Source organism: Neofelis nebulosa, chromosome 4 (genome assembly GCF_028018385.1).
Source record: "Neofelis nebulosa isolate mNeoNeb1 chromosome 4, mNeoNeb1.pri, whole genome shotgun sequence".
Lineage (NCBI taxonomy): Eukaryota > Metazoa > Chordata > Mammalia > Carnivora > Felidae > Neofelis > Neofelis nebulosa.
In genome coordinates, this window is record NC_080785.1 from 152,050,868 (window position 1) to 152,297,066 (window position 246,199).

Sequence of the window (246,199 nt, forward strand, 5' to 3'; positions counted from 1 at the left end):
TTGCTAATTAGACAAATTGATGCCTAGGTGCATCCAGAGGAGGTGAAGGAGACAAATTAGTTTGTCCTTGTCTGGTGGATGGCAAGGCTACAGGAGCTGGGCTTCTCTGGCGTTGTCTCATCTGGCAGTTACAGTTACAGTTCTGCTGGCACTTCCCACCTTACTGCAGTTGCACAGAGATCCTTGGACTTTGGCTTTAGAGCCATCACTCTGCATAAAGGGGTGAGGGGGTAGGGACCCACCCCCATCTGGGAGTGGATATGGCCAGTTGGACAGGAAGCTGAAGATTTGGGGGTTTAAGGAAGGACACTTTCTTCCAGGGAACATATTTTGGATGACCAGATAGGAATTATGGTCAAGTAAAACAAAACAAAAAACATTTAGAGATGAAAATTGTGTGCCCTCTGCTTGGGAAGATTAATTCAGTGTTACACCTGCCCCCTCATTCTGCAGGATGTCTTTAATCTCTCACTGGTTTGGAGATGGCCACATATGTGTTTCCTGAAGCTCTTCTCGGGAGCACCCTGTCCTTGAGACAGTGCTGCAACCTCAGCCTTTGCCTGGAAGCCCATGTGAGTGCATTTACGTTCCAGCCAAATGACAGTCATTCCCATGGCTCAGGATCACTTTTACAGTCTGTGCTTCTGGATAATTTGCCCTTTGAAACAACTTCCATTTTAAAATGGAATGTTTTGGGGCGCCTGGGTGGCGCAGTCGGTTAAGCGTCCGACTTCAGCCAGGTCACGATCTCGCGGTCCGTGAGTTCGAGCCCCGCGTCGGGCTCTGGGCTGATGGCTCAGAGCCTGGAGCCTGCTTCCGATTCTGTGTCTCCCTCTCTCTCTGCCCCTCCCCCGTTCATGCTCTGTCTCTCTCTGTCCCAAAAATAAAAAATTTAAAAAACGTTGAAAAAAAAAATTAAAAAAAAAAAAAATAAAAAAAATAAAAAATAAAATGGAATGTTTTGGTTCCTTGATGTTAGTGGTGGTAGATTCTTTTACTCCTTTGGTTGTTCAGTAGGTGTTAAGTCAAATAGGGAAGCCCCAGGAGGCATATTTGTGAAGGGAGCAGAACAGATGGTGAGTAACTCCCTCCTGACTGGCACTTCCTTTTTATGATGCACTTTGAAATGCCACCTGTTCCTGATATATCTTTTCTCTCCCTGATGGGGATAGGTGGGGGAAGAGGTTGGGGCCCTCCTCAGCAATTTCTTTGACTGTCACAGTCTTAAGGTAGAAGTGAGACGCAAGTGTTAAAACAACCAACTGGTGATAACGGCCTCACCCAGGCACAAAGCAGAGTATAAGTGGGTCAAAGGTGAGAGGCAGATGGTGGGATGTTGCAACAAGCCTATTAGAAGCAACACTAGTGGGGCATCTGGGTGGCTCAGTCGGTTGAATGTCCAACTCTTGATCCCAGGGCTGTGGGATCGAGCACCGCGTTGGGCTCTGCCCTGAGCATAGAGCCTGCTTAAGTTTCTCTCTCTCTGCCTCTCTCCCCCACTTGTGTGCTCTCTCTCTCTCTCTCTCTCAAAAAAAAAAAAAAAAAAAAAAAAAAAAAAAAAAAGCAACAGTAATGCCATTTCTGCTGTAAGGTCATACTATCTCAACACATAATTCTTTCCCTACAGTTCTTTTGAGTCTGGAACCCCCTATGCCCTTTCTAACCTTTTCATTGGTTTGGTCTTATTTCTTTATCCCCATGTAACTCAATGTTTAGTGGGCAAGAATTTTTACCCCCACTTTCAGATGTGGAAGCTATGGCTCAGACAGGATAAACTGATCTGTCAAGATCATTGGCAAATTGATAATAGAGGACAGGTAATAGAGTGAGGTCTGGGTATCCACAGGCCTGAAGAAAGGCTTGTGATGCTATCAGAGGCTGTCCTGGGGCTGCTTGACCCAAGCTCCAGGGGGCCTGTCTGTGCCACAGGGTCAAAGCCCAGGCATCTGACCTGTGAGTCAGGCCACAGATAGCACACAGTCCCTACAGGCACTGGGAAAGCCCCAGGGCCAGATGTTCCCTGAGGGCTCTCTTTTCTGCTTTCTCTGCTCTGGTGAGCATGTAGGCCTGTGACTCTCCAGCCAGGCTCTCCCTTGCTTTCCAAGTTCAGTCCTTGCCCTGACGGGTCTCTGAGGCAGATCCAAGGTCCACTACAGAGACTGACACTTTCTGGGGACACAGTGTCCTGGGAGGGGGTGGCTCACAGGTGCAGAAACACGTGCCTTGAGATTTAACTGCTTCCTGGGGCATGGATGCTTGTTAAAATAGACCAGACTTTCTTTCTTTTTTTTTTTTTTTAAATTTTTTTTTCAACGTTTTTTATTTATTTTTGGGACAGAGAGAGACAGAGCATGAACGGGGGAGGGGCAGAGAGAGAGGGAGACACAGAAGTGGAAGCAGGCTCCAGGCTCCGAGCCATCAGCCCAGAGCCCGACGCGGGGCTCGAACTCACGGACCGCGAGATCGTGACCTGGCTGAAGTCGGACGCTTAACCGACTGCGCCACCCAGGCGCCCCTAAAATAGACCAGACTTTCTGGACCAAAGGCAGTGGCCCCATGAGAGAGGCATTATAGAGGCTGAAGGACAGCTTGGGTGATGACAGAGAAAACATAACCTATTTCCCCAATTATTCCTGTCAACACTTTTAAGGCAAAATAGAAACTGATGGTGGTAGATACTAAATGAGCTGGTATGACTGACGGACCAGTGGGGCTGGTGTGCAGAGGTGATCAGGTGACCAATGGGTCCCTGGAGACAAGTAGGGGAGTGGAGTGGCTTAGAGATCCCCTTTGGGCAGAGAAGAGGGAGGTGTTGTTGCTGGGGCTGAGTCTCCTCCCCCACCCCCAGTGGGCAGAAGGTATCAGAGGGCAGAGGAGTGTAAGCTGGGAGGTCTGAGCCAAGAGCAGCCTTCCAGAGGAGTCTGGGAGAGTTTGGGTGTATTCCTTCTTCCTGGAAAGAGAAAAAAAAAACAAAAAACTTTAAAATAACAAACCTATCAGGGCACCTGGGTGGCTCAGTTGGTTAAGCATCTGACTCTTGATCTCAGCTCGGGTCTTGATCACACGGTTGTGAGTTCAATCAAGATTACATGAAATCCACTGTTTTGTTGGACGTAATAGTTGGTGCCCTACCCATGTTCATTTTCACCAGACCCACTACTATGGGGCTAACCATGTACCCCACCTGTATTACTGTGTATCCATAGTTGTAAAATCTCTGATAATTGGCCCCATTGTGTTCATGTCTGCCTGTGGTTGGTGGTGTGGCAGTCTGCAAGATTTGACTGCCTGCTGGGTAGTGACTCTTAGGACTGGCTTGGAGCTGAGTGCCTGTCATGTCAGTGCTCTGGGAACTCCTCTTCTCTACCACAGTCTCTGTATTTCTCTTGCTTTTGAGAGTCTCTGTTTTTGGTCTTTTCACCCACCATCACACGGTTGGCAGCTGTTTCTCGGTTACTGGCTGCCTGTGGGTCTGGTTGCCACAGTAACCTCCAATGGTGCAGCTGGACAGGCTTGAACAAAGGCAGTCCTAGGAGGGTAAGGGTAGAAGATGTGGGATTCAGGGCCCTAGTATTCTTTCTCTAGGGTACCCTTCTTTGGCCAGCTCAGCTAGGCATTCATGAAGGCCCTTGAGACTCCACTTACTACAGAAGGGCTTCTTGGAAGGTGCGGGGATGGATCCCTGCTCTTGGACCAGGTGTTAGGGGAGGGGAGCCAAGTAGGGCCTCGAGGCTGGCTGGCTGTCCTTCCTCTCTCTCAGGCTGGTTTGGAACAGCTATGGGTTTCCTGCTTTCTGTTGCTGTCGTTCCTTCCAGTTCCAGAGATGCCCTTTGAATGTCCCGTTTGCTGGATAGATGGTGAAGCTTTGGTGCATCTGAGAGCAAACCGACCTGCTCCTGGCAGAGGCTGATGGAAGTTCCTTGGTGTGACTGGGAGAGCCTACCCACACCCAGCTCTGTCATCAGCCCTGGAGTAGCCTTCCTCTATCTTATTTTGTAATTGAGGTCAGAGTCCTAACTGTACAGGCACCTGTCCCCCTTTAAAACATATAAAACCTGAAGAATGAGCAAACTAGGGAGTGGAGTTATGAATTCGCCTTTCCAAAGGGTTGGTTGTAGGATTGTTTGAAGCAGGCAGATCCTCAGGCGTGGTGGTGCACTGGGAGTCACACCCAGGTTTTCTGGGTATGTTCTGACTCCTGGAAAACTTGGAAGGGTCAGTTTACTCAAGAGCAGAGAAGAGTTGGGGAACCCTGCCCCTTTAGCTTCTTACTGCCTATCCTTAGTGCAGTGTTCATATGCTGAGATCAGAAACACAGCTTTGAAGAAAAGTATCCTAGTTCTGAGACGGGTCAGGAGAACAGTTTCACTGGCTTTGCTTGGTGTGTGGAAACCATTCATTCATTCATTCATTCATTCAGTAAATCTTCTCTAAAGAGTGTGCAGTAAGGACCAGCAGGAAACAAGTTGGATACTATCCCTCCTCTCACAAAGTAGAGGGTCCAAGACTCTTTCTAGGGGTCCAGGAACATGACCAGGGAGACACTGCTGTTTGGAATCACAGGCCTACCTGGCCTAGAGCGTGGGTGGCTTCTGTACCAGTGGGGATCGGTTGCTCTTATTTCCAGAAGCTCAGTTCCCAGCAGCACTGAGCTCCTGGGTGTGTGCCAAGCCAATATGAGAGGTCTTAGTGCTGATTTTAATTAATACTAGGTAATTACCAGTTGGAGCTTAACCATCCTAAATGCCTTTGAGGTTCCCAAGCCTACAGCTAGTCACTTTCTGGCTGGGCCCAGCAACGAGAGGCAGGACTCTGTCCTATGCCTACCCAGCCTTTTGTCAGCATTGTGACCCAGGGCAGTCACTTTTTTCTATTCCCTTCCAATGTCATGTGGGTGAAGGGGGCAACTTGGGAAATAGCCTAGCCTCTCCAATTCACCTATGCCCCCTCCCTAGGGGCAAAGGATAACAGTGCCTTGTGGTCTGCTCAACACCATCAGTGTGAGTCCAGGGTGGAGTGTGGGAAGAGAAGAGGTGCGCAGGCCTAGTCCTGGGAATCCTGGTGGGAATGCTCAAGAGGAGGAACAGGCATAGAGGTTGTTCCTGCCCTGGGCCTTATTCCAGTTTCTCCAAGTTTGTCTTAGTGACTCTTCCAGGCTTATTTCTCTGCCTGTGGCTCCCAAATTACTGTATCACTGAAACTCCTACTGGGCCTCTACAAGGCCTTCGCCGTTTGACATTTTTCAGATCTCTTGCCAGACTTCCGAGGGTCTTGTGGTCATGCCACCATTCCACCCAGTGACCAGGGTGGTCCTAACTTTTTACCAGGCCTCCGAGTCAGCTTGAATGTCACCTCCTAAAGTGGGCCCTCTTGCTCTCCACCACAACTGGAACCACACTGAGGTTTTAATGTATGTGCCTGCGTCTGGCTATCTGGCTGTAGGCTGTGTCCGTGGAGCCTACCAGGTGTTGGCAAACAGGAGGCTCTTAGCGAGTGTTGAAACAATACATGAAAGGTCTTGGGGACTAGGTGAAAAGCACTGACGACTCCCTTTGGCGGGTAGACCACTCATTACCGCGACTCGATCTCGACCTCGGACGGCTCTGAGCCAGCGGGCTGCCCAGCGGCGCACGCGCACTGAGGGCCGGCGGGCGGCGGGGGCGCGCACGCCCGCGGCCGCGTGCGTCACAACCCGGGCTCCTGCCCCGCCCGTCCCGCCTGCCCGCCTGTCGGTCCCTGAGGCGGCGGCGGCTGCCCAGTGACAGCGGCGGCGGCGCCAGGCCAGCCGTAGTAGCGTAGGGTCGTGCGGCCTGGAGACGCACACCCGGCAGAAGGGCGGCGCGGCGCGAGGAAGGCCGGAGCCGGGTCGCGCGGGAGGAGACCTTGCGGGCATCAGGCGAGAGGCCGGCGTGAGGGAGCGCGGAGCTAGTGGCCGCCGGCGGCCCGGACCCGCCTGTCCTCGCGGCCGCCGCCGGCATGAGCCACATCCAGATCCCGCCGGGGCTCACGGAGCTGCTGCAGGGCTACACGGTGGAGGTGCTGCGGCAGCAGCCGCCCGACCTCGTCGACTTCGCGGTGGACTACTTCACCCGCCTGCGCGAGGCCCGCTTGCAAGCCGCCAGCCCGCCCGCTGCCCCTCCTTCCGGCTCCCAGGCTCTAGAGCCCGGCCCTGGCCTGGTCACCGACGCGAAGGCGGAGAGCGAGTCGGAGGACGACGAGGACTTGGATGGTAGGCGGCGGGCTGGGCCGACGTTCGCGGTGGGGGGACGGAGGGGGCGGTGCAGGGGTCTCCAGCGATCTAGAGGGGCCGCGGGGGCCGAGCACACTGGGCCGGGACCTTGGAGCTCTCCAGCAGAGTTTGCCCGGGTTTCCCGAGCCGCGGGCGTGAGCCCCGCGTGCTCCACTTCCCAGCTGCGCTCCACGGTCCTCTGAGCCCCGAGCGCACCGAGTGAGTTGTCAGATTCAGCCTGGGAGCAAATGCGCGCGCCTTCGGCCCGCGTGGTGGCGCGGAGCCCACGTCGGCCTCGCCTCTACTGGGGGACACTTCGCCCGGTTTCGTGCCGAAGACAAGGACGCTCACATCCACCGACTCGCTCGTGTTCAGTAACCGGGATGGTAACTTTGGAAATCATTCGTTTTGTGAAAAGTTATGGTGAAAACTAAGCATAGACAAAAGTAGACAAAGGGTGAAATGAACCCCTGTATGCCACTATCCACATTCAACAGTTTAAATATCTGTCACAAATGTTTCATTTCTACTTTTTTTTTTTTTTTTCTTTGCTGAAGTATTTTCAAGCAAATACCAGTCGGGTCATTTCGCCTCTGCATAACTGGACATGCATTTCTTAAAATATTCTTAGAATTTCTTAAAATTTCTGAAAATATTGATTAAAATATATGTAGTATATATTTAAACTTGACTAAAACGATTGGATCACATTTGGTGAGGGTAAACGATAATTATCTTGTTTAGCATATAGGGTGTAGGAAAAAAGACAACTCTTTTCTATATCTGGTTTAAGCAAGGCTGTCAAAAAGCAATTCCATGTTCCGTGGTTGCTTTAACCTAAGCTTGGTCAGTTTAACAGTAGAATAATCCTAGTTTTGAACCGCCAAAATTTAACAAAACAATGAAAACAGAGACCAAGTTAGAGACTTTAGTGTTATTAGAGCATACTGGAAAAAAACAAAACAAAACTAGTTCTGAGTTGAATCCACATTCAGGTCACACTAACAAGGAGTTAATTATCGGTCATTGCTGTTGGAGGTCGTAAGCTTCAGTGTTGTGGACAACTTCCCATAGTGTATTCACCATTAAGAGTAGAAATGGTTCTTCTGTGTTTCTTTGACATTGCATATTAAATTATGAGGTTTTTGCCTAAAGTCTTGAAATCAAGTTGTTATTTTCCAAATCTCCTGCACAGATTTGCTTTGTGGTCTAAGAGAAGTGGTCAGACCTGTTTGATTTCAGATTCACTTTAAAATGGGGACAGTGACAGTGATCTCCCAGGGATAAATGTGTCTTTAAAAGTTTTATTTCAGGAGTGTCTGCTATGTTTGTCTCATTGACATATCTATAAATCACAAAGCTGTAACCTGCTTTGTGAAATTTTTATGTATACACGTTAGTATTTTAGAAATTAGTCCCAGATGAGTGAAACAGTTTACAAGTTTTGTGTTATCTTTGTCATCTTTGATATCTTTTTAAAAATTGAGTTGACTTAAATCTTTGTAACTCTGTGCTTTATTTTACTAACATGTAAATATTTGTTATTTATATTTCTAAAGTAGCTGTGCTACGTATAATTATAGAAATCAACACAAGGTGAACTTTTATTTACAGATAATAGACTAAAAATACATTGCACACAATGAGATACCACTTCACACCCATGAGGATGGGTATTATGAAAAAAAATAGCAAGTGTTGATGAGAATGTAGAGAAGTGGGAGCCCTTGTTCATTACTGGTGGGAATGTAAAATGGTCTGGCTGTTGTGGAAAACAGTTTGGTGGTTCCTCAAAAAGTTAAACATAGAATTACCATATGATCGAGCAATTTCACTGCTCTGTATATATCCCAGGAAATTGAAAGCAGGGAGCCAAACATATAGTTACAGCCAGTGTTCACTGCAGCATTATTCACAATATCCAAAAGGTAGAAACAACCCCTGTCCTATTAGAAGATGAATGGATAAGTAAATTGTGGTATATACATACAATGAAATACTATTCATCCTTTAATAAGAATGAAATTCTGATACATGCTACAACATGGATGAACCTTGGAAACATTATGCTACTGCAATATGCCAGACACAAAAAGACAAATATTTTATGATTCCACTTATATGAGGTACCTAAAATAGGTAAATTCAGAGAGATATAAAGTAGAATACAGGTTAACTGGCAGCTGGAGGTTGCTGGTAATGGGGTGTTATTGTTTAATGGGTGTTTAGTTTCTGTTCGGGATGATAAAGTTCTGAAATTGGATAGGGGTGATGGTTGCACAACACTGTGAATCTACTTAATGCTGTGAGTTGTGCACTTAAATGTGTAAAATGGTAAATTTTATGCTATGTATATTTTACCACATTTTTTTAAATGTTTATTTTGAGAGAGAGTGAGCTAGCAGGGGAGGGGCAGAGAGAGAGAGGGAGAGAGAGAGAATCCTGAGCAGGCTCCGCACTGTCAGTGCAGAGCCCTACTTGGGGCTCTGTCTCACCAACTGTGAGCTCATGACTTGAGCCAAAATCAAGAGCCAGATGCTTAACCGACTGAGCCACCCAGGCACCCCTGCCACAATTTTTAAAAAGACAAGAAAAGAAATACATATCCAGTGATTAGGAACATTAGGGCAATAAGCCTATAATACTTAAAATAAGAAATAGGATATGTAGTGTTAGATATGTATAACAAAGAGATTTTGTTTAGTATGGCTAACCACCAATTCAGTTTATAAAATTATATGCTATTTGAAACACTCTTTTAATAACAGTTTTGATATCAAATAGCACGTTAAGTATGAAGTATTATAATGAATATTTAACTCTTGGGAAAACCTGAAGAGTTCGGATTTATTTTTTAATTTTTTTTAAATTTATTTATTTATTTTGAGAGAGAGAGAGAGAGAGAGAGAGAGAGCAAGCGCATGCGTGTGCATGCCTGGGGGAGGGGCAGAGAAAGAAGAAGAGAGAATCCCAAGCAGGCTCCAGTGCTACCAGCGCAGAGCCTGATGTGGGGCCTGAACCCACAAAACTGTGAGATCATGACCTGAACAGAAACCAAGAGTTGGATGTTTAATCGACTGAGCCCACCAGGTGCCCCAAGAGTTTAGATTTATTAATATGTTTCTGTAACTGCATCCTCATGAGGACAATAATTGGTATCCAGACTTGATTCACTTCTATAATTATCATAAAACATACACCTGTGGGTCTCCCAGCATATATATAATATAATATATATAATATATATATATATAATATATATATATATACACACACACACATATTAATATTATATTGTATTATATCATATCATATCATATTAGTAGTATATTTATGTGTTATATATATATTTGGTAACAGCTTTGTGGAATATAATTCACATACTATATAATTCACCCATTTAAAGTGTATAGTTCAGTGGTTTTATTATATTCAGAGATATGTGCAACCATCACCACAGTTAGTCTTAGAACAGTTTTTGTCACCGCAAAAAGAACCCCATACCCTTTAGCCATCAACTGCCAACACCTCCATTCCCCTCTCATCTGCTTTCTGTCTCTATAGATTTGCCTATCCTGGACATTTCATATTAATGGAATCATGCAGTATATGGTCTTTTGCCATTAATATGAAATGTCCAGGATAGGCAAATCTATAGAGACAGAAAGCAGATGAGAGGGGAATGGAGGTGTTGGCAGTTGATGGCTAAAGGGTATGGGGTTCTTTTTGCGGTGACAAAAACTGTTCTAAGACTTCTTTCACATGGCATAGTGTTTTTAAAGTTCATCAGTGTTGTTGCATAAATTAATGTGTCACTCCTTTTTATTACTGAATATTCTATTGTATGGATATACCACATTATTTTATCCATCAGTTGATGGGCATTTAGGTTGTTTTCACTTTTTAGCTTTTATGAATAATGTTGCTATGAATATTTCATGTGTACAAGTTTTCGTGTGGACGCATGTTTTTCTCTTTGATATGTATACCTTGGAGTAGAATTGTTTGATCATACGGTAACTCTTGTTTAACCTTTTGAGGAACTGCCAGAGTGTTTTCCAAAGTGGCTGCACCATTTTACATTCTAACCAGCAGTGTATTAAGGGTTCTAATTCCTTCATGTCCTTGTTAACACTTATAGTCTTCTTTATAATTAAAAAAATTTTTTTGTGTGTTTATTTACTTTTCAGAGACAGAGTGTGAGCGGGGGAGGGTCAGAGAGAGAGGGAGACACAGAATCCAAAGCAGGCTTCAGGCTCTGAGCTGTCTGCACGGAGCCCGACATGGGGCTCGAACCCATGAACTGTGAGATCATGACCTGAACCGAAGTCAGGCCTAACTGACTGAGCCACCCAGGTGCCCCTACAGTCTTCTTTATAACAGCCATCCACATGGATGGAAAGTAGTACCTCATTGTAGTTTTGCTTTGCAGTTCCTTAAGTGATGTTGAGCATCTTTTCAAATGGTTCTTGGTCATTTGTGTATCTTTTTTTTGAGAAATGTCTATTCAGGTCCTTTGTCCATTTTTTAATTGGGTTGTTTTTTTAATTTTTGAGTCATGAGAGGTCTTTATGTATTGTAAACAAGTCCTTTATCAGATGTATGACTTACAAATATTTTCTCTCATTTAGTGAGTTGTTTTTTCAATTTTTGATATTGTTTTGAAGCAGAAAAGTTTTTTATTTTGATGAAGTCTAATGTATCATTTTCTTTTTTGTTTGTGATTTAGGTGTCATATTTAAGAAACCATGACCAAAAGCAAGATCATGAAAATTAACCTCTGTTTTCTTTTAAGAGTTTTATAGTTTTAGCTCTTGCATTTAGGTATTGGTACATTTTGAGTAATTTTTTGTGGACAGTGTCAGGTACTTCATTCTTTTGCATGTGGTTATCCAGGTGTTCCAACACAATTCATTAAAAGATGGTTTTTTCCCCCATTTAATTGTCTTGGTACTTTTGTTGAAAGTCAATTGACTGTGGTATGTCATTGTTTCTAACTCCATTCTGTTCTACTGATCTGTGTATCTGTCATATCCCACTACTACACTGTCTTGATTAGTAAGATTTGTAGTAATTTTGGAATCAGCAAGTGTTAGTTCTCCAACTCTGCTCTTTTTCAAAATTGTTTTGGCTTTTGTAGTTCCTTGAATTTCTATATGAATTTTAGAATTAGCCTGTCAATTTCTGTAAGGAAAGCAACTGGGATTTTGATAGAGATTGCATTGAATTTGTAGATTAATTTGGAAAGTATTGCCATCTTAACATTATTAGGTCATCTAAATCTATGAATATGGGATGTCTTTCCATTTGTTTAGACCCTCTTTAATTTTTAAAGATAACAATATTTTGTAGTTTTCAGAGTATAGGTTTTGCACTTCTTTTGTTAAATTTATTCCTAAGTAATTCATTCCTTTTGATGTTATTGTAAATGGAATTGTTTTCTAAATTTCATTTTCACATTGCTCATTGCAAGTGTGTACAAATAGTTAATTTTTAAAAATAGTGACCTTGTTTCTTGCAACCTTGCTGGGCTTGTTTACTAGTTCTAGTAGTTTTTTTAGTGGATTTTTTAGGATTTTTCCCCAGCATTTTTACTGTACAGCATAGACCACATAACATAGGAGTTGGTCCAAACAACATTAGCAGAACTTTTTTGGAATTGCTTAATAATAATATTCCCGCAGTTCACATATCTGGATCTCTCAGCAAGATTTTGACACTGTTGAACCACCCTCTCTTGAAATTCTCTTCCTCTTGGCAGCTGTGTCTTCATTCACCCGGCTCTCCGTCCACCACTTGGCCTCTCTGCCCTTTAAATGATGGCTTATGATCTCCAGAATTTAGTTTGTTAACTTTTTTGCCTCAGTGAACAATTATTTTCCTGAGCATTTTTACTGCCTTGAACCTGGATCTTCAAAATCAAAACTTTCCTGCTCATACACATACCTATTTATGCTTTTTTTTTTTGAGTGGGGGTGTGGGGGTGGTGGAGGGTAGGAGGTGGGGGTGGGGGAGGGGACAGGGACAGCGAGAGGGGCAACATGGAATCCAAAGCACACTGCAGGCTCTGAACTGTAAGCACAGAGCCTGATGAGGGGCCCAAACTCACAAACCATGAGATCATGACCTCAGCCGAAGTTGGACACCTAACTGACTGAGCCACCTAGGCACCCCTTTCTTGTCTTATTCTTTATTTTTAATAGAAAAGGTTATAGGCATTTAAAAATTTCTCTACTGTGTTGTCATAATGAATTTTTTTATTGTGATAGACTATACATAAAATTTATTATTTTACCATTTTAAAGTATAAAATTCAGGGGCATTGAATACATTCATTATTTTGTGCAACCAACACCACTATTTTGTTTTTCTTTTTAAAGGTTGTTTTTGACAAGGCTTCTGGGTGTCTCAGTTGGTTAAGCTAAATCCGACTTTGGCTCATGTCATGATCTCATGGTCTGTGAGTTCAAGTCCCATGTCAGGCTCTGTGCTGACAGCTCAGAGCCTGGAGCCTGCTTCAGATTCTGTGTCTCCCTCTCTCTCTGACCCTCCCCTGCTCATGCTCTGTCTCCCTCTTTCTCTCAAAAAATAAATAAACATTAAAAAATAATAATAAGTAAAAGTGTTTTGGGGGAGCACCTGGGTGGCTCAGTTGGTGCCAACTCTTGATGTTAGCTCAGGTGTTGGTCTCCGAGTTGTGAGTTAAAGTCTCATGTTGGGCTCCATGGTGGGTGGGAACCTACTTAAAAAAAAAAAAAAAAAAAGATTATTTTAGGTTTTTGAGGCTCCTGGCAATTCAATATGAATTTTGTGATCAGTTTTTCCATTTCTGCCAAAAAGCCTGTTTTCTGGGGCACCTGATGGCTAAGTTCAGTTAAGCATCCGGCTCTTGATTTAGCTCAGGTTATGATCCCAAGGTCATGGGATTGAGCCCTATGTTGGATTCCATGCTGAACATGGAGCCTACTTGGGATTCTCTCTCTCCCTCTCTCTCTCTCTCTCTCTCTGCCCCTCCCCACCCCCTTTTGCAAAATAAATAAACATTTTTTAAAAAGAGGCCTGTTTTTTTATTTAATCATCAGAATGTTGATTGTTAGTATATACAGCTACAGCTGTTTTTTTGTGTGTTGTCTTGTACCCTGAAACCTGTGGATTTTTTAGAGTTTTCTGTATACAAGGTCATGTAATCTGTGAATAGTTTTGTTCCCTTTTGATTGCCTTTTATTTATTTTTCTTGCCTAATTGCTCTGGCTAGGACTTTCAGTACTATGCTGAATAGACGTGAATCGACAAGGCATCCTTGTGTTCTTCCTGATTTAGCGGGAAATTTTTCAGTCTTTTACCATTGAGTAAGATGTTAGTTGTGTTTTTTTGTTTGTTTGTTTTTGTTTTTAATAAATGCTGTTCACCATGTTGAGGAAATTCCCTTTAATTCTTGGTTGTTGAGTGATTTTATCATGAAAGCGTATTGAATTTTGTTAGATGTTTTTTGTGCTTCAGTTGAGATGATGTAGCTTTTTCCTTTCATCTTTTAATGTGGTATACTACACTGATTGATTTTTGTATGTTGAACCACCCTTGCATTTTTGGGATAAATCCCACTGGGTCACATTTTAAGGTATAATCGTTTTGATATACTGCTGGATGTAGTTTGCTGGTATTTTGTTGTCCTAATGATTTCTTGCTGCATTTTGTAAATTAAGTGAATATATTATACTCTACTTAATTATTCTCCTTTTAGGTTGCCTCCAGATGTTTGCTTGCATGAACTTTTTTATGTATATGGGTTTTGATAATTTATTAAAGTAATTAATTTAAGCATTGGCATTGATGACTTCATCCTCAGTTCCTGGCTCAGATGGAAGTAATCTGTTTAACAATCTCAGAAGGACCGTGCAGGTCAGTGAGTTGCTTGTGGATCCTCATCTGAAAAAGATCCCAAGTCTTACTACCATCACCACAAGGAGTTTTCTAAGTAGTGATTCTCAGGGTCTTGTTAGGCATCTGAACTGGTCCATCCATTTTGAGGTTCTTTTCTTTTGCTTCAAGTCAACACATAACTTTTTTTTACATTGGTTTTACATTGTGGCTGGTTAGGGTAACTGTAGTTTGGTGAATCACTACCTCTGGTTCCTGGGGTGATTATTCTGTTATATTTAAGAGCCAGGGCTGCAGCTCAGCTTCCTGACAGAATTGTTCCTCTGGGAGAGCCAACAGCAGTGAGTCAAGAGCAGGAGCCAGCACCCCAAGCTCCACTGCAGCTGTGACCATGTCTTCCTCAAAGATTGCATAAGCCTTTTTAAAATTTTTGGCTTATTCCCCTAGAATAGATTGATAGAAATATAATTATTAGGTCAAAATGTACTTTTTTTGGTCATTTAATAAGTATAGTCATATGCTTTTCAGAAGGATTGTTCCGATCAGTATACACAGTCATCAGCAACATATGTGAATACCAAATTTGCTGTGCCATTGATAGCACAAGGTATTAAAATTCTTTAAAAAGTACTAATTTGGGGAAATTTTTTCTCAGTGTTTTAATTTGTTTTATTCATTGTAGGAAGGTTGAATGTTCATCTTCATCTAATGTTTGCTCACGTTTCATGTAGGGCTGTATACTTCAGATACTTTAACTGAATTGGTAAGAATTACTCCTTGCTTTTGTTTTAGGTGTTTTGTTTTTTTTTTTTTTTAATTTAATTTAAGTAATCTCTACCCGCAATGTGGAGCTCAAACTCAGGACCCCAAGATCAAGGGTCACACGCTCTGCTCTACTGACTGAGCCAGCCAGGTGCCCTGACTCATAGCTTTTGGAAGGTGAGAGAGAGAGGAGAGTCAAGATTTATTCCTCCTCACACCATATCTGGGGTGAACCTGGTATTACTTTGGAATACCAGAGGGATGGTGCTGTTAATAAAGATACTAGATAAAGAAAAGCTGTTGTTTCTGTTCTTAAAGCACTTCTGACACTACCTGGAGTTAGTGCAGACCTCACAAGTTAAAGGCTCAGTCCCACAAGATGGCCCCCCTACTTCAGATGCTAATCACAAGTCCTGGCCTCCTATACTTCTAACAGACCATCTATAAATTTGGGGGTTTCCATAACCCCCTCCTGGAGTTTGATAATTTGCTAGAATGGCTCACACAACTTAGGAAAATGCTTTACTTACTGTTACCAGTTTATTATAAAGGATACAAGTCAGGAACAACCAAATGGAAGAGATACATAAGGCAGGGTATATGGGAAGGGGCACAGAGCTTCTGTGCCCTCTCTGAGCATACCACCCTTCCAGCACCTCAGTGTGTTCAACCTGGAAGCTCTGAACCCATTTATTTAGGTTTTCTGGAAGTTCTGTTATGTAGGCATGGTTGATTAAATCGTTGGTCATTGGTGATGAGCTCAATTCAAAGCCCTTCTCCCCTCCCTCTTGGTCTAGGGACTGAAAGTTCCAATCACCTGGTTGGTTCCTCTAGTAACTAGTCATCTCATTAGCATAAGCTTAGGTGTGGTTGAAAGGGCCTTATTATGAATAACAAAAGACATTCCTCTCAATCACTTAGGAAATTCCATGGGTTTTAGGGGCTCTGTGCAAGGAACCAGGACCAAAGACCAAGTAAATATTATATCACAGTATCACACTGGGAAATTTCAAAATTAATCTTTCTCCCTCCCCTCTTCTCTCTCCTGTCCTCTTCCTTCCTTTCCTCTCAAGGGGAAGACAGAGTTGGACCTATTGCATGAATTTGAAAGGCTTACAGGATGGCCTGGTAGAAATAGCCAGCAGGCCTGAGTCCCTGGGTGGCTCAGTCAGTTGAGCATCGACTCTTGATCTTGGCTCAGATCATGATCTTCAGTTTGTGAGTTGGAGCGCCCATCGGGCTCTTCACTGACAGTGTGGAGCCTGCTTGGAATTCTCTCCCTCTCTCTCTGCCGCTACCCCACTCGTGCTCTCTCTTAAAATAAATGAATAAACTTAAAAAAAAAAAAGAAAAGAAATAGCCAGCAGGCCATGGTAATCACAGGCCTGGAACTGGAAGACAGGTCAAGGCTAGATGAGAGGTGTGAGGAGCCATCAGTGTGATATGGGAGTGGATGAGGCTGTCCTATCCAGTTTGAAGAGAATAAGGCCATGACGGTGATGAAGTTTTGGAGGTGATGATGGAGTTCATGGGGTCTGGAGCAGACTGCCAAGAAAGAATTTTCGAAGACGTCTTTGGTGCCAAAAGGTAATCTTATTAAAGCATGGGGACAGGACCATGGGCAGGAAGAGCTGCACTGTAAGTGGGGGGTGGTGGTGACTGTTTTATGGAGTCTGGGGAGATTAAGTCAAGAGGGAGTTTCCAAAGAGACTTTCACATGCCAAAGACTTCCTGGAGGCTCAGCTATTGTCAAGTTAAGGTTGTTTTTCCCTCTAGCAAAGCATTGACATTAAGACAGTAGGGAGTTCCTGGACTTTAGGCTGTTGATGGGATTGCCTTTTTTGGGTAAACTGGTGGAGTCCCTTATCAGTTTAACCATTTGTTTTTTGTCCTTTCTTGTTTTGGGGTAGCTGGGAGTGTCCAAAGAATATGACACCTGTCCCACCTGGGAGGGGGGTGGTGCTAGCTTGTGTTTTGCCCTCAGCCTGCCTCATCAACATGCTCCCTCATCCACACTGATCCTGGGACCTCTGACAGACATTCTGGTTTTTCGTTTGTTTTTTGAGAGAGAGGGCACAAGTGAGAGAGGGAGAGAAGGAGAATCCCACCAGGGGCAGAGAGGGAGAGAGAGAGAGAAGCAGGGCTCACCTGGGGCTCGTGTTTTGTGCTCATCACCCGAAGTGGGGCTCATGCTCACCCGATGTGGGACTCGTGACCTAAGCCGAAGTTGATGCTTAGTGACTGAGCCACTCAGGCACCCCTAACATTCTGTGTTTAAAAAGTATGGGTAAATGCCAAGATTTAAGACAAGATTTAGTCAGGGTGAGAATGAGACCCTCATGTGGATGTAGTTTCTCCACATCCTCTTATTTATTTATTTGTTTGTTTGTTTGTTTATTTGTTTATAAGTTTTTAAATGTTTATTTTTGAGAGAGAGAGAGAGAGAGAGAGAGAGAGAGAGAGAATGAGCACCAGCGGGGGAGGGGCAGAGAGAAAGGGAGACACAGAATCCAAAGCAGGCTCTAGGCTCTGAGCTGTCAGCACAGAACCTGATGCAGGGCTGGAACTCACAAACTGAGCCACCCAGGGGCCCCATTATTGTCTTTTTAAAAAAATAATTTGAGGGGCTCCTGGGTGGCTCAGTGGGTTGAGTATCCGACTTTGGCTCAGGTCATGACCTCATGGTTCGTGAGTTTGAGCCTTGCGTGGGGCTCTGCGCTGACAGCTCAGGGCCTGGAGCCTGCTTCTGATTCTGTGTCTCCCTCCCCTCAGCTCCTCCCCTGCTCACACTCTGTCTCTCTCTCAAAATAAATAAAGATTAAAAAAATAATTAAAATAATTTGAGTGAAATTCATGTAACATAAAATTCATCATTTATTTATTTTTTAAATATTTGTTTAGTTTTGGGGGAGCGCAAGCAGGGAGGGGCAGAGAGAGGGGGACAGAGGATCCAAAGTGGGCTCTGTGCTGACAGGCGAACAGCAGTGAGCCTGATACGGGGCTTGAACTCAGAACCGCAAGATCATGACCTGAGCCGAAGTCAAGACACTCAACTGACTGAGTCATCCAGGTGGCCCCCTTATTTATTTATTTTTAAATGTTTATTTATTCTGAAAGAGAGAGAGAGAGAGGACGAGTAGGAGAGGGGCAGAGAAGGAGAGAGAGAGAATCCCAAGTAGGCTCTGAGCTGTCAGCACAGAGCCCAATGAGGGGCTCACTCTTACAAGCTAGGAGATTATGACCTGAGCTGAAATCAAGAACCAGATGATTAACCACCTGAGCCACCCAAATGCCCCAAAGTTCATCAATTTACAGTGAACAATTCATTAGCATTAAATACACTTAACTATATTGTGTAATAACCACCTCTGTCTTGTTCTGAAACATTTCTATCACTCCCAAGTAAGTGATAATCCTCCATTAAACAGTTTGTACCCATTTCCTCCTCCTTCTTCCTCCCACCCCTGACAGCCACCAGTCTGCATTCTGTTTCTGTAGGTTTGCCTGTTTTGGACATTTCATATAAATGGAGTCATACAATATGTGATCTTTTGTGTCTGCCCCTTCCTCTTGGCATTGTGTTTTCAAAGTTCATCTGTATTGTAGCCTGTATCAATCAATACTTCATTCTTTTTTTATTGCTGAATAGTATTCCATTATATGTATGTACTGTAATTCGTTTATCTGTTAATCGGTTGATGGACATTTGGGCATTTTCTACCATTTGGCTATTGTGAATAGTGCTGCTATTGCATACCTGTGCATTTCCTTGTTTGAGTACCTGTTTTTAGTTCTTTTGGGTATACACCCATGAGTAGAATTGTGGGCTCATATAACAATCTGTGTTTAGCTTTTGGAGGAGATTCCAAACTCTCTTCTACAGTGGCTTAACCATTTTACCTTCTTACCAGTGTACTTGGATTTCAATTTCTCCATGTCATTGCCACACTTGTCTTTTTGATTATTGTCATCCTAGTGGGTGTGAAATGTATCTTATGGTTTTCATTTGCATTTCCCTAATGACTAAAAATGTTGAACATCTTTTATGTGCTTGTCCACTTGTATATTTTCTTTGGAAAAATGTCTATTCAGCTCCTTTGTCTGTTTTTAAATTGGGTTGTCTTTGTTGTTGAGATCTACGAGTTTTTTACATATTTCAGATACCAGTGTCTTACCCAATATGTAATTTGCAAATGTTTTTCCCTATTTTGTGAGTTGTCTTTTTACATTCTTGAAGAACACAAGTTTTAAATTCTGATGAAGTTCAATTTGTCTATTTTTTTTCCTTTGTTGCTATGCTTTGAGTGTCATACCCAGTCTGCTTTTTATGGATCCCTACCCCAAAAGAGCACCTTGTCCTCTCTAGTCCATTTTCCAGCTAGTAGCCAGATACTTTTTTTTAATGGAGATCGGATCATATCATTCTTCAGTTTAAATCCCCTCATTGCAAATGGAATGAAATCTACATATCTTCCCTGGTCTACACAATCCTGCAGGATTTTGTCCCAGTCTTTCTCTCTACCTTTTCTCTCTAGCCCTATGCATCCTTGCTTGCTAAGCTTATTTCTACATTTGCCTCACTCTCCCTAATTACTGTATGATTGCTGCAGGCCCTTCCTGAATCTTTCTTTCCTGGCTCTGACAAGCTGGCTCCTCTTCTCTTAGGATTCAGCTTCAGAGAGGCTTTTCAAATTGTCCTGCTTAGAGTGGGTCCTTTTGTTGTTGAGATTAATAGCACCCCAGGTAGTTACATTAGAACTCTAGTAATGATCTAGAATTCTCCTTTGCTTTTTGTTGTTTCTCTATCAGTAGAACAGAAGCTCCTTGAGGATGGGAAGCTGTCTTATTCTTTGTCTCCAGTGCTTAGCTTACACTTGGTCCATAATGGATACTTGGTGAGTGAGTTTCTGACAGCTGATTTTGGAGACTGGCATCACAGAGTACACTGGGGGAGCACAGATATGGGAGCAGCAGAAGGGACTGGTCAGTCAGTGGTGTTGGAAGCAATGGAGAGGTCAGCAGAGGTAAGGCTGGTGTTGAAGTGGTTGCACTCAGCTGTAATTCTCAGGGTGTTATGTGCTGGTCACAGCCTGTGCTGTGGTTGGACTGGCCCTTGTGCTTATTATAATTGCAAGACACCCTTCAGCAATAACCATCAGGAAACTTTGAAGAAATTAAGGTTTATTATTTACAGGATGTGGAAATTACACAGCACACGTGGAGCCACACAGCGAGGACGTTGAGGGTGGTTAGCCGGGGAGGGGTGGGGGGAGAGTGCACATGCCTGGGAGTGAGAGCAGGAGCACACACAGGCCCAGGGTTCTGCTTTTATATTGGGAGTTGAGGGTAGGGGCCTAGGGTTTTCCGGCTCACTCTTTATTGGGGAATTTAAAACATAGGAGAAAAAACAAGTGTTCCAAATCATTTATCAGAATCAACCAAGATCTCTAAAACAAAGGAGCCTCAGTGAGGGAAGGCAGCCTGGCTTTTTATCTAATTAAGTGGCTGGCAATGTGTTTATTCAAGATAGCCCTCTAGAAGTAGATGCCTCTTTGAAGTGAATGCCTAATCATTGTTTAAGTCAGTCGCTTGCATTACAAAAAAGAACAAAAAAACTGCATACACTGCACAGGGATTGAGGCTCCAAGTGGAGTTGTGGTGGAAGAGGTCTGGTGGCAGCAGCACTGGGAGTGTGTGTGACAGCAGATGGCTGCAGAAGATGCACATAAGGAATGGGGAGTCCATTTTGAAGAAGTGAAGAAAAAACCAGTGATAACTTGAAAGAGAGGTGGGTGTGAAGGAAGGTTTTTGTTATTGGTAAGACATAGTCCCCCCTAGCACGTTCCTGTCAGAGGAAAGGAGCCAGTGAAGGCAGCTGATGCAAGAAGGCCCTAAGGCTGGGTGGGTGAGAACAGAAAGAAAGTGGGGGCATCTTTTCAGAGAGTGGAAAGGAATGTTATTTGCCTTTATTTTAAAAGCTAATTTAAGGTTTTACTTAAAGGCCTTGTCTTTTACTAGTTGAATCTCATAGAGGTGAATGTTTAAGAAGGGAAAATTATCTCTTGAAACGTGTTGTTATTGATTTTTCTAAGCTTATCTGTCTGTTGGCTATTTTTAATACCATGGATCCATGAAAGAGAAATAAATGCATTTTTAAAAAAATGTTTATATATTTTGAGAGAGCTTGTACCACTCGTGCACGAGAGTGAGCAGGGGAGGGGCAGAGAGAAAGAGAGGTAGAAGGATCCCAAGCAGGTGCTGCACTTCCAGTACAGAGCCTGATGTGGGGCTCAAACTCAAGAACCGTGAGATCATGACCTGAGCCAAAATCAAGAGCTGGACGCTTAACTGACCGAGGTCAGTTAACTACCCAGGTGCTTCTGCATTTTTTTTTTTTTTTTTTTTTAAAGATTGCTATAATGTAGACTTTATTTGGGGGAAGGTTCTTTTTAAAAAATAACAACTTCTTCATACAAAATCTTTTAACTAGAAATTAATGAAAAGACAGCTTATTGGAACTTCGTTCTTTTTGGGTTTTTTAAATAAAATTAAAAAAAAATTTTAATGTTTATTTACTCTTTGAAAGAGAGACAGAGTGCCAGCGGGAGAGAGGCAGAGAGACATAGAATCCAAAGCAGGCTCCAGGCTCTGAGATGTCAGCACAGAGCCCAACGTGGGGCTCCAACTCACGAACCATGAGATCATGACCTGAGCCGAAGTCAGACACTTAACTGACTGAGCCACCCAGGTGCCCTTATAAATTAAAAAAAAAAAAAAACATTTAATGTTTATTTATTTTGAGGGAGAGAGAGACAGAGTGCGAGCAGGGGAGGGGCAGAGAGAGAGGGAGAGAGGGAGAATCTGAAGCAGGCTCCAGGTTCTGAGCTGTCAGCACAGAGCCCGATGCAGGACTTGAACTAGACAACCACGAGATCATGACCTGAGCTGAAGTTGAACGCTCAACTGACTGAGCCACCCAGGAGCCCTGTAAAGTTTTTTTTTTTTAATGTTTATTTACTTTTAGACAGGGAGAGACAGAGCATGAGTGGAGAAGGGGCAAAGAAAGAGGGAGACACAGAATCCAAAGCAGGCTCCAGCCTCCGAGCCGTCAGCACAGAGCCTGTTGCGTGGCTGGAACCCACAAGCCGTGAGATCATGACTTGAGTCGAAGTTGGACGCTTAACCAACTGAGCCACCTAGGCGCCCTTTGAACTTCTTTCAAGTCTCACAACTTTTCACTATCTGATGAGAAATGATGAGCTATTGGGAATTTTCCATATGTTGCTCTTATAAACTTCTTACTCTGTTAAAAAAATGAAAGAAACTAAAAGGTCACTATTATAATGAAAATACTTAGGAAGCAATTATGATAATGAGGAAATCACTAACTTTCACATTGTGGTTTCTGGAAATAGCCAGATATTTTAAATCCACAGTGAGGTGATTGAATTATCCTTGGATTAGTTTTTTTAATGGAGATACTTGAGAATACTGAATTTTAAGTGCTTTTTTTTTTTAAGCCCTGCTTCTAATACTTACTGTTAAAATATTGTCAGTTTTAGAAAAAGAATGATGTCCCTCAGTGATCTGCTCACACACTGTTTTTATTATAGAAAAGAACAGAATAGTCTCCAGTTAGAGAAGTGAGCTACACAGTACTATGAATCACACACTGCTCCTCTGCCTAGTTTTCCTCTTTGAGAGATACGTTAAGTCCTGTTTTTATCACATGGTAATGAACATATCTGTGACTCTGGTGAGGCTCCTGTGGCCTGTATTCCCTGTGAGGCAGGTGAGGGTGGGGCGTGGCACTCAGCAGCTTCCTGGGTGTGAGAATGTGGGGTTACTGCTCCTTAGGAACCCACTTCATTTGTGCGTCTAAAAGATGTGTGGCCTTCTTTTTTCTTCCAAGCTTTTAGTCAAACTGAGAACCCTACTGCTCTTTTTGAAAGCAGCTATGAGAATGGTGTGGAAGAAATAATTTTCAAATACCGTACAAGAGAAAAAGCAGCCTCTTTTTGCATGGTGGCCCTTACTAAGGAAATAGGATTATTAAAAAAATAATTAGAGGACACTTATTCACAGAACACAAAAGATTTACGCTAGCATTAATACAAAAAACTGAGCCTGGGTGGCTCAGTCGGTTATGCGTCCGACTTCGGCTCAGGTCATGATCTCATGGTTCGTGAGTTCGAGCCCCATGTGGCACTCAGTGCTGACAGCTCGGAGCCTGTAGCCTGCTTTGGATTCTGTGTCTCCTCTCTCTCTGCCCTTACGCGCTCTCTCTCTCTCTCTCTCTCCCTCTCTCAAAAATAAATAAATAAACATTAAATTAAAAAACCTCAGCTTTAAAGCATTTTTAGTAATCTACGGGCAGCTTTGAAATGTCCTCATTGGAAGAACCAAATGCATTTGAGGACACCAGTGTGTAATATGTAGGTAAGGACAGGTTGGGCATATGTGCCCATTCTGGAGACTGTGAGGAGCTTGTTTTCATCACCTGTAGCACAGAATAGCCTTAGTTTACAGTTCTGGTGAAGGATGAGATATTATTTCAAGATTAAATGTTTCCTCAGTAAAAATGGATCAAGGCTTCCCCTTCAAATAAAAAGCAACTTGAGGGAAATAATAGGGGAAACATTTTGCTCATTAAATCTTTTTGTAATAATTTTGGATGATGTGGCTCCAGACTAAAATAGGTGTTGGCACAGCTATTTTGTCTCTAGAAATATGTGGTTGGCTAGGACTGTTCTTGTATATCGTATCTTCAAAATAAGTTTTTCTCATGTCATTTTTCCTCTTAGGTGTAAAACTTAGTTTATGATTCTTTGGAGTTAAAAAAAAAGGGGGGGGGAGTGTTCACAGCCCAGTAACTAAAACTTTTAACTTCTATTATTTATTTTGCATTTAAGGTTCCACTTAAATGAATTAAAATAAAAAAATAGATGCCTTGAGTTTTTCTCAGTCCAAGTCCTAATACCTGCCTGGGAGGTTGTTAGAAAGAGTTTTAAGATGTGATACCCCCACAAGATACTATGTGTGAAGACAATGATTAATGATGTTGAAATTTGGACAAAAAGTTTTTGGCTAAACCAGTGGCTGGAGAATTACTGTTCAGTTTGCAATGTTACAATTAAAGCATTTCCGTTTTTTGAGACATCAGTATTTTTATTTTTATTAAAAAATCTTTTTTAATGTTTATCTTTGAGAAGAGAGAGAGAGAGAGAGCGTGCATGAGCACGAGCTGGTGAGGGGCAGAGAGAGAGGGAGACACAGACACAGAATCCCAAGCAGTCTCCAGGCTCTGAGCTGTCAGCACAGAGCCCGATGTGGGGCTCGAACTCACGAACTGCACGATCATGATCTGAGCCGAAATCGGACGCTTAACCGACTAATCCACCCAGGTGCCCCAAGACATCCAGTATTTTTAAAGAAAAGTAAAATTATTATTAGAGGAAGATTTGTTTCATACCATAAATAGGTATACTTGTCACCTTTTGCCACAGTCTTGATGGCTCCTTTGGGAAAAATTATTGAGGCTCTTTTGTTTGGTGATTCCATTATTATTAACAAGGAGGTGATTTGTCTTGCCATTACCAGGCCAACTCTCAACTACACAAAAGAGAAAGAGAAGCCCAATCTGGTTGGTGATGTTACAGAGTTTTGTTGCAATCACTAGATAACTCTTGGAATGTAGTTAAATTTAATGTATAAAAATTTTTTTTTAATGGTGTGTAGTCTACTAGATGAGTGGTATCTGAAAGGCTAATAAATGAGAATGGGATTTAATGCTCCTAAAATGAGTGAGCATCTGTGGTCTTAGATATCTTTACATTTGTCTATTTTTGTAACTTGGCGAGAGAATTTTAGCAGTTTGTTTTTGTTGTATAATAAAGAATGTGCTTGGTCTTTGTGCCTTCCAAAATTCTTAGACTTTCCCAAGGGATGGAATGTCTTTCTTATTCATGAGTCCCTTGGATCACACTTGAGTTAATGTTAATGCGATAATTCAGAATGGGGCCTGGTTACCAGAAGGACCAGCCATATAGTTAGCGGATTGGGACTTTGAGCCAGTCTGACCTCTGGGGAAAAGTGGGGCTGGGGATTGAGTTTAAAATCATGTGGCCCAGGATTCAATCATGAATATGGAATAAAACCCTGAAAAAAACCTTTGAACTCTAAAGCTTAGTGGAGCTTCCTTTTTGGTGAACACGTTTATATTCTAGGAGGGTGATATGCCCTGATTCCAGAAGGCATGGAAAACTTTGTGTTCAGGACTCTTCCAGACCTTATCCTGTATATTTCTTCATTTGGCTAGCCCTGATTTGTATCCTTTATAATAAAATTGTAAGTATAGTGCTTTCTGGGGTCCTGTGAGTTGTTCTAACAAATCATACCTGAGTTGTGGGAACCTCTGAATTTGTAGCCAGTAGGTCAGAAATATGATTGGCCTGGCGACTCCCAAAGTGTAGTTGCATCTGAGGCAGGGGCAGTCTTGTTAGGCACCATGTTCTTTAACTGTGGATTATGATGCTACTCTGGGTGGTTAACATCAGAATTGTATTGAAATCCACCAATTGGTGTCAGAATAGTTTTATATTCCTTCTACAATTCTACTTAAATTGGTGGCCATATGTGAGTTGGTGCGAGGATATATACATCAGAAAGGAGATTTGGCTTTTAGTCCTTTTCAGCCTGGATGATAGGAATAATTCATTCAGTCCATTTATATTTAGTGTCTATGTGTGCCAAGGTTGTGCTAGACAAAAGGTGGCAGGGAAGTCCCTGTCTCCACTCTTAGGAGATTTTAGTGTGATGTAGTAGACATATGGGGTTTTTGTGTGTTATGATAGAGAAGGAGTGTTCAGCCCTTGAAATGGAGCTGTCTTCTTTGAGTCTTGGACAATGGCATTGGGTTAAAGATGGATCTTTTTAGTCAGTAGGCACTTTAGGAGCAGAGAGATATCACATCTACTAGTATACGTGGGGCAGGGGTTGTGTTTGGCAATGGTTATTTCAGAATAAGTGACTGTGTTTAGTGGCTGAATGTGTTAGGGCAGTGTTTTGTAAACTGTGTAAGTGAACCATCTGTATCAGAATCACCCTGCCCACAGAACTGCTGATTTTCTTTTTTTTTTTTTTTTTTTATGATGGAAAATGTTAATAATTGACAATAGCAAGAAGAATAGTGTAATAAACCCATCTACTCATCACCCAACTTCATGGTACTGATACCATGGCAACCAGCTCTGATTTATAGTGCTTGCTAGTTTCCCTTGGGGAATATTTACCCACGTATTTACCGTGCCAATTTCAAGCTCCCGACACAATTTCATTGAACAAAGAGTTGGGGAAAGATTCTTTTTTCTTTCTTTCTTTTTTTTTTTTTTTTTCAAATTTTTAAATGTTTGTTTATTTTTGAGAGACAGAGAGAGACAGAGTGCAAGGAGGGGAGGGGCAGAGAGAGAGGGAGACACAGAATCCAAAGCAGGCTCCAGGCTCTGAGCTGTCAGCACAGAGCCCGATGCAGGGCTCAAACTCACGAACCGTGAAATTATGACCTGAGCTGAAGCTGGACGCTTAACCAGCTGAGCCACTCAGGAGCCCCTAGCTGAGGAAAGATTCTTGGAAGCAGTTCTCCTGATCTGGTGTGAGCTTGCACCAGTTTTGAGTCATTCCTACTCAAACCACCTTCCTCCCAGATAATTAAATAAAATTATAGGAATAATCGTATCCATAAGTATTTAACCTTATATCTTTAAGGACTAGTTTTAAAAATATACCCATAAAATTTTTATTACCTCTAAAATAATGAACAATATTTCGTTAGTATCAAATAGTCAATCTGCATTCAAACTAAAGTCTCCAAATGAGGTCCATAGGTTACATTTGGCTGCATTATCTCTTAAGTCTCTTTTATTTTTTTTTTAATTTTTTTTTCAACGTTTTTTATTTATTTTTGGGACAGAGAGAGACAGAGCATGAACGGGGGAGGGGCAGAGAGAGAGGGAGACACAGAATCGGAAACAGGCTCCAGGCTCCGAGCCATCGGCCCAGAGCCTGACGCGGGGCTCGAACTCACGGACCGCGAGATCGTGACCTGGCTGAAGTCGGACGCTTAACCGACTGCGCCACCCAGGCGCCCCTCTCTTAAGTCTCTTTTAAACTATAGGATCTCTCTTTCTCCACTCCCCCATTCTCACTCTCTCTCTTTTTTTTTTTTTTTCTTTTGAAGCTTATTTGTACAAGGAAGTTTATTTTGTAGATATTTTTCAGTCTGGTGTTTACTGATTGCATCCCCATGATGTTTGCATTACAGTTCCTCTCTCCCATTTTTTTCTCTAAATTCATAATTAGTACTAGAGCAGTGGTTCTAAAAGTGAGGTTCTAGGATCAGCAACATCAGCTTCAACTGGGAAACTTGTTAGAAATACAGATTCTTGGTCTTACTCTGTTGAATCAGAAACCCTGAGAATGGGGGCCTGCAATCTGTATTTTAACAAGATCTTCATAATGATTTTGATGTACCCCAAAGTTTGAGAGCCATTGTTGTGTAGGCTTGATCAGATTCAGGTTTGTTCCCCACCTGCTACCTCCCACCACCTCCACCAACTATTTCATAGCTTCTGATGTGTTTTCCATTAGAAGGCACATAAGGCAGGGTGCCTGGGTGGCTTAGTCAGGTAAGTTTCTTGACTTTTGTTTTTGGCTTGGGTCACGATCTTACAGTTTATGGGTTCGAGCCCTGCATCAGCCTCTGCACTGACAGTGCAGAGCCTGCTTGGGGTTCTCTCTCTCTCTCCCCCCTCTCTCTACCCCTACTCTACTTAGTCTCTCTCAACATAAATACATAAACTTAAAAAAAATTAAAAAAAAAAAAAGAAGGGACATATGGCTAACTGGTCTCTCATTTATGATGCTGATAAGCATGTTGACCATTGCCTGGATTGTATCCATTAATTCACTCAAGTTTCATATGGCATTAATTCTGTCATTCTTTCTTCACTGCATACTGGAATGTTTCTGTAAAGAAAAACTTCCTCTCATTAACTTTGATCACTCTGCAGAATAGTTTGTTCAGGAAAGACCGGATAAATGCAGAGTCTTTTCTTCTATTTACCTGTTTTCAGAATAATAAATTGATTCTCTGGCATCCTCCAAAGATGACCAATGAAGTCTTTGACAAAATACCATATAAACTCAATTATTTTAATTGTATTTGGTGTTTTAGTCCATTGCTATATGTTCTTATTTGATGCTCATCCCATTTTTTGTGTAGTGGAAACCTCTTTAAGTATAATTGTTTTGGGGGGGTGGGGGGGGTGGGGGGGGCACGTGTGCGCTAGCACACAAGCAGAGGAGGGGCAGAGAGAGAGGGAGAGAATCCCAAGCAGGGTCCAAGCTGCCAGCGCAGAGCCCAATGTGGGGCTCAAACTCACGAACTGCTAGATCATGACCTGAGCCCAAACCAGGAGTCGGGTGCTTAACCAACTGAGCCACCCAGGTGCCCCAATCTTAGCAGTTTTTTATAGCATCTGTGATTTCTGGTAGAAAATTTCCCAGTCTTGTTACATGTTTAGCTCCAGACCAGCAATCAGCAATTTCTTCAAGGAGCCTTGTTTCCTTTTAGGAAAAAGTGGTGGAGACCATAATCTGGATGGTAGAGATACTCATTGCTACTGGGTTTAGTTATATTTCCAATTCAAATTCAGGACTATACTGCTTTTACTTAACCTAATGTATATCCTTTCTCTAATGCCAGAAAATTCCCGTGTTCAGTAACATAATTACTCATTTTCTTAATCCCATAATGCACATGAAACAGTCTCAGAATCATAAGGCTGGAAGTAACGATGTTTGAAACAAACTTGAAGATTTTCTTGAGTTCTTATTATCTTTAGGATATATCCCACTAGGGTATCCAGTTCAAGTCTCTTGAAATAGTTATTTTTATGGTTTTTCTCTCAATTCAATACACAGTTAGTTTGCTTTATGTTTTGGGGATTGCTTTTTCAAATTCAAATTTAAATCTACAAAAAAAAGGTATATTCAGAGAAGTCTGGCTTCTACCCTTAAAGCCTCCACTTGATTCCCTCCCTCCTCTGTAGTAATGGTTTTCAACCTTGGGAGGTTTTTTTGTTTGTTTTTGTTTTTGTTTTTTTTGGTGTTTATTTATTTTGACAGAGAAGGCAAATGTGCGAGCGGGGGAGGGCAGTGAGTTTAGAGTGAGAGAATCCCAAACAGGCTCTGTGCTGTCAGTCCAATATGGGGCTCAGTCTCACAAACCATGAGATCATGACCTGAACTTCAATCAAGAGCTGGACACTTAACCTGAGCCATTCAGGGTGCCTCAAGCTTGGGTGCAATCAATTCATTATTTGGCGAGAGGAATTGAAGGAGAGTGAGACCAAGCATCAGTAATTTTTATATGATTCCAGGTGATTCTCATGGATAGCCAAAGTTAAGAGCTACTAACATTTAATTTTTTTAATGATATATTGTTCCATTAAAATGTGTGTGTGTGTGCGTGCACACACATGTGCACATATGAAAATAGATCTATTTTGATTCCTTCTTTTTCTTTCTTTTTTTACTTTGAGTATAGTTGGCATACAGTGTTACATTAGTTTCAGGTATGCAACAGTGCTTCCATAAGGTTATGTATTATGCTGTGCTCACAAGTAAAGCTACCATCTGTCCCCATAAAATGCTATTACAGTATCATTGACTATATTTCTTATGCTATCTATGCCCTTTATTCCCATGACTTAGTCATGCCATGTCTGGAAGCCTCTATCCCTTCACCCATTTTGCCCTTCCCTCCCCTCTGGCAACCATCAGTTTGTTCTCTATATTTATAGGTCTGGTTTTGCTTTTTGTTTGTTTATTCACTCGTATTTTTGGATTCCACATATGAATGAAATCATATGGCATTTACCTTTATCAATCTGGTTTATTTCGCGGGACACCTGGGTGGCTCAGTTGACTAAGCGTCCGTCTCTTGGTTTTGGCTCAGGCTATGATCACATAGTTTTGTGAGTTTGAGCCCTGTGTTGGGTTCTGTGCTGGCAGTGTGGAGCCTGCTTGGGATTCTGTCTCTCTCTCTCTCTTTCTCTGACCCTCACCAGCTTGTGGTGTCTTTGTCTCTCTCAAAATAAATAAACTTAAAAAAATCTGACTTATTTTGCTTAGCATAATATTGTTTAGGTCCATCCGTATTGCTACAAATGGCACAATCTCATCCTTTTTATGGCTGCATAATATTCCATTATGTATATTTATACACACACCCCACATCTTCCTTATCCATTCATCTATTAATGGACACTTAGGTTGCTTTTATATCTTGGCTATTGTATATAATTTTGCAGTAAACATAGCATTGCACAGATCTTTTTTGGGGGGGAAGGGGGTGGTAGGTAGGCTTCACATCTAGCATAGAGCCCATCATGGAGCTGGAACTTATGACCCTGAGATCAAGACCTGAGCTGAGATTGAGTCAGATGCTTAACCAACTGAGCCTCCCATGTGCCCCACATATATCTTTTTGAATTAGTGTTTCCTTTTTTTTTTTTGGTAAACACTCAGGAGTGGAATTATTGGATCATATGGTATTTTTATTTTGAATTTTTTGAGAAACTTCCATACCATTTTCCCTTCTTTCTGAAACACAGGGAAGTATACTGCTGTACTCTTCACTGAACAACATGACCCAAAGGGAAGTTGTGACACACTATGCAGTTTAACAAGCTCCTGGGTTATCTTGCCACCTGCTAAAGCTGGAGGGAGAATGCCAGTGTAATAGATGTTATAGGACTTAAAAAAAGAAAAGTGACAATTGAGTAATTTTTATTCTAAAATGTATTTTTAAAGTACAAAACTAGAAATTCTAAACACATTTATATAATTATAAAAGTTAAGAATACTGGGACATCATGAACACATACATGTGTGACTTGGAATCTACAGCTTACATTGCATGATTAAGATTTACTAACTAGCAGGATATGTGATTTCCATTCAATTGCTAGTCTGTGACATTTGTTTTGTGTTCTTATAACTTGTGAAATTTTGTTTATAAGAAAATTAAAATGGCTTAATTTTTAATGTTTTTTAAATTGATTTATTATTTTTTTGAAGTAGACCTCATGCCTAGTTGTAGGGCTTGAACTCATGACCCTGAGATCAAGAGTTGCGTGCCCTACCAACTGAGCCAGCCAGGGGCCCCAATTTGTTTTTTATTTGACCATAAAGTTTGTTTGTTTTTTTGTTTTTTAAATATTTTTGAGAGGGACACACACAGAGCACAAGCTAGGAGGGGCAGAGAGAGAGGGAGACACAGAATCCGAAGCAGGACCCAGGCTCTGAGCTGTCGGCACAGAGCCTGACATGGGGCTCGAACTCACAAACCGTGAGATCATGACCTGAGCTGAAGTCGGACGCTTAACCAACTGGTCCATCCAGGCGCCCCATTCATTTATTTTTGCCTCAGTTACTGAGGCCATGTTTTCCTCTCTATTCCAGTCCAAGAACTCAGTAGATATTGTGAGTGCCAAGTGATGTTCTTTTAGTTTAAAACAGTCTTTGGCCACACAAGTTTGGAAAATGCTGCTGTGGTTTGGTGACCCATTAATAAAGCTTTATAGGGGCGCCTGGGTGGCTCAGTCAGTTAAGTGGCCAACTCGATTTCAGCTCAGGTTGTGATCTCAAGGTTTGTGAGTTCGAACCCCACATCGGGCTCTGTGCTGACAGTGCAGTGCCTGCTTGAGATTCTCTCTCTGCTCCTCCTCTGCACTCTCTCTCTCAAAAAATAAATAAACTTGGGGCGCCTGGGTGGCGCAGTCGGTTAAGCGTCCGACTTCAGCCAGGTCACGATCTCGCGGTCCGTGAGTTCGAGCCCCGCGTCAGGCTCTGGGCTGATGGCTCGGAGCCTGGAGCCTGTTTCCGATTCTGTGTCTCCCTCTCTCTCTGCCCCTCCCCCGTTCATGCTCTGTCTCTCTCTGTCCCCAAAAAAAAAAAAAAAAAAATGTTAATAAAAAAAAAATAAATAAATAAACTTAAAAAAAAAAAAGCTTTATAAATGGGAGGGACACCATCATGTTTGTACCCTAGGCAAGCAGTGTGAAGAGCTGGTTTGAAGCAGAGCCAGAGTGGATGCTGGGAGACCCCCTTATAATCCATTATAATGATACAAATGAATAGTGATTAGGGCCTGAACTGAACCAAGTGAAAGAGAGTTAGTGTTACGGGTTAGCAGGAATGTTATAAAAAAAAAAAAAAAAAAAAAAAAAGAATGTTTTCCTTAGTTGAGTCACCACTTCTAAAATTTGTTATTCTGTTTTTCAGGTCCAGAAAATAGATGCTTTAAATATGCCCATATATGATCAGTCCCTTGATGACTGACTCATGTTAATTAAATTCACTGGAAACTGACTTACACTAAATCAGGCAGACCTTGGTTTATACCCTTGCTGTGTCACAGCACTGACCTTTAGTATTTTCATTCTTTTTTTTTTTTCTTAAGTTTATTTATTTTGAGACAGAGGGAAAGTACAAGCTGGGGAGGGACAGAGAGAGACAGAGGGAGAGAATCCCAAGCAGGCTCCACGCTGTAAGTATGAAGCCCAACGTGGGGCTTGATTTCACAAACTGTGAGATCATGACCTGAGCCAAAATCAAAAGGCAGACGCTTAACCAACTGAGCCACCCAGGTGCTCCTTCAGTATTTTCATTCTTAAGAGGGGAATCCTTGACTATCAATCGTGGTGAACATTAAAGATAATGTATACTATATACTTATCATAGTGACTGGTATGATAACTATAATTGGTTGGGCAATCTTTTCGGTTGATCTTAGAACTCATATCCTTGAAAACCAGGGAATGTGCACATATTAAAATCTTTGGTTGGACGATCAATAAGAACTTTTTAAAAAATATTTATTTTTGAGAGGGGAGGAGGGGCAGAGAGAGAGAGGGAGACAGAGAATCCCAAGCAGGCTCTGCGTTGACAGTGGGGCTCGAGCTCACGAACCATGCGATCATGACCTGAGCTGAAATCAAGAGTTGGATGCTTAACTGACTGAGCCACCCAGATGCCCCACTACTAGCCTTTTATCAGCCAGTTCAAGGGTTTCCTTTTCTGCACACCAGCAACCCTATAAGGTAGGTTCTATTACTATCCTGATCTTTAAAAAATTTTTTTTTTAATGTTTATTTATTTTTGAGACAGAGAGAGACAGAGCATGAATGGGGAAGGGGCAGAGAGAGAGGGAGACACAGAATCGGAAGCAGGCTCCAGGCTCTGAGCCATGAGCCCAGAGCCCGACACGGGGCTCGAACTCATGGACCGCGAGATCGTGAACTGAGCTGAAGTCGGACGCTTAACCGACTGAGCCACCCAGGCGCCCCTATCCTGATCTATTAGATGAGGAAATTGAGGTACAAGGGTTAAGTAATTCATCCAAGGTCATGCTGCCAGTAAGTGACATAACACCGGGATTTGAACTCAAGCGGCAAGACTCAGACTTTATGCTCATAACCTCTTCATCTTACTGCTTTCTAGGAACTCAGTTAAGTACTTCCTACATGAATCAGGTGTTCACAATGCTCATCTCTACATGTGGGGTTCAAAGAAAACAGGTTTTTCCTTTTAGGAAAGGAAATTGCTTCCAGCAATTTCCAGCAAGGTAGAAAGCAATTTCAAAGTGTTAACTTTTCTCTATTCCTGTTACCATTGTCTTGGTTTCAGCCTTCCTCTCTTGTCAGGACTATTATTGTAGGCCCATTGCTGGTCTTCCCACTGTGTGTCTTATTCCCTTGGTGTCTTGTTCCTTGGTTATTACTGGAATCATCTTTCTAAGATGCATATATGACCCTGTTACTCCCCTGCAGAAGACCCTCCTTTGGCTGTCCAGTGCCTATAATCAGTCAGAGAATGAGCAATTTAAAAAAGCATGAGCAGTTTTTCTGTCCTTGCTCCACTTGGCTTGGGACAGGTTCCCATTCTGGAACAAGTCATTGTGCTGGGGCAGTGGAAACACTATGATTTTCCCAGCTTGGATCATCTACCCTGTCCTGTGGCCTATTTGGAAATGAGAGTGGGGGGCAGGGTTGATGTGAAGCCCCACAAGGACTTGAAATATTGGCGAGGCCACTCCTAAGTGGTAAGTCCAGATACCTAGATAGAAAGAGGAAGGGGTACTAAGTGATGCCATGGGGGTGAAGGTGGGCTTACAGTTAAACCCTGTTGCAGCCTTCAACTCCTCCTCTGCGTTCTGGCTTTAGTTGGGCACATGCTCATTTTGCTGGGCAATGGGCTACAGAAGAGAAGAGCATTCATGCCTGCAGGAGCTTATCATGGGATGGGGGTAGCAAACAGGCAATGTGATGTGATGATCCCTCTCCAGGAGAAAGCTGGGGAATTCTAATATACGGTATATTGCTGTGGTTCCATAATTAAACAATGGTGGATTTTTCCCCAAAAAAATATAAACAGGCATTGTATTTAATGACAGCTCTGCTTTTAGTGAGTTGTCCAATTTAGATAAGTTATATCCCGGCTTAACCATTTCCTAGCTGTGTGACTTTCTGTTTGAGGGCACTTCTCTTAGTCTCAATCTCCTCAGCTACAAAATGGAATGGTAATAGGGTTGTTGAGACAATTACATTCGCTGATGCATTTCAGATTCTTGGCACAGTACTTGCACATAGTGGAACTAAAAAAATTGTAACTAAAAAAAAATGTATGAACAGGGTACACACGGTGAAATAGTAGCTGTGAAAAATGTGAAACTGAGTTCCAGTTTTTAAAAGATCTACAATTTTGAAAAAATACAAAACAAAACTATGATATCCCTAGCATTTTACCGTCATAGCACCTTCATACATAGGGTCATTGAGTCCCTTCTCAGGTCATTTGTGGTGAGTAAATACTGTTCTCATTGAATTTGTGAGGATACCAAGGCCTCAGATAGGTTAAGTTCTGAACTTTAGAATGCAGACCTGTTTTTGACTTCAAATCTTATTATGACTCTTATATTTGTCTTGTTCTGCAAAGTCTTGTTAAATATTAAGAATAGGGGCGCCTGGGTGGCGCAGTCGGTTAAGCGTCTGATTTCAGCTCAGGTCACGATCTCGCGGTCCGTGAGTTCGAGCCCCGCGTCGGGCTCTGGGCTGATGGCTCAGAGCCTGGAGCCTGCTTCCGATTCTGTGTCTCCCTCTCTCTCTGCCCCTCCCCCGTTCATGCTCTGTCTCTCTCTGTCTCAAAAATAAATAAACGTTAAAAAAAAATTAAAAAAATATTAAGAATAACTGATATTGCAAAATGACAGATTAAAGGATGGTGGTACAGCTTTTGTCATGAAAATATGGCAGATATTCCTTGTGTAAAGAATTTGATAGGCTTAGATCTTTGGCTTTCACTTTTCTTAACAGGTTAGGCTGATATCTGTTGGAAAGGATGCCTGGGGTGTGGTAAAGGTGGAAATGAATGTTGGCATATGAAGGAAAATAAATAAAGAACCCTGACTTGCATCTTTACACCTTCGCACTGGGGCTGAGGGTAGATGAGACAGAGTCTGTGTTCGGTGGTACCTCTTGGATGCAGTGTGTGTTAATGTTTATGGAATAATCAGTGCCTTTGGGAGTGGAAAATGATTTGCTCCCCCTCTTCTAAACTGCAACATTTATGTACTTGGAGGATTAAGAATCTTCCAGTTTCAAGGTACCTGGGTGGCTTAGTCGGTAAACATCCACCTTCAGCTCAGGTCACGATCTTGTGGTTCGTGAGTTCGAGCCCCACATTGGGCTGTTTACTGTCAGCTCAGAGCCCGCTTTGTCTCCCTCTCTCTCTGCTGCCCCCCCCCAACAATAAGTAAACATTAAAAAAAAAAAAAAAGAATCTTCTAGTTTCTTAGTAGCATACCATCTCTAAATACCAGTGCTTTCAAAAGAAACAAAAATCTGAAATGGAATATATAATATTCAATCTTTCATGTAAATATGCCAACATTTCTGAATATCAAAAGGCTTTAGAACTGGAGAGTCGAAACCACCCAATTTATTCATATCCTAAAAGACATGTTGAAATTCATGATTAAATATTTACAAAACTCAAAGCTTGAAATTAGAAAATAAAAATGGACTAGCTGTTTGCTATTAGAGAGAGCTATGCTTTGAATTGCTGGAGAGCTACTCTGATTTAAGGGCTTCATAAGCTTTGAACTACTCTGATTCTATGATATGTTATCAATTTTTAGCAATGGTTTTCCACTTTGGTGCACATCAGATTTATCTCCTAGAACTTTATGGAAATACAAATAGAATAAGGCATTGAAGAATGTTTAAAATTAGCAAAAAGCTCAAACTTAGTTCAAAATTCAAAATACATCTTTTTTCTTAAAGGTCTTTGTGGGTGACGGACCTTCTGCTGTTTTTGTTTGTTTAAAATTTTTTTTTTTTATTTTTGAAAGAGAGAGAGAGCATAAGCAGGGAGGGGCAGAGAGAGAGGGAGACACAGAATCCGAAGCAGGCTCCAGGCTCCAAGCTGAGAGACAGCACAGAGCCCGACGTGGGGCTTGAACTTGTGAACCATGAGATCATGACCTGAGCCGAAGTCGGACACTTAACTGACTGAACCACCCAGGTGCCCCCTGAATTTTTTTTTTTTTTTTAAGAGAGAGAAAGTATGCACACACAAGTAGAGGAGAGACACAGGGAGAGGGAGAGAGAGAATCCCAACCAGGCGCAGGGCTTGATCCCAGGAATCTTGAGATTATGACCTGAGCCGAAATCAAGAGTCAGATGCTCAACTGACTGAACCACCCATGTGCCCCCAAAATACATCTTTCTTTTCTTTTCTTTCTTTTTTTTTTTTTAAAGCTTATTTATTTATTTTGAGAGACAGAGATAGTGTGTGTCGGGGAGGGGCAGAGAGGGAGAGAGAGAATCCGAAGCAGGCTCCACACTGACAGTGCATGATGGCCGATGTGGGGCTGGAACTGAAACTCAGGAACCGTGAGAGGATGACCTGGACTAAAGTCAGACGCTTAACCAACTGAGCCACCCAGGTACCCTAAAATACATCTTTCTTAAGAGAAGCTGAAAACTACAAACTTGTTAACTTTTTAGGTGGATAGAAAGGATTATAAAGCCCATTGAATATCCTATTCAGTGACCTTTCACTGTTAAAATTCTTGATAACTTCCCTCCTTTGCCTTATCTGGGTTTACTTAGAACATTTAACGTGGCTCACAGCAGCTACCTAAGTCACATAAAACTTTCTGGAAATTGCAGTTTTGTCAATCCCAAGGAAGAACTAAGGCTCTGTTGCCCAAATCTCTACTCAAGTGGACTCTGTCTTCTATATCCAAAAGCTGGAAGAGGTATCTCCTATCCTCTCCAATGAGTATCACACCCCAGTCTTTGTCTCTTATTTTTAGTTCTTTGTGTTTTAATATGTACCGAGTGTTATGTCTAAGTTGATTACTGTGCTAACACAAGATTAGACTAGGTTTTTTCTGTCTGTAGAAATCAGTTGTGTTCACAAGTTCTCAGAATCTAAAAAATCTGAGCATATTTCAGAGCTAAATTTTCATTTTTTCATTTTTATTATTTTTAAATGTTTATTCATTTTTGAGAGAGAGAGCATGAGCGGGGGAGGGCAGAGAGAGAGCCAGAGACATAGAATTCAAAGCAGGCTCCCCGTTCTGAGCTGTCAGCACAGAGCCCCATGTTGGGCTCAAGCTCACAAACTGTGAGATCATGACCTGAGCCAAAGTGAGACACTTAACTGACTGAGCCACCCATGCTAAATTTTTAAAAGTTTAAACAGAGCACAAGTCTTCAAGTAAAATAGTAAAACCTTTTTCTGTTCATAGTTCCAGTAATGCCAAATGAGAAAAGGGTATGATAAATTATTTTTTTTCCTATTAATATACCTCAGAACCTACTGAGTCCGTGCCTTATTTATTGTATGACAGGATGTGTTTGTTTGTCACCACAGCTAGATTATAAACTCCACGAGGACAGGTGATTTGTTTGGCTCTCCACCCTAATCCCAGTGCCTAGTGTAAGTAGGACTCCATAAATATTTATTGAATGAAAAAGGATGATTTTTTTCCTGCTTTTCTCTGGACTCTTTCATTTCCTCCCCATGTTCCTTGTATTTAATATTAATATGATTCAATTTTTTTAATGAGTTTTATTGATAACATATGCTGTAAAAGTCATTCATTTTAAGCACACAATTCAACTATTTTTAGTAAATTCACAGAGTTGTACAGTCATTACCACAATTTTAGAACTTTTTATTATCCCAAAAGTCCCTTGTGCCCATTTGCAGTCACTTCCCTTTCCCACCCTAGTCCCAGGCAATCAGTAATGTACTTCTGTCCTTCTGGTTTTACCCTTTTTGGGCATTTCATATAAATAGAATCATACAGTATGTGGTCTTTTGAGCCTGGCTTCCTTTACTTAGCATACTTTTTAAAAATCAAGAATTTCACATAACATGTAGTTAACTATTTTATTTTATTTATTTATTTATTTTTTTTTTTTTTCAACGTTTATTTTATTTTTGGGACAGAGAGAGACAGAGCATGAACGGGGGAGGGACAGAGAGAGAGGGAGACACAGAATCGGAAACAGGCTCCAGGCTCCGAGCCATCAGCCCAGAGCCCGACGCGGGGCTCGAACTCACGGACCGTGAGATCGTGACCTGGCTGAAGTCGGACGCTTAACCGACTGCGCCACCCAGGCGCCCCTGTAGTTAACTATTTTAAAGTGTACACTTCAGTGGCATTTAGCATATAGTACATTCACAGTGTTAATGCAACCACCATTCCTCTGGTTTCAAAATTTTTCCGTTGCCCCAAAAGAACGCCCTGTACCTAGTAATCACTCCTCAGGTTCCCCTTCTCCCATTCCCTGGCAACCATCAGTCTGCTTTTCTTCTCCATGGACATATGGATTTACCTTTTTTGAATAATTTGTATTCAGAATATGAATCATACAATATTGGAGCTTTTGTGTCTGTCTCCTTTCACGATGTTCTCAAGGTTCATCCAAGTTGTACCATGTGTCACTACTTTATTCCTTTTTATGGCTGATTAATATTCCACTGCATATTCTACTGCAGTTTATCTGTTCATCTGTTGATGGACATTGGGCTATTTCTACCTTTTGGCTCTTGTGAATAGTACTTCTGTGAACATTTATAAACAAATATCTGTTTGAGTACCTGTTTTCAATTCCTTTTGAGTATATACCTAAGAGTGGAAATGCTGGGTCATTTGATTATTCAAATACACCTTTTTGAGGAACCACCAGTTTGCCACAGTGACCACACCATTTTACATTCCCATCAGGGGTGTTCAAAGGTTTCTGTTTCTCTGCATCCTTGCCAACATTCGTTTACCAGTTTTTGTTTTTGTTTTTTTAATTTTTTTAAACGTTTTTATTTATTTTTGAGACAGAGAGAGAGCATGAACGGGGGAGGGGCAGAGAGAGAGGGAGACACAGAATCTGAAACAGGCTCCAGGCTCTGAGCTGTCAGCACAGAGCCCGACGCGGGGCTCGAACTCACGGACTGTGAGATCATGACCTGAGCCGAAGTCAGACACTCAACCGACCAAGCCACCCAGGCGCCCCATTTTTACCGGTTTTTGGATTAAAGCCATCTTGGTGGGTGTGAGGTGGTGTCTCATTGTGGTTTGATTGGCATTTCATTAATGACCAGTAATGTTGTTGAACATCTTTTCATGTGCTTGTTGCCTCTTTGTCTTTTTTTTTTTTTGAGAATAATCTATTCAAGTCCTTTGCCCATTAAAAAAAAATTGTTGTTGCAGTATGTAGTTGACATATAGTATATAGTTCTACTATAGTATGGTATAGTAATTTGACAATTCTACATAATGTGCAGTATGTAGTTGCCATCTGTCACCATACAAAGTTATTACAATATTATTGATTATATTCCCTATACTGTACTTTCCTCCCTGTGACTTATTTTATAACTAGAAGTTCTTGCCTTTTAATTCCCTTCACCTATTTCAGTCATCCTCCTACCTGTCCCTCCTCTGGCAACCACCAGTTTGTTCTCTGTATGAGTCTGTTTCTGGTTTTGTTTTTGTTACTATTTCTTTGTTTGTTCACTTCAATTGGGTTGTTTGTCTTTTGTTGTTGAGTCATGAAAGTTCTATGTATATTCTGGATATTAAAACCTTACTAGATATATGATTAGCAAATATTTTCTCCCATTCTATATGTTGTCTTTTCACTCTGATGTCTTTTGATGCACAAAGTTTTGGTGTCAAATACAAGAATCTGTTGGCAAATCCAAGATCATGAATATTTACTCCTATTTTTTTCTATTTATAGTTTTAGCTCTTATATTTAGGTCATTGATCCATTTTGAATTAAACATTTTTTTTTAATTTTTAAAATTTATTTTAAAGAGAGCCCCCAGGGGTCAGGGGTTGAAGAGCAGGCTCCACGCTCAGTGCAAAGCCTAACATGGGCCTTGATCCCACAACTCTGGGATCATGACATGAGCCAAAGTCAAGAGTTGAATGCTCAACTAACTGACCTACCAGGCACCCCCATTCTGAGTTAATTTTTGTATGTGGAGTTAGGTAGGGTTCTAGTTTCATTCTTTGGATATCCTGTTGTCTCAGCACTATTTGCTGAAGAGACTGTTTTTCCCATTGAATGTTGCTGGCACTGTGGTTGAAAATTATTTGGCCATAGATGTTTGAATTTATTGCTGGACTCTAAATTCTATTCCATGGGTCTATATGTCTGTCCTCATGCTTGTAGTACAGTGTTTTGATTACTGTAGCTTTGTAGTAAGTTTTTTTTTTTAATTTTTTTTAATGTTCATTTTTGAGCGAGAGAGTGTGAGCGGGAGAGGGGCAGAGAGAGAGGGAGACACAGAATCTGAAGCAGGCTCCAGGCTCCAAGCTGTCAGCACAGAGCCCGACGCAGGGCTCGAACTCACAAACTGTGAGATCATGACCTGAGCCGAAGTCGGACGCCCAACCGACTGAGCCACCCAGGTGCCCCTGTAGTAAATTTTGAAACTGGAAAGTCTGAGTGTTCCTTTGTTTTTCTTTTTCAATATTATTTTGGCTATTTGGACCCTTTACAGTTCCATGTGAATTTGAGAATCACCTCTTCCATTTCTACAAAAGAGGCCATCGGAATTTTGATAGAGATTGTGTTGAATCTGTAGATCACTTTAGAGAGTTTTGCCATCTTAACAATATTAAGTCTTTTAATCTGTGAACATGGGATGTCTTCCATTTAGTTAGGTTTACTTTAATTTTTATGGGGTTTGTTTTGTTTTGTTTCTGTGTTGTATATTTCTGTAACATTAGGGTTGCTTAAATGAATCTGTATTTCTTTTGTAGGTAGAAAGAAACAAAGGGGTTACATGGGTGGCTCAGTCAGTTGAGCATCCGACTCTTGATTTCAGCTCAGGTCATGATCCCAGTGTTAGGGGATTGGGCCCTGTGTCAGACTCCATGCTGAGCATAGAGCCTGCTTAAGATTCGTTCCCCCCCTCTCTCTCTCTCTCCCTGCCCCTCTCCCCTGCTTGTGCTCACTCTCTCTAAAAAAGGAAAACATTTAATTAAAAAAAAAGAGAAAACCAAAGATAATTAAAAAGTTAAATCCAGTGTAGTTAGCATATAGTATTATATTAGTTTCAGGTATATTTCTTTCAGTGATGTTTTGTAGTTCTCAGTGTATACATCTTTCATTTCCTCTGTTACATTTATTCCTAGGTATTCTTTTTGGTGCTATTTATTTTTAAATGTTTATTTATTTTGAGAGGGAGGAGGGGAAGAGAGGGAGGGAGAGAGAGAATCCTAAGCAGGCTCCGTACTGTCAGCACAAAGCCCCACATAGGGCTCAGTCTCGCCACCGCAGGATCAAGAGTTGCATACTCTACTGATTGAGCCTGCCAGGTGCCCCAGAATTGTTTTCTTAATATCCTTTTTGGATTGTTCATTACTAATATATAGAAACACACTTGATTTTTGTTTGTCGATCTTATACCCTGTAACTTTGCTGAATTCATTTGTTAGTAGTTTTTAAATGGATTCTTTGGAATTTTTCTGTACATAGAATCACATTATCTACAATAGAGACATTGCTAAATAGCAGTGGCGAAAGTAGGCATCCTTGTCTTGATCTGGATCTTAGAAGAAGAGCTTTCAGTTTTGCACCATTGAGTATGATGTTAGCTGTGGATTTTTTTTATAAATACTCTTTTTCATGTTAATGAATTTCCATTCCTATTTTCTGACTTTTTTTTATCATGAACAACTGCTGAACTTAATTAAATGTTTTTTGCATCTATTAAGATGAGCGGGCAGTTTTTTCCTTCATTCTATTAATGTGGCACATTACATTTATAGTCTTATGATGAACTACTCTTGCACTCCTTTTTTTTTTTTTTTTTTTTTTTTACTCTTGCACTCCTGCAATAGATCCTACTTGGTCATGGTGTATAATCTTTTTAATATGTTGTTGGATTCAGTTGGATTTACTAGTTTGGGGTTACTTTTTTTTTTTAGGATTTTTCATCTATATGCTTAAGTGTTACTGATCTGAAGTTTTCTTTTCTTGTGGTATCTTTGTCTAGCTTTGGTATCAGGACATTGCTGGCATGATAATTTTGTATTAGGAAATGTTCCCTCCTCTGCAATTTTTGGAAGAGTTTCAGAAGAATCAGTCCATGTTCTAAGTGAATGAAAGTATGACAAATGACATTCAATTTTGTTTTTACTGTCATTATTGAGCTTGCATATGAGTTTTTAATTTTTCTGGCATTTATCACTAAGTTTTATTTTGAATTTTGTGGTTAAAAAAATTTTTTTTTGTTTACTTAAGTAATCTCTATATCCATTGTGGGGCCTGAACTCATGACCCCAAGATCAGGAGCTGCACGTTTTCTGACTGAGCTAGCCAGGCGCCCTGAATTTTGTGACCTTTTGTACTCTCTGCATAGACATTTACTTCATATTTCTTACCTGTTTAAATCACTGCCCTGAACTTCCTTTGCATTTCTATAAACCTTGATTTTAGTAATCATTTTATGTAATTGATTTTTGATTACTGCTTAATAAGTTACTTTTTTTCTTGAGAAAGAGAGAGCACATGCACTCACTCTCCCACAAGCAGAAGAGGGGCAGAGAGAAAGGGAGAGAGAGAATCTTAAGCAGGCTCCATGCCCAGCACAGAGCCCCAGGCTCCATCTTACGACTCTGAGATCATGCCTGAGCTGAAATCAAGAGTTGGACTCTTGGAGCACCTGGGTGGCTCAGTCAGTTAGGTGTCTGACTCTTGATTTCAGCTCAGGTCATGATCTCGGTCGTGAGGTGGAGCCCCACATCAGGTTCCATGGTGGGGGTGGAGCCTACTTAAGATTTTCTCTTTCCCACTGCCCCTCCCCCCCCAAATAAATCAATAAATAAAAAATTAAAAAAAAAAGTAGTTGGATGCTTAACTGATTGAGCCACGCAGGCACCCCTCCGTTACATTTTTAATACTAATTCCTTACTAAATGTTTAGGCCATCTTTCAGTATGTTAACAAACACAAATATAAAGTTAGCAGTAAATGAGCTCATTGTATATTCTTTTGAGAGGGTCACATATCTCAGCTAGGAAAAAAAAAAGTATTTTTTTTTAAGTTTATTTCTTTATTTTGGGGGGGAGGGTAGAGAAGGAGAGAAATCCCAAGCAGGCTCTGCATTGGCAGTACAGAGCCTGATGTGGGGCTTGAACTCACAAATTGTGAGATCATGACCTGAACTGAAACCAAGAGTTGTACACTTAACCAACCACCCAGGTGCCCCTATGAAATTTTTTTAAGAGATACTATGCTAAGTTCTGATTCTCAATGCTGTTTTCGGTGTTCACTAACAAAGAGCTCATGGTTCATAGTTCTGTTTCGTTTCATACTTTACATTAAAAGAATCTATTTCTTCTAGCAGTATATATTGTTATTTTTAAACTTAGAAATCATATAAAAGCATAAACAAAATGTAGATTGTCCCTGATTCTACCACCCAAAGAAAGCCATCATTACTATTTTGGTGGTTTTATTTTTTATTTATGCATAGGTAAAAACATGCATGTAAAAGCTGACATCATATAGCATATTCAGGCAGCTTTTACTCTTTTCCGCCTATAATGAGCATTTTTTCCTTGTTATTAAATTGTCTCCAAAAGCATGATTTTTTAAAAAGTAATTTCTACACCTAACGTGGGGTTTGAATTCACAACCCAAGATCAAGAGTCACATGCTCTACTGACTGAGCCAGCCAGGTACCCCTCCAAAAACATGATTTTTGAAAGCTCTGTAATCAGTCATGGATCTGCTTAACCATTCTTTTGCCAATAAACATATTTTCTAATATTCCAGATATCCACATTTTCATTCAGAACTCATTTTTTAACTTCTTTTGAAATAATTTCAGAAAAGTTGCAAATAGAAGACAGAATTCTCGTATTCACATCCCCCAAATGTTAACATTTTACCACATTTGCTTTGTCATATTATTTCTGTTACACACACACATTGTTTTATTGTTTTTGGTTTTTGAATTATAATAGTAGGGCTGGGACTAGCATGAGGAGAATGAGGCATTTACCTTGGGCACAAAATTTGAATAGTTGCCAAAAAACTCAGGAATCAAGATAGATTTTTAAAAAAAATTTTTTTAACATTTTATTTATTTTTGAGACAGGGAGAGACAGAGCATGAACAGGGGAGCGTCAGAGAGAGGGAGACACAGAATCTGAAACAGGCTCCAGGCTCCCAGCCGTCAGCACAGAGCCCGACGCGGGGCTCGAGCTCACGGACCGCGAGATCATGACCTGAGCCGAAGTCCGCCGCTCAACCAACTGAGCCACCCAGGCGCCCCTCAAGATAGGTATTTTAATATAATATTGAAATAAACATTAAGAGGGGCGCCTGGGCAGCTCAGTAGGTTAAGCGTCTGACTTTGGCTCAGGTAATGATCTCATGGTTTGTGAGTTTGAGCCCCATGTCGGGCTCTGTGCTGACAGCTCAGAGCCTAGAGCCTCCTTCAGTTTCTGTGTCTCGCTCTCTCTCTGCCCCTCTCCTGCTCATGTTCTATCTCTCAGAAATAAACATTAAAAAAAAAACTAAAATAAAAACGAAGAGGTGGTATTCTCTTGCATAATCACAATACAATGATCAAAATCTAGGAAATAACTTTGATATAATGCTAGTACCTAATATCTCATCTATAGATATTCAGTTTTTATCAGCTGTCCCCATAGTGTTCTCTATAACAAAAAAAGAAAAAAAAACTTTTTTCTGATTCAGGATCCTATTATCCAAAATCAAATGTTGTCATGTCTCCTTAATCTCCTTTGAACTAAACAGTCTTTATCTTTCATGACTTCTGAAGAGTGTTGGCCACATATTTTTTAGAATATCCTTTGATTTGGGTTTATCTGTCATTTCTTCTTGATTAAATTCAGGTTATACATTTTTAGTAAGAATACTACAGAGGTACTGCTGTGTCCTCAGTGCATTACATCAGGAGACACAAGGTGTCTCTTTTGTCCTATTACTGGTGTTGTCAGCTTTAATCACTTGGCTAAGGATGTATCTGGCCAGGTTACTCCATCATAAAGTTACCATTTTTTTCTAATTAGTTGATATCTTGTGGGGAGATGCTTTGAAACTATAAAGATCCTATTTCTCCTGGTACTTTTTACCAACTAGTTTTAGTATCTATTGATGATTCTTGCCTCAGTTATTTATTATGATGCTTGACAAATGGTAATTAAAATTTTCCATCACTCCTTTCTTATTTACTGGTTAGAATTTTACTCTAAGAAAGAATTTTCCCTTCTTACTTATGTATTTATTTATTGTATTATTAATATATATCAGTATGGACTCATGGATTCTTCTATGAGTTATATTCCATTACTATCATTATTTATCTTATTAAATACAGGGTTTTGTTTTGTTCTCTTGTTCAGGTCATAGTCTACTGTACATTGGCAGGTCTGGGTCTCTGCTCCCCACACATTCAGAGACCCAGGCTCCTTAATCCTCTAGAATATCCGGGGAATTAATTAAGCCCTAATGCCCTAAGACATCTATTGCATGTCATGAGTTAATTTCTCTGTGATTCTGGAAATGGTACTAATGCTATGCCATCCTTGGGAGAACTGAGGAATTAGTCACTCAAATCATTGTATGAAGGGCTTAATTCTCTCAGGAAACTCTGGTTGGGAGGGGCTTCTCTGGAGATTGAGTCTTCTGCTGACTCCTCTGCAACTAGTTGAAATAGAAAGAGAATGTAGAGGTTCCCATGGGAGGATTTTGAGGGGTCAAGCTGGAGTTGGTGACATCAATCACCAGTGTTAACTTGGCCAGAACAGTTCAATATTGTCCCTAACTGCCAGAGAGGCCAAGAAACGTAGTCTAGCTGTGTGTCCAATAGGAAAAGAAGACAGGATTTGGTGAACCCAGAGTAATCTCTGATATGCTTCCTTTGACTCTGCTTCCCATTTCTATAGTTTTTAGTAATCTGACGCCACATGTCTATTTCTTGCTTGTTTCTCCCATTAGAATGTAAATTCTATTGATTAAGGAATTTGTTTTATTTATATACCTCCTGATACAGTAGCTGGCACATAGTAGGCAACATCTTGAATTAATTATCTCAAATACTACTGTATAATGTTCCAACATTAGAGTGTTCTTGCTATCTTTAGTCCAGCAAAACAGAAGGAAAGGATATCTTGGGAAGGCTCATAATAGCAGAGGCAATGAGATATTTATCCCTGCTTTGTTGACGTGAGAAAAGTTGCAGTGCATTCCAGAGCAGTGATATTTAGCCTGTGGGTTGTAATTCATTACTGAGTTTTGAAATCAATTTAGAATGCAGTGACCATCATTGGGTATTTTGTTTTTGTTTTTGTTTTTAATTTTTTTAATGTTTATTTATTTTTGAGAGAGAGAGAGAGAGAGAGAGAGAGAGGAGGGGCAGAGAGTGAAGGAGACAGAATCCGAAGCAGGCTCCAGGCTCAGAGCCCGATGCCGGGCTTGAACCCAGGAACTGCAAGATCATGACCTGAGCTGAAGTCGTACGCTCAACCAACTGAGCCACCCAGGCGCCCCGGGTTTTTGTTTTGTGTTGTTTTTTGTTTTTAATGTTTATTTGTATATTTTGAGAGAGAGAGATCCACATGTGTGCAAGAAGGGGAGGGGAAGAGAGAAAGAGGGAGAGAGAGAATCCCAAGCAGGCTCAATGCTGTCAGCACAGAGCCCGATGCCAGGTTCAGTCTCATGACCCAAAGAAATCATGATCTCAGCCAAAATCAAGAGTCAGACACTTAACTGATTCAGCCATCCAGGTGCCCCACCAGCATTGTTTAAAAAAAAAAAAATCAAATAGAAAATATTACAGTTTATTGCATGTAATAAAATTACTTTTTTTTTTTTTTTTTTTTTTTTTTTGAGAGAGAGAGCATGTGCAGGGATGGGGCAGAGGGAGAGGGAGAGAGAATCTTAAGTAGGCTCCACACTGAGCATGGAGCCAATCACAAGGCTTAGTCTCATGACCATGAGATCATGACCTGAGCCAAAAATCAAGAGTCAGATGCTTAACCGACTGAGCCACCCAGGGCACCCCTAAGGTTACCTATTTTCAGTTATTATTGTACGTATATATGAATAGTGGGTTGCCATATTAAATGGCATTAAATGTATTAAATGTGTTTTTTAATTGTGGTAAAAATACATAGAATGTATAATTTATTATTTTAAATATTTTTAAGCATACAGTTCAGTAATGTTAAGTATATTCACATTGTTTTGAAACAGATCTCCAGAACTTTTTCATGTTACAAATCTCAAACTCTGTACCCATTAAACAACTCCCTTTCCCACCTTCCCTGCTCTCCCAGTTCCAGGTAACCACCATTATCCTATCTGTTACCATATATTAGATGTGTTTTTTACTATCCAAAATATGTTTGAGAAATATTGGTCTAGGACATCAGCTACATAGTGTCTACTCCAGCTCAAACAGCTGTGTGTCTATTGTATGTCAGGCCACTGTGCTAAGTGCTGGAGATTCCAAGATGAGGTAGACATGGCCTCTGCTTTTGAGACGCTCCCATTCTACCTGGGGACAAAGACCAACAAAGCAAGCATTGTTTGCCAGGCAGAGAAGACAGTAATATTTTATAGGCCAAGTTAAAGGAGAAACAAAGCCACAGAAACCTCAGAATACAAAACCTGTAGCTTGGTGAGGCAGAAAGTGGCAGGCATTAAGATCAGGGAAGTGAAATAGAAGATTGTGAAAAGTCCTTGAAAGAAATATTTTGGATGATTTTCAAAGAGGCAAGTTATCAGAGATTTTATTTATTGAGGGAATGATGTGATTAGTAGTCTGTATTTGGAAGATTGGAGCTGTATGGAAGTTCTCTGGGGTACTCTCTGGGGGTATTTTTTTTTTTTAATGTTTATTTTTAAGAGACAGTGCAAGCAGGGGAGGGCAGAAAGAGAGGGAGACAAAGAATCCAAAGCAAGCTCCATGCTCTGAGCTGTTAGCATAGAGCCCAATGAAGGGCTGGAATTCATGAATGGTGAGATCATGGCCTAAGTCAAAGGCTTAACTGACTGAGCCGCCCAGGCACCCCTGGGGTATTTTTTTAAAGTTGAGGCTAGAGGAAGCATAAAGAGTGGACACAAATTTCAGGAGCAGACTAAATCTTGAAGCCCAAGATTGAATGTGTGTGGGGTGGGGGAAGGGTGATGTGGTGAGGCAGAGGGAGGAGGTACAGATAGGCTTCAATGGTGATGGTGACCAGGAGACCTAGTACAGATTTGGCCTTGGTTATTCAAGTGCAAACCTCCAGAGTCAATGAGAAATAGGTCTGGAGCTCAGGAACAAAGCAGGAATATACAAATGGATTTGAGACATGTATGAGGAGGGGGAGGAGGAGATCACCATTCTACTGAGATTGGTGATGTAGAATCAGATCTGATTCCGTTGGGCTTCAGGTTTATCAGGTGTGTTTTAAAAGTTGTCTTTGCCATTTTGCTCTGGAGTTTTAAATAGCGTGCATAGTAATTCTAGCCATCGAGGAATGGAAAGAAACGGTAGCAGGACATAAACTATGAACCAATTGACAATTGAACAACTACTGATTTTTATCATGGCGAGTTATGTTTACTTGTTAGGTGGTGGGTTTTGTCACATCTTCTCATCCTGCTGGATATGTAATGACATTTTTCAAGGCAAATGAATATGTCCAGGACAAGCCTTTGTGATGATGAATATGCCTATGCAGATGTCTTCACTCATAAACATAAATTTTAAGTTATTCTCTATGATTAAAGCCACTTTCTGCTTGTTGACAGATAATCTTTTGAAAAACAGAGATCTAAGACCAGCAAGAGAACAATGATTGTGAAGTCCAGATTGGCTTTTACTGATCATGGACTTGAGAATTGATTGTGACATCAGGTCACAGAGGAGCAGAGATTATTTTCTAAAGTTGTTAGTGAATGCAATCCTGTTAGCTCTTCAAAAATAAGGATTTTTAGCAGTAGTAAAACAGTTTACATCAGCCATTAAGAATCATATCAGAGGGGCGCCTGGGTGGCGCAGTCGGTTAAGCGTCCGACTTCAGCCAGGTCACGATCTCGCGATCCGGTCCGTGAGTTCGAGCCCCGCGTCGGGCTCTGGGCTGATGGCTCGGAGCCTGGAGCCTGTTTCCGATTCTGTGTCTCCCTCTCTCTCTGCCCCTCCCCCGTTCATGCTCTGTCTCTCTCTGTCCCAAAAATAAAAAAAAAAAATAAAAAAAAAACGTTGAAAAAAAAAAAAAGAATCATATCAGAGCCATGATGAGATACTTTATACCCACTTGTTATTATAATAAAACATACATAGTAACAAGTGTTGGCTAGGATGTAGAAAAATTGGAACCCTCATGCACTGCTAGTGGGAATGTCGAATGGTGCAGCAGCTTTGGAAATAGTCTAGCAGGTTCTCAAAGGGTTAAACATAGAGTTACCATATGACCCAGCAATTCTACTCCTATGTATATACCCAAGAGAAATGAAAACATATATCCACATAAACATGTACACACGAACCATGAGATCACGACCTGAGCCAAAGTCAGATGCTTAACAGACTGAGCCACCCAGGCGCCCTGACAAAGAGAACAGTTTTAAAAAGAACTGTGCATGCTGGTCTTAGAAAAGTACTCAATTTTTTCAACCTGGTTTGTCAATAAATTTCGATTAGTTTGAAAGTATTATTTTTTGATAAACTGAGGTATTCTCAGAAATTATTCAATTAGGTAAAAAAATTATTCAGTTAGGACTCTAGATACACATTTTTTTAAATTAATTTATTTTGAGAGAGAGAGAGAGATAGGGAGGGAGGAGCAGAGAGAGAGAGGGAGAGAAAGAATTCCACACTGTCTGCGCAGAGCCCAGTGCAGGTCTCCATCCCATGAACTGTGAGATCACAGCCTGAGCCAAAATCAAGAGTCAAGACACTTAACTGACTGAGCCACCCAGGCGCTCCAGGACTCCAGATACACATTTCTGTGTTTTAATTAAAAAAAAAAAATAATAATGTTTATTTATTTTTGAGAGGGGGGAGAGAAAGAGAGCATGAGTTGAGGAGTGGCAGTGAGAGAGAAACACACAGAATCTGAAGCAGACTCCAGACTCTGAGCTGTCTGCACAGAGCCCGATGCAGGGCTAAAACTCCTGAACCGTGAGATCATGACCTGAGCCAAAGTCGGACACTTAACTGACTGAGCCATCCAGGCATCCCTAGATACACATTTCTAATGGTGGCTTTTAACTTCATTTGAAGACATTTTAGGCATTTCAAGAAAGAAGGTACTTTCACAAAGTTGCATGGATGTGAGTGTTAGCCAGTTATCCTGCTAGCATCCTCTGGGTGATTCTTGATGTTAACCTTCTATAGTTACTTGTGTGGCAGGCTGAGAGCATGGGCTGTGAAGCTAAGACTGTCTGCCACCAAGCCTGGTTCCACCTTGTTAGTAGAGTGAGTTATTTAGCCATTCTGGTCTTTGATTCTTTATCTTTTAAGCATGACCTTGTAAGGTTTGTGTGAGAATTAAGTGACTTTGTACCTATAAAGCATTTAGGCCAGAGCCTGGCTCATATATGTTAGAAACTGTTACTTCATCTTCACGATTTCCAGCATTCTTTGTCATCTTGATGGGCCGAATTTGCTTTTGTTTCTGTATTTATTAGGAGGATTAGGTTTGTAAGTGACAGAAAATCTGAACTAATAGCACTTAAAGAAAGCCTGAGGTGTAGCAGCCCAGGGCCAGTAGGACAGGAAGCTTTAAGAAGTTGCCAGGAATCCAGATCATCCTATCTTGCTACTCTGGGAGCCTATTCCTACTCTTCCAGAGTTAAAAGTCAAAAGATAATTAAAACTGAAATTGGATGAGCAAGGCAATTATTATTTGGAAATTTAAAGTAAATCTCAGGAGAAATACCCAAAAAGTTGATGTGGTTGCCTCTGAGGAGCAGGAATTAGGAGTAGGGAGAGATGGATTGGAGGATGGCTGTGTTTGCTGATGTTGTTTTCTTAGTTATAGCTTATAGTACTATTTGTCTTTTAAATTTGTGGTATGTAATAGTTTGAAGACAAAATTGTTAGAAAATTAGAATCATATACTGTGCTTATGCAGCTTTTTTTCACATAACAGTGTCTCTTGAAGGTCTCCCTGTCAGCTCATATAGGTCTCTTGCATCCGTTTTAATGGCTACACAGAGGTGCATACTCTTGCTATACCAACATTTCATTTCCTTCATTTCTTTTTTTAGACCATTTCTTTCTTTCTTTTTTTTTTTTTTTCCTCCTGGCTGCTACATACAATACTAATTCCTAGAAGTGGAATTGTTGTTAACTCAAAGGCAGTTCGCATTTAGAATTTTGACAGAAACTGCCAAATTGCCTTCCAAAATTCTAAGATCACTCTGATAACTGTGTGGGGAATAGATTGAAGTGGAGCAGGATTGGCAGTCAGAAGATAAGTTCGGAGGCCTGTTGCAGGTCATCCAGGCAAGAAATGGTATACTTCAGGCTAGGGTAACAGTGGAGCTGCAGCAAAGTAGATTGATATAAGAAATAAAGTGAGAGGGAAAACAGATGGAGTTGTTAATGCAGTAGATGTGAGTAATGAAAGAAGGGAAAGAGTCAGTGATGATTCAGGTGGAGCAGTAACATCAGTTAGAGTCGCTATCAATGTGAGATGAATCCTGTTTGTCACGGCCAGACCAGAGGACTTCATAGATACTGTACCACTCTGACGTTTTATGATTGGGGGATCTTTGACAGCACCCTTATTTATGGATCGAATGATATCCATATTGAATGGAGAAATAGAGAAAAAGTGAAGGAAGAATAACAGCATTCTTCCCTTTCCCTGATCCACAGAGAAAGCAGAATGAATTTGTGAGTGTGAAATCATGGTGGATTTTTTTCTGTCTTCTCTTTTCTTTCTTCCATGTATGTATGTAAGTAAATCATTTCTGTACCCAACGTGGGGCTCAAATTCATAACCCTAGGAAAATAGTGCTCTTTCTGAGCCAGCCAGGCACCCCTCCTTCTTTACCTTTAAAAAATATATATTGTTACTATTATGTTTTTTAGTGTAAGCCAACAATGAGCTCTCTAGTTTATTGATTGATTGGGTCTCAGAACCCTAAGCAGATTGCCCAGCACTTTCCTTGCCTTACTCCCCTGATACCCTGCTTCTCCCTCATCTGTGTTTCTAGTCATCCTGGGACAGTCACACTCCGCTGAAAACTTTCTTGCCTTTGGAGCTTTCCTCAGGCTGTTTCATCTGCTCAGAGGTGCACTTTGATCCCCTGGCCTATGAGGGCCTGGCACAACTGCCACCCGTTGGTGGCAGTCCTTCCTGGCACTCCCCTTTTTGTGATTCACCACTCTTATTGGCCTGCTCTCACAGCTGCTTTGCATGCCACTTTTGAGTTTTACTCTGCTGTGCTGTTATACTGGTCCCCCAAACACAAGGCCCTCATTAATATCCTACTCTCATTGCCTACCTCTGTACACAGTTGGTGCTGCTAACATCCTGCCAGCCCAGCTTTTAGGCTCAGTGTACCTGCTGTTTGCCTTTCCAACAGTCGTAGAATGTTGTGTCCTTCTGAGCTTTGCCCTGCCTTAGTTGTGCTGATTATGTTCTCCAGGTTTTTATGCTCTTCCCTGCTACATTTATAGTGAAAAGTCTTTTATCTTGTTGAATCACATGTTTGAATTTATTTTTTAAATTATTTTAATGTTTTTTCTTTTTTTTTTTTTTGAGAGAGAGAGAGAGAGAGAGAGTGCAACCACGCAAGCAGGGGAGGGGCAGAGAGAGAGGGAGACACAGAATTTGAAGCAGGCTCCAGGCTCTGAGCTGTCAGCACAGAACTTGATGCAGGGCTAGAACCCACAAACCATTATATCATGACCTGAGCTGAAGTAGGTGGCTTAACTGACTGAGCCACCCAGGAAGCTCCACATGTTTGAATTTAAAACAGGAGAGACTTTTGGAAATGTTTTCAATTTCTCTAGCATGTTCTTAATGTTATTCTTCACATATAATAGTCTACCTGTTCCAGGAGAACCATGTTTTAATTTTCAAGGCATGTCAACATTTAGTAGTTCCTTTCATCAGGAATGATGAACTTTAACTTCCACCAAGATAGCATTTTTAATGTTTTTGAGGCCATGTTTTCAGACCAGGTAATCTACATTTTAAGTCTTTTTATCCCCTATCAGTATGTTTTTAATGAAAATTGAAGAACATTTTAGGCAGTGTTTTCCGTTGGAGGATTTTCTTATACCTGCTATGCTAGTTGAATATTCATCTGATCCACATAAAGTCTGATGGGCTGTTTTGAGCTAAGTAGTGGTGAAATTAGAACAAGGTGGGCTATAGTTATTAACATTCTCTGGATGCCTTGGCAGTGTATCTTGCTCCAACAGCAGCTGTTTCTTCTGGTCCTATAAAACCTTGGAAGACATGTACTAATTTAAAAATAAATTGTACATCGGTTTATCAGGCAGCATGTTCATCCACTCATTCATTCAAGCTAAATGCCTTAAGACTCTTGTTTTTAATTACATTTTCCACTACAAGTCAACTTTTCCTTTTTTATACTTTTGTACTCTTTTGTAGCAACAGAATGCTTCAGAAATTTAAAAAATTGTTTTGTCTTTTTTGCATGATTTATGAAAATAGTGATTTTAAGTCTGCATTTAAAACTTTCAGGGGTGCCTGGATGGCTCAGTCAGTTAAACGTCCAACTTTGGCTCAGTTTATGATCTCACGGTTTGTGAGTTTGAGCCCCACATTGGGCTCTCTGCTGCCAGTGCAAAGCCTGCTTCAGGTCCTCTGTCTTCTTCTCTTTCTGCCTGTTCCCCGCTTGTTCTCTCTCTCACTCTCTCTCCCAAAAATAAATAAACATTCAAAAAAAATTAAAATTTTAGTTCCATATATTATGAAACGCAATGAATTTCAGCACATTATTTAATTTACTTTAAAAAACTATGCATGCCCTTTTGATTTTAGCCGTTCTGACAAGTATAAGGTGATATTTCATTGTGGCTTTTTTTTTTTTTAATTTTTTTTTTCAACGTTTTTTATTTATTTTTGGGAGAGAGAGAGACAGAGCATGAACGGGGGAGGGGCAGAGAGAGAGGGAGACACAGAATCGGAAACAGGCTCCAGGCTCCGAGCCATCGGCCCAGAGCCCGACGCGGGGCTCGAACTCACGGACCGCGAGATCGTGACCCGGCCGAAGTCGGACGCTTAACCGACTGCGCCACCCAGGCGCCCCCATTGTGGCTTTTATTTGCATTTCCCTGACAGTGTTGATGAGCATCTTTTCATGTATCTTGGCTATCTGTATGTCTTTGGAAAAACATCTATTCAAGTCCTCTGCCCATTTAAAATTTTTTATTTTAATTTTAGTTTTTATTCAAATATAATTAACATAGTATTACATTAGTTTCAAGTTTACATTATAATGATACAACCATTCTATAAATTACTCAGTGTTCATCACAATAAGTGTACTTTTTTTTTTTAATGTTATTTTTGAGGGAGGCACACACACAGTGTGAGCTGGAGACGGGCAGAAAGAAAGGGAGACACAGAGTCCAAAGCAGGCTCCAGGCTCTGAGCTGTCAGCACAGAGCCCAATGTGGGGCTCAAATTCATGAACCATGAGATTATGACCTGAGTCGAAGTCGGACACTTAACCGACTGAGCCCCCAGGCACCCCACAGTCAGTGTACTCTAAATCCACTTCACCTATTTTACTCATCCCCCTTCCTACTTCCCCTCTGGCCACCACCAATTTGTTCTCTGTATATGAGTGTTTTTTGGTCTGTTTTTTCCTTTGTTCATTTTTCTTATTTCCTAAATTCCACATATGAGTGAAATCATACAGTAATTGTCTCTCATTTTTTTTTAAAGATTGTATTTTTAAGTAATCGCTACACCTCCCATGGGGCTCAAACCCACAACCCCGAGATCAAGAGTCGCACTCTTCACCGACTGAGCCAGCCAGGTGTCCTGTCTTAATTTGGGTTTTTGGTTTTGTTTTTTTTGTTTTGTTTTGGGTTGGGTTGGGTTGGGTTTTTTTGGTGTTGAATTGTGTAAGTTCTTTATATTTTGAATATTTAAAAAAATTTTTTTGGGGGCGCCTGGGTGGCTCAGTTGGTTAAGCGTCCGACTTCGGCTCAGGTCATGATCTCACGGTCCGTGAGTTCGAGCCCCGCGTCGGGCTCTATGCTGACAGCTCAGAGCCTGGAGCCTGCTTCAGATTCTGTGTCTCCCTCTCTCTCTGCCCCTCCCCTGTTCATGCTCTGTCTCTCTCTGTCTCAAAAATAAATAAAACATTTTTAAAAATTAAAAAAAAAAAATTTGTAACATTTATTTATTATTGAGAGACAGAGACAGAGCATGAGCATGGGAGGGGCAGAGAGGAGGAGACAGAATTTGAAGCAGGCTCCAGGCTTTGAGCTGTCAGCACAGAGCCCGGTGCGGGGCTCAAACTCACAAACCGCGAGATCATGGCCTGAGCCGAAGTCGGATGCTTAACCAACTGAGCCACCCAGGCTCCCCTATGTTTTGATATATTAGATACATCATTTGCAAATATCTTCTCCTATTCAGTAGGTTGCTGTTTTGTTTTGTTGATGGTTTCCTTTGGTGTGTAGGAGATTTTATTTTGATGTAGTCTCAATAATATATTTTTGCTTTTTTCCCCTTGTCTCAAGAGATATATCTAGAAAAATGTTGCCATGGCTGATGTCAGAAATTACTGCCTTTGTTCTCTTCGAAGATTTTTACGGTTTCACATCTCACATTTAGATCTTTAATCTATTTTGGCTTTATTTTTGTGTATGGTGTTAGAAAGTAGTCCAGCTTCACTTTTTTGCATGTAGCTGTCTAGTTTTCCCAGCACCATTTATTAAAGAGAAGCTGTCTTTTCCCCATTATGTATTATTGCCTTCTTTGTCATAGATGAATTGGCTATTTAAGCGAGGGTTTATTTCTGGGCTCTCTCTTCTGTTCAGTTGATCTATGTATCTCTTTTTGTGCTAGTAGCATACTGTTTTGAGTGCTACAGCCTTGTAGTATATCTTGAGATCTGGTATTGTGATACCTCCAGCTTTGTTTTTCTTCCTCAAGATTGCTTTGGCTATTTGGGGCCATAAAAGATGAGATCTTGCCATTTGTGACTACATGGATGGACCTAGGGTATTATCTAAGTGAAAAAAGTCAGACTGAGAAAGACAATACCATATGATTTCATTCATATGTGGAATCTAAAAAACAAATGAATAAACAAAAAGCAGAATTAGACCTATAAATCCAGAGACAGTTGCCAGAAGTGGGATGAGGAGATGGACAAAGTGGTGAAGCGGAGGGGGAGATACAGGCTTCCACTTATGGAATGAATAAGTCATAGTAATAAAAAGCACAGCATAGGGAATATACTCAATGATATTCTAATAGCATTGAATGGTGACAGATGGTAGGCTACACTTATGAGCATAGCATAATGTATACAGAAGTTGAATTACTATGTTGTACATCTGAAACTAATGTAACAGGTCAACAATATTCAAATAAAAAAAATTAAGGGGTGCCTGGGTGGCTTAGTTAAGCATCTGACTCTTGGTTTCGGTTTAGGTCATGATCTCATGGTTTATGAGATCAAGCCCCACATCAGGCTCCACACAGCACAGAACCTGGTTGGGATTCTCTCTCCCTCTCTCTGTCCCTCCCCCACTCATGCTCATGCTCTCTCAAAATAAATAAACATTAGACAAAATAAAATAAGTACATGTACAGATAAACTGTAAACATAAGTTTTATATAAATTTAACATAAATATACATATACTTTAATAAAGATGATAGAAATTTAAAAATTCAAAAGAAAAAAAGACTATGCATGCATTTAATTTACTTTGAATTGGTTATACAGAAACATGATTTGACAACAGAATAAAAATGAAATGATAAAAAATGAAAGTCTATCATGTTTGATTTGAGGGGCTACATTGAGATTAATTTTTAAATATTTATTAGAAAAAATTGCAACCCTACTGAAAAATTGAAAGAGCAAGTGAACTCCTACATTGACTGCTTGTTAATGTTTTGCCATGCTTTGCTTTCTCTCTTACTTCCTCTTTATATACACATGCACATGTGTACATACACATATACATTATAATGTCATTTTTTGCTTTACACGTATTTACATTTTTAAAAATTGTAGACAGATACACAGAACCTAAATTTACCTTTTTTTTTTTTTTTTTTTTTTTTTTAATTTGAGAGAGAGGGGCAAGTGCAAGCAGGGGAGAGGGACAGAAAAAGAGAGAATCTTAAGCAGGTTCCACACTCAGCACAGAGCCTGACACGGGGCTCAACCCTGGTACCACAACCCTGGTACCATAACCCAAGCCAAAATCCAGAGTCAGTCGCTCAAATGACTGAGCCACCCAGGTGCCCCCAAATTTACCATTTTAAAGTAATTCACTGCCATTAAGTACATTCATAACAATCACCACCATCTATCTCTAGACATCTTTGGGTATTGCAAAACTGAAACTCTGTACCCATTAAATAATAACTCCTCCCTCTCCCCTCCCCCTTAGCAACCGCTATTCTCGCTATTTCTATGAATTTGACTATTCTAGGTACCTCATATAAGTGGAATCATACAAGATTTGTCTTTTTTGTAACTGACTTTATTTAGCATAATGTCTTCAAGATTCATTCGTGGAATCTTATAGCAAGTTTCAGAATTTCCTTCCTTTTAAAGGCTGAATAATATCCCATTGTATGTATACCACATTTTGTTTATCTTTTCATCCATTGATGGATACTTGGGTTGCTCCACCTTTTGGCTATGTATGTGGGTGTACTATAATATCTCTTTGAGACCTTGCTTTCAGTTCTTTTGGATATATACCCAGAAGTAGAATTGCTGGATTGTATGGTAATTCGTTTTTAATCTTTGAGGAGCTGCCATACTGTTTTACACAACAGCTGCACCATTTCACATTGTGGCCAAGAATGCAAAAGGATTCCAATTTCTTCACATTCTTGCCGCCCTTATTATCTGTTCTTGTTTTGTTTTGTTTTGTTTTTTAATGTTTGTTTATTTTTGAGAGAGACAGAGCATGAGCAGGAAAGGGGCAGAGGGAGAGGGAAAACAGAATCCGAAGCAGGCTCCAGGCTCCAAGCTCTGAGTTGTGAGCACAGAGCCTGGGACACTGGCCTCAAACTCCCAAACCACGAGATCATGACCTGAGCGGAAGTCAGACTCTTAGCCGACCGAGCCACCCAGGCACCCCTGCTCTTGTTTTTTTTTTTTGTTTGTTTGCTTTTTTTTTTTTTTTTTTTTTTAATAGTAGCCATCTTTAGGGGTGCCTGGGTTCCAGCCTTCCCCTCGGGCTCTGTGCTGACAGCTCAGACCCTGGAGCCTGCTTCAGATTCAGTGTTTCTCTCTCTCTCTCTCTCTCTCTCTCTCTCTCTCTCCCCACACACCTTCCCCACTTTCTCTCTCTCTCTCTCTCTCTCAAAATTAAATAAGTATTTTTAAAAAAGTGTTTAATAGTAGCCATCTTTAAAAGGTGTGAATTGGTATCTCATTGTGTTTTTCATTTGCATTTCTCTGTTGATTAGTAGTATTGAGTATCTTTTCATGTGGTTATCTGTCATTTGTACATATTGGTTTTTGTTGTTTTTGTTGAGTGGTAGGAATTCTTTATTCTGGATGTAATAGATACATTATTTGAAAATACTTTCTCCCATTCCATGGGTTGCCATTTCACCTCGTTGTGTCTTTTTTTTAAGTTTATTTATTTTGGGAGAGAGCATGCAAGCTCGAGAGCTGGGGTGGGGAGGGTCAGAGAGAGAAAATCCCAAGCAGGCTCTACACTCTGTCGGCACAGAGTCTGAAGCAGGGCTTGAACTCAAAAACCATGAAATGAGCTGAAATCAAGAGACGCTTAACTGACTGAACCACCCATGTACTGTTGTATCTTTTGATACACAGAAGTTTTTCATTTTGAAGTAGTCCAGTTTATCAATTTTTTTTTTTTTTACCTATGCTTTTGATGTTATATCCAAGAAAACATCGCCAAATCCAGTGTCATAAAGATTTTCCTGTGTTTTCATCTAAGAGTTTTATAATTTTAATTTTATGTCTTTGGTCCATTTTGACTTCATTTTTATATATGGTGAAAAAGGTAAGAGTCCAGCTTCATTTTTTTTGCAGGTAGAGATCCAGTTTTCCCAACACCATTTGTTGAAAAGACTATCCTTTCCCCCCTTGGGTGATTTTGGCACTTTTATTGAAAATCAATTCACCACATATATGAAGGGTTTAGTTCTGGGTTCTCTATTCCATGGGTCTGGTCTATATGTCTATCCCTATGACAATACCATATTGTTTTGATTACTGTAGCTTTGTAGTAAGTTTTGAAATCAAGTATGAGTCCTCCAACTTTATCTTTTTCAAGAATAGTTGGGCACTTGGGATCCTTTGAGATTCTACATGAATTTTAGGATGGATTTTATCATTCCTATAAAAAAAAGCCACCATTGGAATTTTAATAGAGATTGCATTGAATCTGTAGATTACTTTGGATAGTATTGTCATCTTAACAATATTATGTCTTTTAGTCCTTTAATATGGGATGGGTTTCCATTTATTTCTGTCTTTTTTTCTCAAGCTTCATTTAGGTACAATTGACAAGTATTTAAAGATATTTAGGGGCGCCTGGGTGGCTCAGTCAGTTAAGTGTCCGACTTCAGCTCAGGCCATGACCTCGTGGTCTGTGGGTTCGAGCCCCGCGTCGGGCTCTGTGCTGACCCCTCAGAGCCTGGAGCCTGTTTCGGGTTCTGTGTCTCCTTCTGTCTCTGACCCTCCCCCATTCATGCTCTGTCTCTCTCTGTCTCAAAAATAAATAAACGTTAAAAAAATTTTTTAAGATATTTAAAGTGTACAACATGATGATTTGATATATAATGCAAAAGGTTTATTTATGTCTCCTTTAATTTCTTTTAGTAATGTTTTGTAGTTTTCAGTGTACAAATCTTTCACCTCCTTGGTTAAATTCATTCCTAAATATTTTATTCTTTTTGATGCTGTTATGAATGGAGTTTTGAAAATATTTTCTTTTTGGATTGTTCATTGCAGTTGTATAGAAATACAATTTTGGGTGTTGATTTTTCTTAACATTTATTTTTGGGAGAGAGAAAAAAAAGAGAGAGGGACAGAGCATGCACATGTGTGACCAGGGGAGGGATAGAGAGGGAGAGGGAGGATCTGAAGTGGGCTCTGTGTGGACAGCAGAGAGCCTGATGTGGGCCTTGAACTCACGAACTGTGAGATCATGACCTGAGCCAGTGGGAGGTTTAACCAACTGAGTCACCCAAGCACCTCTTGCATGTTGATTTTATATCCTGCAACTTTGCTGTATTCATTTATTAAATCTAACTTTTTTTGTGTGTGTGGATTCTTTAAGGTTTTCTACATAGAAGATCATGTCATTCCACAAGCAGATAATTTTACTGTTTCCTTTCTAATTTGGATGTCTTTTATTTCTTCTTATTTCCTAATTGCTATGGCCAGAGCTTTCAGTAATATGTTGAATAGAAATGGCAAAAGCAGGCATCCTGTCTTGTTCCTGATCTTAGGGAGAAACCTTCAGTCTTTTACCATTGAGTTGGTGTTAGCTGTGGGTTTTTCATATGTGCCTTTTTCATGTTGAGGAAATTCCCTTATATTCTCACTTTATTTTTTACATGAAAGATTGTCATTTTGTCAAATGCTTGTTCTGCATCATTGAGATGCTGATGTAGTTGCCCCTCCCCACCTCTTCATTCTATTAATGTGGTGTATTTTGCTTGACATTCTTTATTTGGAGCCACCCTTGCATTCCTGGGATAAATCCCACTTGGTCATGGTGTATAATCACTTTAATATGTTGCTAGGTACTATTTTTTTGAGGATTTTGAGGATTTTTTATGTCTATATTCATAATGAATATTTTGTTTGCTTGCAATGCCTTTGTCTGTCTTTAGTATCAGGGTAATGCTGGCCTTACAAAATGAGTTAAGGGAGCACCTGGGTGGCTCAGTTGGTTGAGCGTCCGACTCTTGATTTCAGCTCAGGTCATGATCTCAGGGTTGTGAGATTGAGCCCTTTGTCAGGTTCTGTGCTGAGCTTGGAGCCTGCTTAGGATTCTCTCTCTCTCTCTCTCTCTCTCTCTCTCCCTCCCTCCCTCCCTCCCTCCCTCCCTCCCTCTCTCCCCACCGTGTGTGTTCTTTCTCTATATAAAATAAAATAAAAAATAAGATGAAAAGTTTTTTAAAAACTGAAAAAAATAAAATAAGTTAGGAAGTATTCCCTTATCTTTGATTTTTTTGGATGAGTATAACAGGGGTTGATGTTAATTCTTTAAATGTTTAGTAGAATGTACAATGAAGACATCTAGTCTTGGGCTTTTCTCTGTTCAGGGATTTTTTTTTTTTTTTTTTTTTTTTCTTAGAGAAGGAGAACAAGTGAGCAGGGGAAGGAACAGAGGGAGAGGGAGGGAGGGAAGGAGGGAGAGACAGAGACAGAGACAGAGAATCTTAAGTAGTTCCACACTCCGAGCCCCATACAGGGCTTGAACTCATGAATTCATGACCTGAGCCGAACAAAATTAAGAGTCTGATCCTCAACCAACTGAGTCATCCAGGCGTCCCTGTCAGGAGATTTTTGATTACCAGTTTCATCCCCCTATTTGTTACAGATTGTTGGGATTTTTCTATTCCTTTTGTGTAAGTTTTGGAAGTTTGTGTATTTCTAGGAATTTGTCTATTTCCTCTATTTCATCTAGGTTATTCAGTTTGTTGGCATACTATTTTCAGAGTATCATAATCCTTTTTATTTCTGTGTATTCCATTGTAGTATCCCCACTTTAATTTTAGTAATTTAACTCTTCTTTTTTCTTAGCCAGTCTAAGTCAATCAGCAGCTTATTGATTTTGTTGATCTTTTCAAAGAATCAACTTTCAGTTTCACTGATTTTTTTTTTCCTGTGCTTTATTTTAGTTTCTCTCCACTCTGAATTTCCTTATTTCTGCTGCTTTAGGGTTCAGTTTGCCCTTTTTTCCCCTACGTCCTTAAGGTATACAATTAGCTTATTAATTTGAGATTTTTCTTCTTTTTCTTTTTTTCTTTTTTAAAATTTTTAAAAAATGTTTATTTATTTTTGAGAGAGAGAGAGAGGGAGACAGAGTGCAAGCGGGGGAGGGCAGAGAGAGAGGGAGACACAGAATCCGAAGCAGGCTCCAGGCTCTGAGCTGTCAGCACAGAGCCCGACGCGGGGCTCGAACCCACAAACCGTGAGATCATGACCTGAGCTGAAGTTGGACACTCAACCGACTGAGCCACCCAGGCACTCCTCTTCTTTTTGAACATAAGCATTTGTAGCTACAAATTTCCCTCTTTGCACTACTTTTAGTACACCCTTAAGTTTTAGTATATTGTTTTTGTTTTCATTTATCTCCAGATATTTTCTGATTTTCCTTGCGATTTATATCTGTACATTTACATCAGTATTATTGTAGTAAGTTGTTGGTAGTGATGTTTTACAATTTCCAACACTTTTAGATGTTATGTACCCAGAGAAGTTACCTCACATCATAGTTTTTAAAAATTTCAATGTGTTATTTCTTTTCCTAGAAATTCCAAATTTTTTTCAATCCTCCTTGCTTTGTTTTGGTTGTATCTTATTCCTTTATTTATGCTTTGATTCCCATTTTTGTCTTTGTTTTAAACATTCTGTTCTGATTATAGTTCCATAATTTTAATATCTAATCCTTTTTTGATATACTCCCTGATAGCACCCATGCTAAATTGTTTCATTGTATGTTTTATAATTTTAGGTTATATACTGATGTTTAGTGGGGTTTTAATTATGGAAGTCCCATGAGGCCTGGATTGAGAGTGTAAGCTCTTACACATTTCATCTAATCTATTTGAGTGACAGGAACGTGTGTTTTAAGTGATTGAAGGAAACTCTCCCACACACCTCAAGCTAGAGTGCATGTTTCATGAAACCAGGAGTCTTTGTTTTATCTACTACTGTCTCCCAAATTGTCTACTAACAATGCTTGTCATGTACTAGGTACCCTACCTATATCTGTTGAACTGAATTTACCATCTTTCTTTGCTGGTGGGTGCATTAATTTTGACAAATCCACAGTTTCACTGAGGAAGTGGGAAAGGACTATCATAGGTACTTTCTATCAATAATGGCTCGAGTTTTCTTTTGAAATTTTACCTGTTTGTTCCAATAACATAACTTTTACCCCAAGCTATACAAAAAGATAATTCTTGTTCTGTTGTGGTGAATAAGCATTTGTCTCCTTCCTGAGTCTATTTTTGTTGAGGCCTCATATTAGTTGAGTTTGGCTCTCTGAGCCACTTTCAATTTATTTTTCACTAATCTTCAAATTTCTCCTTTTATGGAGGGTGAGAAGGGATATTTACATAATTTTTTAAATTACAATAATCAGATTAAGCTCTGAAAGTTAAAAAAAAAAAAAAACCCACCTTGGGGAACTTGGGTGGCTCGGTTGGTAAAGCATGTGACTCTTGATCTTGGGGTCATGAGTTCTAGCCCCACATTGGGTGGAGTTTCCTTTAAAAAAAATCTTAAAAAAAAACCCCTACATTATTCAAATGATATAGTTTAGTACTGAGAATTTAGATAACCACCAAACATAAGGAATGATAGGTAAAAAACAGGAAAAATTAGCAAAGAGAAAATTTATGTTTATTTTTCAACCTAAAGACATGTGGTACATTTTTCTGATTAATACACTGACCATGGGCAGGAGAAAACCTACCCGTATTGAATGAGAATATAACTTAACAGCTAATTTCTTTTTCACTTTAGTGTAAAACTTATTAAATTGTTTTAAAATGAAATTTATGTCCATCAACTGATGAATGGATAAAGAAATTGTGGTTTATATACACAATGGAATACTACGTGGCAATGAGAAAAAATGAAATATGGCCTTTTGTAGCAACGTGGATGGAACTGGAGAGTGTGATGCTAAGTGAAATAAGCCATACAGAGAAAGACAGATACCATATGGTTTCACTCTTATGTGGATCCTGAGAAACTTAACAGAAACCCATGGGGGAGGGGAAGGAAAAAAAAAAAAAAAAAGGTTAGAGAGGGAGAGAGCCAAAGCATAAGAGGCTGTTAAAAACTGAGAACAAACTGAGGGTTGATGGGGGATGGGAGGGAGGGTAGGGTGGGTGATGGGTATTGAGGAGGGCACCTTTTGGGATGAGCACTGGGTGTTGTATGGAAACCAATTTGACAGTAAATTTCATATATTAAAACAAATAAATAAATAAATAAATAAACATTAAAAAAATAAATAAAAAGTAAAATGAAATTTAAATGCTATTATCTGGCAGTCTTGGTATTATCTTTGAAGAATATTAAAGAAGAAAATTTAACTTTTTAATATCATTACCAATAAATTTAGTAGACTTTTTAAAATTTTTAACATTTTATTTATTTTTGTGAGACAGAGAGAGAGCATGAGCAGGGGAGGGACAGAGAGAGAGGGAGACACAGAATCCAAAGCAGGATCCAGGCTCTGAGCTGTCAGCACAGAGCCCGACACGGGGCTTGAACTGATGAACTATGAGATCATGACCTGAGCTGAAGTCAGATGTTTAACCGACTGAGCCACCCAGGTGCCCCAGTAGACTTCTTATTCATTTGATATGATACAAATTATTATTTTTAAGAAAATTTTAAGTTTACTTATTTACTTTGAAAGAGAGAGAGGGAGAGAGAGACAATCCCAAGCCATCTCCACACGGCCAGTGTGGAGCCAGATGTGGGACTCGAATTCATGAACCATGAGATCATGGCCTGAGCTGAAATCCAGAGTTGGATGCTTAACCGACTGAGCCACCCAGGTGTCCCAATATGATACAAATTAGATGAACATGAATGTAAACAAGTAAATTTGCCACCTTGAGTACATTGAAGTTATAATGAGCTTGTTTTCAAAAAGATAAATTCTTGGGGCGCCTGGGTGGCGCAGTCGGTTAAGCGTCCGACTTCAGCCAGGTCACGATCTCGCGGTCCGTGAGTTCGAGCCCCGCGTCGGGCTCTGGGCCGATGGCTCGGAGCCTGGAGCCTGTTTCCGATTCTGTGTCTCCCTCTCTCTCTGCCCCTCCCCCGTTCATGCTCTGTCTCTCTCTGTCCCAAAAATAAAAATAAAAAACGTTGAAAAAAAAAAAAAATTTATAAAAAAAAAAAAAAAAAAAAAAGATAAATTCTTCTTTATATTGCCTTTATATGATCATGTTGAACTACTCTCTGTGGTTGATTATAGAAGAGTATGAATTGACCCAACATTTGGTATTAAAGTGCTTTTAGTTCTATTGTTAAAGGTGGGGTCATGTGACATAATGATGCCTGAATGTTGCTTCTTCTTTGTTTTGCAGTCCCAATTCCTGGCAGATTTGATCGGCGAGTATCAGGTATGTATTCTCTTTCATAACATACTGCCAAAATGCTGTTTTAAGATGGGATTATTTTAAATAAAAATAAACTGATCTTGTAAATAAAAAGATAAGTTAGCAGCATTACAGAACATTATAAAAATTACCTGCAATTCCTCCATTCTGTTTCAAGTTCTGAGTATATATGTACATATTAGTTTGTCTCATTTATGTCATTAGTATTTTTCCATGTTCATAATTATGACTTCTGAAAACTACTTTTTTTGTCAACACTTGCATATAGCTCATTGCAACAAGTGTACTTCTTAGTCCGTATCACCTGTTTAACCCATCCCCCCACCCACTTACCCTCTGGTAATCATAAGTTTGTTCTCTATGGTTAAGAGTCTGTTTCTTGGTTTGCCTCCCTCTTTCTCTCTCTCTTTTTTTTTTTTTACAACGCTTTGCTCATTTGTTTTGTTAAATTCCACATGTTAAATTCCAATGTAAGTGAATTCATATGCTTCTTAGTCTTTCTGTGACTGACTTATTTCACTTAGCTCCATCCATGTCATTGCAAATGGGAAGATTCCATTCTTTTTTATGGTTGAGTAATATTCCATTGTATATAAACACCTCATCTTCTTTATCCATTCATCAATTGATGGACACTTGGGCCATTCACATAATTTCGCTATTGTAGATAATGCTGCTATAAACATTGGGGTGCATGTATCCCTATGAATTAGTATTTTTAAAAAAATTTTTTTTAACACTTATTTGAGAGGCAGAGCACAAGTGGGGCGGAGGAAGAGAGATGAATTAGTATTTTTGTATTCTTTGGGTAAATACCTAGTAGTGTGGTTGCTGGATTCTAGGGTAGTCCTGTTTTTAATTTTTTTTTTTTATTTTTTTATTTAAAAAAAATTTTTTTTTAACGTTTATTTATTTTTGAGACAGAGAGAGACAGAGCATGAACGGGGGAGGGGCAGAGAGAGAGGGAGACACAGAATCGGAAGCAGGCTCCAGGCTCTGAGCCATCAGCCCAGAGCCCGACGCGGGGCTTGAACTCACGGACCGCGAGATCGTGACCTGAGCTGAAGTCGGACGCTTAACCGACTGAGCCACCCAGGCGCCCCAATTTTTTTTTTTAATGTTTATTTTTGAGAGAGAGAGAGAGAGAGAGAGAGAGAGAGAGAGAGAGAGAGAGACAGAGTGTGATCTGGGGAGGAACAGAGAGCAAAAGGGAGACAAAGAGTATGAAGCAGGCTCCAGGCTTTGAGCTGTCAGCACAGACTCATGGACCTCAAGATCATCATGACCTGAGCTGAAGTCGGGTGCCTAACCAACTGAGCCACCCAGGCGCGCCTATTTTTAACTTTTTGAGGAACTTCCACACTGTGTTGCAGAGTGGCTGCACCATTCTCATTCCCATCAACAGTGCAAGAGGGCTCCCCTTTCTCTACATCCTTGCCAACGCCTTTTGTTTCTTGTGTTGTTGATTTTAGCCATTCTGACAGGTGTGAGGTGATACATCATTGTAGTTTTGATTTGTATTTCCCTGATGATAAACGATATTGAGCATCTTTTCATGTGTCTGTTGGCCATCTGGATGTCTTCTTTGGGAAAATGTCTATTCATAAAAACTACTTTTTGTATTGCTATTTCTCTGGTATTCTAGATTATGCTGTATTAACTTCTTGCATACACTGTTGAACCACTAAAATTATTTCCTCAGTTATAGTGCTGAGTAGCACTCTCTGGTCGGGGACTTGAGCATTGCCTGGATTTTTCTGTGTATTGCTTTCCAGAGGCATTCTACAGAATAGACTGCAGGGAGAAAGAACACCCTACAAAGGCCTCTCTTCTGCCACTGTCTCACCGATATAGGTGGTGCCTACTACTTTAATTTAGATGTAAAATAGTACCTCAGATTGTTTTATTTGGCACTCCTTTGATTATTAACAAAAATGAGTGTTTTCCAAATATGAGAAATGTGGTTTTATTTTCTCCTATGGGACTAGTTTGGTAGTATTTTTCTCTTTTATCTATTATGATCGCGATTATTTTTTTGTAAGTTTGAGCAAATTTCTGTCATCATTTTTAACCTTTTGAAAGTTTCAATGCAACGTTTCCCAAGTTGGTTGTGCTGCTTATTTTAATTTTGCTATTTTTTTTTTAATTTTTTTTTTCAACGTTTTTTATTTATTTTTGGGACAGAGAGAGACAGAGCACGAACGGGGGAGGGGCAGAGAGAGAGGGAGACACAGAATCGGAAACAGGCTCCAGACTCCGAGCCATCAGCCCAGAGCCTGACGCGGGGCTCGAACTCACGGACCGCGAGATCGTGACCTGGCTGAAGTCGGACGCTTAACTGACTGCGCCACCCAGGCGCCCCTTAATTTTGCTATTTTTTATTGACTTGAATTTTAATATGTGACTGGTACCATGAACACTGCCTAGCACATAGCAAGCACTCACTAAATATTTATTGAATATATATATCTTCTTTTTTTTCGTGATTTCTCTGAAGCTAAGAAGAGTCCTCCTTTTTTTTACAGAACTGATAAATATATTTTCTGCAAGTTTCCTTATAAGTAAAATGTTTGAGTTTTGGATACATTTAGAGTTTCTATGATTGTATAGTAGGGAGGTTAATGTGTTTTAGAATTACTATGTGAGCTGTATGTATCACATCATTTTTTTTTTTTAATGTTTATTTTTGAGAGAGAGACAGAGTGCAAGTTGGGGGAAGGGCAGAGAGAGAGAGACAGAGAGAGAGAGATGCAGAATCTGAAGCAGGCTCCAGGCTCTGAGATGTCTACACAGAGCCTGACACAGGGCTCCAACTCCTGAACTGTGGGATTATGACCTGAGCCGAAGGCGGATGCTTAACTGACTGAGCCACCTAGGTGTTCCTCATTCTTTTTTTTTTTTTTTTAAATGTTTATTTATTTATTTTGAGAAAGAAAGAGAGTGTGTATGCTCACATTTGAGCGGGGCAGGGCAGAGAAAGAAAGAGAGAGAGAGAGAGTTAGAGAGAGAGAATCCCAAGCAGGTTCTGTGCTGTCAGCACAGAGCCTGACTTGGGGCTCATTTTCACAGACCCTGAGATCATGACCTGAGCCTAAGTCAAGAGTCAGATGCTCAACCAACTGAGCCCCCCAGGCACCCCTCACATCATTCTTTTATATCTCTTCATTCTTGGGAAGGTTTCTTGATTTTAAACTATCATATGACCTAATTTCTAGTAACACTTGGAATCCCTTTTCTATCCCTCCATCCTTTTCTTTGAGAAAATCTGCTCATTTATGTTTCAGAAAGCCTTTGGTAAGTTGTACACCAAAGTCTGTTGAAAAGAGATAGAAAAAAATATGTTCTTATGTGTAGAGAGACAGCTACAGAGAAGAAATAGAGTGGCAGTTAAGGTTGGTGTGAGATCTATATGCACTATTATCTCCCATTTCTGTTTATCCTTGCCCTATACCCCTTTTTCCCCAGACAATTAGTGATATCTCTTGACATGTGTAAGACAGATCTCGGAGATGAGAGAGTACAGTGACATCTTCTGCAGAGGTCACAGGTGGTGTTAGTTCATGAATTGCTGCTTGGGCTTTCTGTCAGTGTTGTTTAGGCCTTGAACTCTGTGGAGAACTCAGACAAGTACATGATATCATCCCTCCTCCTTAGAGTTTACAGTCTTATTGAAGATTTAAAACTTTTAATTTTTTTTTAATTTTTATTTTTTTAATGTTTATTTATTTTTGAGACAGAGAGAGACAGAGCATGAACGGGGGAGGGTCAGAGAGAAAGAGACACAGAATCTGAAGCAGGCTCCAGGCTCTGAGCTGTCAGCACAGAGCCCGACGCGGGGCTCAAACTCACGGACCGCGAGATCATGACCTGAGCCGAAGTCGGCCGCTTAACCGACTGAGCCACCCAGGCGCCCCTAAAACTTTTTAATATTGGGGCGCCTGGGTGGCTCAGTTGGTTAAGCGACCAACTTCAGCTCGGGTCATGTTCTCGCAGTTTGTGAGTTCGAGCCCCGCATCGGGCTCTGTGCTGACAGCTCAGAGCCTGGAGCCTACTTCAGATTCTGTGTTTCCCCCTCTCTCTACCCCTCCCCTGCTCATGCTCTGTGTCTCTCTGTGTCTCAATAATAAATAAACGTTAAAAAAAATTTTAAAAACTTTTTAATATTATTCAAATGTTAAGTGAAAGTAAAAGATTCTTAGAAGAATCAAAATGATTATGCAGGGAGAGAAAATAGCCTGTAGGAATAACTAACATTTTTTTAGTGCAGACTGTGTGGTAGGTGCACATTTTAAGATCTCTCTAATTGCCTTCCTTATGTCCTTGAACATAATCCTCACATTAGTACTATGAGGTACACGCCATGATTATCCCCAGTGGACAGATGCAGAAACTGAGGACAAAGCAGAGGTTAAGTCACTTGAACAGCCAAGGTGATAATGTGCCCAAAGGTAGCACTGTCCTGAGTACTTTCTATCTCTAAGAACCCTTCCTTGTACCCTCTGACCCTCTCAGTCAGTTTTCATCTAAATCCCCTAAAATCTCAGCCCATTTTTGGAGTGTATTATTTTCCTGATCTAGCTGAAGCTTGGCTTGCCCTACAGGCTTCTCAGATGATGGTTCTTCTCTTCCATTTTCCTTGTAACATTGATGATAGATGGGTGAATGTTTCTGTTGTTCCTTATTGCTTCCAAACCATTCTCTCTCCCTCCTCCCTAAAACCCTCGCCTTCAAACCTCACGTTATTATATTCTGTCAGTCGCTTCTCTTCCTTGTTTTAGTTATCTAATAATCCACGGGCTGTTTCTTCTTATTTCCATCTAGATAATTCTTCAAATCTTGCCCTCCATTTCTTCACCTCTTGTCTTCCACCCTACTTCAACCACTCACCCCCGTGGTCATACTCTGGAACGACAGGCATCACAACTCATACTCAGCGATTCCAGTCTCCCGCTGCCTGATGTTGCCTGGGCTCTTTTGCTGCCCTGCTCCACCGCTGACAACTTGATCTTGCTTCATTTTTACTGTTCCTCACTTCCTCTTTTACTAACCTTATATTCCTTGCTCAGTGATTATAACCACTCTGTGGCACATATCCTCAGTTTCCTTTTTCTTTTTTCTTTGCTTGTCTAAAACACATTCTGGTTAATCCCAACTGTCCTCTTAGGCTGTATGTGCACCACAGCTGTACTTGATTGAGGGAAAATACACAGGCCCGTTGGCTGACCTTACTTTGAGCACCTGATCATTAACTTCTAGTAGGCTTTAGATGCCAGCATTCATACTGTGTCTCCATACTTCTTTCACTCTGCTCTCCTAGATAAGCATTTCTTACCTTCTCTCTCCCCAAACCGGTACCTCCTCCCAAATTCTCATTCCTGGCAGATGATTTTGTTCTCTTAACCAAGGAAATAAAAGCAACAGAAGATAGTTTCCATAGACTCCTACCACATCTATCCTTCCTTACTTGCATTTGAGTCCAGTGTCCACCTATACATTAGATCTCATCCCTTCATGCTTCCAGCAGTTACTGCCTTTCTCCTGCATAATCTGCATCCTTCAACTGGATTATTATTCTCAGCAAAAAAATGTAGCGTTGACTTCCCTTTCGTAAAAAATAAAATACGACTTTTTTAAACCACTCTTTACTCTCCAGCCACCACTTTTTTTGTCTCTCTATCTTTATAGCAGATTCCTTGAAGGAGTTGTCCATATTTGCTGTATCTAGTTTTTCTTCTTCTATTCTCCTTGAGGCCAGTCTAATCAGACTTTTGCTCCCAAATCTCCTCAAAACCATCTTTGTGGATTATTTATATCCTTTAGACTGTCACTTGAAAGACTTCTTCTCACTTAGGTCTTTAGTAAGGTTCAGTACACACACACACACACACACTCTATCTCCCTTACTTTATTTTCTTCTTACTGTTCCTCTCCTTCTCTCTCTCTCTCTCTCTCTCTCTCTCTCTCTCTCTCTCTCTCTCTCTCATTTATCCTCTTATCTAGCTCCCTATGCCAGAAGGTAAGCTCCAATCAGAGAATTTTTGTCTGTTTTGTTCATTGATGCATATAGTTAACACTTAGAACAATGTCAGTAAATGTGGATGGATGGATAGAAGGAAGGAACAAAAGAACAGGTTAGAAATCCAGAGGAGAGGGGCACCTGGGTGGCTCAGTCGGTTGGGCGTCTGACTTCGGCTCAGGTCATGATCTCACAGCTGTGGGTTTGAGCCCCACGTCGGGCTCTGTGCTGACAGCTCAGAGCCTGGAGCCTGCTTCACATTCTGTGTCTCCATCCCTCTCTGGCCCTCCCCTGCTCACACTCTGTCTCTCTCTTTCTCTCTCAAAAAGTAAATAAACATAAAAAATTAAAAAAAAAAAAAAGAAGAAGAAAAAAGAAATCCGGAGGAGAAATTACTGTGGGCAGAAAAAAAATCAAGAGACACTTCTTTGAAGGAGGCAGAAATTGCACTGGAAGTTGTAAAACATGGCTACTGTGTGGCTAGTACCAAGAAGGATGCATTCTAGGTAAAAGGATGTCTTAAGACTCAAAGGGGGATGAACTAGATCTTGCTGCTCTGGCTGTAGGTGAGGAGATAAAAGAAGTTTGGCGAGAGAGGTAGGGAATGGGGCTCCTTATGTGATCCATAGAGTTTAGCAATAACTAGTTGTGTGAAGACATGTGCTGTGTCAGAGACTGCAGAAGACTTCCAACGATAACTCAGTGTGTCTGACCGAATAATAATTTGGAGTATAAAGCAGCATAAAGAGACCTAGCAGTTATTGAGTATGTCCTGTGAGCCCAGCCCTGTGTTTTAAATATCTCCTCCTATTATTAACCTTTTACATGGTTTTAGTATCATTATCCCATCTCCTCTTACCACTGAAGAGACAGACCAAAGATCTAGGATATAGGGAAATAGTGAATAGTGGTGGGTAGGGCCAAGCTCAGACCCCAGTGCATGTTCAGAGGTGAGCTCTTTCCCTGCTTGACACTGCCTCTCCATTGCAAAGCATTTGGGATTGAAAGCTATGCCTTCCAAGTTTAAGTTCTAGCACAGCAGTCCTTTTACATCATGTGATAAATTCATCAAATGAAAAGAGTTCATAAATTCTTTAAAAGTGGCTTTCTTGAAATAGTCCTAAAGTAGTATTAACTGTCTTTGAGTTTGAAATGTTAGTCTGATTCTGTTAATTAAAAAATGTCATCCCCAGAAAACCCTTTCACTTATTAAACACATGTTGAAGCTTCCAAGCATTTTAATCAGAAATTTGTGTGTTGGCATCATGCCACGTTTAGGCAGGGAGCATCTGATGAACGTGCCCAGTCAGTAGAGTCTGCTGAGAATCTGGTGCCATGGTAGTCACTCATGTCTGTGTGATAGGTGCTTTTCCTTCACCAGGTGTCTCTGCCTTTTCAGGCTTACGTACTTACAGTGGAACTGATTTTTGTCTTAATATCCTTTCACAGTATTCAGGATTTTTTCCACCAATAGCTATCTTCAGCTGAAATATCACCAAGCATTACTTAAGATAACTTACAAATCCAGTGTTAAGTACTGAATTGTGTCCCCCTCAAATTCTTATGTTGAAGCCTAACCCCCCAGTATGACTGTATGTGGAAATAGGGCCTTTGAAAAAAAAGAGGCAGTTAAGGTTAAGTAAGGTGTTAAGGGTGGAGTCCTAATCCAGTAGGACTGATTTCCTTATAAGAAGAGGAAGTAGGGTGGCTATTTTTGGTTAAGCATCTGACTCTTGATCTTAGCTCATGTCTTGATCTCAGGGTCTGAGTTGGAGCCCTTAGTTGGGCATGGAGCCTACTTAAAAAAAGAGAGAGAGAGAGAGAGAGAGAGAGGAAAAGACACCATGAGTGCACCATAGAGACAAAGGACCATGTGAGGACTCAGCAAGAAGGCAGCCATCCACAAGCAAAGTGAAGAGGCCCCAGGAGAAAAACAATGTGCCAATACCTTGATCTTGAACTTCCATCCTTCATAACTGTGAGGAAATAGATTTCTGTTCTTTAAGCCACTCAGACTGGTATTTTGTAATGGCAGCCCAAGCTGACTAATACGCACAGGCTGAATTAATTCTTCATGGGAGGTCGCGGGACAGCATAGGGTCTCAGGCTGTGACCAGGATCCGGCTCATTTCTTTGTAGAAATGAAAGGGTTTTCTTTCACCAGCACATTTAATGATTCACCTTTCTGGAGGCACCTGGCTAGCTCAGTCAGTGGAGCGTGTGACTTTTTGATCTCAGGGTCATAAGTCCAAGCCCCACATTGGGTCTAGAGATTACTTAAAAGTAAAATATTGTAAAAAATGATTCACATTCTGGATGAAGGAAGCATCAGTTAAAATTTGTAAGAAGAAATTGTGCTGGATAGTCTCTGGTCACTTTGTACAGTTTCATGTTGCTAACCAGTGACATCTGCTGGAGAACTGTGGCAAAACAAATTGCCGTGAACAAGGGATTGTACTACTCTTTCAATCTTCATTTTCAGTAGGTCTTGAGCATCTCATGACACTCAGTGTAGTTCTTGAGGCTTCAGAGGGGATCACACAGACTCTGGGCTTCTCCCAGGTCACTTGTGCACTGAAACAAGCTCCCTGATGTGTATAAACACAAGGGGCAACAATCACATAGACACTTAAAAATGGATTCTTTATATAGAAGATGAGAAAAATGATCCGGGATCAAGACCAGGAAGAAGTAGAGAGGTTGGGTGGAAACAGGGAAAAGGCAAAGGGAGGTAAGTCTGAAGTTCAAAAGAAAAGGGAAAAAATTCAAAACCAGTTTTGAAAAATAAAAGCATAATACTTTCCACAAATTGAAACATTAATAATTTTACTGGGAATAACTACTTTTGTTTAAATCATACTTCTGTACCTTAAGACTTTAAAACTGTAACATTTGCTGCATCACTTACGTTAATGTCTAAAAATATAAAAGTAAGCTAAGTTGCTGAAGTACTTCCCTTCAAAATCAGAGGAAAAGCAAGCCTGGAAATAGGCTAGTCCGAGACTGTATCATTATCAGTAAAATGCTGCCAGTCTCCTCATTGAAGGCTTACTATTTTAAACTTTTTAAATGAAAATTTTCATACATATGCAGAAATAGAGAAAGTTTGTATAATAATACCTATGTACCCATCTGTCTCCAAATTGAAAGTTTTTAAATGCATTTTTCTAAGAAGACATTTTGAGTTCCCGGACCAAGGAATTGGAATAGATCGAATAAAGATCAGATATGAGAATATTTCTGAAGTCGAATTTGATATATTCATTGGATAGAAGGTGAACGAAGGAAGCCCTGATAAGTTACAGATTTCTAGTTTAGAAAACTGGGCTGTTAATGACAACATTAATCAAGAGCACAGAGAACCAAGAGGCCTGCAGTTTAACATGGTGTCTGCCCTCAGTGCAGCTTCCTCAGATTTCCTACTGAGATACCTGTGAAGAAGCAAAAAGTGGCAGCAGTAGCATCTAGGAACTCAGGAAGCTGTGTGTCTTAATCTTTAGGACAGATCTGAGATAGATGTACACTGACCTCATCTTGTGGAATCAGGAATGGCTGGGAAAAGGCATTTATCTACCTCCCATTGTCGCTTACCTGGCTCAGCTACCCAAAGCCTCTGCCAGCTAGGAACTCAGGAGACCTCCCTGCAGAGCATCACTTGATGCTGTTTTAGGGACTAGAATGGTATTTGTCCTCTTACTCCCTTCTAACTCCCTGATTTTTCTCTGTGTAAGGATATTGGGTCCCTGTTGGACAGGCAGAATAATGATGGCATTACAGTACAAGAGGTGTGGTCCACACTAGAGTACTATAGGCCAGGCAGGGAAGGGAGTCCTGTCTATTGGACATACCATTTCTCAGGTATTCCATGAGTTCAGAGAATCAACGGGAAGGGAAAGCTGGGATGCAGCTAGACCAAGGCTGCAGTGAGTAAATGTGTTTAAGAAACCACGAGTTAAATTTAGAGCAGTGTCACTTTGTCCCCTAGTTGTTAGCATTGAGTATAGGGACCAAGAACCATTTGGATTCCTTGCGTGCTAATTTCCTGGTTTATTCTTCTCTTGTTTCCCTTTGGAAAAATAGATAAGTAAAAAAACATTTTGTGTACATATTCATATTTACATATTTATTTCTCCCCATTCTTAGCTCTCCTTTCTCATAGAAGTCCTTTCTTATGGAAGGCATAGCATACTATATATATTCCTCACCTTGCTTTTTTCCCCTAGAACTCATTATTAGCCCATGGAGATCTTCCTTATTCTTTCTTTTTTCTTTTCTTTTTTTTTTCTCCTTTTTTTCTTTTCTTTTCTTTTCTTTTCTTTTCTTTTCTTTTCTTTTCTCTTCTTTCTTTCTTTTTCTTTCAGAGAGAGAGAGAGAGAGAGAGAGAGAGAGAGCCAGCAGGTGTGGGGAGGAGGGGGAGAGGGAGAGAGAGAGAATCTGAAGCAGACTCCACACCCAGCAGAGAGCCCAACAGAGAGCCAGACGATGTGAGGGCTTGACTCAGGACCCTGAGATCATGACCTGAGCTGAAATCAAGAGTTGGATGCTTAACTGACTGAGCCACCCAGGTGCCCCCCTCATTCTTCCTTATAGCTGTATTATTCAAATAGGTAGTTATACCATTTCTGATATTTTGCTATTATAAACAAATGTTCAGTGAATATTTTCTAAATCTTTGAATTGCAATAAAGACAAGTCTTGCAGGAAGCCGGCACAAACACAGGTTACCTATTAAAAAAAATCAAGTTGGGGGGCGCCTGGGTGGCTTAGTCGGTTGAGCATCCGACTTCGGCTCAGGTCATGATCTCACGGTCTATGAGTTCAAGCCCTGCGTTGGGCTCTGTGCTGACAGCTCAGAGCCTGGAGCCTGCTTTGGATTCTGTGTCTCCCTCTCTCTCTGCCCCTCCCCTGCTCATGCTGTGTCTCTCTCTCTCTGTCAAAAATAAATAAACATTAAAAAAAATTAGGGGCGCCTGGGTGGCGCAGTCGGTTAAGCGTCCGACTTCAGCCAGGTCACTATCTCGCGGTCCGTGAGTTCGAGCCCCGCGTGGGGCTCTGTGCTGACGGCTCGGAGCCTGGAGCCTGTTTCCGATTCTGTGTCTCCCTCTCTCTCTGCCCCTCCCCCGTTCATGCTCTGTCTCTCTCTGTCCCAAAGATAAATAAAAAACGTTGAAAAAAAATTTTTTTTAAAAATAATAAAATAAAATAAAAAAATTAAAAAACAAAATCAAGTTGGTTTTTAGATAATATTGTACCCGGAATAGAGACTGATACATAGTATCATGTTTTGTTTGAAATTCATTCTTATTTTTAAAGTCATTCATGTACATGATGATGCTGAGCAATTTTTTTTAATGTTTATTTTTGAGAGAGAGTGTGTGCAAGGCAGGGGAGGGGCAAAGAAAGAGGAAGACAGAGGATCTGAAGTGGGCTCTGTGCTGACAGCAGAGAGCCATCGTCAGGTTCCAACTCAACAAACGGTGAGATTATGACCTGAGCTGAAGTCGGACGCTCAACCGACTGAGCCATCCAGGCGCCCCAGTGATGTTGAGCAATTTTAATTGATTCTTTTTGTAATTTATCCGTGTGTGTGTGTGTGTGTGTGTGTGTGTGTGTGTGTGTTTCACAGGTCCTTTATTTTATTTTTTAATTAAAACAATTTTTTTTTATGTTTATTTAGTTTTTGAGAGAGACAGAGCATGAGTGGCTGAGGGGCAGAGAGAGAGGGAGACACAGAGTTGGAAGCAGGTTCCAGGCTCTGAGCTGTTAGCACAGAGTCCGACACGGGGCTTATTTTTTAATTTAAATCCGAGTTAGTTAACATATGGTGTAATAATGGTTTCAGGAATATAATTTATATACACTTACATATAACACCCAGTGCTCATCCCAACAAGTGCCCTCCTTAGTACCCATCATCCATTTAGGTTTGCCTCCCTCTCTGTTTTTATCTTATTTTTCCTTCCCTTCCCCTATGTTCATCTGTTTTGTTTCTTAAATTCCACATATGAGGGAAATCATATAGTATTTGCGTGTGATAATTCCATAGTATCACATGGATGGATATGTGTTTATGTTGCATATATTGTACTTTGTGGTTTTCCACCCTTGCTTTAAAATTCAGTAAAGATAGCACCTCCTTACTTGTCCTTGCCATTACCATAGGATTTAGTATGTGATACATTTTATCAACTCTCTTCTATTTGGGACTACCAATCCCTAGGAAGCTGACATTTTAGCACCTGATAGAATGCCTGGCATTAGTAGGTACTTAATATATTTGTTAATTGAAGAAAAGGCTTTTAAAAATTACTACAGCTTTAGAAAACAGTGAATGAAAGGAAACTATGTTCACCTTCTATTTTTCCCGTAAAAGCTTACATCTGTTTTATTCATTTTTCTCTTTATTTTTTTTCCTCTCCAAATTTAGTCTGTGCTGAGACCTATAACCCTGATGAGGAAGAGGAAGATACTGATCCAAGGGTAAGATACTAATGCAAAGGTATTAGGTAGAATTGTTTTATTCCCCACTCACTCTTCTCCTCCTCTATATGCCAAATCTAATCATACTGATAATTAAAATAAGTACAAATTAAAATCTCAATAAGATGCTATTTTTTTTATTTACCAGATTGGAAAATATTAAGAAGAATGAAAACAAGAGTAGTTGGGGTTGTGGTAAGAAGGGGTGCCTAGCTGTAGCTGTCAGAGCCTTAACTATAGTCAAGCCAACTGACTCAGCAGTTACCTGAAGGAGAACTCATCCTTAACAAACAGCTGGATCCTTCCTGAGATCCTTCCTGAGGATGTACAAACAGGGATCATTGAGGTGTTGTAATAGTAAAAAATGGAAACAACTTAAATGACCCAAACTAGAGGATTACGAGGGGCTAAATTATGATACTCAAATCAAGAGATTCTTCAGCCATTGGAAATGATGGTACAGGACCAAGTTTAATGGCATGGAATGTTGTTTATATGAGGTATATTTTCTAAAATAAAAAAATAACTTAAAAAAATATATTTATCTGGGGCCCTTGGTTGGTTCAGTCAGAAGAGAATGCAACTCTTGATCTCGGGGTTGTGAGTTTGAGCCCCGTGTTGGGTGTAGAGATTAGTAAAAAAAGTAAATAAACTTTAAAAAACATATGTGTACACACACATATATATTTATTTATCTATCCATCTATCCATCTTTGTATTTATTAATACAAAGAATTATCTCTGGAAGGATATATCCCAAATGTTAACAGTGGTTATGGCAGGACTATGGTACACTTTTGCTCTTTTCTTAAAAACTCAGATTTTTAAACTTTTATATAATTACAAAATTATTTTTATAAAAGCAAATATGAACCACCATTTTTCAAAGATTGATGTTATAAAATAAGCTTTAATGATCTTTCAAGTGTACCTTAAAATGAGCAGTCCATGAAAGATTTCTGCAGTATTCTAATAATAAAACGCTATTCCCATTGTATGACTATAATAGATATGTAGATTTTGAAAAAATTTATTCTGGCTATTGTAAAAATTTTTGATGACTTTTAAAAGTTAAAACAGTTTTTTTTACTAACTTTTTAATATCACAAATTTAAAAATACTTAATACTTTTGACATTTTGTTATTTCTCGTCAGATTAAGCCACATAGTTTTTTTTAGGGTGAAGACAGGACTTAGGTCTCTGAATTATAACAGCTATACTAGGCACTGATTATTTCTTTCTGGTTAAATAAACATTTATTGACTATCAGTAATAATGATAAAAGTTTTTGAGCACCTACTAAATGCCAGGTACTGTTTTAAATACTGCATGTATGAACTTGTTTAATCCTTCCAACAACACTGATTTAGTAGATAACACCACCACCACTACTAAATTGTTGATGTTTGAACTGCAGCATTTATAGCCATTGTTTATTTGCCGTCTCCACTTAGATTTCAGTAGGCAACTCAGACTTAAGGTGAGCTCCTGATCATTTCCCTTTAAACATTTTTCTCCACCCACAGTCTTCCTCCAGCTCAATTTATGGCAGCTCCATCCTCCCAAGAAGGCTCAGGCCCAAAACTTGAGGGTCACCCTCAGCTCCTCTTATTTTTTCATACCTACATTCAGTTTTTCAGAAAATCCAATGGGCTCAGGCTTCAAAACATGTCCAAAATTCCACTACTTCTCAACACCTCCATGGTTACCACCTTGGTCCTAACCACTGCCATCTTGGCACTGGAATAATTGCACTAGTTTCCTGGCTTCCACTCTTCCCTCAAGGCTGTTCTGCAGTCAGTAGCTGGTATGAACCTTTAAAAACATGAGTCAGATCTCTTTCACCTCTCAGTCAGAAGCTTCAAATTGCCTCCATTTGGCTAGGGAAGAGTTCTAGTTCTGTGACTTATAATGCCCTCTGTGATTTGGGCATCACTCTCACCCAGCCCCCCAACTTGGTCTCTTCCTGATCTTTCCCCCTCGCTCTGCATCAGTCACACCCATCTCCTGGTTATTTCTCAAACATGCTCTTTACCTGCCACAAGGCCTTGTTTTCATTTACTGTTCCTCTGCTTGCAGTGCTCTTCCCACAGAGATGTCCACATGGCTCACTCCCTGAAGTTATCCTCATTTCCTTGAGATCTTTACACAGATGCTACCTTCTCAGTGAGGCCTTATCTGCCTCCTCCACACACACACTTTTTATCACCCTTCTCTACCTTGTTTTTCTCCTTAGCTCTCTTATTTTTCTCCTGTCACTCTCTAACATGTTTTACGTATTTATTGGATGAGAGCTGGTGTTTTTATCTGTGTGTTGGCTGTGTCCCCAGAAGTGGAACAGTGCCTGGCACCCAGTAGATGCTTAATATTTGTTGAATGAACAAGTCTATAGCCCTCTGCTTTACAGATGAGGACACTGAGGCTTCCGGGGGGTAACTGACTTGCTGCCAGTTACACAGTCAGTGAGTGGCTCCAGGGTGAGTGCTCTTCACCCCCATCACATTGCCCCTCCATGATCAGGATCCCGCTTGGTATTTGTATAGAATTAAAGTTACAGGAAATGTGCTCTTAATTTTTCCCACTTAGGAGAAAGAAATGTACTGATGTGTGAATAAAGTCAGATTTTAAATTGGAATAAAAATATTTCCCTGGTTTTATTTGGATTGGCAGGTGATTCATCCTAAAACTGATCAACAGAGATGCAGACTTCAGGAAGCTTGCAAAGATATTCTCCTTTTCAAAAATCTTGATCAGGTAACATTGGTTTTTAAAAATATTTTTGTATTTTGGCTTTTCTCCTATTTGTCATTTAAACAGTTTTTCTGTGGGGGTGCTTGGGTGGCTCAACCAGTTAGGCATCTGACGCTTGATCTCAGGTTGGGTCTTGACCTCAGGGTTGTAAGTTTTGTGCTGGGTGTGGAACCTACTTAAAAAAAAAGTTTTTGTAATCTTAGCCTCAGCCATATGAGGTATAAAACTTTAGATTCATCCTCCTTACAATGTTTGCATTGTGTTGACTTCCATAACTCATCATAATGAGCTTTTCAGATGACTTCTAGTATTTCTCTGAATTGCTTTGGTACTTCCTCAAAGACAGTATCCTTCAAGGACCATGCTCTTTGGCCATGTTGAAAGGAAATGCTCAGGTTTATATGACCCTGGCTGAAAGCATTTGGAGGGTCTGAATTTATGCTGCAGAGTAATTTATCCAAAGTTGCTAGTATGGAGTTCTCTTCTCTGGTAGCAATTAACCCACTGGAAGTGTGTGACTTCTTCTCAGACCTTGAATGTGGGGCACCTCTTGTGATTACTTCTCAGCAAAGAACTCAGGCGTGGGGAGTGGTGTGTGTCCTCAGGGCTCTGGCATAGGACCTATGCTTGAACCTGTCTTCCCTCCCTTGATGGAGATAGAGAGCAGGAGCTTTATTAGTCTCAGGCGGAATAAAACAAGGCCCATGACCTCAAGGAAAGGCTGGTTGTGAGAAATACTGGTCTGTGTCACTTATTTTCCCTAGAAGATCCATCTGTATCAAGGGAAAGAGGACTTGCTTCTTTATCTACTGAACAAAATCCCTTTTAATGTTCTAAGGGAAGTTGCTGTGTCAGTCTAATATTCAGAGTTTTCTTAGTGTTGAAGAATACCATTATACCATTTTATTTTACCATTTTAATGTTGAAAAATGGTAATGAAAATTTCAGATTTAGTTATATTTTTCTGGCATTTTTGTCATGAAAATATTCAAATACAAGTTGAAAGACTTTTATGGAACACACATTTATCTACTGCTTTGATTCTAACATTAACATTTTACTATGCTTGCTGCATTGTATACCATATACCCATCTTTCAGCAAAGGGGTCAGTAAACTTTTTCTTAAAGAACTAGGTAGTAAATATGTCTGTCATAACTACTCAACTCTGTTATTATAGCAGGAAAGCAGCCATAGACGATACATAAATGAAAGGATGTGGCTGTGTTCCAATAAAACAGTATTCACAAAAACAGTCACCTGGGTGGTTCAGTCCATTAAGTATCCGACTTCAGCTCAGGTCATGATCTTGCAGTTTGTGAGTTTGAGCCCCATGTTGGGCTCTGTGCTGACAGTGCAGAGCCTGCTTGGAATTCTCTCTCTCTCCCTGCGTCTCTCTGCCCCTCCTCAGCTTGTGCTCTCTCTCTCTCTCAAAATAAATAAATGAATTTAAAAAAAAACCACACACATTATTTACAAAAACAGGCAGCTGTTTGCTGGCCCCTGCATTAACCCATCTTACTTTTTTGGGTTAATTTCATAGTAAGTTGCAGATATCATTGTACCTTCCTTTAAACACTTTGGCATGAACTAGAGTTCAATATTTGTTTGTAAGTTTTTTATATACAGTTTGCATACAATGAAATGCTTAAGTTTTGGGGACCCTGGTGGCTTGGTTGGTTGAGCGTCCAACTCTTGATTTTGACTCAGGTCATGATCTCACAGTTCATGGGATCGAGCCCTGTGTGAGGCTCTGCACTGACAGCACAAAGCCTGCTTGGGGTTCTATCTCTCCCTCTCTTTCTGTCCTTCCCCTGATACCATGTACGAGCACATGTGCATGCTCTCTCGCTTTCAAATACAACATTTTTTAAAAAATGCATGAGTTTTGGGGTGCCTGGGTGGCTCAGTTGGTTGGGCTTCTGACTTCAGCTCAGGTCATGATCTCGTGGGTTTGAGCCCCATGTCAGGCTCTGTGCTGACAGCTTGGAGCCTGGAGCCTTCTTTGGATTCTGTGTCTCCCTCTCTCTCTGCCCCTTCCCCCTCACACTCTGTCTTTCTCTCTCTCTCTCTCTCTCTCTCTCTCTCTCTCAAAAATAAATAAAGATTAAAAATTTTTTTAAAGAGCATGAATTTTGGGGTGCCTAGGTGGCTCAGTGGGTTAAGCATCTGACTTCGGCTCAGGTCATGATCTCATGGTTTGTGAGTTGGAGCCCCGTGTTGGGCTCTGTGCTGACAGCTCAGAGCCTGGAGCCTGCTTCAGATTCTGTGTCTCCCTCTCTCTCTGCCCCTCCCCTACTCACCCGCTGTCTCTCTCTCAAAAATAAATAAACATTAAAAAAAATTTTTTTTTTAAAGCAGGAGTTTTATGTACATTCTCTGAAGTTTGATAAATGTTGTACACTTAGGTAACCCAAACTCCCTAACAAGTTATGGAAGATGGCTACCACCCCAAAAGATTCCCTCATGCCCCCTCATGATCAATTCTTGCCCCTTCCTTTCAGAGGCAACTACTATTTTGATTTATTCTACAGTAAATTAATTTTGTCTCTCATAGGATTTCATATGAATGGAATCCTACAGTATTGTGTGTGAGACTTCTTTCACTCAGTTTTCAAAGTTCATTCCTGTTGCATAGATGAATAGTTCATTCCTTTTCCTTTTTCACCTTTTATTTTGAACTAGTTTTAGATTGACAAAAAAGTTTCAAAGATAGTACAGAGTTCCATATACCTTTCATCCAGATTCCCCCAGTATTAACATCTTACATCCCCATAGGACAACTATCAAAACCAGGAAATTAACATTCTTACAATACTGTTCGTTAAACTAGAAACCTTATTCAGATTTCACCAATTTGGTTTTTTCTGGTTAAGGATCCAATCCAGAAAATCACATTACATTTAGTTCTTTTTTTTTTTTTTTTTGTCAACATTTTTTATTTATTTTTGGGACAGAGAGAGACAGAGCATGAACGGGGGAGGGGCAGAGAGAGAGGGAGACACAGAATCGGAAACAGGCTCCGGGCTCCGAGCCATCAGCCCAGAGCCTGACGCGGGGCTCGAACTCACGGACCGCGAGATCGTGACCTGGCTGAAGTCGGACGCTTAACCGACTGCGCCACCCAGGCGCCCCACATTACATTTAGTTCTTAACTTCTCTTCAGTCTGCCATGGTTTTCAGTCCTTTCTGGTGTTTCATGATCTGGACACTTTGAAGACTACTGGTTTGTTATTTTATAGAATGTACCTCAAATTTGGATTTCTCTGATGTTTCCTCATGACTAGAGTAGGTACACACATTCTTAGCCAGCCTGCAACAGAAATTATATTGTGTTCTTCCCTGAACATCATATCAGGGGGTCACTGATATCAGTATGTGTTATTGCTGGTGATGTTAGTTCATTCCTTGTTTGTTGCTGAGTAGTATTCTACTATATGAAAATACTAGTTTGCTTATCCATTTTTCTGTTGATGGATACCTAGTCTCTTTTGTTGTTGTTGTTTTGTTTTGTTTTTAAGTCTCTTTCTTGTTGTTAGCTCTTATGAATAATGCTATGGATATTTTGTACAAGTCTTTTTTTGAATGTTTTTCCCCCCCATCTCTCTTCAGTAAAATACCTGAGGGAAAAATTGCTGAGTCATAGGGTAGGTATGTTTGATTTTATAAAAACCTGCCATAACTTTTTCAAAGTGGTTGTACCATTTTGTATTCCTTCAGCAATATAGGAGATTCCTGATTATTCCGTATTCTTACCAACACTTGTTACTGTCTATCTTTCAAAATTATAGCCATTGTGGTGAGTATATTTGTTTCAGTTTTTTTTTTTTAAGTTTATTTATTTATTTCGAAAGAGTGGTAGGAGCAGAGAGAGGAAGGAGAGAACCCCAAGCTGACAGCACAGAGCCCCATGTGGGGCTCAGTCTCACGAACTGAGATCATGACCTGAGCTGAAATCAAGAGTTGGACACGTAAACAATCAAGCCACCCAGGCACCCTTATTTCAGTTTTTAAAAATTTATTTCCTGGGCTCCTGGCTGGCTCAGTCAATAGAGCATGCGACTCTTGATCTCAGGGTCGTGAGTCCAAGCCCCGTATCGGATATAAAGCATTCTTTAAAAAATAAAAATAAAAATAAATAAATAAAATGAAAATTTATTTCCTGGGGCGCCTGGGTGGCTCAGTCAGTTAAGCATCTGACTCTTGATTTTGGCTTGGGTCATGATCTCACAGTTTATGAGTTTGAGCCCCATGTTGGGCTCTGTGCTGACAGCAGAGTCTGCTTGGGATTCTCTGTCTCCCTCTCTCTCTGCCCCTCCCTGGCTCGTTCTTTCCCCTCCCTCCCTCCCTCTCTCTCTCCCTCCCCAAAATAAATAAACATTAAAAAAAATTATTTTCCAAATTTCTTGTTTGAAATTTTCAAATTTACAGGAAAGTCAAAAGAATAGCTCCATGAACACTCATGTACCCGTCCCCAGTTGTTAACATTTTGCCACATTTCTTGCTTTTGTATATGTACACACACGTAAATACATATGAGCTGCTTTTTTTTGTTCAGCGCTATTTATGAATATATTTAAGATGTCTTGACTCTTAGCCACTAAATATAAGATGTATTTTCTAAGAACAAGGATATTTTCCTGCATTAGCACAGTACCACTATTACCATTGGTTCAGTATTGTTATTTAACATCCAGGCCATATTCTGATTTTCCCAGTAAAATTTTCTATAGCTTTTTTGTTTTATTTTTCAATCCTGAATCACATGTTGCTTTTGGTTGCCCTGGTGTCATTTTAGTCATCTCTAACCTAGAATTCTCCCCTTATACCTTATTGTCATGACACTGATGTTTTTGAAGAGTCCAGGACAGAGTAAAGTTACTCAGACTGAGAGGCTGCCAGTGGACAGCCCACAGGCCAGTTACAGCTAGGTGTGTTTGGTCCGTATTATACATGAAAATTTGAATTGTTACCTGTATTTAAACTTGAGACTTCTGGCAACACTGGGCTCACATTCCACGTGAATGTGGAATGTACAGGAATAGCACTTCCTTTTTAGTATTTGTCAGCTTTTACAGTATTCAACACACATGGGACTGTGGAACTAAAGACATGCTTTTAGTGATACTCAGTTATTTTAGGCAGCACAGTCACACTGACAGAACACTAAATGACATGGAATTCTGCAGCCGTACAATTTTTCCTTGTCAGGTCTTCAGTCTACATTCCTCCAAAGATAAAGTCTTTCTTTGAGCTGAAACTGATATTCTTTAGTGCCCACTGACAGTCACTGATCTCCCTCCCTGACAAAGGGATGCTGCCCCTAGACTGAGACCACTGTTTTGTTAGAATTTAATAGCTGTGTTTTGTTGTCATTATACTTATCAGTATAGTTACCTTCTGGTTATAGTTATTGGTAAGTAAGCAATTGTACGTGTTGTATATAAATGAAGCAATAATAGCTGTCCAAGAACAGATGTCAATTTTGGAGTACCTGTTGTGCGATAAATAGTTCCTTTAGGTTTTTCTTTTTTAGTCATAAAAATCAATGAGCTAGAAACTATTAAACCCTTTTGAAAATATGGATTAACTGAGGCTTGGAGAGGTTAAGTGATGTGTGTGGCTAGTCAGAGCACTTGTGCTGCTCTGTGAGGTAATTTCTAAGTCCATCTCAGCCCTTTAGATTTGATGATCCTGTTAAGATCAACACCTACAGGAAGATGGCATCACATGGCTTTACAGATGACATAGTAGAGCTATCAAGGCACCTGACAGTCATGTGGGCATGGCTGGGAGAATGGACACCAATGATTTATATACCTATTTTTGCATAAATTATGAAATGTTTTTTCAAAGCAGTACTGCCTCAGAAAACTTGGCAACTGTGCTGTGTTCATGGAGATACAAAGCTGAATGGTCACAGGAAAAACATTTGTTTCAGACAGCTTTTAGGTTTTTGCTTGAATATGGGAGCAGTCTGATATGTGTACTTCCACTGTGTAGTCACAAACTGAGATGAGCATAGTCATTTTTTTGCCCTAGCAAATGTAAAAGCCATATTTTCTCTTTGTGTGTATCCCCTGCAGGAACAACTTTCTCAAGTCCTTGATGCCATGTTTGAAAGGACAGTCAAAGTTGATGAGCATGTCATTGACCAAGGAGATGATGGAGACAACTTTTATGTCATAGAACGGTAGGAGATGGAGCTTTGCAGTCGTGTGGCTACAGTTATTAAGATTCATGATTCAGGGCAAGTGCTTTACCCTATGCTTTTTTGTTCATCCCAGAGAGGAGTTAGGAGCAGGTGTACAAGCTTCTCAAAGCTTGTGCCTCTTGTCCACAGCCTGCCCCCTCTATCTACTGCTGTCCTTAGTCCTCAGTACAACCCATATTTGGGTTGCCATTATCAACATTAGAAAGTCTCTTTTAGACGGGAACCCTCTTGCACTGTTGGTGGGAATGCAAATTGGTGCAGCCGCTCTGGAAAGCAGTGTGGAGGTTCCTCAGAAAATTAAAAATAGACCTACCCTATGACCCAGCAATAGCACTGCTAGGAATTTATCCAAGGGATACAGGAGTACTGATGCATAGGGGCACTTGTACCCCAATGTTTATAGCAGCACTCTCAACAATAGCCAAATTATGGAAAGAGCCTAAATGTCCATCAACTGATGAATGGATAAAGAAATTGTGGTTTATATACACAATGGAATACTACGTGGCAATGAGAAAAAATGAAATATGGCCTTTTGTAGCAACGTGGATGGAACTGGAGAGTGTGATGCTAAGTGAAATAAGCCATACAGAGAAAGACAGATACCATATGGTTTCACTCTTATGTGGATCCTGAGAAACGTAACAGAAACCCATGGGGGAGGGGAAGGGAAAAAAAAAAAAAAAAAAAGAGGTTAGAGTGGGAGAGAGCCAAAGCATAAGAGACTGTTAAAAACTGAGAACAAACTGAGGGTTGATGGGGGGTGGGAGGGAGGGCAGGGTGGGTGATGGGTATTGAGGAGGGCACCTTTTGGGATGAGCACTGGGTGTTGTATGGAAACCAATTTGACAGTAAATTTCATATATTAAAAAATAAATAATTAATTAATTAAAAAAAAAAAAAAGAAAGTCTCTTTTACAGTTAAGCAAGATGTTCTCTATAAACATGTTATTTGCCAGTGTTCAAGTGAATTGATTTCATAAAGAAGCCATTTTGCAGGGCGCCTGGGTGGCTCAGTCGGTTGAGCGGCCGACTTCGGCTCAGGTCATGATCTCGCGGTCCGTGAGTTCGAGCCCCGCGTCGGGCTCTGTGCTGACAGCTCAGAGCCTGGAGCCTGTTTCAGATTCTGTGTCTCCCTCTCTCTGACCCTCCCCTGTTCATGCTCTGTCTCTTTCTGTCTCAAAAATAAATGTTAAAAAAAAATTTTTTTTTAAAGTCAACATGTATTTAAAAAAAAAAAAAAGAAGAAGAAGCCATTTTGCTATATTGTCACTTGGATCTTTCAGTCCCAGCCTAATTTTATACATGAATACACTGCCTCACCCTTCATGTCCCTGGCCCCTTCTGGCTCTGTTCCATGTATAAGACATATTGGGAGACATGAAATATATGGATTTGATCTGCTGGCCTTAGTGTGTCATAAGCTCTTGAGCTGTTAATACCATCTCAGCAGCTCCTTCTGACCCCCTCTCAGACCTTACAGGAACCACCCTCTTCAGATTATCTCCTATAGAATCCCTAGAAATGGTTATCACCAGGTAAAAGGGTCTCTTTAAGGAATTTGCTATATGTTGTTACTTATCTTGCAGAAACATTGATACGTTTAAGTTTGCCTCAGTGATGTATTGAGAGCACCTGTTTGTCTAAATGTTTGTCAGTTCTGAGTATTATTCTCGAGCAGTCATTAGTAGTCAATAGATAGAAAATTGTACCTTTTGGTTTCTTTATTTTAATCAATTCTATATCCTGGTTTTCAACAAACTACAAAAGGAATCCCATATAATCATTTTGATCCCTTCAGCAAAAGCATTTTTCAAAATGCAACACGTTTTCATGATAAAAACTCTCAGCAAACTAGGAATAGATGTGGTTTTTCATCAGTCAGATTAAAGGAATTTATTTTAAAGCCTATAGCCAACATCATTGTTAATGGTGAAAGATCGACTGTGTTCCCCTTAAGATCAAGAACAGGACAGGGATATCTGCTCTTATTTCTATTCAGTATTATACTGTAGGTTCTAGCCAATGCAATAAGACAATGAAAAAGAAGAAAAAGAGGGAGGAAGGGAAGGCATATAGATTGGAAAAGGAAAAGTAAAGCTGTCTTTGTTTGCTGATATCATGATCCTCCCTAGAAAATCCCAAGCTACAAAAAAGCTACTAGAACTGATAAGTGAGTTTATCAAGGTCACAGAATACAAAGTCAAAATGCAAAACTCTTTTGTATTTCTGTATACTAGTAAAAATCTGTTGGAAATCTCCTGTCTTATATCATTTGTACCTTCTATTCATGTGCCACCTGCCAGGTTCTTAAGTTTATTATTAGAAGTAATAAATGAAATTATTTCTTGTTATGCTTCCAGGGGAACCTATGATATTTTAGTAACAAAAGATAATCAAACTCGCTCAGTTGGTCAGTATGACAACCGTGGCAGTTTTGGAGAACTTGCTCTGATGTACAACACCCCGAGAGCTGCTACCATCGTTGCCACTTCAGAAGGCTCCCTTTGGGGACTGGTGAGTTAGCAAAGTGATTCCTCTTGTATGGCACAGTATTGATTCCCCTTACTTCTGGTTTTCTGTCCTTGGGCTGTTGGTTCACACTATATTTTATAGCCAGTTCTCTAAAAGACATTATGAAAGGTCTTGCACCAGTGTGTTTTTCCATTTCTCCAAAGTGATTTGTCAACAAACCATTTACTCCAGATTACAGGGAAAAGACAGTCTTATGACCTTGCAGTCATGTCAGCTCTTATTACACTTTCTGTTCATGGTTTTATTAGGAAGAGAGCGAGGGGAGAGATAACTCTCTATACAAGAGGCAGCCTAGAAAAAGAATTGTCATGGAAAGCTCTGCCAACAGTGTTTTCCATCTCTAGGAGTCACTTTTCTCTATGGCCCGCCACCCACTTGTGCATTGGTCTATGCAATATCCAATAGGTTTAGGTGACTAGAAAGGCTGGCTGCCATATTCTGGGAAAGAGAACTCTCCTAGAATGTCTAGGGCACAGCCCTGCTATGATCCCTGTCCTGTATTGTCCATAGTCCACCTTGCTTCCTTCAGCATCATCAAGCCTTCAAAACCTATAACTCACTTCCTTCTTTTTTTTTTTTTGAATGTCTGTTTATTTATTTTGAGAGAGAGAGAGAGCATGCACAAGCAAGTGGGAGAAGGGCAGAGAGAGAGAGAGGGAGAGAGAATCCCAAGCAGGCTCTGCACTGTCAGTGCAGAGCCCCACACAGGGCTTAATCTCACGAACCGTGAGATCGTGATCTGAGCCGAAATCAAGAGTCAGATGTTCAGCCAACTGAGCCACCCAGGCACTCCATAACTCACTACCTCCTTAAACATAATAATTACTCTCTTGTATAAATTCCAAATTTTAAATATCACTTTTAAGGTATTGACATCTGTGATAATTTACGTTTACTTTACAAGCAGAATTAAATGTATACCATAGCATTATCAACATAGTTCTCAAATGAAATCGCCTATTAAAGACATAATAGAGCACCTTTCTGTGATATACTGATGTAGAACTAAGGATGTTCTGAGAGGAGTATCTGGGTGGCTTGGTCAGTTGAGTGTCTGACTTTGGATCAGACGGTTTGTGGGTTTAAGCCCCATGTTGGGCTCTGTGCTGACAGCCTAGAGCCTGGAGCTTGCTTTGGATTCTTTGTCTCCTTCTCTCTCTGCCCCTCCCCCTCTTGTGCTCTGTCTCTCTCTGTCTCTCAAAGGTGAATACATGTTTAAAAAAAAAAAAAAGAATGTTCTGAGAGATGAAAGATAAAACAGCTTCAGAAGAGATCACACACTCGGGGGCCCAGTGATTGAAAAATCCAAGGGTAAATCAATAAGTAATGGGGGAAAATAAACTGAGTTTTAAAATGCATTGATGTCCAAGCCAAGTACTGGTCCAGGCCAAGGTGGAATAGTCCCATTCCTCAGTAGTCTTCTCTCTTAAAACTAAAAAAAGTCCAGATATCATATAACAAACAAACTTAGGAAGACCCTGGGAGATGGAAAGAAGGTAGAATGGCTAGAGATCATGGGATTTAAGAACAAGAGAGTGAGTTTCTTGGGTTTTCTTTATTGCTTCCCATATATATCCCAGGTGGCGTTGTGGAAAAGCCTTCAACCTAGATCCACCAACAAGTACATACAAAAACAACCCCAAGAAAAGCCTGATCGCTTTAGCTAAAGGAGCAGGAAAAGAGCAGCCTAGCAGGACAGATAATACCACCCTACTCCAGCCAAATATCAAATACCGGTATTTGGAAAAACTGCTTCTACCTCTCCACAGTGTCACTGGGGCCAGCAGCAAGCTGAACTTACAGGCTTACCCATCAGCAGAGAGGCAAAATGAGGTGATACGTGGTGTCACTAGTTGGCACTCCACTTTCCCTGCCAAGGTGTATCAATGGGACCCAGAGGGGAGATGAACATTCACTCCCACATGTACATGCACACTGTACCTAAACAGTGCTGCAAAATAAGATTAAATCAGATACATAGCTTCACAGCATAGTACACCAAATGTCCAGGATATAATAGAAAATCACTTGTTAAACAAAGAATAAGGAAATTCTCAACCTGAATGAGAAAAGACAATCAACAGATGCCAGCACCAAGATGACAAAAATATTGGAATTAGCTGATGATAATTTTAAAGCAGTTGTCATATAACCAATTATATAAGCTATCAACAAGCAATTATGAACACACTTGAAAAAAAATAGAACACACTTGAAAAAAAATTAGAAGGTGTCAGGGTGCCTGGGTGGCTCATTTGCTTAAGCATCCAACTCTTGATTTTGGCTCAGGTCATGATCTCGCAGTTCGTGGGTTTGAGCCCTGCATCTACAATGACAGCTCAGAGCCTGCTTGGGATTTTCTCTCTCTCCTTCTCTCTTTCCCTTCCTCTCTCTCTCTCTCTCTCTCTCTCTGTAAATAAATAAACTTAAAAAAATAAAATGTCTCAGTGGAGAAATAGAAGATAGAAAGAAAATCCAAAAGGGAAACTTTAGAACTAGAAAATACATTAACCAAAATAAAAACTCACTGGATGGGCTCAATAACAGAATGAATATGGGGGAGGAAAGTATCCATGAACTTGAAGATAGAAAAATAGAAATCACCCAGTCTGGACAACAGAAAGAAAATAGACTTAAATGAAATGAACAGAGTGTGTGAGATAGTAACAAAAGATACAATGTTTGAATGAATACAGTCCCTGAAGGAGAGGAGAAAGAGTATGGAACTAAACAATTATTCAACGAAATAATAATTGAATACTTCCCAAATTTGGTGAAAGATAATAAACCTGCAAATTCAAGAAAATGAGTGAATTCCAAATTGTATAAACCCAAAGAAATCTATGCCAAGACACAACTTAATCAAACTTCAGAAAACTAGACAAAAAAATTTCTTAATCTTTATTTATTTTTGAGAAAGAGAGAGAGATTGGGAGGGGTGGAGAGGGAGGGAGATAGACCATCTGAAGTGGGCTCTGTATTGACAGCAGAGAGCCTGATGCAGGACTTGAACTCACGAACCATGAGATCATGACCCAGATGCTCAACCAACTGAGCCACCCAGGCGCCCCTAGACAGAAAAAATTTTGAAAGAGAGAAAAAATTCATTAACTATAAGGGAACAACAATTTGAATGATACCAGATTTCCTAGCCACGAAGGCCAGAAGGGAGTGGCAGAGCATTTTTCAAGTGCTGAAAAAAAGAGAACTGTCAACTCAGAATGCTGTACCTAGCGAGAATATTCTTCAGGAAGGAAGATATCCTTGGGTAGAAGGAAACTAAGACTTTGTCACCAGCAGGCCTACCTTAAAAAAAATGGCTAAAGGTGGGGCGCCTGGGTGGCTCAGTTGGTAAGCATCGGACTCTTGTTTTTGGCGCATGTCATGATCTCACAGTTCATGAGTTCAAGCCCTGTGTTGGGTTCTGTGCTGACAGTGCAGAGCCTGCTTGGGATTCTCTCTCTCTCCCTCTCTCTCTGCCCCTCCCCTGCTTGTGTTTGCTTTCTCTCTCTCTCTCAAAATAAATAAATAAACTTTAAAAAAGGGGGGGGGGAGCTAAAGGAAGTTATTCATAGAGAAGGGAAGTGATACAAGAAGGAAATTTGGAACATGAAGAAAGAACAACAGAAGAAGTAGACTATGGGGAGATATAAAAGACTGTCCTTCCCTTGAGTTTTCTAAATTATCTTAGATGCTTAAAGCAAAGTTTTTGTCTGATGTGGTTCTCTGTGTACGTAAAGGAAATATTTAAGACAATTATACTCAAAAGGACGGGGGAGGGTAAAGAGATCCAAATGGAAGTAAAGCTTCTACACTTTACTCAAACTACTAAAATGTTGACATAAGTAAACCGTAATAAGTTACATATATAAGTATAATGCCTAGAGCAACTGCTAAAATACTATGTGCAGGGGCGCCTGGGTGGCGCAGTCGGTTGAGCGTCCGACTTCAGCCAGGTCACGATCTCGCGGTCCGTGAGTTCGAGCCCCGCATCAGGCTCTGGGCCGATGGCTCGGAGCCTGGAGCCTGTTTCCGATTCTGTGTCTCCCTCTCTCTCTGCCCCTCCCCCGTTCATGCTCTGTCTCTCTCTGTCCCAAAAATAAATAAAAAACGTTGGAAAAAAAAAAATTTATAAAAAAAAAAATAAAATACTATGTGCAAACAGATGTACTCAAAAGCTCTATAAATCGTACCACCTTACACCTGTCAGAATGGCTATCATTAACAACTCAGGCAACAACAGATGTTGGTGAGGATGCGGAGAAAGAGGATCTCTTTTGCATTGTTGGTGGCAATGCAAGGTGGTGCTGCCACTCTGGAAAACAGTATGGAGGTTCCTCAAAAAACTAAAAATAGAACTACCCTACGACCACTACTAGGTATTTACCCACGGGTTACAGGTGTGCTGTTTCGAAGGGACACATGCATCCCCATGTTTATAGCAGCACTATCAACAATAGCCAAAGTATGGAAAGAGCCCAAATGTCCATCGATGGATGAATGGATAAAGAAGATGTGATATATATATACAATGGAGTATTACTCGGCAATCAAAAAGAATGAAATCTTGCCATTTGCAACTACGTGGATGGAACTGGAGGGTATTATGCTAAGTGAAATTAGTCATTCAGAGAAAGACAAAAATCATATGACTTCACTCATATGAGGACTTTCAGAGAGAAAACAGATGAACATAATGGAAGGGAAACAAAAATAATATAAAAGTGGAGGGGGACAAAACAGAAGAGACTCATAAACATGGAGAACAAACTGAGGGTTACTGGAGTGGTTGTGGGAGGGGGGATGGGCTAAATGGGTAAGGGGCATTAAGGAAGCAACCCCTGAAATCATTGTTGCACTATATGCTAACTAATGTGGATGTAAATTTTAAAAAATAGGGGCGCCTGGGTGGCGCAGTCGGTTAAGCGTCCGACTTCAGCCAGGTCACGATCTCGCGGTCCGTGAGTTCGAGCCCCGCGTCGGGCTCTGGGCTGATGGCTCGGAGCCTGGAGCCTGTTTCCGATTCTGTGTCTCCCTCTCTCTCTGCCCCTCCCCCGTTCATGCTCTGTCTCTCTCTGTCCCAAAAATAAAATAAAAAACGTTGAAAAAAAAAAAATTTAAAAAATAAAAAATAAGATAAAAAGTTCTATAAATCAGATTCTAAAAAGTGTTCAGGTAACCCACAAGAATAACAGGAAAATGATACAGAGGAACAAAAAACAAAAACAAAACAGGGGAACAGCAGAAAACATATAGTAAAGTGGTAGACTTAAGCCCTAATATATGAATAATTACTGTAAATATAATGATCTAAGTATATCAGTTAAATGACAGAGACAAGTCTGCATGAAACTCACTCAAATAAATGATGTAAGTATATTGAAAGTAAAAGGATAGAAATATATATATACACACACACCATGCAAACATTAACCAGAATAAAGCAGGAGTAATTATATTAATATCAGATAAAATAGACCTCACGGCAAAGAAAGTTACTGGGGACAAAGATTACATAAGCATTACATAATAATGAAAGGTTTAATCTGCCAAGAAGACATAGCAATCCTAACTATGTATACACCAAACAACAGAGCTTCAAAATACATGAAGCAAAACCTGAAGTAAGAATTGAAAGAAGAGGGGCCTCTGGGTGGCTCAGTCGGTTAAGCGTCCGACTTCAGCTCAGGTCACGATCTCACACTCCGTGAGTTCGAGCCCTGCATTGGGCTCTGGGCTGATGGCTCAGAGCCTGGAGCCTGCTTCCGATTCTGTGTCTCCCTCTCTCTCTGACCCTCCCCCATTCATGCTCTGTCTCAAAAATAAATAAACATTAAAAAAAATTTTTTAAAAAGTAATTGAAAGAAGAAATAGGCAAATTCACAATTAGTCTGCTGAAGTGCAGACTTCAACACCTCTGTCTCCAAAGGTGGTGGAACAACTAGACAGAAAATCAGGAAGGATGTGGAAGAACTTAACAGTATCGTCAACCAAAAAGATCTAATTGAAATCTATAGGACACTCCATACAACAACAGTAGAATACACATTCTTTTCAATCAAGCCTATGGAACATTCACCAAGACAGACCATATCCTGGCATATATAATAAAACTTGACAAATGTAAAAGTTGAAATCAGACAGCATATTCTCTAACCACACTGGAAGAAATCCAGGAATTAATAACAGATAACCAGAAAATCTCCAAACACTTGGGAATTAAATAACACATTCCCAAATAACCTCTGGGTCAAAGAGAAAGTCTCAATAGAAAAAAAAAAATATTTTTTAACAAATTGAACTGTAAAAGCACCTACCTCATGGTTGGGGTATGAGAATTCAGCAGGGGCATAAGACAGGCAGCCTTGGTGCCACACAAGGTAGGGGCTACAGAATGGGGACACCTGCTCACCATGATCGTGGTGCTGCTTATCACCATTCTCGTCCAGAAGCTTCCTCTCCTGACATCTCTGCCTTGTTTTTCTACTTTCTAGCCTTATCCTTTGCAGTCTTTTCTTCCTTTCGCTTCTGTCTTAAGTGGCCTAACAATATGCCCTTCTGAACCTGGGTGGCTCAGTTGGTTAAGCATCTGACTTATCTCAGGTCGTGATCTCATGGTTCATGAGTTTGAGCCCAGCTTCCCGCTGTCTGCTGTCAGCGTGGAGACTGCTTCAGATCCTCTGTCCCCCTCTCTGTCTGCCCCTCCCTCCCCTGCTGGTTCTCCCTCTTTCTCTCTCTCTCTCTCAAAAATAAACTTAAATATATATATATGCCCTTCTGGCCTCTGCTTTTCTCCTTCTTTGTTCACGTACTTAATAGCCCAAGCCCTCTCAAAAGCTTTAGAACCACCTCCAGGATAGTGACTCCCAGAACGTCCTCTACAGCCTGACTTCTTACTTGTAACTTGTAAGGTCTTGGAAATGCCTTCTGAGGCCAAAGCAGGGGGGTATTCTCAAGTTGGATTCTACTTTCTTTCCCTTAGTGGGGGCAGCTGCCACCATGACCACTACACTTAGTCCCTCCTCCCACTTTGTTTTGCTAGAGTAAAAGTCGATAGAAACCGTCTTAGGGAACACTTGCAGTCACAGGAGAGGGCGGCATTCCTTCTCTTTTTTAAACTTCAGGCTCTTTGCTGGACTCTGAACACTTGCTGCCTGCTGGAGCCACTATTTCACAGTTCAAGTTTCCTCTTCACAGCTCCATTGGAAGTTCCCAGAAAGCTGGCTTGGTGTCTGGTGCTTTTTCATGCCCTCTGCAGCCACGGGAGCTGGCCTTGCACAGCAGAAGGAGGGAAGTACACGTAGAAAGGGTTGGAACACAAATAAGTCACTGTGAGAGCTATCAGTTGTTTTCTCTTCAGCTAGAAAGAGTTTGCTATTGCAATTGTAGCAATCTTTGTGACTTTATAGGTGGGTGTTTTAAATACTGGATTTTTCTGACAATGCCTACTCAAAGAGAAGGAAGAGAATTTTATAATTTCCATTTTCTTACTTCTGATTGCTTGTCCTCTTTCCATAGCACTCATGCCTAGATTGGCCCAGAAAACATGTAGAAACTGAAGTCTAAAGATAGTAGAGTAATATTCCACAGTATGACAGTAATATTTTAAATGATACATCCCTAACCTTGGACTTTAAAAAAGTAGTGGCAAATGATGCAACCCATTAGAACAATCCAAGATTGAATGGCTCTTTTCAAGCAGACAGATGGAGAAGAAATGGAACAGAATTTGGCTATATACTGGAGAGCAGACATGACTTGTACAGCAGTTGAGAGGGAGGGTTGCAGTCCGCCATAGCTCATGCTAGGAGTATAAGGCCTGTCTGTGCCCTCAGAGGTGTGTATTATTTCCATTTTAGGATATGGCAGTCCTAGCCAGGGAAGCCATGGGGCTGGGGTTAGAGGTTTGCAGGGCTTGGGCACCAGGTTGAACAGAGTCTCAACTCTCAGGGAGCTGCATGCCTCTAACACTTGGGGGGGATGTAAGGGAGGGGGTGTCATGCCTATGACTGTGTGATCCCCAACATGGCTGTATCTGGTTGGTGTACTTCAGTCTGACTGCGCATCAGAAACCCTAGGGTCTGTTGTGACCCAGCATCTTTCCAGGGGAGCCTTCTCTCTCCTTCCCACTCTACCCCAGCCCAGGGGACACATGAGTCCAGCCTGGCCAGGCACAGTGCAAACTGCCCAGCCATATGATTAGTTAGTTCATCTAGGGCAGGGGACGCAGCGTGTGCCAAGGAGAGTCAGGCCAAAATCTGATTGAAACCTCTAGGGAAGAGAAATGCCTGCATTCCCCAGGCCTGGGAGTTGGAGGGTGTGGGTCTAGAACTCCTGGGGGCTGTGTGGTCAGCACCTTCTGCACAATGGGTCCATGAGGAAGAAAGCAGGCAGGCAGCAAGAGATGCAGGACTTTTTAATTAGTTCTGTGCACAAGTACGTTCCCTCTAATCTGAGCCAGTTTTACGGTGACAATGGCCTGATACTCACAGATAGACAATGTCCTGAGCAGCAAAGCTGTGAACTCATGTGTAGGCCCTGCAGAGGGAGAGGAGAATCATAAAGCAGCAGATCTAGGGTGGACCTGGGCATCTATATTTTTAAAAGGCTCCTGGGTGATCTCAACTCAGTTGTCTTCTGTGTGGTGTCTCCACCCCACTACCGCCCCATCATAGAGAATACTAAAATAGAAAACCTACAGTTAAACATCTCCTAACCCCCTTGCTGTGTTTCATTCTGCTGGCCTTTAGGATTTCATTATGTACTCTGAAAGAAAAAAAAAAATCTTTCCACTCCCGACAGCCTGAGGTGGACAAAAGGTACAATTAACTTAGATACAAGAAACCTAAAACTAAGCAATTAACCTTCTCCTGACTGTGTGTCCCTCCCTACACACATATACACGTATCTGAGAGGAGCCTGGCTATAGCTCTGGTTAGCCTTGCCTCCATGACTTGCTGGGGTCGAATGACCTTTCACATTCCTGCCTCCCCTCTCTCTCCATTAATTTAAATCCTCCCCTTACTCTAGGTCTCCCCAAAATTTATATTTTTGCAACAAGACTATCTTTGATTACTCCAGCCTAACTGTGATTAGGGACACTCTCCCTCCTGAGAATTCTCATGACACTAACTCTTGTCTTTATAGTTCACCTAGCACATTTCATATGCTGTCTTGGACTATAGCTTTTTTATTCCCACATATTTTATATTGTCTCCCCATTGAGATTGTAACGTCTTTCAGGGCAAGAGCCCTCAGATTGTTTTATCTCCTTTTTCTAAAGGTGCATCTTTTCACATTGAACAATGACTGTGAGCTTACAAGTATTCGATTGGGAGTTTTGTATTTTGTATTCTATTTATGACCCATAGGTGGCACTCATGGAGTACCAGACAGCAAGCAATGATGTGTGGGACATCTGTCTGACACAACAAGCTACAAGTCTTTTTCTTCCAGCGATGACTCAGATTAAAATGTCATCAAACACTCAGTTGGCCCGGTACATTCCATGGTCCTCTGATATTTGCTGTCACCCAGTTAATTAAACCATCCATAGATGTTCTCTTACAGAGGCATTTACCAGAATTTTCATGTTCTTTCTTGTAGGACCGTGTGACTTTTAGAAGAATCATAGTGAAAAACAATGCAAAAAAGAGAAGGATGTTTGAGTCATTTATTGAATCTGTGCCCCTCCTTAAATCACTAGAGGTAAAGTGTATGAATAAGAGTCTGTTTATGGAGATTTAAGATTTAAAACTAATCTATTAAGCTTTCAAATTGTACTATTCTAACCCATTTCTGTGTTGTATAGATATCATTTGTGACTTTCAGTTGAGGTCTTTTCCTTAGAGTCTGTGGGTATGTCCATTGTTTCAGGTGTCAGAACGAATGAAGATTGTGGATGTAATAGGAGAGAAGGTCTATAAGGACGGAGAGCGCATAATCACACAGGTGAGTGGGGCCCTGTGCAGCTCCTTTCCTGAGAGAGTCAACCCTCCTGAAGGACTAGTGCAACCCTTGTCCTCTCACTTTGGGAGCTCATGTTGCCAGCTACTAGGGCACACTTCCTGCAGAGTCCTCTGAAGCCCGTTGATGTTCCTCGATGTTCCTCTCACGGACATATGCACATCTCTTGCCTCCATTCACCTTTCTGTGGCTTCTGGTGTTTGTTCTTTTGGACATAGTTCTCTTTTGACCCTGAGTAAACTTCATCCATTGGTGTTAAAGTCTGGAGAAAGTTGAAGGGTTGTGCCCTTTACCTTCTATGTTTGGCACAAAGGTGCCCTCTTAGTCAATCCAACACAAGCCAGCCTTCAGTCCTCAGTAATTGATCAGATTTGTAAGTTGTCTTTAATGTTTCCTTTGTGCCTTTCTCTCTTGTGACTTTTGGATGCTGTGAGGATCATCACACAGTGACCTGGATCGTTGTGATGAATACTGTGTAATAATTTTCCTTGTCTGCTCTGATGATGTTTTTAATTATGTGTAAAGACTTCTCCAGGTGTAACTTCTGCCTGTGGTTTGGTAAGAGCACTGGGAAGATACCTGGTTGGCCTGGGTTGGGTAGTGTTCCCCATTATGAAGCCAGAGCTGGGGCTAGGAGGAGGAAAGACAGATTGGTGAAGCCTAAATCCTGAGCCCACCCCTGTACCAGGCTTATTAATCACAGCAGGCGAGAGAGAAACTCCCAGAGAAAAAGGACTAACAAAAAAACTATATGGCCTTTTGAAATGCCTTTGTTTTCTAGGACTCCTGCTGTTAATAATTCCTTCAATTAGAAATTAGTTTGATTCTCTAAACACTTATTACAATATACAAGTAGGACCAGATATAAACACTATAATGAAGGAATGTGTAAATGACAGTGAGAATGTAGGAAAGGAAGTATTCTGTAATGTTTTGTAGGGGAAATGCCATTTGGGCTGGGCTTAAAGAATAAGTGCAGCTTCAGCAGTTGAGGTCAGGGAAAGGTCTTTCAGGGCAAGAGAACAATATGAACAAGGCCTGTGGGTGTGAGCTGTGTTCCAGGACAGGTGTCCTGGTATGGTAAGAATGTAGCACTGAGTTGCAGGAATGGGACCTGTTGACTAGTCACATTTGCTTCTGAACCTGAGATGCTTTAATTTACTCCCAAAGGGCCTTCATGTCATCCTGAAAGCCCCAGGCCTTCAGGAGGTATGTCAGCAGGTTTTTAGAAGGTATGTCAAGAGGTATGAGAAGCTACAGTGTTTTCTGGAGTGTCTTTGCTCTTGAAGATGAGAGTGCTAGATGGTGCTGAATGGGCACAAATTAAGATGACCTCAGCTTATTATAGACCCCTTTTGACAGTGTCCCTAGACAGAGGTTTCCAGGTGAGGTCCCAAGAACAGCAGCATCAGTGTCATCTGGGAACTTGATAGGAATCATTAGAAATGAAGTTCTTGGGCCCCACCCCAGACCTACTGAATTAGAAACTGTGCTTTATGTTGTTCTGTTTGTTTTGGCAGCTTTGTTACAGTGTATTTTATATACAATAAAATCACCAAATTTAAGTGTACAGTTCTAGAGTTTGGTAGCCATCCCTGCAATCATAGTACAGGGCATTTCCATCACCCCAAGAAGTTTCCTCACTTGTATTTGTAGTCGATCCCCTGCTCCACCCCCTTATTCCTGGAAGCTACTGATTTGCTTTTCAACACTACAGAAGTTCCTTTTCTAGAATTTCATATAAATGCAATCATAATGTGGTCTTTTGTGTCTGATTTCTTAGCACAACGTTTTTGAGACTTTTTTTTCATGTTGTATGTGTCAGCAGATAGTTTATTTTTATTGCTAAGTAGTATTCCACTGTACGGATATACCATAATTTATCTTTCCATTCACCAGTTGAGGGAATTGGAGGTCTTTCCAGTTTGGGGCAATCATGAATAGAGCTGCAGTGGACACTTTTATACAAGTCTTTGTGTGGATATATGTTTTTATGGAATTGCTAAGCCATATGGTAAAAGCATATTTAACAACCTGCCAAACCGTTTTTTTTTTAATTTTTATTTATTTTATTTTATTTTATTTTTTTATTTTAACGTTTATTTATTTTTGAGACAGAGAGAGACAGAGCATGAATGGGGGAGGGTCAGAGAGAGGGAGACACAGAATCTGAAACAGGCTCCGGGCTCTGAGGTGTCAGCACAGGGGCCCGATGCGGGGCTCGAACTCACGGACCGCGAGATCGTGACCTGAGCCGAAGTCGGCGCTCAACCGACTGAGCCACCCAGGCGCCCCCCAAACCGTTTTTAAAACGCCTCTACCACTTTGCATCCTCCCAGCACTGTACCAGAATTCCAGTTGCTATGCATCCTCATCAACATTTAGTATCAACAGTCTTTTTACTTTTAGCCATTCTAGTGGGTATGAAGTGGTGTCTCATTTTGGTTTTAATTTGCATTTGCCGCATCTTTTCCTGTGACTGCTTGCCATCCTTATGTTTTCTTTGGTGAAGTTTTTGTAAATCTTTTGCCCTGTTTACAATTAGGTGATTTGGCTTCTTATTATTAAGTCGTAAGAGTTCTTTATGTGTTCTAAGCACAAATCGTTTATCAGGCAGATGATTGGCAAATATTTCTTCCAAGCTGTGGCAGTGCCTTGTCTCTTAATTTTCTTAATGGCAGTTTTTAAAAAGCAAAAGTTTTTAATTTTGAGAGTCTAGTTTGTAGTTTTTTTTTTCTCTTGCAATTCATTCTTCTTGTGTCCTATTTTAAAAGAATCTTTGCAAGGTCAATAAAATTTTCTCATAATGTTTACCTTTAGGCCACCATTCAATAAATATCATGTGAGACAGATGTAATTTAGAATTTTTTTAGCAGCCAAGTTTTTTTCAAAAGGTGAACTTAATTTTAATAATATGACATATTTAACTTAATATCTTTAAATAATACCATTTCAGCATCTAAGTGATATAAAAATTTAATGATGAAATATTTTATATTCTTTTTTTTTCCTCAGTCTTCAAAATTCAATGTATATTTTGTACTTACAGCACACCTAAATCTATAGAAGCCATATTTCAAGTGCTCCATAGCCACATGCTACTATGTTGAGCAGAGTGGTTATAGATATCTCCTAGTTTTAACTCCTACATTTAGATCTGTGATCCATTTTGAGTTAATTTTTATGCTGTTGTAAGGTTTTTACAAGGTTTTGCATGTAGATGTCCAATTGTTCCAGTACCATTTGTTGGAAAGATTATCCTATCTTGTTGCCTTGACACTTGTACTGAAAACTATTTGGCCGTATATTTTTGGGTCTATTTCTGGTCTCTGTTCCATGGATCTACATGTCTGTCTCTGTGCCAATACTGCACTGTCTTGATTATAAAAACTTTTTATACTAAGTCTTAAAATCAGATAGTTTAAGCCCTCCAAAATTTTTGTTCTTTTTCATAATTATTTTGGCTCCCCAATGCTCTTTACATTTCTGTATATATTTTAGAACCAGCTTTATACTTTCTACCAATGAGATTTTTCAGGGGGGATTATGTTGAAACTATAGATCAATTTGGGGAGAAATTGACATTGTAACAATAGTGAGTGTTTTGTGTCAGTCTCAGGCCATCAGTAGTGATGCTGTCAGCTAGGAATGCCTGGGGCACTCACCTCGTCCTGTACCACTTCTCAAAAGTCCCCACAGACATCTCTCCAGAGCAAGTGTTGTGTCTGGACTGGCCCTTGTGGTTCTTGTTATGACTGCAAGGCTTAGCAACAACCATGAAGGAACTTTGAAAAAACAAAGTTTATTACTCACAGATCCTGGAGGGTATATGGCACACCCAGGGCCACACAGTGAGGTCACAGGGTGGGGATGGGGACCTGGAATTCTGTCTTTATTGGGGATGAGGGTGGGCTGCCCAGGGTTTGGCAGGTTCACTCTTTATTGGCAAATTTAAAATGTAAGAGCAGGAATTAGGGTTGTGGGAAGAGAAAAGTGGGGTCACTCAAGTGGTCAGTTTTCTGCATTTCTCAGGGCTTTCTAAAAGAGAAACTTCATGGGGCACCTGGATGGTTCAGTCAGTTAAGCGTCCAACTGTTTATTTCAGCACAGGTCATGATCTCATGGTTTGTGAGTTCAAGCCCTGCATCAGGTTCTGTGCTGACAGCACAGAGCCTGCTTGGGATTCTCTCTGCCCCTCCCCCACTCGCGTGCGCGCTCACGCGGGCTCTCTCTCTCTGTCTCTCTGTCTCTCTCTCAAAATAAATAAATAAACATTTAAAATAAAAGGGAGACTTCATAGGTGGGGCAGCCTGGCTCTTTATTTAGTGTGGCTGGCAATATGTTTATTCAAGGTAGGTGTCTTTGAAATGGTTGCCTCAATAATCAAAAGCTTGATGTCAGTCACTTACATTCTAATCAAAAAAGCTTACTGTCAGTGGTTCATGAACTTACTATCTCTATGTAGGTCATTTTTTTTTTAATGTCTATTTTTGAAAGAGAGAGCAAGCACAAGGGAGCGGCAGAGAGAGAGGGAGACAGAGGATCCTCTGTGAGCTCTGTGCTGACAGCAGAGAGCCCAATGTGGGGCTTGAATCCATGAACTATAAGATCATAACCTAGCTGAAGTCGGACGCTTAACCGACTGAGCCACCCAGGTGCCCCTAGGTTACCTTTTACTTTTTCTCTGTAGTATTTTATACTTTTCAAGTCGTACACATCTTTGTTAAATTTATACCTGGATATTTTACATTTTTTACGATATTGTAAGTGGTTTTCCTTTCTTCAGTTTCTAATTATTTATTGCTAGTATATAAAAATACACTTCAAGGGGAGCCTGGGTGGCTCAGTCGGTTAAGTGACCAACTCTTAACTTCAGCTCAGGTAATGATCTCATGGTTCATGAGTTTGAGCCCCCATCAGGATTCATGCTGTTAGTGCAGAGCCTGCTTGGGATTCTCTCCCTCTCTGCCCCTCCCCTGCTTTCTCTCTCTCTCTCTCAAAAATAAGTAAATAAACTTAAATTAAAAAAAAAAAAAACTTGGTGAAATGTTTGAAAAGCATTTTCAAAGGTTTTTGAGAGAGAGGAAGGATATCACTATGAGAATTGTGTTCTCAGAGTATAGTTCTGGCATCAGTGAAAAATGAATTGGCTTCAGTTTCATTGAGTAATCAAGGAAATGCAAATTAAAAGCCACAATGAGAACTATTTTTTTTAAATTTTTTTAATGTTTATTTATTTTTGAGAGAGAGACAGAGTGAGAGCAGGGGAGGGGCAGAGAGAGAGGGAGACACAGAATCTAAAGCAGGCTCTAGGCTCTGAGCTATCAGCACAGAGCCCGATATGGGGCTCAAACTCACAAACGGTAACATCATGACCTGAGCCAAAGTTGGATGCTTAACCAACTGAGCCACCCAGGCTCCCCAGTGAGAACTATTTTCATACCTATTAGTTTGGCAAAAGGTAAGAATCTGATAATTCCAAGATGTAGCAGGAAGTTTTATTCACAGTGAATAGGAGAATAACTTAGCTGAACCCCTTTTGAGAGAAGTTTATCCTTATTCTATAAAGCTGAATTTACTCTATAATCCAGAAATGTACTTTTTAGATGTTTTCAGAGAAATACCCTCACACCTCAGAAGCTGCTCTGCCCTTCCTAGTCACAGACCTCTACTATGTCTCTATGCTGACTTTTATCATAGTCATATATTTGCTTTGCTTTATAATTTTTACCACCTGTGTATAAGCAATATGGCTAAGTCTTGCTGTCTTTTTCTTTAATTTCTAAATTGGAATTAGAATGTATGTATTCTTTTATTTGTACCTTCTTTTGCTCAACATTCACCCACATTGTTGTGTGCAGCTGTAGTTTGTTGGTTTTCATTGCTGTATAGTATTCCAGCATGTAAATAAACTATTTGTCTTCCCACTGCTGATGGAGATTAAGTGTGTTTCTAGTTTTTAGCTGTTATTAACAAGACTTCAGTGGTTACATTGATTTGATTTTCAAATCTTAAAGCAGCCTTGTGTTGCTGAGATAAGATAAACTGACTTGGCCATTGTGTAGTATCCATTTCATATGTTGATGAATCCAATTTGTTAATATTTTGTTTAAGATTTTCTGGCTGTGTTCCCAAGTGAGGCTGATATGTAATTTTCCTTTCTTATAGCAGCCTCGTCAGATTTTTATATCAGGGTGTTAGAATCGTAATGGGATTCTATTCTCTTACTATTATCTGAGGAGTTTGCATAAGACTAGAATTCCTTGGATATCTTAAGGAACTTAGTGATGTTTCTTTTGTGGGAAGATTTTTTTTAACTTATTTCAGAGAGAGAGAGGCAGAGAGAGAGGGAGAGTGATAATCCCAAGTGGGCTCCATACTGATGGTGTGGAGCCCAGTACAGGGCTTGAACTCACAGAACCATGAGATCGTGACCTGAGCCAAAACCAAGAGTCAGACGCTTAACCAACTGAGCCACCCAGGTGCCCCTGTGGGAAGATTTTGACCACAAATTAAGTTATTAATTGTTAAACTATTTAGGTTTTCTATTCTTCAGTGTGTTTTGGTAAGATCTATTTTGCTAGGGATTTATTCATTTTATCTAAAATTCAATGTTTTTGGCACAAAGTAGGTCAGAATGTTCCTGTAACACCTTTTAAGTATCTACAACATCTAGAATGATCCCATCTTAATTCCTGATATTGTCGTTTTGTGCCTTCTCTTTTTTTTTATTGTTCAATCTTGCAAGGGGCTTACTAATTCTTTCAGTCTGTTTTAAGAACCACTTTTTTGCCTTTTATTAATCTGGTTGAATGTTTTCTATTTCATTACTTTCTGTCTTTATCTCATTTCCTTTCTTCGACTTCGTTTTGCTATTTTTTCCCCAGTTCTCTTGAATTGGTTGCTTAGCTTTTCACTTTCTAGCCTGTCTTCTTTTTCCAATATGGGCATTTTAGTATTTTTTAAGTTTATTTATTTATTTTGAGAGAGAGAGCACAGGAGGGGCAGAGAGAAAGGGAGAGAGAGAGAATCCCAGGCAGGCTCCAGGCGGCCAGCACAGAGCCCAATGCAGGTTCTCGAACCTACAAACCATAAGATCATGACCTGAGCTGAAACCAAGAGAAGTTTCCCTACATCCCTGAAGATCAGTGATGGTCATCAGCATTTAGAGATTGCTGCCCTAAGCCCCCTTGGACAGTTGTGCTTGGATGCTGTGACTCTTCAGCACCAGCATGCCAGCAGCTTCTTCCTACAGCCCAGCTTTCTTCACAGGTCATTATGTCTGAGGATGGGTGCCTTGCTAATGCAGGTGTCCAGCAAGGGCCCAGATACTGTGGAAAGAACAGAAGCCACTGCTTATTGAAGGGGTTGGTGGGAGGCTAGTGTGCATCTCTGTCTGTCTCTAGTTGTTCTCTAGACCACATATGCTGTCAGGGAGGCCCCTGGCCAGCTGCCCACTTCAGAGTTTTCTTTTATTTCATCCTTTCAAGTTCATCAACACAAATTTTTATCTCTGGGTTTTTTTTTTTTAATGTTATGCTTATATACTTTGTAGTGTTTTCATAATTTGCTCATTTATCCTAATTGATGGAATGTTTTACCTGTTCTCTGGATGATATGGACAGAAGTTGGTTTGTACTTTATAAAAAGTATGTTTCGGGTGCCTGGGTGGCTCAGTCGGTTGAGCAGCCGACTTCGGCTCAGGTCATGATCTCGCGGTCCGTGAGTTCGAGCCCCGCGTCAGGCTTGTGCTGACAGCTCAGAGCCTGGAGCCTGTTTCAGATTCTGTGTCTCCCTCTCTCTCTCTGCCCCTCCCATGTTCATGCTCTGTCTCTCTCTGTCTCAAAAATAAAAATAAGTGTTAAAAAAAAAATTTTAAAAAAAAAGTATGTTTCATGTATTCAGCACTGAAGTACCATTTTGTTGGGGTGCCTGGGTGGCTCAGTCGGTTAAGCGTCTGACTTCGGCTCAGGTCATGATCTGGAGGTTCGTGGATTAGAGCCCTGCATTGGGCTCTATGCTGACAGCTCAGAGCCTGGAGCCTGCTTTGGATCCTGTGTCTCCCTCTCTCTCTGCCATTTCCCAGCTTGTGCTCACTCTCTCTCTCTCTCAAAAATAAATAAACATTAAACAAAAAAAAAAAAAAAAAAAAAAGGAAGTACCATACCATGTCCTGAATTAGAGTTTCGGTCATTCTTAGGATGGGATATGGATCCTATATCATCATTTGTGAAAAAAAGACATTTATTTAATATAAAGCCCAGTGAATTTTAGCATATGGTTGGTAACATAGTGCCTGCCGCATAGACATTCAGAAGCTGTTTATTGAAACACCTGATATGTTCACAAAAAATATAAAACAGGAGGGCACCTGGGTGGCTCAGTTGGTTGAGCGTCTGACTTCGTCTCAGGTCATGATCTCGCCATTTTCGAGTTCGAGTCCCACATTAGGCTCTCTGCTGACAGCTCAGAATCCAAAGGCTGTTTCAGATTCTGTGTCTTCCTCTCTTTCTCTGCCCCTCCCCCGTCGCACTGTGTGTGTGTGTGTGTGTGTGTGTGTGTGTGTGTGTGTGTGTGTCTCAAAAATAAATGAACGTTAAGAAGAAAATGTTTTAATAAAAAAATTATAAAAATGTAAAATAGCGGTACCTGGATGGCTCAGTCAGTTAAGTGTCCGACTTTGGCTCAAGTCATGATCTTGCAGTTCATGAGTTTGAGCCCCACATTGGCCTCTGTGCTGACAGTGAGGACCCTGCTTGGGATTATGTCTCTCTCCCTGTCTCTCTTGTGGTCCCCCCCTCTCTCAAAATAAATAAATAAACTTTTTAAAAAATGTAAAATATAGTCTGGCTTCTTTACTCCTAAATATAGAATGGAATGTTCTTTCTGTGAGATGTATACTCAGATGCTATTAGCAGACAACAATTTGAAAAGCAGGGACATTCTTCCATTGAGCTCCTGTTTTTTGCTACTGGGGTAGTCATCTCATTCTGCTCTGTCTCCCCTAAAAACTGAGAGGCATCCTGCAAAGTCTGAACAGCCAGCTTGCATGCACTATCTATCACTGGACCAGAGGGAGGCAGGAAATATCTCTCCTGGCCCATCTCTGTCTCAGCCTAACCAGGCTGTTTCATGAGGCTGGAAATGCAAACAGTACCCCTCAGATGCCTCAAAAATAGACCATTTTCAGTGGATCGTATCATTATTCATGGCTTCATTTTTAATTTTTTCTTCTTTTTTTAAAAATTTTTTTTAACGTTTATTTATTTTTGAGACAGAGAGAGACAGAGCATGAACAGGGGAGGGGCAGAGAGAGAGGGAGACACAGAATCTGAAACAGGCTCCAGGCTCTGAGCTGTCAGCACAGAGCCCAACGCAGGGCTTGAACTCACGGACTGTGAGATCATGACCTGGGCTGAAGTCGGACGCATAACCGACCAAGCCACCCAGGCGCCCCTTAATTTTTTCTTCTTAAATTGTTTGTGAACTATGATAATCCTTTCAAGTGATGTATTAGCAAATTAGTAAAATTAAAAGGCTCAGGGGCGCCTTGGTGGCTCAGTTGGTTAAGCATCCGACTTCGGCTCGGGTCATGTTCTCATGGTTCGTGGGTTCGAGCCCCGCTTTGGGCTCTGTACTGACAACTCAGAGCCTGGAGCCTGCTTCAGATTCTGTGTCTCCCTCTCTCTGCCCCTCCCCTGCTTGCTCTCCCTCTGTCTCTCAAAAATAATAAACATTAAAAAAAAAAAAAAACATTAAAAAAAGAGGATCAGAGATGGTCCTTCCTCTAGTCCAGAGAAAGAGAAGAGCTTTTACCTAGGCAAGCCTCATTGTTCCTCGTGGTCTGGATAATATTTCTTCCCATTTCCTCTCAACCTTGAATCCACCAGCTATTCCTCTACCTCCTATGACAGTTATTTATCTTCTGAGCTTCTGAGGAAACTCATCTGTAAAATGGGGTAGTAATAGTACCAATTGTATTGACTTCTTGGGCAATTGCATGAAGCAGTCAGTGCACATGTGGTACTCACCAGAGTGCCTGCTGGGAGTGAGCTCTGTTAGCAGAGCACAGCATTGTTAGCAGATTCTCTTTTATTTGAGCTCCCCTGTTCATCAGGCTCATTCTTCACACCCTGTAGACATGCCTGAGTCTTTCTTCAGAATACACTCACTTTCCTCCACTCACTGTTTTCGCTCCAGCTACCAGCTTCTCATCCCTTTCACAGCCAGGCATATTAGAAGTGTGGTCTCACAGTGTGGACCAGAGGAAGCCAGACATGATAGGCCATGTAGGATTCCATTTATATGAAGTTCAGGAACAGCCTTACTTTCCTTAACAGGAATTAAGGAAAACTGCAAGGAGAGAAGTCAGATACGGTCACCTAATAGTCGGAGCAATGGTAGTTTTGACTCGATAAGGACCCTTTTGGAGGCCAGAAAGGTTTTCTGTTTTGACCAGGAGGTGGTCACACAGGTGCATAAATGTGTAAAAATTCATCAGGCTGAAGCCTTGAAAAATTAGCACTGTAAATTATGGCTGTTACACATCTATCTAAACAAAAAGAGCTCAGGTACCACCCTTCACCACCTGTCACTTTTGTGGCTCATCCCTACCACTCACCACCCTCTTCTTGGTCACCAGAATGTTTTTGCACACTTGAATCTTTTCTTTTCAATTTTTTTTTAACCTTTATTTATTTTTGAGACAGAGAGAGACAGAGCATGAACGGGGGAGGGTCAGAGAGAGGGAGACACAGAATCTGAAACAGGCTCCAGGCTCTGAGCTGTCAGCACAGAGCCCGACGCGGGGCTCGAACTCAAGGACCGCGAGATCAGGGACGCTTAACTGACTGAGCCACCCAGGCGCCCCGCACACATTTGAATCTTTATCTTGACCTCCAACAGCACTGAACACTGATAATCCCATCTTCCTTTGTGAAACTCCCTTCTTGGACCTAGAAGCAACCTCCTGGTGACCCAACCTCTGGCTTCCCCTTAGTTTCCTTCATCAACTCTCAGGGAGCTATTTGGGTAACACTAGAACTTCATGTTGATTTAGCTCTGCTGGGTACAGGGTACCTACCCAACATGGCAGCACAGAAACCCACAGACAGCCCTTTTTAAAACTGTGCTTTTTACTCACATAAAGCAATGATTATTATCTAATGAACTGGGACTAGATTAACTACTCAAGAATGGCAGCCTCAGCTGTAAGATGTCCACTTGGAGATCTGTGCAGTGGCCAACAACACTTAAGTCTTAGGAAAATTCAGAAGTATAGAGTCTACTGAAGACATAAGACCCACATGGAATGAGAACACAGGACTAGTATTGAATTATCCAGTGTAGATGGTTGTTGCCCCAAACGTTAAGAGGAAGGGGTCAGATACTGAAGTTGGCCTGCAATCCTCTTCTCAGTGTCTGCTTGCCTCTCTCCCCTCATTCCAGCCTTTGCTCAGATCTCACCCTCAGATGAAACTCTGCTGTATACTTAGCCATCTCCTTCCCTAGCACTCCAGATCCCACATTGCTCCCTCCCTGTAGTACTTAATTGCCTTCCAACACAACAGTATAATTTGCTGATTCATTATGTTGATTGTTTACAGTTTGTTTACCATATTAGACTGTAATTTCCACAAGGGTAGGGATATTTGTTTTGCCCACTGATATGTCTCACATGCCTAGAACAGTGCCTTGGCACATAGTAAGTACTTAATTACTTGTTGAATTACCTGAATGACTGGTTCAGCCAAGTGGTTTAAAATCCAAACAAGTGAAAGAAAAGCCTGAGGCTTATAAGGTTGACATCAACCCACATGACAGTACCTCCCTCCCCAAGGCAGGGCTTTCTTCAGATCCACACTGTCCTCTGGAGGGCTGCATTATCCTTGAGCCCCATGCCCAGAGGTAGCCAGGAGTCACCTTGATATTGTCTGTGGCAGCCTTGGCGACTGGTCCCAGTCACAGGTTTCAATAGCAGACTAACATGAGCAGCAAAGATAGTGATGCTGTGCGCAGTTGGCAGCCTGGGCGTATTTGTGGAGAGAAATGTGAATATTCCATGTTAGGAAGTGAGAGATGTGTCAGTCACAGTTGGACTGAAGTCCCTGGTGACCAGGATCCTCTCATTTTGTTCTGAATTTGTTAGGCACTGATTACTTTGTAGAGTTGGAAAATAAATACAAATTGGAGTTTGAGCAATGAGAAAATTATCTATTTCTGTGTCCTGTGCCAATATATAGCTCTGATGACCTCCTCTCCCTTTCCAGGGTGAAAAGGCTGATAGCTTCTATATTATAGAGTCCGGCGAGGTGAGCATCCTGATCAGAAGCAAGGTGAGTCTGTGTGTGATGAGGCAAGTTATGCCAGGCGCATGCACAGAAAGTAGCTGTTTGCTGTAAATGGGAAGTGTGTCTAGTATCTAGTGTCATTGTTATATGAGGCATGTGACTGGCAAAGACCCATGTTTAAGTCCCTCCAGTGATAGGGATTTAGTATATTTCTCTTTGTTCCTATTGCCTTTGAGTCTGTTACATAATTAATAATATGAGAAATAATGGCTACAAATCCATAAGAAAAAGATAAATACCCCTAGTAGAAAGTGGGGGGAATACATGATAAAGACATACATGTGGGTGTTGAATATGAAAAAAACTTCCTTTCTAGAGCACTGGAAGGGGAGGTCTGTAGGACCATTGTTATCATACCATTTCATGGATAGGAAGACCTAAAATGACCAATAGATAGGAGGAGTAATCCTTATCATAAATCCGTCCTCACCAGATTTCTCTGTTCAAATTTTTTTTTAAGAATATAGAATATTTAGGGGCACCTGGGTGTGGTTCAGTTGGTTAAATATCCAACTCTTGATTTTGGCTCAGGTCATGATCTCACAGTTTGTGAGATCAAGCCACGCGTCAGGCTCTCAGCACCAAGCCTGCTTGGGATTCTCTCTCTCGCTGCCCCTCCTCAGCTTACACTCTTTCTCTCATAAAAAATAAACATTTTTTAAAAGAATATAGAATTTGTTAAAATAGTTAAATATAATACTGACCTAATATGAAGTCTCTTATAGAATATCTTTAGTAAAGGTTATATAGAGAACGATAAATATGATTACTCCCTGTAAGGTGGCTTGATTTGTGATTAAAAATGGATCTGCTGTTTCACATGAAACAATAGGTTGAAACATCTATGTTCTTTTACTTATTGTTTTTGGACTAGTGATACATGTTTGCATATTTCTCAAATACTCATTGACACCTCCTGATCACAGCCTAGTGGTGTTGGGTGTGTGGGACCAGCAGCACTGTGGCCCTGGGGGTTGGGAGAGCTTGTCAGGAATGCAATCTTAGACTCTGCCCCAGACCTACTGAATCAGAATCTGCATTGTAACAAAACCCTCAGGGGGCTGGTGTTCACATGACCATGTGGTAAATGCTACTCTGGAGAAGGGACTAGGTGGGCACATAAGTGTCTGCAGCCCCAGAGAATGCTACAGAAATTGGAAGTGGAGTGTTGGCTCCAATGGAGCAGATCAACTGCAGAGCAAACAGGTCAGGGCAGTAGTGTGCAAGGAGGGTTATTTGCCTATAACTTAAAGTAGCTCTTAAAGATTGAGACTAATTCTTTTTTATTTATTTATTTATAAAAAAAAAATTTTTTTTTTAACGTTTTATTTATTTTTGAGACAGAGAGAGACAGAGCATGAACGGGGGGGGGGGGGGGGGGGAGGGGGCAGAGAGAGAGGGAGACACAGAATCGGAAGCAGGCTCCAGGCTCTGAGCCATCAGCCCAGAGCCCGACGCGGGGCTCAAACTCACGGACCGCGAGATCGTGACCTGAGCTGAAGTCGGACGCTTAACCGACTGAGCCACCCAGGCGCCCCGAGACTAATTCTTATAAATAAACTCTAAATAATCTTTTTACTTAAACAAATTATTGCTTAGCTTGGCAAATGGATTTGTAAAAAAAAAAAAAAAAAAAAGCAAAACCAAACAAAAAACCTCTAGATATTAAATATAATATAGTACATTATTTTCAGTAATTTGATAAGCATAAATTACAACCTGCTCGATTTCTTAATACAAAGTTAAACCACTAAATTTCCAGGTTGAACATTATAAAAAATTGTTTTTAGTTACTCAGCTCTTCTAAAAAAATGTGTGGTGGTAGGGGGGGAAACCACTAACTTAAACTTTTTTTTTTTTAATTTATTTTTTTTAAATTTACATCCAAGTCTTTAAACTATTTTTTTTTTAATTTTTCTTCATCTTTATTCACTTTTGAGAGAGACAGAGCATGAGCGGGGGAGGGGCAGAGAGCGAGGGGGGCACAGAATCCGAAGCAGGCTCCAGGCTCTGAGCGCTCAGCACAGAGCCCAACACGGGGCTCGAACCCACGAACCATGAGATTATGACCTGAGCCAAAGTCAGATGCTCACCCGACTGAGCCACCTAGGCACCCCTAAACTATTTTTAAGTTTGTTTTTGAGAAAGAGAGTGTGCATGTGTGCATGAGGGAGGAGCAGAGAGAGAGAGGAGAGAGAGAATCCCAGGCAGGCTTGTTAGTGCTGAGTCCAGTGCCAGGCTGTACATGAACCTCAACTTGGGGCGTGAACTCAGGAACCGAAGCATGAGATCATGACCTGAGCTGAAATCAAGAGCTGGACACTTAACTGACTGAGCCACCCAGGTGCCTTGGGAACCACTAACTTAAGATGCAGACAGTACCTAAAAAGAAAATTTGTCACTGTGAAGTATTGGCCAAGAAAGACATGATCTCAAATCAAGAAGTAGCCTAGGATTGTGACTTTACCTAAGAGAAACATTGACATCATTTAGAAGGAATTTGCAAATGACCTGTCTTTTCCCCTGTGCCTCAGAAGTCAGCATCTACCAAAAAGAGAGCATTCATATACATATATGTATGTATAATAAATAAAAATACATAATAAATATATTTATGTTAATATATAATATACTGATGTTATATAATCGTGTAGTATATATTAATATTATATATTATATATATATATAATTTTATATATATATATAAAAATCTTCCAAAGAAAATGGTCTGCTCTTTACCTCTTGATATTTATCCATTACCTCTGAAAGGTTGTTAGGAATTGGATGAAGCCCGAGGTAAAAGCCAGCTCCTCTAATTAAACCAGAGACTAATTAGCCCATGCAGTTTACATGGTGCAGTAATTAGCCCATGCAGTTTACATGGTCTCTGCAGAGTGAATGTCTAAATAATTGTGTTAAGTGTACTGAGATGGAACTGCAAGTGTGTGTGACTGGACATGTCCAGCTGTGATTCTGGAATCAGTCTAGGTCATGTTTTCCACCTGCCCTAGACTAAAGCAAACAAGGATGGTGGGAACCAGGAGGTCGAGATTGCCCGTTGCCATAAGGGGCAGTACTTTGGAGAGCTTGCACTGGTCACCAACAAACCCAGAGCTGCTTCAGCTTATGCAGTGGGAGACGTCAAATGCTTAGGTAAGAAAAATAAATTCTTTACGCATGATACTTTTTTTTTCTAACATGCAGTATTTTTTTCCCAGCAGCAAGCCTTGACTCCACCAGTTCTCTCACACATCCAGGCATGAACAGCTTGTGGGACCAACTAGAAATGGGTATATATCCTTTAGCAATACAGCAGTATAGCCTGTGAAAAGAGCAGAAATGGAGGCAGGTGTCCAGGATTCTGTAGGGATCAAGAGAAAGGTGCTGCCAGGTTCTGCAAAGTCACAAACCGAGATGACACAGTCAGGCTGTACTCACGTAGAAACATCCCTCCTTTTTCCAAGTGCCCAGGATCCCACAGTCTTATCCCCTGTAACGTGAATGGGTATACTTAAGAAAAAGTTTGCGGGGCGCCTGGGTGGCTCAGTCGGTTAAGCATCCGACTTCGGCTCAGGTCACGATCTCGCGGTCCGTGAGTTTGAGCCCCGCGTCAGGCTCTGGGCTGATGGCTCAGAGCCTGGAGCCTGTTTCCGATTCTGTGTCTCCCTCTCTCTCTGCCCCTCCCCGTTCATGCTCTGTCTCTCTCTGTCTCAAAAATAAATAAACGTTAAAAAAAAAATTAAAAAAAAATTTTTTTTTAAATTAAAAAGAAAAAAGAAAAAGTTTGCATGTGGGAAATGACTTTGAATTAATGATGTAGAGAATTCATTCTCTCGTGCACCTCTTTTTAACAATGCAGTTATGGATGTGCAAGCATTTGAGAGGCTTCTGGGGCCGTGTATGGACATCATGAAGAGAAACATCTCACACTACGAAGAACAACTGGTGAAGATGTTTGGCTCCAGCATGGATTTGATCGATCCCGGGCAGTAGGTGTGCCACACCACAGAGCCTTCTCAGTGTGACACCAAAACCTTCTGGTCAGCCACAGAACACACATGGAAGACAGACACAACAGAACTGTTCCTGCTGTTGCCACCGCCACTGTCATTGCTATGGCCGTGGGCATTTAGAAAACTTGAAAGTCAGCACTAAAAGATGGGCAGAGGTTCGACCCATACCTCCTCCACTTTGCTTCTGAAAGCCCATTATTAGACCACTTGTAATGATTATTCCAACCCAGTTGTCACATCTTTGGTTCAAAACGGCATGTCTCTCCAACAATTTAAGTGCCTGATACAAAGTCCAAAGTGTAATCATCTTCCTTTCCTCTCTGGCTGCTACTGTTGCTGTTGGAAGTCACCACAGGTCTGCACAAACCTGTGTATAACTGTAGACACCCACCCCCGACCTTTCTCAAGGGAGGAAATGTTGTAGCCCTCGATCTTCTCCTTTGTCCTTTGAGAAAGTCCACACGTTTGTTCACAATTGTAGCCTTTGGTTTTACAGTAGAAAATGGCAGCTGGTAGGACCGAGGTCTGTGGTCCTGTGCCATTGTACTGTCTGCTGACAGCTATACCCGTGACAGCTGTCTCCAAACTCACAGTGCTGTTTAGGAAAGGGCCCTGCCCAGGGCCCAGCAGGTCAGTGCGCCAGGGCACACCGATTGGTCATGAGGACCTGTGTTAGAGCAGAAAATTTGGGTTCAGCACATTCTTCACGTAGCAGAGAGCCAGGGAAGGTTTTCTGGGTTGGGGTGTTTTGTTCTGTTTTAGTAGGTTTTGTTTTGTTTTATTTATCTCTGTGCAGTTTGCATGAGTGAATCACTATGCATTTCTAAGGAGCCAGGGTCTGGACGTGCCATCACTTTATCTGACCCAAATACTTCCCTGGGCGACTCCTGCCATCTTGTTCCCAGTTGTCCCTACCAGCTAATGGCGGTGTGCCAGCAAGAGGTTGTACTACTACAAAGAGAGCCCTTTCCTTCTACTCCGGTGTTATCACATAGCTTTGCTGTTGAACTATCAATTTTAAACTCTTTAAAGAAGAAGCAGCTATTTTTTTTTTTGAAATAAAAAAAAATTATTTCTGTGTTTAGGGAATTCTTATTAGACCTATTCGCGTGTATCAGTTTGTCAGCTGACTCAGGCATTCATCCTGAAGATCAACGCTTTGTTTTTAAAAATCAGAATTACTCACAATTTCATAGAATTACTGTAAAAACCTTTCTAATTAAGGTGTTGGGATATTTGGGGTTCCAATTATTAACCCCAGAGGAAAGTAATTTAGCTTATTTTAAAACTTTTTTAGCCTTTTAATTCTATCAGGTAGAATGCTGATGAATTATCCTAATTAAATATATTTCAGAATGGATTTTTTTTCCTTCACAATGACTTAGAATCAAGAAACTACAAGAGATCCTAAGAGTAGTGTGAAGGCTGCATAGAGATAATTTGAATGTTGTAGCCAAGTTTATATTAAATCAAGAGGCCCTTCCCAATATGATTTATTTTTTAAATTTGTGTAACTCAATAGATCCCTAAGAGATCACATGCTGGGGCTTGAGTCATTCCTGTTATAGATAGTGATGGAGCCCACATGTCACTTCCATTGTCCACATAAACCAGGCTCTCTGCTTTTGCCATGGACAGTGTGGTGGAGAGATTTCCGGAAGGGTGACCTACCACGACTTTGGTCAATTCTCCCTTTTTCTTGCGTTCTGTGATGTGAAAGCAGAAGGACTCTTTTCACACTGCCCTAGGTAGCCTGCATCACAGGTCTCAGAATCGTGAGAGGTTGTAACTAATACCCCAAAACAGGCAGCTAGCACTGGGAAAGCCCATGTGGTTTTTCCCACGATTTTCCAAGGTTGTTCTTCTCCAGGGTGTTGCTTTATTATCAAGTAAGTTAGGAAAGCAGATCTTGCACTTTAGCAGACAGGAATCACCCCTGTTTATTCCAAAAGTGGCAGGTACATTGAGCTTTAGGAGTGTCACAGAGGTCTGGCCCCAACTATGTGAGGACACTGTTTAAATACTGAGCAGATGCCCTCTTTGTACCCCCCATGCCAGCTTTAGTTAGGGCTGGCTGTGAGCTTAGTGCCAGAGTCACTCCTGCAGGCTGCTAGGCATGGGCCTTTTCAGCCTGCCTCCTTGCACATCCCAGTTCAGTCTTCCTCTTCACAGAAGCCTCTTTGATACCCCCAACTCGCTGATGGTTGCCGTTTTACAGCGTAAAATCCATCAGTCTTAAGTCCTCCTGCTCTAACTACAGATTGATATATAGATCATGAGTCCAAACCATCACTGCATACAGGGCCCTTTGGGGGTTTGGCTTGAGGAAGACCTTAAAAGGACCAGGGTGAGTGAAACAGGCTACAACCATTACCAAGGTGCCAGGAGTCTGACAGTGTCCCAGTTCTCTTTGCAGCATGGAGATTCAAAGGTGGCAGACAAGCTCAGCTGAGGGCTCTAGTGTCCACATTATGTCAGGCAAGCCCTGAACTGTTGGGTGAGCCTCAAGGGGAGGAGCATATTAGGAAGAGATCCCTGTGTTAATTGTTTTACATTGTTCTCTTCCATGGGTTAGAGCTTCATGCCCTCTTTCCTGGATTTTAGCTATTGTTTGGAATGGTAAAGAATATTCCTGAGAGCCTTGAGGTCCAACCTACAGTATTATCCTTCCTTCTGGCCCCAGTTTATCACACCCACTGTCTTCTTTTGGCTGTATTCTCTGAAGAAAGGGTTGAAGTGGGCTATCCTCTTAGTTGATAGTCTTTATATATAAGTGCTATAGATTCTCAAGTGAGAGTGCAGTTTTTCTTTGAGCAGTTTAATGAGTGAATTCAGCAGCAAAGTGGCAAGAAATGGCTCTGTAGCCAGGAAGGGGTCATGTTCATCCTCTTATTGCCCAGATTCTCTGCTCACAATGGTAGTCAGTGAGAAGTGCCACTGGTGCCCAGCAGCACCCTGGGCACACAAAATTTCCATGTCATGTTGCAGTGTAGAAACAATCTTCTCTCATTTCAAAAAAGTGAAAACATTTTTGCACAGAGAAGAAGGGAAAAGACCCATGAACGTCATCTTTTAATTTTTGTTTTCAGTGGGCTAATGTTGAAATTTTTGTTCTTGACATGTACTTGTAAACCATTCTTGACAAGATACAAGTTGTTTGGTTTTTCACTACAATTACCTCTTGTTCCTCCTGTCTTGACTGCTGACGTTCCTCAATGATTCTAATGTCTATTTTATGGGAAGCAGCCTTCCCCTGTGGGTTTCCTTTTACACACTGCAGGGCTATCTTTATACGTAAAAAAAAAAAAAAAGAAAAAGAAAAAAAGAAAACTGTCACTAACCTCATGGGGGATTTGCAGAAAACCATTTAGCCCACCTTGAGCAAAAGGTAGATTCCTCATTGTTTTCTTAAGCTCATTGTAATAAAAGAAATCTAATTCAGCATTATTGTGCTACCTCAAAGGTAAAATGTTTTAAGGTCTTTTTTTTGGTCCTGAGTTCTACACATAGTGTTTGAAATGTCTGTCAATTGGAATTGTTTTTAAATCATTGGGGACAATCTTATTTTAACTGTTTTACACTTACATTTTAATCTCAGAAGAATGAGTGATTAGAAAGTGATCAATTCTTGCTCTGTAGTATTGAACATATAATTAAATCATTGTTTGCCATAAACAAGGTTGGGTTTTTTTTAAAAGGAAACTCTAGGGCTCGGCTTTGCTCTTGGTTAATAAAGGCTGACAAATCATGTCTGACTTTCTGGTGCAGCCCTGTGTTGTTTGTCCTCTCATTTCAGGGTTCCAGGCCATAATAGTACCCATCTGGCAGATACATTGTTGGGATTGGGATGTGAGCTCTTGAAAATTAGAGAGGAGACCTAGGAATATGTATTAGGGTTCTCCAATAAGAACCAATAAGGATTGTGTGTGTGTGTGTGTGTGTGTGTGTGTGTGTGTGTGTGTGTGTGTGTGTAAAGAGATTTATTATAAGGAATTGACTCATGCAATTATGGAGGCAGGCAGGTCTCATGATCTGCATGATGAGCTGGCAAACTATAGACCAAGGAGAGCTGATGATTAAATTCTAGTCTGAATCTGAAAGGTTAAGAACCATAAGAGTTGATAGTGTAGTTCCTTTCCAGAGGCTGGCAGGCTCAAGATTCAGGAAGAGCTAATGCCCCAGTTTGAAGGCAGTCAGGCAGGAAAATTCTCTTACTTGAGCGTCAGTCCTTGTGTTATATTTGGGCCTTCAACTAATTTGATGAGGCCCACCCACATTGGGGAGGGCAATGTGTGTTACTTAATCTACTGATTTAAATGTTAATTTCATCCCAAAACACCCTTACAGAAACTCCCAGAACAATGGTTGACCAAATATCTAGGCACCCCATGGCCCAGTCAACTTGACACATGAAATTAACTATGACAGCATGGTATTTGAGTTGTTGAAGATGGTGTGGAAGGGCATCCGGTATATCCCTTGCAGGGAAGGTAAACTCACCAATGAAGCTCAGCGGAAAACTCCTGTCTGACAGTGTTACTTCTACCATTTCCTTCTTGGTAACGTGGCTGTAACAAGAACTAGCGATGATTCTGTGATAACTCAGTGTGCCTGCAGTTTCTTTCCAAGTGACCAAAAGAAGCTGTTCTACGATAAAATCGTGTTCCAGTTTGATCTTGCCTTGACCTGGTGGTACACAAGCGTCAAGTAGTGGGTGAACATACAAAATATCCCCTAGGGGCTCAAGAAACTAGTAGTTGAACTCTCTCAAAGCCAAAATGGCCTTTAAAATTAAATGGTTTGGCCTTTGTGGTTTTAGTGGTGGTGTTGCTATGAACAGTTATTAAGCGCCAGGACAATGTTAAGATCATATTGTTCACAGTCTCAGAGTACATGTCACTTGAGGACTTTGCTTTCTTGAATGTTCTAACATGAAGCTCTGAATTTGCCCCATCAAAGGTACCTGAATATATCCTCGGTGATCTTAGTGCATTCATTTTATAACAGAATTAAAACAGTTTACTTATATTGTGATTAAGGAATCTGTGGTTGTCTCATAAGGCATCATGTTAAGTATAAATTTCGCTTCCTTTACCCATCTCCTCTACAGACAAATGCTCCGTCACAGATGACGGCACAGATACTGTTACCTGGTTATATGGGGGATATGCAGATAAAATGCAGGGTGTTGACCAGGAACATACTGAATAATAACCATTTGTGAATTTAGATGAGTATTACCCAAGTTCTAAATGAGAGTGTTAGAAATTCGGTCTGAACTCAGTTTATTTATTCATTGAGCACATTTTGGTGACCTGCTGTGGACATTCCTGACACTGTGTTTAAACTCCAGGAATTAGCAAGAACAATGATAGTAAGATTCACCAAGGCATTCTGGACCTTTCTTCCACTGATGATGGAGCCCATGTTTCCAGACTCACAGGCAGCAGCCCGGATCTCCTATTTCAAGGATGATCGTGTTCCCAATACCTTATTGCTTCCCTTGGTCGTGCTGTTTTTCTCCTTCAGGGCTGCCATTGCCTCTTCGTAAAGTGAGTGCCAAGCATGCACTATCCTTCACTGCTCTAGCCCACATCACACCATTCTGGTTACATAAGCATCTGAGGCACTGTAAAAGGAGAAAGACTAGATTTGAGATTTGAAGGAGACTCCCTCCAGGTAGGGACTCCTCAGAAATTGTCACCGTCATCCTAGTCATCCTAAACATCATGGTGAAACTTGGCCAGAGATGCCTTTTGGTCTAGGTTGCATTTTGTAATGTCATGTGCTAAAAAATCAAACTTTTCTGAAATTTGTTTCTACTGGGTGACATTTCTACCCCTTTTTCTTTGAGTTCTTCCCAACCAGAATCCTTGCTCCTGTGAGCACTTCTTTCTCTTCTATCAAACCAGTTATCTGGCTTGTCTTTAAGTGCATAAGTCAAGCAGTGCCCAACCCATTTGTAGACTAGAGGGCAGGAGGCTGCCCAGGCTGGAGTGTGAAACCAAAGGAGCTACCCACAGACACTAGGGAAGCCAGGACCTGACCCCACCAATCAGTCCATCCTGATAGGCAGAAGGATAGGCATTTGCCGGTCAGCTGTTGGGGAAGGAGGTCTAAGTAGTACCAGCCAAATCTCCATGGCCTTCTTGGCCATCGCCCTACCACTTCCTCCCTGTGCAGAATTGCACTGAGCCAAGGGTCAAAAGTCACTGTGTACTCTGCGGAAAGCCAGATCCAGCAATCTCCTTTCTGGCCAGGTCCTCAGGCCCCCAGAATGAGGAAGCAGGGATTTGCAGTTGGTTATTTTTCTGGCAAACTGGTAAAAAGGAAAAGCTTAAGTCTAGACCCACCAGACAAGCAAACCAGCACTTTCCAGCATAACATCCAAGCATAGCTAGCCTGGACATTTTCATTTTGAAAGTGAAAGGCCTAAGCTCGAGGGGACATCTGCAGCACACTCTCCCATGCCTGCCATGAGCCCAGCCTGGGCAGCTGGAGGAGTGGGGGACCTGATGCCGAGGCTCGGATCTGTAGGACAATCAGGGCAGAGGCCTTTGGGGCAGATGTGCATCAATCCCAAGCAAGATGGAATCGCACATGAGCCACGTTGGACTCCTGGCGTCCTGTCCCAGAGCTGGTCCACAGCCCCATGCCCACGATGCAAAATGAGGCCACATACAGACTCATATGACCCCAGATGAGGGGCTGTTGAAGCTTCCAGCTCTGGAAGCCAGAGTGCTCTCCTAACCAGGACAGAGCTGGGAGACAGAAAGCACATGACCCCCAGCCCCCCAACTCAGGGCACTGACCCTTCAGAACTCAAGATGGCTCCACTGGACTGGCAGCTCCAGGCTAAGGCTGGTCAGATGAGGAGTTGGAGACCCTCCAGCACCTTGGCTTCCTCTTCTGTAAAGAAGGAAGCAGGCTGTTGGAGGGCATCCACTCCACTGCCCTTGGCTTTGCCTACATGCCTTGGCCCAGTGGAATTCCAGTCCGGCCCCTCACCTGCCTGTGCTGGGCCTAGGCCCAACCACAGTAGGGGGCTGGGGTTCAGTGGCTGGTATGGTCTCTCCCTTGTGATCACTTTAAGCTGGGCATCTCTGGCTCACAGCAAAAAGCAGGCTCACCCCCTGACAGAGAACTGGCCTCACAACTGAAAACATATGCGAGTTATTCTCATACCTGAAAAATGGATAAAGCTAGTTTTATATCCCAGGAGGGCTAGCCTTGCACCTGGGAACTGGTCATGGGCCAGGTTTACAAAGTGAAGGCAAAGGTACATTAAGAGTGCCAGAGTAGGGCTCGCTGAGACCAGGCGGCCTTCCAGCACAATGGGAATTTCCAGTGTCCTTTGTGGCTCTTCGCAGCCTGGACATGGTGAGGACGAGGTGTGTGTCCAGGACAATGTGCTAGGAGCCGCCTCCATCTTGGTCCTGTGGGAGCCTTTTCTTGGTAATTTTCCTGCCTTTTGTTCCATAACAACAACAACAAAATCGGGAGTGATTTGCAGCCAGCCCCTCCCCAACTGGCATACTTCCCAGGGCTATGGATGCAGGGGAGGAGGTAGGGTTGTGGGGGACCTGAGTCCTGCCCCTGCCCTGGTGGGAACATCATGTTCTGAACTGGGCTCGGAGCTGCCTGTACAACCCTCTGACACTGGGGACCTCGGGAGCCCTGGGCCCCGGGGGGTTGAGTTGATGGAGAATGGCCAGCTTGATTTAAGGAACAGGCAGGGAAGGGTTTCTGATAGATAACTGACCCCAGAACAGCTCTACCCACACACTCCCTCCCGACCCTTTCCCTGGCCCTGGCCCTGGCCCCAGCAGAGAGGAGCCCTCCCTTCCTCAATCCCAGGCCAGGGCTGTGTGGGAAGAACAAAGTGGTCCCCAACTGGGATCTCTAGCACAGAAAGGCTGCCTCCATCTTCTGGTCCAACTCTCACTCCTCCACTTTTGGACTTCTTTCGCCCTGGCAGATCCCTGCCTGGGGCCCAGCTACTTGCACCCCAGAGACAAGGTCTCTGCTTAGCAACCTCCGCCACGCTTCATCTCCAGGCCCCTTACAGTGCTCGCTGTCTGGCCCTTGGCTCATTCTCTAACCTTTTGTGCCCCTGCCCCCCTCGGCAATGGCCTCACCTCATCTTTAAAGAACACAGAAACGATGGGTCAGAAGCCCCGGGCTCCTCCTCCGTTCCCCATGTGCCCCCCTAGCTCCTGCCCCACTGTTCTCTTTTCATGGCAAAAGCCTTGAGACTTCCCTATAGTCGCCTCCTCACCTCCTGTTCTGGCCACAGTACAGCACCGCAGTCCCCAGAGATTTACAAGAGCGGAGCCAAAGCACATGCTGGCTCCCCAGAGTCTTAGCTGAAGTCACCACAATGGACTCCTCCCTCGTGCTTCAAGGACCGACCACCTTCTCAGGAACATCGAGTTCTCCTGGTTTTCTTCTCACCTCTGTTGCCAGCTTTAACTCAGACTACAGTTAAATGTTGAGTGTCCCAGGGGTGCCTGGGTGGCTCAGTTGGTTAAGTGTCCGACTTCGGCTCAGGTCATGAACTCACGGTTCGTGGGTTTAAGCCCCGCGTCGGGCTCTGTGCTGACAGCTCGGAGCCTGGAGCCTGCTTTGGATTCTGTGTCTCCTTCTCTCTCTGTGCCTCCCCTCTGTCTCTCTGTCTGTCTCTCACTCTGTCACTCTCTCAAAAATAAAGATTAAAAAAATTTTTTTTTTTTTTTAAATGTTGAGTGTCCCAGGGAGGGCTCCACTCCACTCCCCACCTTGGGACCCTTCAGCATTTTGTTAGAAGCAGTGTGGCTTTGGGTGTTATCTCCATGCTGCTCAACCCCAGGTTTATACCTCCACCTGGGACACTGTGCCGAGCTGAGTGTCCAGTGGTCTGGGCTGGGATCCCTCCCCTGGGCTCCTCACTCTCCACCCACTGGGAACCTTCTGCAGTGTTTGCTTTGCTTTGCCTTTTTTTTTTTTTTTAATTAAAAAAATTTTCACAGTGTGGAATATAACTAATACCGAAAGGTGCATAAAACAAAGACATTCCGCTCAATGATTTCTCACAGGCCAAACACTCCTGGTGCCCTGCAGTGTCCCTGCGGCTCTTCAGTCATTCCTCCCTGCTCTGTCTTGGCTTAATATAAGGTGGTCATTACCTCGATTTTCTTGATCGTTAACCACTTAAACATGCCTCTCTAAAAAAACACTTTCTTGGGGCACCTGGCTGGCTCAGTCACTGGAGCATGTGACTTTTGATTTCCAGGTGGGGGGTTCAAGCCCCACATTGGGTGTAGAGCTTACTTAAAAAACAACAACAAATAAATAGCCACTTTCTTCATATGGTGATATAAACACCTATAATTAAATGCATAAGGGAGAACCCATCCTAACTGCTGGGTCTTAGCACAGTCTTTATCTTTTATCCCTTGAACAACACGGAGGTTAGGGGGCACCAACCCTCTGCACAGTCAAAAAAAACCCATGTATAACTTTTGACTCCTCAAAAATTTAATCGCCTACCCTGTGCTGACAGCTCAGAGCCCAGAGCCTGCTTCGGATTCTGTGTCTCCTTCTCTCTGCCGCTTCCCCGCTTGTGTTTTCTCTCTCTCTCTCTCTCTCTCTCTCTCTCTCTCTCTCTCAAAAATAAACATTAAAAATGTTTTTTTAATTTAATAGCCTACTGTTGACTAGAAGCTTACCAATAACATGAACAGTTGATTGACACATTTTGTATGTTATATGTATTATGTACTCCATTCTTACAATAAAGTAAGCTAGAGGAAAGAAAATCATAAGAGAAAATACATATGCAGCACTGTACTGTATTTATGGGAAAAATATGCAAATAAATGGAGTCCAAACCTGTGATGTACACGGGTCAACTTACACTGACATAGAGTGGTTTGCCTTTGTTGTGTACATTAGGCCATTTTGTACCCACTTTTCTGCATCTTTCTTTTCTCATTCATCTCAACTTGTTTTAAGCCCTCCAATTCAAGTGGTGTTATTCCAATTCCTTCTTTTTGATGATGACATAAAACCTGTCCCCAAGGGACACCTGGGTGACTCAGTCGGTTGAGCATCCATCTCTTGATTTTGGCTCAGGTCATGTTCCCAGGGTTATGGGATTGAGCCCTGTGTTGGGCTCCACGCTAACCATGGAGCCTGCTTAAGATCCTTTCTCTCTCTCCCTCTGCCCCTCTTCCCCTCTCCCCCTCTCGTGCCTTTCTCTCAAAAACAAAACAAAACAAAAACAAACAAACAAAAAAAACGAAACAGGGGTTCCTGAGTGGCTCAGTTGGCATCTGACTTTGGCTCAGATCATGATCTCATGGTTTGAGCCCCAAGTCGGGCTCTGTGCTGACAGCTCACAGCCTAGAGCCTGCTTTGGATTCTGTGTCTCCCTCTCTCTCTGGCCCTCCCCCGCTCACACTCTGTCTCTCTCTCGCTCTCTCTCAAAAATAAAAAAATTAAAAACATTAAAAAAATTAAAAACAAAACAAAAACAAAACTCTGTCCCCAGACTTTTTGGTACTTCTCCAGTGAAAGGTGGAGTTTAATTTCCCTCTCCTTGAACATGTATCCCAGACCTAGTGACTTTGCTTCTAATGAATAAAATGAGGCAGAAAAGACACTGCGACTTCTGAGTCTAGGTTAGAAAGGGGACACAGCTTCCACCTGGCTTCTTCTCTCTTGGGACAACCATCCTTGGAATCTAGCCACCAAGTTGTGAGGAGGCCCAGGGCACATGGAGGCCACGCGTGGGCATTTCAGGTCTCAGCTCGAGCCTCAGCTGACAGCTACACCTCAAGTGAGGAACTTTGGATGATTTCCGCCCCAGCTTTCAAGCTGCCCAAACTGATGCAGCAGAGAACAGTTTCTGCTGAATCTTGCTCAAATGGCAGATTTGTGAGCAAAATAAATGTAACTGTTTTAAGCCACCAAAGCTGGGTAATTTGTTACATAGCATAGTAGCCAGAAGAGTGTGAAGGCACCAAAATGTTCCTAACGATGGCCTTGTGGATGGGCCATCACTTTGCAATTTTTTTCCCACTACACATGATGTAGCAATAAATATCCCTGACCATATAGCCCACATCTCAGTGCTTTTATTTCTATAAGTGAGAATCCAAAGTTTGCGACTATAGGGTTTAAAGGCGTTTGCATTTTTATTTTACTGGGGTTTGCAAAATTGCTTTCCAAAAAGGTTGTAACCAGTCTTTGTCAATAATGTTGGGACAAATCCTTTTCCTTACATCCTGGAAAGCAAGAGTTGGTGCAGTTCTTTTTAACTTTTGCTAGTTTACTAAATATAAAGTGACTTACCTTGTTTCTCTTCTTAAAAAAAAAAAATTAATAGCCAGGGTGCCTGGGTGGCTCAGTCAGTTAAGCGTCTGAGTCTTGATTTTGACTCAGGTCATGATCTCACCGTTCATGAGATCAAGCCCCACATGGGGCTGTGTGCTGACAGTGCAGAGCCTGCTTGGGGTTCTTTCCCTCTTTTTCTGCCCCTCCCCAGCTCTCGTGTGTGTGTGTGTGTGTGTGTGTGTGTGCGCGCGTGCATGCATGCGCTCTCCCTCTCTCTCTCAAAATAAATAAACATTTTAAAAAAATTAATAGCCTTGGGGTGCCTGGGTGGCACAGTCGATTCCTGATCTCCGCTCAGGTCATGATTTCGAGGTTCGTGAGTTTGAGCCTGTATTGGGCTCTGCACTGATAGTGCAGAGCCTGCTTGGGATTCCGTTTCTTCTTCTCTCTGTCTTTCTACCACTTGTGCTCTCTCTCTCTCCAAATAAATAAATGAACATTAAAAAAATGTTCAATTTAATAGCCTTTTCTTAAAGGAGTGGTTTCAGGTTCATAGCAAAATTGAGCAGAAAGTACAGAGTTCCCATATATCACCTCTTTGCCCCAACACACAGCCTTGCTCACCATCAGCATCCCACATCAGTGCGGTATGATTGTTAGAATCAATGAACCAATATTGACCTGTTATCAACCGAAGTCCAGAGTTTACATAGAGTTCATTCTTTTTGTTGTACATTCTATGGGTTTTGACAAATGGATAATGACATGAGCCCACCATTATAGTATCATACAGAACAGTTTCACTGCCCTAAAAAATCCTCCGTGTTCCACCCATTTATTCATCTCTCCCTCTCCCTCAAATGCCTGGCAACCATTGATCTTTTTATTCTCTCCATAGTTTTGCCATTGTTACATTTTAACTTTGATTTGTATTCCTTGCCTTCTGATGAACTTGACTATTGTTTCATGTCGTGAGGTTCTTTTGGTTGCCTCCCAATACCCTTTTTCTCCTTTATCTTTGCTAATAAATCCAAAATGTGTCCCGGGGCACCTGGGTGGCTCAGTCAGTTAAGCATCCAACTTCAGCTCAGGTCATGATCTCACAGCTTGTGAGTTTGAGCCCCACGTCAGGCTCTGTGCTGACAGCTCAGAGCCTGGAGCCTGCTTCAGATTCTGTGTCTCCATCTCTCTCCGCCTCTCTCTCTCTCTCTCTCTTTCTCTCAAAAATAAACATGAAACAAAAATTAAAGGGGCACCTGGTTGGCTCAGTCGGTTAAGCATCTGACTTCAGCTCAGGTCATGATCTCATAGCTGTTGAGTTCGAGCCCTGGGTCAGGCTCTGTGCTGACAGCTCAGAGCCTGGAGCTTGCTTTGGATTCTGTGTCTCTCTCTCTGCCCCTCCCTCACTCATGCTCTGCCTCTCTCTCTCTCTCAAAAATAAATAAACATTTTAAAAACTTTTTTAAAAAGGGTAAAAAAAAAAATCCAAATTTTGTCCAAAGTGGCAAGTGTCCAGTTTCAAGTGATGGATGAATCCTGACCCCATTCCCCGACCTCTAAGATTCTTTTTTTTTTTTTTTTTCAACGTTTATTTATTTTTGGGAGCAGATCAACTGCAGAGCAAACAGGTCAGGGCAGTAGTGTGCAAGGAGGGTTATTTGCCTATAACTTAAAGTAGCTCTTAAAGATTGAGACTAATTCTTTTTTATTTATTTATTTATTAAAAAAATTTTTTTTTAACGTTTTATTTATTTTTGAGACAGAGAGAGACAGAGCATGAACGGGGGAGGCGCAGAGAGAGAGGGAGACACAGAATCGGAAACAGGCTCCAGGCTCTGAGCCATCAGCCCAGAGCCTGACGCGGGGCTCGAACTCACGGACCGCGAGATCGTGACCTGGCTGAAGTCGGACGCCCAACCGACTGCGCCACCCAGGCGCCCCTAAGATTCTTAATACAATTTTCTGTAGGAAATTTCCCATCTAGTACAATTCCTATACTTTTCATAATAAATTATTCCTAAATATTTTATAGCTCTGTTATTGTTAATTGAATATTTTCCTCATTTTTATTGATTTCTAGGGGCTTATTTGTAGGAAATTTTTGACATATTTTTCTCGTATTTATTACCTTAACATTTTCTCTTATTAATTGTTGTAGTTTTTTTTTTATTTTTTTTTTTAATGTTTATTTATTTTTGAGACAGAGAGAGATAGAGCATGAACGGGGGAGGGTCACAGAGAGAAGGAGACACAGAATCTGAAACAGGCTCCAGGCTCTGAGCTGTCAGCACAGAGCCCGACGCGGGGCTCGAACCCACGAACCGTGAGATCATGACCTGAGCCGAAGTCGGACGCTTAACCGACTGAGCCACCCAGGCGCCCCTAATTGTTGTAGTTTTCAAAGAAGTCCTTTTGATTTTCTAGATTTCCAATCATGACATTATGCAATCATGAATGTTTGCTCATTCCATAATTCCTTTATGCTTATTATTTTTTACTTTACGATTTTATCTTTCTATTCAATTGAACTATATGAAACTACCAACTACCTACTACTTTCCTCTTTTTTCTCTTTTAAGATGTAATTCATTCCATTTTTTCTCTTGGTAATTCGGAAACTTCACTACTTTTTCCATTACATTAATGGCTACCTTCTCCCTCCAGGCATGAGGACTGACCCTTCAGGATAATTTACCTGTTATGGGGGAGAGTTTAAGGCCAGTTGGCCCTTCCTCCTTGGTAGGTAACTCGTTCTATCTATCTGTGAGCTTGTACAATGTTCTCTTTCTCCTTGGAGTTTAAGAATTCACTATAGTCTTTCCTTTTCCATACTGCCTGGGAATGAGGCCAGTACCTCCCATCTGCAGACACAGCTTTTTCTTCAAGTCAGAAAAGTTTTCTTCTATCATTTATTTGGTTTGTGCCTCTATTTCAGCCATCCCTTTTTCTCCTAGAACTCTTGTTTGCACAATAGGATGCCTGGATTTGGCCTCCAGATCTCTTGTCTGTGGTCTGTTCCTTCATGCCTTTGAGCTTTCCATTGAACTTTGAGCTATTTCTTCCATTAGACCCAACCACTTTCTTCATATTCCTCCAACATACCAAACTTGTTCTTTCCTTGGGGATCTTTGCACTTGTTATGCTTTCTTCCTGGAATGGCTTCTCTTTCCCTGCTCAGCCAGGCCTCTAGGTTCATCTTAGCTCAGATGGGCCCTTCTCAGATATACCTTTCCTGCTGCATTGGACATAAACACCATACTCTGGACATCAGCTTGGTTCCTTTTCTTCATTATTCACACTGCCCATAATGAAGCTGGGTTTTTATTTGTTTGGCTGTTGTTGTTGTTTTTACTGTTGGATCCATCCTTTACTTCCCCACACTCCTCACTGTGGGGCAAGGACTCTATAAATCCTTCAAATTCTTGCTGTGTCCCTTCTTCTCATGTACCTAGTGTCTAGCCCAGGTCACCCCTTGGTAAACACTTATGGAAGAAATATAAGAGTGAATTAATGCGGGGCTGCCCCAGGGAGACTCTACTCTGTCCAGCCTCAACCCCACACATAGGAGCATTGGAATGGGAGAGTGGGTCATCAGAGGAAGGTGGGACAGTGCTTATCTGTGAGGGCTTGAATGACTGGTGCCTGTTGGGCTTTTTTTATTCTGTGACTATAGGCAGGGAACAGGAGCAAACGCTGGGTTGGGCTTCCTAGCAACCCTGCTGAGTGTGGGGACCTTTGGGCCTGACCCAGGCAGGGCTAGCCTTGATCTGGGGTACTCTCACCCTGCCCCAACCTCCCTCCTGCTGCCCCATTTTAATTTTTTTCCATAGCCCTTATCATTTAATACCACATGCCATTCTTATTCAGTCAGCCAACAGGTACTTCTGGAGCTTCCTTGGTATTTGAGGTGCTCAGGATATATCCATGACTAAAACAGAGAGATTCTTACTTCACAGGGCTCTTGTTCTAGTGGAGGAAACCACGCTTCCTATAAAGGATAATAAACGCTTTCATAAAAAAGGTAACTGCTATGGAAAAGAGTGGAGCAGCATAAGGGGATTAAGGTGATCTCACGTGCTGGTTGAAAGGTGCCTGTTGCAGTCTGAAATGAGGGACTTCGAGGGCATTTGGGTACAGTCCTGTGGAAATCTGCAGAAAGCATTCCAGGTATGGGAACACCTGGAGCCCAGCTCCTGAGCCAGGGGAGTGCATGGAGTGTGATATGTGAGAAATTGAGCTGCTGAGCAGCGGAGCCGGAGATGAATAGGGGAGACGCAGCCACAGAGGTAATGGGGGATCATAAGGCCCCTGACAGCTCTGACTTTTCCTTGGGCAGGTGCTACTGCAGGGCTCTGAACAGGGCAAGAGGGATTCTGATTTATGTATTTACAGGCTGGTGTGTGGAGAATGGACTGCAGGTGGCAAGAGCAGCAGCAGGAGACTGGAAGGTGGCTGTGACATTGCCCTAGAGAGAGAGATGGTGGTGGTTTGGGCTGGGTGGAAGCCATGGACCTGGCTAGAAGTGCTCTCATCCTGGGTAGATGATGCATGGAAGGAATAGGACTTCTTGAATGTAAGTGGAAAGAAAGTAGTTAAGAGGTACTATGAGGCCTTTGGTCTGAGCAATAGGAAGGACTAAGCAGTCATCACTTTGAGCTGGGAGAAGTGAGGTGGAGTGTGTTTGGGGGATGAGCCAGAGCTAGGGTGGCACAAGTTGAATTTGAGACGCCAAGTGGAAGTCAGAGTGCAGATGCAGAGTCTACAGCTGGGCATTGAGTGTGGCCCTCAGGGTCTGGACTAGACATACACTTTTGGGAGTGATGGACATGGAGGTGGAATTTGAAGCCATGAACCTGGATAAGATTATGACAGAAATAATGTAGACAGAGAGAGGAGGCAAAGAGGAGGAACCAGTGAGGTGAGAGGAAACCACAAGGGCATGGAGCCCTGAAACTCACAGGTAAAGTGTTTCCAAGCGAAGAGAGATCAGCTGGTCACAGGAAGTCGTTCTTGCTCATTCCTATAAAGGCAGCCACCCGCCGCCACCCCCCCCCCTCCACCTTTGAACCATTTTGGTTCAATGCTATATTTCCAGCACAGAGTATAGGTATTCAGTACCTATCTGTTGAATAAATAAGCATATGCATGAATCCACACCTCTGCAACCCCCCCAGTGCACATACAGCATGGGGCTGCAACGTTGGCCTCATTTACAAAAAAGTGAGATCAGGTAGGAGGCTCTGACCACTCTCAGTAGCACCTCCCTCCCCCCTCGAATTTGCCAGCTACACTGACATGCACTCAGGTGGGAGCTCTTCTGGCCAACCCATATGACCCAGGACAAATGAGCCTCAGACAAGTCATGCAGTGTGGAGGGTGGTAGGGCCTATGTTGGCAATGGGTCATCTGCCAGTCCCCAGAGGACTCTACAGTCATTCCTCTGTCCACCCCTCTGCATCCAGTCATCCATCCACCTGTGCATATAACCTTCCTTTGCTCACCGTCTACAGTCACTCTATTGCCCATCTTTCCATCCAACCACATCCAGTCCTGTGTCCCGCCGTATGCTAGGGTGAAGAACTTCGCAGTTTGTTGCAGACTGCCTCAGTATTAGTCTTGGAAAGCCCACATCCCGGGAAACCCTTGGACTCTGGAAAAATGGGACACTTGGTTGAGCCATCCGTTCACCCAAGCATCTCTAGCACCCCACATGCCCCAAACCCATCTGTCCACCCTACCACCCACCTAACCTCCCCCTTGAGGGCAGGCAAGGCTCCGCCCCATCCCTGGCCCCGCTCCTCGCCCCGCCCCTCCCGGAAGCCGCTGCCTCGGATCCCGGCGCCCTAGCAACAGCGCTTTTCGCGCTGCCCAGTCCGCGAGCTGGGCTCCCGGTGTGAGCCAATAGCTAGGGGCTCCGGGAGCGAGGCGCGGTGGGCGGGGCTCGGCGCGGCCGCCGCCATCTTGATGGGAGAGAAACAATAGGACGGAAGCACCGCTGGACGGGCCGAGGCCGCAGGTAAGGCCCGCCTTGTCCGGCCTAAGGCTCTGCCGCCCTGGTAGATTTGGTGGAGGATGTCTCCGGGCCGTTCGGGGGCGAAGTCTCTGGTCATTAGGAGTGTCTCCGAGTTATTTGGGGAGGGGCTCTCCCGCGATCTTGGGGGCGGGGGGGATCTCTCAGGGTCTTTGTGGGGCCGGATATCCCCCGGTCATTTGAGAGAGGCATTGTTTCTTCAGGTTACTGGGGGGAGACTGTCTCCCCTGATTTTGAGGGACAGAGTCTTCTCTGGTCATTGAGGGGTCTCCCAGGTATTTTGGCGGTGCAGGATCTACCCCGGTCGTTGAGGAGGTTTTCTCGGACCTTTGTGGGGGAACGATCTCCTGGGTCATTGCTTCCCAGGACAGCGGCGTCCGTGGTGTCCGGGTTATTGGGGGTGGGGGGGTTCTCCTTGAGTCTGCGGGTGGAGGAGTCAGCCCACCGCCTCAGGTGCCGTTTACCTGGGGCCGGCAGATGTGCAGCCATTTTGAGTGTTGAGCGCCAGTGGGGCCTGTCAGCTGGTGTACGGTGAGGAAATCTGCCCACCTTGTTATCCAAAAAAGTCCCAGAATGGATCAGAGGACGCCTTCTTTAATAGTGATAAGCGTCGCCGTGGGTGGAGCTTTCATTTCTTTCACATTGGCTTAAAGACTGCTTTTGTCTCTTGCATTCTAAGGGTTTGTATCATTTTCCTCAGTTTCCTATATTAAGAAAGCTGCACTAGCAGACAAATGAGGCCAAACGTTGCGAAAACAAAATGTGGAAAACAGAAAACCCCGTGCTCTTACATACCAGGGAAACAGAACTAGTTACTGCTTGGAATGAAACATTTTGGTAGTTGTACATAACCCAAGAATAAAATAATAGTTTGAAGAATGAAAGAATAGTTTGAAGAAAAAGTACTGAAACTTTTCAAAAGTGGCTAACAGAAATGTTCCAGTTCACCAGCTTTATGATTTTTTTTTTATGAAGCACCATGATTACAGTGATTTTGATGAATTCTAGTATTTAAAGTATTTGCATTTTTAGTAGGGTTGCATTTAAGTGACCTCAGATGCTTACTTACATAGGTTGCTGCTCGTATAATTGCATCCTGTAGCCCGGTGTTAAGTATGTGAAGAGAAGTTTCAGGGTGGTGGTGTTACTGTTTTAACTTTAGCCACTATCAGAATTAGAAACCGAGCAAAATGAATACTTTATCATATTTGACATAAAAGGCCAGTTGATGGCTTAGTGACTTTTTCTTTGGAGAAAAAGTCAGTTGAACTGTTAACTGTTGCTCCAATTGGTTTATTTGCCTTGTGACTTTAGAATTCACAGGAATTGTTAGAAAGAAATCAAATGCATGAGAGCCAGCACTAGAGTTGAGATAATTGTAAAAACCAGTTCAGCAGATGTAATAGAACTTCTGTGCGTCACCATTTCGTAAGTGACAGACTGGTACAACTGTATACTATCCTGGGGTCTGTTGGGCAGCGGAATGTGGGAGGAAGGAGCAACTGCTGACTGGTGAACCTTAGCCAGTCTCCCTTGCAGAGGGGTGCCAGAGCCTTCTGTAGGCACCAGAGATGTCACTGGTATCTAGGCAACAGGGATGAGCCTGAGCCTCCCTGAGGCCAGCTTACTGAGGTGAAAATTTTCCATTGTTGGGATCATAAAGAAGATGCTCTGGGGAAGAATTTTCCCTTTCGGTGAAGTTATTGTACCTAGTGAGATAATCACCCTAACAAATTGAGCACATTGTTTTACAGTGGATGGTAAGCAGATGATTTCTCTTGTGTGATTACGTTTTTGTTTTTTAAATAAATTATATTTTTTGCCTACTTGAATACCAAGTAATAAAAGTAGCAAGTAGTATTAGTATTTTGCAGTATACTCTGGGAGCAAGAAAAGGTCCTGTTTCCACAAAATTGAATTTATAGTCCACCTCAGAGTTTGAAGGAAGAGACAGTCTCCTAAGCTTATGAACAGTTGGTTTGGTCTGTCATCCATCACTGGCTTCTGTAGTTACCAACTCCTAGTCCATCTTGTTCCATGTCACTCTGCCTGTCACTCCCCACCTTAAAAAAAAGCTGACTTTTTTTAGGCGGCATACCCCTAGAACATATTTTATCCATAAGTATTTCATTGTGTATCACTAAGAGTCAAAGAGCTACCCATGCTATCTACAATGCCATTTTTTCTGCCTAAAAACCAATGACAGTACATTCTTTTTTTCACCCAGATATCTGGTTGTGGTCAAATGTCCCTGATTTTCCCGTAATTTTTTTTTTACAGTTGATTTATTCATATCAGGGCCCAAATAAGATATGCGCATTGCATTTGATTGAAGTGTCTCTTTTGTTTCTTAATTTTATATATGCTCATTCTATTTTCCTTATAGTTATTTTGTTATCGTTGTTGTTTTTAATTTTTTTAACATTTATTTATTTTTAAAACAGCGAGCAGGGGAAGGGGCAGAGAGAGATGGAGACACAGAATCAGAAGCAGGCTCCAGGCTCCGAGCTGTCAGCACAGAGCCCGACTTGGGGCTCAAACTCAGAAACCATGAGATCATGACCTGAGCTGAAGTGGGATGCTCAACTGATTGAGCCACCTAGGTGCCCCTCCTTGTAATTGTTTGGTTGAAGCGGTTGTCATTTATCTTCTAGGATTTCCCATACGCTGGCTTTTGCTGATCACACCCTGTGCTTGAGACCTTTTCACTATGGTGGCTTGGTTTGAAGGGATTCTTCGTGTAGATCTTTTCAGCGAAGAAGTTGGGAAGGCTTTGCCAAAGCTCATTCAGAACTGAGCCGCAGACCGTGAACTCTGAGGGGTGTCAGGGACCTAAAGGGCCACACAGTGCAAGACCCTCCTCCTCTCTCTCTGTCATGTGGTCCAAAGGGTATGTATGAGACCTAGATTTCCCATGTGAAACTGGGAGGAGATTCTTAACCCATGGCTTCCAGGGAGGGGGTAGATGTTCTGCTTCTTTGTCTCTTTACAGACCTTCTCTCACACTGCTCAGGCAGTTCTCACCTATAGGGGCCCTGACCCAGTGCTCTTCTTTCTTTGCACATTACTCTTAGAGTGCCTTCTGTCTTCCCTTTGTAGGCTATTCCCAAATCTGTTTTCGAATTAGGTTCACTCAAGCTGCAAATCCATTGCTCCCAACTATCTGCTGAACATTTCTTCTTGGGTGTTTGACCATCCCCTTATAGTTAAGTGTCTGCAGCTCAACTCCGTGAATTCATGAACAAAAACATCCTTGTTCTGATGTGGGAAGGCTCAATACTTGACTCATTCCTCTAATTTGATTCCCTGTGTCAGGAGTTCTGAAGATAGAGTCCACAGTTGCTCACATCCCAGACTGTATGTAGAGTTCAGTGAGGGTGTGCATTTTTCAGGAGAGAGGCCCACCCATCTCAGATTCTTGAGGGGGTCAGTGACCCCCTAAAGGGTTAAGAACAGTGTGGTACACCTAGTCATCTACCAAATCCTGTTTCTCTACTTTCGCCACCCCCTTCCTTCTTTAATTCCCCTGTGTGGGCTGGCCACCAGCCTCCCTCGGTACATTGGAGAAGGCAGGAGAATCTGTGCCCTGCTGAGTGCCACTGAATGTGGGGAAATCATTCCAGGTGGGACAGGTGTCTGGAGAAGGCAGCTCTGGTGTTTTGGGAGCCCCAGAACCTGGGGGTTCTCAGGACTCTTTCCTACTCCCTGCCCCTGGGATGACGGAGGAGAGACCCTTGAGGGAAGGAAGCCTAGGCTGGGAGAGGCTGGAAAGATCAGCTTGGTCTTCATCCTTAAGTCCTCCTAGAGGTTGAAGCTCTACTAAGGGTACTCCTGCTATCATCTCCTTCTAGCAGACTCTCAGGCTCAGGACTGTGAAGGCGGTGTTGCCTCCTTCTCTTTCACCTTTGGTTTTGACATCTTCAGGTAACCAGATACTAAGTTCATGAGCCCACAAAGTTACCTGAAACATGTCTATGGTGTAAAAGGTAACAGAGTAGCTTGAGAGCTTTCTAAGCACACATAGTTTTTCTTTAAAGGCTTATTTTTCTCCTCTCAAACCTCCTTTTTCACACGTGCTTCTTTTTTTATGTTTACTTATTTATTATGAGAGAAAGAGCATGAGTGGAGGAGGGGCAGAGAGGGAGAGAGAATACCAAGCAGGCTCTGCACTGCCCATGCAGAGCCCGACATGGGGTTCAATCCTACAAACTGGGAGATCATGACCTGAGCCAGAATCGAGAGTCGGACACTTAACTGACTGAGACACCCAGGTGCCCTTTCACATGTGCTTCTAATGTGTATAAGAATTCTATTTTGTGGGGCGCCTGGGTGGCGCAGTCGGTTAAGCGTCCGGCTTCAGCCAGGTCACGATCTCACGGTCCGTGAGTTCGAGCCCCGCGTCAGGCTCTGGGCTGATGGCTCAGAGCCTGGAGCCTGTTTCCGATTCTGTGTCTCCCTCTCTCTGTCCCTCCCCCGTTCATGCTCTGTCTCTCTCTGCCCCAAAAATAAATAAACGTTGAAAAAAAATTTAAAAAAAAAAAAAAAAAGAAAAAGAAAAAAAAAGAATTCTATTTTGTTTACTCCTTAAGTAAGAATGCAGACAGTAGACCCCAATAGATGCTGGTTCCTCTGCCACCGTCCCTCTACCTATGTCACTGCAGTAGTGACCTGTGAAACCAGGTTTTCCCTTTTCTCTCTGCCAGCTTAATTTCCCACAATCCTTGGTGGCTCACGGACATTACAGGGCAGAGTGAAACTGGGTGCAACTTCTTTTTTTTTTTTTTTTATTTATTTATTTATTTATTTTCAACATTTTTTATTTATTTTTGGGACAGAGAGAGACAGAGCATGAACGGGGGAGGGGCAGAGAGAGAGGGAGACACAGAATCGGAAACAGGCTCCAGGCTCCGAGCCATCGGCCCAGAGCCTGACGCGGGGCTCGAACTCACGGACCGCGAGATCGTGACCTGGCTGAAGTCGGACGCTTAACCGACTGCGCCACCCAGGCGCCCCATGGGTGCAACTTCTATGCTTTGTCCCAGCAATTCTACTTCTAGGAATTTTCCTACAGAAATACTTCCACAAGAGTGCAAAGACAGCTACAAGGACACTCACTGAATTATTATTGTAATAAATAAATTAGTGTCAGTAGGGAAGTTAAAAAATGCATTATGATTATGTGTAAATATTATGCTGTCTTTGAAAGGAATTCTGTATGGACAGATACATGGCTAAGGCATATAGTTTAATGGGGAAGAATAGCAAAACCACAAATGTTGAATGATCCTACTTGTGTGAGAAACTGGAGTAGTCAGAATCATAGAGGCAGTTGAATGGTGGTTGCCAGGGGCTTGAAGGAAGGGAGACTGGACAGTTAATTGTTTAATGGGTACAGAGTTTTAGTTTGGGAAGATAAAAAGTTTTGGAGATGGGTGGTGGTGATGGTTGTATAAAATGTGAGTGTACTTGGTGCCACTGAACTGTACCCCCCAAGCAGTTTAAAAGGGTGAATTTTAGGGGTGCCTGGGTGGCTCAGTCGGTTAAGTGTCTGACTTAGGCTCAGATCCTGATCTCACAGTTGTGAGTTCAAGCCCTACGTTGAGCTCTGTGCTGACAGCCTGGAACCTGCTTCCGATTCTGTGGCTCCTTCTCTCTCCCCTGCTTGGATTCTGTCTCTCTCTCTCTCTCTCTCTCAAAAATAATAAACATTAAAAAAAAAATTTTTTTTAAGGTGAATGTTCCATTGTTTCACACATTTCATCACATTTTTAAAAAGGTGAGAGAAACAGCCAATTTTACTTGGGGGAGATGAGGGAAGCAAAGTAATACAGCCTGATCCTGTTTTTGTAAAGAATAGAAAAATGCATAGAAGAAAATCTGCAGGATGAAGAGACTAATAATGGTGGTCATTTTATCACACTTACAACCAGTTAAAAATCTTTATTTATTTAAAAAAAAAATTTTTTTTTTAACGTTTATTTATTTTTGAGACAGAGAGAGACAGAGCATGAACGGGGGAGGGGCAGAGAGAGAGGGAGACAAAGAATCGGAAGCAGGCTCCAGGCTCTGAGCCATCAGCCCAGAGCCTGATGTGGGGCTTGAACCCACGGACCGCGAGATCGTGACCTGAGCTGAAGTCGGACGCTCAACCGACTGAGCCACCCAGGCACCCCAAAAATCTTTATTTTTTAAAAGGCTAAACAGGATATCCTTTGGCACTCCATTCCTCTGCCTGGCGTTGAAGCCTCCTCTTTTTGCACTCCTTCCATGAGCACAGGCTTAGTATGCCCTTATCGCCTCATACTGTCAAGTCCCTCCTGTGACCTCCATTTCCCAGTGGACTCTGGAGGAACAGGGCAGTGGGTAGAGAACAGCCCACGTTTGGGGAGTGCACTGCATGCGAGCCAGGCAGGAGGCTAGTTGTTTTACTCTTGTTCCCACCTCAGAGCACCTCTGTAAAACTGTACCATGCCTGGTGTACAGATAAAGACAGGCACCAAGAAGAGGTAACGCACCGTTTTTACCCCATTATAAAGCAGGCCTTACTTTGCCAGGAGAATTTTTTGAGGGGCGCCTGGATGGCTCAGTCAGTTAAGCATCTGACTCTTGGTTTTGGCTCAGGTCATGATCTCATGGTTAGTGAGTCTGATCCCCGAATTGGGCTCTGTGTTGACAGTGCGGAGCCTGCTTGGGATTCATTCTGTCTGTCTGTCTGTCTCTCTCTCTCTCAAAACAAACAAACTTGAGAAAATAAAAATAAAAGAACTTTTTGATACAGCCCAATAAAAACAAAAGAATTTTTTGTATAAACTTAGAGTACTTGGAAAGTTGGCCTCCTTACAATATTTATTGTTTTTAATTACACATACACATTTAGTTATTATCTAAACAAAATGTATTCCTTTAGAAGTTATACTTTTTACCCACATATTTCATGAATTTTGTTCCAGCTTGTCTGTTCGCATCTTTGCCATTCTCAGAGCCACATTTGGAGGTGCTCTCCTCCTTTTTCAAAAAAATTTTTAATGTTTATTTTTGAGAGAGGCAGACAGTGTAAGCAGGGGAGGGGCAGAGAGAGAGAGACAGAGAGAGAACAGAGAGAGAGAAAGAGAGAGAGACATAGAATCCGAAGCAGGCTCTAGGCTCTGAACTGTCAGCACAGAGCCCAACGCAGGGCTCAGACTCATAAACCAAACCGTGAGATCATGACCTGAGCTAAAGTTGGACGCTTAACCGACTGAACCACCCAAGCGCCCTAGAGGTGCTCTCCTCTTGAACATTTCCTTCTCACTTCTTAGTGGTAGAGATGTGATGTGACATTGTTACTGGAACCGCTACCCTGAACTGGTTGTGATCTCTTGGGTGTGATCCTGCTACTGTGTTGATATATGTATATTTTTCTAAGTAACAGTATTACATACCATATAATGCATCCCAAAAGGAATCCTGTATCCTTCATCCTCAGTGTAGCTCCCCTCCCTACTGGCTCTCTCTCTCTCTCTCTCTTTTTCTTTTTAATGCTTATTTATTTATTTATTTATTATTTTTTTTAATTCTTACTTATTTTTGAGAGAGCATGAACAGGGGAGGGGCAGAAAGAGAGGGAGACAAGAGGATTTGAAGCAGGTTGTATGCTGAGAGCAGAGAGCCCGATGTAGGGCTCAAGCTCACAAACTGTGAGATCATGACCTGAGCCAAAGTCAGACTCCACCCAGGTGCCCCCTCACTGGCTCTTCAGTCTTCCTGAAAGTCTTCTCACCTTGGCCTGTTTTAAAGGGCACCACTGCACTGGGTTAAGCTCTGGGGATGGAGGGAGGAAGCAAGCTCTTCCTGGTGTTGGTTGTGATGATATACCCCACAGGTACTTGCCTTGGGATCAGGGAGGCTGTAGCACATTACCATTTTGCCATTTTACATGGGAGGTTGGAGGGGAGATGAGGACATCTTTTTACCCAGAAAGTTTGTTGGACCTGACCGTAGTCCACATCTGGCTCAAGTGCACCTTGGGTTCATTTTTCTGTTTACATTTTCTCCAATCTTTTTCAAGGTTGTGTATTTGTTTTTTTTTTTAATGTTTTTTATTTATTTTTGGGACAGAGAGAGACAGAGCATGAACGGGGGAGGGGCAGAGAGAGAGGGAGACACAGAATCGGAAACAGGCTCCAGGCTCCGAGCCATCAGCCCAGAGCCTGACGCGGGGCTCGAACTCACAGACCGCGAGATCGTGACCTGGCTGAAGTCGGACGCTTAACCGACTGCGCCACCCAGGTGCCCCTGTGTATTTGTTTTTAATGTAAACTTGCATAAGTAGGGTTCTCTTCTAAGTGAAATTACGCTAATTCAATTTTACAAGTAAGGATTAAGCTATGGTGACACATGAGCATTATCATTATATGCTGGCTAAAAGTTAATATTCTAGTAACAAAAAGTTTTTGTACTTAATGCCTCTGAGATGCCACTTAGTTAAGATTGAAATGGTTGGGAGGATGAAAGCTCCTAAATGTGGTCTCCAGGTCAGAACAGACAGCAAAACAAGCATGTGGTTAAACAGAAGTCATGCCTTGGTTTGATTTTAAATGTTCATGAAATGTAGCTGTTGGTGAAGATACATAGCACCTACAGCATCCTGCCCACACAAAAATAGAAGTAACAGCTCCAGCAGGTGCTCATGGGACCCTCACTATGCTAAGTCTTTCACCTGTGTTCTTTTTGTTCCTGGGGTAATCTCATCCCACTCTGAACTGAAGGATTTGAGGCTTTGGGTTGTTTTTGAAACCCTTGTGACTTGGAGATGGAGCTCTAGTACCTGCTGTCATAAACTCCTTAGGACAGCCAGAATCAGTCTGGGCCTCTTGGGCTGCTTCTGCTTGCTTTCTGTTGTAGAGAATTCACAAAACTTTCTTTGCACTGCTGGGTTTGTTTGCTTGTTTTAACTCATTCTTGTGAATGTATTTAACTGAAAGTCATAATTGATCAAAATGGGAGGTTATTTAGTTTTGTTCTGTGTATCCATACATTTATCTTACTTCAGACACTAATACATGTTTTAGAAATTGAGTGTCCAATCCCAGGCCAAGGAAGATTAAAACTTTTCTTTTAAGGAAATAAGATGTGTTAGAGACAAAGAAGCAGAACACCTGGCTAGTGTTGCTATTTCTGCTCCAGACTTTTCTATCCCTAGCTGCACACTCAGAAATGAGGGGCCCCATGGGTTGTGTGAGCTCTGCCTTACTCTTTTGGGGAATGTAAAAATCTTGCATCCCCCTTCAAAGCTTGTTTTATAAGAATAGTAGATTATTTTTGTTTAACAAGTATAAAACTCATGCTAGATACGAATTTTTACTGTAACCCTCCTCCCTACCTTTTTTATCTGGGATTGAGATCCCAGGTGTATACAACTTTGGTATCTTTGCTAAGACTGCAGCAACTTTTGTCTTGGGGTTAACCTAGCTCCATGCCTGCCTTCTTTCACTCTGATGCCTATTTGTTTAAAATGTGCTTGAAACTTGGTGTCTGTGGACTGCACCTGTAGCTCATTCCTCCCCTTTTCATGAGCAACAAGTGATGCTGTATCTCTGGAGTTCTCAGTTTAGCTTCTTTTACAGGGTGCTCTGTGGAGGTGTGTGAACCCAGCACCTGTTGGTTCTCATGCTAAACAGAATCATACTGTTTCCTTGAGAGACTGTCTATAGAGTTACCCAACAAAGGAAGAGGAAGGGTGGATATAGAATACATGACCAAAGAATGTATGTATATTTTTTAAAGTTTGTTTGTTTATGTATGTATGTATGTATGTTTGTATGTTTATTTATTTTTTTTAATTTTTTTTTTCAACATTTTTTATTTATTTTTGGGACAGAGAGAGACAGAGCATGAACGGGGGAGGGGCAGAGAGAGAGGGAGACACAGAATCGGAAACAGGCTCCAGGCTCTGAGCCATCAGCCCAGAGCCCGACGCGGGGCTCAAACCCACGGACCGCGAGATCGTGACCCGGCTGAAGTCAGACGCTTAACCGACTGCGCCACCCAGGCGCCCCTGTATGTTTATTTTTTTGAGAGAGAGACACGCAGTGTGAGCAGGGGAGGGGCAGAGAGAGAGGGAGACAGAATCCGAAGCAGGTGAGCTTGTGAGATCATGACCTGAGTCGAAGTCAGGTGCTTAACTGACTGAGCCACCCAGGCACCCCTAAAGTTTATTTATTTTGAGAGAGAGTGAGAGAGAGAGAGCACCAGCATGGGAGGGGCAGAGAGAGAGGGAGAAAGAGAATCCCATGCAGGTTCTGCACTGTCAGTGCAGAGCCCGATGTGGGGCTTGATCTCATGAACCACTGTGAGATCATGACCTGAGCCGAAATCTAGAGTTGGCCGCTTAACCTACTGAGCCACCCAGGTATCCCAAAGAATGTATATTTGTATGAGCTTGAACAACCTGACAGGAAAAACATACAGTACTCTTAAACCACTTAATTGCACACTGCTGAGATTATGGTCTCCTAAATGAGTTCTTAATGAACATTTTCAAGTTTTCTGCTGTTATGAGTAGAGGTTTTACATGTAAGGCGGTGAAAGATGTTCTTCCATGAACAGTATCTCTTCTCTGAGGTGAGTGCTTCTGGAAGAGAGATAGTGGAGTTGGTTGCCAACTCCCTGCTGAGGGTCTGGGTTTCTCTTCGTCTGTGTTCTTATTGGAGAGTATGGGAACACAAGTGCCTTTTCCCCAGGTCCTTTGAGCTGCCCCTGCCCCTGCCCCTGCCCCTTGTAGTATCTATGCTTGGCTTTATGGGACAAACACAGCAACACCTTCACAGGGTTGCATGCTTGAGGACCTTAGGGTTGATTGGGATGCTGCACCTACCTTGAGAGCCCAGGGGAAGACCGTAAGCACCAGATGCAGAATCCTGGGGCATTTGGAAGTGTGGACCTTGCAGAGGTGCCAGGTGGGAGCTGACAGACTCTAGGCCCTGAAACACTGATGGATGTGGCCAGCAGGTCTAGGGCAGGTGAAGGCTAGGAAAGGAGGAAACAGGCTGCCCTCTTCCAGGAATGATTCATTTCACTCTCAGAAGAGTGTGTGTGTGTGTGGTTTTTTGTTTTTATAGAGAGAGCATGTGTGTACAGGGGGGACAGAGGGAGAGAGAGAGAGAATCTCTCCATGCCCAGCCCAGCACACAGAGTTGATGCAGGGCTTGATCCCACAACTGTGAGATGAGCTGAAATCAAGAGTCGGATGTTTGACTGAGCCAGCCAGGCACCCCAAAAGAGTGTTTTTATTTTGAAAATACTGGAGGTTCTTTGTATAGAACCAAAGAAAGGGAACACAGTGGTAAGATGTCAAAAGTGAAAGTGCCCCACTGGCCTTCCCTCCCAGTCCTCAAATGTGCTCTTGAGTGACTGAAGTCACTGCCCTTCTCACAAGCTGGCTGATTCCAAAGGAGTCCGTGTATGATTTGCTTCAGAACTGTGGATGTGGTTGAACTTGATTTCCTCAAAGTTTCTTAATATTTTGCTATGCTTTATTTTGGAAAGAAATCTCAGGACTTATGGAGGATGACTGGCAAATGGCTCTATGTTAGGACAAAGTGCTGTGACCTGTGCCAGTGTCAGGAATTTTTTCATACCCGTATCTCATTCTTTTTCTGGCTGGTCGTGGAGGAACACTGAGTATACTGAGTGGTTTGTGATAAAAGCTGCCAGATTGGTGCTTTGAGCCTGGGACACTTTGCAAACCCTTGAGGAAAGTATTAACTAAGTGAGGTTTTGCAAGGACCTGGAGCAAATTGTGCCCCCTGGACATATAGGACCTGGTGCAGTGCAGGATACACTTTGGTCCCTCCATCAGCAGGTACAGCACTCAGGGTGTCGGCCTAGGCATGTCAGAGATGCCTGGGTTCTGTGGCTGCCCATGAGGACTGAATCATTTTTGGCTCCCTGTGTTTTAGAGGATGAGCTCGTGTGTCATCTGGTTAGGGAACCAGCTGAGGGATGAGTAGGGGTAAACATCAACAACATGCAGAGAACATATAATCTTGCCTGAAGCCAATGGACCATTATTTGTCAGCCCAAGAGAGAGCTGTGACTCAAGGTAGGAAAGTCCCTCATGGATTGAGCCCTCACAGCAATTTCGGCTGCAGTCTGAGACAGCCATTTCTGTGTGTTTCTGTTGTGTGTATTTTTTAGGGGGTGGTGGGAGTCATAGACTGCACCAAGGAGGAGGAGACTAGAAATGAGAATTGCCCTTGAAAGAGGAGTAATGGGCTTCTTTCTAAGGAGGACTGAGAATTCTTGGTGTATGTATGAAATACATTTAGTTATTTATAAGAAAATGTGATTCTCAGATAAAGAAGACATGTGACACCTTAGAATCAATAATTTCAATTTCCTTGAAGGAGCCGTGCTATACTTTTAGCTAAAAAAAGCTTTTTAAGTTGCTAAAACTTTGTAATTCTAGCAGTATAACTCTGGTGAACATATTTCTAGGTAGGCTGAAAGTTCCTTCTCATCCCCTTCCATTTTGGGACCTTCTAGTCTTTCATTCCAGAAATCTAATTTAACAAGGCAGAGAGATGGGGTAATGTGTCATGCTGGTGGTTCTAGAGAGGAGAAGCATCTGAGAGGCTGCCTGCTTCCCTTACAGAAAACCTTGTCTGGATTTTTGGAACAGAATCTGGTGTTTTATTTGTTCCTCAGCATTGGGGGAAGGATCTGTGTTATTATGGCTTTAATGAAACAGTTCCATGTACAACTTCCAGCTTGTCACTTATTAGAACTAGAATAAAGGGGCACCTGGGTGGCTCAGTCAGTTGTGCATCTGACTTCAGCTCGGGTCATGATCTCACGGTTCGTGAGTTTGAGCCCCGTGTCAGGCTCTCTGCTCAACAGCTCAGAGTCTGGAGCCTGCTTTGGATTCTGTGTCTCCCTTTCTCTCTACCCCTTCCCCACTTCCTCGCTCACTCTCTCTCTCTCTCAACAATAAATAAACATTAAAAAAAATTTTTTTTTAACTAGAATAAAATGCTAACGAGGGAGAAAATGAACACCTAGTCTTGGACCACAGGCATCTATGTCAAGTTGATGCAGAGATTGTGTCTTGTCTCTGGCCCTGCTGCTTTAGTGGAGCCAGTGCCTACTATGGCATTGGGAGGATGGGGGGGAGACGGGGCAGACAGACACCTTGCCAGCCCGCCAGCCAGGCTGCAGCTCCTTTAAGGTTAGGACTAGGATTCCAGCCATTCTTAGCAGTAACTCTTTCATCTCAGGCACCTGGTTTTTGTGGTGACGCATACCTGTTATGGTGACCTCAGTACCTGGCACCTCAGTATGCCCATCATGGCCATGTCTACTCCAGAGGGCTGTTGTAAGAGCAAGGGTGTTACAGAACAGACTAAGTGCTCCAAAATGGGAGCTCTGGTCTCTAGCATGTTTGTATCATGTTGTCATTGAAGTTTGAGGAGTTGGTTACTTCCTTTTCTGATCTTCCAACACCTTGTTTACACCTTAGGGTATGTGGGGGTTGTTAACATATGGTTCATCTCCCAGGGTCTTCATCATGGAGTGGAGCTCTGAGCATGCAGTGTGGGCTAGGGCAGTGTTGGATGAGCTTAAAACCTTCAAGAGCTAAACAGCTATCTGGGTTGTCCTATTTTAGTCTTAGTGATTTCTTTTCTTTTTTCGCCTCTAATATTTTCCCTCCCTGTTGTAAAGATAATATATGCTCTGAGTTTGAGACTATTTCAAGAAGTTTGGGACATTTAGAAAACTGAAAAGAAAGGAATAACGTCTTACTATTTGGTACAAGGCAGATCCAGGTTTTGTGCTGTCTGAAGTTTATATAATGTAATATGAATATATATATAATTTATTTATATAAATATGTAATTATAACTGCCATCTTTAAACAAAAGAATTTACAATTATGAAACCAAGTAGGTAGGAAAGTGAATATCTGTTTAGATTGAAAAAAAATCAGAAGATACACATTTCAAAATCAGACAAATACTACAACTGCAATACTTTTCCCCCTATATTTTGAGGCAGGATTTTGATTGCCTCTTCTGTGACAACAGTGTTATAATGTTTCTATAGAAAGGGCATACAGTTGCTCCCCTAGGTTGATGCTCATCTGCTTTCTCTTGTTGACAACTTAGAACAGTTTCTTTCAGCTTCACAACTCATCCTATGTCATGTAAATTTTTAGAATTGTTGTCAAATTTGGGAAACCTGTATCAAGTTTTTTTCACACCTGAGCTGGGAGACTTGGAGGCATTCAACTTTTTTTTTTTTTTTAAGTTGCCATTTTTAGGTGCACCTGGGTGGTTCAGTCTGTTAAGCCTCTGACTCTTGGTTTTGGCTCAGGTCATGATCTTACAGTTTTGTGAGTTTGAGCCCTGTGTTGGGTCTGTGCTGAGTGTGTGGAACCTGCTTGGGATTCTCCCTCTCTCCCTGCCTCTCTCCAATTCGTGCTGTCTCTCTCTCTGTCTTCCTCTCTCTCTCTGAAAAATAAACGTTAAAAGAAATAAAGTTGTCTTTTTTTAACATTTATTTATTTTGAGAGAGTGAGAGCAGGGGAGGGGCAGAGAGAGGAGAGAGAGAATCTCAAGCAGGCTTTTGCACTGTCAGTGCAGAGTCCGATACAGGGCTGGAACTCACAAACCATGAGATCATGACCTGCACCAGAATTAAGAGTTGGATGTTCAGCTGACTGAGCTACCCAGGTGTCCCAAGGCATACAGCATTTTTAATGCAGTGGCAGTGATGAAAGGGCCTTGGAAGGGGGTGGGACAGCCATGACCTCTGTGAGTAGCTGGTACTTTTTAAAATTTTTGTGTGTATGTGGTAAAATATACTTTACGTAAAATTTACCATTTTAACCATTTTTATTGTATGATTCAGTAGCATAGCTGGTACTTTTTGACAGTCTTTTTCTCTATAATTCTTTTGACATAGTTGAGACAATATAGATTATACAATTTTTATATCTTGCCTTCATTTAAAAGAGTATATCATAAGCATTTTCTCAGATTGTTTAAAAATCGTAAAATTGATAAACTTTTTATAATATCTCAATAGTTCATCATGCACTCTTCTGTTGCTTGACCTGGAAGTGAGTGCGATCACAATGGGGTATAAGAGATATCTTGATCTCTGTGGTGCAGTGGTGGGAATTTTCCTGAGGTTGGTAGTTTGATGCCCTGTACTCAGATGGGTCAATCTGGTCAGCCTCTTATCCTTGCCTCCCACAAGGCACATATTGACAGCTTTCCTCTTACTTCCTGGCTTTATTTTGCTAAAACTCCTTTTTGTGTATTCATTTTGTTATCAGGGATTGTGCCTCATCTGGTACCCAGCTTCCCCAGAAGTCCAGGTCATGCAGGGAATGATTTTCCTTCTGCATTGTCTTGCTGAGATAACTTACTTAAATAAAGCTGGATGGCAGACCCACCAGTGTTGCTGAAAGAGACCTTCAGCAGAGACTCAGCACCAACCCATGGCCATTCTTTGCTTTGCCTGCAAAAGATGGGGATGATCATCTTGTAGTGATAACTTTGCAAAGCAAAAGGTTTGAGTCTTTGGGATGTGAACTTTGAACCAACACAGAATTTCTGATTGCTAGTTAGTATATTTGTTTTAAACTATGATAGAATTTTAATCTTCTTGAGGCCACATTTTTAAAGTTTATTCTTCAGTGACCATTCTTTTCCTGCCTGATTTTCTACAAGAGATAATTTTCCAGGAGGTTGATTGTCATTACATTAAGAGCTTAAGCTTTGTTTACATGAAATGTTTCCACATCACCAGGTCCCACATGAGTGTTAGGTGCAGAGTCCTTCATTTATATTCCTCAGTTATTGTAGACTTGATAGATGGGGAATTATAAATGCAAAATTAATACCAGTCGGTGCTCAGAATACATTTTGTAAAGTGTGTTGCATGCCTCATTTTAATAATTGTACCCACTGTATGTATGATTGGTTTGGGTTTGGATAATTGCAGTGGTTGCCTTTTGAGTTCTCTGTGTTAATCTGCGTGTGACAGGTGTTCATGACGCAGTAGTGATTTTGAGGCACATCCTGTGAAGTGCCTACTCTGTTCGTGTTCTCCTGGACTCTGGAGATTCAGCAGTGAACGGAGCGGTCAGAAATCTCTGATTTTATGGACCTTTGTTTTTTGGTGGGGTCAGGGTCAGGGATAACAAAAAATAAACAAGACAATAAAACATAGTATGTTACATAGTGATAGGTACTAAAGAGAAATAAAGCAGGGTTGTATAAGGGAGTGTGGACAGGGAGATATGTTACTTTCAGATGGGGTACTAATAAGGAAGGCCTCATTAAAGAAGTCACATTTGGGGGCGCCTGGGTGGCTTAGTCGGTTGAGCGTCCAACTTCAGCTCAGGTCATGATCTCACGGTCCGTGGGTTCGAGCCCCGCGTCGGGCTCTGTGCTGACAGCTCAGAGCCTGGAGCCTGCTTCGGATTCTGTGTCTCCCTCTCTCTCTGACCCTCCTCCGTTCATGCTCTGTCTCTCTCTGTCTCAAAAATAAATAAAACATTTAAAAAAAATTTTAAAGAAGTCACATTTGTATGAAGAGCTGAAGGAGGTAAGAGAGTAAGCCAAGGGGGTACCCAGGGGAAAAGTGTACAAAGCAGAGGGAATGGCAAGTGCAAAGGCTCTGAGGTGGGTGTATTCCAGGCATGTTTGAGAAATAACAAGGAAGCTAGTATAAGAGGAGCCGACTTGATGCTGATTTTTCTTTCCTTCTGGGTGTTTTACAAGAAAGGCTTATTAAGGGCCTTCATGCTTCTGTTTTGCTTGATTGTAAAGGATGTTTTGCTTTGACTTTATAAGAATTAAAAAAGATAACCATGCAATTGGTAGTAGTCTGTGAGTAGGGGTGCCTGGGTGGTTCAGTCGGTTAAGAGTCCAATTCTTTTTTTTTTTTTTTTTTTTTACAATTTTTAAATTTTAACTTGTTTTATTTTTTATTTTTTAAAATTTACATCCAAATTAGTTAGCATATAGTGCAACAATGATTTCAGGAGTAGATTCCTTAGTGCCCCTTACCCATTTATCCCATCCCCCCTCCCACAACCCCTCCCGTAACTCTGTTTGTTCTGCATATTTATGAATCTCTTCTGTTTTGTTCCCCTCCCTGTTTTTATATTATTGTTTCCCTTCCCTTATGTTCATCTGTTTTGTCTCTTAAAGTCTTCATATGGGTGAAGTAATATGATTTTTGTCTTTTTCTGACTAATTTCACTTACCATAATACCCTCCAGTTCCATCCACGTAGTTGCAAATGGCAAGATTTCATTATTTTTTTTGATTGCCAAGTAATACTCCATTGTATATATATATACCACATCTTCTTTATCCATTCATCCATCGATGGACAAAGCGTCCAATTCTTGATTTCAGCTCAGGTCATGAGCCCCGAGTCGATTTTCTGTCTCTGCCCCTCCCCACAGCTTGCGCACGCATGCACATACTCTCTCAAAATAAATAAACTTAAAAAAAAAAAAAAGTCTACCAGTATTAAGAGCCTGATAAAAATTAGGCTTTCAAAGTGAGCAAATGGCTTTAGGATTAGCATTGGGTGTCATGGATTTACAAGGGGAAATTTGGCTATCTCTGAAAGTCTATACCATCTGGCAATGCCTTCACAGAAAGGGAGGAGTCCGTACTTTGACCAAGATGGTGACCCAGGCTGACCTTGGCAGGAGTGACTCAAAGATGCTCAGTGTAAGGCAAATGACCCGAGTGAGAACAGATGGGAAGGTAAATTTCATCCAGTGCATTTGCATGTAGAAACTATTTAAAAGCTAATACGATCTTTTTAAATACAGTTTTTTTCTGATTATTAAAATAATATATACTTATGAAAATTTGGTAAATTAAAAAGTATAAGAAAAAATTTAATCCCTTTATTGAAGTGTAAATTATATACAATAAGATTCATCAATTTTAAGTCTAATTTTATGAGTTTTGACAAATTTATGCAGTCATATAATTACTGCCCCAGTGATAGCTAAAACACTGTCATTACCCCTAAAAGTTCTCTTGGTCCCCTTTGCAGTAAATCCTATTCTCCTACCTCTGCAACTGCCTATTTACTTTCTATAGTTCTGCTTTTTCTAGAATTTTGTATAAATGGAATCTTATAAGCACATAGTCTTTTCTGATTGGCTTTTTTTCACTTCTGATGCTTTTATGATGAATCTTTGTTGTTGCATGTATCAGTACATTCACTTTTATTACTGAATAATATTGCATTATATGGATATACCACAGTTTGTTTATTCATTCACCCATTTGATGGATGTTTGGGTTTCCACCTTTTGGCTGCTGTAAATAGTGCCTCTGTGATCATTCATGTATAAGCCTATGTGGACATTTGTTTTCATTTCTCTTAGGCATATGCATATGTAGGATTGTTGGGTCATATAATAAGTATATGTTGAACTTTCTAAGAAACCGCCAAACTGTTTTCTGAAGCGGCTGTTACCTTTTTGCATTCCTACCAGCAGTGTTTAAGAGTTCAGTGACTGACCCTGGTGGTGGAGACATGGGTTACGTGCAGATGCCGTATGGTGGCGGCTGTGGGGCTCAGGGAGAGCAGGTGTAGATGGTGAGTGTTGATTTTCCACCATCAGGCTAGTGTGCCTCACAACATTCCCTATCACTATCCAACCCTGGGGCTTTTCTTGAGGCAAATAAGTGGCCCCAGCAAACTCCATTTGTAGCCTCATTAAACTAAATTCTAGATGTGTGAGCTAACGGCTCAGGGCTTTTCATGAGTCATAGTTGTTTTATTTGCAATATTTTAGAAGCTAAGATTATTAAGGTGTTGTTTCCAGTAAATTCTTCAACCAGTTTGACAGATTTAGGGAGATGGACTGTGGAGGAAATCTGTGTCCTGTCCTAGGATGAATTATGTTGTTTTCCTTCCCTGTTCAGAGTTCATGGGCCAATGTGAGGCAATGTGGAAAATAAAATAGATGCTAAATCTGAAGGCAGTATTTTGTTTTTCCCCCCCTCCCTTGGTACAGGGTCCACACATTGCATGGACATCTCAGTAACCATTAATACTCTAGGATTCTTAGGAAACTGGGCCTTAGACTTTGGATGTTTAAAAACCATTGAGAGAACCCTCTGCTCAAACCACATGTGGAACAGAGAAAGAGTAGCAGGTGAAAAAGCAGGTGTTTTGGGTACTTTTCTTCCTTCTGGCCAGGTTGAGGCCACTGATATGCTGCTCTGTAATCCTTGGGAAGTTTGATTTCTTCAATTTCCCACAGAGATAGGGCCTATAAGGGAAGCTAGACTGGAAGCTCCACTTCTTCGTCTGCACCCCAAATTTAAGAAATATGTAGTACAGTGAAGCCATACATATGTTCATATTGAGAGATTGAACATAATTGAAATAAAACAATCACAAAACAGGACTTACATTATTATGTGCAATACAATGATAGTTTCTGTTTTTTAAGTTTATTTATTTATTTTGAGAGAGAAAGGGAGAGAGGAGCGAGTGGGGGAGAGGCAGAGAGAGAGAGAGAGAGAGAGAGAGAGAGAGAGAGAGAGAGAGAGAGAATCCCAAGCAGCCTCCGCACTTCAGTGCAGAGCCCGATGCAGGACTCAAACTCATGAACTATGAGATCATGACCTGAGTTGAAGTCAGACACTTAACTGACTGAACCACCCAGGTGCCCCTATTTTTTTTCTATATGATTAAAACAAACTACTATTCACTAATTGCATTACACCACCCACAGAGTAGAGATCTACTTCAGGCCTCTCTTCTCCATTTTAGAAACCAGAAAACTGGAACCCAGAGGGAGCCAGGGACTTGGAGTCTTTCCCTAAGCAATCAAGTGGCAGAAGTGGGACTAGAACCTGGTCTCACCTCCTTACAGGATAATCACTTGTCTCCCTAACGTCACCTCACATTTGGCAGTTTCCTCTGTCATCAGCTTGCCTCAGGCAAGGGTTGGCCTTACTTTTCTTGCATCTCTACCCAAGATGATGATTACTCTCCAGTGAGCAATGTCCTACGGACTGCCAGAGTTGGGTGCTGCAGGGAGGGTGGCAAGGTGCCATGTCATACCCAGCAGCTAATGAATACCCTGAGGACCTGGGAGGAGATGGAGACATTCACCTGGCCTTTTGGCCTCTAGCCACACTCCTGCACCATACTAGAGAGTGCTATGAAGGACCGGCTTTTGTTTTTGAGCTTTGGTGTGGAGGTGGGTAAAAGATGCCTGGAGAGAGATATTTTTCTATTTAATTGAATACGTTTAAGGAATCTTGGACAGAGTTAGAAAGGGATTTGCATTGGTGTTAGCATTACTGACAACGAAAGCAGTTTATACTTGTATGAAAGGTTTGGATTGTGTTTCTAAAGCCTGGACCATGAGGAGCATCTTGTGCAATAACAATTTAATAATTATGGTACCTGGTTCGTGCTTGGGTACTTACTGGCAGACCGACTGTGAGTCAGTACAGTAGCTTTCCTTTGGTATTGCTCGTACTCCTGAGGTCTTTTCAGTGGGTTATTATGAACTGGTCTGTGTAAACCTGGAGAAAGGGCTTGTGTGGCCAAGTATACCAGAGCTCCACCTTCTGGAGAGAGTCTGGAATTTCTGGAATGTACTCATTCTTTGAACTGATTGTCACAGAACCCTTCCCAGCACTTGCCCTCCTGAGGGCTTCTGTGATGCTGAGAAGGTGGTGCCAGGAGAGGAATCAGGACCTTTGATTTTCATCTCTTTGCATTTGGCACCCACAGTCAGTTCTCTCTAAAAAGAGATTAATACCAGTTGAAACTCTTAAAGAGAACTTTATAAATATATAGGAAATAATACAAATATAAATATAAAACATAGGGGCGCATCTGGGTGGCTCAGTCGGTTGAACATCCAACTCTTGACTTCGGCTCAGGTCGTGATCAGATCATGAGGTTGAGTTGTACATGGGGCTCTGCGTTAACAGTGTGGAGCTTGCTTGGGATTCTCTCTCTTCTCTCTCTGCTCATCCCCCGCTTTTGTGTGCACGTGCGCGCTCTCTCAAAATAGTAAATAAACTTAAAAAATAAAAAATATAAGTACATGGTGAAGGCACTCTCACAACAGGCTAAGTGTCCCATGGATGTAGGAGTACTGTATGAAGGTACTAATGCCAGAGACCCTGGGCACTAGAGGTGGCCCTATGACGGCATCCAAAAGATTGAGGTTCATTTGGGAGCTTATTGTCCCTGGCCCTGGATGAGTTCCCTCACCTCCCCAAAGCAGTGTCATTGTTTGCAACAGAGAGAATAGTGTCTTCCTCACAGAAGGTATCTCAAGGACCAAATGAGGTAAGTTCCTGTGATGAGCCAACATTTAATAGGTGCTTTACTCACCTTAGAGGACAGTGGACCCATCTTTAGCAGACCTATTCTTACCCAGCATGTCAGCTGGGGTAATGGGAACTGGAAGAGTTGCCATTAAAAACCCTGTATGGGGGCGCCTGGGTGGCTCAGTCGGTTGAGTGACCGACTTCGGCTCAGGTCATGATCTCACAGTTTGTGAGTTCAAGCCCCGCGTCAGGCCTGGAGCCTGCTTCCGATTCTGGGTCTCCCTCTCCCTTTGCCCCTCCCCCTCTCATGCTCTGTCTCTCTCTGTCTCAGAAATAAATAAACATAAAAGAAAAAAAAAGTAAAAAAAAAAAAAAAACCCTGTATGGTTGATGAAATGGCCTACATGCTGTAAGTAGTGCTAGTAGCAACCATGTAGTCTGTAAATTACAGACAGGAAACAGAACTAGCTTGACATGCCTTGAAGTGGTTAACAATTGTGTAGAGGTTGCTTTGCTAAGATCTGGGTGTTTAGTGATGCAAAGTCAGGTCTAAGGCCCTAAACCTCAGAGTGGATGAGAGCCCTGATTACAGTAGGAGCACAGCTTTGGTTTAAAGGTGTGCCCCAGCTTTTGGAGATCAGGATAGAACTGATAAAAATAGTCAGTGACCTAGAACACCGTGTATCTTTTTAAATGGAGTTAGCCAGCCTTGATCAGTTGTTTTTAGATACAGACGTTAATCATTAAAGCTAGGCCCAAGCTCCACTGCTAATAAGGTTAATGGGGCTTGTCTTTGGCCTTGGGGTGGGGGTGGGGGTGGGGGGTGGACACCCTGGGGGAGTAGATCTTACTAGATGGTGACTAAGCAGGTTTTCCTTTTAACTGCATTTTATAAAAATACAATTAACGACTAAGAGTGAACCCTAATGTAAACTATGATGATGTGTCAATGTGGGTTCATTATCATTTGTAACAAAGGTACCACTATGGTGGGAGATATTGGTAATGGGGAAGGCAACACATGTGTGGGAGTAGGCGGTTATGTGTGCAGTCAGTGTATCTTCCTCTCATTTTTGCTGTGGGCCTAAAACTACTCTAAAAAATAAAGTTAAAATATATATATGCATGAAGTTAATCTTATTAGAAAATGGTAAGATTTAATCTGAATTCTTAGGCTTGAAATGGGACTTTACCTTATGTGGCTTTGCGTTTTTCCCGCCCATCTAACGCCGTTGTCGTGGTGGGAGGGCACTGACTGTGTGGGTACACCTGGAGCCAGTCGCTGCCTGTCGGCATCTGGCCCCGCCCCGCGGGACCTCTAGCTGTCAGAGTGGTGGAACTTGTTTCTGCGGGAGAAGGCGGGAGAAGGCGGAGCCGGGGTGGGCGGCGTGGGTGGGGCCCGGCGAGAGCACAGGCTGTTTGTCTTTCCGCTGGAGGAAGGCTAGTGGCTCTAAGGCGGTTCCCAGGCCGCTTCCAATGCCAGTGTCTCTCTTTGCTTCCGGCAGAGCGTCCTGGCCCGCGCAACCGAGGAGCCAAAGCCAGGCAGACGGACGCACGGACAGACGACGGACGGAGGACTCGCTGGCCGCTGGACCCCGCCGCCTCCCCCTTCTTCCTGCCGCCTGCGTCTGGAGGATGAGCCCAGCCTTCAGGGCCATGGACGTGGAGCCCCGCACCAAGGGCGTCCTGCTGGAGCCCTTTGTCCACCAGGTCGGGGGGCACTCATGCGTGCTCCGCTTCAACGAGACGACCCTATGCAAGCCCCTGGTTCCGAGGGAGCACCAGTTCTACGAGACACTCCCAGCCGAGATGCGCAAATTCACTCCCCAGTACAAAGGTGAGCCCCCGCTGCCATAGGGGTCTCTGCTGGCGAGGAGATGCAAGGCGGCACTTCGCAGCCCGGGAAGGCGTGGGCAGCTATCCCGGGAGCCCTCCCCTCCTTCCTCCCCACTCTGTGTTTTCCCTTCTCCTCTTGGCCCTCAGCCCAGCACCTCACACCCTCAGTTTGCAAGCCCTGGTAAGATTGCTTAATTCTGTTTTGTTTTGTGGATTTGTTTTGAGTTTATTTTTGGTGGAAGTGTAGTTGTGTTTTATGTTCAGGTATCTCTTGATCACAGTACCCCATAGGAGTCCCCCCACCCCCGCCCATGGGAGACAGCGGGGGAAGACTTTGGGAGGATTTTTCCCAGAATCCTTGCCGCCTGCTTTTTGTCCTCCAGGAAACCAGAAGCCCTGGTGATTAGGTAGGCTGGGAGCAGGGTTGAGTCAGATGGAATGCAGGAGTGGGAGGCCTGTGCTGATTAGCTGAAACCCTTTGCTATTATGGAATGTCCCTTAAATTGCAATGTTATGGCAACTCTTTGATTCACATATGGTGACTCTCTCTTTCTTTTTATAATGCATTTTTGGGGGGACAGCATTAGCCATCATCATGGTGTGGACTTTCCTGGGAATGGGGGATATTTTGTAAATCAAAGAACCCATTAAGGAAAAATTTACATTGCCTGGTTGTACAAAAGACTCTTGAACAACTTAGGTTCTTCTGGGACTGTTGAAACATGCTCTTTGAAGACAGAATGTACTGGGCGCCTCTCTCTGTACTCTGTGAATATGCATGTGTGTTGTGGTTGGGGGTGGGGGAGTTGAAGGCCCTCACTTGGTCCTTCTCTGTTGTTTTTTCCAGGACAAAGCCAAAGGCCCCTTGTTAGCTGGCCACCCTTGTCCCCCTTTTCCCCCTGGTTGTTTCCCCGTGGCCACAGGGAAGTGTGGTCCCCTGAATTCCCTACCCAGGCTCCTCTGCTTCTCTGCGCCCAAAGACAGGGACCACCTCAGAAGTGTCATCTCTCTCTGAGCACGCATTCCCCTGCAGCAAGCGAGCAAGCGGGCGGGCAGCAAGGACTGAGCAAATTGAGTGATCCCAGGCCAGAGAGGCCTGGGAGGAAAGGTGTTCAGCCAGTCGGTTGTAAGGCGCTCGTCGGCACCTGCTGAAACGCTCCCACCTGACAGCCCCCTCCTCAAAGACTGTCTAATTACACATGGCAGGTTCTAGAGACTCAAGGGGGAGAGCTGCTTTCAAGGCCACCATGCGTCTGTGCTCCCGGCCCAACCTTATTTGCCTTGTGTTCATTTTGTTCTTTTGTGACTGCAAAGACCAATAAAGTAATATGTTTGAGGACAAAAGGCTTGGGGTGCCCACCCGTGTGGGGGTGCTGCAAGAAGCCTCTGCTAGGGTGTCTGTTGTGCTGTGTGGTTTGTTTTGTTTGCTCCTTTATTATTTTGTTTTGCTTGCCCAGTCTTCCCTTACCCTTGGACCCTTCTTACCCTTCAGGGCAAACCTTTGTTCCCAGTGTTCAGGCTCTGCTTTAAAGCAAGTCTCAGGCCGCCGGAGTTTCTGTTTAGGGCATCAAAAATTCCCATAAGATATAAAGAGCAAATGTTTTTACGTCTCTTTTAGGATTAGAAGAATTACATAAAATTTAATAAACATTTTCAATAATGGAAAAATGTGTCTTGTAATTCTTTGGCTCTTGCCTTGTTGAGTGCATCAGAGAGGAAGACTCTCGGCCATGTTTGCTCCCTAATCGCTTGTCTTGTATGGTGTCATCTTTTCTAGCTGTTTTGATATTTGTTAGGTTTGCAGATGAGTTTGGGGCCTCTGGCAACATAGAGACTAAGGAACAGGGTAAGAAAAAACCAAATGTTACAATCATGTTATTTATAACACATCATCTTTGGAATTAAAAGTTCTTTCTGCTCCTCACCCCCCTTCCAGGTGTGGTATCAGTTCGCTTTGAGGAAGATGAAGACAGGAACTTGTGTTTAATAGCATATCCATTAAAAGGGGACCACGGGATTGTGGACAGTGTAGACAATTCAGACTGTGAACCAAAAAGTAAGCTTCTGAGGTGGACAAACAAAAAACATCACGTCCTAGAGACAGAAAAGAGCCCCAAGGACTGGGTGAGACAGCACCGGAAAGAGGAGAAGATGAAAAGGTGGGTATAAACTGAGAGGGGAACCCTGGACTCTATGGGAGGGGAGGTGTCATGGGATCTTAGTTATAGTCCAGTCGTCTGGAGCTAGAGACTCAGACGATGGTGCCTTGTCACTCAGTGGCCAGTTCCCACATGGCAGCTTCTTTGTAATGATTCTGGGTTAGGTCATGCCATTTGGGGTAAACAGCTACAGTGGCAGCTGTAAAAGAGTTTTAGTCACTCATTGCTCCTGCAGCTGCCCTGTGCCAGGCCCTGTGCTACATCCTGGGGATGTCGCAGTGGCCAAGATAGGAACTGTCCCATCACCTCAAGTTGCTCATTGATGGTGGGAGACAAAATGGTCAGTTGGGCATCCCCGGAATGTAGGATCCGCTGACACAGAGCCTTCCAAGAGCCGGTTCTTGGCAGAACTGGTAAAAATATAAGTAATATATAAAAATTGAGAAGTGTTTATAACATGGCTAAGTAGGTTGGCTTATTCCCATGGGATTTCAGTTCAGCTTTTCCCAGTCTCCAGCATTTGGAATCCGGGAACTTGGATGTAGCAGAAGCCAGGGGACAGTACTGCCTAGAAAAAAAGGGCAGTGAAGGCTGCTTGGGGGTGGGGGGGTGTGTGCAGTGGTGGAGGCAGAGGCTGTTCTTGCATCTTAGGTTCTCTTGCTATAGAAAAAACAGTGATCTGGCCCTTTAATTTTTTCAAAGTCAACTTTCTTGAGGTATAATCCACTTAGAATAAAATGTATCCATTTGAAGTGTTCAATGTGTACGCTAAAACCACCACCACATCAAGATCTCAAACTTCCCATCACTCCAAAAGTTTCTTCATGCCTCTTTGGCCCTGAATTCTGATAAGATGTTGTGATTTATTGGCTCCTTGTCTCTTTACAGCCATAAGTTAGAAGAAGAATTTGAGTGGCTAAAGAAATCTGAAGTCTTGTACTACAGCGTAGAGAAAAAGGGGAATGTCAGTTCCCAGCTTAAACACTATAACCCCTGGAGCATGAAGTGTCACCAGCAACAGTTACAGAGAATGAAGGAGAATGCAAAACATCGGAACCAATACAGTATCCTTTGCTCACAGGATATCTTTGCCTTGGGGATAGGGGAGGGTAGGTGAGATCCTAGGAGCTCAGAGAGGTTGGGTTTATTTTCTAGTCATGGTTGTGCCAGGGCACCCTTTGTGGTAACCATAGGCAAATACCACTCCCTCAGGAACAAGGGCTGGTCTGGGAATACAGGTGGTGGGGAGGCAGTTGAGGGCCACCTCATGGAGGGACCAACCTGCATCAGGGAGGCTTTAGCCTAGAGTGCAAGGGGCTGGTTTGTGTTTTCAGACTCCTACAGAGAAGTCCCCAGATAGTGCTTCCTGCCAAGAATGGGGGTGCTTACCTTTCAATCCTGGTTCACCAGACTGGCACATGAATAAAGCATGGGGCTTCCCCCCCACCCCACCCCTTTTTTTTTTACTCAGTGATTTCTTTTTAATTTATTTAGTTTTTAAAGTTTATTTATTTTGAGAGTGAGTGTATGCGCATGCATGAGCAGGGAAGGGGCAAAGAGAGTTCCCAAGCAGGCTCTGTGCTGTTAGCACAGGACTCTATTCCAGGAACCGTGAGTTCATGACCTGAGCTGAAACACAGGTGCCCCTTCTTTCTTTTTTTAATCTTGAGGGGGTAGTTCCTCAGAATTGAGTATGTTTTATTTATTTATTTTTTAACTTTTTACTAGGGAAAATTTTACACATATTAAACATAGAATAATACTTTGAACTTATAAGTACCAGTCACCCAGTTTCAGCGATTAACCTACTTATGTCAGTCTTGGGCCGTGACTGTCTCTTATACCCAGCATCCCCCAACCGAGCTATTTCTTTCTCCCTTTCCCTTTTTCCCTTTCCCCCTTTCCCCCTTTCTCCCTTTCCCCCTTTCTCCCTTTCCCCCTTTCTCCCTTTCCCCCTTTCTCCCTTTCTCCCTTTCTCCCTTTCTCCCTTTCTCCCTTTCTCCCTTTCCCTTTTCCTTTCTCCCTTTCCCTTTCTTCCTCTCCTCTCCTGTCCTCTCCCCTCCCCTCTTTTTCTTTCTTCCAGAGGGAGGGAAGGGAGGGAGAGAAAATCCTAAGCAGGCCCCCATGCTCTAAGCATGGAGCCCAATGTGGGATTTGAACCCATGAACCATGAGATCATGACCTGAGCTGAAACTAAGAGTCAAATACTCAACTGACTGGCCACCCAGGTGCCCCCAACCGAGCTCTTTCTGAAGTGTCTCCTGTGTCATTGCATCCATACACATCTCATCATCCATCTTTAAGAGATAGGAGTTTTCTTTTAATTAAGTTAGAAAACGAGAACGAGTGGGGAAGGGGCAGAGAGAGAGGGAGAGAGAGGATCCCAAGCAGGCTCTACACTGTCAGCTCAGAGTCCGATGCGAGCTCAAACTCAAGAACTATGAGATGATGACCTGAGCCGAGATCAGGAGTTGGACGCTTAACTGACTGAGCCACCCAGGCGCCCCAAGACAAGGGTATTTTTAAGATGTGAGCTCCTTAAAACTGGACAGTAGTGCCTTATTGTCAAGTATCTAGTTTGTGTCCACATTTTCCTAATTGTCTCATAAATATGTTTTTACTGACGGTTGGTTTGAATGGAGAGCCAAGTGAAGTCCACACATTTTTGGTTGAAATGTTTAAGTCTTTTTAAATACCCTTTTTATTTTTTCATCTTGGAAATTTCTTGTCAAAGAAACTAGGTCTTCTAAACTTTCCCACCATCTGAATTTTACTGATTACATCCCTGTGGTCTTTTACATGTTACTCTTTTCTCTTTGTTTCCATTAGGTTTTGATAATTTGATCTAGAGGCTTGGTCAGATTTAGGTTCAGTTTTGGGGTAGGTGGGAGCTAGGATCCCTTGGAAATGGTAGTGGCCATCAGGAAGTGCAGTATTTGTCTGTCTTGCCTGTGTTGCCATTGCCTTAGGTCCATTTTTTCATTAGGCACTTTTCTAATTTTGTCATTCCTTCTTAGCTGGAATCTGTAAAGATAAACTTATTCTCATCAATTATATGCTTATACTGAGGTATAGTTTATATAGGAAAGGTACATTATTTACTGACTATTTGGAATAATGGGTGGGTTTTTTAACATCCATTCAAAATGCCAGTGGGTTTTTCGGCCTTATTATGAACCTATGAATTTAGACATATTTGATGTGGTTTTAGTCCGTTGCAGTTTTATCTTTACTGATGCACAGATTCTTCCATGTTTTGTTTTGCCTTTTAAAATAGGCTCTTGAGAAGCGCCTGGGTGGCTCAGTTGGTTAAGCGTCCAACTTCGGCTCAGGTCATGATCTCATGGCTGGAGAGTTCAACCCCCGCGTCAGGCTCTGTGCTGACAGCTCAGAGCCTGGAGCCTGCTTTGGATTCTGTGTCTCCCTCTCTCTCTGCCCCTCCCCTACTCATGCTCTGTCTCTCTCTGTCTCTCAAAAATAAACATTTAAAAAAAATTTTTTTTTAGTACTTTAAAATAGGCTCTCGAGTCCTTCTGACACATAGTAGTCTGTGACAACTCTCTTACTTTCTGGTATGAAAAGATGGCCCAGGGTCATGTATATTTCCTGCTCTAGATGTAAGTTCAGTCATTCCTCTGAGGCAGGAGTTACAAACCTGCTCAGTAGAGGGCCAGGTAGTAAATGTTTCTGGCTTCACAGGCTGTACCCTCTGCCACACCTCTGCCACTGTAGCTTGAAAGTAGTCATAGATAATCATGTAAATAAATGAGCATGACTATACCCCAATGAAACTGTTTATGATCACCAAGATTTGCATATCATTTAATTTTCCATGTGTCATGAAGTATTATGTATATTTTTTGACAACTTAAAATTTTAAGAACGATTTCTAGTTCATAGGCTGTACAAGTAGCCATAGTTCACCAATCCCTGCCCTAGGAAAACTGGTCTGGACACTAAGGGTGCTCACACAACTATCTGGTCATTGTTTCTAGACCTTTTCAGTGCCACACAGCTGGGAAATACACTTTTATTAAAAAAAAAGGTTTTTTAAATGTTTATTCACCCTTGAGAGAGACAGAGACAGAACGCAAGTGGGTTAGGGGCAGAGAGAGAGGGAGACACAGAATCCGAAGCAGGCTCCAGGCTCTGAGCTGTCAGCACAGAGCCTGATGCAGGGCTCGAACTCACAAGCTGTGCAATCGTGACGTGAAGTCAGATGCTCAACTGAGCCACCCAGGCGCCCCCGCATTTATTTTAAAGAGAAAATTTTTCATGAGTTTATGCAGATATTTCCAGTTCACATAGAAGGTTATGGGATTTATTTATTTGATGTTCTGTTTGAAACTTAGGACAGTGTGAAACCCTGTTCCCATACCTTGTTGAGTTGTGGCAGTGCCATATGTGTGTCGCCCAGGCCTATATTGAGTGCGGATGCAGGCGGTCCTCATGCCAGTTCCCTGACAAGAATTCAGTTCTTCGATTTTAGCCCTCTAGTCAGCCTTGGGCTCCCTACATGGGGGATAGCAGGACTGATGGGGCCTTCTGTGGACCTGGGCTTTTCTGAGGCACTGTGTGCAGGCATTGTGCCCTGGAGTGGCAAAGCCCCCATGCAGCAGCACCTTTTCTTTAGAGGGAGGATTGTCCTTAACCACTCAGAATTCATCTTACTGGAAAATCTGACTTCCCGCTATGAGGTGCCTTGTGTCCTGGACCTCAAGATGGGTACCCGCCAGCATGGTGATGATGCTTCCGAGGAGAAGGCAGCCAACCAGATCCGCAAGTGCCAGCAGAGCACATCTGCGGTCATCGGTGTCCGTGTGTGTGGCATGCAGGTGAGGGGAGTGCTGGTGCATACCACGGGCTGGCTAGGGCATCCAGTAGCTTCTACTCTCCACCGTGGGCATAGTCCTGCTGTTTTCTCAAGATTTCAGCATGGCTGAGTGAGTCTGTTGCTTTCTGGTTAGGAAAAAAAAGCATGCATGCCTGGTGAACTGTCTGGGGCTGAGCTGGTTGACTGAGTCCAGAGTCTCTGGACAGGAGTGGGAATGAAGGCAAGATGGTTAGGCCCTCTCCACCAACTGATATGCTAAGCAGGGGTCTGAGGACAGAACCAGGTCAGAGGGCTGCATCCTGAGTGGTGGTAGATCAGAAAGGGTATTGCCTTGTATGACTGGTGTACTTAACAGGTTAAAGGATCTGATCCAGGGGTGTCCTATTGCTGCTGTTCCCCAGGGTCCAGGCTCTGAGACAGCTGTCAGCACCTAACCTGCTGGTCTCTTCCCACAGGTGTACCAGGCAGGGAGTGGGCAGCTTATGTTCATGAACAAGTACCACGGACGAAAGCTGTCAGTGCAGGGCTTCAAGGAGGCACTTTTCCAATTTTTCCACAATGGTCGGTATCTGCGCCGTGAACTCCTGGGCCCTGTGCTTAAGAAGCTGGCTGAGCTCAAAGCCATTTTGGAGCGACAGGAGTCCTACCGCTTCTACTCAAGCTCCCTATTGGTCATCTATGATGGCAAAGAATGGCCTGAGGTGGCCCTGGACTCAGATGCTGAGGACTTGGAGGACCTGTCTGAGGAGTCAGCTGACGAGTCTGCAGGTGCCTATGCCTTCAAGCCCATCGGCACCAGCTCAGTGGACGTGCGCATGATCGACTTTGCACACACCACCTGCAGGCTGTATGGCGAGGACAGCGTGGTACATGAGGGCCAGGATGCTGGCTATATCTTCGGGCTCCAGAGCCTCATAGACATTGTCACAGAGATAAGCGAGGAAAGTGGGGAGTGAGTTTGCTGGCTGCACCAGCACCTGAGAGACTCTCTGTGTCCCAGGCACAGCTGTGCTGCGTCGGGGAGGAGGCCAGTATGGCCAGGCGTTGGCCCCTGCAGCCTGGAGCTGATATGCAGAGGCCTCTGTGAGTCCCAGCCTGAGCCAGCCCCAATCGCGTTCGGAGTCTTTTATTTATTTTAACTATTTCTTCAACATTCCACATTTGATGATGCAGATACCTCTTTCTTCCCTGAGTGTAAATGTTCTAATACAAATCTTTTTGTTAATTGTACACAGTGCTGCTGTCGTTCTTAACTAGGGGCAGACAGCCAGACCCCATCCCAGCCCTCAGAATCCTGACACGTGCTGTGTCCTCCACCCTAGCCCAGGAATATTCTCCTTGCCACTGCCCCCACCTCACGGACCCTGAGGTCACCCAAAGAGGACCTCCACACATATAACCTTAGGTTCCTTTTGGGTCTGTGCTGGCCTAGTGTCCCAGCATCCCCTAAGAACTACGTGACCCTTGATACAGTTCTTTTCCTGTCCTCCATGCAACTTAAGCCAAAGTTGGGCAGCAGGTGTGCCAGACCTTGGATCCATCTCCTGGACCACTGGCAGCAGCTAATTGGCTGGTCATTGTGATGTCAGATGTCCTGGAGCCAAACCAAGGCCTCAGGTAGCTGCCAGGCTCTGGTCTTTTGGCGATGGTGGACTCCATGGTAAAAGGTCCCAGCAGGATGAGGGGGTGGGGGTCATTGAGAAAGGGTGTTCCAGGCAGGGGGGTCCTCTTAACCAAACCACTTGTCACCACTGCAACCCACAACTATGCCAATCTCCTCTCCTAAGCAGCTGTAGCCAGGGCGGCCCCGAAGAGAGCTACTTCTGTGCTAGGAGGGTTACTGGGAGGTGTGGCAGGAGGTCTTGAACTGCAGAACCAGACACCAGGGAGAAGGGCAGACCCAGTGCCAAGAAGGTAGGGTCTTGATGTCCAGTTCTATCAGCCCCACACTCCTTTCTGAGGCCCACTGTGCCTCTGTGTACTATGTCCCCCAATGCCAACTGCATGTACTGGCCTCGCTGTGCCCATACCCGCTACACCCTGGGCCCAGGCTTCTGGTGGGAAATGTGGCTGGACAGGAATGGGAGGCCCCCAGGACCCTTAGGGCCTCTCCCCTGGGTCCCTCCCTCCCTCAGGACATTAAGGACCAGTCCAGGCTAATTGGAGGTGTGCAGGGTCAAACCAGCTCTTAAGGGTACCTAGCACCCCCCTCCCCACCCTTACCAGCTCTTCTATCTGCTCAGATGGGCGCATCAGACATAAGATGGTTTGGAGTTGTAAGTCCTATAAAGACAATAGAGCAATATGACAGCGACTGGGAGAGTAATGACCTTATGCTGTGAGGGAGGGAATTAGGTCCCAGGCAGAGGAAACCCTATGGAAAGACCCACATTAGAGGGGTAGAGAGAAGCTATTGAAAGGAGTGGGGGGGGGGGGCGGGGGGGGCATCCAGGACGTGAGAAATTGGGACTGGGGAATGGCCGACCTGGTTTCGGTGTGGCTGGAGTAGGGACTCCTCAGAGAGGGGTCATGAGGCCTGGGACACCAAGGAGACGGACCCCCCACAGGCGCCTCCAAGTGTCGAATCAGCGAGATCCAACAATGGGACTACGCTCGCGGAGTCGCCGTCCCTACTGTTAGTAGGTCAGGACCCACTCCCCCGGGATGGCAGGGACGCATGCGACTAGAGCGTAGGACACAGGCTCTGCCAAAGGAGGAAGGACGGCCGCACACCGGGTTTGAGTGGAGGGCCAGGACGGAGACTCTGGGGTGGGGCGCCCGGGAGGGTGCGGAGCCAGTGGTCGGGGGTAGGGGTGTGTGGTCTCGGAGTCGGAGGTACCGGGACCGGACTGGAGGCCGACTGGAGGTGGACTCGAGCAGCACCGGGTCGCGCCGCTTGGAGCCGCCAGGGGGCGCCGCGATCCGCGCGGGCTGCCCCCCTCCGGAGGTGGGGCTGCGGCTGGCGGGCGGGCGGGCGCGCGCACGCGTCGTGTGTCACGGGGCGGGGCGGGGCGATCGCGGTTCTCCGGGCCTGCCGTCCTGGTTCCGCAGCCCCCGCCACCTCCACTGCCCCGGCGCGGCCCGGCCCGGCCCCATGTATCGCGCGCTCTACGCGTTCCGCTCGGCGGAGCCCAACGCGCTGGCGTTCGCCGCAGGCGAGACCTTCCTGGTGCTGGAGCGCAGCAGCGCGCACTGGTGGCTGGCGGCGCGGGCGCGCAGTGGCGAGACGGGCTACGTGCCGCCCGCCTACCTGCGCCGCCTGCAGGTGAGTGTGCCCCTCCCCAGCCCGGCCTCACCGGTCCTTAGACTGGGCCCCATCGCAGGCTCTCGGGACCGACCCCGGAGCTCCAGGCCCGCCAAAACTTCCCGCAGATAGGGAGTTTGAGCACCTGACCCTGAGACCCCAGACCCACGAGAACTGGGACCCCAGGAGCCCGCACTCCCAGAAAAGGCCAAGCCCTTGACAGCCAACTCTGAGGACTCCGGACCTGCAAGCCTAACTCTGGGACTGAGACTCCTTGGATCCCAGACCCATTGAGACTCATTATCTGAACCCCCATCTAAGTAGAATTCAAGACTCAGTTCTGAGAATCCAGTACCACTGAATTCTGACCAGTTCCTCAGATCCCTGAGATCCCAGATTTGTAATTGGCCCTTTCACTGGATCCCCTGGATCCTACCCTCAGACCCCCAACTGGAGCCACTGCCTCCACCACTAAGACCCCAGGCCACCCTGGACACCACCTGTTTCCCCACTGCCCTCCATCCTCACTTCCCCACTGAGGCCCTGGAGCCTAGATGATACTTGTATCTCCTAGATGACCCACTAAGGTTGGGACCTGAGTGTCTTTCACCCTCCTGTACTCAGCCACCCCTAAGCTCTTCTTCAGACTGACCCCAACCCTCTTGGAACCAAAGATCTCAGCCCTTGCTGACACTCCCTAGCACTACTCTCCCCACCCCCACCCCTCCATTACAAGCCACGTTCAGGCCCTGACTTAACAGACTAATTTTCTCTGAAAGTGAAAAGCTCCATCCCTCTGTGTCCCCAGCCTGGGGTGGGGGCTGCTCCCATTGTAAGGAAGTGAGATCTCTTCATGGCTTCCCCTGGTCTGACTATGACCCTATTTCCTTCCAGTGGAGGCTGCGTCTCCAGTTCCTGTTTCCCCAAGAATAGTCCTGCTGTGGGGGCTGGGGTGCAATGTCTCTAGCTGGTCTATTCTGACCTCAGGGGAAAGGAGGGCCTGGAGCCTCCAGGCCTGGCCTGTGCCAGACACCCCCGCCCCATCCTAGTCCTTATCCTTTTGGAAACATCCTGTCCCAGCCTGGTTCAGGACAGAAATAACAGGATAAATTTGGAGATGTCATCTGGTCTTGCCAGAGGGGATGGGCCCTGGACCCTCAGCTTGTTTCCATCTAGGAGTGCCTGGGGTATGAGTGGGGCCATGGACACAGAGGCTGCCAGCTCTATCGTGAATGTGTCAGACCCAGCCTCTCTGGGGCTGGGGGCTTGTTGGAGGCCTCTTTTCGAAGAGCCTGTGAGGCTCCTCTCCAGGGCCAGTGGGGCTTGGTGTTTGGGGACGGCAGAGAGGCCACGGTTTCTCTCATAGTTTCTTTCTGCATACCTCCCTCTGCCTCAGTCTCCCTAACGCTGTCTGTCATTATGACTCTCCCTTTCTCTGTCTCCAGCTTTCAATTTCTTTCTGCGTTGTCTCCCTCTGCCTGTCTCGCTCTCTCTCCCTCCCTCCCTCTCTCTCTTTCTATCTCTTCCTTATTTTCTATGTGTATGTATTTCTTTTTCTGTTCCCCTTTCTGTCTGCTGTCTCTCTGCATTCTGGCACACCCCATGGTACCTGGAGGGCTTTGCTGACCTCTGCATCCGTCTGTCTGTCCCCCTCAGGGAAGCTCCTTAGACCCTCTCTGGAGTGTCGTCACCTCAGTTCTGAGACTTCCATGCAGCCTGATGGACCATCGTGGACAGGGAAGGGGTGAAAGTGGCTGGTCCCACAGCTGCCACCCCTTACTCTTCACACCATGCCAGGCAGGCTGGGTAGATTGGACCCCTGAGTTGCTGGGTCTGCAGCACGGAATCTGGGACAGGGGCCAGGCCCCTCTCCCATGTCCGTCCTTTGCCACAAACAGAACTGCCGCTTCCCAGGGCAGGTCTGGAAGATTCTTTGGAACAGCTGAGGGGGATGAGGGCTAGAAGCAGGGGTGGAGAGAGGAGATCCCTTTGGCCCATCCCCAGCTGGTCCCTCAGGCCCATCCCAGGGCCTGCAGAAGGCTCTATGAGGACAGGGCTATTCTGGAGTGTGACCTTGGTTTTGCGAAGGATCAACAAGATCCAGAGTGATTTGTTAAGGGTTCCAGACACTAGAGGCTCCCTGCTTGGCATTTCAGCCTGGGCTCTGAGCCAAACCTGGGGAGAGACTAGGTGTGTCCTGCTGGCCTCAAGCTGGGGGGCCCTGGGCTGTTTTTGCCCTGGACCCGTGATTTTCAGAGCCAGCTGAGAGCCTCACTGTGGGGCCTGAGTGGGGCCCCAGGATGTAAAGCAGCGGCATGAGGCCACCTCATGCCCCAGCTCCCTGAGTGACACCGTTTGAGAACCTTATTTGATATTCTGGTTCACCTTCTGTGTTCATGTCTACCATTCCAGTCTTTAGCTATAATGGTCCTCTGTCTGCCCCAGTTGCATCCCGGGCTGGGTCTGGGCGCAGTACCCTCACTTGGCCCCCAGGTCTAACTGCCCATCCTTGCCCTCCCCCCCAGGGCCTGGAGCAAGATGTCCTCCAAGCCATTGACCGGGCCATTGAGGCTGTGCACAATGCAGCCATGCGGGATGGTGGCAAGTACAGCCTGGAGCAGCGTGGAGTCCTTCAGTGAGTGTGGGTGAGGGGAAGAGGGCACCGCCTCCACCCCATTATCCTAATGAGCACAGTTGGGTGGGGTTCCTTCAGTGGATACTGGGGTTGTGTGTAAGGCAGAGCTGGGGTAATGCAGAGTAGGGTGGGGCATGAGGGAGTTGGCAGGAGCCCGAGCTTTGGAGGGCCCAGGACCCATGGGGAGCATGTAAGGACTTTGGGAGTTTAAGGTAACTCGCCCAGTAAGCTCCCTGTCCCTCCATCAGGAAGCTGATCCACCACCGGAAAGAGACTCTGTCCCGCAGAGGCCCCTCAGCCTCCAGCCCTGCAGCTATGACCCCATCCACCAGTGACCACCATCTGGACGCTGCTGCTGCCAGGCAGCCCAATGGGACGTGTCGAGCTGGGTTTGAGCGGCAGCACAGCCTCCCTAGTTCCGAGTATCTCGGGGCGGACGGAGGCCTCTACCAGGTATGTGGGGAGGACATCCTGGCGGAGGGAGGTGGGTGGAGCTTAGGCTTGGTCCAGAGGTTCCAAGGGTCCAGTCGGGTCAGTGATGCAGAGCCGTAGCCCGCCCGTGCCAAGAGCTCAGGGCCTAAGCCAGGCCGGTACCCCAGATGGCAGCGTGTCCTTCCAGGTCCCGCTTCTGTCCTCTCAGATCCCACCACAGCCTCGCCGAGCAGCACCTGCCACGCCACCTCCACCTGTGAAGCGCCGAGACCGCGAGGCCCTGATGGCCTCAGGCAGTGGTGAGAGGCGGGATTGGGGCAATTGGGGAAGCACCCTGTGGTGGAATGATTGCTTTGCCTGTGTCAGGAAGTTGGGGGCTCTGGGCTTGGAGGGGTGGGTCTAGCAGAGAAACCAGGCCCTGTGTTGGGAGGGCGGGGCTCAGGGCCTGGAGGGGTAGGGGACCCAGGGGGCTGTCCCAGCACAGCATCCGCTCTCTGCCCACAGGCGGCCGCAACACCACGCCCTCCGGGGGCAGTTCTGTGTCCAGCGGCTCCTCAGTCAGCAGCACCTCCCTTGACACGCTCTGTACCGGCTCTAGCTCGTCTGAGCTGGGCCCCAGCTGCTCACCCACGCCCCCACCTGTGCCCCGCCGAGGCACTCACACCACTGTGTCCCAAGCTCAGCCCCCTCCCTCCAAGGTGCCAGCCCCTGAGCCCCCTACAGAGGAGGTGGCAGTTGATACAACCTCAGCCCCTGATGAGCTGGAGGCCCTGGGTGCGCTGAACCTGGGGACCACAGAGGAGAAGGTGGTGGCCGAGACTGCTGTGCCCAAGACCATCGGGGCAGAGCTGATGGAGCTCGTGCGGAGAAACACCGGCCTGAGCCACGAGCTATGCCGTGTGGCCATTGGCGTCGTGGTGGGTCACATCCAGGCCTCTGTGCCGGCCAGCTCGCCTATCATGGAGCAGGTCCTCCTCTCGCTGGTAGAGGGCAAGGTGAGGGTGGGCGGCAGGGCCAGGGGCCTCCCCATCCTCGGGCCGCCCTGCCTCCCCTGCCCCATTCCCACTCTCATGCTTGTGTCCAGCCTTGACTCGACAGGTGTTTATTGAGCTCTAGCCTGGCCTTCATTGTGCTGGGTGCTGGGGACATTTGAGCTGATCCTTGGAGGAGAAAGGGAGGAAGAGCATTCCAGGCAGAGGCTCAGCCTGGACCAAGGCCATGAGGCAGGACCGAGCTTGGCTCGCAGGAGGAGGTGGAACAAGGCCAGCATGGCTGTAACACAGGGAGTGAGGGAACAGGTGGTGTGGGAGAGGTGAGACCCGGGGCAGGTGATAGATGAGACCAGATGCAGGTGGGCAAGAGTCATCTCTGGCTGCAGGGCAGGAGTGGACATAGAGCATGAGAGAAGGCAGTACCTCGCTGGCCTTGGCAGTGGAAAGGAGTGGGTGCTTTGAGAGCTGTGACAGAGGCCTCAGTACTGACTCAGGTGTGAGTCAGGTGCGTGGGCATTGTAGGGTGGGTGGGATCTTTTGCCAGGGTTGGGGCACTGGTCAGGAAGCAGGATTGGAGGGCGACGAGCCATCTCCATATGGGGACTAGATGGGCCCAAGGTCCCTCCTTAGGGCCCCATGACCTAGCAGCTCTGGTGTGGGGTGGAGGGAGCAGCAGGTCAGTGGACTTGTCTGTGTTGAGTACGGTGGGTGCTGCCAGGCTGGAAGCATTTGGGGGAGACGGGGGAGGTGGGGAGATGACAAGGCCTGGTGCCACTTCATGTGGATTCGGAGGGTAGCATCTCAGTCACACTCAGGCAGTGATACAGTCGGTGGCCTTCCTCGAGGAAGATGTTTCTACAGGGCTGGGATGAGCGGCAGGTTGTTGGAAGGCACCCACAGATGTGTCTCAAGCAGAATCTGGGCCCAGCAGGTTATCAAGACTGGGGCAGTGGACTTGCTTGCAGAGGGGGTGTAGAACTGGGCTGGTGCCCTTGGGAGCTTTGATGTTGAGGTGTGGGCCACAGGAGCAGGGTCCTTAGTGGGAGCTCGAGGTGGGGCAGAGGGGAGGAAGGAAGAGAACCAGGGGCTGGTCCCCTCACAGGTTCTGGGAGGACACTGACTAGGAGCAGCCCTGAGAGATGAGGCTGGGAACCCTTTCCTGTTGTCGGCCTGGAACTCACGCCTGTGACATTCTCAGGGTCTGGGTTGACTTCTAAACCTTGGGGGCTTCCTGGAGAAGGTGAGGGACAAGGAATGTGCTGAGCCATTCCTCTCTCCCCCCCAGGACCTGAGCACTGCCCTGCCCTCAGGGCAAGTCTGCCATGACCAGCAGCGGCTGGAGGTGATCTTTGCAGACCTGGCTCGGCGCAAGGACGATGCCCAGCAGCGCAGCTGGGCCCTGTACGAGGATGAAGGGGTCATCCGCTGCTACCTGGAGGAGCTGCTCCATATTCTGGTGCGGGGTGGGGGCCCACGGGTGTCTCCCCCCGACCCTGCACTGTCCCCTCCAGTGCTCAGGAGCCTCCCCTGCGTGTACTCAGCTCGCTTGTGTGTGGCCACATGGCTCACAACTGACTGATTGTGTCATGCTTCCTCCTCTCCACAGACGGATGCAGACCCCGAAGTTTGCAAGAAAATGTGCAAGAGAAATGAGTTCGAGTCTGTCCTGGCCTTGGTGGCCTACTACCAAATGGTGTGTGCAAGACAGAGGGGCGGGGGCGTGGAGGCACCCGGGTAGAGGTGGGGGTTCCGGGCACTGAGTGCACAGGGTCTCCTGCCAGGAGCACCGGGTCTCCCTGCGGCTGCTGCTCCTCAAGTGCTTTGGCGCCATGTGCAGCCTGGATGCAGCCATCATCTCCACACTCGTGTCGTCTGTGCTGCCTGTGGAGCTGGCACGGGACATGCAGACAGACACGCAGGGTGAGGCGAGGGGGAGCTTCCTGCTGTGTGGGGGGTTCCCACCATCTGTAGGGGCTCTCACCGCCTGCCTTGCCCCCCAGATCACCAGAAACTCTGTTACTCCGCCCTCATCCTGGCCATGGTCTTCTCCATGGGGGAGGCAGTGCCATATGCGCACTATGGTAAGTGAGCAGGTCACCGACCAGCTGACCGCTGGGAGCCCCACTGCACGTACCTGACAGGGATCGGGTGTCCCCAGAGCTGACGGAGACCCAGGGGGCTGGGTGGTGTGCACAGACGGGGAGGGCTGACTCCGTGCACCCCTCTCCCAGAGCACCTGGGCACACCCTTCGCCCAGTTCCTGCTGAGCATTGTCGAGGATGGGCTGCCCCTGGACACCACAGAACAGCTGCCCGATCTCTGCATGAACCTGCTTCTGGCTCTCAACTTGCACCTGCCAGGTGGGAATGGGGCCCAGCAGGAGGTGGCCGACCAGCTGGGGGTTCTGGCTGGGTACCTGTGCGCTGATCTACTGACACCCATGTCCTTCCTCAGCCCCTGACCAGAACGTCATCATGACCGCCCTGAGCAAACACTCCAACGTCAAGATCTTCTCCGAGAAGCTTCTCTTGCTCCTGAACAGAGGAGGTGAGGGTGCAGGAATCTGTGTGGTGCTGCTTCGCTGTCCTGGGACTCCATGATCCCCAATAACTCCCTGCAGTGGCTCTGGCCCTCCCACGGTGACAGCCCTGACCCCTCTTCTCTTCCCCCTGCTTCCTAGATGACCCCGTGCGCATCTTCAAACATGAGCCGCAGCCGCCACACTCCATCCTCAAGTTCCTGCAGGACGTGTTCGCCAGCCCCGCCACGGCTGCCATCTTCTACCACACAGACATGATGGCACTCATTGACATCACCGTGCGCCACATCGCGGACCTGTCTCCCGGAGACAAGGTACCTAGAGGTGGCTGCAGTGGGGATGGGAGGTGTGTAGAAACCGAAACAAAATGGACTGGAGACAGGACACTGACGGAGACTGGGGACGGGGCACAGCTGGAGCCAGGCCAGTGTGGAGGCCACTCAGTAAGCCATGGCAGGTGTGCCCAGACCCAGAGGAGCATCGGTGAGCTGATCTGGGTCAGACTTCCTGGACAGAGCTGGGGTGGGGAGGGCAGCGGGGTCAGACGGGAGGAGGTGGCATTTACACAAGGCCTCAGAGGCTGCAGCAGGAGCTTCTGATCTCAGAAGAGGAGAAGTGACCTGATGGACACCCCGAACGGAGTGTGGACTGTATGAGTCCGGGGGAGGCAGAGGTCTGTGAGGAAGCAGCCGCAGCTGTCAGGGCAGCCCAGCCGTGGCCTCCTGGGAAGAGGTCAGGTTTGTGGGTATGGGAAGTGGGTCCCAGGGCTTACCACTGGACTTGTGTTGAGCAATCAAGTGGATGAAGTGTGATTACTGAGGTGGGGAAACACTCTTGGGGGGGTGGAAATGGAGTTGCATTTTGACGTGTCAGGTTTGAGAAGATACCTGTTAGACAGCCAGGTACAGAGCACATTCAGGGGCAGTGGAGCCGAGTTGGGACACTGGAGAGACACACTGGAGAGTTGCCTGTGCACCAGTGTGACGGGAAGCCTGTTTCAGGGCCACCACCTAGAGTGTGAGGAGGAGGGGTCAGAGGGCAGCTCGGGCCTCGGCCCAGGGCACAGTGAGGACAAGTAGGGAGGAGCCCAGGAGGAAACCCTGGAGAGAGCAGGAGCCCAAAGCAAGGTTCGGAGGAGGAGGGAAATGAGCCGTCTCCACAGTTAAGAGCCTGAGTAAGACGGAGGCTGCTAATTGGCCACTGGAATTGCCCCCACAGAGTCCCCAGGTGACTGACAAGCAGCGTCCGTGGAGTGGAGGGAAAAAGAATGGAACGTTTAAGAGAGAATTTGAAGTTGGAGGGGAGTGAGGGGGAAATTGGAAGCCGTAAATGGAGACAACCCCTGTAGTTCTTCTGTGAAGGGAGCAGAAAAGAGGGGGTTCGCCTGAGGGAGATGTGGAGTCATCAGGAAGTGTTCTAGAGGTAGGAGATGCTGGTGCAGGTGTCTGGGCCAGAGGGAATAATCCAGCAAGCATCAAGAAATGGCTGACAGGAGAGTGGGCCACCACAGAAGTCAAGTAGATCAGGCAGTGGCGGAGGGCCCAGGGCTGTGGAGGGACACCCCTCACCCTAAAGGGAGCCAAGGCAGCTTATTCTGGCAGAGACAGGTGAGATGTCGGTGCTGCGAGGGGAAGACAAGGGCTTTCTGAAAGATTGCTTGTTTTCTCCATGAAGCACAAGGCCAGCTGTCCAGGCACTTGGGGCTCTGGAAAGCCTAGAAGAGGTGGGCCGTGGTCCTTAAGGGCGTGTAAACATAGCGGAGAAAAGTGGCAGGAGCCAAGGCAGTGCTGCGTGTCCGTCTGAGGCTTGTGGTAGGGAAGGAAGCTGAGGCCTGCACACAGCTCTGTGGCCATCTAGGGCTTAGACACTGGGCAGTGATTTGCAGGTGCTGTGGTCTGACCAGGCTTGGGGGGTTACAGGGTGGTGCTGCCTAGAGAAGGGATTGAGTCCTCTAACCATAGGGAAAGAGGGAAATAAGGGATGGTGAGGGGGGCAGACAGAGGAAAAGCATTGGGATCGTGTCAGTGGATTGGGGGTCTGTGGGGAAAAGGAGCAGCTGGGGTGTCAGACTAGAGGGCGTGTTAGAGCTGGACTCTGGGCCCGTGTGGAAGGTAGGACGGTGGCCAGGTCCTAGGAGTGGGTTGGGTACGAGGTGTGCCGACAGAGGGGAGAGAGCAGTGTCACAGAAGACAGCTGTGTTACTGGCCTGTGCATTTAGATGGACGGCTGTGCGCTTTAGTCAGAGAAAGAACATGAGAAAGCCTTCAGTTTTGGGAAGATGGAGCTGGCGGTTTTCCCTTGCCGCCTCTCTGAGCCAGGACTCCTGGGGGCTGGCCACGTTCTGGGACGCCTGTGTCTGGAATGGTCCATTCATTCACTTACTCAGCAACTGTTGAAGGCCAGTTCATGTGGCAGGCACATTGTGGGCGCTGGGGATGCAGCCCTGATCTTCGGTGCCGTGAGGCGGTCCGCAGCCCTGGGGTCCACGTGGCAGCCTGTTCCTGTCTGGTGGCAGTGGCAGTGCCTCCCAGGGTCCCTGAGCTCACCTGCTCCTCCCACAGCTTCGAGTAGAGTACCTCTCCCTGATGCACGCCGTCATCCGCACCACACCCTACCTGCAGCACCGCCACCGGCTGCCCGACCTGCAGGCCACACTGCGCCGCATCCTGACTGAAGAGGAAGCCTCGCCCCAGGGCCAGATGGACCGCATGATTGTCCGAGAGATGTGCAAGGAATTCCCGGTGCTGGGCGAGGACCCCAGCTAGCGCCTTCCTCCCCTCCCTTCCCTGCAGCCCCGGTCAGGGTGCAGGGGACGCGGAGGCTTGGCCCTAAGCATGTTTTGCACAGACGGTGTGGGGGAGGTGGTGGTGGAAGGGACCTGAGCAGGGCCCCCACCTGAAGTAGAGCCAGTGCCAGGGGCCAAGTGTGGGATTGGGGACCACGCTCTGGGAGCTATGCTGGGGCAGAGGGCCTGTGTGAGCTAAAGCCCCTCCATCTCCCGGTAGGCTGCCTCTTCAGCATGCCCCCTCCCCCCCCCAGCACAAACACACACTCAGAGTCCCGCTGCTGCTCCGGGCTGGGCTAGAGCCGCCATCCCTGTCCTGCCTTGTCTGGGTCCTGGGCCTCAGCAAGCCATGTCTTTGGAGTGAGGGGAGCCACCTTCCGCCAGCTGTTCTTTGCCTTAGCTTTGCAGTGAGTGCTTCTCCTGTGCTCCCCGCTCCCCGTGGGGGTCGCTTTCCCTTGCTCCCACCCCCAGGGGTCTTGGCCAAGCTCCTGCTTTAAAGCAGAATCTTAGAGACAGGCCAGCTATTCTGGAGCCTCACAGAATAGGGTGATGGCACTCAGAAAGCCAATGACAGAATATTTTCTCTGTAAAAATGTAGACTGAAAAGCCATGTGTATTTTCCCGTGTGCTGCAGCTCACCTTCGGAAATAAATCACAGGCATCCAGAAACAGGCTCCCCTGTATGATCCTGGGTTGTTGTGGGAGAGGATGGGCAGGGACGCTGGGGCCTCAGGACCTTGTCACTTGCTTGCCCTGATCTCTCCAGTGTAAGGAGGGGGTGGTCCCTGATAGGTCTGTCCATCAAAGTTCCTTGAGCCCTGTTCCAGCTTCTCTCCCTGAGTTCCTGCTTCTGGGCCAAGCCGAGTGCTCCGTGGTCCGTTTGTAGGCGACTGCCCTCCCAGATTTCACTTACATCTTTCTTTGCTTTGAATGCTGACTCTCTCCCCTGTTGAAAGCCTCTCCTTCATAGCTGCTCTCAAATGAAGCAGGCCCCACCCCAGCCTCAGCCTCCCTCCCTGCCTGTCCAGCTCTGTTCCCTTTCTCATTTGTCAGTGGGTCCAACAAGAGCCCCTCATTTTGCAGCCTCAGCAGAGATTTGGCCATTACTGTAGGGCAAGGAGAGTATCTTAACAGCTGTGGGGTTTAGTTGGCACTACTGTTGGAGGAGAATTAGGGACCGTTTGGCAAAAACTTCATTTTCCTTGTGGGCTCTCAAGTTAACAAAGGTTCTCGCCATAAATGGGGGGAGGAGAGTCAGGAACCCACAGACAGACATCAGTCAGAAGTGGTTTTCATCAGTTCCCTTTGGTTTTTGACCCAGGACGATCCTCATAAGACCCTTCCACGTGTCCAGAGTTCCCGATACTGTGACTTCCAGTCATAACTTTTCCTTTTTCATTGGGGGGCTGAAGGCAGAAGGCTGTTCTGTTATTTTCTCAACAGGACTGTCTAATCCAGCAAGAAGCACAGAGAGGTCAGGGCTAGGAGTGGGGTCCCCTGAAAACAGGTCCTCAGGAAGCTGAGGCAGGAATATTTGACAGGGAACTAAGCACTGATGAGAACTGATGTGGGAACTAAGCACTCATGGCTGATGAGATGTCCTTCCTTAACTGCTGACTCGGGTTAAACGCACAGGCTCCCCTGCTGGACCTGAAGAGAGGCTGACAAAATGCCCCCCAGTAAAGCTGTGTGGCACAGCCTGGTCGCTCTTCATCCCAGAGCCATTCTGCCTTTCCCTTCACATCCAGAGTCAGTGACACTGACTTCCAGCCATGACTTCTTCCTCACTGGAGTGCTGAGAGAACCATGATTCTCCTCCTGAGATAGTGTGATTGAGTGAAAAGCACAGGTCCTGTGACAGCCCCCATGCCTTGCTCTGTTCCCTGTTTTGCGCACACACAGACACTGGAAGGGCAAGGCTGTGCTGTGCCATCTGTCCCCGTGTTGGCACCTATGATGAGCAAAGTAGGGCCCCATGGCATGAGGATCAGAAAGCCCTGCCGGTTTCTGTATGATTGTCCAAGAGGCCCTGGCACGTGTTTGTAAGGGATGCAAGAGCCCCAGGTGACAAAGTTACATACTGGCCTCTGGCAGCAGACAGACTGTGAGAGGGTGCAGACCTCCAGGACCCACTCAGCAGATACCCCGATGGTGCTCTCACAACACAAAATTAGAACCACAGAGGGAAATATGATTAGCCAGAGAGTTCCTCAGCAAGGAAACTCTTTGAGAGAAAACACCCCTTTGGCTGCTTGGAAGGATGGTAAATGTGGGATATGGTGAGCAAAAGAAAGGGCAGAGGGAGACAACTAAGCCACTCGGGTGGGTGTTTGGGTGGGGCCGAGGGAAAAAACTCAAGAAATTTTGAGAGGCAATGAGGGCTGGGGGGTTGGGCTGACCTCTAGTGTAGAAACGGGTACCTAATGGTGCTGGCACACACACGTCAGGCAACTCCAGAGTGAGGGAGTGGGTAAAGATCACATGCCTGCTCAGTCCCCCAAAGATACAGAGGCTCTGAGTAGTTGAAAACAATGTTTTCTTTTTTTCTCTCTTTTAAAGAAATATTTTAATGTTTATTTTTGAGAGAGTGAGACAGAGTGTGAGCAGGGGAGGGCCAGAGAGGGAGACACAGATTCCGAAGCAGGCTCCAGGCTCTGAGCTGTCAGCACAGAGCCCAGCGCAGGGCTCGAACCACGAACCGTGAGAACATGACCTGAGCTGAAGTCAGACGCTTAACCGACTGAGCCACCCAGGTGCCCCTTTTGTTCTCTCTTTTTGAACTCATGACCAAGACCAAGAGTCACATGTTCTTCTGACTGAGCCAGCCAAGTACCCCATTATTTCTCTGTTTTTATGGAAGAATAACATAGCCATGAAAATTACACTATACAAAGAATAGAGCTGAATGAATGCTGACAGAGAATGCTGCTATAACCACCACCCAAGTCAAGAAATAGAGTATCACCGGTCCCTAAGGCCCACTTTGGTGCCCCCTCTTTTTAAAAATTTTTTCATGTTTGTTTGAGAGAGAGAGAGACAGGCACAAGAAGGGGAGGGGCAGAGAGAGACTCCCAAGAAGGCTCTACGCTGTCAGCGCAGAGCCCGATGTGGGGCTCCATCCCGCAAACTGTGAGATCGTGACCTGAGCTGAAATCAAGAGCCGGACACTTTAACCGACTGAGCTGCTCAGGCGTCCCTGTGTGCCCCCTCTTAATCACTGATTCCTCATTCCTCTCCAGACCTTCTCCCTAGAGGCAATTACAGATCAGCTTTGCCTATTTTTGAACTTTACGTAGATGGAATAATACAGTATAAACTCTTCTGTGTGGCTTCTTCATTCACCATTAAGTTTCTGAAATTCTTCTGTGTGATAGTATGCGGTTCCAGTATGTTCACCCCCAATGTTGTATGGGATATACCCTCATTTATTCACTGCTGATGACCTTTCAGTTTCCAGTTTTTGGCAATTGTGAATAGCGCTCTCAGGGACATCGTTACACAGGTCTTCCTGTTGCACATACGCATTATACTGGGGAATATGTTTTCATGAGCGGAACCGCAGGGTCACAAGCCAACGCTCCAAATAGTTTTTGCAAAGTAGCTGTACCAGTGTATGCTCCTCCAGTAGCGCGACTTCCACTTCTACACCTCTTTCCCCAAATTGGGTGTTGTCAGCCATTTCTTTTTGTTTGCTTTTAGTCATTCTGGAACACTATGGTAGTATTTTTAAATTTGTATTTCCCTAATGGCTAAAGAGGTTGAACACTTTTTCATTAGTTTACTGGTTCTTTGGATCACTTGTGAAGTGCGTGTTCAAATCTCTGGCCTGCTCATCTGCTGGGTTGTCTATTTTTTTGTTGATTTGTAGTATGTATGTGGCATCTGAGTCCTTGGGTTATGTATTTTGCAAAATCTTCTCCCATCCTTAACATAGTGTTTTGATGAAAGTACATTCTTAGTTATAATGTAATCCAGTTTCTCAGGATTTTCTTTGTGCTTAGTGCATTTTGTGTCCTGTTAATAAATATTTGCTTAAAGTCATGAAGATATTCTGTATTGTCTTCTCAAAGCTGTGTTCTCTTTCTTTCATATTCAGATGTCAAATCTACCTGGAATTATGTATGTAGTATGAAGTAGGGGTCTCATTTAATTTTTTTCTACACAGATATCCAACTGACCCTGCACCATTTTTTGAAAAGCCCAGGGGCACCTGGGTGGCTCAGTCTGTTAAGCATCGACTTCAGCTCAGAGCATGATCTCACGGTCCGTGCGTTTGAGCCCCACATCAGGCTCTGTGCTGACCGCTCAGAGCCTGGAGCCTGCTTCAGATTCTGTGTCTCCCTCTCTCTGCTCCTCCCCCACTCATGCTCATTCTCTCTCAAAAATAAAAAAAAAATAAACATAAAAAAATTTTTTTAAAGGCCATCATTTCCTCATGTTGATTCTCTTTTTTTTTAAAGTTTATTTAGTTTTGAGAGTGGGGGAGAGGGGCAGAGAAAGAGAGAATCCCAAGCAGGCTCTGAGCTGTCAGCAGGGAACCCAACATGGTGATCGAGCTCACGAACCATGAGATCATGATCTGAGCCGAAATCAAGAGTTGGATGCCCAACTGACTGAGCCACCCAAGGCACCCCTCCTCATGTTGACTCTTAAAAGCCACCCTTGGGGGCTCCTGGGTGGTTCAGTCGGCTGAGCATCATACTCTTGATTTCAGCTTAGGTCATGATCTCAGGGTCATGGTATTGAGCCCCTCATCAAGCTCCATACTAAGCTACTTAAAACTGTCTCTCTCTCTCTCTCTCTCTCTCTCTCTCTCTCCCTCTCCTCTCCCTTACTTGCTCACTCTAAAAAAAAAAAAAAGCCACCTCATCAAAATTCAAGGCTTCCCACATCTTTAGGCTCATCTCTGGATTATGTTCCAGGAGTCTATTCCTGTACTGGCACCATAGTCTTGGTTTCCTGTAGCTTTCTTATAACCAGTAGAGGAAAACCTGTCCTCCTACTTTGGTTTTCAAGGCTGTCTTGGGTGGGGTGCCTGGCTGGTTTAGTCAGTAGAGCTTGTAACTCATGATTTCTGGGTTGTGGGTTCGAGCCCTATGTGGGTGTAGAGATTATTTTTAAAAATAATAATAAAACCTAAAAAAAAAAATAGACTATGGGGTGCCTGGGTGGCTCAGTCACTGACTTGGTTTCGGCTCAGATCATGATTTCACGGTTTTGCGGGTTCAAGCCCCGCATCAGGCTCTGTGCTGGCAGCTCAGAGCCTGCTTGGGATTCTCTCTCTCTCCCTCTCTCTCTCCCTCTCTCCCACTTGCACTGTCTCTGTCCCTACCAAAATAAATAAATAAACTAAAAAAAAAAAAAAAAGACAGTCTTGGGTATTCCTGGCCCTCATTTTAGAACCTAGTTTATTAGTTTACACACACACACGAATACACACAGACAAAACCAACTGGGGTTTTATTGGAGTTGTATTGAAACCACATGTCAATGTCAATTTTAGAAGAAATGGCATCTTTACAATATTGAATCTTCCAATTTTTGAACATAGTTTTTCATCCATTTATGTATTTCTTTCTTTCAATATCATGTGTGTGTTGCACATTTTTTAAAGTTATTTTTTATTTTTTTACATTTATTTATTTTTGAGAGACAGAAAGAGAGAGAGCACAACTGGGGGAGGGGCAGAGAGAGAGGGAGACACAGAATTGGAAGCAGGCTCCAGGCTCTGAGCCATCAGCACAGAGCCCGACGCAGGGCTCGAACTCACGAACCATGAGATCATGACCTGAACTGGTTGGACGCTCAACCGACTGAGCCACGCAGGTGCCTCGCACATTTTTTTTTTTTTTAATATTCATTTATTTGGAGAGCAAGCGGAGGGAGGAGGGGCACAGAGAAATGAGAGAGAATCCTTTGCAGACAGCATGGAGCTTGATGTGGGGCTCCATTTCACAAACGGTGAGATCATGACATGAGTGGAAGAGTAGGCCACTCAACTGACTGAGCCACCCTGATGCCCTATTGCACAATTTTCATTAGCTTTATTCCTGGTATTTTGTTACTTGATGCTTTTGTAAATGGCATATCAAATTTAAAAAAAAAATTTTTTTTTAACATTTATTTATTTTTGAGACAGACAGAGAGAGCATGAACAGGGGAGGGTCATAGGAAGAGGGAGACATAGAATCTGAAACAGGCTCCAGGCTCTGAGCTGTCAGCACAGAGCCCGACGCGGGGCTCGAACTCACGGACTGCGAGATCGTGACCTGAGCCGAAGTCGGACGCCCAACCGACTGAGCCACCCAGGCGCCCGGCATATCAAATTTTTTTAAACTGTTGCTGATATGTAGAAATTACAGCTTATTTACTTATATAGAGATTTAATTTTTAAGTAATCTCTACACCTAACATGGTGCTCAAGCTTACAACCTCAAGACCAAGAGTTGCATGCTCCACCAACTGAGCCAGCCATGTGCTCCAACAATTGATTTTTATGTATTGACCTTGTATTCAATGTCTTTGCTAACTAAACTCACTCTAATAACTTACCTATGGTTCTTTAAAATTTTTTACATACCCAATCCTATTGCCTGTGCTTGTTTTATTTTTTCCTTTCCAATCCTCATACCTTTTTATTTTTCCTGCCTTACAGCACTGGCTAGGCCCTCCCCTCCGATATAATATTGAGACTTGTGGTCATGAATGTAAAATGTTTTCCTCCAGTAATGTTCTGCTCCTCCAGAACATTGTTGGAAGGGAGGATCTATCATCAATACTTAGTTTCTGTCTTTACAGGGGACATTAGAAGCTGCCGCTGGAGCGGGGCTGGGGTGCGGGTGGGGGATGGGACACAGAGGTGAGTGCACATGGGGAGGAGGAGCCACAAAGAGAGGATAACAGTGGAGGCAGGAACATTAGGGAGTGACAGGGCTGGCCACCGCAGTTACACCGCAAGTCAAGTGTATTAAGGAGAGGTCTAGGTCTTGCTCTTTACAGGAGCATCAGCTGAAGCCACTGCTAGCCCTAATGAAGACAGCAGAGCTCAATTTCCCTCTGCCATGGTTCCTTTACCCCTCTGCACAGTGCCCACTTAGCCTCCAAGACCTAGGATGGCTCCTGCTTCCCCTGTAGGTGCAGACTTCCTCTTGGTTATTCGAGGCTCTGCTCAGGCATTTTCTCCAGCAGGAAGCCGTCCCAGATCGCTAAGTTGCCTGAGGCAGCTCCCCAGGGACCCTAGTACTCTTCCCCCTAGCGTGCCTCCTGCTTCCCTCCTTTGCTGGTGTAAAGTTTCGTGCCCTGCACTCGCTAGATTGTGGACCCGGAGGGCTACTGTACAGCCAAATCCTCGTCCCTGGCCCCGCCCCTCCAGGCCCTCCACCGACTGGACCCCGATCCAACCCAGTTCCACCTCAGCAGCTCAGCAGTGCTCCATCCTCACGCCCATAGGAACCGAGACCGTATATCCGGCATGAAGTTCCGACCTTAGGGAGTCCTCAGATTCTGGAGCCCACCTGCCAGCTTTCCACAGCTAGGTAGGGCGCTCAGGAGGTGGGACCCACGGGAACCCCCCCTCCCGGAAGCGAAGAAGTCGAGGGGCCGAAGAATGTGCCGCCTGATTGGTCGATGGTGATGTCATATGTACCGTTGGAGTGGGCTGCAGGCCTGAGCCAGGAGTTTTGCTTTAGTTCCTAACTGGAGCCGCGCCCCTTGGAACGTGCTGGGATCCCGCCCTAAACCCCTCCTTGGTCTGGGGACACCCGCGCCCTTTATCCATGACGCTGCAGGGCGTTGCCGCTGCTGCCTTTGCAGGCCAGGGGGCAGAGAGCCTCCGGGATTATCTCTCCGGGCTACCTTGGAATCCACAGAGCCCTCCCCTAAGACAATGAGTCCGCCGTCGGGGGGCGGAGCCTCCCATTGTGCCAATAGTTCTCTCCCAACCCGGTGTCGTCTTCTGTGACGTCTATTCCGCCTTATCTGCCCATTGGCCATCCGGAACCGACTTGCTCCTGGAATTGCTCAGCTCTGGGAGAACTGTATTGAACCGTGGGAGGAGGATTGAGCTTCCGTTAGTCCCTTCAAGGGGTTAAGGGACGCGGTCGTGGAGGGCGAGGGGCGGGGATCCGAGGAAGCCGTGGCTGCAGTTATACAAGGCAACGCCGGGCTCCACGTGGCATCCCAGAGCTTTCGAGACCCGCGGCCTGGAGGAGGGTGTTTCCTCCAGTGGAGGGGCCCCCAGCGCAGGAGACTGCTGGGTTCCAGCAAGGCAGGGAAGAGTTTGTTCTCTATTCACGCCTGGGCGGGTCATCTCCAGTCCTTGCTCTGCAGAGACACTCCAAACAGATGGTCGCGACATGTTTCACGAGTTAAAACTCAGTGGTCGAACAGTTCAAGCTATCAACCTTAGGTCTGGCGTCCCAGGTCCCCATCCAGTCAACCTCCCCTGCGTTCCCGGGATTCCACATGGTACCCCTGCCAAGAGTCATGAGAACGCTCTCTGCACAACATTGGCACCAATTTTCATACCAAACTCCAGGACAGGGTCCGGAACTAGTGCTCAGGAAGGGGAACAAAAGACCTGCAAACAGAAGAAAGAATAAGAGATGGAGCTGAGACCGCGCCTAGAAGAAGGAAGGCGGGTGAGGGGGGTGTCCCAAAGCAAGGAGGGTGGATCCAGGGGCGGCGAACCTTCCAACCCTTATTCAGCACCGAGGGCAGCAGTTATGGTTTGCCCTTAATAAAGATGGCGACAACAGCTTCAGCAGTCAGATTTGCCATGCGCAACGGGCTGTACCACAGGATTTGGGGCTTCGGGGCTGAGGTGGAACGAACCATCGCTGAAGCCGGGAGCCATGTTGGAGCGGCGGGAGGCGGCAGCCGCGTCGGGGATGCTGTGGTGGGGGCGGCAAAAGCCGGGGCCGCACGCCAAAGGGGCTCTGGCTGCGGAGTAGATGGTGCCCAGAGGGCGAAGGCGGTGCGGAGCGACAGGCCGAGAGGCGGGGGACCGGGGCGGCGGCAGGGGCCCGGGAGGGGGCCCGAGCGGCGGGGCGGGCCCAAGGCCCGGACCGGGGCGAGGGGCGGTGGAGGCCGTGTGGGGAGGCGGGGGGTGATGGCGAGGCGGCCGCCTTGGTGGGGTCTCAGGGGGCCGACAACCCCACTACTCCTGCTCCTTCTCCTCCTCTCTTTGTTCCCTCTCAGCCGAGAGGAGCTGGGGGTCGACGGGGGCCAAGGCTGGGACCCAGGGGTAGCTGCCGCTACGGGGCCAGGGGCGCGGACCGGCGGCGGAGCCTTAGCTCTTTGTCCCGAGACGCCCGGGGTCCAAGAGGATGAAGAGCCTGGCCTGGGAGTCAGGGAGCCTGTCTTCTTGGGGCTCCGAGGGGGAAGGCAAAGCGCCCAGAGTGGTAGAGGGCTCCCTGAGCAGCCGGACGCGGGGTTGGGAGCGAAATATGGGGTCCAGGCTTTAGACAGACGCGGGCAAGGAACAGGACAGGGACCAGGGGCTCTATTATGCTGGCGCCCAGAGGTCTCCTCTTGCGGGCGGACAGGACCCTTGCGAAAAGATAGTCAGTCTCCAGAGGCTCTGCCCCCAGGGGTCCCGAGCCTGAGGAACAGCTCTCCCTTCCCTTTGGACCTTCTGGTTCGGCCCCGTGGTTACAAGCCAGTGTTCTCCCAGAGGAATCCTGGAAGAGGCACCCCCAAAAAAGTGGGAACCACGCGCTGCTGCGGGGAATTGTGGGCACCGAGGCGTAGGGGTCAGAGCGAGAGAACTGCGACATCTCGAGCGGCGAGGACAGCCCCCCAGCCGGACTGTCCCCCCAGGGCTATAGGATGTGGCCCTGGGCTGGATTCAGCACCGCTCATAGAGAGGACAGCTCCCGAGTCCGTTTCAGCACTGCGCGAGTCTCGGACAGCTCCCGAGCCGACGCCCGAGCGCATGCGCTCGCGTGGTCTCTTCCGCCGCCGCTTCCTCCCGCAGCGCCCCGGGCCGCGCCCTCCGGGGATCCGGGCTCAGTCGGGAACCTGGAGAATACCCACAGCGAGCAGGATCCGCCCCCGTCGCGCCGCGAACCGCCACCCGCAGTTTCCGCAGTACAACTATCAGGCGCTAGTGCCCGAGAACGAGGCGGCTGGCACCGCGGTGCTACGCGTAGTGGCGCAGGACCCGGACGCAGGCGAGGCCGGGCGCCTAGTTTACTCGCTGGCTGCGCTTATGAACAGCCGCTCTCTGGAGCTGTTCAGCATTGACCCACTAAGCGGCCTCATTCGCACAGAGGCTGCTCTGGACCGCGAGAGCATGGAGCGGCACTACCTGCGCGTGACGGCGCAGGACCACGGCTCGCCGCGCCTCTCGGCCACTACCATGGTGGCTGTTACAGTGACCGATCGCAACGACCACGCGCCAGTGTTTGAGCAGGCGCAATACCGGGAGACTCTTCGCGAGAACGTGGAGGAGGGCTACCCCATTCTTCAGTTGCGTGCCACAGACGGCGACGCGCCCCCCAACGCCAACTTGCGTTACCGCTTCGTGGGGCCGCCAGCTGCGCGCGCCGCTGCTGCCGCCGCCTTCGAGATTGATCCGCGGTCTGGCCTCATAAGCACCAGCGGTCGCGTAGACCGCGAACACATGGAAAGCTACGAGCTGGTGGTGGAGGCCAGCGACCAGGGCCAGGAACCTGGGCCGCGCTCTGCCACTGTGCGTGTGCACATAACTGTGCTGGACGAGAACGACAACGCGCCCCAATTCAGCGAGAAGCGCTACGTGGCGCAAGTGCGCGAGGACGTGCGCCCCCACACGGTGGTACTACGCGTCACAGCCACCGACCGGGACAAGGATGCCAATGGACTGGTGCACTACAACATCATCAGCGGCAACAGTCGTGGCCATTTTGCGATCGACAGCCTCACGGGCGAGATCCAGGTGGTGGCACCTCTGGACTTTGAGGCAGAGCGAGAGTATGCCTTGCGCATCCGGGCGCAGGATGCAGGCCGGCCACCACTGTCCAACAACACAGGCCTGGCCAGCATCCAGGTAGTGGACATCAATGACCATACTCCTATCTTTGTCAGCACACCTTTCCAGGTCTCTGTACTGGAAAACGCACCCCTGGGCCATTCGGTCATCCACATTCAGGCAGTGGATGCGGACCATGGGGAGAATGCCAGATTAGAGTACTCCCTAACTGGTGTGGCACCTGATATGCCCTTTGTGATAAACAGTGCCACTGGCTGGGTCTCTGTGAGTGGTCCCCTGGATCGTGAGTCTGTGGAGCATTATTTCTTTGGTGTGGAGGCGCGAGACCATGGCACACCTCCACTCTCAGCCTCAGCCAGTGTCACGGTGACTGTGCTAGATGTTAATGACAATCGGCCTGAGTTTACGATGAAGGAGTACCACCTACGGCTGAATGAAGATGCAGCTGTGGGCACTACTGTGGTCAGTGTGACCGCTGTAGATCGTGATGCCAACAGTGCCATCAGTTACCAGATCACAGGTGGCAACACCCGGAATCGGTTTGCTATCAGCACCCAGGGGGGTGTAGGTCTGGTGACACTGGCTCTGCCATTGGACTACAAGCAGGAACGCTACTTCAAGCTGGTGCTAACTGCTTCTGACCGTGCGCTTCATGATCACTGCTATGTGCACATCAATATCACAGATGCCAACACTCACCGGCCTGTATTTCAAAGTGCCCACTACTCAGTGAGCGTGAATGAGGATCGGCCAGTGGGTAGCACTGTGGTGGTTATCAGTGCCTCTGATGATGATGTGGGTGAGAATGCTCGCATCACCTATCTCCTGGAGGACAACCTGCCCCAGTTCCGCATTGATGCAGATTCAGGGGCCATTACACTACAGGCTCCACTGGACTATGAGGACCAGGTGACCTACACACTGGCTATTACAGCTCGGGACAATGGCATCCCACAGAAGGCAGACACCACTTATGTGGAGGTGATGGTCAATGATGTGAATGATAATGCTCCACAGTTTGTAGCCTCCCACTACACGGGATTGGTATCTGAGGATGCCCCACCTTTCACCAGTGTCCTGCAGATCTCAGCCACTGACCGAGATGCTCATGCCAATGGCAGGGTCCAGTACACTTTCCAGAATGGGGAAGACGGTGATGGAGATTTTACCATTGAGCCAACCTCTGGCATTGTCCGCACAGTGAGGCGGCTGGATCGGGAGGCAGTACCAGTGTATGAACTTACTGCCTATGCAGTGGACCGAGGTGTACCCCCACTGAGGACTCCGGTCAGCATCCAGGTGACGGTGCAGGATGTAAATGACAATGCCCCTGTCTTCCCAGCTGAGGAGTTTGAGGTGCGAGTGAAGGAGAATAGCATTGTGGGCTCAGTGGTGGCTCAGATCACTGCGGTAGACCCTGATGAAGGCCCCAATGCACATATAATGTACCAGATTGTGGAGGGGAACATCCCTGAGCTGTTCCAAATGGACATCTTCTCTGGAGAGTTGACGGCACTCATTGACCTGGACTATGAGGCCCGCCAGGAATATGTGATTGTGGTGCAGGCCACGTCTGCCCCTCTGGTCAGTCGAGCCACTGTGCATGTCCGCCTGGTTGACCAGAATGACAACAGCCCTGTGCTCAACAACTTCCAGATCCTCTTCAACAACTATGTATCCAACCGCTCAGACACCTTTCCTTCAGGCGTTATTGGGCGCATCCCAGCTTATGACCCTGATGTCTCTGACCACCTCTTCTACTCTTTTGAGCGGGGCAATGAGTTGCAGCTGCTGGTGGTCAACCAGACCAGTGGGGAGCTTCGACTCAGCCGCAAGCTAGACAACAACCGCCCACTGGTGGCCTCCATGTTGGTGACTGTCACAGGTGAGGGGTGGGGGGCAAGCAAGTGACCCAGTGACCCCAACCTTCAGGGCCTCAGGGGCTCCACAGGGCACCTGAAACCAAAGAAGGATTTCCAAGCCTTCCAAGAATCCCTTAAATGCTGGGTTCCTGCACCCCCACAGGATCTGCCATAGGCTTTACAGGTTAGGTTCATAGCCTGCTTAGGGTCTTGGACAGTCTCCACAGAACCTCAAAGATTCTAGGGCATATAGCAAATCCCATAAAGACCGTATGAACTGTCTACTACACTAGGGATAGTGCCCCCATCCCCAAAAGCCTGCAGGTCCTGGCTTAATGCTCTGGAGGCCACAGGAAAAGCCAGCATGGGCCAGTTAGCTCACACCTGTTCAGATGAAGCATTACTTTGGGTCCAGCTTGACCTTTACCCCATATGTACAGGGAAGGTGGGCCAATAGTTTAATGGTCATGAATAGCAGCTTACTCTGGCAGCTTCAGACAGAGAGTGGGCCCATACTGGCCTGACGGCTATCCAAGGGACTGACCGAGGACCTGCCCTTTGGGAAAATGTCCAGAGGCCCACGTGCCTCTTTTCTACCTCTACAGCCCCAGATTTTCACAAACACTCCCTCATAGGAGGGTGCAGGTGGGAGAGGCTCTTGCAATCGTGCCTGCTGCTGCAGAGGTTGGGAGAGAGGCTTCCACTGCTGTTCACTTCCCAATTCTGGAGCATGGACTCCTCACACTGCCAAAGAAGGCACAGACTTCATTTATCCCTAAGTTCACTCAACAACCAATCTTTATTGGCCATCCAGTGTGTACTAGGGTCTGGGGACAAGGTATATAAGCACCTCATTCTCATTTTGAGAGGTGACCACTGAGATCACAGGACCCAGGTCTGGGATGACGGGCAGCTTTCTGATCCAAGAATTCTGAGGGGGCAGGTGGGTGGTGGTCAGGGTTCAAGACCTTCCTGGAGAGAGAGAGTTTGCTGAGCCAGGATTCTGGGGGATGGGGTTGAGTGGTCACAGGGCCAGGGGCCCTTCTAGTGCCATGGAAAAGCAGTTTGCTGACCAGAGATAGGGGATGGGTAAGTATTAATCTAGAAGTCTGTTTGTTTCTTTGAGGGGATGTTGTGCTGGTTATGCAATGCTGGGGGGTAGGGGTGGGTGGTCAGTGGCCCTGGCTCCTTTTTATGTTCTGAGTGAGGGTGGCTGCTGGCCATAACCTGGGGGAAGGTGAGTTACTATTTAGGGACTCTCTTGTGTGCTGTTAGAGGAATGGCTTACTGACCCAAGGGCTGACTCAGGTTTCTCCTGGCGTTGGAGGGAGGGGAGAGGAAGCAGCAACTTGGTACCCTGATGCTGAGGGAGTTGGTGGTCACAAGCCCCAGACCCCCTTGTGTCTGGCAGGGTCAGCCTGCTGACTCACAGGTGCTGGGAGTCTAGGCATTCACTGGCCCCAGCTCTCTGAGTCCCGGGGAAGGGCAGCCGCTGACCCCAGACTGACCACTGCCTCTACCCCCACCCGCAGATGGGCTGCATAGCGTGACGGCGCAGTGTGTGCTACGCGTGGTCATCATCACGGAGGAGTTGCTGGCCAACAGCTTGACCGTGCGCCTTGAGAACATGTGGCAGGAGCGTTTCCTGTCACCGCTTCTGGGCCACTTTCTGGAAGGCGTGGCCGCGGTGCTTGCCACACCCGCCGAGGACGTCTTCATCTTCAACATCCAGAATGACACGGACGTGGGGGGCACCGTGCTCAATGTGAGCTTCTCGGCGCTGGCGCCGCGCGGGGCCGGGGCAGGCGCTGCGGGTCCCTGGTTCAGCTCCGAGGAACTGCAAGAGCAGTTGTACGTGCGCCGCTCTGCCCTTGCCGCGCGCTCGCTCCTAGACGTGTTGCCCTTCGACGACAACGTGTGCTTACGCGAGCCCTGTGAGAACTACATGAAGTGCGTGTCCGTGCTGCGCTTCGACTCGTCTGCTCCCTTCCTGGCCTCGGCCTCCACGCTCTTCAGACCCATCCAGCCCATCGCAGGCCTGCGCTGCCGCTGCCCGCCCGGCTTCACGGGAGACTTCTGCGAGACGGAGCTCGACCTCTGCTACTCCAACCCGTGCCGGAACGGCGGCGCCTGCGCGCGGCGGGAGGGTGGCTATACCTGCGTGTGCCGCCCGCGCTTCACAGGTGCTCTTCACGGGCAGAGCGTGAGGGCGGAACTACAGTGAAAGCGAGGATGGGGAATCTGTCTTGAGTCTACCGGGGTTGGGTGCGGCGCCGCGGAGCGCGAAGCCGTAGAACCCGGCCCTGGGAGAACCTAAAGCCCTGAAGAAATAGAGGTCTTAGGCGGGCTGAGACTGCGGCGGGGGCGTGGCCTGGGGCGTGGGGGCGTGACCGGAGCTGCTGGGAACGTGGGGCGGGGCCAGACCGATAGGAGGCGTGTCCGCCCCCAGGGAGCTCGCCCTTTCTGTGGGCTGGGAGGCTTTGGAGGGGCGGGGCCCCCTGGAGCCGCGGGTGACCTCCTCCAACCTTGGTTTGACTCCTAGGAGAAGACTGCGAGCTGGACACGGAGGCCGGACGCTGCGTCCCCGGCGTCTGCCGCAACGGAGGCACGTGTGCCGACGGGCCCGACGGCGGCTTCCGCTGCCAGTGCCCGGCGGGCGGCGCCTTCGAGGGCCCGCGCTGCGAGGTGGCGGCGCGCTCCTTCCCTCCCAGTTCGTTCGTCATGTTCCGCGGTCTGCGGCAGCGCTTCCACCTCACGCTGTCCCTCTCGTAGGTGCCCGCCCGGTATCTCTGCGCGCCTCCACGCCGTCCCCACTCCCTCTGTGACCCTGAGTCAGATTCCCGGCTGCCCCATCCTGACGTCCCACAGGACATCGCCCCTCCCCGGGTGTCCTGCCTGGGTGTCTCGGAGCATCACTGTCCCTGACATCACTGCATTGTCCCTGACGTCACCGCACCCGCTCTCCTCCTTTCCTGCTTCACCCTAGCCTGGCTGGCGCCCCGTGAAACTTCTTGTCGCAGGGATGGTGGGTGTGAGGAGGTGTCCCGCTCGTGACTTGCCCCGTCCACCCCATCCAGGTTCGCAACAGTGCAGCCCAGTGGACTACTCTTCTACAACGGGCGCCTGAACGAGAAGCACGACTTCCTGGCCCTGGAGCTTGTGGCCGGGCAAGTGCGGCTTACATATTCCACGGGTGGGTGCTCCCGTGGATGTATATGTGGGGGGTGGGTACATGAGTAGGTGAGATGGCTGGGGGGTATAAGCCTCGAGTCCCCTCAGGTTTGCCTCACTGTACACCTAAACATGTACCTCCATGTCAAACAGACATCAGTGAGGATCTTACCCCCTTAGCCATTCCCTGGGAGAAAGTCCATCTCTCCAAGTGGTGTGTGCTTCTCCTATCTTCCAAGGTACTCTGGTCCAGCCAGTATGGTCACCAGTGGATGGGACTGATCTGATGTATCCCTGACCATCCTGGGAGTAACTGTACCTGAGTAGGGATGGGGAGGGAAAGGTAACTAGGCAGCTCCAGACAACCTTCCACATGTATCCCCTGCACAGGTGAGTCCAATACAGTGGTCAGCCCTACAGTTCCAGGGGGCCTGAGTGACGGGCAGTGGCACACAGTGCATCTGAGATACTACAACAAGGTGGGCACCACCCTTGGCATGGCAGTATGAGGGGAGCTGGGATGCCAGGTTCTGCCCCTTAGGGGTCAATCCTGGAGGTCCTGTTGAGTGGTGTGCCTGGGTTTCTAGCCCCGGACAGATGCCCTGGGGGGTGCTCAGGGCCCCTCCAAGGATAAAGTGGCTGTGCTGAGCGTGGATGACTGCGACGTGGCTGTGGCTCTGCAGTTTGGTGCTGAGATTGGCAACTACTCATGTGCAGCTGCTGGCATGCAAACAAGCTCCAAGAAGTGAGACCCCAGCCCCTGATTCCCATGCCTTCTGCCTGCCAAAGCCCACTCCAACCCTGACCCCATGCCCGTCTCCAACCTGCCACCCCATCCTTCCCCAAATCACAAATCCTCTCTCCACTATGACACAAATCCTCTCCCCTACCTCACCGTAGCCCCATCTCTTTATTCTACCCCTGCCTCCCTGCTCCCATACACAGTCCCCAAGCACCCAGTCCTCCAGTATCCACTGCCCCCTTCCTAATGCCCCACATCCCCTTAGATTCTTCGCCAACCACCCAAATGCCTCACTGTTTCATCCTAGCCTTCAGCCCCTCCCCTTCACCTTTCCCTAGACCATCTGCCCATCATGAACTCTCCTTTGCACCCCCACAACTAAAGTTAGGCCCCAGCTTCTTCCCTAGCCTTACCCTCCCCCCTAAATCACCTTTACCCTCTGAGTCCTACTCCCACCCCACCCCCACTTCTGTGGCCCTCAGGAGCAACCCTACCTTGGCCTCTGTCCCAACAATGATGAGGACCCCTGATCCTCAGGTCCCTGGACCTGACGGGCCCTCTGCTCCTGGGGGGTGTCCCCAACCTCCCCGAGAACTTCCCCGTGTCGCACAAGGAATTCATTGGATGCATGCGGGATCTGTACATTGATGGCCGCCGAATGGACATGGCAGCCTTCGTTGCAAACAATGGCACCATGGCAGGTAGGCCATGTCCCCACATTAGGGAGGGGGAAGAGGGCTATGTGGAGTGATTCTAAATCTGACCTCATCCTTGTTTCCTTTGCTGGCAAGCATTGTGCCATAGCTTAACCCTTAGGGCCTGTCTCCTTCCAATTCCATCTTGAGAGAATCTGGGGCTAAAATCATGGCCACTTTTGGCCCCTCTGGACCCCTGTGTCCTGATAATACTTGTGCCCCCTGCCCCCCACGTTCTCACATCTGCCATGTGCCTTCCTCTCCCAGGCTGCCAGGCCAAGCTGCACTTTTGCGACTCGGGTCCCTGTAAGAACAGCGGCTTCTGCTCAGAACGCTGGGGTGGCTTCAGCTGCGACTGCCCTGTGGGCTTCGGTGGCAAAGACTGTAGGCTCAGTGAGTGGGCATCATGGGGCAAGAGGGGCCTGCAGGGTAAGGTCTTTTCCTCAGGTGGGACCTGTGATCCTCTTCCTTTTATCCCCCCAGCCATGGCCCATCCCCATCATTTCCGTGGCAATGGGACGCTGAGCTGGGACTTTGGAAATGACATGACTGTGTCTGTGCCGTGGTACCTGGGGCTGGCATTTCGGACACGGGCGACTCAGGGGGTCCTGATGCAAGTGCAGGCTGGGCCACACAGCACACTCCTCTGTCAGGTGTGTCTGTCCTCCTGGCCCCTCCCTAGACCCTCAACTCTCAACCTCTAATGCCACCAGCAACATTCCTGGTCTGTTACAACCTAGTCCTGCCAGGTGTACTGACCATACTTGACCCTACTCTGGACCCTGGCCCTTGATCCTCTTCCCCACCATAATGTCCTCTGCAGGTGCAGGGCCCCAGCATATCTTTTTTGTGCTAGCTGCACCAATCCATAATCCCTGATCTTGACCTCTGAGTCCCCTAACTTCATTCTCAGGGACATGGTGTCCCTATGGCACAATGCCCTGTGTGCCAGATATAGCCTTAGCCCTGCAGTTCTGATGTCTGAACCCCCTGATCTCACCTCTTGACTCTCCAAGCCCCAGCCCAACTTGGGGCCCTGACCCAGGGCTGTGCTTCTCTATCTGCAGCTGGATCGGGGGTTGCTGTCGGTGACAGTGACCAGGGGCTCGGGCCGTGCTGTCCACCTCCTTCTGGACCAGGTGACTGTCAGTGATGGCCGGTGGCACGATCTGCGGTTGGAATTGCAGGAGGAGCCAGGTGGCCGCCGGGGCCACCATGTCCTCATGGTCTCACTGGACTATAGCCTCTTCCAGGTCTGATCTCTGACTCTTGGGTAGTCCGTTAGTCTCCCAACCAGACCCACCTCATTTGACCCCTCTCTAGTCCAGATCCCCTCAACTGTCTCCACTGTACATCACTCTCCCTGCAGTCCCTTCCTCATGCCCTTGCTTTGAGCCCACCCTGCCAGCCAGGCCTGCTCAGATTAGAGAGGCTATCCAGATTTCTGGCCTGGTCTTGGGGTACCTCTGCAGCCAGTACATTCCCTAACTCTTGGGAACCCCTTCTGGCCTCTGCCCTGATCTCCCTGTCTCAAAGCTCTGAAATTTCAGGGTCTATTCTGGGTCCAGGAAAGAGAGGCCTGTCTGAACCCAGCTCTTTACTGAAACCTTGCTATTATCCATCCCTCACACTCCAGCAGGTCCTCTGCACTCAGGGGCAGCGCATGCCCAGACCATTCTCCTGGTCCAGAGGGACAGAGGATGGTCATGCAGGGCTAGGACGAGGCCAAGACTGACTCTAGGGTAGGGCAGGGATCCATCAGGTGCCCCCACACCCCCAGTGCTGACTGTACCCCTCCCCCAGGACACCATGGCAGTGGGGAGTGAACTGCAGGGCCTGAAGGTAAAGCGACTCCATGTGGGAGGCCTGCCCCCCAGCAGTGAAGAGGAGGTTCCTCAGGGTCTGGTTGGCTGTATCCAGGTGGGGGTCAGCACGGGAACATGATTTGGGCCATTAGGGTGCGTGGTCAGTGGTCAGGAGCACCTTGGGACTTGAAAAGCTGCATTCACATAGGGGTTGGCATGGGGAGGGGATGTGACCCAGAGCCATCAGAGATAGGCCTTTCTGTGCTGTTGGTGGTGAGGGTCTAGCTTACATTATCAAGGGTCATTAGAGGTCTGTGTCAGGGACAGCACGATTAGGGGTCCCATGGGGGGCTGAGTTGGGGATATTGGGGTCAGGGTCTGGGCTTTTTGGGGGGTTTGAGGGAGACTGCATGTCAGGTGGCTGGCTCTGTAGGGGCTGAGATGCTTTGACATGGGGCTCACACCTTGCTGGCTGTGTCCATAGGGGGTATGGCTCGGCCCCACGCCCTCGGGATCCCCAGCCCTGCTTCCTCCTAGCCACCGAGTGAATGTGGAACCTGGTTGTATAGTGACCAACGCCTGTGCATCTGGACCCTGCCCACCCCACGCTGACTGCCGAGACCTCTGGCAGACCTTTTCTTGTACCTGCTGGCCAGGTGTGAATTGGGGGTAGGGCAGGGTGGATTTGGGTAGGAACTGGGGGCTCATGGTAAAGACTGGGATCACTGGAAGGACAGGTACCTGCTTACTCCCATGCTCTGTGGCCAGTGTCCTGAGCTCGCTGACCCAACCTGCAGGTTACTATGGCCCAGGGTGTGTGGACGCCTGCCTCTTGAATCCCTGTCAGAACCAGGGGTCATGCCGCCACCTTCCAGGAGCTCCCCATGGCTATACCTGTGATTGTGCAGGTGGCTATTTCGGGCACCACTGTGAGCACAGGTGAGGGGCTGGAGACTGAGATGATGGAAAGACCTGGGGTGGGGGGAGGGAGTTATCACTGAGATATCTTGGAGGCATCTCACATCTCACCTGGCTGTCTACCTCCAGGATGGACCAGCAGTGCCCACGGGGCTGGTGGGGGAGCCCAACCTGTGGCCCTTGCAACTGTGACGTTCACAAGGGCTTTGACCCCAACTGTAACAAGACAAATGGGCAGTGTCACTGCAAGGTATGCCTGGCCCCTGACCCCTGACCTTTTAACTTTTCTCTAGCCATGATTTGTGATTCTTATCGAGCTTGCTGATCTCTGCCACCTGATTTAGGCCCTAGCCTCTTACCCCTGTCCTGTCATCTAACTGCCACCTCTAGTCCTTGATGTCTGATTCCTCCCTTACATTTCATTTGAAGCCCAATCTTCCTTCTGGCCTGTGAGTACTGTTCTCTTGACCCTTTGCCCTTGATTCCACTCATTCCTCAAGCCCTGACCTGAGACCCCTACCTTAAGCCCCGATCTCTGACCTCAGTCCCCTGATCCATTCTCGAATAGGAGTTCCACTACCGACCACGGGGCAGCGACTCATGCCTCCCATGTGACTGCTACCCTGTGGGCTCCACCTCGCGTTCATGTGCACCCCACAGCGGGCAGTGCCCCTGTCGCCCAGGAGCCCTTGGCCGCCAGTGCAACAGCTGTGACAGTCCTTTTGCGGAGGTGACAGCCAGTGGCTGCCGAGGTGAGCAGGCTCCACGCAGTTCCACATATAGAGGGCTGGCTCTGGCATGCTGCCACCAAGCTTTCTGGCGTGTTTGACTCCTTGGGTAGGGCTCTGGGAAGTGTTTCCTGAAGGAGACCACTGATACCTAGACACCCCCCACATTTGTCCCAGATACTTTGATGATTTGTTACAGAACCTGACAGGCCAGCTCCTGTAAGGCCAGAGAGGGAGTGCTGGGTAGTGGGTCTGATGTGGGTGGTAAAGGAGTAGTGGGTGTGGCTATCATTTTCCCCAGTCCCTGGCTGCCTGGTTCAGTGCTTCCTCTCTCTTTAGTGCTCTATGATGCCTGCCCCAAGTCCCTGAGATCTGGCGTGTGGTGGCCCCAGACCAAGTTTGGCATGATGGCCTCAGTGCCCTGTCCTCGAGGGGCCCTGGGTGAGTACCTGGGGAGCAGGGGCATCATTGAGGGTGGGAGTAGGTCTGTCCTTCGACTGCTGGAGCCACTTCTTTTCCTGAGTTGGGTGGCATTGCTCCTGCAAAGAAGTGGGAGTGGGGTAGGGGTCCATGTGGGCTCCTCAATACCTCCTAGGGGGTCTGGGTCCCTCCCCACCCCCTCATTGAGCCTCCATCTGTTTCTCTTGGCTTCTGGGCAGGATTGCGGGGTGCAGGTAAGGGGTACGTGTTTGCTCAGGTGTGCTGCGCCCCCCCACCCCACTGCCAGAGCTTTTGCAGACCCCTCCCACTGCCTGAAATCCCTGTGGACCCATCCCCGCTGCCTGAGGTCTCTAAAAGCTACTCTCAGCTGCTTGAAGTCCCTGGAGGCCCCTTCCCACTGTCTGAGGATGCTGGAGGCCCTTTTCTGATGCTTGAGGTCCTCAGAGGCCCCTCCCCACTGCCTGAGGACCCTGCAGACCCCTCCCCACTTCCTAAGATCCTTGCAGACCCCCTCCTCAGTTCCTGAGGTCTCTTCAGGCCTTTTCCTATGTCAAAAGTCACGAAAAATGCCCTCCTCTCTGTTTGAGGACCCTATAGACTCCTCCCTGCTGCCTGAGGGCCCCTCCCCACTGCCTGAGGTCCTTGCAGAACCCTCCCTGCTGCTTGAGGTCTCCACAGTGGCTGGACAGAGATCATCTCTGTATGCATGCTCATGTGTGTGTCTTTCTGTGCCTGTGCACGTGTCTGTGTGTCTGTCTTGGGGGGGTTCTGTGTTCAAGTTAGGGTCCCTCTTGCTGGTGGCTACGAGCTCTCTTAAGACCCAGGTCAATTCGGGGCGCCTGGGTGGCGCAGTCAGTTAAGCGTCCGACTTCAGCCAGGTCACGATCTCGCGGTCCGTGAGTTCGAGCCCCGTGTCAGGCTCTGGGCTGATGGCTCGGAGCCTGGAGCCTGTTTCCGATTCTGTGTCTCCCTCTCTCTCTGCCCCTCCCCCGTTCATGCTCTGTCTCTCTCTGTCCCAAAAATAAATTAAAAAAAAAAAAAAACGTTGAAAAAAAAAAGACCCAGGTCAATTCTCATTCAACCCCCATCCCCATCTCACAGACAAGGGCGAGAGGGCAGCAGAGTCCACCACTGGGACAGTTGAAGCTGGTGTGAGAACTTTCACCCCACCCTCACTTTGGTCACACAGTACTCCTGGAAACCTTGGTCTGTGTGTGCATACATGGAGAGAGCATGTGTGTCTGTGTGTTTGTCCTGATCCACACGTCCGTGTATGTGCAGATGTGGGCACTGGTCTATGTGTTTGCTTGCCCTGGCCACATGTCTGTGAATCTGCTCTGGCCCGTGTGTGTGTGTGTGTGTGTGTGTTTATGTGTGTAAGAGAGAGAGAGAGAGAGAGCGCGCACCTTTCTGCTCTGCTTTATGTAATCAGTGGTTCTGAATGGCCCACAGGCCCCCTGAGACTGATAGGCAGCTGGGACCTGCTTGGGCTGGGAGCTTGTCCAGCCACAGATGCCTACTATTCTGGTCTCTGCTTCAGAGCTCCCCCTGGGTTGGGGGAGGGTGCTGTGCTCATCAGATCAGTGAAGGTGTTCCGGCCCCAGTCCTGACCATGGTTCACCTGTCCCTAGGTGCTGCTGTGAGGCTGTGTGATGAGGACCAGGGTTGGCTGGAGCCTGACCTCTTCAACTGTACCTCCCCTGCCTTTCGAGAACTCAACCTGCTGGTGAGACTGCCCAGACCTGACCCTGCACTCAAGACCTGCGCTGGCCCTGGCCCTGGCCTCAGCTTCCCTAGGCCTGGGCTGGGGCCCAGACATCATACCCCAGCCTTTGACCTCCTGGGCTTTTCCTGGTTGCCCTTTAATCTGGCCAAACCCTTCTTCCTGTGAAGCTTTTGAGAAAGGCCTAAGGGACCACAGAGCGACCATCCCCATCTTTGTCCTGGCAGCTGGACGGCCTAGAGCTGAATAAGACAGCACTGGATACTGTGGAGGCCAAGAAGCTAGCCCAAAGGCTGCGGGAGGTGACCGGCCACACCGACCACTACTTTAGTCAAGATGTCCGAGTCACTGCCCGACTGCTGGCCCACCTGCTGGCCTTTGAGAGTCACCAGCAGGGCTTTGGGCTGACAGCCACACAGGATGCCCACTTCAATGAGGTGGGGCTATCTCCTGTGCTCCCCATCTCCTGGACCCCTGCTCAGGCCCCTCCTGACCCTGGGGAAGTAAAGGCCCTGGGCTCTCCCTCTTCCCTTGTCCTCTCCCAACCCACCCCCTTGCCGGCTGGGGTGTGTCTGAGCACCCAGCCATAACCCTCAGACCTGCCTTGTCTCCCCTCACATGTCCTCACCTGGCTGAGCCCACTTTCATCTCCCTGATTCTAGAATCTGCTGTGGGCCGGCTCTGCACTGCTTGCCCCAGAGACCGGGGACCTGTGGGCAGCGCTGGGGCAGCGGGGCCCTGGGGGCTCCCCAGGCAGCGCAGGGCTGGTGCAGCATCTGGAGGAGTATGCAGCCACGCTTGCAAGGAATATGGAGCTCACATATCTGAATCCCGTGGGGCTGGTGACGCCCAACATCAGTATGTGGCGAGTGGCATGGGGGGGAGGCAGGAAGGGGGCTGTGAAAGGGCAAGGACCTGGAAATCTGAGGGGCTGGGGGCTATTGATGTCAACATTAGTAGCGGGAGGCTGTGCCACCTCCCTCAGTGCTTTGCAGGGACGGGCTCTGTGCTGGTAGCAATGAAGTGAGGGATTGTGGGACTTGGGTATAAGATGCAGATAGGAGGGTGTGGGGCCTTCTGCATGGGGAGGAGATCCTTGTTGGGTCTCATCCCTCTTCCTCCTGGGCAGTGCTCAGCATCGACCGCATGGAGCACCCCAGTCCCACCCGGGGAACCCGTCGCTACCCTCGTTACCACAGCAACCTTTTCCGGGGCCAGGATGCCTGGGATCCTCACACACACGTGCTGCTGCCTCCCCAGTCCCCACGGCCATCCCCACCTGAAGGTGAGATCCCTTGGGTGACCCCTGGCCCGGGTCCTGTTTTCCTATCCCACCTCTTTCACCAGATAGCATATTGCCCTCCTGCCAGTTCTCCCCTTGTCAGACCCACGCCATGTCAGACCCCTGTGTGAGACCCTCCCATGTCAGCCCCCCACACTGCTCTCGCCTCGACGGACTCTCTCCCTCACCACAGATGATCTCTCCCACACCTTGATATTCAGGATCCAGCCCTGGAGAGCCCAGATCCCCTTCATGGGTTCCTGCTTTCTCCATCTCCCAGACCTGGACCTTCAGGGAAGAGATTCCCATGCTTGATGCTGCGATGGGTTGGTTCAGAGCTGGGTTTGTGGGTGCTTGGGGTCAGAGGTCACTGACAGTGGTTCCTCCCCCTCCCCTGGCAGTTCTGTCCACAAGCAGCAGCAGCACGGAAAACTACACCTCCTCAAGTGTGGGCCCCCCTCTGGCCCCCCCGGAGCCCGAGCCTGAGCCTGGGATCTCCATTGTCATCCTCCTTGTTTACCGCACCTTGGGGGGGCTGCTCCCTGCCCAGTTCCAGGCCGAGCGCCGGGGCGCCAGGTACCACGGGGGGCATTACTTCCAGGCCTCTCACCCCTGAGTTGCCTGTAAGCTTCTACCCAGTCTAGCACCCATTTTTTCATGGGCAAATGAGCAGGTTCACAGTCATCCTGAGACAGCTCCCATGTGCAGCTCCAGGGAGCCTTGTCCGTGCTGGCTTCTAGGTGAATCATGTTCTGTGGGGTTGTGCAGGGTTGCAGACAGGCACAGAGCCACAGGTGGGGACAGTCTCATAAAGGAGAGGTACATGTGCCGGGTACAGACAGGCAGACTGGCTAACAGAGGCAGGCAAAGACAGGCTGACCAATTGATGGAGGTCAGATCGGGGTGGCAGGGACGGCAGTTTGAGGTAGACAGTCTGAAGCTGCTCAGGCCATAGACCCCAGTGTCCCTCGGCTGCGGAGAACCTGCCATTTCTGCAGAACCATGACAGCCTAGCTATGCCATTGGACTCAGGGTCTTGAATCAGCCCAGTGGGAGGCTGAGGGGGTTCCCCAAAATAGCATCCACTCTGGGGCATCCCGACTCTCAGTCAGCCATGCCGGTGGCATGAAGACCAAGATGTAGGCAGTCAGAGCTTGGGGAGGTCAGCAGGGTCTGAGCCCAGGTGGGGTGTCTCCTCAGGCTCCCCCAGAACCCTGTTATGAACTCCCCGGTGGTCAGCGTGGCTGTGTTCCATGGACGCAACTTCCTAAGGGGTGTCCTAGAGTCCCCGATCAGCTTGGAGTTCCGCCTGCTACAGACAGCGAATCGGAGCAAGGCGATCTGCGTGCAGTGGGACCCGCCTGGCCCGTGAGAACCTCCGCTCCGGAAACCCTTGGTCCCCTGTTGGCCCCTGGGGAGCCCAGCCTGCCCCTGGGGCCCCTACCAATGTCCCTAGGCACCCAGGCCAATGAGGAATGTGACTCCTCAGCTTCAGGCCCCCTGCCCCTCCCCACTGTCTGTCACAACCCCTCGCCAGGCCACGGGGCACTTTCCCGAGGGGATGATAGGTCTAACTGCCCTGTGGCTGCAGGGCGGACCAGCATGGCATGTGGACGGCACGGGACTGTGAGCTGGTACACAGGAATGGGTCTCATGCTCGATGTCGCTGCAGCCGGACAGGCACCTTTGGAGTTCTCATGGATGCTTCGCCCCGTGAGGTGGGACTGTGTTCAGAGTCCTGAGGACGTGGGCAGGCCAAAGGGCAGGGGTGACCAACACCCCCAGTGACCATCCTTGTCTCCACAGCGGCTGGAGGGTGACCTGGAGCTGCTGGCGGTGTTCACACATGTGGTCATGGCAGTGTCTGTGGCCGCGCTGCTTCTGACCGCAGCGGTCCTGCTGAGCCTGCGCAGCCTCAAGTCCAACATGCGTGCGATCCATGCCAACGTGGCGGCTGCCTTGGGCGTGGCAGAGCTCCTCTTCCTGCTGGGGATCCACAGGACCCACAACCAGGTGCAGGGTCGGGGCCAGGGGACCTGTGTCTCGATGGCCTTACCTGGCTCAGGAAGTCCTGGAGCCAAAGCTCAGGGTCAGGGGTCAGGGATGCTCAGGTTGGGGCCCGGGTTTGGGGCACAATGCTGGGTCAAGGTGCTGTGGTTTAGGGGTCAGAAGCGGGGTGAGGCAGGAGTGGTGCTGACGCCCCCCAACCCTGCCTTCAGCTGGTGTGCACTGCGGTCGCCATCCTCCTGCACTACTTCTTCCTCAGCACCTTCGCGTGGCTCCTCGTGCAGGGGCTGCACCTCTACCGCATGCAGGTTGAGCCCCGCAACGTGGACCGTGGCGCCATGCGCTTCTACCACGCCCTGGGCTGGGGCGTCCCTGCCGTGCTGCTGGGTGAGGGCTCTGCTCCCTGGCCCATCCGGGCCTGCGACCCCTGGCTTGTACCTATCACGTGGCCTGACTCCTGCCCCCGCCCCCAGTCCCGATCATTACCCCAACCTCCATCCCTGCCCCCCACCACGCCATGTGCTCAGCAGGGAGCCCGCTGTGCCCCCACCCCTGGCATGAGAAGGTCAGCTGCTCTAGAACATACCCCTTCAGTCCTTCCTCTCCTCCCCTACAGGCCTTGCTGTCGGCCTGGATCCAGAGGGCTATGGGAACCCTGACTTCTGCTGGATCTCGGTCCATGAACCCCTCATGTGGAGCTTCGCAGGCCCTGTCATCCTGGTCATCGTGGTGAGTGTGCTGTACCTGGTGCCACCTGCGCGCTCTGCAGCAGGTGCGGCGGTGTTGGTGGAGGGGTGCCGGGTGGCAGTCGGCAGGTTTCCAGGCCTCGGCCTCAATTTCTGTTCTCCACTCGACTGGCACAGAGATGGGAAGTGTGGGGTCAGAAACTTGGCTGCCAATCTCTCTCTGCGGATCTCTATTTCCCTTTCTCAGTCCCTCTCTGGTTCCCTATCTCGGACATTTTCTGAGCCAAAGTGCCTCTCTGTTTCTGATCTCCCTGTTTGTGTGTGTGTGTGTGTGTGTGTGTGTGTGTGTGTGTGCGTGCGCGCCTGTGTGCATGTGTGTTTCTCACTGCTTCTGCCTCTCTGTGTCTTGGTCTCTCTCTGTCCCTGTCCCTCTCTCACTGCCTCTCTCTCTGTCCTGCCCCTGCTCCACATGTCTGGCCATGGGTCCAGATGAATGGGACCATGCTTCTCCTCACTGCCCGCACATCCTGCTCCACTGGGCAGAGGGAGGCCAAGAAGACCTCTGTGCTGTGAGTTGTCTGGCTGGGGGAAGCGGGGGATTCTTAGAATGGCAGTCCCTTCCTTGGCAGGCTGAGCTCCAGATTCTGGGTGGGGAGGTGAAGTCCTACCTGCCCTGGCCAGCCCCTGTCTGTTGCCCTCACCATACTCTGGCCCCACACATGCTCTGCCCTGCTGTCTCCCCTGAGTCTCCCTTGGCCTGGGTGGCTCACTGTGCCCCCTGCCCCCGTGTCCCACCTATCTCCCACGTTTCTCTCATAGCCTGCCCCTACTTCCCACATATTTTCCCCATGTCCCCTCATGGCTCCGTAACTATCCTCCTGGTTCTTTTGGTGACCTCCTGTCTCCCCTAGTGTCCTCTGGAGACTGCCATGTTCCTTTGTGATTTCCTGTCCTTCCATGACCCCTGTGTGTCCCCCGCATGAGCCCTGCATGACGCATGCTTGTCCCCTTGTGTCCTTCCCTGTTCCGCAGCAGGAGCCTTCGCAGCTGCTTTCTGCTGCTTCTCCTGGTCAGTGCCTCCTGGCTCTTCGGCCTCTTGGCAGTCAACCACAGTGTCCTGGCCTTCCACTACCTCCATGCTGCACTCTGCGGGCTCCAGGTAACTGGCACCCCTCCCCACCTCTGGCCTGGTGGGGCTTCAGCAGGGTGGCCCAAACCCTGGGCAGGCCATCGAGCCCAGTCTAGAGCTGACTCCTCTGGATGACTGATGCCAGGTAGGGTGCCCGTCCTGGACTTCCTTCCCCAGCACTGTGGCTCCTGGCCACTTGCTGGTCCACACAGACCTCCACTGACTTAGTCACTTGGGCCACTCTGACGCCTCCGAGATTCTCCCTGACTCCCTTACTGGATCACCCCTGGACCCCTCACTCCCTCACACTGACTTGCAATGACTGATCCCCCTTGCTGACCCACAGTGACTTATATGAGCCTCAACTGACCCCCTGCTGGCCCCCCTCTGACCTGTGACTCATTTCTGATCTCTCACTGACTTTCGGTAACCCCTCGTTGACCCCATGCTGACCCTTACTGACACAGGGCCTGGCAGTGCTGCTGCTCTTCTGTGTCCTGAATGCAGATGCCCGGGCTGCCTGGACACCAGCCTGTCTGGCTAGAAAAGCAGCGCCCGAGGAGGCAAGGCCAGCACCTGGCACGGTGAGGGGCTCTCAGGGCTGGGGAGTCAGGCCGGGGGCCCCGAGAGGCCAGGGTTGGAGGCCTCTCCAGAGCTGGCTCACACTCCTGTCTGCACCCACCTCCTGTAGGGGCACGGGGCTTACAACAACACGGCCCTCTTTGAAGAGAGTGGCCTCATCCGCATCACCCTGGGTGCCTCCACTGTCTCCTCAGTGAGCAGTGCTCGCTCTGGCCGGACCCAGGACCAAGACAGCCAGCGGGGCCGCGGCTACCTCAGGTGAGCAGAGCAGCCTTCTTGGGAGGAGGACATATAGCTCAGACCAGTCCCCACTTGACCAGAGGGTGGCATTACTGGTCCTGGGATGATGGTTCTACCCATCTTGGCACCTGGATCCCCCGCTACTGCTTCTGCCGTAGATGCCTCTTGCCACATACCCAGGGGTGCTTTCAGAGCCATTCCACAGCAGTTGGCTATGTGCTCACAGCCACCCCAGCCTCCAAAGCACCCCATCACATCCCTCTTTGATGGGAGGGGGCGGTTCCTGCATTTCCAGGGACAATGTCCTGGTTCGACATGGCTCAGCTGCTGACCACACTGACCACAGCCTCCAGGCTCATGCTGGCCCCACTGACCTGGATGTGGCCATGTTCCATCGAGATGCTGGTGGAGGTAGGGGCCAGGGCCGGGGCGGGGGAAGGGAGGCAGAGGATCTCCCCACCATTTCCCTTTCTTGAGAGCAGCAGCTGACTGCAGTGGGGCGAGCTCCCCGCAGGTCACTGCCCCAGGAGGCACCTGGTTCTCCTGCCAAGTCCCAGCCCTTCTGTACTGACCCCCACTCCAGACTCTACCTAGGTTCCCAGCCCCAGCTCCCTGCTGTAGCTAACCCAAGACCCTCAGCTCCAGGCTCTTTCTTGACCCCCAAGTTCCTCATCTCCCTGAGCCATTGATATGCCTTCCTCCTTCTGATCTTCCCAACTCTAGCTGCAGACTCTGACTCTGACAGCGACCTGTCCTTGGAGGAGGAGAGAAGTCTGTCCATTCCATCCTCAGAAAGCGAGGACAATGGCCGGACACGGGGGCGTTTCCAGCGTCCACTCTGCCGGGCAGCCCAGAGTGAGAGGCTCCTCACTCACCCCAAAGGTGAGGGGGTATCTCTGACCCCATGGGTGACCAAGGGACACCCCATATTCCACTTGGGTGTGACCCAGGGACGCTGATATCCCCTGAAGATTCCTGGGACCAGCCTATTGGGAACCTGGGGTCATCATTAGGCCCCTGCACACCTCTCCCTATCTTCCTAGTGGTTCTGCTGGCTAGAGGTCCAGGAATAGCCTGGGCGACAAGGTCAAGGTCAGAATCAGGGATGTTACAGGGTGACATGTCATTCTTCCAGCCCCTCTTCTTCCATGAGGGTTGGGGTTCAGCCTGGTTTCTTCTTCCAGGATTTTTCTTGACCCCTCAGCCATCAAGTCCCTCCACCACTACTCTCTGTCCACCTCCAGAGTGGCAGGCTCACCAGTAACCCTCTCCATGGGTCCATTGATTTCTGAGAAACACTCTTGTTCCTACCTCTGCTCAATCAGTACAGCCAGAGTTTCAGGAGTCATTAGGGTCAGGGTTAGGGGGGTGGTCACTGAGTCTGGATCATAGGGGTCATGAATCAATGGGGTCAATTCAGAGGCTCCTGTAACCTGCTCTGGCTCCACAGACGTGGATGGCAATGACCTTCTGTCCTACTGGCCAGCCCTGGGGGAATGTGAGGCCACTCCCTGTGCTCTGCAGACCTGGGGCTCCGAAAGGCGCCTGGGGCTGGACACCAGCAAGGACGCAGCCAACAACAACCAGCCGGACCTGGCCCTGACTAGTGGAGATGAAACCTCCCTGGGCCGGGCCCAGCGCCAGAGGAAAGGTACGACCCCTGACTTTGTCCTGTACTTCAGGGACCCCAGAGACTGCTTCTACCCCAGCCCAGGGGATTCTTGCCCCTTTGAGCCTCACCTGCATCGCCAGGACCTGGGGGTTGCTCCTCCTCTGATCTCAAGGAGAGGTCTGCCTCTACTCCTGCACCTTGGAGACTGACGCTGTCCCGACCCAGGGGATGACTGCCTTCCCACTCTAAGCCCTATCCTGCTGTCGCAGTGGGATCCCCAGGGGCTGCCTCTGCCCCTCCCCAAGGGGTTTCTGTCTCCAACCCTTTGTCACAGGGATCCCAGGGGCAGCTGCATCCCTAGCCCCAGGGAGTGTCTGCCACCCCCTGCCCCACATACTTACTTTACTCCCATTTGTTCCTCACACAGGCATCCTGAAGAACCGATTGCAGTACCCACTGGTGCCACAGACCCGGGGTGCCCCTGAGCTGTCCTGGTGCCGTGCAGCCACCTTGGGCCACCGTGCTGTGCCAGCTGCCTCCTATGGTCGTATCTATGCTGGAGGGGCCACAGGCAGCCTTTCACAGCCAGCCAGCCGCTACTCCTCTCGGGAACAGCTGGACCTGCTCCTCCGGCGGCAACTCAGCCGTGAGCGACTGGAGGAGGCCCCTGCCCCTGTGCTTCATCCCCTGAGTCGGCCAGGTTCCCAAGAATGCCTGGATGCCGCGCCAGGCCACCTGGAGCCCAGGGACCGGGGCAGCACCCTACCACGGAGGCAGCCACCGAGGGACTACCCTGGTGCCAGGGCCGGCCGCTTCGGGTCACGGGATGCTCTGGACCTAAGGGCACCTTGCGAGTGGTTGAGCACACTGCCCCTGCCCCACAGTGCCCGGAACCTTGACCCACAGCCCCCGCCTCTGCCCCTGTCTCCCCAGCGGCAACTCTCAAGGGACCCCCTCTTGCCATCCCGGCCCCTGGATTCTCTGTCCAGGAGATCGAACTCAGGGGAGCAGCTGGACCGTGTGCCTAGCCGGCACCCCTCACGAGAAGGCCTCGGGCCACCCCCGCAGCTGCTCAGAGTTAGGGAGGACCCAGCCACTGGCCCTAGCCATGGCCCCTCTACAGAGCAGCTGGACATTCTCTCCTCTATCCTTGCCTCCTTCAACTCCTCGGCTCTCTCCTCTGTGCAGTCCTCAAGCACGCCCTCGGGCCCTCACACCACTGCCACGCCTTCTGCCACAGCCTCTGCGCTTGGGCCCTCCACACCACGCTCTGCCACATCCCATAGCATCTCAGAGCTATCTCCAGACTCAGAGTAAGCAGGCTCTAGCCACTTGCCCTTACCCTCATCAGCTTAAGACAACCTCCTGTGTACCCTGGCCTGTGTTCTGCCACAAAATGGGGTATGGGTTGGCCCTGGCTTAGCACAGCCAGGGTGCCATGGGCTGGGGGCAGAAATCTGGCGGGGAATGGTGGTGTGATTAGCCGGAACTTGCAGGGTGTATGATTGGTGCCAGCCACCCTCCCCTGTACCTCCTGGGCGAAGGAAGAGAGATAGGTGCCTTCCGAAGGGCTTGAACAAGAGGAGGGGGTGAGAGCAGGTGCCAAGGCTTGGCAGTAGGAGGTAACCTGGTATGTGGAAGGGGCAAGGAGGAGAGGAAGAGTCATTGCCTGAGAGGCTTTGTTTAGGAGGTGGTATGGGATAAGGAGGGGCCAGAAGTGGTGCCAGGATATGGGCATCTTATATTCCAGGCTGAAGAGCTAACTTTGAAAGTAAGTCATTTATCCATTGATTGATCGATTGATTTAGTCAATGTTAGGTTCCTCGTGCCTGTGGGCACTGTGAGGTGGAGCACGTAGGAACTGAGCTGGGACCTGGTGCGTTTCAGGTGCCAATGGGGCATCTGTGGGGTAGGGAAAAGCAGTCGTACCTGGGAAGCAGCTGGATACACAGGAGCCAGAGGAGTGGGGAGGAAACAAGGGCTGCGAGGCTTTGGAAACCAAGAGGAGGAGAGTTGAGTTTTGAGAAGGAGGAACAGCTAGGTCAGGCTCTGTGGAGGGCCGCAGGGCTAAAGGAGGCTTTGGGGAGAAGGGGACCCCAGGTGTGGGACAGGAGGCCAATAGAACCCAGGCAGAGTCCGAGGAAGAGAAAGGAAGGAGGAGCAGGGAACTTGGGGCCTGGTGCCAGGGACTCTGGAAGGGTGCTGGGGGAGGGTTGAGGGAGAGCTATGAGTATTGCCTGGACCCAACTGCAGCCCAACTTTGGGGTCTGACTGGTGGGGGTCGGGGGTGGGCCTGGGGGGCTGAGCAGGGGTTTGGGTTCAGGAATCACACTTGACTTCTCTGAGTCTCTGTTTCCATATCTGTAAAATGTGTCTGTAGTGACAAACTTTCTGAGATGTGGAGATTTTTTGAGACGAAAATCTGTCAAGTGCTTAATGTAGTATTTGTACATAGTAGGTGCTCGCTGAATGCCTAGAGAGAAGACAGGAGGCCGCGGGGCCTTGCTGATGAGTCTTGGGGTGCAGAAGGGGTAAAGGGGCTTGAGAACCCTGAAATGGGTGTAAGGGGGCTGGGGACTGAGAGGCAAAGGTGATGGGGTTGAGGGAAGTTGGCGGGGGCCCAGGCTGTGGTGGAAGCCCAGAGCCCCCTGACTGAATTCTCTCAGCAACCACCTCTGACTACCGCATTCAACTCTGCAGAGTTCCCAGAAGCGAGGGGCACTCCTGAGGGGCAGACTCACGGACCAGGAATGGCTGAGGGCAATGGAAGATTAGAGCTAACAGAAGAGACTCCGGGAGTCAGGGGCTGATCCCCAGGCAGCCTCCTGCCCACCCCCCAGCTCTCCCTGTTGCTGCAGTGCTGAGGCTCCTTGCTCTCTCTCTGAGCAAATCCCGCCATGCGTGTAACAGGTGCAGGGGGAAGAACTGAAAGGAGGACTTTTATACGTTTTGTACCTTTGTAACCAGAGAGATATGCTTATGTTATTTTTCAGCTTTTCTGTCTCCTGGGGTTCTGAGGCTGGGCTGGGAGGGGAAGGGGACAGAGGGTAGAGTTTGGCCCCATTTGGGTCCCTGGCAAACCATATGCTCTTTCCTCTCATCTTACTGGGGCGGATTCAGACAGGGAGGGCAAGTAGCCTCCCACCCATTGATCTGAATATTGTTAGGGCCCAAAGTACAGAGCTGATCTTTGCTTTTTCTTGGATGCCCCAAGGGCCAAACTTCAGGGACAAGGGGTTGGTCTTGGAAACGGGGGTCCTCTGATCTCCTCACAGGGCTTGCTCACGCGGACCCTCCCCGTGGATGTGTGTGTTTATTATGTGGAGTCCCTGCCACTTACTGCCTTATGACCTAGGACTGATGCTGTGGGGTGCTGGTGGAGCAGCAGATGTCATGTTTACAGAGCAAGGCTTCCCTTTCTCTCCTGGGGAGGGGCTCAGGCCTCTGTTCAGACATTCCTGCAGAGGGTGGACTAGGGGGTCATTTGCCAGCCCCTACCCCTGCTATGAGCAAAAGTTGTCCATGGTGCCATTTGATGCCCTGACCCTGCCCTGTGCTAGAATTTCTTCCGAGGGGTAGGGTAGGAGTGGGGGCAAGGGGAGCAAAAACAAGGGAATTGAAGACACGGAATGTAGGTGCCACTGCCTCCCATGTTTACAGGACCCTCCCTGGCCCTTGGCACCTGGGCTGCAGTAACTAGTTCCATCCTACTCTATTTTCTTCTATAGGGAAAAATGACTGTTAGGACCCTGTTCACAAAACTCTCTTTTTTTTTTTTCAATGTTTTTTTTTTTTTTTTTTTTTTTTTTGGGACAGAGAGAGACAGAGCATGAACGGGGGAGGGGCAGAGAGAGAGGGAGACACAGAATCGGAAACAGGCTCCAGGCTCCGAGCCATCAGCCCGGAGCCCGACGCGGGGCTCGAACTCACGGACCGCGAGATCGTGACCTGGCTGAAGTCGGACGCTTAACCGACTGCGCCACCCAGGCGCCCCAAAACTCTCTTTTATTACTTTGTCTGATGTCCAGAACTGGGGACTTTTAGATTTTGTTACTTGGTTTACAGGTCAAGATTTCAAACATTTTACAAGTTTGTTTACAACTGAAAACTTTGAACTTTTACACTTTGTTTACAGTTGAGAATGTGTTTTCCCCCCTTTGTTTACAAGTGAAAGATAGAGAAGATGGGAGAGGGGCTTGAGGACCCTGGACCTGGCCATCTTGAGGAGTTTCTAGCCTCTACCCCTCTCCCAGGCCAAAGGCCAGCCCTGAGCCCCCTGTTGAACAGCAGACCCAGAAATCCTCCAGAGCGGGCATCCTTTTACCGCTACGAACAATGGGTTGTGCAGGGTTGTAGGGGGTTCTGTGCAGACACCCCCCTGCCCCTTCCCTGCACATACTCTTGGGAGGCAGTTTCCAAGGAGATTAAAAGTTCTTCTTCACTGACTGGTGCCAAATCCGCCAGCCAGGACCCCAGCTCTCCTTACCCAGCAGAATGACCCCAGCCCTTGAAGGGTTAAGGGGCCCACTGTGGGGAGAGGGGGTCGTCCTTGCTATGTCCTAGGTTCTATAGATGTCCCTCGGTGGGGGTCCCCTGCTCCAGCCCAGTGACCCTTTCCCTGTCTGTGTAAATTGTTCCGTGAAGCCGCGCTCTGTTTTGGGAATAAACTTCTATAGAAAATGGTTGTTGCCTCTTTCTGTTTGGGGGTGGGGGTGTAGGGTAGGAAGGAGGCTATGAATGATTCAGGCCAGGTTGACCTTTGGGAGAAATCTGAGCTCTGCACCCCCCTCAATATTCAGTTATTTTTAGCACATTTCGTCTGACATTTGGACCAGGTTCCCATCTCTTTCACCCTTAATTCTGGCCTGGCGCCTTGTGATTGGGGCCTGAAGTACGAGCACAGGTGCTGGGAGTAAGGTGCCAGGGAAACTCCTCTCTCTCAAGGTGGCAGCATGATGACTTGGTCTTCAGGGTGTGCAATTGTAACCTCGAATTTGCCCTGGCTAGGGGCCCAATCAACCCTAAGAACTGCCCTTGCTAACCCCCTCAGCCCATTAACAGCACTGACCCCCACCAGCCTCTAGGACTTGGAGCTGGCTGGGACATCGCGTTCCTTCTCTGCTCAGGCAGAAATCTTTGGACAGAAACCGAGATGCCAGGCTGTGCTCTGTATAGAGGAAGGGAAACTCTCAGTCTCATTCTGGGTCTGGGTGTCCAGAGTTGAAGGGCAGCCTAGGGCACCTTCGGTGTCAGACATTGCCTGATCTTAAGAGGAGAGACTGAAGGTGGCGCCCGCAGAGACCTGATACCCCAAGGAGAGCTATGGCTCTGGCCATCAGTAGCGCCCGCAGGCAGCCCATTGGCGGGTTTCTCGCCCCATCCCGTGGGGTCCTTCCGCGAGAAGCCAAGACTTGGTATTCGCCTTTGTCGTACTCAGGGACCTGGGGCCGCGGCTATGGCCAGCTCCGCGCAGGTCTTTAGTCCCAGTTCTGCAGTTCTATCAGGTTTAGACAGGAGATTAAAAGTGAGCCAGGAGGGGCAGTACTAACCAGGCCGCAGGGGAGGAAGGGGTTAAATCTTCCGCCTTGGGGCTCGCCCATCCTAAAGCGTGTCACTTAGGCCCCGCCCAACCACTCTGATTCGTCCAAGCCTTCCCTGTCCTATCCGGGGATTGGCCCCTCGGAGAGTGCCGAAGGTCCTCATCCCGGCCCCGCCTCCCGAGCCTCAGCGGCCTCCAGCCCCAGTTCCTGCCTCAGCCGGCAATTGACAGCCCGCTGGCCATGGGGCTGTCGGAAGCGTTGGGGTGAGTGCAGGGCGTGGCCCTGGTTCCCCGTGTCTGTGTCCGCGAGCCGCCGCGTGGTCTCGGTGCAGAAGCCGGCTTGGGTTAGCTCCGAAGGCGTACCGCCAAGTCCGGAGCAGGCATCTGCCTGCAACGCCTCTGTTTGCCGCTTTGCCGATTTTCGGCAGGCAGCTATCCCCTGAAGCGAGGGATGGGGGCGGGAACTGGCGCGACCCTCTCTCCTGAGGACTGTGCGGGAAGCCAGTCGAACGCCGCCCGCGAGCTGGCTTCGGGCCGCGGGAGGCGGCTGAGTGTGGTGGAGACCCGGCCCAGGAGGTGCGCCGATGGGCGCGTTGGGGCGGGAGGTCGTTGCACCGAGTCCATAACGGTGTCCTAAACCCACCTAGCTGTACAACTGATCCCGGATACTGGGATACGGCTGGAAGGGCTGCGGTGCCCTCCCAGAGGGAGGGGCCAATGATCTAGGCCCCGCCCTCCAAACACGCGCTCTGATGGGTGGTGGGGAGCGCTTTAAGAAGACCTGCGTGACTCACGGAGGAGGGGCAAGGGGGCTCAAAGATCTCTGTGAGACTGCGGTGCCAAGAATCTCTGAGGATCTTCCTTGTGCGCACTCTACTCCCTTCTCCAAGCAGGACATCCAGGTTAGAGGCTCTTCCCAGGAGAGTTCCTACCCCTCCGGTGGGATCCTACCCCTAGGTCAGAGCTCACAGATCAGAACTTTCCTGAAAATTTTCCCAGCAGGGGAGTTTCCCCTCAGGGAAGATTCCTGCGCAGCGGAGATCTATTCTCAGGTGAAAGCTTTCACCCATTCCAGGTGGGAGCCTCCCCCAGGTAAGAGCTTCTCTTAGGTGAGAGTACCTTCCACATGAGAACTTTACTGGTAGGTGAAAACTTTCCCCACTGAGAAAGCTTCCTTCTCAGTATGAGCTACCCCCCCCCCCCGCCCCCTTAAGAATTCCCTCGCCTCCAGATCTCCTATTCCTAGAGGAGATCCACCTCCCGCTTCAGGTGGGAGCCTGGGTAGATAAGAGATTCTCCCAAGACAGGACATACCTGGCTGATGAAAACTTTCCTATCAGTTGAGAGCTTTCCCCTACGTGAGATCTCACCTGGGAACAGGAGTTCTTGAGGGGGGGGATCTTCCCACTTTGAGTGGGAGCTTGCCTTTCCAGGTGAGACCCCTTTCTCCAGGTGAGAACCATTCCCTGGCTTTGTGAGATTAAGCCTGAGTTTGTCCGCAACCTGGACCCTGGGGCTGGAGGCCCAGGGGCAATCTTAGCCTCAGCACCTTCCTTCCCTTAGAGGGGAGCCCCTCTAAAGAGCAGCCTGCCTGAAGAGCCGGAACCCTGGTTGCTGGATCCCTTCCTTGTGTGTGCTCTCAGATGGCCAGCACGGAGCTCATGGAGCAGCTGGATAAGGACTCAGAGACTTAACGGGGATTGGCTGGGGGATGGGCTGGGGGGGACCTGGGGACCAGTCAGCCTGGGACCTGGACCTGGTAGAGCGCTCACAGCTGTCCCTGGGTTGGAGGTATGGATTGTATTCATCCTGATGTGTTTTTGTAGGGAACTTTGGCCCAGTGAGAGACTTGTGCTAGACAAAGTTCAGGGATTGCCACTGGATGGGCGTGGGGCCAGCTGGGAGCTGGACCTACCTAGATCTTGAGGATGATTCTCTGACTCCAGGTGGAAGTGTGAGGGAGGTTGGACCAGGGTTAAACTCACTATGACTCTGGTCTTGCCACCCCAGTCAGAGGGACACAGAGGCACTGTTGCCTGTGACGCAGGCCATGGAGCTGAGGAAGCGAAACTACTATGTGGAACGGCCACTGCTGAATCAGGAACAGCTGGAGGAACTGGGATGCTTGACCTCAGCCACCGAGACCCACCAGTGGCGAACCTGGTTTCAGTAAGGCTGAGGTTGGGGGCTGGGGGCACCGACAGGACTTAGGTAGACTGTGTTCCCAATGCCTACCATTGTGTCCTCAGGTGCTCCTACACGCGGGCCCGAGCCCTTCTCCTCCAACACCTCCCAGTTTTGGCGTGGCTACCCCGGTATCCCGTGCGTGACTGGCTCCTAGGTGACCTGTTGGCTGGCCTGAGTGTGGCCATTATGCAGCTACCACAGGGTGAGCCATACCTGACCCAGAGGCTGTACCCTCAGTCTTTGGGGGTGATCTGCAGCCCTTCAAGGCCCTGGCCCGGAAGCCCTGTGGTCTTGTGCCCACCCACCCCCCCACCCCCATCTGAAGCTTTGAGCCCTGCCCCTGGAACTATGGACCATGACCTAGGGCTGGGATTCCCTCATCCTTTTCAAGGCCCAGCCTTCCAAGCCTACATTGCTACCATTTCGCCTCCAGGCCTGGCCTATGCCCTCCTTGCTGGACTGCCCCCCGTGTTTGGCCTCTACAGCTCTTTCTATCCTGTGTTCATCTACTTTCTGTTTGGCACTTCCCGGCACATCTCCGTGGGTGAGTGGAGCCAGCCTCAGCCTTGCAGGAGGATGTCCACGTTCCCCCATGGAGGACAGGATGAGGGCAGGCTGAGGAGGGCAAGGGAACTTAGGGAAGGGGACAGCATTGGTGTTGGGCTACTGGGAGACTGGCCCAAGGTCATTCCCAGGCAGGACTAGGCCTCTGACTGTGGGGCCACAGATTCAGGATAGCTCCTGGCTCCGGAAGGATGTGTGTGAGGCATTGCAAGGGGCCCAGAACTTGGCAGAGGCCTGACTAGCCTGAGACAGGCCGTCCCTCTTTCCTCATTTCACCTTCCACGAGGGGAATGATTCTGAGCCGATGGACATGAGTGGAACAGGGCAGACGATGCAGGGCCAACGTTTCTAGCCACCCTCAAGAGCCCCTGAGCTCTGGGTTCATACATGACCACCAGCATTGCCTCTGTTTGTATGGCATAGTCTGAAGATACTTGTCTAGAGCTGAATGTCTCCTGGCCTCTGCCTTAAGGACAGGGCTCCTGGTTAGGGCAGTGCCCTCTCCCCTTCAGACCTGCCCTGACCTGTCCCTGCAGGTACCTTTGCTGTCATGTCTGTAATGGTGGGCAGTGTGACGGAATCCCTGGCCCCGGATGAGGACTTCCTGCAGGCTGAGAATGCTACAGTCGATGAGGAGGCCAGAGACGCTGCCCGGGTGCAACTGACCGCCACACTCAGTGTCCTGGTCGGCCTCTTTCAGGTGCGGAGCAGTCAGGAGTATGTGTTTCCGACCCCCACTGCTGCCAACCCCATCCCCACCCTCACCTGCCAGTTCCCCTGTCTGACCATCGCTGCCCTTCTCACTATTGCTGTTCACTCATGCCCCTTGGATTCCACCTGCCCCGGGCTGTGCTCTAACTGCCCTGAGGGCCTTTGTCTTCCCTGACCGTCCTTGGCCACCCCACAGGTGGGGCTGGGCCTGGTCCACTTCGGCTTCGTGGTCACCTACCTGTCAGAGCCTCTGGTCCGCGGCTATACCACAGCCGCGTCCATACAGGTCTTCGTCTCGCAGCTCAAGTATGTGTTTGGCCTCCAACTGAGCAGCCGCTCTGGGCCGCTGTCCCTCATCTATGTGAGTGAGGGTGGGAGGAGGGACGTGTAGGGTGTGCTCCACCATCTGGAGTGCTGGCTGTGACCCTGCCTCCCCTCAGACAGTTCTGGAGGTCTGCTGGAAGCTGCCCCAGAGCGTGGTTGGCACTGTGGTCACCGCATTGGTGGCAGGAGTGGTGCTGGTGCTGGTGAAACTGCTGAATGACAAACTGCAGCGACATCTGCCCCTGCCGCTCCCTGGGGAACTGCTCACGGTTCGGATTCTTCGGGGCAGGGGGGAAGGGCAAGGGAGGATATGTCCCTGCCAGCAGGTACCCTCGGGGATTTAAAGACCAGCCAGAGTGGGCACCAGGGAGAGTTCCTGGGGAGTGGCTGGAACCACAGCAGAAAGGTCCCATGTTGGTGCCTTCCAGTCCCCAAACAGCACCTTACCCGGTCGTCCACTTCTCCCCATCTCCTGAAGGCTTTGCTTCAGGCCCCCTTCTTCCCTGCCAAAGTGGTTTCTCCACAGTCTGACTGTCCTCTCCCCCCAGCTCATCGGAGCCACAGGCATCTCCTATGGTGTGGGTCTGAAGCACAGATTTGGGGTGGATGTCGTGGGCAACATTCCTGCAGGGTGAGCTCTGGCCCCTGTCGGGTTAGGGAGGGGTGGGCGGCCAGGACCAGCACCCTCCTTTGGCCTCACAGATGCCCTTTGCAGGCTGGTGCCCCCAGTGGCCCCCAGCCCCCAGCTGTTCGCCAGTCTTGTGGGCTATGCCTTCACCATCGCCGTGGTTGGTTTCGCCATTGCCATCTCACTGGGGAAGATCTTCGCCCTGAGGCACGGCTACCGGGTGGACAGCAACCAGGTCTGGCGGCAGGATATGGGGGCAGCTGGGTAAACAGAGATGCCAGGGCCTGGGGGGTGGGGGTGGGGCGGTGTGTGGTATAGCGGGTGGGACAGGGGGAAATAGCAAACAAGGGGCGCCTGGGTGGATCGGTCGGTTGGTTAAGCATCCGAGTTTGGCTCAGGTCATGATCACACGGTTTGTAGGTTTGAGCCCCATGTTGGGCTCTGTGCTGACAGCCTGGAGCCTGCTTCAGATTCTGTGTTTCTCTCTCTGCCCCTCCCCCGCCCATGCTCTGTCTCTGTCTCTCAAAAATAAGTAAACATTAAAAAGAAAGAAAAGAAACAGCAAACAAATGTGCTGGGGCCACGCAGGGGACTGGGACAGTAGCCAGGGCATTCGGGACAGTAGCCAAGTCTGGAGGCTGTTGAATGAGGCTGGAGGTTGGGGACACCTGGGCCTAGATACAGTGGTACGGTGACCAGACATGACACACCCGCACTTCCCTCCACCAGGAGCTGGTGGCTCTCGGCCTCAGTAACCTCGTCGGGGGCATCTTCCGGTGCTTCCCTGTGAGCTGCTCCATGTCCCGCAGCCTGGTACAGGAGAGCACCGGGGGCAACACGCAGGTGGGCTCCGGGTGCGGGTGTGCATCTGTGCGCACGCACACCGCTCTGGCTGGGCGGTCCTGCCCGCTCCTCCCTGCACCCTACTCCCCTACCCTCCACCCCACCCCACCCCCCTGCTCACTCCCACCCTGCAGGTGGCTGGGGCTGTCTCCTCCCTCTTCATCCTCATTATCATCGTCAAACTTGGGGAACTCTTCCAAGACCTGCCCAAGGTGAGCCGCCTCCTCCCCACAGCCAGGCTTGAGGGACCTGGCCAGGCCAGGGGCTCAAATCAGTCAGGTCCTAGGTGAGGGGCAGGGACACAAGCTCATGCCCTGTTTTTCAAGGTTGAGCTCTTTGGGGTGGGATTTGGAGTTAAGGATCAGGGATTGGAACCCTTCCGAGTGAGATCCAAGTTGTTCAGTTCAGGGGGCAGGTGGTGGCTAGCGTCGTGCAGGGCTCATGCCCAGGTGGTCAGGGTTGTCAGCACCTGGGCGCCTCTCGGAAGTCCCTGGTGACACTCCCCTCACCCAGGCAGTCCTGGCAGCCGTCATTATTGTGAACCTGAAGGGCATGTTGAAGCAGTTCACCGACATATGTTCCCTCTGGAAGGCAAATCGAGTGGATCTGGTGAGAGGCCTGTGAGCCCATGGGTGGGGGTGGGGACCTACAGCAGGGCCCCCTCTAGAGCCTGTTGACCGCTGCCCTTCTGCTTTTAGCTCATCTGGCTGGTGACCTTTGTGGCCACCATCCTGCTGAACCTGGACCTTGGCCTGGCCGTTGCAGTGGTCTTCTCCCTGCTGCTTGTGGTGTTCCGTACGCAGCTGTGAGTCTCCCCTCTGGCTCCCCCCATCCCAGCTCTTGAGGGAGCGAGGCCCACACTTTCTCCCCACCGCCTTCCTGCATCTCGGGGGTCACCCAGGCTCCCTCGTACCCCCTCGCTGCCCCTTCCTCACATGGTCTCCTTCACAGGCCCCGCTACTCTGTCTTGGGGCAGGTGCCAGACACGGATATTTACCGAGATGTGGCTGAGTACTCAGAGGTGGGTGGCAGGGGCTGGGCAGGAGGCCTGGGGGTGGGACAGAGGCTGAATGGGCCTTTGTTAGTCTTGTCTGCATCTGGCAAAGACCCTGGGGATTGAGGGTGCTTTGGTCCTTGGAGCTTCAGGGGAGGAGTTCTAGTCTGCCACCCTCCTCAGAGCTAGGAGGGGACAGAGGAGGAGTGGATACAGGGGCCATGGGAGCCTGAGGAGAGGGGTCTGTCTTATCCTGTGGAGCAGCTCTGGGACAGGAATGCTGGTGGGGCAGGAGCCTGGGACACCAGGGTGAAGGAGAGGCTGTTTGTGATCTGATCAGCAGAGTTCCTACATCTCTATCATTCGTTTACCTCCTGAGAAGTTTCATGCTTAATAGTAGGGGCAGTGGAATAAAACAAGCCCATTCCTGCTGACTTGGAGACTTGGAGTCTGAGTACAGTATAATCAGGCAGAGGGAGGAGTGGTCAGGAGGGGGAGCAGCTCAGCTGGATGGAAAGGGAGGTGGGGGCACATTGTGCAGGCCCAAGTGCTGAGCAGAGACCTGGACTGTGTCCTGGGTGGAATGGGAGCTGGGGAGGGTCTCTCTGTGTACATGCAGAAAACAGACCACAGAGTGGGGGGTGGAGACCCAAGAGGAGGCCTAAGAGCCTAGCCTGGGTTTTAACAGAAGGGAGGGGAGATGGGAAGGGAAGGTTCAGGGTGCCCTGGAGGAAGCTTTGACGGGCTTGGCTGAGGGTCTGGGTGGTGGGGGTGAGGGGTAGGGAGCAGGACGAGGTGTTAGGGTTATGTAGCCAAACCTGTGGCCCAAGGTCTGGGAGGGCAGGGGCTTGGTGATGGGGGGCCCTTGGGCCATACAGGAGAGGAAAGCAGGAGAGCAAGATACAACCAGGAGAGCAGAGGGCTCAGCCACCCCCAACCCTGACCCATCCCTAGGCCAGGGAGGTCCCAGGCGTGAAGATCTTCCGCTCCTCAGCCACCTTGTACTTTGCTAATGCTGAGCTCTACAGCGACGCACTGAAGCAGAGGGTGAGGCCTGGGGTCCCCAGGGTGAGTGTCATAGGGTCCCTTACCTCCCCAGAATGTCTGCATCCCTTCTGACATTTCTCTCTAGTGCGGTGTGGATGTTGACCACCTCATCTCCCGGAAGAAGAAGCTGGTCAAGAAGCAGGAGCAAAAGCTGAAGCGACTGAAGAAGCTCCAGAAACAGGCAGGGGCCTCTCTGAGCCAGGGACTCCTGGCCTCCTGACTTCTTAACCTCATTCATTCCCCTCTTCTCCCTGATGCCCCCAGGACCCCTGCTTTGCTCCCCTGGTGGGTCAGTGCTCTGGGTGGAGTTTTGTTTTCTCCCACATCCTAAACCAGTAACAAGCGTTACACAGTAACAACCACCACAATCCTTTTCCAATCTGGCTGTTCCTGGAGCTGGTCAGAACCCCACCACCTTCAGTCTGGCAGCCCTGGGTCCCAAGCTTCAGTTCCTGGCCTGCCTACCTGCCCAAAGCCTGGGGGTGGTACCAGACTTGCCTGGCTTGGCTGTCAGATGACAGCTGGGACAGCTTTTTACGGCCCCTCTCTTCCCCTGACCTAGACTGCCGCCTCCAAGGACACTTCTGTTTCTATCGAAGTCAACTCCAGCACCAGAGACATGGAGAGCAACAACATGGAGGACTCCAAGGCCGAGGGAGAGGGGTCAGCCATGAGCTGCAGAGATGGGGGTGCCCATGCATGTCCTGAGAGGAAGCCCACGGACCTACCAGCTGTGGGTTTTAAGTGGTTGTGCCAGTGGCAAGGGGGGTGGGTGATGGATCAGATGCCCTATGGGGAGAGGTCTAGTGATCTGCCATAGATTCTGCTTGTGGCTCTCTTGTCTGCCATCGGAAGACCTTGAATTTGTAGAGTTCACAAGACCCCACAGTCTGTGCTCATGGGTAAAGGGAAAGGATTGGGAGTGGGGGAAAAATATGGGATCAAAAGGGATGCCAGGCTCAACTAGAGACCCAGATGATATGCCAGGGTGTCTGCGTTTGCACATGTGTCCCTGGGCCCCCTCCCTGCTCCGCCCTGGCTGACTGAGGGTAGGCTACAATTGCCCAGCGCCCTCCCTTCTTAAGCCTCCCTAGTAAGCCTGGGTGCAGGAGGTAACAGAGCAGTATATGCAAGTCTGTATATGCTCCTGAGTCTGGGCGTCCTCTCCTGTGTGTCCTCATGTGTCCCTCTTGCCTTTGCATACAAGAGACTCCCCACATCCTGGTTCTCCAGTGTCCCCTGAATGTCCCAATATATGTGGGTGTTTACGTGCATGCTCCCACATCTGACCCTATGTGTCCTTGTATGTCTGTGTGCTCCTTGACATCACGCCTTCATGGGCAGCCTTTGCAGTGTGTCTGGTTTGCCAGCAGGTGAGCACAGGGAATGAGCTAGAAGATATGGCAGCCAGCGGTCAAGAAGGTGCTAAGGCCCCAGATGTGACCACACTGAAAGCCCTGGGCCTGCCTCAGCCGCACTTCCACAGCCTCGTCCTGGATCTGGGAGCCCTCTCTTTTGTGGACACTGTGTGCCTCAAGAGCCTGAAGAATGTAAGGGGCTGGGGGCTGGGGACACCCCTAAGAAGAGCCCTGGGAGAGGACAAGGCCCCCTCAAGCCTCCTGACCCTATAACTAGATCCAAGAGCCCTCTGAGCTCCCCCTCAAAACTCCCTCCCACCCCAGCCTCCCTCTTCGGAACCCACAAGGCTCCCTCTGAGTCTGGCCCCCTTTTCTGCTGCAGATTTTCCGTGACTTCCGAGAGATCGAGGTGGAGGTGTACATGGCCGCCTGCCACAGTGCGTGGGATGGGGACATGAGCAGTCTGGGAGGGGAGTGGGCTCTTCCAGCCAAGGAGTTAAGGTCTCTGAAACTGGAGGTCAGAGGTGTCTTGAGGGGGCAGGGGTCAAGGATCAAGAGTGACTGGAGGTTTAGATGTAGCCTCAGGGGTAGAGGTCAGGGACGAAATGGGTCCGGGTATTCGGGGGACTGGGGTTGGGGTTCCTGGTGGTTCTATGAGTCAGGGGAGACCTATTCCTTGCCTACAGCCCCTGTGGTTGCCCAGCTTGAGGCTGGGCACTTCTTCGATGCATCAATCACTAAGCAGCATCTCTTTGCCTCTGTCCACGACGCTGTCCTCTTTGCCCTCCAACACCCGAGGTCCAGCCCTGCCAGCCCTGTTTTGGTGAGCTGGCCTCTGTCTTGCTGAGCTTTTTGTCTGTCTACTGCTTGTCCCTACCCTGACCCCCAGCTTCAGGAAGTTCACCCTTCCTGGATGGATCTGTCCCTGGTGGACCCATTGCTGCCCCTTCCTGCCTTTAGCTGAAGCTGCTCCTGGGAGCAGGGGTTGCTGTCCTGGGGGAAGGGGCTGATATGTGTCCTTTGGAAACTGACCAGAGCCTCCCCTCCTCTGCCTCCTCAGATGACCAAACTCTGACCATGCTGCCACCCTGCCTGAGATTGCTCCCCTCTGAATGTTGTAACTTGTGAGAACGACCCCCCCCCCAACCCTGGGCTGCCTCCAGATGTCCCCCAGGAGTCCCCTCCGTATAAACACACACACATACACACAACTCAGGGATGGAGGTTCTGGGACTCCAAGTTCAGTGCTATAGGCCAGGGATGGGGCACTGGAGTCAGACTGGCACTGGCTGGGTTGGGAGAAGATGTATGATTTTAGCCCCAGAAATAAAGATTTATTTGCCTAACACCAGGCTCTGCTGTGCCTTGGTGGGGGCTTGGTGGGGGCTTGATGGGGTGGGCAGCCATCTACAGCCCTGGCTCCTGACCTTTCTTATGCCCCAAAGTGGGGACTGGAGTCAGAAGTTGGGGGGAAGGTTTGGGGAGGGCAGAGTCAGGTGAGACAGCAGACAGCCACCAGAGGGAAAGTTATGGGGCCCAGGGTGGGGGTACCCCAGGTCCAAGTTACCCAGCTGCTCTCAACCCTTGGCACCTATGTCTTCATCTGGAAGATAGTTGGAATCAGAGCTTTTTCTCAGGAATGATCCCAATGAGGTGCAGCCCCCGGAGGGTGTGAGTGAACCTGGGGGGGAGGGGTGGGGAAGCATGGTGTTCACAGGTGCTGCTGGTCTGTGTTTAGAAGAATGTGCAGGATTGTCTACTTGGGAAAATGCCTGTTCATAATCATTACATCACCTGGGCTCTGCAGGTCATGGTCGGCCAAGAAATGTGCTCATTTCTACCATAAAATGCCAGCATCTAGGCATGTTCCCTAGTGGGCAGCAGTGGGCCTTTAGGCCAGCTGATGCTCTGAGTGATGGCGGAGCGGTGCGGCTAGAATCTTCCTGGTCCTGTGTCTCGGCAGTATAGTGAAATGATGATTATACCCGCTTCCTGGGTTGCTCAGTGAATATTAAATGAGTCAGTGCCACAAAATGCTTACAGCAATGCTGGGCTCGAGTCACCTGCTCAAAAGCACATGAACACTGCTGTCCCCCAGGTACTGACCAGGTGCTCAGCTCTGTGCTGGACAAGCGGACGGAGGCTGACCCATCCTCCAAGTCACTGAAGCGCCCCTTGTCCAGCTCAGTTTTTATCGTGTTCTGCATCAGCACCCTGTTCTGTGTTCATGAATCCTCCTCCCTGCCCCAGCCCCCAGAATCACAGCCCAGGAAGTCAGAGCTTTTTATCTGCTTTGTCACACGTATCCCAGCACCAGGAATGGTGCCTGGCGTGCTTGGCAAATATTGGGTAAGTGAAGCTTATGCGTCTGAGTGGAGGGCAGACCTCAAATAAGAAACTGCAGAGAGTTAGAACTTCTTTGAAGAAAAAAAAAAAAACCAGGGTCACACGACAGAGAAGGGACTGTGTTGCCCAGTATGCTCATGGGAGGGAAGCTAAGGGAGCAGGTGACACAGACTGAAACACCAGCCATGAGAAATGGAGGACCGTGTCCTGGCATAGGGAACAGCACTTGTTTTGGGGAACACCGGAGAGGCCTGCGTGAGTCTGGAGGGAGGCCACAGCACACAGGACCTCACAGGCCAGAGAGAACCTTCAGGCTTTGTTCAGAGCCTGTGGGGGCCCCACAGTTTTGAGGGCTCACCCTGCTGTGATTTGGACTGTGGGGTAGGCTGGGCTTTGGGGACCAGCAAGCGGCTCTGTGCCAGACAGCAGCCTTAGGGACCATGGGGTGTTAGAATTTGAGGGACTGAATGTTAGGTGAGGAAGGAAGCAGGGAGGAGGCTGGGGGAAGGAGTTGTTCTTCAGTCCTGGGCTGGCTAAGAGATCGGCACCCAGGCCTCAAGCGTACCACCTATCTTGGCCCTGGAAGCCCCCCTTCCCCACCCTGCTGTGTTTTCTGGCCAGTCTGCCCCTCAGGAAAGGCCACGGACCCAGCTGGAACCTGCTGCCTGCCCCTGGGGGAGGGGTGTTTGTCTGTTGCCAGGCACCCAGGTTCCACCCGGGGACTTGGCACAGCCATGCTGCTCACACCGTTCATCCTGCTACTGCTGCCCCTGCTGGCGATGCCAGCCCCCTCCCATGCCTGGTCACGGCCCCTGTGGTACCAGGTGGGGCTGGACCTACAGCCCTGGGGGTGTCATCCGAACACCTTGGAAGGCTGTGGGGGCAGTCTGGGCTGTCCTGGCCACTGGATGGGCCTGGGGATGAACCGCATCTACCCTGTGGCTGGGGTCACACTCACCACCACCATGATGCTGATGGTCAGCCGTGCGGTGCTACAGCGGTGGCGCTCCCAGGGCACTAAGTCTGAGGTGAGCACAGCACTGCTCTATTCCCCCAGCCTCCTGCCTCCACTCAGACACAGTGAGATCACGTCCTCTACCCAACCCTCCCCCAGTCAACCTACCCATGCCTGTGCCCACCCCCCCCCCCCGCACCGCTCACACTCTCTGGTCCCTACATCTGTCCACACCCATCAACCCCTGACCACTCCCAGTACTCTGTCCCCATCTGTCCCTCCGCCCCTTAATATCTTTATTCCTCATCCAGCCCCCTTGGCCCCCACGACCACCCCAGCCCATGGCAGACCCTCGGTGACCCTCCACCACCATCTGCCTTCCTATGCCCTTCTCCCTGGCCCCATCGCTGCCCCTCACCGCACCCTGATCCCATCCCTCTGCTCTCACTCTTGCCTCTTGGTCCTATCCTCAGCACCCACAGGTGACCACCAGCCCCTCCGGACCCTGGAAACGGCGGAATCCGATCTCAGACCGCGCCCTGCTCATTGGGGTCCTGCACATGCTGGATGCCCTCCTGGTCCATATTGACTGCCACCTGCGGCATATAACCACCAAACAGAAAACCCCAATAAAGGGGTCTCCCACCCAGAGTGGGTGACCCAACATATGCCTCTCTTTGCCTGGTGGCCAGTCGGGGTGGGGGTGGCCTGAGGCTCTGGGCCAGGCTCAGGCCTGTGTGTGTGTCGTCTCCAAGCTCGCCTGGACCCTGTGTCTCCTTTTTATTTTTGCAGTCGCAGATTTGAGGCCTCTGTGCCCAGGATGGGTGGGCATGTGGGGCTGACTCACACTGCTCCATTGCCCCCACTGACAGCCCCCTCTTCCTTAAGGTCTCATTCATAAATACAGCTCCTTCTCCAGGGCTCCTTAGGGGCCCTGGTGTGGTGGGACAAGACTTGACCATCAGGGAAGACTTGGCTGGTCCATGGAGGGCTGCCCAGAGGAGGTAACAACCTGACTGAGTCAGTGAGGGCACCCAGTTGGGGATGAGGGGGGTCGGGAGGTGGAGGGTGAGCCTTGGCCACCTTCACCTTTATGGCGGGCTCAACCATGCTCTGGCACCCGAGTGGTCCTTGCTCTAAGGCCCCTGAAAGTGGAGTGAGGGCTGAACTTCACCCCTTCCCTTCCTTCTACTGAGGACAATCCAGGTTGAGTGGGTACTGAGGCCTATGCATGTTTATCTGTTTTAGAAAAAGAATATAAAATTACGAATTCAAAAATAGAAATAAGTGCATTAAAATGAGGAAAAACTGGTGAGAGATTATAAATGTTAAAAAGCTGACACTACAGGGGCTCCTGGGTGGCTTATCCTGTTAAGCGTCTGACTCTTGATCTCAGCTCAGGTCTTGATCTCAGGGTTGTGAGTTCAAGCCCCACTTTGAGCTCCACAATGGGCATGAAGCCTACTTAAGAAAAAAAAAAAAAAGTGATGCTGCAATGCAAAATCCAGACCAATAATGTGTTTGTGGCGACTTCCTAACACATTAATACTTGTACCCCTATACTTTCTGGCTGCTGACTCTGATAACTTCTATATAGGATGAAGATTTTGTAGTACAGAGGGGACATATCCTCTATACACAGAAAATAGATGAATTCAGTCTTCCTTCTAACATGGTTGATTGTTGAAATTTGTGTTTTAATTATTGATAGTTTAGAAAATCCCTCTCCTAAACTATTATTGATGATGTCACATAAATTGTCTGGATGTTTTTCAAATTTGGAAAACTGTCATCAACTTGCTTTCATACAGAAGCTCTATATTTTGGAAGAATTTCCCAAAGGTAGGCTCTGGCTCCACATACATTTCAAAACTTGTTTTCTCTCCATGGCTCACAATTTTTCTAGCACCGGGCACTCTGGGGCACGTGATAAATGCAATAGGATCCTGCATTTCTGTCCTGACCAGAAGCTCTGTCTGACCTGGCAGGAGGTTCCTGGAGGCCTCATGTACCAGGACAGAAACGACAAGGTGAATGCACACCCGAGTGGAGCAACCACATTAGGTCCCTCTAAACCCCGGCCATGTGTGTCCCCTTGGTAGACTTGGAGGTGGTCCCCTTTCAGGGAAGCCCGCTGCTGCCAGTCATCAAGAAGGGTCTCAGCTGCAGGCGGCCTCGTCACAGCTAGTTTTTGCCCTTGGCGCAACCCTTTCCCTCTCTCCCTCAGATGCTGATCTCGACTCCCTGGTAAATGTCCTAATCTCCCTCTGGGGAGTCCGCTTCCTAGAGAACCCAACCTGGGACAATCCCCAACCCACCTTCCTCTTGGCTGAACCCCCCAAATGTTATAACTTCTCCAGTATCCCCGTAAGAGGTGAGGTAGGAGGGAGGGATTGACTAGAAAAGGACAGAGGTTCTAACTACATGCAGTATGCAGTTAGAATATCTTCATTCCGTGAGTTTAAAAAAGACTTGCCTCTATGGACACACACCTGGGGCTCCTCCCAAGGCCTGGAAGAGAAGGGCATTGAAGCTTGAGATTCATCAGCCTCTTGTTAGGCCCACTTCTACATTCTACAAGGTTCAGTAAGCACCTACCATTTGCTAGTCTATTGTGGATACCAGGATCCATTGATGTACAGAACAGAACCGGCTCCTCTCTTACTCAAATGGGAGGGTGGTGGTGGTGGTGGCGGCGGTGGTGGTGAAACCAACTCAATAAAAGCCATGACTCTGCAGAGATGTGCTGGCCTAGTCAGGGCAGTGGGCGGCAGGTGGGTGGGGGCATGGAGCAAAGGTGGGCTGACTGCTGACACTTGAAAAGTGAGGTGACTAAAGTAGGGGACAGTGCTCCAGTCAGAATGACAGGTCCTTGTGGAGGGTGTGGGGGTGGACCTTGGCCTGGTCCAGGAACTATAAGATGGTCAGAATTTCAGTGGAAAGAAGGAGCCCTGGAGAGGAGGAAGGGGCAGGCTGGGGAGGGACAGGGTTTGGTACCTCCTGGTGAGGATATGGTGGGCAGAATAGTGGCCCCTCAAGATGCCCATGGAATCTGTGGATATGTTATAGTACCTGGCAAAAAGAACTTGGTAGATGGAATTAAAGATCTTTCTGGATTATTTTGCTAGGCTCAATGGAATCACATGAGCCCTTAAAAGTGATGAAGAGGGCAGGAGAGTTGGTTAGATTTAAATTGTCAGAGGTACTTGATCCTCTGTTTCTGGTTTTGAAGATGGGGGAAGGGATCTCCCACCATCCAAAAATCCAAGGAATTCAGGCGAGCTCTGGAAGCTGGAGATAACTCTCTGGTGACAGCCAGCAAGAAAACAGGAACCTCAGACCTACAACCACTAGGATCTAAATTCTACCAACAACCCAAATGATCAAGGACACAAATTCTCTCCTAGAACCTCCAGAAATGAACATAGCCCTGCTGATGCCTTAATTTCAGCCAAATGAGATACATGTTGGACTTTGAGCCTATAGAATGGTGAGGTAATAAATTTGTGTTCTGAGCCATTGAGTCTGAGGTAATTTGTCATGCTGGCAATAGAAAACTAATACAGATGTTGATATCAAGAGCAAGGTACTACTGTAACAAAGTCCAGAAACATGGAAATGGCTTTGGAATTGAGCAGTGAACAAAAGTTGGAAGAATGTCAAGGAGCATAATGGAAAAAGCCAAGACAGCCTTAAACCGTTAGCAGAAATCTTGACTTTGAGAATGCTGCCAGCGAGGGTTCAGAAGGAAATGAGGAACATGTTATTGGAAACCAGGAGGTTTCCTTTCCTCCTTTTCTCCTTTCCAGGAGGAAAGCTTAGTGGAGTTGTGTCCAGCAGTTTGGTGAAAGGCAGAACTTGTGAATGATGAAAGTGGACATTAAGTAGAGGAGATTTCCAAGGAAACTGTTGAAAATTCAGCCTCTGCTCTTTTTGCTATTTATGGTAAAATGCAAGAGGAGGGAGAAAGATTGAGAGAAAAATGGTCAAAACAGAACCAGGACCTGATACTGGAAATTCTCAGCCAACTGTCCAAAAAAACACTTTCCCCCAAATTATTGGAGTTGATATAATTCTTTTTTTGTAATAAATATTTTTTTTAATGTTTTATTTTTTGAGAGACAGAAAGAGACACAGTGGGGGCAGGAGAGTGGCAGAGAAAGAGGGAGACATAGAATCTAAAGTGGGCTCCAGGCTCTGAGCTATCAGCACAGAGCCCCATGCGGGGCTCGAACCCACAAATGCGAGATCATGACCTGAGCCAAAGTCAGATTCTCAACCGACTGAGCCACCCAGGCACCCCTATATAATTCTAATCAAATTAGGCTTTTCTTTTAGATGGAATATTCTTTTCACAAATCATTTAGAACAGGGTGTGACATCACAAAAGATGGCAGAGTAGGACTCTCCAGGAATCCTTTCCTCCACCAAAATAACTATCAAGCTAGCAGAAACTGCAGCAGCTATTTTTGGAACCCAGAAGTCTAGTTGAACACTTGCAGCATCCAAGGGAGAACTTGATGAAGAATTCAGTTCAATGAATTTCCCTGTTTCAACCCCCACCGGCTGAAGCAGCTTCCCAGCTGCAGGGAATTTAAGTAGACCTCACCCCCCACCCCCATCCCCACCTTTCCTTTGGGAGCAAGACGTTTAAGGAAATCTTTGTCAGGTCACTGGCTGATTGCAGAAATAATAAATGAGAAACTTCAATTACTACACACAACAAGGAATATACACTTGGTGAAAGTAGTATGGAAAGGTCATGATGGCTCCATTCCTCAACAAGCTGAAATCAGCAATCCCTAAAGAGAGAATTCGATCTCCAGAGTTATCATATGTAACACTCAGAACGTCCAGTTCTCAACAAACATTACAAAATATGCTAAGAAATGGGAAAGTGAGGCCCATTTGCAGAGAAAAAAAAGGAACCTGACAGGAAACATCCCTTAGTACGCCCAGGCAATGGAATTATTAGTGAAAGGACACTATAGACAAATAGCTAAAGAAAACCAGAAAAATAATGTCTGCCTAAAATTAGAATATCAGTAAAAACGAAAATTTTAAGGGGCACCGGGGTGGCTCAGTCGGTTGGGTGTCCAACTTCAGCTCAGGTCATGATCTCATGGCTCGTGGTTTTGAGCCCCATGTCGGGTTCTGTGCTGACAGCTCAGAGCCTGGAGGCTGCTTAGGATTCTGTGGCTCCCTCTCTCTCTCTGCCCCTCCCCTGCTCATGCTCTCTCTCTCTCTCTCCTTCAAAAATAAATAAACATTAAAAAAATTAAATAGGAAAAAACCCCACAAAATTTTAAGTGGATCTAAAAATTCTGGAGCTGAAGACTAGAATAACCAAAATGGAAAACTCACGAGAAGGGTTCAGCAACAGATTGGAGCAGACAGAAGAAAGGGTCAGTGAGCTTAAAAGTAAGATGACTGAAATTATCCAGTCTGAGAATCGGAAAGAAAAAGGTTAGAGAAAAAATGTGCAGCTCTTGAGGAACCTGTAGGACACTATCAAGCAGAAAAATATATGCATTGCGGAAGTTTCAGGCAGAGTAGAAAGAGAGAAAGGGGCAGAAAAAAATTTTTGAATAATGGCCACCCCTTTCCCCTCATATCTGATGAAAGGCACATCCAAAAAGTTTGGTCTGGTGGTATGGGGCTTAGCATAAATGACTATTTTGGATCTCTTGTTTTTAACAACATATGTTGTACGATCCCACCAATATGAGATACTTAAAATAGGCAAGTTTATACAGAAAAAAAGTAGAATCGAGATTATCAGTGGCTGGAAGAAGAAGGAAACGGTCAGTTATTTTCTGTTTAGGATGCTGAAAAAGTTCTGGAAATAGTGGTGACGATTGCACAACATTTTGGATGTAATTAATGCCACTGAGTTGTATACTTAGTCGTTAAGATACTAAATTTTATGTATATGTTAGGACAATGTAAATCTAAAAAAATTTTTTTTTTAAATTTTTTTTTTCAACGTTTTTTATTTATTTTGGGACAGAGAGAGACAGAGCATGAACGGGGGAGGGGCAGAGAGAGAGGGAGACACAGAATCGGAAACAGGCTCCAGGCTCCGAGCCATCAGCCCAGAGCCCGACGCGGGGCTCGAACTCACGGACCGCGAGATCGTGACCTGGCTGAAGTCGGACGCTTAACCGACTGCGCCACCCAGGCGCCCCTAAAAAAATTTTTTTAAATAGGAAAAAATCCAGAATAAACTGGTGAGTATATCAAACAAATATTGAGTGACAAGAGTAAGTTGAGTGCCAGAGCCTTCTCAGGCAGCCCACACAGACCTGGTTACGTGTTTGAGAATTTCTGGGGTGGGTAATAAAGGAGATATGGATAGAGATGGATAGAAAAAGAAGGTCTGGTCAAGAAATGTTGTTAGAGGGGCACCTGGTTGGCTCAGTTGGTAAAGCATGTGACTCTTGATCTCAGGGTCATGAGTTCAAGCCCCACGTTGGGCATAGAGATCACTTAGTAATAATAGAAATGCTGTTAGAAAGTTCAGTTTGCAACTTAGGGAGAAAAAGGATATTTTGACTTCACCTCATTCCATATACCAAGTAAATTCCAAAGAACAGTGAATCATCAAAGACTCTTGCCAAGTTATTGCAATGGCTGCTGCTTGTACTTGACTTTTCAGTAAACATTTCCTTTTTGACCAACATCTTGAAACACATCCTTCCCCAGACTCCTACATCACACTTCCTGGTTGTATCATTGCCTTTCCCTTCTCACGCTAGGGTAGCAGTGGGGATGGGGGACGGGGATGTAGAAGACTGGATATAGAAATTATTTGGAACAGAATTTACTAAAGGATTAAGTGGGAAATTTGAGAGAAGAATCAAGATGGCTCCGAGATTTTTTTAAAAGTTTATTTACTTATTTCGATAGAGAACAAAGGAGAGAGAATCTCAAGCAGGCTCTGTGCTATCAGTGCAGTGGCTCCTGGTTGTTGTTGTTGTTTTTGTTTTAAGAGAGAGACAGCAGGGAAGAGGGGCAGGAGAAAGAGCATCTTTTTTTTTTTTTAACATTTATTTATTTTTGAGAGACAGAGGCAGAGTGCAAGTAGGGGAGGGGCAAAGAGAGAGGGAAACACAGAATCTGAAGCAGGCTCCAGGCTCTGAGCTGGCAGCACAGAGCCTGACTTGGGGCTCAAATCCGTGAACCGTCAGATCATGACCTGAGCCAAAGTTGGACGCTTAACCTACTGAGCCATCCAGGTACTCTGGGAGAGAGAGAATCTTAAGCAGGCTCCATGCTGAGCATGGAGCCCAATATAGGGCTTGATCCCATGACCCTTGGATCATGACCTGAGCCCAAATCAGATAGATGCTCAACCAACGGAGTCACCCAGGCACCCCAGTGGCTCCAAGATTTTTAACCTGAGTAACTGGGTTAATGGAGGTGTCATTTACAGAGATGAAAGCAATTATAGGAGGAATAGGTTTGGGAGGGACAGTGAAGAGTTCAGTGTTCGCCATGTTTAATTCTCTAGGGGAGATAGTGAATTATGGGAATATAGGAGCCATTGTATGTACAGACAGCACTGAAGCCATGAGGCTGGATGAGATGACCAGAAAGTAGTCTTGATCAGGACGGGAAGAGGTAGCCAGAACTGAGCCCTGGGCTCTCACTCTGTTAGATTGGGAGGTGAGGAAGAACCAACCAAGGTTCTTGGATTGTCCAGGGAGGAGTGTCCAGGGAGGTAGGACAAGAACAGCGGAGTATGGGAACCTGAAGGTGGAGAAAGGATGAGGGTCTCATGAGGAAAAAGTGTCCAATTACATTGAAGGAGGCCACTAGAGCTCCCTGGTTGCCATGACAGATGTGGTTTTTGAGGAGTGATGTAGGCATTGGACTGGAGTGGATTTGGGAGAGAATGGGAGGAGAAGAATTGCATGCAGGGAACTCTTTGGGGGAGCTCTGCCAGAAGGGTATAGGATGTGGTGGTCACTGGAGGAGGTTGTCATAGGCAAGAGAAGCCTAAGGAGATGTGGTAACTAAATGTGATGTGGTATCCTGGATGGAATCCTAGAATGAGGCGGGGGTGGGAGGTAGAAACTAAGGTAATTTGAATAAACTATAGACTTTAGTTAGTAATAGTGTACTGATATTGGTTCATTAATCACAATCAATGTACCTTAATAATGTCAGATGTTAATAATATAGGAAACTGTGCACATGTGTATAAGGGGGATACATATGGGAATTCTCAACTATCTGCTCAACTTTTCTGTAAATATAAAACTTAAAACTGAAGTTTTAAAAAAGTGGAAAGATGGACTAATTAGAAGATTCTATTTCATTTTATTTTTCACGTCTAAATCAGTGCTTCACACACTGAAGCATCTTTTGTCTGCTTTTTGTAAAAGACAGTTATAATTTACATTTGACATTTTTTGAAAGATCGCAAAGACAAAACAATAAAGCACGTATCGATCATGTAGAGTTCAGAATTATGCTCTTTCAAAAGTAACTTTTTTTGTAGAAACTAAAAATTCTGCATTAAAATAACAGAAGTGTATTCTCCTTCCCCTCAATCCATTTTCCAGAAGTCATTCGGCTAAAAGTTTCGAGGGAGTTCCTCCAGAATTTTTTCTATGAGGTCTACTAGAAAAGGCACATCGCTTCGTGTGTGTGTTTTTTCAAACAAGGAATCCTATTTCACAAATTGGTCTCTATACTGTTCCTTTTTCTTAGCAATATATTGGGTTTTTGTTTTGTTTTTTAGAGAGAAGGGATTTTTTAAAAATGTTTTTTATTTATTTTTGGGAGAGAGAGAGAGACAGAGACAGAGAGAGAGAGAGAGACAGAGAGAGAGAGAGAGAGAGAGAGAGAGAGAGAGAGAGAGAGCAAGAGCCGGGGAGGGGCAGAGGAAGGGGGAGACACAGAATTCACGCTCCAGGCTCTGAGCTGTCAGCATAGAGCCCTACGCGGGGCTCGAATTCGTGAACCAGGAGATCATGACCTGAGCCAAAGTCGGACGGCCAACCAACTGAGCCACCACCCATGCGCCCCTTAGCAACATCTTGTTAACTTCCTTCGATGTCAGGCATCTGAATCTGCTTCACCCTTTAAAGAGAAAACCGCAATCAGAAGCTACCTCATAGTCCCAGGAGCCCTCGCTGGTGCTTTACCCGGGGCGGGGGCTCCCATTCTCAGACACGCGGCGGCTGCAGCCCTACACAGCGCTGCAACTCCGAGTACACAGTGGATTCGGGACGCCCGCGGTTCGTGAGAAATATCGCGCATCCTGCCTCCCACGGGTGAAAGGGGAAGAGGAACTGGACTGCGAACGGACCCGCGCAGGCCAGGTGGGTTGATGTGTGCAGGTACCGCTGGACACCCGGACAGAGCCACCGACTAGCCGCATGCGAATAGCCATGGTCTCCGCTAGGAGGCGGCCGAGCGCCATATTTGCGGTAGTGCGCCTGCGCCTCGGACGCCGCTGCGTCCACTCTACGCAAGCGTGGCGCGACCTGGCGCTGACTGGAGCTCGAAGATGGCGGCTTCCGCAGTTTGCCGGGCGGCTAGCGCCGGGACTCGAGTGCTGCTTCGCACCCACCGCTCGGTGAGGCGACAGCGAGAGCACAAGGCCGCGGAGCGCGGGGCTTCGGAACCCGAACGGGGAGTGGACTGTTAGCGGCGACGGGTCGAGATTGGGGAGGTTCCGGGGTCAGGGCCATGGGAAGGTCACGGCGCTGAGCGGGGATAGGAGTCTCGCGGCTGACCGGAGGTCCGGGGACGGGGTTCCCACTGCTGGCCTGGGAGCCGAGGAGCGATCCCGCAACCCAGCCCTAAGTCTCGGTTGTCCCTTTCCAGCAGCCGGCCCTGCTGAGGTCGCCTGCCTTGAGGACCACCGCCACCTTCGCTCAAGTTCTCCAGAGCGTGCCAGAGACACAGGTCAGCTTGCTGGACAACGGGCTGAGAGTGGCCTCCGAGCAGTCCTCCCAGCCTACCTGCACGGTGAGCGGGGCCCCCTCTTGGGAGGTCGCCTCCATACTGCTCCTGGCGCCTTTTCTCAGGACAGGGTGTGACCTTGGGCTCGAGGCTTCTGTGGTTTGGGTCAGACTTCTCTCCGCCGCTGGATTGATTCTGCTACCTTAATCCCGACCCCAGCTAGGCTTGACTTCTTGGGCCATTCCTTACTATAACACTCATTTAGCAGATGATGCCTGCCAAGCAGGAGGCCAAGTTCCTTTCCAGCGTTTTCCTTTCCTTAAGCAGCGCATACGAGAGAAGTGATCCTGTTTTCATTTTACAGTGAGGAAAATGGGTTTCAGAGACCTAAGGTGACTGCTAAACTCATGGCCCAAAGTCATGATCTCCTGGCTAGACCACTCACGCACTTGCGAAAGGAATGCATTTGAAGATTCCAAAGAAATGGATGACTTTCCAAAAAATACAAATTTTCAAAATTGACTTAAGGAGAGAAATCTTGGCTAGATACAGTATATGAATAGGTGAGAAGATTCTCAAGATGTAATCCTCTTCTCTGGACCCCACACTCCAGGGTTAAGTGGTTTTATTGGTAAATTCTTCTGGTTTTTCAGGAACAGATAATGTCTTTTGTTATAAGTTGTTACTAAATACAGTAAAAGATCATGGGCAGCTTCCTTATATGACACTGCTATGAACTGATCTGTTAAGACAGTTTGGGAGATGGGGCACCTGGATGGCTCAGTTGGTTAAGCGTCTGACTCTTGGTTTTTGGCTCAGGTCAGGATCTCAAGGTTTGGGCATTCAAGTCCTGCCATTGGGCCCTGCACTGACCACGCAGAATCTGTTTGGGATTCTCTCTCTCTGTCCCTCCTCTGTTCACACTCTCTCCCTCTCTCAAAATAAGTAAATAAACTTAAAAAAAAAAAAAAAAAGTTTGGGAGAGAATGCTGTATTTCATGGACTCTGAGACGCTCTAGATTGTAAGGGGCACCACTGTGCTCCAAATGCCAGAGAAAGATCGCTGTCAGTTATAATCCAAAGATAACAGGTTGTTAGGCGAACTCTACTTCCTAAGATGTTAGTTATGAAATAAATGTCAGTGTAAGAATTTACAACATATGTGTATCAGCATCTCTTAGGAAAGTAAATGTGAAATTTTTAAATCAACTGTGAAGGAAAATTAAAAGACTAGAACTATGTGACCTATGTGAGGTGCATGGTGTGGCGTGTGTTTCATAGCACACCAGGAGACTATTAAGAAAATCATGCGAGGGGCCCCTGGGTGGCTCAGTCGGTTAAGCGTCCAACTTCTGCTCAGGTGATGATCTTGAGGTTCGCGAATTTGAGCCCCGTGTCGGACTCTGTGCTCACAGCGCAGAGCCTGGAGCCTGCTTTGGATTCTGTGTCTCCCTCTCTCAGCTCCTCCCCCGCTCACACCCTGTCTCTCTTTCTCTCAAAAATAAATAAGCATTAACAAAAAAATTTTTTTTCTTAATTATGGGATTCTCTCATTGGGTGCCAAGGAGACACTGTGCAATGTTAGGTATCCAGGTCTGATTAAAACTTTTTTAAATAATTGTGAGCGAAGTCTACTTGCTTAATAGGATAAAACATTCAGCGTCTAAACCAACAGCCTCCTTCCTTAATGGGGAAATGAAAGAATCACCAGAACAAAGGTAGGGTATAATTTTTAGATAAGAGAAAATAAATTGTTGTTTGCAAATGATGTGTTGCTTGCCTAGAAAAAATTAAAAAATCAACTGAAAAGCAAGACAGAATATAAAAAGTTCATATTGGTAATGGAGCCGAGTGAATGTGCACAGTTAGAAACTTCCTTGGAGTAGGTCCTTTTTCAGCCAGTGCCTGTGCCCAGGGCATAGCTGTATCTCCAAGCACAGGGGGCCTACTGAGACAGCTCTCCCCCACTCTGGGACCATGAGCCCCATCCTGGGGCTTCTGCTGAGTCACCCAGAGTAGGGTGTGAGTGGAGTCTGGGGTGGTTTGTGTGTTACCTTTGTTGGTGGCTTCTCGTCCAGGTCGGGGTATGGATTGATGTTGGCAGCCGTTACGAGACTGAGAAGAACAACGGGGCAGGTTACTTTCTGGAGCATCTGGCTTTCAAGGTGAGGCTCCTGAAGTCCTGCATCACCCCTGGGCTTACAGCTGCCTGTTGTCCCTCCTGAGGATGCAGGTCAGCAAAGCCAACCTCTTCAATTATGGGCTTCAGCTAGGGGGGCGATCTCTGGCTGGCCTTTCTGGGAGGAACCATGAGGGCTTGGCCTCTCCTGAGTGAGCACTTACCTGGTCAGCCCCTGCACAAGGCTCCTAGAGCCAGAAAAAAACCCGGGGAGCTGCGGGAACCCCACTCCTCACAGAGAGGCCAGGCCTCTGTTATGTGCGCACGCTGGTGTGGAATCGAACACGTAGATAGATAACGGGCATTTTAACAAATTCACAGACACAGGCAAGTTGTGTTCTTGTGAAATGTTCTGCTCTGGCAGAATATCCGGACATCTCTTGTTTGTAGAAGTAAATACTGAGCTTTCTTGAAGGTGGGGACAGTCACCACCCTCAGCCCCTAAGCCAGCCCATGTTGGTATGGAGTCTGAGTTTTTTGAATGAATGAAAAAATGGAGAAGGAGATATGGATCGGTAGGGGTGTGGAGCAGGACCGGGTAGGTAGCTTAGCCAGCAGCAGCATCACAGATGTGTATGTAGATCTCAACGTGCGTGTGTGTGTGCCCGTGGACAGCAACACCCACACATACATAGGGGACTGGGGTCGAGTCCCACAGAGGTGTCCACTAGCACATACACAGTCATATGAATGGCATGGGGGTAGAGTGGGTAATGACAATGTCATCTAAACATTGATGTGACATAATCTGGCTATGACTGTCAGTAAGGTGATTGGTAAGATCAGGCTGCTATGGGGATCTGGATTTCAGGCAGCACTTGCACTGACCGTGCCCTTCTCTCCTGGCCCCTGGCTGTCTCCATTCTGTTAGCCCATGATACTGTGGCCTGCTCGGCACTTGGTGAGGACAGACTGTAGACTGTACATCCCCATAGTCTTTGATGAGGAAGGTGCCTGTAGACCACTGGTCCTGCTGGGACTTTAGCCTTTGAAGATAGAGGTCCTCAGTTCCCATGTGGCTCCTGATGGTCGTGTTGATATCCGATTCCAGGGAACAAAAAATCGGCCTGGCAACGCCTTGGAGAAGGAGGTGGAGAGCATGGGGGCCCATCTCAATGCCTACAGCACCCGGGAGCACACAGCATACTACATCAAGGCGCTATCCAAGGACCTGCCAAAAGGTAACGTCTGGAGGATGGGGCAGGGACGGGGATAGGACTTCAGGGGTACAGAGGACAGGCCCCCAGGAACTTGGCCTGGCTGAAGAGTGGGGTTACCATGACAGCAGATCCTTGCCGCAGGGCAGGCAGGCATGCCAGGCCTGGGGGTTTTGTGCTGTTACCGGCCTGCAGTGGCCCCACCTGCCCTTTGGTTCCCAAACCTGCCCTTCTCACGTCCAGCTGTGGAGCTCCTGGCCGACATTGTGCAGAACTGTGCCCTAGAAGACTCCCAGATTGAGAAGGAGCGTGATGTGATCCTACAGGAGCTGCAGGAGAATGATGCATGTATGCGGGACGTGGTCTTTGACTACCTGCACGCCACAGCATTCCAGGGCACACCTCTAGCCCAGGCTGTGGAGGGGCCCAGCGGGAATGTCAGGTGAGGGTTGGCTGGGCCTGTGCTGGAATGTGTTCAAGCCCCGTCCACACAAGTTTGGTTTTAGTTGCCCTCTGCTATTATACGTTCTTAATTTGCACAACTGGAAATGTTTTCTCTGTGCCCTGTGGTCCTTGCAGGGCTTTTTAAATACCTGTACGGTCTTCACTCACATTACGGGCTTCTTTGTAGAGTATGATTCTGTGCGTGTCCTGAAATCCTGAGGGAGGGAGCGTTGGGAATCTGTGTGGCTCCTTGTTCCCGGGTGGGATAAGCACTGATACCGCCCCTTGAGAACCTCACAGCATCAGCTCACCCCCTCCTCAGAGAGGAAGGACTGAGCCTGACCTAAAGGCAGACGTGAAGTGGGGCCCCAGAGGACTGGGCGACAGAGATGAGAAAGGGGATTGAGGGCTGTGCTAGGGCTTGCTCCCCGGAGAAGCCATGTCTTCCCTTGTCTGTCTCCTCAGCACTGTTTTGTGAGACCCAGACTGCTGTGGTTTGGGAGAGGCATTAAGCCATTGGCCATATGTCTTGCAGGAAGCTATCTCGTGCAGACCTGACCGAGTATGTCAGCAGGCATTACAAGGCCCCTCGCATGGTGCTCGCAGCAGCCGGAGGTGAGTGATGGGCTCCCTGAAGCCCTGTGGTAATGGGTGCATGGGCACCAGCCTTGCTTACTGGAGCCCAGGTCCCTTGGTTCTGACCACAAGGGATCTTCCACTCCTGGGCACCCTGTTCCTGTCTTGTTCTTGTGGAGAGTGATCTCTCTCCCATGCTCTCTGAGGTGGGAGGGCATTCTGCCCTACCACCACCACTGGAACCTGCCACATAGGGATGCTGCTCCCCCTCATTAGTACAGGCCTTTCTCAGCCCCACCTTTGTTAGGAGATCCAGTTTGCAGGCTGGTGGGAGATACTAGCCCCAGGTTTGTTCCTTGTAGCTTTGCTGGTGGGCAGGCCAGACACTGGGGTGTGACAACACACATTCAGTGACAAACCGGGAAGTGGTTTCAAGGGGAGGCACCCAGTGGCAGGGGGACTGAAATGGAGGACCCAGAGTTGGAGGTTAGGGGGTGCTCTTGGAACACATTATTGTTGGAACTGAGGTCTAAAGAATGGGGGGGGGGTCATTCAGGTGAGGAGTGGGGAGCCCGAGCAGAGGGGCAGGGCGGTGTCATGGCCTGACGCTTGGCTGCCACATGGGGGGCCAAAGCAGAGGCAGGCCAGCCAAGGAGGGGCTGTGGCATGTTTCCGGTGGGAGGCAGCAGGAGCAAGGGAGGGAGGTGGATGGACTCAGGATGGTTCTATCGATGGAAATCTGCAGGAGGTCTGGCCGTGGTGGGGAGGGTGGGATTAAGGATGTTTCTCTAGCTTGTGGTCTTGGCAGCTGGATGGGTGAAAAGGACTGATGAAAAGAGCATGATTGGTGGCTTCAGGGCCTGGGAACCTGGGAACCAAGAGCAGTGTAAGCTAGTGACATGTGAGATTGTGTTGAGTCCAGTGGGGTCCGGGCACCTACTGGTCGAGATGCTAGAGCAGCAGAGGCCTCCTCTTGTCAAGGCGAGGATGTGAAGTCTGCAGGGGTCCTGAGGGCCTGAAATTACAATGTTGTTTATAAACGTACCCGGAGCTGGTCACGGCCCTGCAGTAGCACCTCTTTGTGTCCTCTCATTTGCCACCGCCCACAGGGCAGCAGCCCCCATCGGCTTGAGGAAGGGCCAGAGGGGCAAAGCAGGACAGGTGGCCTTGTGCCCAGGGAGCCCCCATCTCGTCCTTGATGTGGGTGAGAACGCATCACATGAGGACCCACCTTCAGGCGCAGCATGCAGCTGCTTCCCTGTGGTTGAGGGGACGGATGCTGTTCGACCCTGAGGTGCTTGCCCTGCCCGTGAGGCGGAGTCCGTCTGGCGGATTCTCTTCCCTCACCCTGTCCTGATGTCCTGTTTTCCTTCTGCCGTCTCCCAGCAAGATGGGACGTGGGGTCCTCCCCCTGTGCGTGAGTCCCCTGACTGGTAACCATGCTCTCTGTCTCGGCAGGGGTGGAGCACCGGCAGCTGGTAGATCTCGCCCAGAAGCACTTCAGCGGCGTCTCTGAGACATACACAGAGGATGCTGTGCCCACTCTCGCTCCATGCCGCTTCACTGGCAGCGAGGTAGGTGGCCTTGTGGGCAGGGGTAGTGTTCTCAGCTGGGGCCTCTGGAAGGATGCTTGCGTACAAGGTTATCTTCATGACTCCAAAGGTGCCTCAGGAATTGTGAACGGGTCCTGTGGCTGCTGCCTCACAAGCACACACGTTCACGCGCGCATGGGCATGCTTCACCCACACCCTGTACCTTTTCTCGTCGTCCGGACGTTGTGGCCGTCTCTCAGTCTCGCCATGTACTGTTTCAGATCCGCCACCGCGACGATGCTCTGCCGTTGGCCCATGTGGCTATTGCGGTAGAGGGGCCTGGCTGGGCCAACCCGGACAACGTGGCCCTCCAAGTAGCCAATGCCATCATTGGCCACTATGACTGCACTTACGGTGGTGGCACGGTGAGTGCCAGGGCGGGCACGGGACTTTGTCCTCAAGGAACAGAGGGTGTCAGGTCGTGGGCTCCTGTACTGGGGTTCAGGGTGTGGACCACAGGCAGGAGGGTGGGTGCTGATGGTCCTTGTCCCAGTAGCACCTGTCCAGCCCACTGGCTGCAGTCGCCGTGGCCAACAAGCTGTGCCAGAGTTTCCAGACCTTCAATATCTGCTACGCAGACACTGGGTTGCTGGGTGCACACTTTGTCTGCGATCGCATGAAAATCGATGACATGATGTTCTTCCTGCAAGGCCAGTGGTGAGTGGCAGCCTAGTACTGCTGGGTGCATTAGGGGCCTTTGAGGACTGAGGGGCTAGGAGACAGCACGGTCTCTTGGGATGACCATCCCATCCCCTGCCCTTTTAGGATGCGCCTGTGCACCAGTGCCACAGAGAGTGAGGTGCTCCGGGGCAAAAACATCCTCCGAAATGCCCTGGTGTCTCATCTGGACGGTGAGTGCAGCAGCCCTGTGGGGAGGGGGTGGAGCGCATCCTGGCAGGGACAGCCCCAGTGTAGCCACCATTCCCAACCAAGATGGGAAAGGCAAACTTTGAAGGCCATGCCATACCCCACTCCCACCCCCAGGGGCTTGGCATGTCAGATACAGGTGTGGGTGGGCCAGGTCAACAACAGCCCATCGCTACAGTAGCAGATGGTTGTAGAAGTGAAGGTTGGGATCTGGAGTCTGAGCACGGTCCCAGTGTCAGCCTGGAGCCAGAGCTTCACTGTGTGCCTGTGGTCCGGGACTGGACCGGGTGGACCTGGAAGCCTCCCCTGACCTTGCAGGCACCACTCCTGTGTGTGAGGACATCGGACGTAGTCTCCTGACCTATGGCCGCCGCATTCCCCTGGCCGAGTGGGAAAGCCGGATTGCGGTAACGAGGGCCCCTGGGAGATGTTCTGGAGTCTAGACCTGGCAGGCTCCCCAAAGGGCGGGGAGTTGAGGCCTGACGGTGCAGATTGCTCCCGTAGGCTTCCCTGATGTCCTAGGCCGCGTCACCAGCAGGGGTGGCATAAGTGGAGGGCAGGGCAGAGGCACTGATGGCTGAGGAGATGGGTGGGGTCTGTGGCAGTCTACAGGAGGAGGGCCCTGCCGCCTTTCCCCTTTGGGTAAGGGGGCAGTGCCATGGTTCATATGGAAGATCTTGGTCGGCTGGGTAGTGTTGACTGGCTGAGGTGGTCCCAGGAGCCTGCCTGTCAGTTGGCGTGCTCTGTCTCACCCTGCAGGAAGTGGATGCCAGTGTGGTACGTGAGGTCTGCTCCAAGTACTTCTATGATCAGTGTCCAGCAGTGGCTGGATTTGGTGAGTGGCCTAGGGGGCCTGTTCTTTATCCTTCTCAGGTCTCTTCTTAGGCTCCCCTTCTGCCTCTGCTCCCCCACCCCCCAGCCTAGCCTGGCAGCAGCAAACTGAGGCCCCTGAGAGGCTCTGCCCAATAGCCTGGCTGCCAGGGAGTTCTTGCTCAGAAAACCTGTCCCAGCAGTTCCCTGACTCCCTGCCAAGGTGCCTCCATCAATACCCCACACCCGCCAGGTAACGGACACCTCCATGTATGGGGTGGGGCTCCAAGAGCCAGGGAGCATGAAGGGACAGGCTCAGCACCCCTGGGGGAATGTGCTTTTCCTTTTTTCCACTCAGAGCCTGTCTTGTGCTGCTCCGGGCAGCCCTGGATCGGGTGCGGCGCAGGGCCAGGTGTCCCTGTGCAGGCCAGGCACCCCACCCTGACGCCCCACCCTATCCCCACAGGCCCCATTGAGCAGCTCCCAGACTACAACCGGATCCGTAGCGGCATGTTCTGGCTGCGTTTCTAGGCTGGAAGGCTGTGCTGGCAAGAGGGCGGGGCCGGGGTTCATGGTCTACCTCCCGCCCCCTAACATACCACCTCAGCTCTTCAGACCTGTGTGCGGATTACCTTACCTCCAATAAAAGCCTGTGTTGAGAACTGCGTTGTTCTTCTCTTCACATTGCCATGGAGTCCACTGGGCAGTGGATGGGGGAGCATGGACTTCCCTCCAGTTGTGTATCCCCCAGATCCTTCCATCTTCCCACATGCTGATGTGTCCTCAGCCAGAGGCAAGCGTGGGGGCCACAGCACAGAAGCCAGAAGCCTTTGATGCCTGCAGGAGTTGAAGCCAGATGTTTCCACTTAGCCACATGGGGTATGCTCCTGACTAGTCTGTCCCAAGAGTAGGGTGTGGGAACCCATGCTTTTGCCCTGGTAGAGGTCCCAGCTTGGGAACTCTGGTGGCTCAGGAGGGAAGCGCTTTGATGTGGGCCTTGTGCAATCGCCTTCTGGCAGTCCCTGGTTCCCTGGATGGACCAGGAAGGGCCAAGGACTGTCCCTGAGGAAGCCTCCTTCATAGGTTTACTCTGGATTCTGGGAGGAGGATATAGCCTGGGGCATAGTGTTCCTATTTGATTTCTAACTGTTGCCTGGACAGGCAGGGCAAGAATCCTTTGCCTCGATTTGCCGCTGACTCAGGCTCCGAGAATAGCCCTGAGCTCAGTGGGGCCTGAGCACCCCCTCCCTTGACTAGATCTGTCCCAGGCAAGTCCTGAGCTGCTGGCCTGATGATCCCCTTCCCATCTCCCTGAGGCAGCCAGGACCTGGTGGAGCTCTCAGCTATCTAGTCCCCCCACCCACCACCTTCAGGCCCTGGTCCCACAAAGCAGGTGGGCAGGTAGGCCCTTCTTCCTGTGTCCCCAGCCCTTCTGCAGTCAAGTTCCCTGGGAGCCCAGGAGGGAAGTGGAAATGAGAGGCTGGATTCTCCTACGAGAAGTGCTGCTGGCAATCAGTTGGGAGCAGGGTCCTGGGACAAGGGTTGTTGAGAAGTGGGCTCTTCAGAAGTCACCCAGCCTCCCAGTCCTGTAGTGGCCAAAACAACTCTTGAATCACTCTTGCCCTGCCCCAGTGCTTTCCCTCCCCCCCCCCCCCCCATCTCTTTGTTGCCACCAGTTGTCAATTAGGAAATAACTTTCAAGCGCCTTCTAGAGCCCAGAGCTGGATCCAGGATTCAGGTCATCCTCCTACTTTGTGCGATTGGCTCAAGAGAACCTGCTGGACAGCACAGCACTCTGACAGACCCACCCTGGGTGCTTACAGATGCAACACACCCGGTCTGGGAAACAGCAAATGCTTAATCTTGGTCTAAAGTTTGAGCTCCTGGAATGTGGGGCTTGATTTCTAAGCCCAGGCATGGTCTTCAAAGGCTCCAGGTGTGCTGGACACACAAGAGAGCCCAAGCGCCTGGAAGTGATCTGGTCCTAATGGGTCTTGCACACCAAGCCAGGGAATTTGCTCTTTACTCTGGAGGCATGTTGGAGGAGGTGCATTGGAGGTTACTAGGAAGAGAAGTGACTTGGGCAGCCTGAGACTTAGCACAAGGACTCTCAGGCTGGATTTCTGTGGCACACTAGTGAGCTGCAGTGTGGTAGAGCAGTGGTCACAGCTGTAGGAAGAGCTGGAGTGAACTTCAGGGGACAAGCAGGACAGCAGCCCCAAAGGGGCCGGGGTACCCCAGAGGAGGGGTACCCTGGAAGATGATAACCTGCCTAGCTTTGGTCACAGTTCTGATGAGAAATTTGGAGGTGTCCAGGACAGTGGGATGTGTGGGGCTGGAATCCCGAAATAAAGCCCCTGTTAGAGATGTGGTGCCACCTGGCAGAGGTAGTGACTGAAGCCAGAGAAGCAAATGTCTGGGGGATGTGAGAAGAAGGACAGAACTCCGGGGCCCCACTACCCAGATGGAAGGAGCTGAGCTCAGGAGCTGTGCCCTAGTGTGTGTGCCTGCCGGGAGGTTGGAGCCAGCGGTCTCAGAGGGTCACATTTGCTCATGGGCCTCCTGGGAGCTCGTTTCACACCCATCCCCACCTGTGCTCAAACCTCCCTAACAGCCTCTCTCAGCACCGTTTGAAAGATCCTCATGCAGCAGGCAGGCCTTCCTTTCAGGGGCACATCATGGTCCTGATACCTTCTCAGCCGGGTGTCCAGTCTCCCTAAAGGCTAGACCGTGTGTGTGACCATACTGTATGTGTCCTCTGCTGTACAAGAGGAGCTAAGGGTCTTGGGGACTGTAGGGAGATTGTGTCTGGTTCTCTGCTGCACTCACTTACTGGATAGCTTCAAGGGGTGTGGGTCCTGGGACATAGCTGAGGAGACCATGACCTTGGAAAAAGGTTCTGGGCCCCATAGGTCACAGCACTGTATCCTATGAGGGGGAGTGTTCAGTAATAAAAGGGGTCATTCTGTAGCTTCAGTCTTATGGGCAGTAGGGAAACGGACAGCATGATGGTCTTCATTGCCTCCAGCTCTGGCCATATCAGAGAACCCAGGCCGTGAAGGAGCCCAGGGAAAATGACGTGCTGTCCCCATCTCTCCCCACTCATTCTGTTGATTCCCAGGAGAGGGCTGGGGCCAGGCAGTCAGAGGGGCCCGGTGGCAGTGATGAATATAGACATACTTTGTGGACTTCTCAGAATTCTCTAGGACTGGCAGGAAAACAAACAAAAAACGGGGCCTGCTGTTCTTGGGACTATCTCTGCCTTGGTGTCACTCCCCTATAAGACACGCATGTACAAAGATTCACCTCCTCTGGGTAGTATTTGTGACCTGGAGATGCGTTCAAGGGGACTGTCTACAGCCACAGAAGCCAGTTGAGGGAGATGGGTGGGAAGTCAGGCTGGTTAAGGGGAGAGCTGTGGGGCAAGGGTAGTTATAAAGGTGGCAGCCACAGGTGGCCCCTGAGGGCAGTGAGGAAAGGAGCCAGGGCCCACAGTGGCCTCTGGGCCTGGTGGGGTTAATGGGTGGAAGAAGGTCTTTGGGAAGAACAGAGTGAAGGAGGAGACTCTGGCAGGCCAGAATGAGGACATGTAGTTAGGGGGACTTAGAGCAGGACAGGGCCACCAGTGGGGGTGTAGGCAGGAAGGGGTGGATTCCTGAGAGCTGAGCTGTCACTGTGGGTGGTCCCACCCTGCACATATGGACAATCCTGGTCCCTACAGGCACAGCTGGATGGCATCTGCCTAGGACTGGTTTAGGGCATGGTAGGGGGTGTGGGGTACTGGGGTAGACACGTATGCATATGCATGACACAGAATCTCTCCTCCTGGCTTCCCCCTCCCAAGGTGGGGGGGTGGGTGGGCATTTTTCAGATGCAGACCAATGGTGCCTTGGTTTCCCTGGGATGAGCCCAGAGCACCTCATTCCCTGGGGGCTGTTCTGGCTGTCAGGGGGTTTGGGGTGGGGCACAGGAGATCCAACAGACAGAGGGATGGCTGAATCACAGGAGTGGCCGGCGGGACTCATGGCCTGAAGGCTTGTCTGGGCACCCCCATAGGGTGCGG

General features: G+C 46.6%; 6 protein-coding genes, 1 long non-coding RNA gene and 1 pseudogene across 22 annotated transcripts; 6 read left to right on the forward strand and 2 right to left on the reverse strand.

Annotated features, from left to right (window-relative positions):
• The first annotated feature begins 5,702 nt into the window (after positions 1-5,702).
• Positions 5,703-120,122, forward strand: PRKAR2A (protein kinase cAMP-dependent type II regulatory subunit alpha). The gene is made up of 11 exons (XM_058727019.1): positions 5,703-6,229; positions 66,010-66,045; positions 78,486-78,538; positions 81,210-81,293; positions 87,376-87,482; positions 89,867-90,020; positions 99,645-99,746; positions 99,915-99,989; positions 112,274-112,339; positions 115,366-115,507; positions 116,214-120,122. The coding sequence occupies exons 1-11, from the start codon at positions 5,977-5,979 to the stop codon at positions 116,345-116,347; spliced, it is 1,206 nt and encodes a 401-aa protein (XP_058583002.1). The 5' UTR covers positions 5,703-5,976; the 3' UTR covers positions 116,348-120,122.
• On the reverse strand, positions 14,044-14,368 carry LOC131508341 (small ribosomal subunit protein uS10-like; annotated as a pseudogene).
• A 13,474-nt stretch (positions 120,123-133,596) lies between the features above and the next one.
• On the forward strand, positions 133,597-165,105 carry IP6K2 (inositol hexakisphosphate kinase 2). Of its 3 annotated transcripts, XM_058727023.1 has the most exons (7): positions 133,641-133,699; positions 136,369-136,604; positions 156,552-156,883; positions 158,819-159,041; positions 159,930-160,105; positions 163,701-163,876; positions 164,331-165,105. In XM_058727023.1, the coding sequence occupies exons 2-7, from the start codon at positions 136,591-136,593 to the stop codon at positions 164,829-164,831; spliced, it is 1,422 nt and encodes a 473-aa protein (XP_058583006.1). In that variant the 5' UTR covers positions 133,641-133,699; positions 136,369-136,590; the 3' UTR covers positions 164,832-165,105. The 3 variants fall into 3 exon arrangements, with proteins under 3 accessions (XP_058583008.1, XP_058583006.1, XP_058583007.1); XM_058727025.1 differs by lacking the exon at positions 136,369-136,604 and having other exon boundaries at positions 133,597-133,699; XM_058727024.1 differs by lacking the exons at positions 133,641-133,699; positions 136,369-136,604 and adding an exon at positions 143,328-143,460.
• Positions 163,349-166,235, reverse strand: LOC131510199 (uncharacterized). The gene is made up of 2 exons (XR_009260930.1): positions 166,099-166,235; positions 163,349-164,000 (listed from the first exon to the last, which is right to left on the reverse strand). It is a non-coding gene; the product is annotated as an uncharacterized LOC131510199 (long non-coding RNA).
• NCKIPSD (NCK interacting protein with SH3 domain) lies at positions 165,607-177,175 on the forward strand. 3 transcript variants are annotated; one of them, XM_058727021.1, is made up of 14 exons: positions 165,607-165,789; positions 166,385-166,518; positions 169,645-169,754; positions 170,003-170,207; positions 170,395-170,485; positions 170,691-171,181; positions 172,464-172,634; positions 172,785-172,871; positions 172,960-173,098; positions 173,179-173,259; positions 173,410-173,538; positions 173,633-173,725; positions 173,859-174,031; positions 176,279-177,175. In XM_058727021.1, exons 3-14 carry the CDS (start codon positions 169,708-169,710, stop codon positions 176,480-176,482), a joined length of 1,911 nt encoding a protein of 636 aa, XP_058583004.1. In that variant the 5' UTR covers positions 165,607-165,789; positions 166,385-166,518; positions 169,645-169,707; the 3' UTR covers positions 176,483-177,175. The 3 variants fall into 3 exon arrangements, with proteins under 3 accessions (XP_058583004.1, XP_058583005.1, XP_058583003.1); XM_058727022.1 differs by lacking the exon at positions 166,385-166,518; XM_058727020.1 differs by lacking the exons at positions 165,607-165,789; positions 166,385-166,518 and adding an exon at positions 166,868-167,140.
• Positions 177,176-184,228: 7,053 nt separating this feature from the next.
• Positions 184,229-222,638, forward strand: LOC131510200 (cadherin EGF LAG seven-pass G-type receptor 3). 11 transcript variants are annotated; one of them, XM_058727036.1, is made up of 54 exons: positions 184,271-189,359; positions 190,869-191,519; positions 191,879-192,104; positions 192,414-192,529; positions 192,898-192,986; positions 193,095-193,252; positions 193,787-193,950; positions 194,212-194,337; positions 194,428-194,597; positions 195,012-195,197; positions 195,748-195,864; positions 196,234-196,405; positions 196,547-196,688; positions 196,797-196,917; positions 197,236-197,419; positions 197,735-197,836; positions 199,468-199,562; positions 199,787-199,996; positions 200,222-200,417; positions 200,689-200,844; positions 201,243-201,417; positions 202,042-202,209; positions 202,433-202,559; positions 202,648-202,854; positions 203,061-203,235; positions 203,465-203,577; positions 204,024-204,103; positions 204,567-204,693; positions 205,131-205,247; positions 205,355-205,503; positions 205,781-205,896; positions 206,209-206,367; positions 206,936-207,136; positions 207,525-208,410; positions 214,647-214,805; positions 214,886-215,025; positions 215,257-215,367; positions 215,924-216,087; positions 216,295-216,459; positions 216,539-216,691; positions 216,971-217,053; positions 217,138-217,285; positions 217,780-217,893; positions 218,028-218,105; positions 218,407-218,502; positions 218,592-218,698; positions 218,845-218,914; positions 219,842-219,934; positions 220,020-220,115; positions 220,497-220,667; positions 221,305-221,484; positions 221,675-221,729; positions 221,979-222,115; positions 222,353-222,638. In XM_058727036.1, the coding sequence occupies exons 1-54, from the start codon at positions 185,246-185,248 to the stop codon at positions 222,365-222,367; spliced, it is 12,630 nt and encodes a 4,209-aa protein (XP_058583019.1). In that variant the 5' UTR covers positions 184,271-185,245; the 3' UTR covers positions 222,368-222,638. The 11 variants fall into 11 exon arrangements, with proteins under 11 accessions (XP_058583009.1, XP_058583010.1, XP_058583011.1 ...); XM_058727026.1 differs by lacking the exons at positions 214,647-214,805; positions 214,886-215,025; positions 215,257-215,367; ... (15 more) ...; positions 221,979-222,115; positions 222,353-222,638 and adding exons at positions 198,055-198,069; positions 209,798-210,082 and having other exon boundaries at positions 184,229-189,359; XM_058727027.1 differs by lacking the exons at positions 214,647-214,805; positions 214,886-215,025; positions 215,257-215,367; ... (15 more) ...; positions 221,979-222,115; positions 222,353-222,638 and adding exons at positions 198,055-198,069; positions 209,798-210,082 and having other exon boundaries at positions 184,229-189,359; positions 204,570-204,693.
• A 350-nt stretch (positions 222,639-222,988) lies between these two features.
• TMEM89 (transmembrane protein 89) lies at positions 222,989-225,263 on the forward strand. Its single transcript, XM_058727037.1, has 2 exons — positions 222,989-224,666; positions 225,067-225,263. The coding sequence occupies exons 1-2, from the start codon at positions 224,106-224,108 to the stop codon at positions 225,250-225,252; spliced, it is 747 nt and encodes a 248-aa protein (XP_058583020.1). The 5' UTR covers positions 222,989-224,105; the 3' UTR covers positions 225,253-225,263.
• An 8,782-nt stretch (positions 225,264-234,045) lies between these two features.
• Positions 234,046-242,798, forward strand: LOC131510204 (cytochrome b-c1 complex subunit 1, mitochondrial). 2 transcript variants are annotated; one of them, XM_058727038.1, is made up of 13 exons: positions 234,046-234,182; positions 234,434-234,577; positions 236,590-236,676; positions 237,742-237,871; positions 238,091-238,289; positions 238,827-238,906; positions 240,326-240,441; positions 240,681-240,824; positions 240,956-241,116; positions 241,225-241,310; positions 241,645-241,733; positions 242,086-242,161; positions 242,603-242,798. In XM_058727038.1, the coding sequence occupies exons 1-13, from the start codon at positions 234,114-234,116 to the stop codon at positions 242,665-242,667; spliced, it is 1,446 nt and encodes a 481-aa protein (XP_058583021.1). In that variant the 5' UTR covers positions 234,046-234,113; the 3' UTR covers positions 242,668-242,798. The 2 variants fall into 2 exon arrangements, with proteins under 2 accessions (XP_058583021.1, XP_058583022.1); XM_058727039.1 differs by having other exon boundaries at positions 234,051-234,182; positions 234,437-234,577.
• Positions 242,799-246,199: the final 3,401 nt, after the last annotated feature.

Bases quoted from the DNA above. Each gene is read 5' to 3' on its own strand.
- LOC131510200 (XM_058727036.1), top strand. From the start codon at position 185,246: ATGGCGACAACAGCTTCAGCAGTCAGATTTGCCATGCGCAACGGGCTG. The intron at 204,104-204,566 runs GTGAGTTGTCTG...CCTGTTCCGCAG, and splicing joins GCCAAGAAGACCTCTGTGCT to CAGGAGCCTTCGCAGCTGCT. The intron at 215,026-215,256 runs GTGAGCCATACC...TTTCGCCTCCAG, and splicing joins CATTATGCAGCTACCACAGG to GCCTGGCCTATGCCCTCCTT.
- IP6K2 (XM_058727023.1), top strand. The intron at 160,106-163,700 runs GTATCCTTTGCT...TTAACCACTCAG, and splicing joins AAAACATCGGAACCAATACA to AATTCATCTTACTGGAAAAT. The intron at 163,877-164,330 runs GTGAGGGGAGTG...CTCTTCCCACAG, and splicing joins TCCGTGTGTGTGGCATGCAG to GTGTACCAGGCAGGGAGTGG.
- LOC131510204 (XM_058727038.1), top strand. From the start codon at position 234,114: ATGGCGGCTTCCGCAGTTTGCCGGGCGGCTAGCGCCGGGACTCGAGTG. The intron at 236,677-237,741 runs GTGAGGCTCCTG...ATCCGATTCCAG, and splicing joins TGGAGCATCTGGCTTTCAAG to GGAACAAAAAATCGGCCTGG. The intron at 241,311-241,644 runs GTGAGTGCAGCA...CTGACCTTGCAG, and splicing joins CCTGGTGTCTCATCTGGACG to GCACCACTCCTGTGTGTGAG.
- PRKAR2A (XM_058727019.1), top strand. From the start codon at position 5,977: ATGAGCCACATCCAGATCCCGCCGGGGCTCACGGAGCTGCTGCAGGGC. The intron at 6,230-66,009 runs GTAGGCGGCGGG...TTTGTTTTGCAG, and splicing joins GGACGACGAGGACTTGGATG to TCCCAATTCCTGGCAGATTT. The intron at 112,340-115,365 runs GTGAGTCTGTGT...CACCTGCCCTAG, and splicing joins GCATCCTGATCAGAAGCAAG to ACTAAAGCAAACAAGGATGG.
- NCKIPSD (XM_058727020.1), top strand. From the start codon at position 166,970: ATGTATCGCGCGCTCTACGCGTTCCGCTCGGCGGAGCCCAACGCGCTG. The intron at 173,099-173,178 runs GTGAGGCGAGGG...CTTGCCCCCCAG, and splicing joins CATGCAGACAGACACGCAGG to ATCACCAGAAACTCTGTTAC. The intron at 173,260-173,409 runs GTAAGTGAGCAG...CCCCTCTCCCAG, and splicing joins AGTGCCATATGCGCACTATG to AGCACCTGGGCACACCCTTC.
- TMEM89 (XM_058727037.1), top strand. From the start codon at position 224,106: ATGTTAGGTGAGGAAGGAAGCAGGGAGGAGGCTGGGGGAAGGAGTTGT. The intron at 224,667-225,066 runs GTGAGCACAGCA...TCCTATCCTCAG, and splicing joins CCCAGGGCACTAAGTCTGAG to CACCCACAGGTGACCACCAG.